The sequence below is a fragment of the Loxodonta africana genome, chromosome 23 (assembly GCF_030014295.1).
Source record: "Loxodonta africana isolate mLoxAfr1 chromosome 23, mLoxAfr1.hap2, whole genome shotgun sequence".
NCBI classification, from domain to species: domain Eukaryota; kingdom Metazoa; phylum Chordata; class Mammalia; order Proboscidea; family Elephantidae; genus Loxodonta; species Loxodonta africana.
The window spans coordinates 25,162,321-25,450,678 of NC_087364.1; the positions used below are offsets into that span (position 1 = coordinate 25,162,321).

Sequence of the window (288,358 nt, forward strand, 5' to 3'; positions counted from 1 at the left end):
ACTGTTGTTGAGCTGATTCTGACTGACAGCAACCCTATAGGACAAAGTGAACTGCCCCATAGAGTTTCCAAGGAGCACCTGGTGGATTCGAACTGCTGACCTTTTGGTTAGCAGGCAAAGCTCTTAACTACTATGCCACCAAGTTTTCCTAGAAAGTTAATACAAGTGCATATAACTTATGAAGTGCTCCCAGCAGGATCAGGAATCACCCGTCATCAAATGCATTAATAATTCTGCAGTGAAATTTGTAAATACTCATACTAAGTGGAATACATCAAAACTATAGATAAAATCCCATTGCCTTCAAGTCCATTTTGACTCACGGCAACTCCATGTGTTACAGAGTAGAAGTGTCCCATAGGGTTTTCTTGTAATCTTTACAGAAGCAGCTGGGTGGGTTCAAACCTCCTACCTTTAGGTTAGTAGTCTAGTTATATACTGGATAGCAGTAAGGCCCACATCATTTTAAAATAAAAATTATGTGTTTAAAATGTATGCTTTTCTCTTAAGTGGGTCTGGAAGTGCTGTCACTCTGAAATCAAAGTCCAGGTCTCCTAGAAGACAGCATTGAAGTTGCTGACCGTCCAGTGTGATGTATTTGTTGGTACTTGACACAAAGTTCTAAGAAGTGTGATTATTTGGTCTCCAAACCACAGAAAATTTCAAGTGGGATTTCAAATAAGAAGAAGACTGCTAAAGCCAAGTGGGAAGTGAAGTTTTAAGTCAGAGAAGGAAGGGGACAAAAAGCTATCTATATCAGGTAGACACAACCTAAGAACAAAGTATGAGGGGACCGCCTCTGGGCCCCTTGGTTTCGGCTCACTAAAGGGATTTGGGAGAAGAACCTGAGCTTGTGGGCTCACCCCTTCCTTTTGATTTGCCTGACATCAGAAAGAGTGGCTATCTATACTCTTTCATGGAGTCAGCCACATGGGCAGGGGAGACCTACCATCTGCTTGTGACAGGGAGGTAAGCATTATTCAGGTGTGAAGTCTTAGGGAGTCCATGTGGCTGCAAACCAAACTTATACTATCAAAGCTGTTACTTTGATCTTCACCATTTTGACTTGTGTTTGCTTCTTAGTTGGTTCATAAATTGGGAAAGAAGTGCTGTATTTTGGGTCCCTAAAATACCAACACTCAATGCATAACCACTTAGTATAAAGGAGTAGCAGTCTATCCAAACAACCCATTGCTGTCAATTCCAACTCATAGCTACCCTATAGGACAGAGTAGAACTACCCTGTAGGGTCTCCAAGGAGTGGCTGGATTTGAACTGTCGACCTTTTAGTTAACAGCCAAGCTCTTAACCACTGCACCACCAGGGCTCCATATACCTCATTAGGTATGTTCATACTCATGACCTTGAACTTTCAAGTAAATTTTCAGTTTTGTTGTATAATGTGTTTAAGAAGCCATGTTTATGTAATACATTTTAGAATATAGCCTATCTAAAAGTTTTGATTCTAACCAAGAATAAATCCCTTATTACTCTAGAGAAGGCCAAAAAAAAAAAAAAAAACCCCGTTGCCGTCAAGTTGATTCCAACTCAGTGATGTTCTAGGACAGAGTAGAACTGCCCCACAGAGTTTCCAAGGAGCACCTGGTGAATTCAAACTGCTGACCTTTTTGTTAGCAGCCGTAGCACCTAACCACTATGCTACCAGGGTTTCCAAGCAGCTACGTGTTTATCCATAATAGCTTTTTCAAGTTGATTCCATATAACTTGTTGCCATCAAGTTGATTCCGACTCATAGCGACCCTATAGGACAGAGTAGAACTGCCCCGTAGAGTTTCCAAGGAGCACCTAGCGGATTCCAGCTACCGACCCTTTGGCTAGCAGCTGTAGCACTTACCACTACACCACCAGGGCTTCCATATAGCAAGCAAAAAACTAAGACTTATTCAAAAGGTTCTGTTCTCCATGCTTTCTCCTTGGTACTTTTTCTTGACTTTATCATGTGAGCACCATTTTTTTTGATGTGTATTACGAGAACCAATTTGTCGATCTTCCATGATAATCTTATTTTATATCAGCCGGGCTTTCAGACATTGTTTTGCAGAACTAAAATATTGGAACAAGAGAGTAAATGTGACACACACAAAAAAACGATTTCATCTTTTTTTAATTGAGATACCATAGTAAGGAAGAAGTCATTCATTTTAAAAATCAAGGGTTAACTACATGGAAAAGGTGAATAGCAATGTACGTCTAAAAGTGGCTACCCCCTCATGAACCTTGAGTATTTAGAGTTGAGCTTACTCATAACTGCTTAGGAAGCACTGTGCAATTCCAAGTGTCTATGCATACTAGCAATTTAAAAATTGGGGAGTTGTTAACAACTGGGCTACGCACCTAAATGAACACCTTATCAAAACAGCATTGACATGAAGAGCTGACTTCTACTTTCTCTTGTTCTGAGACTGTAGAAAGTGAATTTGAGTTTGTGTTTATAGACAGAAATCCTGTAATTAAAAAGTTGCAATGCTGTTGGTCCTACTACATCTTGAGTTGTTTTGGGATTCTGAATTATAACAACTGGTTTAAAAACAAAACAATGAAGTCTACCACTTTTGTGAAGGGCCTTTTGCAAAGTGAGTGGCTTACACAAAAACTAACGTGTTTTCATAGGCTCATAGTATTCTGTTTGATTTCTGTAGGAACTTACACAACCAAATGGCACTAAATATTATTTTCAAAAACTGTGGAAGTCCGGTTCTAGGAAGTTAAAATCATCTCAACTACTGTGATAGGTACAGAGGCTGTGCAGTTAGGAGTCCCACCATTTAATAGCCATTTGATCTTGTTGGATGACAAAATCCCTCTGGACTTCAGTTTCTTCATTTGTCAGATGAATACTATCATATTTATGCAGTTATCAGATAGATTGTTGCTTTGGATAGAATGAGAACATATCAAAAGGCTGTGCAAATTTAGGGTCACAGTTTAGTATTTCAGTAGATATTTTGTGATTGTGTAAATGACTTGTCCTATTTGAGCCTTCATATTATCACCAGTAACTTGAGGAAAAGTACTATCTACCTCAAAATGTTGTGAGGATTAAAGAAAGTAAGACATACTCTTAAACTTCGAAGACTGAAAAATGTAGGTTGATTTATTGCTCATTGACTATAAATAAACCATGATTCATTTTGTATAATTTATTCCTTTGATTACATCTTGAAAATCAGATCAACCTCAATGTGCATTCAAAACCTGAATATTTTCTCATGAAATCTGACACACTTTGCATTATACTCGAGGGAGAACTTGCTCACAGGTTTGAGTGATTAAAAGCAAACACTGCACAGGACTTCGGAGTCCTGTAGTAGTTACCAACATTACCTTGATGGGGAGTTAGATGTTCACAGTTGGCCATCATAAATCAGTTTCAAATAGCAACTCAACATTTCATAGTACATTTACGCACACAAAAGATGAGGAAAAGAAGCCATCATTTATTAATTGTTCTGATGAAAATTTGTTAACTCAGTGGAATAAACACAGCCCTTTGACAACTTGTTCGTTTAACATCCACATGCCATTTTGAAACCGTGTACTTTTGTCCGAATATTTTTGTTGGTGAGTTTTTCTTTCTGAGTTCCTTTTAAAAGTGGATGCTTCTTTCCATCCACAGTCTCAGTCTTACAGGATGTAAAATTGCTTTCCAAGTTTGAAGTCTCAAAGTCAAGAATTTTTTAAGCTTTCTGAAAATTGTCCATGTACTCTGTGGAAGATGCAGATGGTTTAGAGACAGACATGGCTGTTTTCCTGGCACGTGGTACCCACACCAGCCACAGACAGGTAAAGTTTCCCATCTGGACAAACACAGATTTCATAGAGTCTCTGTGAGCTGCCAGAGGGACCCCCAGTCCCTTGAACCAACTTGGGCAGACATACAGTTTCAGCATCCAGCACAAGCTGTGTCAGAGAAAACAAGAGATGGAACGTTAAAGGAGTGAACATGGTAAATAAAATTCATGTGCCAAATGTTCCAAACAAAGCAGTGTTTGTTCTCCTCAGAGGAAATTAAACAGGTGCTCGACTTTATTTAATTCATATTCTAATTACCTGATTATTTCATAGCCTAATTCTATTTTACATTCAGGCAGGCGCTTAACAATCGGTTCTCCAAATTGGAGGAAAACCAGATTTCTGTTTACCTACTGTGTTAGTCCAGCTAGGATAAATGACCAATGTGACAACATGTTTTGCTCTTACAGTTTGTATGTCAATAAGCTGGATTGTTCTTCAGTTCTAATATGTTACATGTCTAAAAATACCTTTCAGACTTACTTGACACAAATGATAGAATTCTTGTGCTGATTCTCATTTACCTGGTGATCCACTTTGACTTTATATTGATCATCTTTTCCTGCCCATTAAGATAAAGTACAACCACAGAAATATATTCATTTTACTAATTTTTTAACTGTGAGTGCTGAAATTTATCCTGATTGTATTTTCCTATGAAAGGCAATTGGATTCATCCGATTAGCTACTGACCATCTCCCTGACTTCTTACTATTATTTAAACTTTGTCTTGCATACTTCGGACACATTATCAGGAAGGACTATTCCCTGCGGAAAAGGGCATCATGGTTGGTAAAGTAGAGGGTCGGCGAAAAAGAGGAAGACCCTCTACCAGATAGGTTGACACAGTGGCTCAAACAGCAATGGTTGTGAGGATGGTGCAGGACTGGGCAGTGTTTCATTTTGTTGTACATAGGATCTTTGTGTCAGAACCAACTCAATGGCACCTAACAACAACAACAAAACTCCACTGCCTTCTATTAGGTGCTGAGAAGCAGTAGACATATACCTAAATCCAATTAAAATAAAATGAGAGGGATTGGATTTTTTTTTTGTCATATTATAATTTAAACCAAATTGCAAGAACATGGCCATTGGTTGAGGATTGGAAATCTATTTGATAACCGAAGGAAATAAGAATCATCATGGTGAGTAGTGAAACCTTTAGGCATCCCAGGGTACTGGCTTATTAGAAGGAATTAAATATGTTGTGGGTTGACATATGCCTTGTCAACTAGGTTAGACACTTTATTATATGAAACCCCAACCATGAATTCCAATCTTCTATTAAACTGATATTTGCAGTCTGTATTCCCTCTTGGGAAGAAGGAATACAGAGAGCAGTGGGTGGGGCGATGTTAGCAGCATTACACACAAATGTTTTACTCTATGTTGTCTGGCACACAAAATAAAATAAATCAAATGGTATTATTTTTAAAAAGCAGAATCTATTTAGGTTAACGTCCAATGCTTTGGGTTCTTCGGGTACCTGCTTTCTCCTAAACATGCGTTTAGTTTGTTTGCTTTCCTCTATTTGTGGTTAATTGGTCAATATTTTCCTCCTTACTTATTTTTCTACCCTTCGAGGAAACTCCAACAACTGGTAATCCACATGCTGATTTATTGCTTATTTTCTTCTGCCTTTGTGGGAAAATATCTGTTGGGAGACCTGAATCTCTTCATTTTGTGTAGCGCCTGTGTGTGATATGTTTTGAGTGGGATTGGGAAGGAGCTATGGGGATTCATTACGACTCTCATTGCACAAAAGGCAATTTATTCCACCACATTTCACCAGGCACTGGCAGTATAAACAATACAATCTATGCAACTCCTTTGAAATTGGTAACAAGACGGAAGCATTTAAAAGAAAATCCATGGGCTAATGTCTTATTTTGGGCCCATTTATACATATAAAAATCGCTAGGGGTAGGCTAAGAAAAAACACAATCAATTGTTTATACAAATCTGTAATATGGCATCATATGTTTGGACTCCAGCTTAGAAACCAAAACTTTGATTTTCTTCTAGAGCTTTTAAAAACATTCCTAGAGTGCATAATTTTCTGGCTGACTTAAACTGAGCATTTTTCTTTTTTTACTAAGGAAGGTCCCATATGGTGACCAAAAAAAAAAAAAAAAAAAACCAAACCCATTGCCTTCAAGTCGATTCCAACTCATAGCGACCCTATAGGATGGAGTAGAACTGCCCCATAGAGTTTCCAAGGAGCACCTGGTGGATTTGAACTGCTGGCCCTTCAGATAGCAGCCATAGCTCTTATCCACTACGCCACCAGGGTTTCCGGTATGGTGACAACCATGTTAAAAGAAGTTGAATCACTGGGAAATGGCAAGATTGATATTCTCTGTAGGCTTTCAAAGTCTGTAATTTTTTTTTCAAAGTTGAAATTAACAAGTGACTTGATAGCGCAAAAACCAATCAAATAAAGCTCTCAAGGTCTAAAAAAGAGCTATTTTAACTTTTCTTGGTCTCTCTTTCAAAGCTAAATTGTCTTTTGGATTCTTGTAACATTTTCTACTTTACACCTACCATAATTTTTCTTTAAAAATGACCCCAAAATTTAATGTATAGCTACCTTAATGGACATGATATTCAAGAGTGTCATTAGGACATATAATAGGAGCTTGATCTATCGAGCTTACCATTCCATCACTACTATGAAATTTGATATCCATTTGAGAGAGGGCCTCAATTTTCCCAGCATGTGCTTCAATATGAATGCCCCTGGGTGCATCCATGCTTAGACTCCTTGTAGGGGATTCTAACCTGAGAAGAGGAAAAAGAAACAAAGAAAAAATAGCATATATATACCCAGTAAGCCCTCAAAGAACAGCTGAGCATAGAAAGCATAATAATGCAGTGTATAGAATCTTCATGTCTTTCTTAAATACTAATCCACTGTGCATTATTCATTGCTAAATCCAGAAATAATATGTAGTGAAGAAATAAACTTCCCACCAGACAGAGCATATGAAATTGTCACTTCTAAAAACATAAAAAATTAGGCAGTCATGTGTCTACGCAGTAGTCTTAGGTGGCATGGCTAAGCATTGTGCCGGCCTTTCTGCACACCTAGCTAGAAGAAAATGGCGATTGTGAACAGCTTTGTAAACATTTTTGTTTATTAAAATGAAAACTTGTTTGAGAAAAAGATTTAAGGACAGCACATGTATTTGCTACATGTTCATGAGATAGAATATAATTTTTGCCTTTAGGTTTTATTTGTGCTCTTTTTTTTTAATTTGGGAAGATTACAAGCTGTTATTAAACAACAATAGCAAAATGATCTGAATATGACCAATTACTGTTTTTTAAACCATATTACTATATGATGCTTCTAGAGGAGCTTATTTCCTACTCTTTGCATCATTTCTAGCCTTGATGATAAGATAGTTCAATACAGGTTAAGACATGTTTTACCAAAAGGTTACAATTAGAATGCTTCAAAGTATCCATTTTCATGAATATGTTAGTGGTAGACACATCTTATGTCTTCTCAAGACATAAGACACAGACTTTACTTTCAAGAATTTGATTTAATCTCTTCTTGTTAATTCCAATAAAGACATGTACAGAAGACTTAGAAGTTGACTTTGAGAGACTTCACAATTGATTGATGTTATAAAAAATACAATAGAGATGATTTGGTTGCTAAAGCAGGTGAATTTTAAGTCATGCTACTTTTAAATAAAATAAATAGAATTCAGTAGTTTCTCAAATCTTTGCCTATATTCATTTTTAATTGAATTTATTGAATATGACTAGTCAACCAATCATTTATGCCATTGTGATTTATTTCTCATGTCATTATAGTGTCATTTAAAGTAACAGAAGCTATGGAAAAAGTATGGATAGTATTTTAATTTGGGGGCTCTTCTCAGCCTAAAATTAAATCTAAATTAAAAAAAATATTATGAGACCAGGAAATATAAATACAAATATAACAGGAAAACATAGTCACTTATTGGAAAAAAAGTTCATGGGATTATTAGTGGATGATGAATGGATAATTTACATACCATACACCAATTTTCAATTTTCAAAAAGTTAGAATCTGAGGAATATAGTCAGTGTTAAAACTAAACTGAGCATGATTTTATATTTCTCTAGAGATTTTTCAAAATTATCTTAAATGTGTTTTTTGGTTCCATAATTTTTTCAAACATCACATTTGGAAAATCAATTTAATACAAACTAACAGTTCTGTGTTTATAAGTACTGCCATTAAAATTACATTAGAAAATGAAAACTGATTGTTGTTGCTGTTAGGTGCTATTGGGTCGGTTCTGACTCTTAATGATCCTGTGTACAACAGAACAAAACACTGCCCTATCCTGCACCATGCTCACAATTGTTGCTATGTTTGAGCCCAGTTTTTGCAGCCACTGTGTCAATCTATCTAGTGGAGCGTCCTCCTCTTTTTCACTGACCCTCTACTTTACCAACCATGATGTCCTTCTCCAAGGAATGCTCCCTCCTGATAACAAGTCCAAAGCATGTGAGACAAGGTCTCGCCATCCTCTTTTCTAAGGAGCATTCTGGCTGTACTGATTCCAAGACAGCTTTGTTGGTCCTCCTGGCAGTCCATAGTATATTCAATATTCGTCATCGACATCATAATTCAAATTCATCAGTTCTTCTTCCATCTTCCTTATTCATTGTCCAGTTTTCCCATGCATATGACTTGGGTCAGGCACACCTTAGTCCTCAAGGTGACATCTTTGCTTTTTAACACTTTAAAGAGATCTTTTGCAGCCGATTTGTCCAATGCAATATGTCATTTGATTTCTTGACTGCTGTTTTTGTGGTCATCGATTGTGGATCCAAGTAAAATGAAATCCTTGACAACTTCAATCTTTTCTTCCTTTATCATGATGTTGCTTATTGGTCCAGTTGTGAAAATTTTTGTTTTCTTTATGAGGTGTAGTCCATACTGAAGGCTGTGGTCTTTGATCTTTATAAGTAAGTGTTTCCTCTTCACTTTCAGCAAGCAAGGTTGTGTCATCTGCATATTGCAGGTTGTTAATGAACCTTCCTCCAATTCTGATGCCATTTTCTTCTTCATACAGCCCAGCATCTCAGATTATTTGTTCAGCATACCCATTAAATAAATATGGTGAAAGGATACAACACTGACACACACCTTTCCTGATTTTAAGCCATACATTATCCCCTTGTGCTGTTTGAATGACTGCCTCTTAGTTTATGTACAGGTTCCTCATACACATGAATAAGTATTCTAGAAGTCCCATTCTTCCCAATGTTATCCATAATTTGTTATGATCCATTACAAAAGCATATTGCATAGTCAATAAAACACAAGTAAACATCATTCTGGTATTCTCTGCTTTTAGCCAAAATCCATCTGACGTTAGTAATGATATCCCTCATTCCACATCCTCTACTGAATCTGGCTTGAATTTCTGGCAGTTTTCTGTCAGTATATTGCTGCAGCCATTCTTGAATTATCTTCAACAAAATTTTACTTGTGTGTGACATTGATGATATTGTTTGATAATTTCTGCATTTTGTTCTATCATCTTTCTTTGGAAAGGCTACAAATATGGATCTTTTCCCATTGGTTGGCCAGGTAGCTGTCTTCTAAATTTCTTGGCATAGATGAGTGAGTGCTTCCAGAGTTGCCTGTTAAATCCATTTGTTGAAACATCTCAATTGGTATTCCGTCAGTTCCTGGAGCCTTGTTTTTCAGCAATGCCTTCAGTTCAGCTTGAATTTCTTCCTTCATTACCATTGGTTCTTGATCATATGCTACCTCCTGAAATAGCTGAATGTCAACCAATTCTTTTCAGTACAGTGACTCTGTATATTCCTTCTATCTTTTTTCGATGCTTCCTGATGGAGTCCTTCAGTACTGGCACTCAAGGCTTGAATTTTTTCTTCAGTTCTTTCAGCTTGAGAAATGCTCAGTGTATTCTTCCCTTTTGGTTCTCTAACTCCAAGTCTTTGCACATTTCGTTATAATGTTTTACTTTGTCTTTTTGAGCTGCCCTTTGAAATCTTCTGTTCAGTTTTTTACTTCATCATTTCTTTAGAAAACTGATTAACACTACCATAACTTACTATGGTGTTTTTAAGATCTCACTACATGGTTTCAAGTACAATTATTCTTTAAATTTTGTCCCTTTCTAATTGTCAAAGGACCAAAACCAGTCAGATTTCCTCCTCTGAGAGAAAATACATAAGGCTTTTTGAAGCTGAGCAGTGAGCATCTTGTGGGCTTTAATGAATTGGCATCAAGACCAATTTCACCGTGTTGCATTTTCACAGCTATAGGCATAAGAGATGGATTTCAGCTTATAAAGATTTCTCTTTGGTAAGCTGTTAGGGAGAATTCTATTGAGTATGAAATTTGTAAGAATCCGGGGGCACCAGGAGGGGAAGAAGAAGAAGCCAGTAGAGTGAGATTAAAGGTGGCTAATCGCCTAAGGTTTCAGAAGCAACGGGAGAGGATAGGCCCAAGGGCATAGGTGGTGGGTTAGCTTGGAAAGATAAAGCTCACCTTTTCCTCCACAATTTCATAAAAGGAGGAGAACATGCAAATTCAGAGTAAACTTTAGAATTGGAAAGGAGAAAAGTCGAAAGAAGTTGTTGGATGACTTAAATGATCTGCCAGGGGTGAAGGTCATGGTGGTAGGTTTGAAGCCCAGGGGAGGGAAAAAAATAATTTCACTTTCTAAAATCTAATTTCTAATTTGAGAGTTTAGATACAAAGCTTAACTAAAAATAAAGTAAAATACCATCTTGCATCATTTAGGGACTGTTGAGTTTTTAATATTCAACTTCATAAATTTTATCATGAATACACGCATGAGGTATTCTAGATCAGAGATAGATTTCTTATTAAGCACCCCACAGTAAATAAGTGCGTCAGCCTCTCTTTGACCTAGTCTTTAACCATAGGGCAATGTGATGACAGCCAGGTCAATTGTCTTACACAAGCAGCCAGACACCCCAGTGAGGAGGAGGAGAAAGAAGAATTTTCCCTGCTTATAAAGGTGAAGGAATCCCTGGGTGGTACAAATGATTAGTTGCTCAGTTACTAACCAAAAAGTTGGCAATTCAAGACCACCAAGAGGGACCTTAGAAGAAAAGCATGGTGATTTACTTCCCAAATATCAGCCATTGAAAATCTTATGGAGCACAGTTTTAGCCATAGAAATCGTATGGAGCACAGTTCTACTCTGACACACATGGGGTAGCCGTGAGTTGGAATTGACTCCATGGCAACTGATTGTAAAGAGAAAAAAAGCAGCAGTTGCTCTCCCCTCTCGAAAGGGTCTCCTCCTTATTTCAGACTTTCGATATATAAATAAATTCTCTCCAATAATCAGATCGAATGGTTAAGCAATGCCCTACTAGCCAAAATGTTGGCAGTTCAAAACCACCTATAGGTGCCTTGGAAGACAGAATTGGTGATGTGCTTCTGAAAGGTCACAGCCTTTAGAACCCTATGGAGCAGTTCTACTCTGTACATATGGGGTCACCGTGAGTCAGAACCGACTCAGCGGCAACTAACAACAACAGCAGAGATGTATCTAGTTCCTGGGCTTCATTTCTCCTTGAAATATAAATACTGAGGAAGATAGCCACTCCAGCCTTCTTGCAATTTGAGGACTTAACCTAGGAAGCCAGGCCTGGACTGTAACCATTTGGCCATCTCTAGGAGATTAAGAGAAAATTCGAGCAATTAACTAGACAAATACCTACAGATCTAATTCTTATGGTATGTGAATAAGTCGAAGGCAGCTAAGGCTTTTGCAGGAACACTGAAAAATCCAGGGAAGTTTTATTTCCCCACAGGAATTATAGTTGCATAAGATTTGTTTTTTATTGTTAGCAGTTTTGCACAAAGAAGGGTGGAGGGTGGAGGCCAGGAAGGAGTGTCCCAGGCAGGTATGGGCAAATTCCTTATGTTCATGTATTCAAATTCATGTGTTCAAGAAACTAGAATAAGTTGAATATGTTTCAGGTTTAGAAGGGAGAAGGCGAGAGTAAGGAGGATAAGGTTGGAGAGGTAGGCATGGGCCAGGTCATGCAAGGAATACTAGACTATGATAACTGTATTTGTCTTTAATTTCAAAGTGGTGCCAAATAATTTATTCATTCATTTAACAAACATTTATTAAGTGCCTATTATGTGCACTTCTAGATTTGTAAGGAAACTGTGGGGACAAGGCAGGCAAGTTTCCTGCCCTTATAGATCTAACATTCAAGCAGTTAGTTTAAAGGACATAAATAGAGGAATGACAATATTCAATTTTTTGTCTTAAGGATATCACTCTAAAATTCTGGTCACGATGGATTGTTGGGGCCCATGGAGACAATGGGCAGATACATACTATAAATGCTGGTATTTTAAATTTCTACAGGGAAAGAGTTGTGGTCTACTGTGGGGTGGAGTTGGAGACCTTGAAATGGGCTCCCTGCATACAGGTAGGAGTTTAGACACAGCAGCAACAAAACTCTAAAGGAGGCTGCTGATTCTGTGATGTTAGAAGAGACAGTAACAAATCCTGGATTAGTGTGGAACCCAAATCCACACTATTCAGGCTTTGTATAAACCCCAAACTGAGGAATACATATGAAAACTGGTATCAGAACAATGACCCCTGCAGGTAAAACTGACATTTATGGCAAATTCAGGACTCTCTATATTTATGGAAAATGCAGATGCAAGCTGCTGACGATGAGCTTACAGACAAATTTTCAAAACACGTGAGAGAATCTAACAACATGAGGAAATAGAGCCGTCAGAAAGGAATTGAAAAGATAATTAAGTTTAAGATTATTCAAAGAGATAAATTAATAACTCAAAACAAGATTAGAATATGAGAGACAGATCTAAAAACCAGATTGCTGTTGTTGTTGTTTAGGTGCTGTCAAGCTGGTTTCAACTCATAGAAACCCTGTGTACAACAGAAGGAAGCACTGCCTGGTTCTGCACCATTCTCACAATCGTTGCTATGTTTGAGACCATTGTTGCAGCCCCAGTGTCAATTCATCTCGTTTGAGATCTTCTTCTTTTTTGCTGACCCTCTATTTTACCAAGCATGATATCCTTCTCCAGGAATTGATCCCTCCTGATAACATGTCTAAAAAATATTAGATGAAGTCTCGTCATCCTTACTTCTAAGGAGCATTCTGGTTGTACTTCTTCCAGGACAGATTTGTTTGTTCTTCTGGCAGATCATGGTATATTCAATATAAAACCCAAAACCAAACCTGTTGTTGTTCAGTTGATTTCAACTCATAGTGACCCTATAGGACAGAGTAGAAATGCCCCATAGAGTTTCCAAGGAGTGCCTGGTGGATTGGAACTGCCGACCCTTTGGTTAGCAGCCGTGGCACTTAACCAGTATGCCACCAGGGTTTCCCATATTCAATATAAGCAGTATTAAATGAGTATGGATTGCACCTCAACATAAAGAAAACAAAAATTCTCACAAATGGACCAATGAGCAACATCATGATAAATGGAGAAAAGATTGAAGTTGTCAAGGATTTCATTTTACTTGGATCCACAATCAACACCCATGGACAACAGTCAAGAAATCAAATGACAAATTGCATTAGGCAAATCTGCTGCAAAGGGCCTCTTTAAAGTGTTGAAAAGTGACGATGTCACATTGAAGACTAAGGTATGCCTGACCCAAGCCGTGGTATTTTCAATCACATCATATGCACATGAAAGCTGGACCATGAATAAGGAAGACTGAAGGAGAACAGACACCTTTGAATTGTGGTGTTGGTGAAGAATATTGAATATACCATGAATTGTCAAAAGAATGAACAAATCTGTCTTGGAGGCAATACAACCAGAATGTTCCTTAGAAGCAAGGATGGCGAGACTGTGTCTTACGTACTTTGGATATGTTGTCAGGAGGGATCAGCTCCTGGAGAAGGACATCATGCTTGGCAAAGTACAGGGTCAGTAAAAAGAGGAAGACCCTCAGCGAGGTGGATTGGCACAGTGGCTGCAACAATGAGCTCAAGCATAACAACAATTTTAAGGATGGCACAGGACTGGGCAGCATTTCGTTCTATTGTGCACAGGTTCACTATGAGTCAGAACCGACTCGACGGCACCTGATAACAATAATGACAAACGAGTAGAATTTAATTTTAGTAATAAAATAATAATAATAATTAGAGTCCTCTGGTGGGTTAAATAGTAGACACGGCATATATGAAAAGAGATTGAGAAACTGAAATGTAGATTTAGAAATTCAGTGAGAAGACAAAAACTGTTAAATCTGAAATGTAAGAGACAAGGAGAATAGAAAATGAACTTCCGATATAAGTCCATAGATGAAGTGACAGAAGGAGGGACTAGAGCAAATGTTCTTAACCTCTTTGTGCCATGGACCATTTGACACTCTGATGAAGCCCACATATTTAATGTTTTTAAACACATAAAACAGAGCACATAGAATAACAAAGGAAACTAATAACAGTTAAATACAGGTATAAAATAGTTTAAAAATGTGTGATAGTATAATTTATGAGCTTATTTAGCAATTCATTAAATCAGATCTAGGGAGTAGTAGGTCTTATAATTACTATAATTTCAAGCAGTGAAGAACATGAGAAGTATTTTGAGATATCTTCTACAACTTTAAATATGATATGAAATTATCAGTGGCTTCTACTGGTGAAAAAGTCAAAGGAACTGCTAATAGTAATGTAGTTTGTTGCCTAATAATTGAAGGAAATTCTAAATATCAGCTAGAAGTCTGTGGAAAGAAGGAATTCACCATCCAAAATCATAAACTCATTGCATTCTATTCTTGGACCACAAGAAGAAAATCCCTACTAGAGAATGAGGGAAAGACAATATATACAGAGGTAACAGCGAATAATTTTCCAGAATTGAAAAATAACATGAGTTCCTCAAATTGGGAAAAATTCACCAATACCCATGTATAAATTAAAACATATCCACACCAAAACACTTTATGGTGAAACTGCAGAACAGTAAAATTAAAGAGAAAACCTGACAAGTTTTCAGAGTGAAAGGACAGATTACCTATAAAGAATTAAAATACATTAATGAGTAATATCTTATAAGCTGATGGAAAATTATGATCAGCTTAGAAGCCCAGACTGGTTTAACTAGCATATATATTTGAAGGAACTAGACATTTTTGGAAACATATGGAAAAAGTTTGCTACCTGCAGAAAGAAGTAATTATGGAATTAAACCCATAGAAAGGAGTATTTTTTAAAAATTCTGTGGCTATTAAAGAAATCAATAAAATGTGTTTGTAAAGCTAATTAAGTATTCAATAAAACTGAAAGATTAGTAAAAACAAAGTTGTAACAAAATATTTGAAAGCATAGAAAGGAAAGTTTGGATAAAAATAACTTTCTTAATTCCTTGTTATATTTAAGAAGATAATGGTATTGATTTCAACTTAGTTAAAATGTATTAATTTGTCTCCATGAGCATAAAAAAGGATACTCATTAAAAGAAGAAAAATAAAACCATTAGAGAGAAAAATGAGTGAGGGAAAATAAAGAAAACTTTATTAAACCAACAAAAGGTAAGTAGGGAGAAAAAGTGAAAAGAGAGCACAATAAATAAAAACATAGGATAAAATGTGTTCAGATAAATCAGTAATCACAGTAAATATAATAACCCAATAAATATAAATGGATTAAATTCACCTAGAAACTTTTGTGTGTGTGTAGGTGAAGGGGGAATTAAAAGAAGACCCCAAATTGAGAATTGTCCAAAAAATATTGAAAATATAATGTTAGGAAAAGGTACATCAGGGAAAATACTAACCAAAAGAAAGCAAGTATAGGCATAGCAATTTCAATATCAGAAAAATAAGGGTAAAATGTAGATGTTACTTAAGGATTAAAAGGAAAAAGTCACAAGAAGATTAATTGTGAATATTTATTCATCTAAAAATTAAAGCAAATGAAAACATTGATAACACCAAAGTCATGGTAGGAGTTTTAATATACCTGTCTGAGAAACTGGTGAGGAAAGAAGATAAAACATAGTAAGGATACACAAGATATTAACAATTCAATTCATAAGGTTGGCCTAATGACCGCATACATATATAAACCTTGCACTAAATTAAAAGAGAATATACTTTACCATACAGGATTTATGAATAACTCTATGCCAACAATTTTTACAACCTCAAGTGTCAAGGAAAAATTTCTAACAACAACTAAAAACCAAAATGGACCTAAGAAACAGAAAAAACTAAGAGAGAAACTTCATTAAAGTAATTGAATTAGTAGTGAAAAAATTCAGTCCACCAAAAAGCACTGGTTCTTTGATTACACAGATGAGTTCATATCAACCTTCAATTGCTCTTATAATACTGTTTCAAAACTAGAGAAAGGAGAGTTGAAAAAAGACTAAAATAGAACCTTTCTAACCAGATAACAAATATTCTCAAACCTATGGCAGAAATCATAATTAGAAACCTTAAAAACATTTCTCAAACTCAGGAACTAGACACAGATGTCTATTATTACTCTTATTCAACATATCCACCACATGTCTGTCAGTTTGTCCTACTATGGTGGTTTGCATGTTGCTGTGATACTGGAAGCTTTGCCACTGGTATTTCAAATACCAGTAGGGTCACCCACAGTGGACAGGTTTCAGTGGAGCTTCTAGACTAAGGCAGACTAGGAAGAAGGACCTGGTGGTCTACTGCTGAAAAAACTGGCTAGTGAAAGCCTTATGAATAGCAGTGGAACACTGTCTGACATAGTGCTGGAAATTAGCCTCTCAGGTAGGAAGGCACTCAAAATGGGACGGGGAAGAGCTGCATCCTCGAAAAGAGTCAGCTTTAATGGTGTGGATACAGTCAAGCTTTCAGGACCTTCATTTGCTGAAGTGGCATGAGTCAAAATGAGAAGAAACAGCTGCAAACATCCATTAATAATCAGAAGGTAGAATGTACAAAGTATGAATCTAGGAAAATTGGAAGTCTTCAAAAATGAAATAGAATGAATAAAGATCGATATCCCAGGCATTAGCGAGCTGAAATAGACTAGTATTGGTCATTTTGAATCGGACAATCATATGGTCTACTATGCCAGGAATGACAAATTGAAGAGGAATGGCATTGCATTTATTGTCAAAAAGAACATTTCAAAATCTATCCTGAAGTAAATGACATCAGTGATAGGATAATATCCTTATGCCTACATGGAAGACCAAGTAATATGACTATTATTCAAATTTATGCACCAACCACTAAGGCCAAAGAAGATATTGAAGATTTTTACCAACTTCTGCAGTCTGAAATTCATCAAACACTCAATCAAGGTGCAAAGATAATTACTGGTGATTGGAATGAGGAAGGTGGAAGCAAAAAAGGAGGGTTGGTAGTTGAAAAATAAGGCCTTGGTGATAGAAATGACACTGAAGATCACATGATAGAATTTTCAAGACCAATGACTTCTTCCTTGCAAATACCCGTTTTCAACAACATAAACAGTGCCTATACAAGTGGACCTTGCCAGATGGAATACACAGGAATCAAATCGACTATATCTGTGGAAAGACATGATGAAAATGCTCAATATCATCAGTCAGAACAAGGGCAGGGGCCTACTGCAGAACAGACCATCAATTGCTCATATGCAAGTTCAAGATGAAATTGAAGAAAATTAGAACAAGTCTACGAGAATCAAAGTACAACATTGAGTATGTATCACCTGAATTTAGAGACCATCTCAAGAACAGATTTGACGCATTGAGCACGAATGACTGAAGACCAGATGAGTTGTGGAATGACATCAAGGACATCATACATGAAGAAATCAAGAGGTCATTAAAAAGAATGAAAAGACCAAAATGGATGTCAGAAGAGACTCTGAAGCTTGCTCTTGAACATAAAACAAACAAACAAAAAAACCCAAACCCAGTGCCGTCGAGTCAATTCCGACTCACAGCAACCCTATATAAAAAAAAATAGAGTAGCTAAAATGAAGGAAGAAATGATGGAGTAAAAGAGCTGAACAGAAGATTTCAAAGGGTGGCTCAAGAACACACAGTATTATAATGAAATGTGCAAAGACCTGGAGATAAAAACCAAAAGGGATTAACTCGTTCAGCATTTCTGAAGCTCAAAGAACTGAAGAAAAAATTCGAACCTCGAGTTCCAACATTGAAGGATTCTATGTGAAAAATATTAAATGACACAGGAAGCATCAAAAGAAGATGGAAGAATTGGTTTACATTTAACCACTTCAGGAGGTAGCATATGATCAGAGCTGATGGTACTGAAGGAAGAGGTCCAAGATGTACTGAAGGGCCTGGTGAAAAACAAAGCTCCAGGAATTGACAGAATACCAATTGAGTTTCAACTAATTGAGTTTCCAGCAAAGCTGGAAGTGCTCACTTGTCTATGCCAAGAAATTCGAAGACAGCCATCTGACCAACTAACTGGAAGAGATTCATATTTGTGACCATTCCAAAGAAAGGTGATCCAACAAAATTCAGAAATTATCGAACAATATCATTAATGTCACATGCAAGTTAACATTTTGCTGAAGATAATTCAAAAGCAGTTGCAGCAGTACATCGACAGGGAACTGCCAGAAATTCCAGCCAGATTCAGAAGAGAATGTGAAGCTAGGGATGTCATGGCTGCTATCCGATGGATCTTGCCTGAAAGCAGAGAATACCAGAAAGATGTTTCCCTGTGTTTTAATGACTATGCAAAGGCATTCGCTTGTGTGGATCATAATACATATAGATAACATTGTGAAGAATGGAATTCCAGTACACTTAATTGTGCTCACAAGGAATTTGTACATAGACCAAGAAGCAGTCATTCGAACAGAACATGTGGATACTGCATGGTTTAAAGTCAGGGTTGTATCCATTCAATCTTTATGCTGATCAAATAATCCAAGACACTGGAGTATATGAAGAACGAGGCATCACGAGTGGAGGAAGACTCATTAACAACTTGCAATATGCAGGTGACACAATGTTGTTTAGGGGAAGTGAAGAGGACTTGAAGCATTTACTGATGAAGATCAGTATGTGTCTGTCAGTTTGTGGCTTGCATGTTGCTGTGGTGCTGGAAGCTATGCCACTGATATTCAAAAACCAGCAGGGTCACCCATGGAGGACAGGTTTCAGCTGAGCTTCCAGACTAAGACAGGCTAGGAAGAATGACCTGGCAGTCTACTTCTGAGAAGAAGTAGCCAGTGAAAACCTTACAAACAGTAGTGGAACGTTGTCTGATATAGTGTTGGAAAATGAACCCCCTAGGCTGGAAGGCACTCAAAAGAAAAGAGCTGCCTCCTCAAAATAGAGTTGACCTTAATGATGTGGATGGAGTAAAGTTTTCAGGACCTTTATTTGCTGATGTGGCATGACTCAAAACGAGAAGAAACAGCTGCAAACATCCATTAATAATCAGAACATGGGATGCATGAAGTATGAATCTAGGAAAATTGGAAATTGTCAAAATGAAATGGAATGCATAAACATCTGAAATGGACTGGTATTGGCCATTTTGAATTGGACAATCATATGGTCTACTAGGCCGGAATGACAGCTTGGAGAGGAATGGTATTGCATTCATCATCAAAAAGAACATTTCAAGATCTATCCTGAAGTACAATGCTGTCAGTGATAGGATAATATCCATACGCCTACAAGGAAGACCAGTTAATACGACTATTATTCAAATTTATGCACCAACCACGAAGGCCAAAGTTGAAGAAATTGAAGATTTTTACCAGCTTCTGCAGTCTGAAATTGATCGAACAGGCAATGAGGATGCATTGATAATTACTGGTGATTGGAATAAGATAGCTATATTTAAAGCACCTGTGATGTGCCATGCCTGATTCAATGTTCTTGGGAGCTTCAGGCTGTTAATTACAGAGGAGTGGGTCCATTATGAGATTGAGGGCATCTCTGAGATCTCTATTTCAGCGTCTGTGTAGTAAGTAGTATCTTATCTGTCAATCTTAAAAGGAATGAAAAGTTTCTATTTCTATTATATCTCAAAAAAAAAAAAAAAACTCCTCCTAGTTTAAAAGAAAAAATAGAACCACTGTAGTTGTAAGACTTTTCTGGAAGAAAAACTTACAAATTTGCCTTTGGAATGTTCATCGTTTACATCACGTATTTTATATTCCCAATTTAATAGTACTTTATAGTTCAAGAACTTGCTATGTCATGAATGAATTCTTGTCCAAGTATGTCCACCCTTTTTCTTCACATGGTAAAGTGGTATCTCTGAAAATAAAAGTATGAGAATTCAAATTTCTATTCATTATCAGATGAGACTTTTAACTCTTCAAGTTATTCAAACTTATTTCAATTGTTGAATTGCCTAAATTTGCTGTGGTTTTTGTTGTTTTGTGATTTTCAAGTAGACTTGAGATAGCCCATGATCAATGAAAAATAAATAGTTGGAATTAGGGGTATAATTATGCAAACCATGTTGGGTTAATTTAGAGCTCTATTTTCTATTAATCATGTATTTATAGATACTGATTTTTATCTGAAAGTATTTGGCCAGTATTAAAGTTAATTTATCCTTGTGGTATTCTGTTAAAATAAGCTTTTAGAAATTTAGTTCTACTAGAAGATGATGCTTGGACAGTAGGAAGGAAAAAAACTGTCAGGAAATTCACCGGGCTATATTTAAACCACCTGTGACATGCACTCACAGAAATTCATCAGGTTCATATGGTTCCATGGAGAATTATATTAAACGTTTAGAGACCAGACAGCCCCAATAGTCTACAAATTATTTCAGAGCATTGAAAATGGGGAAAAACTTCCTAATTCTTAAAGCCAGACTAACTTTGTTACCTAAACCTTATAAAGATAGCACATTAAAAAAAAAAAAAGAATATTACAGACCAGTATCACTTATGTATATAGATACAAATATACCAACCAAAACCAAACCCAGTGCCGTCGAGTCGATTCCAGCTCATAGCAATCCTATAGGACAGAGTAGAACTGCCCCATAGAGTTTCCAAGGAGCGCCTGGCCGATTTGAACTGCCAACCGTCTGGTTAGCAGCTGTAGCACTTAACCACTGCGCCACCAGGGTTTCCATACAAATATACATCTAAATAAAATATTAGCAAACAGACTGCAACACCACATTACAAAAATGATACACCATGGCCAAGTAGGATTTATTCCAGGCATGCAAGATTGGTTCATGAACTGTATGCACAAACACATGCCAGTTGCCTCAAAATTAAAAGCACTGATGAGACTTCTAGGATGAGGACTCTACTAGCCAATCTGATTGGGTCCTACACACACACACTTTACAAAGCGTTGGCAACTGAAAATCGTTATTATTATTTATAGAAGGTAAACAGTAAACACAAGAACAGATTACTTATAGAAAGCAACTGATAAATAAGAACAGATTTTAGGTAAACAGGTCTCCCTCTCAGCAGGTGTGCCGTCGGGTCAGGTTGGGTGTGACATGTCTGTATTCTCTGTCTCTCTCCACAGCTTTTCTTGGCTGAATCTGGCCTCCTGTGCTTGCCATTTCAGCTATCAGCCAGCAGCTTTAGGACAACTCTGGCCCAGTGCCAGAGTTAGGCAGCATCATGACAGCTCTTGAGGCAAAACTTTTACGGACAACCCCTGTAAGGCGTATGCCCAACTTCTGCTCTGTTGGTGACCTTCTGCCTGGAGGTGCCCAGCTTCATTCCATGGGCCAATTCGCCTACTGCCATGGTCTTGGCCTTCTCTGTGGGCCGACTGTGCCCCCAGCTGCTGTCTGCAGGTCTCGTGGTACCCACACTGGAACCACTGCTGCCATTTCTCTGCTGCTTGGGTCTGCTGTGCCTTCTGCCATCTCTCTGTCTTCAGTGTTACCAATCCAATGAGTGTCACCAGCTCAGTGTTACAGCCCTTGACCTGTATTACAGCACTTCTAGTAGGTTCTCAGTTCAAGATCTGTGTCAAAAAGACTCGATCCCCTCACAGCTCTTCTCCATAAGGAAACCTCATGTAAGCATCCAGATTTTAGGGTTTTTTATCAGTCACTAGATTTTTTTAGATGGGTCCCTCAGCCAATCTGGGTAAAGATCAGGCTGGGTAGGACCCCTAGCCTATCCCGTAAAATTCAACTACTGGGCAGGGGCCCCCCATCTAATCCATACAAAGGTGGACAGAAACCCAACCAGTCCCTTGTAAGCCACTTACGTGGATAGTAAATCAGCCAATCCATTACCAGATTGCCCCCTGACCAATCATTTTGGGAGAATTACAAACTCAGGGTCAGAAAGGCAACATAAAAGAAAACCCATTGCAACACAGTTCAATGCTAGAAAATTCATTAATATACCATATTCATAAATCTAAAACATATACATATATACACACACATATATAAGAGCCTTTGACAAATAACATTCATTCAACACAAAATAGAAATTTATATTTACTTTTTTAAACATTATAAAATACACATTCACATTATCTTTCTTAGTAGAGAAACACTAGAGGCATTTCCACTCATGCAGGAAAAAAGGAAGGATGTTCACTATTCCCATTTCTTTCTAACACTGTACTAAAGGTACTGAGAAATGGAATTAGACAAGAAAAGCATATTAGAGACATAAGAGTTGGAAATTAAGTTGTAAAACTATACTTACAGATAAGAAAATAGTATACCTGTAAAATCCTAGAGAATCAATGATCAAACAGACTCAAACAACTTAAAAAAAAATCAGTAAGGTAGGGAGACATAAAATTAACATACAGGAATCAGACTAGGAAGAAAGACCTGGAGACCTGCTTCTGAGAGCTGGCCAATGAAAACCCCATGGATCACAACAGAACATTGTACGACTTGTTTGCTTTGGACACACCATCAGGATCAATGGCTAGAGAAAGAGGATATCGTGTTTGGTGACGTAAAGGGCCAATGAGGGCGTGGGTGACCCTTGATGAGATGGACTGGTGCAGTGGCTGTAATGATGGACTTGAATATGCTGTCAACTGTGAGGATGACACGGGACCCGGCAATATTTCATTTTGTTGTACGTAAAGTCGCCATGAATCAGAGTTTACTGGAAGGCAGCTAATAACAACAATTTAAAAAGAAACTTTTCTTGAACTATTTTCTATTAATTGATTTATGTTCTTATCTTTATTATTTCTTCTTTCTTTAGTTTTCTCCAATTTCTTTTGGTGAATACTTAGTTTACTGATTTTCAGTACTTCCTTTTTAATTTTTTTCTTTTACTGTGCTTTAGATGAAAGTTTAGAGCTCAAGGTAATTTCTCATGCAAAAGTTTATACACATATTATTATGTGACATAACTTGAAATCTCCACAATGTGACAGCACACTCTGCCTTTCCACCCCAGGTTTCTTGTGTCCATTCAACCAGTTCCTGTCACTTGCTGCCTTCTCATCCTGTCTCTGGACAGGAGCCGCCCATTTGGTTTCATATATCTATCTGATTGAAATAAGAAGCAAACTCCTCACAATTATTAATTTTTGTTTTATAGTCCAGTCTAATCTTTGTCTGAAGAGCGGGATTCAGGGATGGTTTTAGTTCTGGGTTAACAGAGCATCTGGGGGCCATAGTTTCAGGAGTTTTTCCAGTTTCTGTCAGATCATTAAGTCTCATCTTTTTACAGGAATTTGAGTTCTGCTCTGCACTTTTCTCCGGCTCTGTCTGGGACTCTCTGTTGTGTTCCCTCTCAGGGAGGTTATTGGTGGTAGCCAGGTACTGTCTAGTTCTTCTAGTCTCAGGCCGATGGAGCCTCTGGTTTATGTGGCCCTTTTGTCTCTTAGGCAAATTTTTTCCTGTGTCTTTGGTGTTCTTCTTTCTCCTTTGCTCCAAGTGGGTTGGGAACAATTGATGCATCTTAGAAGGCCACTTGCAAGCTTTTAAGATCCCAGATGCCACTCACCAAAGTGGGATGTAGAACATTTTCTTAATAAACTTTGTTATGCCAGTTGACCTAGATGTCCTCCAAAACTATGGTCCCCAGACCCCAGCCCCAGCTACTCTGTCCCTCAAAGAGTTTGGATATGTTCAGGAAACTCCTTAGCTTTTATTTTGGTCCAGTTATGCTGACTTCCCCTGTATTGTGTATTGTCCTTCCCTTCACCTAAGATGAACCTTGTCTGCTATCTAGTTACTGAATTCCCCTCTCCCCCTCTCCCCACCCTCGTAACCATCAAAGAATGCTTTCTTCTGTGTTTAAACCTTTTCTTGAGTTCTTATAATACTGGTCTCATACAATATTTGTTGTTTTGTGACTAACTCACACTCAGCATAATGCCCTCCAGATTCATCCATACCGTGAGATGCTTCGCAGATACATCGTTATTTATCTTTGCATAGTATTCCATTGTGTGGATTTACCATAATTTGTTTATCCATTCATCTGCTGATGTGCACCTATGTTGTTTGCATTTTTTTGCTATTGTGAACAGTGCTGTAATGAACATGGGTGTGCATATATCTCTTCACATGATGGCTCTTGTTTCTCTGGGATATATTCCAAGGAGTGGGATTGCTGGATAGTATAGTACTTCTATTTCTAGCTTTTTAAGGAAGCACCAAATCAATTTCCAAAGTGGTTGTACCATTTTACACTCCCACCAGCAGTACGTAAGTGTTCCAGTCTCTCCACAATCTCCCCAACATTTATTATTTTAAGGATTAGTGCCAGCCTTGTTGGTATCTCACTGTGGTTCTGATTTGCATTTCCCTAATGCCTAATGCCCTGGTGGCAAAGTAGTTAAGTGCTACGGCTGCTAACCAGTTTGAATCTGCCAGGCGCTCCTTAAAAACTCTATGGGGCAGTTCTACTCTGTCCTATAGGGTCGCCATGAGTCAGAATCGACTCGATGGCAGTGGGTTTTTTGGTTTAACGGCTCATGATTATGAGCATTTCCTCACGTGCTGTTAGCCTCCTGAACGTCTTCTTTGGTGAAGTGTCTGTTCATATCCTTTGCCCATTTTTTAATTGGGCTATTTGTCTTTCGTTGTTGAGGTTTTGCAGTATCATGTAGATTTTAGAGATTAGACCCTGATTGGATATGTCGTACCCAAATTATTTTTCCCAGTCTAGAGATTGTCTTTTTACTCTTGGTAAAATCTTTTGATGAGCCTAAGTGTTTGATTTTTAGGAGCTCCCAGGTATCTAGTCTCTTTTCTGGTGTTTGTACATGGTTAGTTATGGTTTGTATTCTGTTTGTGCCATGTATTAGAGTTACTAGCATTGTCCCCTTTTTTTCCTTCCATGATCTTTATCGTTTTAGACTTTATATTTAGGTCTTTGATCCATTTTGAGTTAGTTTTTATACATGGTGTGAGGTATGGGTCTTATTTCATTTTTTGCAAATGAATATTCAGTCATGCCAGCACCATTTGTTAAAGAGACTGTCTTTTCCCCATTTAATGGACTTGGGGCCTTTGTCAAATATCAGCTGCTCATCGGTGGATGAATTTACATCTGGGTTCTCTGTTCTGTTCCATGGGTCTTTTTTTTTTTTTTCTCTGTTCTGTTCCATGGGTCTATGTATATCTGTTGTTGTACCAGTACCAGGCTGTTTTGACTACTGTGGCAGTAAAATAGATTCTAAAATCAGGTAGGGTGAGGCCTCCCACTTTGTTCTTTTTCAGTAGTGCTCTACTTATTCAGGGCATCTCCCTATCCATGAGCAAAGTATGTTTTTCCACTTATGTAGGTCTCTTTTTTTTCCTTGCATTAGTGTCTTGTGGTTTTCTTTGTATAAGTCTTTTACCTCTCTGGGTTGATTTATTCCTAAGTATTTTATCTTCTTGGGGGCTATTGTAAATGGTAATGATTTGGTGATTTCCTTTTCGAAGTTCTCTTTGTTGATGTAAGAGAATACAACTGATTTCTGTATTTTATCTTGTATCCGGATACTTTGCTGAGATCTATTAGTTCCAGTAGTTTTATTGTGGATTCTTTGGAGTTTTCTGTGTATAAAATCATATCATCTGTGAACAGAGATACTTTTACTTTCTTCTTACCAATTTGTATGCCCTTTATTTCTTTTTCTAGCCTAATTGCTCTGGCTAGGACCTCCAGCACAATGTTGAATAAGAGTGCTAATAAAGGGCTTCCTTGTCTGGTTCCTGTTCTCAAGCAGAATGTTTTCAGACTCTCTTCATTGAGGATGATGTTAGCTGTTGGCTTTATATAAATGTCCTTTATTATGTCGAGGAATTTCCCTTCTATTCCTGTTTTGCTGACAGTTTTTATCACGAATGGGTGTTGGACTTTGTCAAATGCCTTTTCTGCGTCTATTGATAAGATCATGTGGTTCTTTGGTTTTATTTACGGGATGGATTACATTGATTGTTTTTCTAATGTTGAATCATCCCTGCATGCCTGGTATGAATTCCATTCGGTCATGATGAGTTATTTTTTTGATATGTCGTTGAATTCTTTTGGCTAGAATTTTGTGGAGGATTTTTGCTTCTGTGTTTGTGAGGGATATTGGTCTGTAATTTTCTTTTTTTGTGATGTCCTTGCCTGGCTTTGGTATCGGAGTTATGCTGGCTTCATAGAATCAGTTTGGGAGTATCCCATCCTTTTCTGTGCTCTGAAATACTTTTAGTAGTACTGGTTTTAACTCTTCTCTGAAAGTTTGGCAGAATCTCTAGTGAAGCTCTCAGGGCCAGGGCTTTTTTTTGTTGGGAGTTTTTTTTAATTATCTCTTCAATCTCTTCTTTTGCTATAAATTTATTTAGTTTTCTACCTGGGTTTGTGTTAGTTTAGGTAGGTAGTGCATTTCTAGAAATTTGTCCATTTCCTCTAGGTTTCAAATTTGTTGGAGTACAATTTCTCATAGTATTTTGTTATGATCCTTTTAATTTCAGTTGGATGTGTTGTGACATCACTCATTTCATTTCTTATTTGAGTTATTTGCTTCCTTTCCTGTTTTGTCAGTTTGGCCAATGGTTTATAGATTTTGTTCATCTTTTCAAAGAACCAGCTTATGCTGTTGTTGACTCAATTGTTTTTCTGTTCTCTATTTCATTTATTTCTGGTCTAATCTTCATTATTTCCTTTCTCTTGACGCCCACAGGCTCCCTTTGCTGCTCTCTTTCTATTTGTTAAAGTTGTGGGGCTAATGTTTTTATTCCAGCCCTTTCTTCTTTTTGGAGGTGTGGGTTTATTGCTATAGATTGACCTCTGAGCACTGCTTTTGCTGTGTTCCAAAGATTCTTGTAAGATGTGTTTTCATTCTCATTTGATTTTATGAATTTCTTTGTTCCATTCTTGATTTCTTCTATAACCCAGTGGTTTTTAAGCAAGGTGTTGTTCAGTTTCCATGTGTTTGATTTTTTTTCCTTGCTGTTTCTGTTATTGATTTCTACTTTTATAGCTTTATGGTCAGATTTTTTTGTAATATTTTGTTGTTTTGGAGTCTGTTAAGGCTTGCTTTGTGGCCCAATATGTGGCCTATTCTGGAGAATGTTTCCTGTGCATTGGAAAAGAAAGTATACTTGGCTGCTGTTGGGTGGAGTGTTCTGTATATGTCTATGAGGTCAAGTTGATTGATTGTGGCATTTAGATCATCTGTCACTTTACTGAGCTTCTTTCTAGATGTTTTGACCTTTACTGAAAGTGGCGTTGAAGTCTCCTACTATTATTGTGGAGCTGCCTATTTCTCTTTTCCATGATTTTGGAGCTTGTTTTATGTATTTTGGAGCTCTGTTGTTGAGTGTGTATATATTTATTATACTTATGTCCTCCTGGTATATTGACATTATGTAGTGTCCTTTCTTATCCTTTGTGGTGGATTTTGTTTTAAAGTGTGTCTTATCAGAGATTAGTACTGCTACTCCTGCTCTTTTTTGGTTGTTGTTGGCTCAATATATTTTTTTCCATCCTTTGAGTTTTAATTTGTTTGTGTCTTTGAGTCTAAGGTGTGTCTCTTGTGAGAGGAATATAGTTGGATCATTTTTTTTTAATCCATTCTGTCACTCTTTCTCCTTATTGGTGCATTTAATCCATTTATATTCAGCATAATTATTGATAGGTGAGTTTACTTCTGTTGTTTTGATTTTTTTTTTGTGTGTGGTGTTGACAGTTTCTTTTTTCCACTTAATTTTCTGTGCTGAGTTATTTTTCTTTATTTTCTTTTCATCTATTTCATTATTGTTTATTTTGTGTTTGCTGAGTCTTTATGTTTTTCTTCCTTTTTATTTTGGTGGGTAGATTTGTTAGTTTCCTTTGTGATTACCTTAAAATTTACCTCTATTTTTCTAAGTTTAAATCAATTTTTTATTTGTTGATATTGCCTTAACTTTCTCTCAATATGGAAGTTCTATGACTACTCTATTTAGTCCCTCTTTTTTTTGTTTTAATATTGTCATCATTTACATATTTATGTCTCTGTTTCCTTATTTTCAGGCTTTTAGTTTTGACTTATTTTTGTGACTTCCCTATTTGGGTTGATATCTGGTTGTTCTGTCTTGTGTTCTAGTGTTGGATTGTTGTCTGATATTGTTGGTTCTCTAGCCAGTGGACTCCCTTTAATATTTCTTGTAATTTCGGTTTGGTTTTTACACTTTAACTTCTTTTTATCTAGAAATCCCCTAATTTTGCCATCAGATTTAAGAGAAAATTGTGCTGGATATATAATTCTTGGCTGGCATTTTTTTCCTTCAAGACTTTATATATGTCACCCCATTGCCTTCTTACCTGCATGGTTTCTGCTGAGTAGCCAGAGCTTAGTCTTATTGACTCTCCTTTCTAGGTACTTTTTGTTTATCCCTAATGGCTGATGGCAGCTCTTGAGCACCTGGGTGGAAAGCTGGTCCCTGTTCCCTACAGCACATAGGTATATGGGTTTTACAGCCAGACTTTGGGCACCCAGTGCTGTTGGCTGTAAGGACTGGGAGGCACTACTTATTCTCGGACCCCTGTTGTGGGAGGCTAGATGGAATGGGTGATGCCACCAGCTCTTAGGCCCCTGATGTGGGTGGGTGAGGACCTTGCTTAATGAGCAGGGTGGTGTCAGATGTCATGAATCTGTAACTCCCCCTTGGCTGCTGCAGTTGGAAATAGGCTCAAAGTGTATTCCCTGTTGTTCTGTGCTAACGAGGCCTACACTTTTGAATAGGCCCACACAGGCCTAGGCATGGGTGAAGGGTGGTAGAAGTCTGTTGACCCCTTATGCCAGTGCCTAGGCAAAGGGGCAATGCCTGCCCCGAGTTCCTGCCTTAGGGAGCATGGTGATTTTTTAAAGCCATGAGACTGGTTTTGGTGTGAACAGTCCTGAGTTCCCAACTTAGTGGGCTTGGCATAAACGAGGGCCTGTGGTGTTGAATCGGTCTGCAAAGGTCTAGGCAGGGGTGGAGGGCATTACAAGTCCACGGATCCCTTATGCCAGTGCCTAGGCAAAGGGCCAGTGCCTGCCCTGAGTTCTCAGCTTAGGGGTGTTGTGAGTTTTTGAAGCCATGAGACTGGTTTGGACATGGATAGTCCTGAGTTCCTGGCTTAGGGAACTTGGTGTTTTTTTTTTTTCCCCCTAATGCCACAAGACTGGTTTGGGCTCATAAGCTCTGGCTTGGGGGGCATGGCAGTTATTAAATACTGCCAGACTGGTGTTGGACAGGAGTGGGGTGGGGATTGGGTGAGGGGAATGTGGCACTTTTCTGCTGTGAAAGTCCTGGACGGGGAGTTATTTGGCCCCATGCCGTATGTTAGATGCTTTCACTTAACTTTCGAAGGTCCAGTGCTCCTTTCCCCTGGCTCCGGAGGCTTGTGCATATTCTCTGCTGCCTATTCTTTCCTGACGTGGTGAAATGCTTCCTGAGTGCTACTGCTCACCTCTGGCCATGTGCGCTGGCCAACCAAGCACACAGGATGTTGGCTGCCTCATTACTGGCACTTCTTCGCTGCTTCCGAACTGTCTCTCCTTCCCCCTGCCACTTGGTCTAACTCCTCAACTTTGTCTTTGTTGATCAGGGGTCCTAGATTGTCATATATAATGGATTCACTTGTTTTTTCAGGTCTTTGTTGTAAGAGGGACCACAGGAAGCATCTGACTATTCCGTCATCTTGGCCCCACCCTATCCTTTCCTTTTTTTTTAATTAAATAGGGACGGGGCCAAGATGGCTGACTAGGTAGAAGCTACCTCGGACCCCTCTTGCAACAAAGACTCGGAAAAACAAGTGAATCGATCACATACATGACAATCTACAAACCCTGACCATCAAACACAGATCTAAAGACTTGACCTGAGTGACAGAGACTGAGAACAAACAACCACGGGGAAGCAGCGACTGTTTTCGGAGCCTGGAGCCAATGTCCTAGTCAGGAAACCTTGGCGCCAGGCTTTGGACTGGGCACAGGGGAGCTGAGCACGGCATCCTGAGACGGCGCAAACATGGGACGCAGCCCTAGCCCCCAGAAGTGACCTTGGGGGAAGCCCAGCCAGTGCATGCAGGCAGCACAGCAACGCGACTGACAGGAGGAGAAGTCACCAGGAGGCAGTGACTGATTTTGGAGCCTGGAGTGTGGCGTCCCATCCGGGGAAACGTGGCGCTGGACATTGGACTGGGAGCAGAGGAACTGACCACGGCTTCTGAGACAGCGCAAGCAGGGGACGCGGGCCTGACCCTCGGGGGCAATCTCTACCCAGCCAGCACACACACTCCACATGCCCCCTCGGGAATCTCAGATAAAACAGTCATCACCAAGCAAGATAAGTAAAAAAAAATTGTCTATATTCCGGGGTGCTACTCTCTCCTGTTTATCTGAACCCTCCCCTCCCCTTCCCAGGTGGCTTCATTAACACTGGAATTTCCTGAGCCAGAGAGTGAAGTGTGCAACAGTTTTTCTTTCCTTTTTTTTTTTTTTTTTTTGGTCTTTTCCTAACCCATTCTCCTGGCCTGAGAGAAGCAGCTACAAAAACCCAGGGGCCAAAAATCCTTCCCTAATTGGACTAAAAACACAGAATTAGCTCCAGCCAAACATTTGTGATCCACAGTCTTGGGCTTTCATCCCGACAGAGAACAAGGTGGCTATTATAATGCAAAGGCAATTCTGAGAGGGATCTGACTGTAATTGTTTTAGTGGATTACTGGAAAGACAAGTTTCCCAGGTCTGATATCTCCGTGTATTCAACAGAGCCCTCATTGACCCACAACAGGGAACTGAGGGCTGAAGCTCCCCCCAGACCACCTAGCCTCCTGCCTTAGGGGTCTAAGGAGGGTGACACCTACCAATCTGTACAGGTACTTGCATTGGGGGCCTAAGGTACAGCTGCAGAGCCCACCCACCAAAGTGCTTTAGGAATAGAGACACACCTACCTCACTGACACTTGGGGGAAGCCTGTCAGCATCCTGCCCCCCCTGGAGTGTGAACCCCTGCTGCTACTAGAATCTGGTGCACACAACTATCACCACTACTTCTCTAAGTGGATAGGTGAAAGTCTGCACCACACATTTGATGACCCAAAATCAGATTCTACTCAAGAATAGTGAATGGACTCTTAGGCTTATATAGCTGGTAACAGCCCAAACCAGCTGGTAACAGGACATAAGTGATTCAAGGGCTACAACAATCAAGAGAGCACAATCTAGTAGCCCATCTACGTATATTGAAAGAAAACAAAACAAGATAAGACTCAGTGAACAAATATAAAATAAATCATTACAATATCTTATACATGGCTCGGAGACAGCAGTAGATATCAAACCACATAAAGAAGCAGACCATGATTGCTTCTACAACACCCCAAACTAAAGAATCAAAATCTTTCTCAAATGAAGATACAGTCCTGGAATTGCCAGATGCAGAATATAAAAAACTAATTTACAGAATGCTTCAAGACATCAGGGATGACCTCAAAAATGAAATAAAGCAATCTGCACAAAAAGCCAAGGAACTCACTGATAAAGCAATTGAAGAAATCAAAAAGATTATTCAAGAACACAGTGGAAAAATTAATAAGCTGCAAAAATCCATAGAGAGACAGCATTCAGAAATCCAAAAGATTAACAGTAAAATTACAGAATTAGATAACTCAATAGGAAGTCAGAGGAGCAGACTCGAGCAATTGGAATGCAGACTGGGAGATCTGGAGGACTAGGGAATTGACAACAATATAAAAAAAAAATTTGTAGCTGGAAAAAAAAGATAAAAGAATTAAAAAAAAAAGAAGAAACCCTAAGAATCATGTGGGACTCTATCAAGAAGAATAACTTGCGTGTCATTGGAGTTCCAGAACAGGGAGGGATAACAGAAAATACAGAGTATAGTTGAAGATCTGTTGGCAGAAAACTTCCCTGACATCATGAAAGACGAAAGGATATCTATCCAAGATGCTCATCGAACCCCATTTAAGATTGATCCAAAAAGAAAAACACCAAGACATATTATCATCAAACTTGCCAAAACCAAAGATAAAGAGAAAATTTTAAAAGCAGCCAGGGAGAAAAGAAAGGTCTCCTTCAAGGGAGAATCAATAAGAATAAGTTCAGACTACTCAGCAGAAACCATGCAGGCAAGAAGGCAATGGGATGACATATACAGACCACTGAAGGAGAAAAACTGCCAGCCAAGGATCATATATCCAGCAAAACTCTCTCTCAAATATGAAGGTGAAAGTAAAACATTTACAGATATACACAAGCTTAGAGAATTTGCAAAAACCAAACCGAAGCTACAAGAAATACTAAAGGATATTGTTTGGTCAGAAAACGAGGAATATCAGATACCAGCACAACACAAAGTCACAGAACAGAACATCCTGATATCAACCCAAACAGGGAAATCAAAAAACAAATTAAGATTAATTTTTAAAAAGAAAAAGGATGCTCAAAACAGGGAATCATTGAAGTCAATATGTAAAAGATCACAATAATCAACAAGAGGGACTAAATACAGGTGGCATAGAGCTGCCATATGGAGAGGGAAACAAGGCAATACAGGACAATACAAGTTAGGTTTTTACTTAGAAAAATAGGGGTAAATATTAAGGTAACCACAAAGAGGTCTAACAACTCCATAACTCAAAATAAAAACCAAGAAAAACATAATGACTCAGCAAACATAAAGTCAAATACTAGGAAAATGAGGAACACACAATTTACAAAGAAAAACATCTCAGCACAAAAAAGTAAGTGGAAAAATGAAATTGTCAACAACACACACATAAAGGTATCAAAATGACAGCACTAAACACATACTTATCTATAAGTACGCTGAATGTAAATGGCCTAAATGCACCAATAAAGAAACAGAGAGTCTCAGACTGGATAAAGAAACACGATCCGTGTATATGCTGCCTACAAGAGACACACCTTAGAGACACAAACAAACTAAAACTCAAAGGATGGAAAAAAACATATCAAGCAAACAATAAGCAAAAATGAGGAGTAGCAATATTAATTTCTGACAAAATAGACCTTAAAGTTAAATCCACCACAAAGGATAAAGAAGGACAGCACATAATGATTAAAGGGACAATTGACCAGGAAGATATAACCATATTAAATATTTATGCACCCAATGACAGGGCTGCAAGATATATAAAACAAACTTTAACAGAACTGAAAAGTGAGATAGACACCTCCACAATTACAGTAGGAGACTTCAACACACCACCTTCGGAGGAGAACAGGACTTCCAGTAAGAAGCTCAATAGAGACACGGAAGACCTAATTGCTACAATCAACCAACTTGACCTCATAGACTTATACAGAACACTCCACCCAACTGCTGCAAAGTATACTATTTTTTCTAGCGCACATGGAACATTCTCTAGAATAGACCACATTAAAAAAAAATTTTTTTTAGACCACATATTAGGTCATAAAACAAACCTTTGCAGAATCCAAAACATCGAAATATTAAAAAGCATCTTCTCAGACCATAAGGCCATAAAAGTGGAAATCAATAACAGAAAAATCAGGGGAAAGAAATCAAATAATTGGAAACTGAACAATACCCTGCTGAAAAAAGACTGGGTTATAGAAGACATTAAGGAGGGAATAAAGAAATTCATTGACTGCAACGAGAATGAAAATACTTCCCATCAAAACCTCTGGGACGAGGCGGGGCCAAGATGGCGGACTAGGTAGACGCTACCTCGGATCCCTCTTGCAACAAAGACTCGGAAAAACAAGTGAATCGATCACATACATAACAATCTACGAACCCTGAACAACAAACACAGATTTAGAGATGGAGAATGAACAAATACGGGGAAGCAGCGATTGTTTTAGAGCCTGGAGCCAGCGTACCAGTCAGCACATATTCTGGAAAAACTAGTTTCCCAGTGATGGCTTGGAGACAGCAGTCCATATCAAACCACATAAAGAAGCAGACCATGACAGCTTCTCCAACCCCCCAAACAAAAGAATCAAAATCTTTCCCAAATGAAGATACAATCCTGGAATTATCGGATACAGAATATAAAAAACTAATTTACAGAATGCTTCAAGACATCACAAACGAAATAAGGCAAAGTGCAGAAAAAGCCAAGGAACACACTGATAAAACTGTTGAAGAACTCAAAAAGATTATTCAAGAACATAGTGGAAAAATTAATAAGTTGCAAGAATCCACAGAGAGACAGCATGTAGAAATCCAAAAGATTAACAATAAAATTACAGAATTAGACAACGCAATAGGAAGTCAGAGGAGCAGACTCGAGCAATTAGAATGCAGACTGGGACATCTGGAGGACCAGGGAATCAACACCAACATAGCTGAAAAAAAATCAAATAAAAGAATTAAAAAAAATGAAGAAACCCTAAGAATCATGTGGGACTCTATCAAGAAGGATAACTTGCATGTGATTGGAGTCCCAGAACAGGGAGGGGGGACAGAAAACACAGAGAAAATAGTTGAAGAACTCCTGACACAAAACTTCCCTGACATCATGAAAGACGAAAGGATATCTATCCAAGATGCTCATCGAACCCCATTTAAGAATGATCCAAAAAGAAAAACACCAAGACATATTATCATCAAACTCGCCAAAACCAAAGATAAAGAGAAAATTTTAAAAGCAGCCAGGGAGAAAAGAAAGGTCTCCTTCAAGGAAGAATCAATAAGAATAAGTTCAGACTACTCAGCAGAAACCATGCAGGCAAGAAGGGAATGGGACGACATATACAGAGCACTGAAGGAGAAAAACTGCCAGCCAAGGATCATATATCCAGCAAAACTCTCTCTGAAATATGAAGGCGAAATTAAGATATTTACAGATAAACACAAGTTTAGAGAATTTGCAAAAACCAAACCAAAGCTACAAGAAATACTAAAGGATATTGTTTGGTCAGAAAACCAATAATATCAGATACCAGCACAATACAAGGTCACAAAACAGAACGTCCTGATATCAACTCAAATAGGGAAATCACAAAAACAAACAAATTAAGATTAATTAAAAAAAAAATACACATAACAGGGAATCATGGAAGTCAATAGGTAAAAGATCACAATAATCAAAAAGAGGGACTAAATACAGGAGGCATTGAACTGCCATATGGAGAGTAATACAAGGCGATATAGAACAATACAAGTTAGGTTTTTACTTAGAAAAATAGGGGTAAATAATAAGGTAACCACAAAAAGGTATAACAACTCCATAACTCAAGATAAAAGCCCAGAAAAACGTAACGACTCAACAAACATAAAGTCAAACACTACGAAAATGAGGATCTCACAATTTACTAAGAAAAATGTCTCAGCACAAAAAAGTATGTGGAAAAATGAAATTGTCAACAACACACATAAAAAGGCATCAAAATGACAGCACTAAAAACTTATTTATCTATAATTACCCTGAATGTAAATGGACTAAATGCACCAATAAAGAGACAGAGAGTCACAGACTGGATAAAGAAACACGATCCATCTATACGTTGCCTACAAGAGACACACCTTAGACTTAGAGACACAAACAAAAACTGAAAGGATGGAAAAAAATATATCAAGCAAACAAGCAAAAAAGGAGTAGCAATATTAATTTCTGACAAAATAGACTTTAGACTTAAATCCACCACAAAGGATAAAGAAGGACACTACATAATGATAAAAGGGACAATTGATCAGGAAGACATAACCATATTAAATATTTATGCACCCAATGACAGGGCTGCAAGATACATAAATCAAGTTTTAACAGAATTGAAAAGTGAGATAGACACCTCCACAATTATAGTAGCAGACTTCAACACACCACTTTCGGAGGAGGGGACATCCAGTAAGAAGCTCAATGGAGACACAGAAGACATACTTACAACAATCAACCAACTTGACCTCATTGACTTATACAGAACTCTCCACCCAACTGCTGCAAAGTATACTTTTTTTTCTAGCGCACATGGACCATTCTCTAGAATAGACCACATATTAGGTCATAAAATAAACCTTTGCAGAGTCCAAAACATCGAAATATTACAAAGCATCTTCTCAGACCACAAGGCAATAAAACTAGAAATCAATAACAGAAAAACTAGGGAAAAGAAATCAAATACTTGGAAAATGAACAATACCCTCCTGAAAAAAGACTGGGTTATAGAAGACATCAAGGACGGAATAAGGAAATTCACAGAATGCCACGAGAATGAAAATACTTCCTATCAAAACCTCTGGGACACAGCAAAAGCAGTGCTCAGAGGCCAATTTATATCGATAAATGCACACATACAAAAAGAAGAAAGAGCCAAAATCAGAGAACTGTCCCTACAACTTGAACAAATAGAAAGTGAGCAACAAAAGAATCCATCAGGCACCAGAAGAAAACAAATAATAAAAATCAGAGCTGAACTAAATGAATTAGAGAACAGAAAAACAATTGAAAGAATTAACAAAGCCAAAAGCTGGTTCTTGGAAAAAATTAACAAAATTGATAAACCATTGGCCAGACTGACTAAAGAAATACAGGAAAGGAAACAAATAACCCGAATAAGAAACGAGAAGGACCACATCACAACAGAACCAATTGAAATTAAAAGAATCATTTCAGATTATTACGAAAAATTGTACTCTAACAAATTTGAAGACCTAGAAGAAATGGATGAATTCCTGGAAAAACACTACCTACCTAAACTAACACATTCAGAAGTAGAACAACTAAATAGACCCATAACAAAAAAAGAGATTGAAACGGTAATCAAAAAACTCCCCACAAAAAAAAGCTCTGGCCCGGATGGCTTCACTGCAGAGTTCTACCAAACTTTCAGAGAAGAGTTAACGCCACTACTACTGAAGGTATTTCAAAGCATAGAAAATGACGGAATACTACCCAACTCATTCTATGAAGCCACCATCTCCCTGATACCAAAACCAGGTAAAGACATTACAAAAAAAGAAAATTATAGGCCTATATCCCTCATGAACATAGATGCAAAAATCCTCAACAAAATTCTAGCCAATAGAATCCAACAACACATCAAAAAAATAATTCACCCTGATCAAGTGGGATTTATACCAGGTATGCAAGGCTGGTTTAATATCAGAAAAACCATTAATGTAATCCATCACATAAATAAAACAAAAGACAAAAACCACATGATCTTATCAATTGATGCAGAAAAGGCATTTGACAAAGTCCAACACCCATTTATGATAAAAACTCTTACCAAAATAGGAATTGAAGGAAAATTCCTCAACATAATAAAGGCCATCTATGCAAAGCCAACAGCCAATATCACTCTAAATGGAGAGAACCTGAAAGCATTTCCCTTAAGAACGGGAACCAGACAAGGATGCCCTTTTCACCGCTCTTATTCAACATCATGCTGGAAGTCCTAGTCAGGGCAATTAGGCTAGACAAAGAAATAAAAGGTATCCGGATTGGCAAGGAGGAAGTAAAGTTATCACTATTTGCAGATGACATGATCTTATACACAGAAAACCCTAAGGAATCCTCCAGAAAACTACTGAAACTAATAGAAGAGTTTGGAAGAGTCTCAGGCTACAAAATAAACATACAAAAATCACTTGCATTCCTCTACATCAACAAAAAGAACACCGAAGAGGAAATAACCAAATCAATACCATTCACAGTAGCCCCCAAGAAGATAAAATACTTAGGAATAAATCTTACCAAGGATGTAAAAGACCTATTCAAAGAAAACTACAAAGCTATACTACAAGAAATTCAAAAGGACCTACTTAAGTGGAAAAACATACCTTGCTCATGGATAGGAAGACTTAACGTAGTAAAAATGTCTATTCTACCAAAAGCCATCTATACATATAACACACTTCCGATCCAAATTCCAATGTCATTTTTTAAGGTGATAGGGAAACAAATCACCAATTTCATATGGAAGGGAAAGAAGCCCCAGATAAGCAAAGCATTACTGAAAAAGAAGAAGAAAGTGGGAGGCCTCACTCTACCTGATTTCACAAGCTATTATACAGCCACAGTAGTCAAAACAGCCTGGTACTGGTACAACAACAGGCACATAGACCAGTGGAACAGAATTGAGAACCCAGATATAAATCCATCCACATATGAGCAGCTGATATTTGACAAAGGCCCAGTGTCAGTTAATTGCAGAAAAGACAGCCTTTTTAACAAATGGTGCTGGCATAACTGGATATCCATTTGCAAAAAAATGAAACAGGACCCAGACCTCACACCATGCACAAAAACTAACTCCAAGTGGATCAAAGACCTAAACATAAAGACTCAAATGATAAAGATCATGGAAGAAAAAATAGGGACAACCTTAGGAGCCCTAATACAAGGCATAAACAGAATACAAAACATTACCAAAAATGACGAAGAGAAACCAGATAACTGGGAGCTTCTAAAAATCAAACACCTATGCTCATCTAAAGACTTCACCAAAACAGTAAAAAGACCACCTACAGATTGGGAAAGAATTTTCAGCTATGACATCTCCGACCAGTGCCTGATCTCTAAAATCTGTATTATTCTGTTAAAACTCAACCACAAAAAGACAAACAACCCAATCAAGAAGTGGGCAAAGGATATGAACACGCACTTCACTAAAGAAGATAATTCAGGCAGCTACCAGATACATGAGAAAATGCTCTCGATCATTAGCCATTACAGAAACAAATTAAAACTACAATGAGATTCCATCTCATTCCAACAAGGCTGGCATTAATCCATAAAACACAAAATAATAAATGTTGGAGAGGCTGCGGAGAGATTGGAACTCTTATACACTGCTGGTGGGAATGTAAAATGGTACAACCACTTTGGAAATCTATCTGGCATTTTCTTAAAAAGTTAGAAATAGAACTACCATACAACCCAGAAATCCCACTCCTCGGAATATACCCTAGAGAAATAAGAGCCTTCACAGAAACAGATATATGCACACCCATGTTTATTGCAGCTCTGTTTACAATAGCAAAAAGATGGAAACAACCAAGGTGCCCATTAACAGATGAAAGGATAAATACATTATGGTATATTCACACAATGGAATACTATGCATCAATAAATGAGGAATCTGTGAAACATTTCATAACATGGAGGAACCTGGAAGGCATTATGCTGAGTGAAATTAGTCAGAGGCAAAAGGACAAATATTGTAAAAGACCGCTAGTATAAGATCTTGAGAAATAGTATAAACTGAGAAGAACACATACTTTTGTAGTTATGAGAGGGGGAGGGAGGGCCGGTGGGAGAGGGTTATTTACTGATTAGTTAGTAGATAAGAACTACTTTTGGTGAAGGGAAGGACAATACTCAATACATGGAAGGTCAGCTCAACTGGACTGGACCAAAAGCAAAGCAGTTTCCGGAATAAACTGAATGCTTCAAAGGTCAGTGGAGCAAGGGCAGGGGTTTGGGGACTATGGCTTAAGGGGACTTCTAAGTCAATTGGCAAAATAATTCTATTATGAAAACATTCTGCATCCCACTTTGAAATGTGGCGTCTGGGGTCTTAAATGCTAACAAGCAGCCATCGAAGATGCATCGATTTATCTCAAACCACCTGGATCAAAGGAGAATGAAGAACACCAAGGTCACACGATAACTATGAGCCCAAGAGACAGAAAGGGCCACATGAACCAGAGACTTACATCATCCTGAGACCAGAAGAACTAGATGGTGCCCGGCCATAACCGATGACTGCCCTGACAGGGAGCACAACAGAGAACCCCTGAGGGAGCAGGAGATCAGTGGGATGCACACCCCAAATTCTCATAAAAAGGCCATACTTAATGGCCTGACTGAGACTAGAGGAATCCCGGCAGTCATGGTCCCCAAACCTTCTGTTGGCCCAGGACGGGAACCATTCCCGAAGACAACTCATCAGACTTGGAAGGGACTGGACAATGGGTTGGAGAGAGATGCTGATGAAGAGTGAGCTACTTGTATCAGGTGGACACTTGAGACTGTGTTGGCATCTCCTGTCTGGAGGGGAGACGGGAGGGTAGAGAGGGTTAGAAACTGGCAAAACCGTCACGAAAGGAGAGACTGTGGAAGGAGGGAGCAGGCTGACTCATTAGGGGGAGAGTAAGTGGGAGTATGGAGTAAGGTGTATATAAGCTTATATGTGACAGACTGACTTGATTTGTAAACGTTCACTTAAAGCTCAATAAAAATTATTAAAAAATAAAATAAATGGGAATAAGGTACATATTTTCCCCCAAGTAACACTTAATTTGCATTGCATGTTTTAACATGTTTATTGTCATTTAGTCATAAATATTTCAAAATCTCCTCATTATTTCCTCTGAACTCATGGATTACTTAATTAGTTCATTTTTAGTTTCTAAAAAAGGTTTATTTTTAATTATCCCTTTATTCTTGTTGTTACGTGCTGTTGAGTCAATTTTGACTCATAGTGACCCTACATGACAGAATAGAACTGCCCCATAGGGTTTCCCCCATGTGTCTTTCAGTTTATCATACTATGGGGCTTGTGTGTTGCTGCGATGCTGGAAGCTATGCCACTGGTATTTAAATACCAGCAGGGTCACCCTTGGCTGATGGGTTTCAGCTGAGCTTCCAGACTAAGACAGACAAGGAATAAGGACCTGGTGGTCTACTTTTGAAAAGAATTAGCCAGTGAAAACCTTATGAATAACAGTGGAACATTGTCTGATATAGTGTCAGAAGATGAGCCCCTCAGGTTGGAAGGCACTCAAGATACGACTGGGGAAGGGAGAAGAACATCACACTCGGGGCAGTGAAAAAGATGAGATGGACTGACACAGTGGCTACAACAATGGGCTCAAGCATAGCAACAATTGTGAGGATGGAGCAGGGCTGGGCAATATTCTGTTCCGTTGTGCGTAGGGTCGCTATGAATTGAAACTGACTCGATGGCACCTAACAACAACATAGGGTTTCTGGAGCTGTAATCCTTACAGGAGCAGATCGCCAGGTGTTTTCTTCCTTAGGAAGTTGGTGAGTTTGAACCACCGACTTTTCAGTTAGCAGCCGAGCACTTAACCATTGTGCCACCAGGTGACATCTAATCTAATTTGTTATGTTCAGAGAACATGTTCTTTAACTTTACTTTGGAATTTGTTTTGGAAATAGAATTTTGATCACAGACTGTGATCTGTATGATCGATTTTTGGAATTCACTATAGAATTTGAAAATCTTTTTTCTTTTGAGTTTGTGGATGGCCTTTTTTTTTTAAGTAATTTTTAATGTGCTTTAAGTGAAAGTTTACAAGTCAGTCTGTCACATATAAGCTTATATACACCTTACTCCATACTCCCACTTACTCTCCCCCTAATGAGTCAGCCTGCTCCCTCCTTCCACAGTCTCTCCTTTCGTGACGGTTTTGCCAGTTTCTAACCCTCTCTACCCTCCCGTCTCCCCTCCAGACAGGAGATGCCAACACAGTCTCAAGTGTCCACCTGATACAAGTAGCTCACTCTTCATCAGCATCTCTCTCCAACCCATTGTCCAATCCCTTCCAAGTCTGATGAGTTGTCTTCGGGAATGGTTCCTGTCCTGGGCCAACAGAAGGTTTGGGGACCATGACTGCCGGGATTCTTCTAGTCTCAGTCAGGCCATTAAGTCTGGTCTTTTTATGAGAATTTGGGGTCTGCATGGATGGCCATTTTTTTGACCTTTGTCTGTGTAAAGAGCCCTGGTGGTGCAGTGATCCAGCCTTTGGCTGCTAACTGAAAGCTTGGTGGTTTGAACCCACCAACTGCTCTGAGAGAAAAAGATGTGGCATTTTGCTTCTGTAAGATTACAGACTTGGAAACCCTATGGGGCAGCACTACTCTGTAAGTTGGAATTTGACTCTGACAGCAATGGGTTTGGGTTGTCTGTGTGAATGAAAAATAATGTATGCCGTACTTTTTTTTTTCTTGTCTGTAGTATTCTATGTACATACTGATTAGATCTGACTCATTAATTGTATAATTCTTTTTTCTATATCCTTACTAATTTTCTGCTGCTTTAACTGTGAAGTTCTAAGATAAATATAGTAAGTTCTGCAACTATGATTGTGAACTTGCCCATTTTTCCTTGTAATACTGTCAGTTTTCACTTTACACGTTTCAGTATTCATGTTATTAAAATCACAGAATACATTAATTCTTGGATGGAATTGGTAAATATTTCCTTTATCATTAAGTAGTATTTCTCTTTATTCCTGTTAATGATTTTTTTTCTGAATTTCTATTTTACCTGCTATAAATATTGCTATGTCTACTTTCTTTCCATTAGTATTTCCCTAGAAAACATTTTTCCATTCTTTAATTTGCAAAGTTATGTGTGATTTTGCTTTTAAGTGTTTGTCTTCTGAGCACTGGAAATCTGGATCCATGACTTACACACCTAATCTCTTCAGCAGCAGGCTGTTCAGCCACACCCCTTGGCCTTCTCTCCAGAGCAATTTTTAACATCTTTTGCATAGCGGACATGCTGAGAATTTTCCAAATCAGCAGTAGCTGGTTACTTTTTGCTTAGCAGTTCCTTCTTCAGTTTACGTCTTTCCTCTCACATTTTACTATAAGCAGAAGAAGAAACCAGGCCACACCTTCAATATTTTGGTCTGAAATATCCTAAGCTAAATATCCAAGTTCATCACTTACAAGTTCTGCTTTCCGCCCAACAGTAGAGCACAATTCAGCCAAGTTTCTACCTCTTTCTAACAAGGATTGCTTTTCCTTGGTCCTCATTTCCTTCTGACACCTCATCAGAAATAACTTTAATGTTTATACTTCTACCTACCATCTTTTCAGGGAAATCTAGGCTTTTTCTATCAAGCACCTCAAAACCCTTCCAGCCTGTACCCATTACCCAATTCCAAAGCCACTTTGATTCCAACCCACAGAAACCCTATAGGACAGAGTCGAACTGCCCCATAGGTTTTCCAAGGCCATAATCTTTACAAAAGCAAACTACCACATCTTTCTCCCACAGAATGGCTAGTGGGTTTGAATCACTGATCTTTCCATTAGCAGCCAAGTGCTTAACCACTGCATCACCAGAGCTCCTTTCCACATTTTTATATATTTGTTACAGGAGCACCATACTACTCAGTACCAGGACTGCTGTAACACAACCACGAAACTAGGTGCCTTAAAACAATAGAAAATTATTCGATTAAAATTTGGAGGCCAGGGTCCAAACTCAAGGTGTTGTCAGGGTTGGCTCCTTCAGGAGACTGAGGAAGAATCCATTCCCTGCCTCTCTATATCATCTGGTGACCAAGGGGAATCCTTGGCGTTCCTTGGCTTTTAGATGCATCACTTCAATCTCTGCCTGTCTTCACATGGTCTTCTCCCCTGTGTGTCTCTGTGTCTCAAACCTCCCTTTCCTTTCACTTATAAGGATACCAGTCATTGAAGCCCTGGTGGCACAGTGGTAAAGAGCTACGGTTGCTGACCAAAATGTCAGCAGTTTGAATCCACCAGCTGCTCCTCGGAAACCCTATGGGACAGTTCTACTCTATCCTATAGGGTTGCTATGTGTTGGAACCAAAGCAACGGCACCTAACAACAACAACAACATAAATCTAGGGTGACATCTCGAGATCCTTAAGTTGATTACAACTGGAAATACCTTTATTCCAAATAAGGTCGCATTTTGAAATTCTGGTGGACATGAATTTTGGGGGCCACTATTCCACCCACAATATTGTTTTAGGATGTTTGTGTGATTGTTTCACCAATAGATTGTAAACTCATTGAGGTCAAAGACCATGCCTTTTATCACTGTATACCCAACATCTGTCATAGAGTCTGACACATAAACTCATATATATATATATATATATCTGTTGCCGTCGAGTTGATTCCCATTCAGAGCGACCCTATAGGACAGAGTAGAACTGCCCCATAGGGTTTCCAAGGAGTGGCTGGTGGATTTGAACTGCTGACCTTTTGGTTAGCAGCCAAACCCTTAACCACTTGCACCACCAGGGCTCCTCATATATATATTTAGTTTTTAAAAATTGTATTTTATTTTTGTTGTTGTTGCGAATACACACAGCAGAACAGACACCAATTCAACACTTTTTACATGTAAAATTCAGTGACATTGATTACATTCTCCAAGTTGTGCAACCATTCTCACCCTCCTTTTCTGAGTTGTTCTTGGCTATTAACATAAACTCACTGCCCTTTAAGTTTCTTGTCTAATCTTTTGAGTTTCTGTTGTCAACCTGATTCCCTGTAGATAGTTCTTAAAAGAGGACAATGCTCAAGGTAGACATTTTTTACTAGTTAAGCTAAACCAATGTTTTGTGTTAAGAACACTTCAGAGAATATTTTTGGCTTAAGGTTTAAAGGTTTCCTCAGAGCAATAATTTTTGGGGTTCATACAGCCCCCATGGTTGAGAAAGTCTAGGTTCCATGAGAATTTTAAATTCTATTCTGCATTTTCTCCCTTTTGATCAGGATTCTTCTATAGAATCTTTGATAAAAAACATTCATTAGTGGTAGCCATGTACCATCCAGTTGTGGTCTTATGGCAAAGGAGGCCATTGTTCATGGAAGCAATTAGCTAAATATTCCATTTTCTCCTCTCCTTCCTGACTCTCCTTATTCCTCTGTTGCTCCAGGAGAATAGCAACCAATTATTGTACCTTAGATGGCTGCTTGCAAGTTTTTAAGATGCCAGGCACTATGCAATGAACTAGGAGGTAAAATAGAAGCACTAAACAAAATATTAGGCCAATTAACTGGGATGTCCCATGAAACCATGACACTAAACCTCCAAAACAGGAAACCAAATCCCATAAGTTGTTTGGTTGTACATAAGCAGCCTCAGCAGCTGCTCTGCTTGTTGTTGTAAATATATCTATCACACAAATTTTGCTAATTCAACTTTTTACAGGTTAACAGCTTCTTGATAGCAAATGCATTAAACCCTACCCTTAATCAATACAATTTTTCCATCATCGTAAACAGAAATTCAGTACTACATAAGCAATAACACCCACTTCCCCCCTCCTTCCTACCCCTGGTAGCCACTAATAAACTTTGGCCTCCATGCATTTCCTGTTCTGGTCTTTTTATGTAAGTGAAGTCATACAATATTTGTCCTTTTGTGATTGACTTAGTTTACTCAGTATAATGTCTTCCAGCTCCATCCATGTTGTAGCATGTATCAAGACTTTATTTCTCTTTCTGGCTGAATAGAACTCCATCATATGAATGTACCACATTTTGTTTATCCATTAGACGGATGTTTAGGTTGTTTCCACCTTTTGGCTATTGTGAATAATGCTGCAGTGAACATTGGTGTATAAGTCTCTATTTGAGTCTATGTTTTCAAGATCTGGGGTATAGTCCTAGCAGTGGAATTGCTGTGTCACAAGGTAGTTTCATTTTTAGTTTTTTTTTAGGAACCACCACACTGTTTTCACAACGACTATACCATTTTGCATTCCCGCCAGCAATGGTAAGTGTATTTCCCCGCGTCCCCACCAACATTTGTTATTTTCTGTTTTTTATCTTAGCCACCCTATCCCCTGAAAACCAAACCCCCTGCCGTTGAGTCTATTCCGACTCATAGCGACCCTATAGGACAGAGTCTAGTGGGAGTGAAATGGTATTTCATTGTGGTTTTGATTTGCCTCTCTCTGATGGCTAATGAAGCCTTGAAGGCACAGTGGTTGAGCTTTTGGCTGCTAACAAAAAGGTCAGCAGTTTGAATCCACCAGCTACTCCTTGGAAACCATATCGGGCAGTTTTACACTGTCCTATAGGGTCACTATGAGTTGTAATCGACTCGACGGCAATGGGTTTTTTTTTACAGGATGGCTGATGGTGTTGAACATCTTTTCATGTATTTGGTGTCCATTTGAATGTCCTCTTGGGTGAAATGTCTGTTAAAGTCCTGTGCCCATTTTATGATTGGGATATTTGTCATTTTGTTGTTAAGTTGTTGAAGTTTTATATATAATTTGGTTATTGGATTCTTATTGGATATATGGTTTTCAAAGATATTCTCCTGGTTGGTAATTTGTCTTTTCACTTTTTTTGTAAAGTCTTTTGATAAACAAAAGTTTTTATTTTTTATGAAGTCTCACTTATTTATTTTGTCTTTTGCAGTTTGAACTTTTATTAGTATATTAGATAATTCATTTTTTAAAAGTAGGCCTGATAGCATTGCCCCTGCATTTTCTTCTAAGAATTTTAGAGTTTTAGTTTTCACATTTAGGTCCTTATTCTATTTTGAATTTTTTTTTAATATTGTACTTTAGATGAAGTTTTACGGAACAAACTAGTTTCTCATTAAACAGTTAGTATACATATTGTTTTAAGATATTGGTTAACAACCCCACGATATGTCAACCCTCTCCCTTCTCAACCTTGGATTCCTTATTACCAGCTTTCCTGTCTCCTTGCCATCTAGTCCTTGCCCCTGGGCTGGTGTGCCCCTTTAGTCTCATTTTATCTTATGAGCCTGGCTAATCTTTGACTGAAGGGTGAATTTTGGGAGTGACTTCATTACTGAGCTAAAAGAGTGTCCAGAGGCCATACGCTTGGGCTTCTCCAGTCTCTGTCAGGCCAGTAAGTCTGGTCTTTTTTGTGAGTCAGAATTTTGTTCTATATTTTTCTCCAGTTCTGCCCAGGACCGTCTATTGTGGTCTCTGACAGAGCAGTCAGTGATGGTGGCTGGGCACCATCTAGCTGTATTGGACTCAGCCTGGTGGAGGCCGTGGTAGGTGTGGTCCATTAGTCCTTTAGACGAATCTTTCCCTTGTATTTTTAGTTTTCTTCATTCTCCCTTGTTCCCAAAGGGATGAGACCAGTGGAGTGTCTTAGATGGCTGCTCACAGGCTTTTAAGACCCTAGAAGCTACTCACCAAAGTAGAATGTAGAGCATTTTCTTTATAAACTATGTTATGCCAATTAAGCAAGGTGTTCCTTGAGACCATGGTCTCCATAGCCTTCAGCCCAGCAATTCTGTTCCTCAGGGAGTTTGGATGTGTCTGTGGAGCTTCTGTGACCTTACCTTGTATAAGTTGTGCTGGCTTCCCCAGTATTGTGTACTGTGTTACCCTTCACCAAAGTTACCACTTGTCTATTTTCTATTTAGTGTTTTTCCATTCCCTACCCCTCCTCTCCTTCGTAACCATTAAAGATTGTTTTTTTTTGTGTGTGTAAACATTTTCATGAATTTTTGCAGTAGTAGTCTTGTACAATATTTGTCCTTTTGTGACTGATTTATTTTACTCAGCATAATGCCCTCCAGTTTCATCTATGTTATGAGATGCTTGGAAGATTCATCATTGTTCTTTATGGCTGCGGAATACTCCAATGTGTATATGTACCATAGTTTGTTTATCCATTCATCTGTTGATGGGCATCTATATTGTTTCCATCTATTTGCTATTGTGAACAATGCTGCAATGAACATAGGCGTGCATATGTCTATTCATGTGATGGCTCTTATTTCTCTAAGATCTATTCCTAGGCGTGGGATTGTTGGATCATATATTTCTATTTCTAGCTTTCTAAAGAAGCAACATATCATTTCCCAAAATGGTTGTATCATTTTGCATTCCCTCCAGCAGAGCATAAGGGTTCCAGTCTCCCTGCAGCCTCTCCAACATTTGTTATTTCCTGTTTTTTTTATTCAAGCCAGTAATGCCGGGGTGAGGTGGTACCTCATCGTGGTTTTGATTTGCATTTCTCTAATGCCTAGTGTCTTAGTCATCTAGTGCTGCTGTAACAGAAATACCAGAAGTGGTGGCTTTAACAAAGAGAAATCCATTCTCTCATAGTCAACTGGGCTACACCTCCAAACTCAGGGTATCAGGGTATCAGCTCCAGAACAAGGCTTTCCCTCTCTGTTGGCTCTGGAGGAAAGTCCTTGTCATCAGTCTTTCCTTAGTCTGGGAGCATCTCAGTGCAAGAACCTCAGGTCCATAGGACACACTCTTCTCCCAGCACTGCTTTCTTGGTGGTATGAGGTCCCCATGTCTCTCCGCTAGCTTCTCTTTTTTATATCTCAAAAGAAACTGGCTTAAGACACTACCTAATCTTGTTGACTTCATCAGTACAATTGCTGCTAATCCATCTTATTACAACTGAATGATAGGATATACAACACATACAGAAATCACACCAGAAGATAAAATGGTAGACAGTCATATAAGGGAATCATAACCTGGCCCTTGACAGATATTTTTGGGGGACACGATTCAATTCATGACGGGTAGTGATTGTGAGCATTTCCTCATGTGTATGTTGGCTGATTAAATGTCTTCTTTGGTGAAGTGTTTGTTCATTTCCTTTGCCCAGTTTTTGATTGGATTACTTGTCTTTTTGTTGTAGAGGTGTTGGAATTTCCTGTAGATTTTAGAGATTAGAACTTTGTCTGATTTGTAATAGCCAATTTTTTTTCCCCACTCTATAGGTTCTCTTTTTACTTTTCTGATGAAGTCTTTTGATGAGCATAAGTGTATAATTTTTAGAAAATTCCAGTTATCTAGCTTATTTTCTGGATTTTGTGTGTTGTTGGTTATGGTTTTTATCCTGTTAATGCCATGTATTAGGGCCTCTAGCATTGATCCTATTTTTTCTTCTGTGAACTTTATAGTTTTTGGCTTTGTATTTAGGTCTTTGATCTATTTTGAATTAGTTTTTGTATATGGTGTGAGGTATGGGCCCTGTTTCATTTGTTTGCAGATGGACATCCAGTTTTGCCGGTACCATTTATTAAAAAGACTTTCTTTTCCCCATTTGATGGACTTTGGGCCCTTGTCAAAGATCAGGTGACTGTAGGTGGATGGATTTACATCTGGGTTCTCAATTCTGTTCCATTGGTAGGTGTATCTGTCGTACCAGTACCAGGCTCTTTTGACTATCATAGCTACATAGTAGGTTCTGAGGTCAGGAAGTGTGAATCGTCCTGCTTTATTCTTCTTCAACAGTGCATTCCATTTTGAATTTTTTGTGTGTATGGTGCAAGGCATGAATCCTATTTCATTTTTCTAGATGTGGAAATTTAATTTTCCTAATACCATTTATTGAAAACCCTCCTTTCCCCATCTAATGGACTTATCACCATTGTCAAAAATCAGTTGACCATAGATTTGTAGGTTTATTTCTGAACTCTCAATTCTATTCCATTGTTCTATGTTATTATACTGGTACCAGGATGTTTTTACTACTATAAAACCCACTGCAGTCGAGTTGATTCCTACTCATAGCAACCCTATAGGACAGAGTAGAACTGCCCCATAGAGTTTCCAAGGAGTGCCTGGCGGATTTGAACTGCCGACCTCTTGGTTAGCAGCCCTAGCACCTAACCACTATGCCACAAAACCAGGAAGTGTGAGTCCTTTTACTTTGTTCTTACCTTTCAACATTACTTAATCTATTCAAGCCCTCTTGCCATTCCATATGATATTAAGGATTGGTTTTTCTATTTCTGTAAAGAAGGCTTTTGGGGTTTTGATCAGGATTGTGATGAATCTATAGATCACGTTGGGCAGTACTGACATCTTAACTATATCAAGCCTTCTTTTTCAGCAATGTTTTATAATTTTCATTTTATAACTCTTTCACATCCCTGGTTAAATTTATTCCCTGGTATTTTATTCTCTTAGATGCTATTGTAAATGGAATTACTTCCCTAGTTTCCCTTTCAGATTTCTCATTGCTGATGTAGAGAAACCCAACAGATTTTTTGTTGTTGATTGTTTAATATATTTTTGCTGAAATTTTTTTTAAAGGAATGAATTAAATCATGTATGAATGAAGGGTAGCCTTAAGGTAGCATGTCAGAGTTCAGAGACTTTTCTGTAAATGATTTTGCCACGAGAAATGTAAGTTTAGCTTAATACAAGTTAGTTATCTTCTTAAAGACTGCATACATGTTCTTAGCTGAAAATAATAACTGTTACCCTCTATGACTACCATTTCAGAAAATATCAAAGTTAGATTGTGGTATTTAAACATATATACTTCAGGAATATATTTATAAATGCATTCTAGTCTTAACCCTGCAAAATCTACATTAAATGTTTTCTTTTTTTAATTTATTTTTATTGTGCTTTAAGTGAAAGTTTACAAATCAAGTCAGTCTCTCATATAAAACCTTATATACACCTTGCTATATACTCCTATTTGCTCTTCCCCTAATGAGACAGCACACTCCTTCTCTCAACCCTGAACTTCCTTGTCCCTTCAGCCAGCTTCTGTCCCCCTCGGCCTTCACATCTCCCCTCCATACAGGAGCTGCACACATAGTCTCATGTGTCTACTTGATCCAAGAGGTCTGCTCCTCACCAGTATCACTTTCTGTCTCATAGTCCAGTCCAATCCCTGTCTGAAGAGTTGGCTTTGGGAATGCTTCCTGTCTTGGGCTAACCCCATGACCTCAGGGGTCCTCCTAGTCTCAGTCAGACGATTAAGTCTGATCTTTTTATGAGAATTTGAGGTCTGCATCCCACTGCTCTCCTACTCCTTCAGGGATTCTCTGTTGTGTTTCCTGTCACAGCAGTCACTGGTTGTAACCAGGCATCATCTAGTTTTTCTGGTCTCAAGTTGATGTAGTCTCTGATTTATGTGGCCCATTCTTACTTTTGGGCTCATACTTACCTTGTGTCTTTGGTGCTCTTCATTCTGCCTTGCTCCATGTGGGTTAGACCAATTGCTTTATCTTAGATGGCTGCTTGCTAGTCTTTAAGACCCCAGATGCCACTCTCCAAAATGAGATGCAGAATGTTTTCTTAATAGGTTTTATTATGGCAGTTGACCTATATGTCCCCTGAAACCATGGTCCCCAAACCCCTGCCCCTGCTACGCTGGCCTTCGAAGCATTCAGTTTATTCAGGAAACTTGTTTGCTTTTCGTTTAGTCCAGTTGTGCTGACCTCTCCTGTATTATGTGTTGTCGTTCCCTTCACTTAATTTAGTTCTTGTCTACTATATAATTAATGGATACCCCTCTCCCTTCTTCCCTCCCTCCCCCCCTCAAGAATATTTTCTTCTCTGTTTAAACTATTTCTTGAGTTCTTATAATTGTGGCCTTATACAATATTTACCATTTTGCAACTGACTAATTTTACTCAGGATAACGCCTTCCAGATTCCTCCATGTTATGAAATGTTTCACAGATTCATCATTGTTCTTTATTGATGCATAGTATTCCATTGTATGAATATACCATAACTTATTTATCCATTCATCCATTGATGGGCACCTTGGTTGCTTCCATCTTTTTGCTATTGTAAACAGTGCTGCAATGAACATGGGTGTGCATATATCTGTTTGTGTGATGGTTCTTATTTCTCTAGGATATATTCCAAGGAATGGGATTGCTGGATCATATGGTAGTTCTAAATGTTTTCATAGGTAAGTTAGGATATTCTACAATACATTTCACTGTACTCAGGCTAGGAATAGTAAAGCTACTTGGACCCAAAAAACAAAAAGTGAGACACGGCTTATGGTTAGAATGTGTAGAAGAAAATGTGGATATCATGTAATTAATCAGTGAAGTCTGGTAGTAAGTCAAAGAATTCATAATAGCTCTAGAGTCCACATAAGTTGTAGAGAGAGTAAACAGAAAACACTCGAGCTTTGAGGTCAGAGCTGAACTTGAATTGTGATCTCAGTTTCCTCCCTTATAAGATGTGGAACAAAATGTTTACCTTCAACATTGAGTTGGTAATTAAATGTAATAAATTATGTGAAAGCACTGATTTCAGTTTTTGGCAGCTAAAGCAGTCCATAAATGTTAGTTCTGCCTCCATCCTCACCATGTTTCCCAAATGATCCCTTACGATTTAATTATTTTCTCATCACTTTGTATGTAACACTTTGGTTACATAATTCTTCCTTTGTATCACCTTCTAGAATGTAAAATAATACTCTCCTGCCATTTCTTTTGTAGTAAGAACCTGCTATATAAGCGAGCAGATTTTTGTCTTAATGGGACAACATAAGATGAATTATTTCATTTTGAGATCTATATATTTTAAAACACTGATGTTCATGTTTAAAATGTGGTTTGGCATTCCTATAATTTATATTATTTTATAATTTCAAAATGGTTTTAATGGGACAGTTTTTTAAAGGTATTGAACCATTTTTCTATCTTAAGAAAGTAAAATGTTCTTCTACATTAACTAATAATCCCTAACACTGATCATATGATCCTTTATCAAAATTAATGAGCATTGTTATAATTTAATCATAGCCACAACTTATTTTTGTGCTAGCAATGTTCTCTAACTGGGAAAGATAAATTGAACTCTATTTGCTTTTGATTAATATTTAATTAGACATTAAATGTAAGATAAATGCTGAATTTCCTAATTTCTTTTTATTCCATTGAGTGAATATGTTTGGTATATTAATGATCCTTCTCCCCAGTCTGTCTTAGTCTGGAAGCTCTACTGAAACCTGTCCACCATGGGTTAAATGTGCAAAGACCTCAAGTTAGAAAACCAAACAGGAAGAACATGCTTGGCATTTCTCAAGTTGAAAGAACTGAAGAAAAAATTCCAGCCTCCAGTTGGAATACTGAAGGATTCTCTGGGCAAAATATTGAACGATGCCCGAAGAACCAAAAGATGGAAGGAATACACAGTGTCACTGTACCAAAAAGAATTGGTGGATATTCATCCATTTCAGGAGGTAGCATATGATAAAGAGCTGATGGTAATGGAGGAAGAAGTCCAAGCTGCACTGAAGGCATGAGCGAAAAAGAAGCCTCCAGGAATTGATGGAATACCAAATGAGAAGTTACAAGTGGGTGCAATGCTGAAAGTGCTCACTCATCTATGACAAGAAATTTGGACGACAGCTAGTTATCTGGCCATCTGACTGGAAGAGATCCATATTTGTGACCATTCCAAAGAAAAGTGATCCAACAGAATGGGGAGATAATCAGACAATATCATTAATATCACATGAAAGTAAAATATTCTGATCATTCAAAAATGGTTGCAGCAGTACGTAGACAGGGAACTGCCAGAAATTCAAGCTAGATTCAGAAGAGAACATGGAATGAGGGTTGTCATTGCTAATGTCAGATGGATCTTGGCTGAAAGCAGAGAATTCCAGAATGATGTTTACCTGTGTTTTATTGACTACGCAAAGGCATTCAACTGTGTTACCCATAACAAATTATGGGTTAACATTTTGAGAAATGGGAATTCCCGAACACTTAATTGTGCTCATATGGAACCTGTACATAGACCAAGAGGCAGTCGTTTGAACAGAACAAGGGGATACCATGCGATTTAAAATCTGGAAAGGTGTGTGTCAGGGTTGTATCCTTTTACCATACTTATTCAATTTGTATGCTGAGCAAGTAATCTGAGAAGCTGAACTATACGAAGAAGAATGAGGCATCAGGATTGGAGGAAGACTCATTAACAACATGTGATATGCAGATGACACATCTTTGCTTGCTGAAATGAAGAGGACTTGAAACACTTGTTGATCAAGACCAAAGACTGTAGCCTTTGGTATGGATTACACCTGAACATAAAACAAAAATCCTCCCAACTGGACCAATAGGCAACATCATGAAAATGGAGAAAAGACAGACGTTGTCAATGATTTCATTTTAGTTAGATCCACAATCAATGCCCATGGAAGCAGCAGTCGAGAAATCAAATGATGTATTCCATTCCATTGGGCAAACCTGCTGCAAAAGACCTCTTTAAAGTGTTAAAAAGCAAAGATGTCGCCTTGAGAACTAAGGTGCCGCTGACCCAAGCCATGGTATTTTCTATCCCCTCATATGCATGGGAAAGCTGGACAATGAATAAGGAAGACCAAAGAAGAATTGATGCCTTTGAATTGTGGTGCTGGCTAAGAACATTGACTATACCATGAACTGGGAGACTAGCTTGGCTGCTAACCAAAAGTTTGGTGGTTGGAACCCATCAGCACCTCTGCAGGACAAAGATGTAGCAGTCTGCTTCTATAAAGATTATGGCCTTGGAAACCCTGTGGGTTAGTTCTACTCTGTCCTATGGGCCCAATTTGAATCGGAATCGACTCAAAGGCAGTGGGGTTTTTTTTAGCTGGAAGAACGAACCGATATGTTTTGGAAGAAACACAGCCAGAATGCTCCTTAGAAGGGAGGATGGAGAGGCTTCATCTCCTTCACTTTGGACATGTTATCAGGAGGGACCAATCCCTGGAGAAAGATATCAATCATGCATGGGAAAGTAGAAGATCAGTGAAAATAAGGAAGACCCTGAAGAAGATGGATTGACACAATAGCTGCAACAAAGGGTTCAAATGTGGCAATTGTGAGGATGGTGCAGGAGCGGGCAGTATTTTGTTCAGTTGTGGGTGGGAACTGACTTGATGGCATCTAATAACATATTAATGATAATAAAAATTATTATTTGTATTTGACTATTTAGTTTACAAAATACTTTTAATATAATATCTTATTAATTCCTTCCTAGAAAACTTTGAGAAAGTATTACTATCTGCATTTTATATATACATTAAAAAATAAATAAATAAATAAATAAAAAGTTAGTTTACCATGGTCACTAGGCTTGTATGTGCAAAGCTGAGACTCACACAAAAGTGCTCTGACTCCAAATACTTTGTTTTCTGTACTAAACACAATTTTTTACAATATATTAATTGTTCTGCATGTTCATCAAATTCTAAATGTGATTTTTAGTGATATGTTAGGCTCTACAGTATTTTGTTTTAATAAAAATACTATTCAGTTTTGTTATAAAATACAAATATACTATTGGAATAAAAAATTACAGCAGTAAATGTCATTCAGTATCCCAGCAATAAAGTGAAATGCACGCAAACACACACAGTGTATAAAGCACACATTTATATATGGAACTTGATGATTTTATATATTCATGATATCTGTAAAGAGCTATATGAACGGTTTCCAACTATTTTGTAAATGTGACTTTGTCATGCACGTGGTCTTAGAATACTCTTTTCTCTGCTAATAGTGCACATTAAAAAAAAACTTTTTTTTTTTCAGGAATGCCTTCTCTTCCATTAAAAGTTACACAAGCTTTGACTGTGTTTGCAGATAGGGTGGCGATGGATAGTATGAGTACAGAAATGACATCCTAAAAATGGCAACAATTTTTAGGAAACTTATGCTGACACTTTTCAGGGTAAAATGATGGCTTCATGAAATACATGAATCATAAGCCTGTGGCATCTGAATCAAATCTTGAGGGATGAGTAGACATTCATGAGCTCTCCAAGGTAAAATAGGCATTCCAGCCAGAGGGAAAACTTGTACAAAAGTATCAGGTGAGGGGATATGGTAGCTACTCAAATCTGGATGAGTAGGTAAGAGAGGAGGTGGCTGCCAGGCATGTGGCTGGAAAGCTAGACAGAGTCCCACTCATAAAGGGCCTTAGTGCCAAGTGGAGGACTGGATTTTCCTATGGAAAAGTCATGTAGTAAAGTCAGTCTGACAGTGGTGTGAAGCCAGGCTAGAGGGGAAAAACTAGAGGCAGGAGTAGGCTATTGGAATAGTACAGAGATGGGGATGGAGACAGTAAGGAGGCATAGATTCCAGAGATAAAAGTATGTAGATTCCGTAGGACTTTAACCTCCTTTGGATTTTAATTTAAGAGCTCAGGCTGCTAACCAAAAAGGTCAGCAGTTGGAATCCACTGGCAGCTCCTTGAAAACCCTATGGGGCCATTCTGCTCTGTCCTATAGAGTTGCTATGAGTCAGAATTGACTCAATAGCAATGGATTTGGGTTGGTTTTGAATTTTATTAGTAATGACTAGTTAGAAGAGGAAAGTCATGAAAATAAAGACAACTGATGGAATAAAGAGGGCAGTGGCTGTCAGTGGTAGAATCCTCTCTTTCCATTCTAGCCAATACACCTCATACACAGCCACCACCTGTCTATCAGTAGAGGCTTGCATGTTGCTCTGATGCTGAACAGGTTTGAGCAGAGCTTCCGGACTAAGACAGACTGAGAAGAAAGGCCCAGAAATCTACTTCCAAAAATCCGCCAGTGAAAATCCTATGGATCACAATGGTCTGATCCTGTTGTGCATGGTGTCCTCATAAGTCAGGGGCTGACTCGACTGCAGCAACAAAAAGAACAATGGAATAAGAGGATGTTCCCTGGTTGGTACAAATGATTAAGTACTTGGCTACTAACCAAAAGGTTGGAGATTCGAGTCTACCTGGAGGCACCTTGGCAGAAAGATCTGGCCATCTACTTTTGAAAAATCAGCCACTGAAAACCCTATGGAGCACAGTGCTACTCTGACACACGTAGGGTCGCCATGAGTCAGTGTTGACTCAACAGCACATGTTTTTCCTTTTTTTTTTTTTTAATAAATAAGAAAACAGTGTGGTAATAAGTACTAAAATATTATCACAGCACATGTCCAGGTGTCTTCTATAAGAAACTTTTCTTATATTTGAACAAAATTCTTACCTAAGCTCTTGAAACGGGTCAGCTTGAACAAGTGGTGTCTCCACTGAATGTTCAAAAAGAGCCCCTTCAGGACCTAAAACAAAAGCCAAAGACGAATCAGTAAAAAAGTAAAATAAACGACATGAAACAAATTAAGTGAAGATGGTGAAACTTTACCTCATATACTTTGGAAGTGTTATCAGGAGGGACCAGTCCCTGGAGAAGGACATCATACTTGGTAAAGTAGAGGGTCAGCGAGAAAAAGGAAAATCCTCAACCAAATAGACTGACACAGAGGCTGCAACAATGGGCTCAACATGGCAATGATTGTGAAGATGGCGCAGGACTGGGCAGTCTTTAGTTCTGTTGTACATACGGTCACTATGAGTAGGAACCGACTTGATGGCACTTAACAACAACATCAGCAGTGAGGAACTAATTTAAATTAAGGCAGTAGGTAAGACTTTGCATAGTAAAATGCAGTTGATCTGAAGTTTAAAATAAATAGACAATCGTGAACATATGGACTTTGTGGGCAAGGATTTCCAAGGACAGCAATGTCTATGGGCAGGAAAATGTGGTGTGTGGCTAGGAAACAAAGGATCATCCAGCTTATTGGGGAATTAAAGCATTCAATACAGAAAAACAAATGAACCTTTCATATTCCACTTAAAGTGTTTCTCCTCTTGAGTTTTATGGGCATGCGTACAGATGATGTACGCAGTACCACATGGCCTTATGCCCCACCATGATTTCCTGAGGTGGCCCATTCCTACCTGAGGGGCTGTCTCTGGTTCAGGGGCTGTAGCTGCATTTTATAAATAATTGTTTTTCCCTGAGTTTCAAAAGGGGCTCAGGAAGTATCCTCACATTTTGCAGCCTTTTACTTTAGGAAGTATGGAAAACAATTAAAAGGCTTATTATCTAATTTCCTTTGTATTAATTTTGATATTCCCCCCTGAAAAAAAAAAAAAACAGATGCTATCCAATTGATTCTGACTCACGTTGACCCCGCGTGTGTCAGAATAGAACTGTGCTCCATAGCATGTTCAATGGCTATGATCTTTTGGAAGTAGCTTGCCGGATCTTTCCTCCAAGGCACCTCTGGATGGATTTAAACCACCAACATTTTGATTAGCTGCCAAGTACTTAATCATTGGCACCACCCAGGAACTCCATTTTGATATTAGGCATTGAAAAAAGTTGCTTGAGTGACTGCAACCAGCGAAAGTTTCCTAGAAACAAGGATGAGAAATCACAACCATGTGCAAAAGCTCTTTCAGCAGCCCTTACGTTAGAGGAAACATGCCCCCATATTTTCTCCACAAAGCTACTATGTTGTTGTTAGTTGCCGTCGAGTCTGACCCAACTCATGGTGACCTTACGTACAACAGAACAAAACCTTGCCAGGTCCTGTGCCATCTTCACAACTGTTGGCATGTTTGAGCCCATTGTTGCAGCCCCTGTGTCAATCCATCTCATGGAGGGTTTCCCTCACTTTCGCTGACCCTTGATGTTACCAAAAATGATATCCTTTTCTAGTGATTGATCTTTCCTGATGATGTGTCCAAAGTAAGCAAGACAAAGTCTTGCCATCCTAATTTCTAAGGAGTATTCTGGCTGTACTTCTTCCAAAAATGATTTACTAACTGTATAAGCCTTGTTATTATAATTATGGCTTCTCTAGTAATTTTGTTTAAATATCAAGTCATGACAAAAGCTCATATTCAAAGTCCTTATGAAAGAAATAATGTTTTCTGGCAGGTAAGTAAAAGAGGCTTAGGTACAAAATGAAAATTTTAAATTATAAAAGAGATTTAGTAGCATAACTAACATAAAAATTATAATTAACAGAACATAAAGGAATACAAGTAAGGGAAGACTCACTGTTTTATAAACTTATAATATGCACAAATTATATTCAGATGAAGAATAGATCCTCATATATATACACTCTAACACATCTCTTTAAAATATCACTGAAGCCAAACCTAAATTGTAATGAGGATCACTATTTAAAGGAAGATTATACTAAGCATTGGAGTTTCCACAATAAATTGTGCCAATCAAATTTTATAGTACAATGTCTGCTTTGCTTGAAATATAGACAACATTTTTTAGCTTGGTGGGGGAGTAATTTAACGTGATAATTTGCTTCTCCTAATTTGCGAAATATAAAAGAAAAAATACATTTCGAATCAATCACTGATAAGATATGCTAAGTATAGTTTCATACTTTAAGTGCATGTTTTGTCTTTGGATTATAAAGCATCGTTTGAAACGTGAGTATGCTTTGATGTGAGGACCCTAGGATGAGCCTTTGAAATAATTAAACAACAGCAACAAAAACTATTCCTTTACATAGCTGAGATCATAGGCACAAGAGTAATCCCATAAGCTTTTGTGTGATTATTTTATCTGTCTTAACATAGACAAAATGGTATGCTGACTGAGAAAAAACAGTCAACACATTTTACTCTGTATAAACATAGTCCTTTGGTAAAACCAATTTAGCAATGTCAGTGTATTCCAATTGCATAGGCAGGTTTTATTTGAGCACAACTCCAGTTTCTTTTTCCCCTAATAGCTGAATGATATTATTATAAGAATGCCAGTTGCAGTATTTTACAAGGAAATATGACTCCATAATTAGTTTTTAAATGCATGCAAATTACTTATCTTCTAATATGACCTTAGTTAGCTGTATTACAGCTACATGTGATTATGGTAATGTACTTATAGGCAGAAATACAATCTATAAACTGAAATGTATTATCTTTAAATGAGACTAGCAGTTTCTCTATCATAGAAAATTTAAACTCTCAAATTATATGATTTTGGTTATATTATTACTATTCAGTTTCAGAGCAAATAGTCTGCAGAATCTGCTTGCATATGACAAAGTGGAAATTTCCTAAATGATGTCATAAAATAATTTTCAGTAAATTATTGTTGAACTTCAATGTAATTGTATTTCTTTTGTGTCTATACTCATTTAAAAATTCTGAAACAAGATTATATATAAAAAAATCATTGGCTTAGCATCTCTTCCTTGAGGAAAATGGAACACATTATTTGAAGTTGTAAGACCTAAATTTTAGGCAGGGAAAAAATTCCACCATAAAAAGTCTTCATACAAATCATGCATTAAATAAGCCCGTACAATTTGCATTATTTATACAGGAACATATGGCCAAAAAAAAAAAGAATTTCAGTTTCATAATGTTAACATTTTTTCTAGAGTGTAAATCACAAAGATTTAGACATAATAAAGATTTGGTCATTTTCACTGTAAAGTATCAGTAGTATTTGACTGACATCACTCTTCTCTTATGGATCCTAGAGAAATTTGTGGTGAATGATACCCATATATGATGGCTAAGATTGTGTGTCAACTTGGCTGGGCCATGATTCTCAGTGTTTTGGCAGCCATATAATGTTGTGATCACTTCCCTGTTGAGACGTGGTATGTGATCATCACCATGATAGGATCCCTACTGCTATGTACATCAGGAGAAGCCTCTATCCTGACCCACGGACTTATGACATCCCAGCCTCTGCAACTGTGTGAGTCATTTTCTTAAAATAAATCACTCTCTCTATATATATTTATATGCTTTACTGATTTTGCTTTTTTTTAAGAAGCCAGCCTAATACACTTGGTACAGGGAGCAGGGTCTAGAGAAACAAAATTGTAAGGATGAGTTTTCTAAATTGGTTCTCAAGCCTAATAAGTCTTGAAGATGTTGATGACTCTGCTTTCAGCAGTAAAGAGGGCACTGCTAGTCCGTGGAGTAAGGTGGCAATACAAATACACAAAACATTACCATCAATAGATCAGGTGTTGGTGAAAAGTGAGGCTTTGGGTGATTGCATATGTGATACCTTTCTACAATTTTGTCATAATGAGAAGTATAAAGAAGCTTATTGGCTGGTCCTACTTTCACTAGACAAACTGATGAAAGAAAGAGATGAGTTCAGGGCTTCAGAGTCAAAGCTCAAGTGCCACATATATGACTCCCATCTGATGAGATTACTCCACGTTTGTCTGCTAAACCACCCTGCCCAGTAAAATTATTAGCTCCTCCACTTCCGTCTAATGAGATTAGCCCTGCTGCGTCTAAAGAGCCCTTGTCTGAGTAATTTCTGGGGCATCACCTGAGGCAGATGCTTTACAAGACAATGCTGAATGTTCTCAAAACAATTCCCCACTACACTACACTTAAGATCCAGCAAGCCCCAAAAGGTGAAGTACAAAGTGTGACCCAGGAGGAGGTACACTACAATCTAAAAGAACTGTTTCACTTTTCTAATATGTACAAACAGAAACCACGGGAATATGTGTGGGAATGGCTATTAAGGGTGTAGGATAATGGTGCAAGGAACATAAAGTCGGAGTTTATTGATACAGGCCCACTAAGCACAGATTTTTCATTCTGTACTTCAGCTCAAGAAGTTAAAAAAGGATCTAATAGTTCATTTGGTTGGGTTGCTGAAGCGTGGATTATGTGGTGGCCTACACCAAATCAAGTTGAAGTACCAGACCTGCCTTGGTATACTGTAGAAGAAGGTATCCAAAAGCTTAGGGAAACTGGCATGCTACAGTGGATTTATCAGGTTAGACTCACAGACTCACACATGGAGTGCCCAGAGGACACACTTTTTACCACAACGGTAAGCAACAAATTTGTGAAGGGAGCCCCAGCATCCTTGAGGACTGCTGTGATTGCTATTTTGTGTAAGTCCTATTTGACAGTGATAACCGCCCTAGCTGAATTAAGGCACCTAACTACAATGGGGCCGATTGGCCCCTGTGGTGGTAGAGGCCAAGTGGTGGCACTTAATCAATAAAGACAAGGTGGGCATGGTTACAGTAATGGACAGCAGAGTCAAAGCAGTCATCAGAATAGTTTGACTCATATGGACTTACGGCATTGGCTACTTAGTCATGGTGTGAAATAAATAGGAGTGAAATAAATAGGAAATCCACCAAATATTGACTTGATCTGTACAAACAGATGAATTCTAAGTCAGGTGGACAGCAGTCTAACTCGAATCTCCAGAATAGAGAGTCATGGTGCCTCAATCAATTCCTAGACTTAAGTGAGTTTAAAGACCCACAACCCCTTGAATGAAGGGGAGGCTGGGTCCACTTGAGGAAGATTATACTGCTAATCTCTCTCCCAGCCTTCCTCAAAGTGATCTATGGCCTTTTAAGAGAGTGACTGTTCATTGGGGAAAAGGAAATAATCAGACTTTTGGGGGATTACTGGATGCTGGCTCTGAACTGACACTAATTCCAGGAGACACAAAATGTCACTGTGGCCCACCAGTCAGAGTGGGGGTATATGAAGGTCAGGTTATTAATGGAGTCTTGGCTCACATCCATCTCACAGTAGGTTCAGTGGGTCCCCAAACCCATCCGGTAGTGATTTCCCCAGTTCCAGAATGCATAATTGGAATAGATATACTCGGCAACTGGCAGAACCCCCAAATTGCATCTCTGACAAATGGAGTAAGTACTATTATGGTAGGAAAAGCCAAGTGGAAGCCATCAGAACTGCGCATACCTAGGAAAACAGTAAACCAAAAGCAATACCACGGTCCTGGAGGGACTGCAGAGATTACTGCCATCAAGGACTTGAAGGATGCAGGGGTGGTGATTCCCTCCACAGCCCCATTCAACTCACCTATTTGACCTGTGCAAAAAATAGACAGATCTTGGAGAATGACAGTGCATTATTGAAAACTTAAACAGGTGGTGACTCCAATTGCAGCTGCTGTTCCAGATGTAGTTTCACTGCTTGAGCAAATTAATACATCTCCTGGTACCTGGTATACACCTATTGATCTGGCTAAGGCCTTTTTCTCCATACCTGTTTCGAAGGACCATCAGAAGCAGTTTGCCTTCAGCTGCCAAAGCCAGCAATACACCTTCAGTTGCCTACCTCAGAGCTATATCAACTCTCCAGCCCTATGTCATAATTTACTTCCCAGGGACCTTGATCACCTTTCCCTTCCACAAGATGTCACACTGGTCCATTGCATTGATGATATTATGCTGATTGGACCTAGTAAGGACTAAGTGTCAATGACTCTGGAGCTATTGGTAAAACACTTGCAAGCTAGAGGGTTGGAAATTAATCTCATAAAAATTCAGGCACCTTCCACCTCAGTGAAATTTCTGGGGGTCCAGTGGTATGGGACGTGTTGAGATATTCCTTATAAAGTGCAGGATAGGTTATTGCATCTGGCTTCTCCCACAACTAAAAAGGAAGTATTACACCTAGTGGACCTGTTTGGATTTTGGAGGAAACATATTCCTCATCTGGGTGCACTACCACAGCCTATTTATCAAGATACTTGGAAAGCTGCTAGTTTTGAGTGAGGCCAAGGACAAGAGAAGGCTCTGCAACAGATTCAGGCTGCTGTGCAAGCTGCTCTGCTACGTGGGCTATATGATTCAGCTGATCCAATGGTGCTTGAAGTGTCAGTGGCAGATAGAGATGCTGTTTGGAGTCTTTGGCACGCTCCTCTGCATAAATCACCTTGCAAACCCTTCAGATTTTGGGGCAAAGCCGTGCCATACTCTGAAGATAACTACTCTCCTTTTGAGAAACAGGTTTTGGCTGGTTACCAGGCCTTAGTAGAAACTGAACACTTAACCATAGGACACCAAGTCACTATGCAGCCTGAGCTGCCTATCAGGAACTGGGCGTTGTCTGCCCCACAGAGTCATAAAGTTGGACATCCACACCAGCACTCCATCATTAAATGAAAGTGGTATATATGAGATCTGGCCTGAGTAGGACCTGAAGGCACAAGTAAGTTGCATGAGGAAGTTGCCCAAAGACCCATGGTCTCCACTCCTGTCACATTACCTTCCATCTTCCAGTCTGCACCCATGATCTTATAGGGAGTTCTTTATGATCAGTCGACTGAAGAAGAGAAAACTTGTGCCTGGTTTACAGATGGTTCTGCGTGATATGCAGGCACTGCTTGAAAGTGGACAGGCAGCAATAGAGCCCCTCTCTGGGACCTCCCTGTAGGACAGTGGTGAAGGGATATGCTCCCAATGGGTAGAACTTTGAACAAGCAGGGCACCTGGTTGTTCACTTTGCATGGAAGGAGAAATGGCTAGATGTGTGACTGTATACTGATTAGTGGGCTGTGGCTAATGGTTTGGCTGGATGGTCAGGTACTTGGAAGGAACATGATCAGAAAATTGGAGACAAGGATTTATGGGGAAGAGGTATGTGGACAGACCTCTCTGAATGCTCACCCTCACCAAAGGGTGACCTCAGCAGAGGAGGATTTTAACAATCAAGTGCATAGAATGACATGTTCTATCCTCTTTCCCTAGCTACTCCCATCATTCCTCAATGAGCTCGTGAACAAAGTGACCATGATGACAGGGATGGAGATTTTCCATGGGTCCCGTAACATGGACTTACACTCACCAAGGCTGACTTGGCTACAGCCACTACTGAGTGCCCAATCTGCCAGCAGCAGAGGCCAATACTGAGTCTCTGATATGGCACCATCCCTTGGAGACACATCACTGATTCCATTGATCTGGAAGCTAAGAATGCCACATGGCTGCTTTGTGCTCCTTATGCCTCTGGATCAACAGGCAAAGAAGAGAGTTATCATATTGACTGGTGTGATTAAGCCTGACTACCAAAAGGAAATCAGATTGATATTACATAATGGAGGTAAAGAAGAGTATATCTGGAATGCAGGATATCCCTTAGGGCACCTCTTAGTACTACTGTGCCCTGTGATTAAAATCAGTGGAAAACTACAGCAACCCAACTCCGACATGACTACTAATGCCCCAGACCTTCAGAAATGAAGGTTTGGGTCGCCCCACTAGGCAAAGAACCACGACCAGCTGAGGTGCTTGCTGAGGGCAAAAGGAATATGGAATGGGTGGTGGAAGAAGGTAGTTCTGAGTACCAGTTACAGCAAAGTGACCAGTTGTAGAAATAAGGACTGTCATTGTTATGAGTATTTCTGCTTTGTATGTGTGCATCAAATACTTTTGTTTTCTTCATTTATAAAATATAAGATATAAACAGGGCTAGTTCATTGTTTCATGTTAGGTGCAAGTATGACTTTATAACTGTCTCTATTCAGAGACTGTGTATGGTTTAAGGAGATGTGTACAGGTACCAAGTCAATGAGGGGTGAACTATTACGGCTAAGATTGCATGTCAACTTGGTTGGGGTATGATTCTCAATGTTTTGGCAGTTGTATAACGTTGTGATCACGTCCCTGTTGAGATCTGATATGTGATCATACCCATGATGGGATCTGCTGTGGGTAGCCAATTCTGATTAAAGGGAGCTTCCTTCAGTGTGTGGCCAGCATCGAACATAAGCAGATATTCTGGCAAGGCTTGGGGGCTTTTTGCTTGCACTGGATCCTGCAGCTTGCTCCTGTTTGTTTGATCTCTGGTTCTTAGGACTTGAGCTAGCAGCTTACCTGTGGTCTTGCCTGCATTCATTGATCTTCGCAGCCTGTGAGCAAGAGCCCTGCTCTCTGACCTGCCAGTGTTGGGTTCACCAGCCCCTGCGGGTACATGAATCAGGAGAAGCCTCTAACCTGACCCATAGACTTGGGACATTCCAGCCTTTACAACTGTGTGAGCCATTTCCTTGATATAAACTTCTCTTTTATATAAATATATACTTTACTGGTTTTGCTTCTCTAGAGAACCCAGCCTAAGATACCATGTGAAGATCTGCAGTAAGATTTATGGTGAGATGGGTTGAAATGGTGGTGAAGGCAACTGAAGAGGGGTTTGTCCAATAGTCCTGGAGATCAGGGACAGAGCTCAACAACTGGATAGGAAATTTCTCAAAGTTGCTCCCAACACTCTGCCATTGCTTGGCATTTTGGTTATAGAAATGTATAGAGTTCAGTATTAATACTTCTATTCAAACTGTGAGTAAAACACACTTGAACATTAGTTAGATTTTGTATCTACTCTGACAATTGTTTGTTAAGATTAATTCTAAACATGTATTGAGTGCTTATGGACTAAAATAAACTTTTCAAGTTGTGCAAAAATCCCTTTGCTCCCCTTCATAGCCAAACTTCCTTAGTAAGTTATTTCCACATAATATTTCTACTGCCTCCCATTGCATTCACTCTGCAACCTTTTCAAACTTCCTTTGGTCTTGGTCTTCTACTCCAATGAAAATTGTCTTATTAAGATAACAATTATCTTTATGACAATAAAGCCAATGAAAATTTCTATCCTCATCTTTCCTAAATCCAAATTGTTGGCTTATAATCTCTCTTGGTATCGGGAAAATATCTTTTCTGCTTTTCCTCCAACATATTGTCTACGTTTTCTCATTCTCTTGTGGTGGCTACTTCTCCTTTTTCTGGCTTCCAATCTTGGCATTTCTTAGAGCTCTGTTGATTGATGACACCCACATTTATATCTGTAATCCAAACCTCTTCTAGGAGCAATTAATAGTCTCATATATCCATTAGTTGAATTGATGATCCATTTGGCTATATCATGATATCTTCAACTTATGTGTCTAAAACATTAACTGTTGATTTCTTTTGCCATGCGAATATATTTCCTTCTCCTCAGTCTTTCCCATTTCTCAGATAATGATGCCATCACCAAGAAACAAATACCATCTTTGATTTCTTCCCTGAATGATGACCACTAATCTGATCTCTAGGCAAGTCCCTGTGTTGTTTAGAGCCACTCATGTCCCTCTATCCACATTGTTACTGCCTTGGTCAGATCACGATTTACTATTGCCTGTACAACAATAACATCCTCCTAGCTGCTCTTCCTACTCCATTCTTTCCTCCCAACTATTTATTCTTCTATGCAATAGTTGGATTGATCTTGAAACATATAATTAATCAAGAAGCACCCTCTTCAGAACCACTGTATTTAAAACAAATTCAAAGTCCTTACATTGGCCTATAAGACTCTGCATGAGCTATCCCCTTTCCACCTCCCTATACACCAGGTTTCTTTCAGACTCAAAGCCCACAAGATTAAAAAATAAAAACTATGAAATAATATTACATTGTTGCTTTTGTTGTTAGGTGCCATAGAGTTGATTCCAACCCATAGCAGCCCTATGCACAACAGAATGAAACACTGCCTGGTTCTACACCATCCTCACAATTGTTGCCATGTTCAAGCCCAATGTTGCAGCCACTCTGTCAGTCCATCTCATTGAGAGTCTTCCTCCTTTTCACTGACCTTCTACTTTACCAAGCATGATGTCCTTCTCCAGGGATTGGTCTCTCCTGATAACATGTCCAAAGTACGTGAGACGAAGTCTTGCCACCCTCACTAAAGAGCATTCTGGCTGTACTTCTTCCGAGACAGACGTGTCTGTTCTTTTGGCAGACCATAGTATAGTCAATATTCTTTTCCAACACTGTAATTCAAAAGCATCAATTCTTCTTTGGTCTTCCTTATTCCTTGTCCAGCTTTCACATGCATACGAGGCTATTTAAAATACCACGGCTTGGGTCAGTTGCACCTTAGTCTTCAAAGTAACGTGTTGTGTTGTTGTTGTTAGGTACTCTTGAGTTGGTTCCGACTCATAGCAACCCTATGTACACTAGAACAAAACACTGCCGGGTCCTGTACCATCCTCACAATTGTTGCTATATTTGAGCCCATTGTTGCAGCCACTGTGTCAATCCATGTTGTTGAAGGTCTTCCTCTTTTTCTTTTTTAAAAATTTTTTTTTTCTGCTTTAAGTGAAAGTTTACAAATCAAGTCAGTCTCGCTTACAAAATTTATATACTCCTTGCTATATACTCCTAGTTGCTCCCCCTTGGCCTTCACATCTCCCCGCCAGACAGGAGCTGCGCACATAGTCTCATGTGTCTACTTGACCCAAGAAACTCACTTCTCACCAGTATCATTTTCTATCTGATAGTCCAGTCCAATCCCTGTCTGAAGAGTTGGCTTTGGGTATGGTTCCTGTCTTGGGCTAACAGAAGGTCTGGGGACCATGACATCTGGAGTCCTAGTATTCTCAGTCAGACCATTAAGCATCTTCTTTTTAAGAGAATTTGAGGTCTGCATCCCACTGCTCTTCTGCTCCTTCAGGGTGTTCTCTGTTGTGTTCCCTCTCATGGCAGTCATCAGTTGTAGCCAGGCACCATCTAGTTTTTCTGGTCTCAGGCTGATGTAGTCTCTGATTTATGTGGACACTTCTGTCTCTTGGGCTCAAAATTACCTTGTGTCTTTGGCATTCTTCATTCTCCTTTGCTCCATGTCGGTGGAGACTAGTTGATGCATCTTAGATGGCTGCTTACTAGCATTTAAGACCTCAGACGCCACTCTCCATAATGGGGTGCAGAATGTTTTCTTAATACATTTTATTATGCCAATTGACCTAGATGTCCCCTGAAATCATGGTCCCCAAAACACCACTCCCCCACCCCCCACCCCCCCACCCCACCCCATCCTACCCCGCTGGCCTTTGAAGCGTTCGATTTACTCAAGAAACTTTGCTTTTGGTTTAGTCTAGTTGGGCTGACCTCTCCTGTATTGTGTGTTGTCTTTCTCTTCACCAAAATTAGTTCTTGTCTACTACCTAATTAGTGAATCCCCCTGTCCCTCCTTGCCACCATCCCCCCCACCCCGTAACCATCAAAGAATATTTTCTTCTCTGTTTAAACCATTTTTTGAGTTCTTATAATAGTGGTCACATACAATAGTTGTCCTTTTGCAACTGACTAATTTCATTCAGCATAATGCCTTCCTCCATGTTATGAAATGTTTCACAGATTCATTGTTGTTCTTTATTGATGCATAGTATTCTGTGGTGTGAATATACCATAATATATTTATCCATTCATCTGTTGATGGGCACCTTGGTTACTACTCTCTTTTTGCGATTATAAACAGTGCTGCAATGAACATGGGTGTGCATATATCTGTTCGTGTAAAGGCTCTTATTTGTCTAGGATATATTCCAAGGAGGGGGATTGCTGGATCTTATGGTAGTTCTATTTCTAGCTTTCTATTTCTAGCTTTTTAAGTAAGAGCCAAATCAATTTTCAAAGTGGTTGTACCATTTTACATTCCCACCAGCAGTGTATAAGCATTCCAGTCTCTTCATAACCCCTCCAACATTTATTATTTTGTGTTTTTTGGATTAATTCCAGCCTCATTGGAGTGAGATGGAATCTCATTGCAGTTTTGAATCACATTTCTCTGGTGGCTAATGGCAGTAGGTTTTTTTTTTTTTTAGTGGCTAATGATCGTGAGCATTCCTCATTTATCTGTTAGCTACCTGAATGTCTTCTTTGGTGAGTTGCCTGTTCATATCCTTTGCCCATTTTTTAAATGGGTTACTACTTTTTTTGTAATTGAATTTTTTTTTTTTAATTTTTATTAAGCTTCAAGTGAACATTTACCATTCCAATGTAATTGAGTTTTTGCAGTATCATGTAGATTTTAGAGATCAGATGCTGATTGGAACTGTCATAGCTAAAAAGTTTTTCCCAGTCTATTTTGTTTTTTTTTATCGGTAGTCTTCCTACTCTTTTAGTGAAATGTTTGGATGAGCGTCGGTGTTTGACTTTTAGTAGCTCTCGGTTATCTAATTTCTCTTCTGGTGTTTGTACGTTTCTGGAAATGTTTTGTAATACTGTTTATGCCATGTATTAGGGCTCCTAGCATTGTCCCTATTTTTTCTTCCATGATATTTATCATTTTAGATTTTATATTTAGGTCTTTGATCCATTTTGAGTTGGTTTTTATGCATGGTGTGAGGTATGGGTCTTGTTTCTTTTTTTGCAGATGGATATCCAGTTATGCCAGCACAATTTCCCCATTTACAGACTTTGGGCCTTTTGTCAAATATCAACTGCTCATATGTGGATGGATTTATGTCTGGATTCTCAATTCTGTTCCATTGGTCTATGTATTTGTTGTTGCACCAGTACCAGGCTGTTTTGACTACTGTGGCAGTATAATATGTTCTAAAATCAGGTAGTGTGAGGCTTCCCACTGTGTTCTTCTTTTTCAGTAATGCTTTACTTATCCGGGGTCTCTTTCCCTTCGATATGAAGTTGGTGATTTGTTTCTCCATCACATTAAAAAATGTCATTGGTATTTGGATCAGGGTTGCATTGTATCTTTAGATTGCATTGGGCAGAATAGACATTTTTATAATGTTTAGTCTTCCTATCCACGAGCAAGGTATGTTTTTCCAGTTATGTAGGTCTCTTTTGGTTTCTTGAAGTGGTGTCTTAGAGTTTTCTTTGTATAGTAGGTCTTCCTCGTCTCTGGTTAGATTTATCCCTAAATATTTTATCTTCTTCAGGACTATTTTAAATGGTATTGATTTGGTGATTTTCTCTTTGAAGTGCTTTTTGTTGGTGCAGAGGAATCCAACTGATTAATGTATGTTTATCTTGTATCCTGGTAGTCTGCTAAACTCTCCTATTAGTTTCAGTAGTTTTCTGGAGGACTCCTTAAGGTTTTCTGTGTATAAGATCATGTCATCTGCCAATAGAGATACTTTTACTTCTTCCTTGCCAATCTGGATGCACTTTATTTCTTTATCTAGCCTAAAAGCGCTGGCTAGGACTTCCAGCACAATGTTGAATAAGAGTGGAGATAAAGGACATCCTTGTCTTTTTCCTTTTCTCAAGGGGAATGCTTTCAGTTTCTTTCCATTTAGGATGATGTTTGTTGTTGGCTTTGTATAAATGCTCTTTATAATGTTTAGGAATTTTCCTTCTATTCCTATGTTGCTAAGAGTTTTTTTTTTTTTATCATGAATGTGTGTTGGAAAATGCCTACTCTGCATCAGTTGATAAGATCATGTGGTTCTTGTCTTTTGTTTTATTAATGTGATGGAAAACTTTGTTTTTCTAATATTGAGCCATCCCTGCATACCTGGTATGAATCCCACTTGGTCATGGTGAATTATTTTTTTGATATGTTGTTGAATTTTATTGGCTAGAATTTTGTTGAGGATTTTTGCATCTAAGTTCATGAGGGATATTGCTCTGTAATTTTCTTTCTTTGTAGTGTCTTTACCTGGTTTTGGTATCAGCATTATGCTGGCTTCATAGAATGAGTTTGGGAGTATTCCATCCTTCTCTATGCTCTGGAATACCTGTAGTAGCAGTGGTGTTAACTCTGCTCTGAAAATTTGTAGAATTCTCCAGTGAAGCTGTCAGGGCCAGGGCTTTTCTTTGTTGGCAGTTGTTTAGTTACCTTTTCAATCTCTTCTTTTGTTATGGGTTTATTTAGTTGTTCTACCTGTTTGTGTTAGTTTAGGTCAGTAGTGTGTTTCTAGAAATATGTCCATTTCCTCTAGGTTTTCAAATTTGTTAGAATACAATTTTTCACAGTATTCTGTTATGATTCTTTTAATTTCAGTTCAGTCCGTTGTGATATCGCCCATCTCATTTCTCATTCAGGTTATTTTCTTCTCCTGTTTTTCTTTTGTTAGTCTGGCCAATGGTTTATTGATTTTGTTAATCTTTTCAAAGAACCAGCTTTTGGTCTTGGTAAATCTTTCAATTGTTTTTCTGTTCTCTATTTCACTTAATTCTGCTCTAATTTTTATTATTTGCTTTCTTCTGGTGCTTGAGGGTTTCCTTTGCTGCTGTCTTTCTATTTGTTCAAGTTGTAGGGATAATTGTTTGATTTTGGCCCTTTCTTCTTTTTGTGTGTGTGCACTGCTATATTATATTGCTATAAATTGTCCTTTTTGTATGTGTGCATTGCTTTATTTTATTACTATACATTGACCTCTGAGTACTGCTTTAGCTGTGGACCAAAGGTTCTGATAGGAAGTGTTTTCTGTCTCATTGATTCTATGAATTTCTTTATCCCATCCTTAATTTCTTTTATAATCCAATCACTTTTGAGCAAAGCATTGTTCATTTTCCATGTGTTTGATTTCTTTTCCTTGTTTTTATGTTATTGATTTCTACTTTTATGGCTTTATGGTCAGAAAAGATGCTTTGTAATATTTTGATGTTTTGGATTCTATTAAGTCTTGCTTTATGGCCTAAGATGTAGTCTATTGTAGAGAATGTTCCATGTGGACTGGAAAAGAAAGTACACTTGTCTACTGTTGGATGTAGTGTTCTGTATATGTCTGTGAGGTCAAGTTGGTTGATTGTGGCATTTAGCTCTTCTATGTCTTTTTTGAGGTCATTTCTGGATGTTCTGTCCTTCACTGAAAGTGGTGTGTTGAAGTCTCCTACTATAATTGTGGAGCTATCTCACTTTTCAATGCTGTTAGAGTTATTTTATGTACCTTGAAGCCCTGTCATTGGGTGGACAAATATTTAATATGGTAATATCCTCCTGGTATAGTGTCCCTTTAATCACTACATGGTGTCCTTCCTTATCCTCTGTGGAAGATTTAACTTTGAAGTCATTTTTTGTCAGAAATTAGTATTGTCACTCCTGCTCTTTTTTGATTGATATATATATTTTTTACATTCTTTGAGTTTTAGTTTGTTTTTGTATTTAAGTCTAAGGTGTGTCTCTTTTAGGCAGCATATAGATGGATCTTTTTTTTTTTTTTTCCATTCTGCAACTTTCTTTCTCTTTATTGGTGCATTTAGTTCATTTATATTCAATGTGATTATTGATAGGTATGAGTTTAGTGCTATCATTTTGATGCCTTTTTTTGTGTGTTGTTGACAGTTTCATTTATCCACTTTTTTTTTTGTTCTGAGTAGTTTCTCTCTGTAAATCACACTCCTGTTTTTCATTGTAGTTGATTTTGTATTTGCTGAGACTTTATGTTTTTTATTTTGATGTGTAGGATTCTTAATCTTCTTTGTGGTGACCTTGATTCTTGGCTAGCAATTTTTCTCCTTTAGTGCTTTATATATGTCATCCCATTGCCTTCTTGCCTGCATGGTTTCTGCTGAGTTGTCCAAACTTATTTTTATTGATTCTCCTTTGTAGGTGGCTTTTTACTTTTCCCTGGCTGCTCTTAAAAGTTTCTCTTTACCTTTGTTTTTGGCAAGTTTGATTTTAATATGTCTTGGTGACTTCCTTTTGGGATCTGCCTTGTGTGGGGTTTGAAGAGCATCTTAGATACATATCCTTTCATCTTTCAGGATGCCAGGGAAGTTTTCTACCAAAAAACTTCAACAATTCTCTCTGTATTTTCTGTTATCCCTCCCTGTTCTGGTAGTCCAGTCACTCATAAGTTATTCTTCTTGATAGAGTCCCACATGATTCTTAGGGTTTCTTCATTTTTAAAAATTCTTTTATCTGATTTTTCTTAGAATATATTGTTGCCAAGTGTTTTATCTTCTGTCTCACTAATTCTCCCTTCCACTTCCTCAATTCTGCTCTTTTGACTTTCTATTGAGTTGTCTAACTCTGCAATTTTATTGCTAATCTTGTGAATTTACGATTGCTGTCTTTCTACGAATTTTTGCAGCTTATTCAATTTTTCATTAAGTTCTTGAATAACCTTTTTAATCTCTTCAACTGCTTTATCTGTGTGTTCCTTGGCTTGTTCTGTGTTTTGCCTGATCTTGTTCTTGATGTCTTGAAGAATTCTATATATTCATTGGGAGAGTCCTTGATTCTTTGTTTTGGGAGTTTGTTGAAGCAATCATGGTCTGCTTCTTTATGTGATTTGATATCGACTGTTGTCTCCAAGTCATCTATAAGTTGTATTAATTTATTTTATATTTTCTCACTGTGTCCTAGTTTCTTGCTTTGTTTTGTTCTGATATATCCAAATAGGCTACTAGAGTGAGCTAACTTAATTATTGGAGCTTTCGAAGCACTAATGTCCTGTTACCAGATGGCTACAGCTGTTATCAGGTATATGAGCCTATGAGTCCATTCACTATTCTTGTATAGATTCAGCCCAAGTGTCCTGATAGTCAGTCTCCTAGTGTGTGGTGTAGGCGCTCACCTACTACCTTAGAGGAGCAGTGGTGTTGGGTGTATACACAGGTTTCTGGTAGCAGTAGGGGGGTCACACTCTGAGGAAGGCAGGGGGCTGACAACCTTCCCCCAAGTGTCTGTGAGGAAGGCACATCTCTGCTTTCTAGAGTGCTCTGGTGGGTGGGTTCTGCAGCCATACCATAGGCACCTGATGCTTTTACCTGTAAGGACTGGTACCAAACCAAAAAACCAAACCCAGTGCCATCGAGTAGATTCCGACTCATAGCGACCCTATATAGGACAGAGTAAAACTGCCCCATAGAGTTTCCAAGGAGCACCTAGTGGATTCGAACTGCTAACCCTTTTGTTAGCAGCCATAGCACTTAACCACTATGCCACCAGGGTTTCCTAAGGACTGGTAGGCATCACTTATTATTGGACCCCTTTCATGGGTGGCTAGTTGGTGTGGTTGGAGCCTCCAGTCCTCAGGCCCCTGCCGTGTGTAGGGGAAGGCCTTGTTTAATAGGTAGAGTGGTATCAAATGTCGAAAACCTGCCTCTCCACTGCACAGCTGAAACAGTTACAGTCAGGCCTCAAACAGATTTGCCATTGCAATATAACAGCCAGGTCCTATCTGAGTTGGCAGAGTATTTTTCCCCCATTTGTTAATTTGTTCCTTCTGCAAGGCAGAAGAATGGCTCAGGGAGCCCAGCAGGACATATGTCAGGCCCAGGAAAAGCAACTGTTAATGAAGCTGGCTGGGCAGAGGGAGGAGGGATCAGATAGATAGGAGAGGGTTCTTTCAAAAGGAGGACCTATTAGATCTGCACAGGAAATTAGACAAAATCACTTGTCTTGCACTGAGAGTGCTGTTTTATCTCAGATTCCAGAGGCGTGTGTAGCCTGTGTGCACTGGCTGGGTCCCCATTGAGATTGCCTCAGGGGGTTAGGGCTGTTTCCCACACTTGCCTTCTTTTGCTGAAGCAGCCATGTCCTCAACTCCACCACCAGCCCCACAGCTGTCACACCAGGGGGTCGGGTGTCAGCACTTCAGATGACTTCTTTCTCTTAAGCAGCTGCATCCTAAACACCATGGCCAGCCCTGCTGCAGACACACCACAGGGTCAGGGGTGCTCCACTTTGCTTGTCTTCTTTCGCTGAAGCTCCCGTGTCCTGGAAAACTACCATCAGCCCCGCTGCAGTTGCACCAGGGAATCGGGCTTGAGGTGCTGCTGCAGGCTCGGCAACTCCTCCCTGTTTCTGCACCGTCTTTCCCTCCCTGCACTCAGTCCAATTTCTTAACTTTGCCTTTGATTCTCAGGGTCTCCAGCTTGTCATATATATACAATCAATTCACTTGTTTTTTTTTTTGGTCTTTGTTGTAAGTGGGACCACAGGAAGCGTCTGACCACTCTGCCATCTTGTCCCTGCCTTCCAGTCTTCCTCTTTTTCGCCTGACCCTCTACTTTACCAAGCATGATGTCCTTCTACAGGGACTGATCCCTCCTGATAACATGCCCAAAGTACAGTAGATGAAGTCTCGCCATCCTCCCTTCTAAGGAGCATTCTGTCTGTACTTCTTCCAAGACAGATTTAGTTGTTCTTCTGGCAGTCCGTGATATATTCATTATTCTCCTCCAGCACCATAATTCAAAGGCATCAGATTCAAAGTGACATAGATAAGCCCAAACAGAGCAGTTTTCTAGATGAATGTGAATGACTTGAATTTCTCATTAAAAATCAAATTCTCGTATACTGAGTTTAAAAAAGCAAAATTCAACTAAATGCCAATTATTAAGAAAGGCAAGTAATTTAATGCAAGAAGAATTTTGGCTGGAAGGCTAAATTAAAGAAGCCAGATCACCAGAGGCCATCCGGAGCCTTTTATCAATGCTTAGAGAAGTCATTGAACAAGAAAGTGACACTTGGAGTTGATGTATCCATCAATTTGGATGCAACCTTTTGGATATAACCAAAACAGGAAAGTTATCATACTTGCAAAGAAGCAAAGCTGGACTAAAATAACACTGGGCCACTGAATTAATCAACATGGAGCTATCCCAACACCAGACTTCTTAAGTTAGTTAACATATGTCCTTTTAGTTTACGCCAGTTTTAAATGGGCCTTTTGTTCTTTTCAGCTCAAAGACTGTTAACAGAAGCACATCAGCTCTCCACATGGCTGCATTACAGTGTTCACAGTTCTTGGATTTGTACTTGGAGGGTACAGTGATCTATAAGCAACTTCTAGATAACTCTCTTTGTGTCTTTTTTTTTTAATTGTACTTTAGATGAAGTTTTACAGAATGAACTAGCTTCTTATGGAATAGTTAGTACACATTGTTTTATGATCGTGATTAACAACCCCATGACATATCAACACACTGCCTTCTTGATCTTAGGTCCCCTATTACCAGCTTTCCTCTCCCCTCCTGCCTTCTAGTTCTTTCCCCTGGCCTGGTGTGCCCTTTTAGTCTCATTTTGTTTTATGGGGCTGTCTAATCTTTGGATGAAGGATGAACTTCAGGAATGACTTCATTACTGAGCTAAAAGAGTGTCAATGGGGCCATACTATTGGGGTTGTCTTCATGTTTTTTTTTTTTTAATCTTTGTTTATTTTAACTTCTTCAGTTGTTGAAATCTTATTCTCCGGGTCCTCTTTTGTTAGAGAACTTTTAGGTAATTCCAGCATTTCTACAACATCACTTTGAACTTTATGTAATCTTGTTAGCTGCACAGAAAAGTATTTAAAAAAAAAAAAATTGAACCAAGCTGTTATGGATTGAATTGTGTCCCATTCCCCCCAAAATGCATGTTAACTTGCCTGGTTCATGATTCCCAGTATTGTGTGATTGTCCACCATTTTGTCTTCTGATGTGATTTTCCTACGTGTTGTAAATCTTACCTCTATGATGTTAATGAGGTGGGATTAGTGGAAGTTATGTTAATGAGCAGGACTCAATCTACATGATTAGGTTGTGTTAAGTCAATCTCTTTTGAGATATAAAAGAGAGAAGCAAGCAGAGAGACATGGGGACTTTACACCACCAAGAATGCAGAGCCAGGAGCCTATGACCTTTAGACTCAAAGTCCCTGCACTGAAAAGCTCCTAAACCAGGGGAAGACTGATGACAAGGACTTTCTCCCAGAGCTGACAGAGAGAGAAAACCTTCCCCTGGAGCTGGAACCTTGAATTCAAACTTCTAGCCTCTTAGACTGTGAGAGAATAAATTTCTGTTTGTTAAAGCCATCCACTTATATTTCTGTTATAACAGTAGATAAATAAGACACAAACCTACCACTAAAAAAAAAAAAAATTTTTTTTACCACTAGATCTTGTTTTTCTCGGTGTGATGGGAATTGGCTGTTACTACAAAATCTTATTTTTTTTCCCTTAATGTTGGGTAATGAACACAGCCTAGAAAATTGTTGCCAAGGAGCCAAAATACACTTGGGAGAGGCAAACTAAGAATTGATCACCTGCAAGAAGTCAGTTCTGGCAATGGTATATAACACTTCTTTTTTGAAGACTGCATTTGATGCTATTCCAATAATATGTTCTGTAACTGGGCTTAGAAAAAGAGACATTCTACCTTTGGTCATTTGGTGACCAATTCTATTTTTAGGAGAAAAATGAGAGTGATTAAACCCTAGGTCAGTTTCAAACTGAACTGGTGAAATTGTTTAATCTCTTCCATAAATTGGATTTAAAATTATTCTTCCATTTCCTAGTTGGCTAAGGTCTATATTGAAGATGCCTAAGAATTAAAGAGATGTTTTATCTTATTCTCTGACGAAGACAGATGAGAGCAATGACAAAATAACTCTCCTTTATCCAAGACAATTAGGAATCTATACTAGTCACAAGTTGGGAGTGCACCATCTTAAAGAAGGAGCCACTTCTCTACCTGCCTGCCTCCTGACATCCATGCTTAGGGCAGTAGTGACCAATGGGGAGAAAAGTGTGGGATACATTCAAGTCATGTTTTCAGTCACAGAGATGAGTTGGCTCTCTGTCTCTTCTCCTATCACGCCCCTTCCCTTGGCTGACAGCTGCTGCTGCTTTGGCTGATCATAAAGAGACGCTGTGATGTGAAAGCAGCAGTTGGCAAGTTAAAATCCATCTCTAAAAAAGTTGTTACCTGCTTTGCACTCTTACTGCCATTCTCTCTTTATCTCCTCATTGGGCTCTCTGCCTTCACTTATTGCTCAGGATTTCACCTTTTATAGGCTGTCATGGTGATCTTTGAAAAAACTTTTGGATGTCCACAATGGTAAAGGGAGAGGCCACTTGGAGTCCATCATCTTCAGAGGCTGAGTCTTTTATAGTAAATATTGGAGAAATATTTGAATAAGACTTTATCTTGAAAAAGGAATCCCTGGGTGGTGCAAAAGGTTAAAACGCTAGGCTGCTAACCAAAAGGTTGGAGTCCATCCCGAGGCTCCTCTGAAGAAATGCCTGGCAAACTATTTCTGAAAAATCATCCACTGAAAATGCTATGGAGCACAGTTCTCCTCTGACACAGGTGGGCTGTCCCTGAGTTAAAGTTGACTTGACAGCCACTGATCTGGGTTTTTTTTTGTTAGTTTACCTTGAAAGATTAAGTATTCTTATTGTATTCTATAATAACTGTGAAACCATACTGAATAAACAAGGAATAAATCAAGTTGTTTTTGTTTTTTTTTTTTGGTATAATTTTCCTAACACAATAGGAATTGTATGATGGCTGTATTAGTTTTCTGTTGCGGATAACAATTACAACAAACTTAGCTACTGTAAACAAATAGCCATCTATTAGCTCAAAGTTCTGTAAGTTAACAGTCCAGAGAAACTCAACTGGGTTCTATGCTCAGGGTATCTCACAATTTTTCCCCCAGAGGACTTTTGTCAGTATCTGGAAGCATTTTTGCCTGTTACATCTCGGGGGTGGGAGGTGGGTTACTACTGGCATCTAGTGTGTAGAGGCCAGGGATGCTGCTAAACTCCCTACAATGCACAAGACAACCCCCACAGCAAAGAATTACACAGCCAGAAATGTCAATAGCGCTGAGGCTGAGAAATCCTGAGTTAGATAATGTACAGAGCATGTCAGACCTTGGATAGAAGAACGAAACAAGGAGAGAAAACAGCCAGCATTGAGGAACACCTTGTTTTTCTTTAGTCACAAGATTTAGGGAAGTGAAGAGCATACTGGAAGTCCCTGATTTTACTTGAATTACAACAATCACCTTTTTTTTTTTGGTAAATCTTATTAAATATGTACTACGTGGAATGTTGCATCATGTAACTTGCTGAGTTATTATTCTTAGATGTTCATTTGCAGGTGTTCTCTGTTATTATTTATAAAGATACTGATAATAAAAGGCAATAATGAAAATTAAAAATACTAAAGTATTCAATTGTGCAAACAAAGTTTCAAAATTGAGGTGTTTAGGCTGGGTTTACAACAATGGGTTAAATCCACACCACTTTTGGGTGAGCAGGGAAAGGGTAACCAACTAATGTGACAGTTCTCACAAAAAGTTAAAAATGTTCCAAGAAGAAATATGTCAAAATTGTTCTCAGAAAAAAATTTTTGCACAGACTGTTCTCAGGAAACATCTGTCAGAAATAGATTAACTGATATGAAGAAAGAATTTTTTTTTCTTCTCTTGGGTTCTGCAAAGAAGGTATATAAAAATCCTTCCTTGCTGACTTCGGCAGAGCACTTTGTACTTCTCCTTAATGATGCCCAGCTCAAGTTGTCCTATTTCTTCAAAATAATTCTTTGCTTAGATCTTTACAGAGTAAGAATTTTGAATTACACTACTACATTTCTGGTGTCAGAAGCGGGATTTTGAAGGGGCATTATCTTTTGCAGCCCGGAGGCTTTGAGGACTCGGACTGTGGTGCCAGCTGAGATGGGCTCTCCACTTCCACAAATTCTTGGGAGCTTCTCTAAGGTAAATAACCTTTCGAATTTGAGCTCCACTTTCTTGCATTAATAGCTCTCTGAGTTTTATTGTTGAATTTGTTTTTGTTTTTGCAAATGCACTTTGTCTGGGAAATGCCAACTCTAGAGGCAGCTCAGAGCTGCCCTCTGGACTCCTGCATTCTACATGGACAAACACTTTGGTCCTTTAGCCTGTGCATTTTTGCTTGCCTGGAATAACCTTACCAGAGACAGTTTTGAAAATAAGTGCCTGGTTTGAGGTTCTTTTGAACTTTTGGTTTTTCAGTGCAGTAAACTGGAAAAGACAGGCTTCCAAATTAAACAACCTTGATGAGATGCCTATTTTGATTGGTAATTAGGAGCTTCTAAAAGACATCAAGACAGTTTAGTAAATCCGTAGCTACTTTAGAGTACTTTTCAATTAGAGAAACTAGAATATTTAAGGAGCCCTGGTGGCACAGTGGTTAAGAGTTCTGCTGCTAACCAAAAGATCGGCAGTTTGAAACCACCAGCCACTCCTTGGAAACCTGTGGGGCAGTTCTACTCTGTCCTATAGGGTCGCTATGATTTGGAATTGACTCAACGACAATAGGTTACAGGGTTACAGGTTGGTATATTTAAAAAAATAAGTCTCTCTCCAGCAGAATGAATAAGGTTCAAAAAGAATGAAACCAGGCTTTGTATGGTTGTTACAAAGGAATCCCAGAGTTTTTAAGCAGCAAAAATTTGGGCACAGGTTTGAGGCCATTCACCATCAACAGAAAGATCCCTGTGAGTGGATAAGCTGGGATTTGAGATGGGCCAGAGCAATAGGCTGCCCACCAGCCACAAGAAAACTCTCACGCAACAAAGTCACACTGTGATACAAAACAGCAACTAAAACCCCACAGCAGACTCCCTACTAAGAATTTTATTTGACTCTGGGAGACCAGAATTTCAACCTATTCTTAACATCCTTGATAAATGAACCTGGATTTCCCCCTACTGGGATGCTGGTCTGGGGTTCATGTTCAAAAACACTATAAGCTGCAAATACTTGAAATTATTTAAAATTTCAATGGTCATTTTGGGAAAATGAGTTCCCATTTGTGTTGTCTTTTTTTTTCCTCTAGAAATTTTGTTTGATACTCAGATTTTTTCAGAGAGTCTGATAGCCTGCCATCCAAGACTCTGGCAAATTAATGAGTTTATTTAGGACTTGGTTTTTTTTTTTTTTTCTGTTGAATTGAGTCAATCTTACCAGAGAATTGTTGCATACATTTTAAGAGACTGAATTGCCTATGTTGTATGGTATTGTATAAGCCTAGTTTTTGAACTGGCCCTATAGCCCAATGAGTCTATGTAGTTTCTCTGTTTTGTTTTTTTCTGGGATCTTGCCTCTAGTCTAAAGCGTTGTGTCTGAGTTTCCATCTTGTATCAAGTTAGAGGTTATGGCTAGCAGGTGAAGTTTTTCAGGAGGCTGTCTTAAATCTCAGTACTTTTCTCTTCCAATGGAAACTGCTTTTTGCACCTGTTTCATGATCTGGTCTTTTAATAGCTACTCTGAGAAACATTAATATAAATTACTCTATTTTGAAAAATGCACTGAAAAGGGATGAATTATTTATTTTTGTAACAAGGCTTTAGAAACAACAAATTATTATAAAATTTATTCTTCGAAGGATCCTATAAAGACAGGGTTATGTAAATGTAGTAATTTCCTACCTCCAGATAGTATTATTGAATTAGATTATAATATTTCTTCAAATAACTTACTCTCATCAGTTTAATTTAAATAGACCTAATATTCCCATGAATTAATGAAAATAAATCTGTTCTGACAAAGATTTTTATATTTATGTCAACCTTGAAAACAAATTCTTGAAGGCTTTTAAGTAATTTAATGTAGATATTATATGAAATGTTTTATTTACAGGAAAGGGAATTTATTTGATATGAACAAAGGTTTTATTTGTGGCAGGTAAAAGTCTGATGGATTACTCTAAGAGAATTTTTAAGAGTTTTAATGTCAAATAACATACAAAGCAAAGAATTGTGTTTCTCGATGTTGAGTTAAAATTTTCTTTGATTACTGGGTTAAAGAGTTAATTTTACTCTTTATGCAATCTACCCAGAAAGCAAGGGTTCAAAATAATAAATTCCTGAGTCAAAAACCAAGCCACATAGCTGTGGAAAAAGCTAAAATTGTAGTCCCTGTGGGTTTTTGGGTATCACTCCCAATCTTCTGGCTTAATGGAAAGGTCTAATGGAATAGGAAAAACTGAGTTAGCCAAGCTCTGTGAGGTAATTCCCTTGGTCCTTTTGAACTTAAAGTCCACCCCACTTAGACTACATAAACTTACTCCATACAAGATAATTACCAGGAGACCCATGGTCATCCCCTAAGTTGTTTGCACTGGCTTTAATATTGTTCAACCTGCATTACTAAATATTGTCAATCTTTAATCCAATACTCTAAAGAATATTTTTCACAGGTTAAAGAAGGCTTTGACGACCAGAAGCCAATGCCCCCCAAATTACCTAATATTTTACCAGGAGAATATGTATATTGGAAAGACATCAATTAAAAGACTCCTTAAAACCTCATTGAAAAAGGCCATGCCTAGTACTCCTTACCAAACTGTGTGCTACCAAACTAGAGGGAGTCAAACCCTAGATACACCTGTCGCAGCTGAAAAAAGGCTAAGACATCTCTATGGACTAATCAGCCCTCTGTAGAACTAAAGATTACCCTAAAACATTCCAAGGGCCACAGAAGTAGACAGCTAGCCTCAAGATCAAAGAACAAGACCTCATGCACGTTACTAAACTTTATGGACTTTGGTGTATAATTTTAACTGTCCTTATGTTATTATCCCTGCTTTATACTGGTCACCTTCTCCCTTAGCAAACTCTCCAACATGAAGGTCTATTTAGTCTCTATGCTTCTCCTTTTAATGACTTCTAATGGATGAAAAGAAAATCTGCTGTTAAGTTAGCTCAATCAGTGGCTAGTGTTAGCAATTTGACCGAAATTTAGATATGTCTCCCTCATCCCTGAGCTGGACATGAAAATTCAAACCATTAGCATCCCCAGTACTGAATTATAGTCATATACATAATGCTATTTTTAGTCACAACATTACTTTTAAGAGAGTCATAAATGTTAGACTGTGACACCCCCCTAGGTTGTCAGCTCAACCTCAAGTATCATGTTTTAATCTAATGTATGTCATAAAATGAGAGACAAATCTCTCCATTTGTTTCAAGGTACATTTACCTGGTTCCATTGCTAACTTTGCTAACTTACTATGGTACTTCTGAAATGAACTTCCACTCCAATATACTGACTCACCTAGGTATTACATAAATCTATCTCAGAATGTGGACTGATTACCAAACTGCCTAAATAGAATTATGTCCCTCCTCTGCACTAAACTTTGGAGTTCATTGAGATTAGGGCATTATCCCATTTATAATAATTCTCTTACTGAAAACTGGCTCAAGTGGGTCAATAAGACCATTCCCTTCCCAGAGAATTACACTGGGAAACTATATGATCTGCACTCTTCATGGGTATGTCTTCTTATGTGGAGAATCCAATTATAGCACGATGAAAGACCCAAACCCAAGAAATGAACACTAAGCTTGGGTCCTGCCTTGCTTAGATGGTTGGAGAATGAGAGGTCAATGCATGCTAGGTCTTATGAGAGTCCCACTAGATATTAGCTCTTATAAGCGAAATGTACATTGGACTAAGAGCTTAAAGGTTCTTATCTGAAATAAAAGAGCCTTTTTGGCAGATCATAATCAATAGTCAACAAGCCTGAAATGGGATGGGTATTCCTTTGAGCACTTCTACCCAACTGTCACATCTCTCAGCTTGAAAAATCTATTCTCAATATATCTGCTGTCATGGCTCAAACTGCTAATGACATTGCGATGGAATGGCAGCTCAACAAAAGTTTTTAGACTCCCTAGTTAAGGTTGTATTAGACTATTGAATAGTTCTTGACTTTGTCTTAGCCAAACAAGGAGAAGCTTGTGCCATTGCTAATATCTCCTGTTGTGCTTGGGTAGCAGGAGCCCTGGTTGTGCAGTGATTAAGCACTTGGCTGCTAACCAAACGGTCAGCAGTTGGAACCCACCAGCCACTCCATAGGAGAAAGATGTAGTAGTCTGCTTCCATAAAGATTACAGCTTTGGACACCCTATGGAGCAGTTCTGCTCTGTCCTCTAGGGTCACTATGAGTCAAAATTGACTAGATGGCAATGCATTTGTGTCATGGATTGAACTGTGTCCCGTCCCCCCCAAATATCTGTCAACTTGGCTAAGTCATGATTCCCTTGTATGACTGTGTGATTGTCTACCACTTTATCTTCTGATGTGATCTCCCTATGTGTTGTACGTCCTATCACAATGATGCAATAAGATGGATTAGTGGCAGTTATACTGATGAAGACTACAAGATTAGATCATGTATGAAGCCAATCTTTTTGAGATATAAAAGACAGAAGTGAGCAGAGAGACATAGGGACCTTATACCACCAAGAAAGCAGTGCTGGGAGCAGACCATGTCCTTTGAATCTGAGGTTCCTGTGCTTAGATGCTTCTAGGCCAAGGGAAAACTGATGGCAAGGATCTTCCTCCAGAGCCGACAGAGAGTGAAAGCCTTTCCCTAGAACTGGCACCCTGAATTCGGACTTCTAGCCTACTGGACTGTGAGAGAGTAAGCATCTCTTTATTAAAGCCATCCACTTGTGGTATTTCTGTTATAGCAGCACTAGATGACTAAGACAGAATTTGTTGCCAGGAATGTGGTTCTGCTCTAACAGATACCTAAAATGTGGAAGTGGTTTTGAAACTGTGAATGGATAGAGGACTGGCAGCAGCACAGGACCAGAAGCAGCAGAGAAGTGGTAGTAGCAGAGAACTGGCAGCAGCAGAACCAGAAGACTAGCACCAGACAGTGCTGGAGCCAACCCACAGAGTGAGAGAGCTGAGTGCATGTGCACAGGAGACTTCTTGGTGGAGTGGGGTGTGTCCAGAACTTATTGGTGAAGCTACAGAGCTTTGGAACACTTGCCCCAGCAGGGCAGATGCAGACATGAAGTCTGAGGAGCTGAGAGGGCAAGAAACCAGGAAGGAGAAGCTGAAGAGACAAGGGCCACAAGAAGCCAAACTGCCTTAGTCTCAAAAGGTATGACCGCAACCTCTGGGGTTTCAAAGGGAGCAGAGTTGCCATGTCAGTGGGTTTGGAAGGCAGAGCTGAAGCCCAGGGCCACGGGTACTCCACTCAGAATCTGGAGAATGTGGCCAATACCTAGAGTCTGGAGGGCAGGGCTACTGTTTAAATTGTCTCAGAGAACAGAGGATTTTCTTCAAGCCTTGAGGGCTAATGTAATGTGTTCTGCTAACTTGCTTGGTGCCTGTTATGCCTTCTTTCCCTCCAATTTCTCCCATTTGTAATGGGAATGTCTAGCTTGTACCTGTTCTGTCATTGTATTTTGGAAGTAGATAACTTCTCTTCTAGGTTTCACAGATGAAAAGGAATTTTTGTGTTTTGCACTTGGAATTGATTTAAGACTTTTGCTATAATACGATGAGTTGAATATGTTTTACCTGTGGCAAGGACATGAATTTGGGGTGGGGACAAAAGGGTGGAATGTCAGGGATTGAATTGTGTCCCCTCAAAATATCTGTCAACTTGGCTAGGTCATAATTTCCTTGTATGATTGTCTACCATTTTTTTTTCTTCTGATGTGATTTCTCTATGTGTTATAAATCCTATCATTATGATGTAATAAGATGGATTAATGGCAGATATATTGATGAAGCCTACAAGATTAGATACTGTCTTAAGTCAATGTCTTTTGGGATATAAAAGAGAGAAGTGAGCAGAGAGACATGGGGACCTCATACCACCAAGAAAGCAGTGCCAGGAGCAGAGCATGTCCTTTAGACCTGAGGCTCCTGTGCTGAGATGTTCCCTTGGTCTGGGAGCATCTGGGAGCTCCCAGACCAAGGGAAGACTGATGACAAAGACCTTCCTCCAGAGCTGAAGGAGAGAGAAAGCCTTCCCCTGATGCTGGCACTCTGAATTCGGACTTCTAGCCTACTGGACTGTGAGAGAATAAGCTCCTCTTTGTTAAAGCCATCCACTTGTGGTATTTCTGTTATAGCAGCACTAAATGACTAAGACGGTTTGTTTTTGGTTTGGTGCTTGGATACATGTCACAGAAGTAGAACAAGATATTAGGAAATTTCACCAAAAGCTTACTTGGTTGCATTCAATCCCTCTCATACCTGACTGTTCCTACTTAAATATTTTTAGTTGGCTACCCAATGGCATTAGTTCATAGTTGCATTCCATACTGTCAACTAGATTATTTTATTTCTTGTAATTATTATTGTGTTCTTGCTGTTTTTAGGTGCTGTTGAGTCATTTTCAACCCATAGTGATCCTATATAAAACAGAACGAAACACTGCCTGGTCCTGCACCATCCTCACAACTGTTGCTATGTTTGAGCCAATTGTTGCAGCCACTGTGTCAATCCATCTCGTGGAGGGTCTTCCACCTTTTTGTTGACCCTCTCTACCTTACCAAGCATGATTTCCTTCTCCAGGGACTGGTCTCTTCTGATAACATGTCTGAAGTACATGAAATGAAGTCTCAGCATCCTCGTTTCCAAAGAGCATTCTGGATGTACTTCTTCCACGACAGATTTGTTCATTCTTCTGGCAGTCCACTGTATATTCAATATTCTTTGCCAACACAATTCAAAGGCATCAATTCTTCTTCAGTCTTCCTTATTCAATGTCCAGCTTTCGCATGCATATGAGGCAATTGAAAATATCATGGCTTGGATCAGGTGCACCTTAGTCCTCAAAGTGACATATTTGCTTTTCAACACTTTAAAGAGGTCTTTTGCAGAAGAATTGCCCAACGCAATGCATCATTTGATTTCTTGACTGCTGCTTCCATGGGTGTTAATTGTGAATTCAAGTAAAATAAAATCCTTGGCAACTTCAATATTTTCTCCATTTATCATGATGTTGCCTATTGGTCCAGTTATGAGGATTTTTGTTTTCCTTATGTTGAAGCGTAATCCATACCGAAGGCTGTGGTCTTTGATCTTCATCAGTAAGTGCTTCAAGTCTTCTTCTCTGTCAGCAACAAGGTTAAGTGTAGTATGAAATGCTTATCTAATGCTTGTAGCCAGAAAGGAACTCCCATTGCTATGCAGAGAGTTATGTATTTTGAGGAAGTTCATAACATAAAGTTTGTACAGATTCATACTGATATTCCAGGACTGAAACATCAGAAGAGAGACCCATCTCATTCTCCACGGTGTTGTATCTTGACTTTTATTGTTTGAGTTCAGCCTGAATATGTTCCTTCCATGTGGCCTCATCTGCTGCACTAATCCTGCCAAAGTCAACTCACCCTGAAAATGAGACCTATTAGCCTGATAAGGTGACGAAAAGGTGCTGACCACCTAAGACCCTTGGCTAAAACAGAGTCTTTGCAGAAGAAATGTAGTAATTCTATTATGGGTGATCAGCACCCCCTGTGGAGAGCCTGATCAAAAGAGGGGAATGTGCTAGCAAAGTTTCAAAATTGAGGCATTCAAGCTAGGCTTACAACAATGGGTTAAATCCACACCACTTTTGGGTGAGCAGGAGAGGGGCAACCAGCTAATGTAACCATTCTCAGAAATGAAAAAAAAAAAAGAGTTAAATAAGAATGTTCTAGGAAGAAGTATGTCAAGATTGTTCTTGGAAAAAGTGTTTATACAGGCTGTTCTTAGGAAAGGTGTGTCAGAAATAGATTAACTGATACGAAGAATCTTTTTCTTCTCTTTGTTCTGCAAATAATGTATATAAAAATCCTTCCTTGCTTGACCTTGGCAGAGCACTTTGTACTTCCCCTTAGTGATGCCCAGCTTGAGATGTCTTATTTCTGTAATATGTATCTTTACAGAGTAAGAATTTTGAATTATGCTATGCCACAACTTACATTAGAACCGATTTATGATGGAGTTGTCAGAACAGAACCGTGTCATATGTGGGGGACTACCTGTATTGGGAAACTGTGAAGAGTTACGGTTTTGGTCAAAATTGTACAATTCATGCATCCACTGTTCACAGTTGCCATAGCAACAAGATCTCCAAGTTACTGTGATGGTATAATGATGAGGGAAAGGTCTAAGTAATATAGTAATTAGAGATGGGGTAGAGAGTCTACAGTTAGCTTTCCTGGGGATGAGAAGTTTGGGAGAAATCTATGCCTCCCACAAAGACATGTTACGAAAGAGAAGCACATGGCTATCTTTAACAAGGTTAACTTGAACAAGTGCGCTAGGGAGAACTTCTAGATGTTGCTTTCCCACTGACTTTACTAGAGTCATTGGGAGGGCCAACCAAAAAACCCATTGCCATTGAGTTGATTCCAACTTGTAGCGATCCTATGGGACAGAGTAGAACTGCCCGATGGGGTTTCCAAGGAGTACCTTGTGGATCTGAACTGCCGACATTTTGGTTAGCAGCTGTAGCTCTTAACCACTACACGACCAGGGTTTCTAGTTGGATGGCAGCGACTCACAAATTGTGTTCTCCAGAAATGCTGCATCAGCATCACCTGGGAGCTTATTAGAAATGCAGATTCTCTTGTTCACTAATTGTAGTCATGGCCCAGAAGGATCTCTGGACTACAAAAGGTGGAAGCTCATTTTACTGATGTCCTGTGTAGGGTGGCTTGAGTTTGTGACAATACATGCTCTAGCTCAAACTATTCATCCTGCAGTTCTTATTGCTCTGGAGGGCAATACTACTCTACCAAGAACCTTGCTTTCCTTTGCATGCATATTGTTTAATCCAGCAAAGCTGGTAAAGTAGGTATTATTAATCCATTTTACAAGTGAGGAAACAGCTAGGAGAGACTGAGTAACTTGTCTGAAGCCATACAACTAGTAATTGTTAAGGTAGAAATCAAATCTAAATCTAAAAAAGCCCATATTCTCAAAACTAAACAACAGTAGACTTCTGATGGATGAAGGCACTTTATTAGGCAATAACCTATTTTATTTACTTTATTTTGGTAAGAAAAATGGACACTGCTGCCTTAGAGTGTGCTTCAAGATTAGGTTACAATTTTATAGTTTGTTTTGTTAAGAATTAACTATAACTTAAAACTCTGACTTCTTACATCAGGAAACATATTTATTTTTATTTGGGGGAGAGAATAAAGTTAAGGTTGGTTTTCAGAATGGTACAGAAGAATGCTGGGATGGATTTGACAAGTGTCTGACTGTTCATGTAAACTAGCCTTTACAGAAGCTCAGCAAGTGAATTTAGAGTATGTTCTGGAAATTTCCATGTTTTTCATAAAATTTTTTCTTTTTGGTCCTAAAAATGAACCTACCACAGGGATCACAACAGATGGTCCTGGACAGTGCTGAAGAAAAATGTAGAACAAAATTCAAATTCACGGGGAAAAAAAAAAAAAAAAAAGACCAGACTTGCTAGTTTGACAGAGACTGGAGAAACCCTGAGAATATGGCCCCCAGACACCCTTTTAACTCAGTACTGAAGTCACTCCTGAGGTTCATCCTTCAGCCAAAGAATAGACAGGTCTATATGGCCAGTAGAAATCCTGGTTGTGTAATGGTTAAGTGCTACCCCTGCTAACTAAAGGGTCAAGAGTTCAAATTCACCAGGCGCTCCTTGGAAACTCTATGGGACAGTTCTACTCTGTCCTATAGGGTCGATATGAGTTGGAATCGATTTGACAACAACAGGTTTGGTTTTTTTTTTTTTATTGTTGTTATAGGGCCAATGGGGCCCTCGTGGTGCAGTGGTTAAATGTTTGGCTGCTAATCAAAAGGTCAGCAGTTCAAATTCACCAGTCACAACTTGGAAATGTTATGGGGCAGTTCTACTCTGTCCTATGGGGTCACTATGAGTCAGAATTGACTCAACGGCAGTGTTTTTTGTTTTCTTTTTAAGTAGGGCCAAAAATAACACAAGTGAAGAGTGTGCTTCATAATTCAATCATGTATATGGGACTAATAGACACACCAGCCCAAAAGCAAAGACAAAAAGGCAGGAAGGGATAGGAAAACTAAGAATGGAAACAGGGAACCCGAGGTGGAAAAGGGGAGTGTTGACACAGTGTGGGGTTGGCAACCTACGTCACAAAACAATTTGTGTATTAACTGTTTAATTAGAAACTAACTTAATCTGTAAACCTTCACCTAAAGCACAATTTAAAAAAAAAAAAAAGAAGAAGAGCCTACCAGAAGCCTATCCAATCCTTAGTTCAATGAAAGAAAAGGTTTTGTAGAAATGTAGGGAGCCCAAGAAACTGATATAATGGGAATAAAATGAACTAATATGTAGACTATTCTGAAAAAGTCACATGAAAAATAGATATTTGAATTGTATAGATGATAGAAGAATATATGATAAACCTATGGGTTATACAAAATGGAAAAACTTAAAGGATAGCAGTATAGTGGAAGAAAAGAGTGAGCAAAGGTATATGAGAGGGATTTCAGTCTTCTGAAGCATATCAAATAATTTCAAAAGAAAAGCCATGAAGAAAAGTCAATAAATTCAAACTGGTTTTTCTTATTGGCCTGAAAGATTGCAGAGAAAACTTGCCAAACGTACAGTTTGCTTTTCCAGAATTGTACTTACTCTATGGGATGTTGTTTTTCTCACTTGTTATTACATACCAGTTACTCGAAGTTTATCTGTACCAACTACAACTTCCTTTTCATCAACTGTAAATAGTGGCTTGCCATCCTTGGAGTTGATCTGAAACTGTTGACTCTGGACTTCCACCATTTTGGGACCTGAGGGATTAATTAAAATGGTTCATTATAAAGTGTTTACTATATGGAGTTTCGAAATCTCTATTTTACACAAGTCATGTCTCCCAGTGATGCCAAGTTACCAAATATTTAGGATTTGCTACCAATAATTTTTTGGATCCTACTATGATTAAACATTATAAATTTTAAACCTAAATATATGATTGAATGAACTATATCAAACAAATGTATAAATTATTTAAAATTTTGCTTTTTCAGGTTTTTAAAGATTTCCAAAAATAACATAATTCTTCTACTCGGATAATTTAAATTTACATTATTTAAGTTAACCAACTAAAAATTTTGCATTCTGAAATGAGAGATGTGGGAATGGCAATTTTACGAATGGCTCACTTTAATAGCTAATGTTAACCCAGAAGATGGGTCATTCTCATATTCTTTCCTCTGCCCTTACTCTTAGAAGAGGTTCTTACTTCTTACTCCACAGAGAAAATTGACATCACCATGTAAAACCACTGTCTAGTTTCTGCTTTTCCCATTACCTAAAGCGTTTTTGTCTTCTCCACTCCTGCTTTCTTTCCATCTCAGTGACAGAGGCATCACTGTTCCTGCCGACATTAATCCCTTCACCTGAGCTTTAGATCCATTGCCTTCCAACACATTAATTTATTCGGCAAATGTTTAATGAATGCCTGCACATGCCAGGCACTGGGGTATCCAGTGCTCTCAGGAGATTATGAACTATCATTTGATTTCCGATCCCTCTCATTCATACACTCAGCTGTAAACTGATTCCAGGCATTCCTCATTTATGTCTCCTAGTTTCTCTGTGTGTTTCTACTCTTTCTAGCCCAGGCAGAAGGATGGATTAATTTCTCTGAAACACCACTTTCATCATCTGCTTAAGGAACTTCAAAAACCAAACCAAACCTGTTTATGTCAAGTCAATTCCAATTCAAGGTGATCCCATGTTTTACAGAGTAGAACTGCTCCATAGGGTTTTCTTTTTTTTTTTTTTTTTGATATTATGAATGCTTTTTTTTTTAACCTTTATTGTGCTTTAAGTGAAATTCACAAACCAAGTCAGTCTCTCATACAAAAACTTATGTACACCTTGCTATATACTCCTAGTTGCTCTCCCTCTAACAAGACAGCGCACTCCTTCCCTCCACTTTCTATTTTTGTGTCCATTTGGCTAGCTTCTGGCCCCCTCTGCCCTCTCATCTCCTCTCCAGACGGGAGCTGCCCACATAGTCTCATGTTTCTACTTGATCCAAGAAGTTCACTCTTCACCAGTATCATTTTCTTTCCCATAGTCTAGTCCAATTCCTGTCTGAAGAGTTGGCTTTGGGAATGGTTCCTGTCTTGGGCTAACAGAGCTTCTGGGGACCATGACTTCTGGGGTCCTTCTAGTCTCAGTCAGACCATTAAGTCTGGTCTTTATATGAGAATTTAAGGTCTGCATTCCACTGCTCTCCTGCTCCATCAGGGATTCTCTGTTGTGCTCCCTGTCAGTGCAGTCATCGGTTGTAGCTGGCCACCATCTAGTTCTTCTGGTCTCAGGATGATGTAGTCTCTGGTTTATGTAGCCCTTTCTGTCTCTTGGGCTCATAATTACCTTGTGTCTTTGGTGTTCTTCATTCTCCTTTGCTCCAGGTGGGTTGAGACCAATGGATGCATCTTAGATGGCTGCTTGCTTTTGTTCAAGACCCCAGATGCCACTTTCCAAAGTGGGATGCAAAAAGTTTTCTTAATAGATTTTATTATGCCAATTGACCTAGATGTCACCTGAAACCATGGTCCCCAACCCCCCGCCCCTGCTACGCTGACCTTCAAAGCACTCAGTTTATTCTGGAAACTTCTTTGTTTTTGGTTTAGTTCAGTTGTGTTGACCTCTCCTGTCTTGTGTGTTGCCTTTCCCTTCACCTAAAATAGAACTTATCTACTATCTAATTAGTGAAAACCCCTCTACCTGCCTCCCTCCCCCTCTTGTAACCATCAAAGAATATTTTCTTCTTTGTTTAAACTATTTCTTGGGTTCTTATAATAATGGTCTCACACAATAGTTGTTCTTTTGCAACTAATTTTACTGAGCATACTGCCTTCCAGATTCCTCCATGTTATGAAATGTTTCACAGATTCATTGTTCTTTATCAATTTGTAGTATTCTATTGTGTGAATATCCCATAATTTATTTATCCATTCATCCATTGATGGGCACCTTGGTTCCTTCCATCTTTTTGCTATTGTAAACAGAGCTGCAATGAACATGGGTGTGAATATATCTGTTCATGTAAAGGCTCTTATTTCTCCAGGATATATTCCAAGGAGTGCGATTTCTGGATCATATGGTAGTTTTATTTCTAGCTTTTTATGGAAGGGTCAAATGCATTTCAAGAACGGTTGTACCATTTTACATTCCCACTAGCAGTGTATAAGTATTCCAGTCTCTCCACAACTTCGCCAACATTTATTATTTTGTGTTTTTTGGATTAATGCCAGCCTCGTTGGAGTGAGATGGAGTCTCATTGTAGTTTTGATTTGCATTTCTCTAATGGCTAATGATCCTGAGCATTTCCTCATGTATCTGTTAGCTACCTGAATGTCTTCTTTAGTGAACTGCCTGTTCATATCCTTTGCCCATCTTTTCATTGGGTTATTTGCCTTTTTGTAGGTAGTGTTTGCAGTATCATGTAGATTTTAGAGATTAGATGCTGATCAGAAATGTCATAGCTAAAAACTTTTTCCCAGTCTGTAGGTAATCTTTTTACCCATTTGGTGAAGTCTTTGGATGAGCATAGGTGTTTGATTTTTAGGAGTTCCCAGTTATCTAGTTTCTCTTCTGCATTGTTAGTAATGTATTGTGTACTGTTTATGCCATGTATTAGGGCTCCTAACATTGTCCCTATTTTTTCTACCATGATCTTTATCATTTTAGATTTGATATTTAGGTCTTTGATCCATTTTGAGTTAGTTTTTGTGCATGGTGTGAGGTATGGGTCTTGTTTCACTTTTTTTTTTGCAGAAGGATATCCAGTTATGCCAGCACCATCTGTTAAAAAGACTGTCTTTTCCCCATTTAACTGATTTGGGGTCTTTGTCAAATATCAGCTGCTCATATGTGGATGGATTTATGTCTGGAATCTCAATTCTGTTCCATTTGTCTATGTTTCTATTGTTGTACCAGTACCATGCTGTTTTGACTGCTGTGGTGGTATAATAGTTCCTAAAATCAGGTAGAGTGAGGTCTCCCACTTTGTTCTTCTTTTTCAGTAATGCTTTACTTATCTGGGGCCTTTTTCCCTTCCATATGAATTTGGTGATTTGTTTCTCCATCTCATTAAAAAATATCATTGGAATTTGAATCAGAATTGCATTGTATCCATAGATGGCTTTTGGTAGCATAGACATTTTTACAATGTGAAGTCTTCCTATCCATGGGCAAGGTATGTTTTTCCACTTATGTAGGTCTCTTTTGGTTTCGTGCAGCAGTGTCTTGTATTTTTCTTTGTATAGGTCTTTTACGTGTCTGGTAAGATTTATTCCGAAATATTTTATCTTCTTGGGGATTACTGTAAAAATGGTATTGATTTGGTCATTTCCTCTTCAATTTTTTTTTTGGTGTAGAGGAATCCAGCTGATTTTTGTATGTTTAGCTTGTATACTGATAGTTTGCTGAACTCTTCTATTAGTTTCAGTAGTTTTCTTGAGGATTCTTTAGGGTTTTCTCAGGTATAAGATCATGTCATCTGCAAAGAGAGATACTTTTACTTCTTTCTTACCAATCCAGATGCCCTTTATTCCTTTCTAGCCTCATTGCTCTGGGTAGGACCTCCAGCACAATGTTGAATAAGAGTGGTGATAAAGAGCATCCTTGTCTGGTTCCTGATCTCAAGGGGAATGCTTTCAGACTGTCTCCATTTGGGGTGATGTTAGCTGTTGGCTTTGTTTAAATGCCCATTATTATGTTGAGGGATTTTCCTTCTATTCCTATTTTGCTGAGAATTTTTTCATGAATGAGTGTTGAACTTTGTCAAATGCCTTTTCTGCATCAATTGATAAGATCATGTTGTTCTCGTCTTTTGTTTTATTTATATGATATATGGATTACATTAATTGTTTTTCTAATGTTGAACCATCCCTGCATACCTGGTATGAATCCCATTTAGTCAAGGTGAATTATTTTCTTGATATGTTGTTGAATTCCATTGGCTGGAATTTTGTGGAGGATCTTTGGATTTAAGTTCGTGAGGGACATAGGTCTGTAATTTTCTTTTTTTGCGGTATCTTTACCCAGTTCTGGTAACAGGGATATGCTGGCTTCATAGAATGAGTTTGGTAGTATTCCGTCTTTTTCTATGCTCTGAAGTACCTTTAGTAGTAGTGGCGTTAGCTCCTCTCTGAAAGTTTGGTAGAACTCTGCAGTGAGGCTGTCTGGGCCAGTGCTTTTTTTTGGTTGGGTGATTTTTTATTACCTTTTCAATCTCTTCTTTTGTTACGGGTTTACTTAGTTGTTCCACCTCTGTTTGTGTTAGTTTAGGTAGGTAGTGTGTTTCTAGAAATTCATCCATTTCTTCTAGGTTTTCAAATTTGTTAGAGTATAATTTTTCGTAGTAACCTGATATGAGTCTTTTAATTTCAGTTGGGTCTGTTGTAATACCACCCATCTGATTTCTCATCTGGGTTGTTTCCTTCCTCTCCTGTTTTCCTTTTGTCAGTTTGGCCAATGGTTTATCAATTTGGTTAATTTTTTCAAAGCACCAGGTTTTGGTCTTGTTAATTCTTTCAATTGTTTTTCTGTTTTCTATATCATTTGGTTCTGCTCTAATTTTTATTATTTGCTTTCTTCTGGTGCCTGAGGGTTTCTTTTGTTTCTCTCTTTCTATCTGTTCAAGTTGTAGGGATAATTCTTTGATTTTGGCCCTTTCTTCTTTTTGGATGTGTACATTTATTGATATAATTGACATCTGAGCACTGCTTTCGCTGTGTTCCAAAAGTTCTGGTAGGAAGTGTTTTCATTCTCATTGGATTCTATAAATTTCTTTATTCTGTCCTTGATGTCTTCTGTAACCTAGCCATTTTTGAGCAGGGTATTGTTCAATTTCTAAGTGTTTGACTTCTTTTCCCTGCTTTTTTTGTTATTGATTTCTACTTTTATTGCCTTATGGTCAGAGAAGATGCTTTGTAATATTTCAATGTTTTGGATTCTGCTAAGGCTTGTTTTATGGCCTGATAAGCGGTCTATTCTAGAGAATGTGTCATGTGTGTAGGAAAAGAAAGTATACTTGGCTGCTGTTCGGTGGAGTGTTCTGTATATGTCTATGACGTCAAGTTGGTTCACTGTGGCATTTAGATCTTCCGTGTCTTTATTGAGCTTCTTTCTGGATGTTCTGTCCTTCACCAAAAGTTGTGTGTTGAAGTCTCCTATTATAATTGTGGCACTATCTCCGTTTTTAATGCTGTTAGACTTATTTTTTATGTATCTTGCAGTCCTGTCATTGCATGCATATTTAATATGGTTATATCCTCCTGGCATATTGTCCCTTTAATCATTATATAGTGTCCTTCCTTATCCTTTGTGGTAGATTTAACTTTAAAGTCTATTTTACCAGAAATTAATATCGCCACTCCTGCTCTTTTTTGATTGTTGTTTGCTTGATATATTTTTTTCCATCCTTTGACTTTTAGTTTGTGTCTCTAAGTCTAAGGTGTGTCTCTTGTAGGCAGCATATATACAGATGATTTTTTTTAATCCACTCTCTGTCTCTTTATTTGTGCATTTAGTCCATTTATATTCAGTGTAATTATGGATAGGTATGAGTTTAGTGGTGTCATTTTGATGTCTGTTTTGTGTGTGTTGTTGACAGTTTCTTTTTCCCACTTAATTTTTTGTGCTGAGTAGTTTATCTTTATGTACCATCTTTTCCCCTTATTTATTCTTGTTGATTTTGTTTCTGCTGAGTCTCTATTTTTTTCTTTTGTTTTATTTTGATGAGTAGGGTTGTTAGACCTGTTTGTGGTTATGTTAATACTTACCCCTTTTTTCTTCATTTAAATCTAATTTTTATTTCTTTATATCGCCTTGTCTTCCTCTCTGTATGAAAGATCTATGACTACATTTCTTAGTCCCTCTTTATTGTTTTAATGTTGTCTTCTTTACATAACAACATCGCTGTTTCCCTGTTTTGAGTTTTTTGTGATTTCCTTATCTGGGTTTACATCTGATTGTTCTGTCCAGTGTTCTAGTCTTGGTTTGATATCTGATATTATTTGATTTGCTAACCAGAGAACTCCCTTTATTATTTCTTGTAGTTTTGGTTTGGTTTTTGTGAATTCCCTAAACTTCTGTTTATGTGGAAATGTCCTAATTTTGCCTTCATATTTGTGAGATGGTTTTGCTGGATATATGATTATTGGCTGGCAATTTTTTTCCTTCAATGCATCATATAATTCATCCCATTGCCTTCTTGCCTGCATGTTTTCTGCTGAGTAGTCCGAATTTATTCTTATTGACTCTCCTTTGTAGGTGACTTTTTGTTTATCCCTAGCTGCTCTTAAAATTCTCTCTTTATCTTTGGTTTTGGCAGGTTTGATTATAATACGTCTTGGTGACTTTCTTTTAAGATCTACCTTACGTGCAGTTCAATGATCATCTTGGATAGATATCTTCTCGTCTTTCACAATATCAGAGAAGTTTTCTGCCAACAAATCTTCAACAATTCTCTCTGTATTTTCTGTTATCCCTCCCTGTTCTGGTACTCCAATCACTCGGAGGTTATTTCTTTTGATAGAGTTCCATATGATTCTTAGGGCTTCTTCATTTTTAAAAATTATTCTATCTGATTTTTCTTCAAATATATTGGTGCCAAGTGCTTTATCTTTATTCTCACCAATTCTGCCTTCCACTTGCTCAATTCTGCTCCTCGACTTTCTATTGAGTTTTCTAATTCTGTAGTTTTATTGTTAATCTTCTGAATTTCTGATTGCTTTCTCCCTAAGAATTCTTGCAGCTTATTCAATTTTTCATTATGTTCTTGAATAATCTTTCCAATTTTCAACTGTTTTCTATGTGTTTTCCTTGGTTTGTTCTGTGTATTGCCTGATCTCCTTCCTGATCTCATTCCTGATGTCTTGTAGAGTTCTGTATATTAATCTTTTGTATTCTGCATCCAGTAATTCCAGGATAGCACCTTCATCCAGAAGATCCCTTGATTCTTTGTTTTGAGAGCTTGTTGAAGCAATCATGGTCTGCTTCTTTATGTGATTTGATATTGACTGTTGTCTCTGAGCCATCTATAAGTTATTGTATTAGTTTATCTTATGTTTGCTTACTGTATCTTACCTTCTTGCTCTGTTTTGTTTTGATATATCCAAATAGGCTGCTTGAGTGAGCTAGCTTGATTATTTTCTCCTCTGAAGCTCTAATGTCCTGACACCAGATGGCTAGAGCTGTTTTCCGGTATATCAGCCTAGAAGTCCATTCAGTTTTCTCATGTGGATTCAGCTCAGGTGTCCAGGTAGTTGGTCATCAAGTGTGTGGTACAAGCTCTTTCCTACAGTCTTAGAGGGGCAGGGGTGATTGGTGTAGGTACTGGTATCTGGTTGTAGCAGGGGGTTATGCTCTGAACAAGTCAGGGGGCTGACAACCATCCCCTGAGTGTCTGTGAGGAAAGCGTGTCCCTGTTCCCTAGAGTGCACAGGTGGGTGGGTTCTGAAGACAGACCATGGGCACCCAATGCCTTTGGTTGTAAGGACTGGGAGGTACCAGTTATCCTTGGGCCCCTGTCACTGGTAGCTGTGTGACCTGAGTGAAGCCACCAGTCCTTAGGCCCCTGATGTGGGTAGGTGAGGACTCTGTTAAATAGGCAAAGTGGTGTCAAACATCAAGCACCCACCTCTCCACTGCACAGCTGAAACAGTTGCAGTCTGCCAACAGGGCCTATTCTCCTGAAATAGGCCCAAACAAGTCCATGCAGGGGGGGAAGGTATTCAAACTCCACAGACCGTTTATGCCTGGACAGGAGCCACTGCTGTCCTGAGCTCCCCAGGTTAGTGGAGCTGGCAGGCTATCTTTTCCCCAGTTGTGAATTTATTCCTTCTCCAAGGCTTGGAGAATGGCTCAGAGCGTGCAGCAGGACCTATCTCAGGACCAGGGAAATTGACAACCACTGAAGCTGGCTTGGGGGCTGGGGTGCAGTAAAATATACTGAAGTACCTAGCTTTTGCAGAGAGCACCATTCTTCTCTTGTTCTGGAGGTATGAGTAGGCTATGAGGCTGGTTGTTTCTCCCTGAGGAAATCACGGCCGAACGCCAGCACCAGTCCACCGCAACCTGAGGGTTTCTGGTGATTCAGATCTGGCAATTCCTCTCCGTTTCTGAACAATGTCTTCCTCCCCCTGCAGCTCAGTCCATTTTCTAACTTTGCCTTTGATGTTCAGGACTCCTAGCTTGTCATAAATATACTCGTTTCACTTGTTTTTTCAGGTCTTTGTTGTAAGAGGGTTCACCAGAAGCGTCTGACTACTCTGCCATCTTGGCCCGGCCTTTCCATAGGGTTTTCTTGAGTGTAATTTTTATCAAAGTGGATTGCCAGGCCTTTCTTCCATGGTGCCATTAGTTGGGTTTGAACTGAGAGCCTTTATGTTAGTAGTTGATCATGAGCTGTTTGTACTCCCCAAGGACCTCCAAGGAACTACAGAAATGCCTTAATTATTTATATTGGCTTTATATTCTTATCTAGAAAAGAATATTCTTTTTTTCTACTGGAAAACAGATCACATCTTATAATTTTCATGTATGTATTCCTGTGTCCCTTACAGTACTCATTAAAGTTGATGGGTACCTAGTAAAAATTAAATAAAAGCCTTTTAATTAATGCATTGATTGGTTTTGGATGTTACTGCATAAGCATTTTATGTGATTACACTAATTTGTATTGAGATACAATCCAGGAAGCCTAACTCTATGTTCTGATAGTTGTATACATTTTTCTTCCTCTGAGCTTTCACTCAAAGATTCAGGGTCCCTGTTTACCTCTTCTGGCTTTTATGCCTTAAATGCTTGTTATATATATTCTGATTTGCATTTAAGGATGAGTATAATTTTTTCTAATCATAAAATTGAGAAAAAACCTAAATAATTTATCCAGTACAGTTAACTGTTTTGCTCATTGGAAGTTTATGCAGAGTCTTGTTGTTGGTGCCGTCAAGTTGATTTTGACTCATAGCAACCCCGTTTGACAAAACAGAACTGCCCCATAGGGTTTTCTAGGCTGTAATCTTTACAGAAGCAGACCACCAGGTTTTTCTCCTGTGGAGTCACTGTCTGGGTTTGAACCAGGAACCTTTAGTTATTAGCAGAGCACTTAATCATTGCACCACTGGGACTCCTTACAATGAATCTAAAAGACTTTATAAAGTTGTCAGCGTTAAACTAATATTGACTAACTTTTTGTATCTATTATATCATATCCAATGAGGAAATATTCAATACATGAGTTTAGTTGCATAATATTTATGAGCTGCAAAGCTATATAAATTTTTCCTTAAATCAAAGAAAATGCAGGAGGATGAGTCCATTCTATTCAAACAAATGCATTCCATGCCTTTTTCCATCCAAAAATCTGTACTGCAAATTGAGGATACAAAAACCTGTGAGATGTAGCTCATGACTTAGTCCACTAAGGAGAAAAACAGATACACCTAGTTCCAGGACAATTTGATAAGTGATGCAAATGGGTGTTCTTGGGTGGCATGAATGGTTAAGCACTAGGCTGCTAACCAAAAGGTTGGAGGTTCGAGTCCACCCAGAGGCACCTTGGAAGAAAGCACTGGTGATCTACTTCTAAAAAATCAGCCAGTGTTGGAGCATAGCTCTATGCTGAGACACATGGAGCCTCCATGAGTTGAAGTCGACTAGAGAGCAACTGGTTTGTGTTTGTGTGTGCATGTGTGGTACAAACACAGACAGGGCTTGATGAGAAATCACACAAGAAACTCATAGTTCATTCCTGGGGGTTAGGACTGTCAGCCTGGGGAAGATAATGTCTGAGCTGACCCTTGAAGCAGCAATTCATATTTCCCTGGTGAGGAGAGAAAAGGCATTCCAGATTGAAGGAATTACTTGATAAAAGACACTAGAGGTGCATTCTTTATTTTATTTAAAAAGTATAGACATTTAATGTTTAATTTATATTCAATATCTTTTCAATTTCAGAGGAAATTGTACTGTTCTTTAGGTGCAAACAAGCCATAACCATAGGAACAATCACCTCTTAAAATTACTGAGTTTTTTATTAATTTCTTTGCTTTTATTAATATTCCATTCGTTTTCATTAAACTAGTTAGTTGGACATTGATTAGAGTTGAGCAAGTAAAGCAGCTTCTACAGCAAAGATCTTCAAGAAGTAAAATTCAAATTCTATCTTGGTGATAAGAGATACCTGGTAAAATGTAAGTTTTAATGAAAGTCTTTGATGCACATAAAGAGGCAAAGAATGATTTTATCATCTGATTAAGTTTGTGAAACTGGATTAAGTGTTTTTCTAGTGAAAATAGCATGAAATTCTTCCTTATGTACAATATGCCTCATTAATAAACAATTTTTCTCATTACATATTTAATTTGATATACCATCTTTTTCTTTAAATAAAGTCATAAAGTCCTTTAAAGAAAGAAAGAAAGATTCTGCTGCTGCAAATATGGTATTGTAGAGAAAAGTACTGAATTATAATCACAAAACTGTGTTTAAGCCTTTGCTCTACTACTTTTTGGGTGTAATTTTGTACTATTTAGTCCATAAGCCTGGCATTACTTAGCTTTACCTATAGCCTGATGCTATTCTCTAGGCCAATCTATTACGCCCATGACTCATAAATTCACGGACCTATGGAACCTCAGAAGAAAGGCCCAGAAATCTACCTCCAAGAAATCGGCCACAAAAAATCCTATGGAGCACAGTTCTACTCTGACACACATGGGGCTGCCATGAGTCAGAGTCAACTTGACGGCCACTGGGTTTTTCTGGTGTAAGACAAGCAAGGACTCCAATGCTTATTCACAGCAATTGCCTTGCATGAATCTCCTTTTCTTTGTTCCTAATCTACTGCAGTTTCTGGTACTGCAGCTCTGTCTTAGCTTGACTACTAAATCTTGGCTTTGCTTCTCATTCATGATCCTCTCCTTGACTTCCTATGCTGTCACTGGTATCTAGTTGCCCTGGCCAAAGTCCTTCAGGGCCATGGCTTAGACCTGTACTCTGATATTTTCAACTCTGGAACATTTTCACCTTGGATGGACCATCTTATCTCATCCTATTTTTTGGAACCCTATCCCAAGTTTAGGCTGATGTCTTAGCCTAAACAATCATTCATTCATTCATTCAGCATATATTTATTGAATGCCTCCATATGCCCAACACTACACTAAGCACTGGGATACAATTGAGGATCAAATAGTCAGAGACAGTAGCCTCAAGGAATGACAGACTAATAAATCAATTCAGCTTCTGGAGGTAAAACTTTATCAGTAGATGAAGAGTCTTCCTGGTGGAAATGATGTTAAGTGGAAATCTGAAGAAAGAATTGTAACCATATAGGTAAAACCAAACCAAACTCGTTGCTGTTGAGTTGATTCCAACTCATAGCAATATAGGTAAAGATGGAAGGAAAGAGTTCCAGGCAGACGTGACACCAAAGAAAAGGTCTAGAGAGAACTCATGGTATGTTTGATATTCAAAAGAAGCATGGTTTTCTTTTTGAGCATTTGGTCTTTCCTAAAGAGCCCTGGTGGCTCAGTGGTTAAAGCGCCATCTGCGAACTGAAAGGTCAGTGGTTGGAACCCACCAGCCACTTCGCAGGAGAAAGATATGGAACTCTGCTTCTGTAAAGAGTTACAGCCTTGGAAAACCTATGGGGCAGTTCTACTCTGTCCTATAGTGTTGCTACAAATCAGAATCCACTCAATGGATTGGGGTGGGGTCTTTCCTAATGACATGTCCAAAGTAAGCAAGATAAAGTCTCGCTACCCTTGCTTCTAAGGAGCATTATGACTTTACTTCATCCAAAACTGATTTGTTGGTTCTTATGTCAGTCCATAAGAAGTACACCCAGAATGCTCCTTGGAAGCAAGGATGGGGAGACTGCATCTCACATACTTTGGACATGTTGTCAGGAGGAGATGCAGTTTTTTTTACCCTTGCTTCTAAGGAGCATTATGACTTTACTTCATCCAAAACTGATTTGTTGGTTCTTATGTCAGTCCATAAGAAGTACACCCAGAATGCTCCTTGGAAGCAAGGATGGGGAGACTGCATCTCACATACTTTGGACATGTTGTCAGGAGGGATCAGTTCCTGGACAAGGACATCATACTCGGTAGAGGGTCAGCAAAAAAGAGGAAGAGCCTTGACAAGATGGATTGACACAGTGGCTGCAACAATGGGCTCAAGCATAGCAACCATTGTGAGGATGGCACAGGACAGTGCAGTGCTTTGTTCTGTTGTGCCTAGGGTTGCTATGAGTCAGAACTGACTCGATGGCACCTAACAACAACATGGCAGTCAATATTCAATTTCTTTTTTGCGAATATCACAGCTCAAATAGAGTCAACTCTTCTTCAATTTTCCTTTTTTTATTGTCCAGCTTTTGCATATATATGACGTGATGTAAAAGACCATGGCTTGGGTCAGGCGCACCTTAGTTGTCAAAGTTACATCTTTGCTTTTTAACACTTTAAAGAGGTCCTTTGAAGTAGATTTTCCTATTGCAATAAGTCATTTGATTTCTCGACTGATGCTTCCTTGGGCATTGATTGTGAATTCAAGTAGAATGAAATCCTTGACAACTTCAATTTCTTCACCATTTTTCATGATGTGTTTATTGGACCAGTTGTGAGGTTTTTTTGTTTTCTTTATGCTAAAGTGTAATCCACACTGAAGGCTGTAGTCTTTGAACTTCATCAGAAAGTGCTTCAAGGTGTACTCACCTTTGGCAAGCAAGGTTGTTTCATCTGTATACTTCAGGTTGTTAAGTTTCCCTCCAAACCTGATGCCATGTTCTTCTTCATAGTCCCGTTTCTTGGATTATTTGTTCAGCATACATATTGAATAAAGTGAAAAGATACAACCCTGTTGTACACCTTTTCTAATTTTAGTTCACACAATATCCTCTTGTTCTGTTTGAACGACTACCTCTTGGCCTATGTACAGGTTCCACATAAGCACAATTATGTGGTCCGAAAGTCCCATTCTTTGTAATGTTATCCATAATATGTTATGATCTATGCAGTCAAATGTCTTTGGGTAGTTAATAAAACACAGGTAAATATCTTTCTTGTATTCTCTGCTTTTGGTCAAGGTTCATCTGACATCAGCAATGATATCCCTTAATCTATGTTTTTTCCTAAATCTGGCATGAACTTCTGGCATTTCCCTGTCAATGTATGGCTGTAGCCAATTTGGAATTATGTTCAGCAAAATTTGGCTAGTATGTGATATAAATAATGTTATTTGATAATTTATGCATTCTCTTTGCTTTTCTTAGGAATAGGCACAAGTATGGACCTCCTCCAGTTGGTTAACCAGGTAGCTCTCTTTCAAATTTTTTGGCATAGGCAAGTAAGTGCTTTCAGCCTTGCGTCTGTTTGTCAAAGCACCTCAATTGGTATTCTGTCAATTCTTGTAGCCTTGTTCTTTTTTTTTTTTTTAATAATTTTTATTGTACTTTAAGTGAAAGTTTACAAACCCAATCAGTCTCTCACACAAAAACCCATATACACCTTGCTACACACTCCCAGTTACTCTCCTCCTAATGAGACAGTCTGCTCTCTCCCTCCACTCTCTCTTTTCATATCCATTTCGCCACCCTCTCATCTCCACTCCAGGCAGGAGATGCCAACAAAGTCTCAAGTGTCCACCTGATCCAAGAAGCTCACTCCTCACCAGCATCCCTCTCCAACCCATTGTCCCGTCCAATCCATGTCTGAAGAGTTGGCTTCGGGAATGGTTCCTGTCCTGGGGCAACAGAAGGTCTGGGGGCCGTGACCACCGGGGTCCTTCTAGTCTCAGTCAGACCATTAAGTCTGGTCTTATGAGAATTTGGGGTCTGCATCCCACTGCTCTCCTGCTCCCTCAGGGGTTCTCTGTTGTGTTTCCTGTCAGGGCAGACATCAGTTGTAGCCGGGCACCATCTAGTTCTTCTGGTCTCAAGCTGATGTAGTCTCTGGTTCGTGTGGCCCTTTCTGTCTCTTGGGCTTGTAATCGCCTTGTATCCTTGGTATTCTTCATTCTCCTTTGACCCAGGTGGGTTGAGACCAATTCATGCATCTTAGATGGCTGCTTGCTAGCATTTAAGACCCCAGAAGCCACTCTTCAAAGTGGGATGCAGAATGTTTTCTTAATAGATTTTATTATGCCAATTGACTTAGATGTCCCCTGAAACCATGGTCCCCAGACCCCTGCTCCTGCTATGCTGGCCTTCGAAGCATTCAGTTTATTTAGGAAACTTCCTTGCTTTTGGTTTAGTCCAATTGTGCTGACCTCCCCTGCATTGTGTGCTGTCTTTCCCTTCCCCTAAAGTAGTTCTTATCTACTATCTAATTAGTGAATACCCCTCTCACACCCTCCCTCCCTCCCCCCCTTATATAACCACCAAAGAATATTTTCTTCTCAGTTTAAACTGTTTCTCAAGTTCTTATAATAGTGTTCTTATACAATATTTGTCCTTTTGCAATTGACTAATTTCACTCAGCATAATGCCTTCCAGGTTCCTCCATGTTATGAAATGTGTCACAGATTCCTCACTTATTGATACATAGTATTCCATTGTGTGAATATACCATAATTTATTTATCCTTTCATCTGTTGATGGGCACCTTGGTTGTTTCCATCTTTTTGCTATTGTAAACAGTGCTGCAATAAACATGGGTGTGCATATATCTGTTCGTGTAAAGGCTCTTATTTCTCTAGGGTATATTCCAAGGAGTGGGATTGCTGGATTGTATGGTAGTTCTATTTCTAGCTTTTTAAGGAAGTGCCAAATCGATTTCCAAAGTGGTCATACCATTTGACATTCCCCCCAGCAGTGTATAAGAGTTCCAATCTCTCCACAGCCTCTCCAACATTTATTACTTTGTGTTTTTTGGATTAATGCAAGCCTTGTTGGAATGAGATGAAATCTCATTGTAGTTTTGATCTGCATTTCTCTAATGGCTAATGATAGTGAACATTTCCTCATATATCTGTTAGCTACCTGAATGTCTTCTTTAGTGAAGTGTCTATTCATATCTTTTGCCCATTTTTGCAGTAGAGTTTTTCCAGTATCAGTAGATTTTAGAGATCAGGCGCTGATCAGAAATGTCATAGCTAAAGACATTTTCCCAATCTGTAGGTAGTCTTTTCATTCTTTTGGTGAAGTCTTTGGATGAGCATAAGTGTTTGATTTTTAGGAGCTCCCAGTTATCTAGTTTTTCTTCTACATTCGTTATAATGTTTTGTATGCTCTTTATGCCATGTAGTAACGTTGTCCCTATTTTTTCTTCCATGATCTTTACCTTTTTAGATTTTATATTTAGGTTTTTGATCCATTTTGAGTTAGTTTTTGTGCGTGGAGTGAAGTATGAGTCTTCTTTCATTTTTTTGCAGATGGATATCCAGTTATGCCAGCACCATTTGTTAAAAAGACTGTCTTTTCCCCATTTAACTGTTTGGGGCCTTTGTCAAATATCAGCTGCTCATATGTGGGTGGATTTATGTCTCCATTCTCAATTCTGTTCCATTGGCCCATGTATCTGTTGTTGTACCAGTACCAGGCTGTTTTGACTACTGTGGTGGTATAACAGGTTCTAAAATCAGGTAGAGTAAGGCCATCCACTTTGTTCTTCTTTTTCAGTAATGCCTTATTTATCTGGGGCCTCTTTCCCTTCCATATGAAGTTGGTGATTTGTTTCTCCATCTCATCAAAGAATGTCATTAGGATTTGGATCAGAATTGCATTAAATGTATAGATCGCTTTTGGTAGAATAGACATTTTTATAATGTTAAATCTTCCTAACCATGAGCAAGGTATGTTTTTCTACTTATGTAAGTCTCTTGGTTTTTTGCAGAAGTGTACTGTAGTTTTCTTTGTATAAGTCTTTTACATCTCTGGTAAGATTTATTCCTAAGTATTTTATCTTCTTGGGGGCTACTGTAAATGGCATTGATTTGGTGATTTCCACTTTGATGTTCTTTTTATTGCTGTAGAGGAATCCAACTGATTTTTGTATGTTTATCTTGTATCTTGATACTCTGCTGAACTCTTCTATTAGTTTTAGTAGTTTTCTGGAGGATTCCTTAGGGTTTTCTGTGTATAAATAAGATCATGTCGTCTGCAAATAGATATACTTTTACTTCTTCCTTGCCAAACTGGATGCCCTTTATTTCTTTATCTAGCCTAATTGCTCTGGCTAGGACTTCCAGCACCATGTTGAATAAGAGTGGTGATAAAGGGCATCCTTGTCTGGTTCCCAATCTCAGTGGGAATGCTTTCAGGTTCTCTCCATTTATGGTGATGTTGGCTGTTGGCTTTGTATAAATGCCCTTTATTATGTTGAGGAATTTTCCTTATATTCCTATTTTGCTGAGAGTTTTTATCATGAATGAGTGCTGAACTTTGTCAAATGCCTTTTCTGCTTCAATTGGTAAGATCATGTGGTTCTTTTCTTTTATTTATATGATGGATTACATTAACTGTTTTTCTGATGTTGAACCATCCCTGCATACCTGGTATGAATCCCACTTGGTCACGGTGAATTATTTTTTTGATATGCTGTTGAATTCTATTGGCTAGAATTTTGTTGAGGATTTTTGCATCTACATTCCTGAGGGATATAGGTCTATAGTTTTCTTTTCTTGTGGTGTCTTTACCTGGTTTTGGTATCAGGGATATGGTGGCTTCAGAGAATAAGTTTAGTAGTATTCCGTCCTTTTCTATGCTCTGAAATACCTTTAGTAGTAGTAGTGTTAACTCTTCTCTGAAAGTTTGGTAGAACTCTGCAGTGAAGCCGTCCGGACCAGGGCTTTTTTTTGTTGGGAGTTTTTTGATTACCTTTTCAATCTCTTCTTTTGTTATGGGTCTATTTAGTTGTTCTACCTCTGTTTGTGTTAGTTTAGGTAGGTAGTGTGTTTCTAGGAATTCATCCATTTCTTCTAGGTTTTCAAATTTGTTTGAGTCTAGTTTTTCATAGTAATCTGATATTTCTTTTAATTTCAGTTGGGTCTGTTGTAATATCGCCCCTCTCATTTCTTATTCGGGTTATTTGCTTCCTTTCCTGTTTTTCTTTTGTCAGTTTGGCCAGTGGTTTATCAATTTTGTTGATTTTTTCAAAAAACCAGCGTTTGTTCTTGTTAATTCTTTCAATGGTTTTTCTGTTTTCTATTTCATTTAGTTCAGCTCTAATTTTTACTATTTGTTTTCTTCTGGTGCCTGTGGGTTTCTTTTGTTGTTCTCTTTCTATTTGTTCACGTTGTAGGGATAATTCTTTGCTTTTGGCCCTTTCTTCTTTTTGGATGTGTGCATTTATTGATATAAATTGGCCTCTGAGCACCGCTTTTGCTGTGTCCCAAAGGTTCTGATAGGAAGTGTTTTCGTTCTCATTGGATTCTATGAATTTCTTTATCCCATCCTTAATGTCTTCTATAATCCAGTCTTTCTGAGCAGGGTATTGTTCAGTTTCCAAGTGTTTGATTTCTTTTCCTTGCTTTTCCTGTTATTATTTCCACTTTTATGGCCTTATGGTCAGAGAAGATGATTTGTAATATTTCAATGTTTTGGATTCTGCTAAGGCTTGCTTTATGACCTAATATGTGGTCTATTCTAGAGAATGTTCCATGTGCACAAGAAAAGAACTTATACTTGGCTGCTATTGGGCGGAGTGTTCTGTAAATGTCTACGAGGTCAAGTTGGTTGATTGTGGCATTTAGATCTTCCACATCTTTATTGAGCTTCTTTCTGGATGACCTGTCCTTCACTCAAAGTGGTGTGTTAACGTCTCCTACTATTTTTCTGGTGCTGCCTGTCTCACTTTTCAATGCTGATAGTTTGTTTTATGTATCTTGCAGCCCTGTCATTTGGTGCATACCTATTTAATATGGTTATATCTTCTTGGTGTATTTTCTCTTTAATCATCATATAGTGTTCCTCCTTATCCTTTATGATGGATTTAACTTCAAAGTCTATTTTGTCAGAAATTAATATTGCCACTCCTGCTCTTTTTTGATTGTTGTTTGCTTGATATATTTTTTTCCATCCTTCGACTTTTAGTTTGTTTGTGCCTCTAAGTCTAAGGTGTGTCTCTTGTAGGCAGCATACAGACAGATCCTGTTTTTTTATCCATTCTGCCACTCTCTTTCTCTTTATTGGTGCATTTAGTCCATTTACATTCACAGTAATTATGGATAGGTATGAATTTTTTTTTTAATGAATTTAGTGCTATCATTTTGATGTCTTTTTTTGTGTGTTGACAGCTTCTTTTTCCCACTTGATTTTATATGCTGAGTCTTCTTTATATATTGTCCTTTCCTCATATTTGTTGTTAATTTTGTTTCTGCTGAGTCTGTATTTTTTCCTTGTGTCTTATTTTGATAAGTAGGATAGTTTGTCTCCTTTGTGGTTACCTTATTATTTACCCCTCTTTTTCTAAATTTAAAACTAACTTTTATTTCTTTGTATTGCCGTATCTTCCTCTCCATGTGGAAGGTGTAGGATTACAGTTCTTAATCGCTCTTTATTATTTTAATGTTGTCTTCTTTTACTAAATAAGATCATTGTTACTCTGTTTTGGGCTTTTTTTTTTTTTTATAATCTTCCTTTGTTTTTTTTTTTATTTCCCTGTCTGGGTTGACTTCTGGTTGCTCTGCCCAGTGTTCTGGTCTTGGGTTGATACCTGATATTATTGATTTTCTAACCAAAGAACTCCCTTTAGTATTTCCTGTAGTTTTGGTTTGGTTTTTACAAATTCCGTAAACTTGTGTGTATCTGGAAATGTCTTAATTTCACCTTCATATTTAAGAGACAGTTTTGATGGATATATGATTCTTGGAAGGCAATTTTTTTCCTTCAATTTTTTAAATATGTCATCCCATTTCCTTCTTGCCTGCATGGTTTCTGCCAAGTAGTCCGAGCTTATTCTTATTGGCTCTCCTTCGTAGGTGACTTTTCTTTTAACCCTTGCTGCTCTTATACTTCTCTTTATCTTTGGTTTTGGCAAGTTTGATTATAATATGTCTTGGGGACTTTCTTTTAAGATCTACCTTATGTGGAGTTCAATGAGCATCTTGGATAGATATCTTCTCATCTTTCACAATATCAGGGAGGTCTTCTGCCAACAAATCTTCAACAATTTTCTTTGTATTTTCTGTTATCCCTCCCTGTTCTGGTACTCCAATCACTCGTAGGTTATTTCTCTTGATGGATCCCCACATGATTCTTAAGGTTTCTTCATTTTTTTAAATTCTTTTATCTGATTTTTCTTCAAATATTTTAGTGCCACGTTATTTATCTTTGAGTTCAGAAATTCTAGCTTCTACTTGCTCAATTCTGCTCCACTGACTTTCTACTGAGTTGTCTATTCTGTTATTTTATTGTTAATCTTCTGAATTTCTGATTGCTGTCTATGGATTTTTCTAGATTATTAAACTTTTCCTGAATAATGTTTCTGAGTTGTTCAGTTGCTTTATCCATGTGTTCCTTGGCTTGTTCTGCGTATTGCCTCATTTCCTTCCTGATGTCTTGAAGGGTTCTGTATATTAAACTTTCATATTATGCATCTGGTAATTCCAGGAATGCACTTTCATCTAGAAGATCCCTGGATTCTCTGTTTTGAGAGCCTGTTGAGGTGATCATGGTCTGTTTCTTTATGTGACTTGATATTGACTGTTGTCTCTGAGCCATCTATAAGTTATTGTATTAGTTTATGCTTGCTTACTGTGTCATAGGTGCTTGCTTTGTTTTGTTTTGGTATACACCTATGGGTTGCTTGAGTGAGCTAGCTTGATTATTTTCACCTTTGGCACTTTGGTGTCTTGTCCCCAGCTGGCTAGAGCTGTTATCAGGTCTATCAGTCTAGGAGTCCATTCAGTTTTCGTATATGAATTCAGCTCAGGTTTCCAGGTAGCTGATCATCAAGTGTGTGGTACAGGTTCTGTCCTACAGTGTTAGAGGGGCAGGGGTGATTGGCGTATATACCAGTATTCGATTGCAGCAGGGCATCACACTCTAAACAAGGCAGGGGGCTAAAAACTGACCCCCAAGTATCTCTGAGGAAAACACATCTCTGTTCCCTAGAGCGTGCTGGTGGTTGGGTTTTGCAGAAGGACCATGGGCACCCAACATTTTTGGTTGTAAGGACTGGGAGGTACCAGTTATCTTTGGACCTGTGTCTCGGGTGGTTGGGTGACCTGAGTGGAGCTACCAGTCCTTAGGTCCCTGATGTGGGTAGGTGAGGACCTTGTTTAACAGGCAAAGCAGTGTCAAACATCAAACACCCACCTTTCCACCGCATAGCTGAAATGGTTGGAGTTTGCCAACAAGGGCCTATTCTCTCGAAATAGGCCCACACAGGTCCATGCTGAAGGGAAAGGTGCTCAAGGTCTACGGACGGTTTATGCCTGGACAGGAGCTGCTTCTGTCCTGAGCTCCCCTGGTTAATGGAGCTAGCAAATTATCTTTTCCTCTCAATTGCAAATTTTTTCCTTGCCCAAGGCTGGAAGGATGGCCGTAGGTGCTCAACAGGGTCTATCTCAGGCCCGGAGATTCAGCCGCTGAGGCCGGGTTGGGAGTGGCGGTGGCGCAGTAAAATACACACAAGTACTTAGCTTTTGTGAAAGCGCTGTTCTCCTCAGTTTCTGCAGGTGTGAGTGGGCTGTGTGGCTGGCTGTTTCCCTCTGAGGAAACTGCGACCAAATGCTAGGACCAGCCTGCCACCACCTCCACTCTGGGAATGGTGCCTAAGGGCTCCCAGCAATTCAGGTCCCGTAACTCCTCTCTACCTCTAAATGGTCTCTTCCTCGCCCTGCCCCTCAGTTCATTGTCTAAGCTTGCCTTTGATGCTCGGGGCTCCCAACTTGTCCCATATATACTTGTTTCACTTTTTTTTTCAGGTCTTTGTTGTAAAGAGGGCTTGCCAGAAGCGTCTGTCTATTCTACCATATTGGCTCCACCTCTAGCCTTGTTTTTTGACAGTCCCTTTAGTGCAGCTTGAAATTCTTCCTTCACTGTCAGTGGCTCTTGATGATATGCTACCTGCTGAAATGGTTGAATGTCAACAGATTCTTTTTGGTTCAGTGACTCAGTGTATTCCTTCCATCTTAGTTTGATGCTTCCTGCTTCATTCAAGTTTTTGCCGATAGATTTTTCAGTATTGCAGCTTGGGGCTTGAATTTTCTCTTCAGGTCTTTCAGCTTGAGAAATGCTGATTGTGTTCTTTCCTTTTGGTTTTCTAACTCCATGTAGTTGTGTGAAATAAAATTACAAGTTTTGCTTATGAGAACAGAGTTCTCTTAAACCCATGACACTGGAGGTCATCTCATTAAATGTTAGAAATCTATATGCTATATAACCATAAACATATCATTTTAAATCCTATAGTTATGCCTTACATTATAATTAATCTTTGGAAGAAGCTTGTCTTGTATAATTGTATCTAGATGATCAGGATCACTAAAACGCAACTTATTTTTTCAGGAAACAATTGAAGAGTAATGAACATGTCCTGTTTTCTACGCTCCAGAGGTCTTGTAATCGTGGCTTACTGACCTTGTGATTATCTTAGGAAAGTTTCTATTTTTCTATATTTTATTGTGTTTGAGCACATACTGCTCTCTTACATGATTTGTATTTCTGAAATAAGCGTCATCCAATCAAAATTTTTTGTTCAAAGTTCCTGATAAAAGTGTATATAAAAAATCTTAATTAATCAGAGCACTAGTATACTTAATAATAATGTGCTGCCTAACTTTAAATTTGTCTATTAAACCTACCAAACAAACTGTTCATGGCGCTCTGAGCTGTTTATTTTTGACAATTGTAATATTTACCTTGTTTTCTCCAGCTGCCCTTTGAAATCTTCTGTTTGTCCCTTTTACTTCATCATTTCTTCTTTTCCCTTCCGCTACTCTGTGCTTAAGAGCAATTTTCAGAGCCTCTTCTGCCATTCATTTTAATCTTTTCTTTCCATCCTGTCTTTTTAATGACTTTTTACTTTCTTCATATATGATGTCCTTGATGTCATCCCACAACCCTTCTGATTTTCAGTAATTAGTGTTCAGTGAATCAAATCTGTTCTTGAAATGGTCTCTAAACTTGGATAAGATGTGTTCAAGTCTGTACTTTGGCACCCTTGAACATGTTTTGATTTTCTTCAGCTTTCACTTGAAGTTGCATACGAGCAATTTATGATCTGTTCTGCAGTCAGCCCCTGGCTTTGTCTTGACTGATAATATTAAGCTCCACAATCATCTCTTTCCACAGATGTAGTTGACTTGATTCCTGTATAATCCACGCAGTAAGGCCCATGTGTGTAGTCAGCATATGAGTTATTGGAAAAAAAAAGTATCTCTGGTGAATAAATCTTAGGTCTTGCAGAATTCTATCATGCAATCTTGGGCACTGTTCCTATCACCAAGGCCATATTTTCCAACAACTGATTCTTTTTTCTTTCCAACTTTTGCATTCCAATCATCACTAATTATCAATGCATCTTGATTGCACATTTGATCAATTTCAGATTGCAGCATTTCATAAAAATCTTCAATTTCTTCAATTATGGCACGTAGTGGTTGATGCATATATTTTAATAGTAGTGGTATTTAACTGGTTTTATTTGTAGGTGCATGGATATTAACTTTTCACTGACAGCATTGTACTTTAGGAAAGATCTTGAAAAATTTTTGACCATTAATCCAACACTGTTTCTCTTTAATTTGTTGTTCCCATCATAGGAGACTATAAGTTTTTCAAATTCAAAGTGGCCAATACCAAACCATTTCAGCTGGCTAATAACTAGGATAGCAATCTTCAAGTGTTTCATTTCATTTTTGTTGGCTTCTAATTTTCCTTGATTTATATTTTATATTCCAACTCCTAAAGGATATAATTTTCAGAAGTAGATTTCCAGGCTCTCCCTCTTAGTCTATCTTCATCTGGAAGTTCCACTGAAACCTATGAATGACCCTGCCAGTATTTGAAATACCAGTGGCATAGCCTCCAGCATCATAGCAACATGCAAGCCGCCACAGTACAACAAACCGACAGATGAGTGGTGGTGACAACACATAGACATTTGATAAATGTTTGTTAAATGAATGGCAAAAAATGGACAAAAACTCAAACATTTAAAATGTATACTAAAAATTTTTTATGAAAGTATGGTAAAAGATAAATCAAATACTGTATAATTCATCAAGAAAATATGATTTGATTTAGACAAGTTTGAGGGATCTGTCTGCTGGATACACCAAGGTTCATCTCTAAATTCAATTAGAATTTGATTGGACTTATTGATCAAATAAAACTTCTAAGCAAAAGAGAAATGCAGCTAGATTTTTGCAGTAAGTTATAAAGATTAACATAGAATATAAAATATGGAATATCTTGTGTTAGTATAATAAAAAGGAATTATCAGTTAATTTAGGGCTGTAGTTGCTGTAGTTTCTAACGTAACATTGTTCTGTTTTTTTTTAAAAGCATCCATTAAAAAATACAGACACTAAAAGTTACCCATTATGTTAGCAGTGCAACTCTCATCTATTCTCCCTTGAACAGAAGGGACATCCAATTTCCTGGATTTAGAAAATCTATAGAGTGTTGTCTGTGTAGAGAATATATGCAGATTCATTTTTATCAGCTATTTTGCTATTTTGTTTATTTCATCTCTATTCTCTCTGTATTTCTCACTGTACAAGAAATGCTTATGGCATTTCAGCTTCTTCTGGACACCCATTAGATTCCATGTGGCCTCACTCCTGTGTGGCCTTAGCTGATTGAAGGGGGTGTCTATACTGGACCCAAGAGCAACTCATTGAAAACATAAGTAGAGCTAATTAGAGTACTTGGTTGCGAATTTAGAATTTGCAAAATTGAAGACTAGAGTTATTGGTGTTGCGAATTCCAACCAACAGATGAAGAACAGTGAGGTCAAGTAGATCATGTAGGATCAAGACAGGTGCAAGCATAATATGCATGTGTAAGTGAACAGAGGGAAAGATAAACTACAAAGGAGAGTGGACTATGTGGGAAGAGAGGACGAGAGAGAAGAGGAGAGAATGAAAGCGAATGTACCATTTTTGCTCCCAGCCCCTCGTATTTGCTTTCTTGAGACTAACGACACTTCAGTCTCCCTTTCCTTTAGCCTTTGTGAGATTCTTCTGCACCTTTGCAATAAAAGCTTTGTTTCTTGTGCTAACTTGAACGGTACTGTATCTCTTAGAGCTGAAAGAACTTTTCTTGAAATACTCCAGACTGTCCCCTGTGGTGATAACTATTCTCTGAGGTCAACACAGCATGCTATTTAGAAAATTCATACTTTGTTCATAAACAACTCTGACTTATTTGGGAGAAAGACAAAATGTATTCATTAAGCACAGCTATTTTTTATTCATGGAACATGCATGTGTAAATCACCTTGATTCAGTGTGACTCACCCACTTTTAATCTGCCTGTGACCTCTCCTTCGGAGTTGCGGGCATTCACAGTCACATTTTGAGTTGATTGGAGAAGCAGAGAGGAGTCCTAAAGCAAAAGAACTGATAAAGTTAGCAAAATACATACTACTTAAAATGAGTTTATCTTTATATTTGTACATAAATTTAGAATTTTTATAAACTAATTCTCCATAGTTGCAGAACCTGTGATCCTATATATTTGTGGCTAAAACTATAAAATCTCCTGGATAATACTATGTTAAGAGAGTAAACATATTAATAAGCTCCCCCCATAAAATATAATAATCCCGTGGTTTGTAGTTCTTGTGCACATTGGTTACAATGCGTCAAGTCAGTTCTCAAGGTGAAAATTACATACAATTTAGTTTTTCTTTTTTTAAATTATTTACTTCATTGTTGTTGTTGAGAATATACATAGAAAAACACACCAATTCAACAGTTTCCACATGTACAATTCAGTGACATTGATTACATTCTCTGAGTTTTGAAACCATTCTTACCCTCCTTTTCTGGTTGTTTAATACATTTAAGTATTAATGCATTTTGTCTTCCAAAAAATTAAAAGTTCAATTTTGTTATTTATGTCCTGGGTATGACATATTTTAAGATAATTTTTTTTAATGTCTTCTACAAGAAATACCACATTATTTATTTTCAAAATGCAAAGGCGTCTCACGTTTTCAAAATAATTTTTAAAATTTGCAGGATAATGCCTATGTTTTTTGAAATTTTGTTGGGAGTTAAAATGACTTTTCAAGCATATAAACGCTTTCTTGAGTTATCATAGTCCTGAATGGGTGGTTTGTTTTACAGAAGTTTCATTGGTTTTATATAAACCATTTTCTTCAAAAGGAATTCATTACAGTTTGGCTGTTGGATTCAGGTAAGTTTATAGTCCACTCAGAGGAAAGCAAATATTTTCCAGAGTTGTAGGGAATAATGTGTTCCTCAGAAGGAAATAAATTTCAGCAGCCCGCTGGAACTCTACCTAACATGTCAGAAAGTCTCTAACTTGCTTTGTGAAGCAGATGGCTCTATCAGCATCTTACATTTTTATCCAATGACATGACCTTAATTTTTCTTTACGTTGTCAGAAAATAACTAGCATGATTATAAGAAATAAGAATAAACCATTTACCAATAATTTTAGTTTCCATCTTATTTTATTCTCCACACTATGAAGTAGGTACCATGACATCTAATATTTAGATGAGGAAATTGAATTCAGAGAGATGAAACTGCCGCTTGTCCAAAGTCATAAGCTAGTGACAGTTCTATGATTGGAACAGTCTTTATATGCCAACTTCCATGCTCGTTCCTATCATTTTCTTGGAGTACAGGACTGAGGTTAGAGCTTCAAGTTCCACTCCCATGCCTACACTAAGTAAGATCGTTCTGGGATTCACATGTGGTTATCTGACCCAATAGCCACGCCCAAAATCTTTTTCTCTTTCTGGTTTCCACTGTAGGGGCTCCAAACAACAACAAAAAAAACTAAACCGTGTTGTTGTCAAGTTGATTCCCACTCATAGTGACCCTATAGGACAGAGCAGAGCTGCCCCATAGAGTTTCCAAGGAGCAGTGACATTTTTGGTTAGCAGCCGAGCTCTTAACCACTGCACCACTAGGGTTCCACTGTAGGGGTTGGGAAAGTTAAATGCTTAGTCAACCTCATTAGTCATTAGTGAAATACAGATAAAAACCACAATGAAATATCACTTTACGCCCATTAGTTGGCTATTTAAAAAAAAAAAAAGAAAGAAAGAAAAGGATGTTTGGAGAGGATTTAGAGATATCGGAATACTCATACATTGCTGACGGGAATGTAAAATAGTGCAACCACTGTGGAAAACAGGTGGTTCCTCAAAAAATTAAACATAGAATTCCTCAAAAAATTAAACATAGAATTACCATATGACCCAGAAATTCCACTGTATTTTGTACCCACAAGTACTGAAAGGAGCAACTCAAACAGACACATATATACCAATGTTCACTGCAGTATTATTCAAAATACCCCAAAAGTGGAAATAACCCAAGTTCCCATCAACAGATGAACTGATAAAATGTGGTATGTACACACAATGGAGCTATAAAAAGAAATGAAGTTCTGACACCACCACATGGGGAAACCTTGAAGACATTATGCTAAGTGAAATATGCCAGACATAAAAGGACAAATATTGTATGATCCCACTTATATGAAATATCTAGAATAGGCAAATTCATCAAAACAAAAGATTAGTAGTTCTTAGGGTTGGGAGAAGGAGAGAGTGGGAGGGTGTGATGGTTAAGATTGTGTGTCAACTTGGCTGGACCATGAGTCTCAGTGTTTATATGTGATCACTCCCATGATGGGGTCTGCTATGAGTAGCTAATCAGTTGAAAGGGATTTTCCTTGGGGGTGTGGCCTGTATCCAAATATAAGCAGATGTTCTGGCTTTTTGCTCTCTCTGGGTCCTGTGGCTGCCTCTTGTTCATCTGACCTCTGGTTATTGGAACTTATGCTATCAGCTTATATGCCAATCTTGGGATTCATCAGTCTTAACAGCTTGTGAGTGGAGCCCTGATCTCCATCCTGCCGAACTTGGGTTTGCCAGCCCCTGTGGCTATGTGAATCAGGAGAAGCCTCCATCCTAATTCACAGACTTGGGATGTTCCAGATTCTACAACCCTGTGAGCCATTTCTTTGATATAAATCTCTCTCTATATATATTTATATGCCTTACTGGTTTTGGTTCTCTAGAAAACCCAGCCTAAACTGAGGGGAAGAAAGATTCAAGTATATGTCACTTACAAAAAGCCCACCTTAATTGAAATGATGTGAAAAGAATATGCTGTATTAACACTAATTAAAATAAATTTGGAGGAGGCGGAGCCAAGATGGCGAACTAGGCAGACGCTACCTCGGATCCCTCTTACAACAAAGGCACGGAAAAACAAGTGAATCGATCACATACATAACAATCTACGAACCCTGAACAACAAACACAGATTTAGAGACGGAGAACGAACTAATACGGGGAAGCAGCGATTGTTTCCAGAGCCTGGAGCCAGCGTACCAGTCAGGTACGGCACAAGCACAGAGAGCTGCTCCACCCCCCTGAACTAACCCCAGGAGGGAGAACAGCCAGTTCCGCGGGCAGCGTGGGACGCAGCCGGTAGGAGAAGTCCCCGGGAGGCAGTGACTGGTCTTGGAGCAGGAAGAGCAGCGTCCCAGCCGGGGAACCGTCTCACCGGGATTTGGACTGGACGCAGGTACGGCATAAACACGGAGAGCTGCTCCACCCCCCTGAACTAACCCCGGGAAGGTGCCCAGCTGGGTCGCGCGGGCGGTGTGGGACACAGCCGGTAGGAGAAGTCCCCGGGAGGCAGCGACTGGTATTGGAGCAGGGAGAACAGCGTCCCAGCCGGGACACTCGGTCACGGCACAAGCACAGGGAGCTGCTCCACCCATCTGAACTAACCCCGGGAGGGGGCCCACCTGGTTCACGGAGGTGGCACGGCCACGCGGCCGGAGGGACAAGAAGTCCCCGGGACGCAGCGACTGATTTTGGAGTCGAGAGTGCACCGTCCCAGTAGGGGAGCCTTGACGTTGGGCGTGGGGCTGGAAGCGGAGGATCTGACCGTGACTCCAGCGGGCCAGACCACCCGGGGGCAATCTCCACACAGCCAGCACACATAGGCGACACGCCCGCGGGAATCTCAGATATAATAGTCATTCCAAGCAAGACAAGCAACTCTGGCTATATTCTGAGGTGCTACTCTCCTATCTCTCTGTTCCCTCCCCCACCCTCCCCAGGCGGCTTCATTAACATCCGAATAGCCTGAGCCAGAGAGAGAACTCTGATAGGGGTCTGACTGCATTTTTTTTTAGTGGATTTTCTGGAAAAACTAGTTTCCCAGTGATGGCTTGGAGACAACAATCCATATCAAACCACATAAAGAAGCAGACCATGACAGCTTCTCCAACCCCCCAAACAAAAGAATCAAAATCTTTCCCAAATGAAGATACAATCCTGGAATTATCAGATACAGAATATAAAAAACTAATTTACAGAATGCTTAAAGATATCACAAATGAAATTAGGATAACTGCAGAAAAAGCCAAGGAACACACCGATAAAACTGTTGAAGAACTCAAAAAGATTATTCAAGAACATAGTGGAAAAATTAATAAGTTGCAAGAATCCATAGAGAGACAACATGTAGAAATCCAAAAGATTAACAATAAAATTACAGAATTAGACAACGCAATAGGAAGTCAGAGGAGCAGACTCGAGCAATTAGAATGCAGACTGGGACATCTGGAGGACCAGGGAATCAACACGAACATAGCTGAAAAAAAATCAGATAAAAGAATTAAAAAAAATGAAGAAACCCTAAGAATTATGTGGGACTCTATAAAGAAGGATAACTTGCGAGTGATTGGAGTCCCAGAACAGGGAGGGGGGACAGAAAACACAGAGAAAATAGTTGAAGAACTCCTGACAGAAAACTTCCCTGACATCATGAAAGACGAAAGGATATCTATCCAAGACGCTCATCGAACCCCATTTAAGATTGATCCAAAAAGAAAAACACCAAGACATATTATCATCAAACTCACCAAAACCAAAGATAAAGAGAAAATTTTAAAAGCAGCCAGGGAGAAAAGAAAGGTTTCCTTCAAGGGAGAATCAATAAGAATAAGTTCAGACTACTCAGCAGAAACCATGCAGGCAAGAAGGGAATGGGACGACATATACAGAACACTGAAGGAGAAAAACTGCCAGCCAAGGATCATATATCCAGCAAAACTCTCTCTGAAATATGAAGGCGAAATTAAGATATTTACAGACAAACACAAGTTTAGAGAATTTGCAAAAACCAAACCAAAGCTACAAGAAATACTAAAGGATATTGTTTGGTCAGAAAACCAATTATATCAGATATCAGCACAACACAAGGTCACAAAACAGAACGTCCTGATATCAACTCAAATAGGGAAATCACAAAAACAAACAAATTAAGATTAATTAAAAAAAAAATACACATAACAGGGAATCATGGAAGTCAATAGGTAAAAGATCACAATAATCAAAAAGAGGGACTAAATACAGGAGGCATTGAACTGCCATATGGAGAGTAATACAAGGCGATATAGAACAATACAAGTTAGGTTTTTACTTAGAAAAATAGGGGTAAATAATAAGGTAACCACAAAAAGGTATAACAACTCCATAACTCAAGATAAAAGCCCAGAAAAACGTAACGACTCAACAAACATAAAGTCAAACACTACGAAAATGAGGATCTCACAATTTACTAAGAAAAATGTCTCAGCACAAAAAAGTATGTGGAAAAATGAAATTGTCAACAACACACATAAAAAGGCATCAAAATGACAGCACTAAAAACTTATTTATCTATAATTACCCTGAATGTAAATGGACTAAATGCACCAATAAAGAGACAGAGAGTCACAGACTGGATAAAGAAACACGATCCATCTATATGCTGCCTACAAGAGACACACCTTAGACTTAGAGACACAAACAAACTAAAACTCAAAGGATGGAAAAAAGTATATCAAGCAAACAATAAGCAAAAAAGAAGAGGAGTAGCAATATTAATTTCTGACAAAATAGACTTTAGACTTAAATCCACCACAAAGGATAAAGTGTCTCAAGTGTCCACCCGATACAAATAGCTCACTCTTCATCAGCATCTCTCTCCTACCTGCTGTCCAGTCCCTTCCATGTCTGATGAGTTGTCTTTGGGAATGGTTCCTGTCCTGGGCCAACAGAAGGTTTGGGGACCATGACCGCCAGGACTCCTCTAGTTTCAGTCAGACCATTAAGTATAGTCTTTTTGTGAGAATTTGGGGTCTGCATCCCACTGATCTCCTGCTCCCTCAGGAGTTCTCTGTTGTGCTTCCTGTCAGGGCAGTCATCGGTTGTGGCCGGGCACCATCTAGTTCTTCTGGTCTCAGGATGATGTAGGTCTCTGGTTCATGTGGCCCTTTCTGTCTGTTGGGCTCATAGTTATCGTGTGACCGTGGTGTTCTTCATTCTCCTTTGATCCAGGTGGGTCGAGACCAATTGAAGCATCTTAGATGGCCACTTGTTAGCATTTAAGACCCCAGATGCCACATTTCCAAGTGGGATGCAGAATGTTTTCATAATAGAATTATTTTGCCAATTGACTTAGAAGTCCCCTTAAACCATGGTCCCCAAACCCCCGCCCTTGCTCTGCTGACCTTTGAAGCATTCAGTTTATCCCGGACACTGCTTTGTTTTTGGTCCAGTCCAGTTGAGCTGACCTTTCATGTACTGAGTGTTGTCCTTCCCTTCACCTAAAGTAGTTCTAATCTACTAACTAATCAGTAAAAAACCTCTCCCACCCTCCCTCCCTCCTCCCCTCGTAACCACAAAAGTATGTGTTCTTCTCAGTTTATACTATTTCTCAAGATCTTATAATAGTGGTCTTATACAATATTTGTCCTTTTGCCTCTAATATCGCTCCGCATAATGCCTTCCAGGTTCCTCCAAGTTATGAAATGTTTCACAGATTCGTCACTGTTCTTTATCGATGCATAGTATTCCATTGTGTGAATGTACCACGATTTATTTAACCATTCATCCGTTGATGGACACCTTGGTTGCTTCCAGCTTTTTGCTATTGTAAACAGAGCTGCAATAAACATGGGTGTGCATATATCTGTTTGTGTGAAGGGTCCTATTTCTCTAGGGTATATTCCGAGGAGTGGGATTTCTGGGTTGTATGGTAGTTCTATTTCTAACTGTTTAAGATAACGCCATATAGATTTCCAAAGTGGTTGTACCATTTTACATTCCCACCAGCAGTGTATAAGTGTTCCAATCTCTCCGCAGCCTCTCCAACATTTATTATTTTGTGTTTTTTGGATTAATGCCAGCCTTGTTGGAGTGAGATGGAATCTCGTCATAGTTTTAATTTGCATTTCTCTAATGGCTAATGATCAAGAGCATTTTCTCATGTATCTGTTAGCTGCCTGAATATCTTCTTTAGTGAAGTGCATGTTCATATCCTTTGCCCACTTCTTGATTGGGTTGTTTGTCTTTTTGTGGTTGAGTTTTGACAGAATCATATAGATTTTAGAGTTCAGGCGCTGGTCGGAGATGTCATAGCTGAAAATTCTTTCCCAGTCTGTATGTGGTCTTTTTACTCTTTTGGTGAATTCTTTAGATGAGCAGAGGTGTTTGATTTTTAGGAGCTCCCAGTTATCTGGTTTCTCTTCGTCATTTTTGGTAATGTTTTGTATTCTTTTTTTGCCTTGCATTAGGGCTCCTAAGGTTGTCCCTGTTTTTTCTTCCATGATCTTTATCGTTTTAGTCTTTATGTTTAGGTCTTTGATCCACTTGGAGTTAGTTTTTGTGCATGGTGTGAGGTCTGGGTCCTGTTTCATTTTTTTGCAAATGGATATCCAGTTACGCCAGCACCATTTGTTAAAAAGACTATCTTTTCCCCAATTAACTGACACTGGGCCTTTGTCAAATATCAGCTGCTCATATGTGGATGGATTTATACCTGGGTTCTCAATTCTGTTCCATTGGTCTATGTGCCTGTTGTTGTACCAGTACCAGGCTGTTTTGACTACTGTGGCTGTATAATAGGTTCTGAAATCAGGTAGAGTGAGGCCTCCCACTTTCTTCTTCTTTTTTAATGCTTTACTTATCCAAGGCTTCTTTCCCTTCCATATGAAGTTGGTGATTTGTTTCTCCATCACATTAAAAAATGACATTGGAATTTGGATCGGAAGTGCATTGTATGTGTAGATGGCTTTTGGTAGAATAGACATTTTTACTATGTTAAGTCTTCCTATCCATGAGCAAGGTATGTTTTTTCACTTACGTAGGTCCTTTTTAGTTTCTTGTAGTAGTACTTTGTAGTTTTCTTTGTATAGGTCTTTTACATCCTTGGTAAGATTTATTCCTAAGTATTTTATCTTCTTGGGGGCTACTGTGAATGGTATTGATTTGGTGATTTCCTCTTCGATGTTCTTTTTGTTGATGTAGAGGAATCCAAGTAATTTTTGTACGTTTATCTTATAACCTGAGACTCTGCCAAACTCTTCTATTAGTTTCAGTAGTTTTCTGGAGGATTCCTTAGGGTTTTCTGTGTATAAGATCATGTCATCTGCAAATGCAGATAATTTTACTTCCTCCTTGACAATACGGATGCCTTTTATTTCTTTGTCTAGCCTAATTTTTTTTTTATCTTATAACCTGAGACTCTGCCAAACTCTTCTATTAGTTTCAGTAGTTTTCTGGAGGATTCATTAGGGTTTTCTGTGTATAAGATCATGTCATCTGCAAATGGAGATAATTTTACTTCCTCCTTGACAATACGGATGCCTTTTATTTCTTTGTCTAGCCTAATTGCCCTGGCTAGACTTCTAGCACGATGCTGAATAAGAGCGGTGATAAAGGGCATCCTTGTCTGGTTCCCCTTCTCAAGGGAAATGCTTTCAGGCTCTCTCCATTTAGAGTGATGTTGGCTGTTGGCTTTGTATAGATGCCCTTTATAATGTTGAGGAATTTTCCTTCAGTTCCTATTTTGGTGAGAGTTTTTATCATAAATGGGTGTTGGACTTTGTCAAATGCCTTTTCTGCATCCATTGATAAGATCATGTGGTTTTTGTCTTTTGTTTTATTTATATGGTGGATTACATTGATGGTTTTTCTAATTTTAAACCAGCCTTGCATACCTGGTATAAATCCAACTTGGTCATGGTGGATTAATTTTTTGATATGTTGTTGAATTCTATTGGCTAGAATTTTGTTGAGGATTTTTGCATCTATGTTCATGAGGGATATGTTCATGAGGGATATAGGTCTGTAATTTTCTTTTTTTGTAATGTCTTTACCTGGTTTTGGTATCAGGGAGATGGTGGCTTCATAGAATGAGTTAGGTAGTATTCCGTCATTTTCTATGCTTTGAAATACCTTTAGTAGTAGTGGTGTTAACTCTTCTCTGAAAGTTTGGTAGAACTCTGCAGTAAGCCATCCAGGCCAGGGCTTTTTTTTTTATGAGAGTTTTTTGATTACCGTTTCAATCCTTTTTTTGTTATGGGTCTATTTAGTTGTTCTACTTCTGATTGTGTTAGTTTAGGTAGGTCGTGTTTTTCCAGGAATTCATTAATTTCTTCTAGGTTTGCAAATTTGTTAGAGTGCAATTTTTCGTAATAATCTGATATGATTCTTTTAATTTCAGTTCGGTCTGTTGTGATGTGGCCCTTCTCGTTTCTTATTCGGGTTTTTTGTTTCCTTTCCTGTATTTCTTTAGTCAGTCTGACCAATGGTTTATCAATTTTGTTAATTTTTTCAAAGAACCAGCTTTTGGCTTTGTTAATTCTTTCAATTGTTTTTCTGTTCTCTAATTCATTTAGTTCAGCTCTAATTTTTAGTATTTGTTTTCTTCTGGTGCCTGATGGGTTCTTTTGTTGCTCACTTTCTATTTGTTCAAGTTGTAGGGACAGTTCTCTGATTTTGGCTCTTTCTTCTTTTTGTATGTGTGCATTTATCGATATAAATTGGCCTCTGAGCACTGCTTTTGCTGTGTCCCAGAGGTTTTGATAGGAAGTATTTTCATTCTCGTTGCATTCTTTGAATTTCCTTATTCCCTCCTTAATGTCTTCTATAACCCAGTCTTTTTTCAGGAGGGTATTGTTCAGTTTCCAAGTATTTGATTTCTTTTCCCTAATTTTTCTTGTATTGATTTCCCCTTTTATGGCCTTGTGGTCTGAGAAGATGCTTTGTAATATTTCGATGTTTTGGATTCTGCAAAGGTTTGTTTTATGACCTAATATGGGGTCTATTCTAGAGAATGTTCCATGTGCGCTAGAAAAAAAAGTATACTTTGCAGCTGTTGGGTGGAGAGTTCTGTATAATTCAATGAGGTCAAGTTGGTTGATTGTTGTAATTAGGTCTTCCGTGTCTCTATTGAGCTTCTTACTGGATGTCCTGTCCTTCTCCGAAAGTGGTGTGTTGAAATCTCCTACTATAATTGTGGAGGTGTCTATCTCACTTTTCAGTTCTGTTAAAATTTGATTTATGTATCTTGCAGCCCTGTCATTGGGTGAATAAATATTTAATATGGTTATATCTTCCTGGTCAATTATCTCTTTTATCATTATGTAGTGTCCTTCTTTATTCTTTGTGGGGGATTTAAGTTTAAAGTCTATTTTGTCAGAAATTAATATTGCTACTCCTGCTCTTTTTTGCTTATTGTTTGCTTGATATATTTTTTCCATCCTTTGAGTTTTAGTTTGTTTGTGTCTCTAAGTCTAAGGTGTGTCTCTTGTAGGCAGTATATAGACGGATCGTGTTTTTTTATCCAGTCTGAGACTCTCTGTCTCTTTATTGGTGCATTTAGTCCATTTACATTCAGCATAATTATAGATAATTTATGTGTTTAGTGTTGTCATTTTGATGCCTTTTCATGTGTTGTTGACAATTTCATTTTTCCACTTACTTTTTTGTGCTGAGACATTTTTCTTTGTGAATTGTGTGCTCCTCATTTTCATAGTATTTGACTTTATGCTTGCTGAGTCGTTACGTTTTTCCTGGTTTTTATTTTGAGTTATGGAGTTGTTATACCTCTTTGTGGTTACCTTAATATTTTCCCCTGTTTTTCTAAGTAAAAACCTAACTTGTATTGTCCTATATCGCCTTGTATCCCTCTCCATACGGCAGTTCTGTGCCACCTGTATTTAGTCCCCCTTTTTGATTATTGTGATCTTTTACATATTGACTTCAATGACTCCCTGTTTTGAGCATTTTTTTTAATTAATTTTAATTTGTTTTTATGATTTCCCTATTTGAGTTGATATCAGGATGTTCTGTTCTGTGACCTTGTGTTGTGCTGGTATCTGATATTATTGGTTTTCTGACCAAAAAATTTCCTTTAGTATTTCTTGTAAAAGTGATCTATACATTTAATGCAATTCCGATCCAAATCCCAACAGAATTCTTCAATGAGATGGAGAAACAAATCACCAATTTCGTATGGAAGGGAAAGAGGCCCCGGATAAATAAGGCATTCCTGAAAAAGAACAAAGTAGGAGGCCTTACTTTACCTGATTTTAGAATCCATTATACCACCACAGTAGTCAAAACAGCTTGGTACTGGTACAGCAACATCAACAGATACATGGACCAATGGAACAGAATTGAGAATCCAGACATAAATCCATTCACATATGAGCAGCTTATATTTGACAAAGGCCTCAAAACAGTTAAATGGGGAAAAGACAGTCTTTTCAACAAATGGTGCTGGCATAAGTGGATATCCACTTGCAAAAAAATGAAACAAGACCCATACCTCACTCCATGCAGAAAAACTAACTCGAAATGGATCAAAGACTTAAATGTAAAATCTAAAACGATAAAGATCATGGAAGAAAAAATAGGGACAACATTAGGAGCCCTAATACATGGCATAAAGAGTATAGAAAACATTATAAAGAATGTAGAAGAAAAACTACATAACTGGGAGCTCCTAAAAATCAAACAATTATTGTCACAAAAAGACTTCACCAAAAGAGTAAAAAGACTACATACAGACTGGGAAAAAAGTTTTTAGCTATGACATTTCTGATCAGTGCCTGATCTCTAAAATCTACACAATACTGCAAAAACTCTACTGCAAAAAGACAAATAACCCAATTAAAAAACGGACAAAACGCATGAATAGACACACTTTACTAAAGAAGACATTCAGGTAGCTAACAGATATATGAGGAAATGTTCACAGTCATTAGCCATTAGAGAAATGCAGATGAAAACTACAATGAGATTTCATCTCACTCCAACAAGGCTGGCATTAATCCAAAAAACACAAAATAATAAATGTTGGAGAGGCTGCGGAGAGATTGGAACACTTATACACTGCTGGTGGGAATGTAAAATGGTACAACCACTTTGGAAATCTATATGGCGTTATCTTAAACCCAGAAATCCCACTCCTAGGAATATACCCTAGAGAAATAAGAACCTTCACACAAACAGATATATGCACACCCATGTTTATTGCAGCTCTGTTTACAATAGCAAAAAGTTGGAAGCAACCAAGGTGTCCATCAATGGATGAATGGCTAAATAAATTGTGGTATATTCACACAATGGAATACTACGCATCGATAAAGAACAGTGACGAATCTGTGAAACATTTCATAACATGGAGGAACCTGGAAGGCATTTTGTTGAGTGAAATTAGTCAGTTGCAAAAGGACAAATATTGTATGAGACCACTATTATAAGATCTTGAGAAATAGTATAAACTGAGAAGAACACATATTTTTGTGGTTATGAGGCGGGGAGGGAGGGAGGGTGGGAGAGGGTTATTTACTGATTAGTTAGTAGATAAGAACTACTTTAGGTAAATGGCAGGACAATACTCAATACACGGAAGGTCAGCTCAAATGGACTGGACCAAAAGCAAAGAAGTTTCCTGGATAAACTGAATGCTTCAAAGGTCAGCGGAGCAAGGGTGGGGGTTTGGGGACTATGGCTTAAGGGGACTTCTAAGTCAATTGGCAAAATAATTCTATTATGAAAACATTCTCCATCCCACTTTGAAATGTGGCGTCTGGGGTCTTAAATGCTAACAAGCGGCCATCTACGATGCATCAATTGGTCTCAACCCACCTGGATCAAAGGAGAATGAAGAACACCAAGGTCACACGATAACTATGAGCCCAAGAGACAGAAAGGGCCACATGAACCAGAGACTTACATCATCCTGAGACCAGAAGAACTAGATGGTGCCCAGCCACAACCGATGACTGCCCTGACAGGAAGCACAATAGAGAACCCCTGAGGGAGCAGGAGATCAGTGGGATGCAGACCGCAAATTCTCATAAAAAGAGCAGACTTAATGGTCTAACTAAGACTAGAGGAATCCCAGTGGTCATGGTCCCCAAACCTTCTGTTGGCCCAGGACGGGAACCATTCCCGAAGACAACTCATCAGACTTGGAAGGGACTGGACAATGGGTTGGAGAGAGATGCTGATGAGGAGTGAGCTACTTGCATCAGGTGGACACTTGAGACTGTGTTGGCATCTCCTGTCTGGAGGGGAGATGGGAGGGTAGAGAGGGTTAGAGGCTGGACGATTGTCACGAAAGGAGAGACTGGAAGGGCTGACTCATTAAGGGGAGAGTAAATGGGAGTATGGAGTAAGGTGTATATAAGCTTATATGTGACAGACTGACTTGATCTGTAAACGTTCACTTAAAGCTCAATAAAAATTATTAAAAAAAAAAAACTACAATGAGATTTCATCTCACTCCAACAAGGCTGGTATTAATCCAAAATTACAAAATAATAAATGTTGGAGAGGCTGTGGAGAGATTGGAACACTTCTACACTGCTGGTGGGAATGTCAAATGGTACAGCCACTTTCGAAATCGATTTGGCTCTTCCTTAAAAAGCTAGAAATAGAACTATCATGCAAACCCATATTTATTGCAGCACTGTTTACAATAGCAAAAACATGGAAGCAACCAAGGTGCCCATCAACAGATGAATGGATAAATAAGTTATGGTATATTCACACAATGGAATACTACGCATCGATAAAGAACCGTGAATAATCTGAGAAACATTTCATAACATGGAGGAACCTGGAAGGCATTATGCTAAGTGAAATTAGTCAGAGGCAAAAGGACAAATATTGTATAAGACCACATTATAAGAACTTGAGATATAGTTTAAACTGAGAAGAAAACATTCTTTTGTGGTTACGAGAGGGGGGAGCGAGGGAGTGTGGGAGAGGAACATTCACTAATTAGATAGTAGATAAGAACTACTTTAGGTGAAGGGAAAGAGCACACAGTACAGGGGAGGTCGCACAATTGGACTAAACCAAAAGCAATGAAATTTCCTGAATAAACTGACTGCTTCGAAGGCCAGCATAGCAGGGGCAGGGGTCTGGGGGCCATGATTTCAGGGGACATCTAAGTCAATTGGCATAATAACATCTATTAAGAAAACATTCTGCATCCCACTTTGAAGAGTGGCGCCTGAGGTCTTAAACGCTAGCAAGCAGCCATCTAAGATGTATCCATGGGTCTCAACCCACCTGGATCAAAGGAGAATGAAGAACACCAAGGACACAAGGTTATTACAGCCCAAGAAACAGAAAGGGCCACATGAACCAGAGACTACATCATCCTGAGACCAGAAGAACTAGATGGTGCCCGGCTACAACCAATGACTGCCCTGACAGGGAACACAACATAGAACCCTTGAGGGAACAGGAGAGCAGTGGGATGCAGACCCCAAATTCTCATTAGACCAGACTTAATGGTCTGACTGAGACTGGAAGAACCCCAGTGGTCATGGTCCCCAGACCTTCTGTTGGGCCAGGACAGGAACCATTCCCGAAGCCAACTCTTCAGACATGGGTTGGACGGGACAATGGGTTGGAGAGGGATGCTGGTGAGGAGTGAGCTTCTTGGATCGGGTGGGCACTTGAGACTATGTTGGCATCTCCTGCGTGGAGTGGAGATGAGAAGGTGGAGAGTGTTAGAAGCTGGCAAAAAGGACATGAAAAAAGAGAGTGGAGGGAGAGAGCAGTCTGATTGGGAGTGTGCAGCAAGATGTATATGGGTTTTTGTGTGAGAGACTGACTTGATTTGTAAACTTTCACTTAAAGCACAATAAAAATTATTTCAAAAAAAAGAAATCAAACAATGTATTGCATTGGGCAAATCTGCTGCAAAAGACCTCTTTCAAGTTTTAAAAAGCAAAGATGTCACCTTGAGGAGCAAGGTGTGCCTGACCCAATTCATGATATTTTCGATCACCTCATATGCATGTGAAATCTGGACAATGAATAAAGAAGACCAAAGGATTGATGCCTTTTAATTATGGTGCTGGCAAAGAATATTGAATGTATTATGGACCATGAGAAGAACAAACCAGCCTGTCTTGGAAGAAATGCAGCCAGAAATGCTCCTTGGATGCAAGGATGGTTTGACTTTGTCTCACCTACTTTGGAAATGTAATCAGAAGGGATCAGTCCACAGAGAAGGACATCATGCTTGGTAACGCAGATGGTGAGAGAAAAAGAGGAAGACCCTCAACGAGATGAACTGACACAGTGGCTGCAACAATGGGCTTAAACATAACAATGATTGTGAGGATGGTGTAGAACCCAGTAGTGTTTGGTCCTATTGTACATGGGATCGCTATAACGATTTTCAGAAGTATATCACCAGGTCTTTCTCCCCTCTGTCTCAGTATAGAAGCTCCACTGAAACCTGTCCACCATGGGTGACCTTGCTGGTATGTGACATACTAGTGGCATAGCTTCCAAGCATCATAGTAACAATGCAAGCCATCACAGCATGACAAACTGGCCTTTATATTTGCCTTCGAAATTACCTTCACTGAAGATCTTTACTTCTTCATACAACTTTGAATTATTATCTAGATTTTTCAACTTTTAAGCTTGATGATTCACTTTAGCATTTCTTTTGGCACAGGTCTTGTAGTAATGAACTCCCTCAGCTTTTGTTATCAGGGATTTAGATTTAACCCTTATTTTCAAGGGTAGCATTGCTGGATACAAGATTCTTGGATGACAGAGTTTTTTTTTTTTTCCTTCCACAACTTTGAATATATTGTTCTAATGCCTCGTGGTATCCATGATTTCTGAGGAGAAATTAACACGTAATATTGGGCCTCCCTCGTAAGTGACAGTTCACTATTGTGTTGCTGCTTTCAAAACTCTCTTATTTTTGATTTTTGACAGTTTGGCTATAATATGTCTTGGTGTGGATCTCTGTCTTTGGTTTATCCTGCTTGGAGTTGAGCTTCATAATGCGCAAACTGATTTCTTTGAACAAATCTGAAAATTTTTTGGCCAGTATTTCTTCAATTTTTTTTTTCTGTCCCTTTTTCTTTCTTCTCTCCTCCTGGGACTTCCATAATGCATATATTGATCTTTTACTAATGTCCCACAAATCTCTTATGGTCTGTTCATTTTTCTTTAATCTTTTTCCTTCTGTTTTTCAGACCAGACCATTTCAAATGTCCTATCTTCAAGTTCACTGACTTTTTCTTCTGCCAGCTCAAATCTGTTGTTTAACCTCTCTGATGTACTTTAAATTTCAGTTAATGTACTTTTAAGCTCTAAAATATCATCTGGTTTCTTTTTATAATTTCTCTCTTTGTTGATATTCTTATTTTGTCCATTTATTATTTTCTTGATTTATTTTAGTTGTTTGTCCATATTTTTCATTTAGTTCTTTAAGCATATTCAAAAAGCAGTTGTTAAAATCTGTATTTAGTAGGTCTAATGTCTGATCTTCCTTGAGGATGGTTTCTGTTGATTTAGTTTGCTCCTGTGAATGGACCATCCATCTCTGTTTCTCTGAAAGTCTTGTAATTTTTTGTTGAAACTGAGACATTTAAATAATATATGATGAAACCTGGGAGAGTTGGAACTTGATGGGACTACCTTGTTTTTCTGGGTCTTGTAAGTTTTCCTTCCACCTTTGACAGTGTGCAGTCTTATCACTTTTCTGTCACTTTTTTTAGTGGAAAATTTTTGAGTTTTCATCCTTCGACAGGTTCCCAACTTACACAGGTTCTGACTTGCAGGTTTTACTCTAATATGTAGTAATTATATAATAATGCATAATAATATAACAAGGTAGTTATAGAACTCAGGTTCTCCCCCTTCCTTGAGGTTTGCTACATTTTCTTCTTTCTCCTTTCCTCTCTTTTTCTATTGTTGAAGGCTGTGGTAGTCTGTTAGCTTAGTGATTTTTCTGAACTTTTCGCTGCAGATATAAATGGAAAAAAAAAAAAACTATCAGAAAAAAGCAATGCAAAAAAATGGCTCTATGCTGAAGCAATCCCTATCCATGCTTATGCTAAACTGGCAGATCCACCCAAAGAGGAAGATTAGAATTACCTCAGGTCTTTTTGGGCATGTGTCTTTGCCTGGGCATACATGTGGATCTCTGAATTATACACTTGGGTGTCTTTAAATGCCCTATTTTCCAAGAAAATTCTCTCCCCAGAGTTTTAGCCTGGAGCCTTATTCACCCTCAGTTGTCTCTTACAGCCTCAGACTCCTCAGTTCACTTCACAGTGCCTCAGGTTATGCCTGCCTGTCCTCTTTTATGTGTGAACTCCAGGAGGACAAAAAAGAAACAAGCACTTTGCTTTAGTCCTTTAGGTAGTCACTTGACTGGTTTGAACAGGCAGACATTACATTTTGTTAATAAAGTGCATGTTGTTCACTCCAGAACCAGACTGAGCTCCCAAACTGGAAATGAAGCTGCCGAGTATGGATGAGGGTGGTACTCAAGCCAGGATCAGGAAAAAAAAAAAAAAATCCCAGAGTGTATCTACTGTTCAGCGAGCCTTTGTGAAGTTCCTGTGACCCTCAACTCTTCATCATAGGTTCAGAAAGGCTATTGCTGTTGTTTTCTGTTTGATTTTTCTGAAGGAGGATTGAAATGTGGAATTTCTTTCTTTACCATCTTGATTCTGGTGCTCTCTGAATCTTGTTTTTTTATTCAATCTGACAATATCTGCCTTTTTATTGGTGTGCTTAGAGAATTTATTTTTAATGTGACTATTGATATGGCTTGGTTTAAATCTCCCATATTCTATTTGTTTTCTTTTATTCTGTTTCCTCTTTGTTCCTCCTTTCCATCTCCTTTTTGATTAATTCAGTATTATTTATGATTTTATCATCTTAGTTCACTTATGAGCTATACTTTTTTCCCAGTGTTTACTTTTGGATTTATAGTATACATCTGTAACTTATTATGACCTACCTTCAAAATTTTATGCCACTTCATGTATAAGAACATAATAACAATATACTCTCACTTCCTTTCTCATGTCCTTTGTTTCAGTTATGCATTTTACTCTTACCCTTGTTATAAATTGCAGTTTCTTGTAACTATTCCTGATTTCAGTGTTCAATTATCTTCTAAAATGGTTTAAATAAAAAATATTTTATAATTATCCACACACTTACCATTTCTATTGTTTCTCATTCATTTGTGTAGATCTAGATTTCCAGCTGGTATCATGTTTATTTTGCCAAAAGTACATCTTTTAATACATCTTGCAGTGCAGGTTTGCTTGTAGTTAAAAAAAAAAATTAGCTTTTGTATGTCTGATAGAAGTATTTTGACTTTGTTTTTGGAATATATTTTTTCTGGGTATAGAAAGTTTTTTTTCTTTTCTTTTAGTACTTTAACAATGTTGCTTTGTTAATTTCTAGCTTGAATTGTTCCTGATAAGAAATCTGGTGTCCTCATTTCTTTTGTTCCTCTCAGAACTGGGTTTTTTTTTTATATATAATGTGCCCTTTTACTCTGACTACTTTTAAGATTTTCTTTTCATTTCTAGGTTTGAGCAATGTATTTATGATGTGCTATTTTGCTTGGGTTCATTATCTTTGATCTGTGAGTTTATAGTTTTCATCACATTTGAAAAAATTTGCACATTTTTTCCAGTAATTTTTGTCCTCACTTCTATCTGCTCTCCTTTGAAGATTTCATTACATGTATATAAGGCCCGTTGACATCATTTCTTAAGTCACTAATGCTTCAGTATTTTTTTTCCTTTGTTTCATTTTGGATAGTTTTGATGGCTATGTCTTCAAGTTCACTGATCTTCCCTTCTGCTGTGTCTAGTCTGCTGTTAATTCCTTTTTTAAATCACAGACATCATATTTTTGATCTCTAAGAGATCACTTAGGATCTTTGACTCTCCACCTTTCATGCTTCTCATTAACATGCTCATACTTTCTTCTACCTTTGTGCATATGGGAGTTATAGTTTTCTTGAGCTTTGTTCTGGGACACTGTTAAATCACTTAGAAAATTATGAGACTTTCAAGAGTTTCTTTTAAGCTTTAAAAGATGGGACCAGAGCAGTATTTATTCTAGGGGTGATCTTGTGTCACTAATGATCCAATACACCTCTGAGTATTTTTGCTAATGCCTCATGAATAATGAGGTTTTACCACTCTGCCTGGTGGGAACATAAACTATTCTCAACCCTGTGTGAACCCCAGGAATTGTTTCTTCTGTTCCTTTTGAGTAGCTATTTCCTTAGCTTCTTCACACAAAAGCACTGATAAATATGTACTCATAGACTTGGACTGGGGGGAATGAATGGAGAGTGAACCCTCTATGGTCTTTGGAGCTCTGTCAGTGTACCGCTCTCTAAGGTATTCTATGGCACTCTACACTGTTAACTGTATCTGCCTTGGTTCCCCTGGGCTTGTCTCCTTAACTCAGGGAGACCCCCTGCCTCTGCTTGAGTTCCCTCTCCCTGCACCATGGCCTGGCAACTCTCCTGAGATGATCCTTAGGTGCATCTCTGTTGTTTCAATTCTCTCAGGGATGTCTGAGTGTCTTAGTTATCTAGGGCTGCTATAACAGAAATACCACAAGTTGATGGCTTTAAAAAAGGAAATTTTTTTCTTTTACAATCTAGTAGCCTAGAAGTCCAAATTTAAGGTACCAGCTCCAGGGATGGCTTTCCTTCTCTGTAGTCTCTGGAGGAAGGTCTTTGTCATCAATTTTCCCCTGGTCTAGGAGCTTCTCAGCAGAGGAATCTCAGGTTCAAAGGACATGCTCTGCTCCTGGCATTGCTTCTTGGTGGTACGAAGTCCCCCTGTCTCTCTGTTTGCTTCTCTCTTTTATGTCTCAAAAGATATTGGCTTTAGACAAAACCTAATCATTAACAACATAACTGCCACTAATCTCATCTCATTAACATCATAGGGATAGGATTTACAACACATAGGAAAATCACATCAGATGACAAAACAGTGGCCAGTCACAGAATACTGGGAATCTTGGCCTAGCTAAGTTGACAGATATTTTAGGGGGACACAATTCAATCCATGACGCTGAGCTGCCCATTGTTCAATATTTGGAAACAATTGTTTAATTTTTTTTTTTTTCAAGATTTTTTAGTTCCTTAACGTGTGAGGGTACTTCCTTGCCTATTTCTCTGAAGTGGAAGTCTACACTATAATGCCTGTTTTGATTTTATAATTTCTTGTTCTTTTAACGATAATTTTGTCTCTTTTAGATATTCTCTTTGAGAATCTTACATGTGACTTTGCAATCACCTTCAGATTCGTTAACTATTTTTATTTTGTTGGAAGTCAATTCCCTTATTTAGAAGTCTATTTTGTATCTTTTTTAGATGAAGTTTCCTTTGTGTGATTTGAAATTTTAGTTTTCATCTTCACCTTCTGTGGCTGTATTTTTCTTTCTACACTTACTCCAACCTGTCTAAAAGTTTTGATATTGTTTTCATTCAATAGCCAGGGTCTCTCAGTCTTAGAATGGTGATCCAGGGCTCATATTTTCAGTGATAGTCAGGTCCTGTCCTGGCATCTCTGCTGCTTCAGCAGTAGTTGCAGCTATTTTTGCCTCTTATCACTATTTCTTGCACAAGGCCTGGGTAGAGGGCCCATCCATGTAGAGGCCATTTTGGTCTCTGTTACTCTGAGGACATTGGATTTAAGCTACCTGTGTTTAAGAGCTATGGCTCCTAACTAAAAGCCTGGCATTTCGAATCCACCATGTTCTCCTTGGAAACCATATGGGGCAGTTCTACTCTGTCCTTACAGGGTCTCTATGAGTCAGAATCGACTTGATGGCAACGGGTTTGATTTTGGTTCGCCTCTTGCCAACCAAAACTGTGAATCTTACAGACAATTATTTCATGTAAAGCTTTACCAGAGTCTTTCTTTTTATTTTTGATCAGAGTTATATATTTTTAAATGAAATATTTTTATTTTGTGAGATATAGCTGCTATGTGTTTGGGCTCATGGGGTGGGTGGATGGGTTTAAACCATGAACTCAAATCACAATCCTGACTGGACTTCATATTTTACTTTTGAAGGGTTACCAATTAAATTAGTTGTTAGAGGCCAGAGTAGCATGTTGAATTACACTTATGATGAAGAAATTCTCTTAGCTCTGCAATATAGATGAATGAATTATGTGTAAAAATCTACAAGTTCATAAGTTATTGCTTTTCTGTAATTTTATGGAAAATTCCTTTCTAGATTAAACTTGGAAAATAAAATTTATAAGTAATATATCAGTGCCTACAGAAACTGCAAGGCGTAATTTAGTTCAGTAACTCCTATTAGAAAGTCCTATTAGTTCCAAAATACTGTACAGCTCTGTTATCACATAATATTATTCAAAATGCTTCTGTAATTTTATGTATTGGTTGACATATTCCATTAACTCAATATTGTAAAACTTTTGCATGTGATTATCTGAAACATTTTGTAATACTTTGCTCCTTGTTTTTATTTTTAAATAAGTGTACTGGAGATGAAAAAGGCTGATAAGATATAACTAAAAATAATTATTCATTTCAGAATGTTAAAGTTGCTATGATCGAGTCACCTGATTTCAGTCACCAGGCCATTCTACCAGTCTGAACTCTTCCAAAATATGGTGAGGGATTAGCCAACATGTCTCTGAAAAAAAAAAAAAGGCTAAATTCTATTATTTGAATTCTTAGTTTGTGAATTCTTAGTTTCCCTTTATACCAAAGTTTATGTTATTTCCCTATGTCGCCCTGTGATGGGGGTATCTGACACACTTTAATGCCATCATGATTAAGCCTATTACCTGAGTAAGCTCCCAGAATCAGGCTCTTACAAAGGTCAGCCTACGATGTTCCAGGTCATGTGCCTGACTCTTTCCCCAACTAAGATATTCCCAGAAGTAACATAAAGTGCCTAATAACTACTTTGTGCTTTGTATTCACTTGGATTTCTCTTTTGCAGTCAGTATTTATGTGTACATTGTTAGTACCGTTTGATGATTGTTCTGATGTTTATTTTAAGAGTATATTTTATCTCTCTAACAAGACTGCATGCTTCTCAGTAGCAGGCCTTTTGTTTCCTTTATAATTCCTGGTTGTTATTGATTGAATTGTGTCATCCCAAAATATGTGTTGGAGTTCTAACCTCTATACCTGTGGAAGGAGTCCTGGTGGTGCAACCATTAAGTGCTTGGCTACTAACCTAAAGGTTGGCGGTTTGAACCCACTTAGCTGTTCCGTGGCAGAAAGACCAGGCAATATGACCCTGTAAAGATTACAGCCTAGAAAACTCTGTGGAGCAGTTCTACTGTGTCATATGGGGTTGCTATGAGTGGGAATCGACTTGACAGCACACAACATACCTGTGGATGTAATATGATGTAATGTCATGTAATCACCATCCACCATGTAATCTAAAGTAATGTAATAGCCTTCCATAGAGCAATTTAATGTAATCACTTTCTATAATACAATTTAATGTAACCACTTTTCATAATGCAATGTAATATAATGTAATCAATCGGTCAGCTGAAGCCATGACTGTGTAGGGTGGGTCCTACACCCAATCACTTCTGAGTTAAGAGCAGCATAGACACAGACTTACACACAGGGGAAAGACAGATTCCAAAGAACACCAAGAAATGCCAAGAAACTCCCTGGACAACTGACAATGAAAGACCTTCTCCTAGAACCATGCCCTGAATTCAGGTATCTAGCTTCCTGAGTTATGAGAAAATAAATTTCTGTTCTTCAAAACCACCCACTTGGGATATTTTTGTTAAAGCAACACTAGGAAACTAAGGCATTATATGGAGCTCTGAAGAGGGGTGATACTGAAATATCTTTTCATAACCAGAATTACGGAAGAAAAATGAAGAGTGAGTTCATTGAACAACTTGTAAATTATGGTTGGATGAAATTTTAACATTTTATTTAGATAATACCACTTATCAATAATCTAGCAGAACTATACTATAAAATTCATAGTATCACAAAAGGAAAAATAGAAGAATATCCCAAATATTGTGCTTGATTATATTTGTATTTTATTATTGCTGTATTTTTTATAAATTCATGGGAGTAAATGAAGATAATATTGAGGCATACTTACAATTATTTAATGCTGGTTTTTAATCTACTCTTGGAGAATCCTGCTGGATCATAACCTGTAATTAGCATAATTAGTGCAGAACATACACTACGAAACTATTTTCTTTCCAAGCTCAGATAATTTTAAATGCTTTAAAATAAGTGGAGTGAAATAACTTTGTGCTGATGTTTTTGGTGAAGGTTCTCATTTCTAAAACCTTTAGTTTATGAGGGTCCAAATTACTGAGGATACAGAATTCAGACTTGAAGCACATGAAAACGGGGCTTCTTAAGAATGTAATATCAGAAATAGGTTCCACAGCCTAGTCAAACCTTTAATGAAAAACATATGAATGTTGGCACATGTATATACTCTAAGATAGCTCCTGAAAATATATATATCAAATTTCTGTGTTTAACCATTATTGTTCATAAAGCAAAATTATTTAAATATTTCATTATTTACTTACCATTCTGGAGTGTATTTCTTTGGCATACAATGGGAATAAAAATTCTGATTCCCCTTCCAGGCGAAGTCCATCTTTTGTTACATGCAAATGACCCATTCCCATCTGTTGAAAAGATGAGACAATAGAGGAGTTTTTAAAAAAAATTTTTATTGCTCTCATTTTTCACTTTCTCTTAGTATCAACTTAAATTAGACAAGTGTTTTTATAGATTTCCTAACAGGTACTTTTCTCTATTTCTCCTAAATACCTTACTTAAAACTTTAGTTGTTTTTGTTCAATATTCAGTATCTTATTAAAAAAAAAAAATCTTATTAAATACTGTGTAAATACAAGGGACTATTTAGAAAATATATATATGATTTAAAGAATCATTTTACAACAGATACCCGAGAAACCACTGCCCAGTTTAAGAAAATAAATATTACTATAAATCTAACACTTTTAAATTATTTTAAAAAATTAAAATATAATGAAATTGACCTTTTGGGGGGCATACAGTTCAAGGAAGGAGCCTTGATGGTATAGCAGTTGATTGCTTGGCTGCTAACTGAAATGTCAGTGGTTCCAACCTAGCAGCTGCTCCACAGGAGAAAGACTTGGCAATCTGCTTCCATAAAGATTACAGCCTTGGAAACCCTATGGGGCAGTTCTACTCTGTCCTATAGGGTCACTACGAATTAGAATTGACTCGCTGGCAATGGGTTTACAGTTCTATGAGTTCTAACACATGAATAGAATTGTGTAACCAACATCACAATCAGGATATTGAATAGTGCCACCACCCCAAAAGTACCCTAAATACATTTTTAAAGGCTTTAAGTACATCATTTCAGTTCACTTCTTAAGTGAAAAGCAATATAGGAGAATGTAGAGTTCTATTCAAAGTGCCTGCTATCAGGGAGTTTACAATAATGAAGAGTTACCAGACATAATTCTGGACAGCACGATGACATGCATGCTATTAAATCTTGTGAACATTTTCCAAACCTCATTCCTTTTAAACTCTCAGCAGCATCCAGCACTCTTGCCCCTGTCTCCTTGGAACATTGTCTTCCCTTGATACTGTGCTATTCAAGATTTCTTCCTACTTCTGTATGCATTTTCTCAGCCTCACCATTCTCTCTCAAGCCTTTGAATGCTGGTGCCCTCAAAGCTCAGCCTTAGGCTCTGTCTTGTGATGACTCCAGAGTGGTACCCTCAGCTCCCACTACTGTCTCTGTGCAGAAGACTCACATTTTTATCTGCTGCTTAGATTCTCTCTTCTGAGCTCCATACCCAGTTATATGGTTGCCCACCTGCTATCCCCTTTCCACTGTCTCAAAAACTCCTTAATTCAAGAAATTGAGTTTTGATCTTCTATCTTTTTCAGGATAGAGGGAAAAGAGGATTTTAAAAAAAAAAGGGTGGGAGAAATGAAACAAAGACATCAGGGACATCTTATACAGTGACATGTGAATTTACAGTACAGAGATAATAGAGGGAGTTGAGGTGAAGTGGTTCCCTACATCCCTACACATACCCCAATTAACATTGTAGGCGAGTAACCCACTTATATCCAAAGGGGATCTGCTTAACTTTCCCAAATTACCCATGTCTAGGTGGGCATGCCATGGCTCAGGTATCAACAGGTGTGTTGCCAGCTCAGGTTAGGTCCTGGGTTCATGTCAATGCTGCCTCTGGCTCCCACTGTGCTGCCCAGAGTTGGAACAACTCCACCAGTTGTGCTGTATCAGCCTTCACTGCTGCTCGGCTATTTTGGGCCTGCCCATCAGTTCTGTAGCTGTTTCTCTCAGTCTTCATTGTTATCCGCTCAGTGTTACAGCCCTTGACCTGTATTTTGTTGTTGTTGTTAGATGCCATTGAGTCAGTTCCATAGTGACTGTATGTATAACAGAACAAAACACTGTCCGATCCTGCACCGTCCTCACAATCCTTGTTATGCTCGTGCCCATTGCTGCAGCCACCTTGTCAACCCATCTAGTTGAAGGTCTTGCTCTTTTTTGATGACCGTCTATTTTATCAAGCATGATGTCTTCTCCAGGGACTGATCCCTCCTGATAACATGTCCAAAGTGTGTGAGACAAAGTTTTGTCATCTTCACTTCTAAGCGGCATTCTGGCTGTACTTCCTCCAGGACAGATTTTTTTGTTCTTCTGGCAGTCCATGGTTTATTCAACATTCTTCGCCAACACCATTATTCAAATGCATCAATTCTTCTTCGGTTTTCCTTAGCCAACGTCCAGCTTTTGCACGTATACGAGGCAATTGAAAGCACCATAACTTGGGCCAGGCACACCTTAGGCCTCAAGGTGACATCTTTGCTTTTTTAACACTTTAAAGAGATCTTTTGCAGCAGATTTTCCCAAGACAATACATCATTTGATTTCTTGACTGCTGTTTCCATGGGTGTTGGTTTGTGGATCCAAGTAAAGTAAAACCCTTGACAACTTCAGTCTTTTCTCTGTTTACCATGATGTTGCTAATTGGTTCAGTTGTGAGGATTTTCGTTTTCTTTATGTTGAGGTGTAATCCATAGTGAAGGCTATGGTCTTTGATCTTCATCAGTAAGTGCTTTAAGTCCTCTTCTCTTTCAGCAAGCAAGGTTGTGTCATCTGCATACGGCAAGTTGTTAATGAGTTTTCCTCCAATCCTGATGCCCCAGTCTTCTTCATGTACTCCAGCTTCTTGGGTTTTTTGTTCAGCATACAGATTGAATAAGCTTGGTGAAAGGATATCACCATGACACACACTTTTCCTCATTTTAAACCATGCAATATCCCTTTGTTCTGTTTGAATGACTGCCTTTTGATCTGTGGACAGGTTTCTCATGAGCACAATTAAGTGTTCTGGAACTCCCATTCTTTGAAATGCTATAGATAATTTGTCATGATCCACACAGTCGAATGGCTTTGCAAAGTCAATAAAACAGGTAAACACCTTTCTAGTATTATCTGCTTTCATCCAATATCCATCTGACATTAGTAATGATATCCCTCATGCCACATCCTCTTCTGAAGCCTGCTTGAATTTCTGGCAGTTCCCTTTCAATGTACTGCTGCAACTGTTTTTGAATTATCTTCAGGAATATTTTATTTGCCATTGATATAAATGATATTTTCCATATTTCTGCATTCTGTTGGATCATCTTTCTTGGGAATAGGCATGTATATGGATCTCCTCCAGTTGGTTCACCTGGTAGCTGTCTTCAAATTTCATGGCACATACAAGTGAGTGCTTCCAGCTTCTATGATAATATGCTTCTATAGTATTACAGCTCTTTTATTGGGTCTAGGATGTTCTCAGTGCAGTGATCCGGGTTCCAAAGTACAACCACTTCTCCAGGCTCTTGTTGATCAGGATGTCCCCCAAAGCCTCCCCCAAAATCACCACTTCCTTGTCAACTTCTCACTCAAGCTTCAGAAAACAGAATTGCCACATTGGAGTAAATGAAAGAAAAAAAAAAAATCTTTCAAAATAAGGTTTGCTGGGAGTCACACAAATTTTATACGTCATGCAGAAGCACTCACACTGGGAGGCCTAAATTAAACAAGGAGAATTGTCAACTCTTCAAGTCAAGATACAAGAAATAAGGCAGGAAAGAAGGCGAGGGATTGGCTGTCTACATAGAAAAACTCCTTGTCAGTTTTGAAGAGGGGCTTTCCTAGCAAGATTGCAAAACCAAACAACCCTCTCAGGTGAACTGCAAAACTGACTAATCACTTGGTGAATTGAAAAATGACCAATCCTCCCAGGCAAATTGCAGCTGAACAAATCACTTGGCAGATTGCAGCCCGAACAATTACTTTAGGAGAATTGCAAAGGCAGGGCCAGAAAAGCCACATACGAGAAACCCATTGTATAGCATTTTATGTTTTATTTTAAAAATTTACACTGATATAAAAATTAAAAATAGTGCAATATCCTATGATCTGACAATAACGTTTTTAATAAAATGACCTTTTGAGTTGTGGTATCAATGTCAAAGCCCTATATGAATTTTATGACTCTAAGAAAATTTTAAGAATTTAAAAGATGCATGATTTAATTGAGGTCATGTGTTCACTGTTAAATAAAAATTAGAATAATTTATATTAGGATGCTTTTGTGGGCTGTATTTTGACCCCAAAAAATATGTTCAAGTCTAATCGCTGGTATCTGCGAATGTAACATTATTTGGAAACAGGGTCTTTGTAAACGTAATCAAGTTAAGATTGGGTCATTACTGGATTAGGATGATCCCTAATCCAGTGACTGATATACTTTAAAATGATGGAAATTTGGGCACACAGAGACACAGGGAAGATGGCCTTATGAAGACAGAAGGAGATATTGGAGTGATGCATCTACAAGTCAAGGAACACTAAGGATAACTGGCAGACACCAATAACTAGAAGAGGCAAGGAAGGATCTTCCCCTAGAGCCTTCAGAGAGTGCATGGCCCTGCCAAAAACTTGATTTCAGGCTTCTGGCCTCCAGAACTGTGAGAGAATAAATTCCCATTGTTTTAAGCCACTGAGTTTGTGGTACTTTGCTACATTAGCCCTAGAAAGCCAGTACAGATTTTGGTATTGAGAGTGGGGTGCTGTTGTAACAAATACCTATAAATGTGGAAGTGGCTCTGGATTGGTTAATTGGTAGAGCCTGAGAGAGTTTTGAATCTAACCATCATGTGGCCAGTGATTGACTGGGCCCTGAAACACCAAGATCCATTACATACAGCATGTTGCTATGCTAGGTGCTTAGTATACACATTTTTTAATAGTTATTACTTTAGTTTTCACAAGCCTTGGAAGATAAATAGTGCATAGTAAGCCATTTTGCATTTTAGTTTGTATGGTGTATTGTTAGTTGCTCTCTAGTCAAATCTGAATCATGGCAACCCCATGTGTTACAAAGTAGAACTGCTCCATAGGGTTTTTTTGGCTGTAATCGTTATGAAGGTAGATCGCCAGGCCTTTCTTCAGTAGTCCTACTGGGTGAGTTCAAACTGCCAACCATTAAGTTAGCAGTCAAGTGCAAACCGTTTGCACCACCCAGGGATAGTTTGTATTGTATAGTGCTGATTTTAAATACTTTAAATCTTATTATACTTTCATAATTTCACACCAACATTTGATATGTATTATAAAATAAATTCAAACCCAAATTGCTTTATCTTTAATCATTTTAATAGCTCTTCTTTGCTTACATCGGGTTTTTTTCTTTTTTAGTCACTTCTGTCACTTAGCTAATCATTTTTCGTTTTTTTCTGGGATGTTGGTATCAATTTGAGACATCAAATGTAAACTGTTCTAGTTTTTAGATTTTTTTTTTCACCTCAGAAACAGGAAGAAGAGTTTCATGAATACATGTTTCAATTTTTTTTTTTTTAAATCTGACTATATTCTAAAACTTGGCTATAGATCAATGAAATAAATTTCTTCTTCAAGAAATTTGTATAAATTATATATATATAAATTTGTATAAAAATATTTATATAAAATTTCCCCTCAATTTTACAGTGATCCTGGTTATAGAATTGCAGGCACAGGATTCTTAGAAATTATCAGAAAGCCTAAAGTAAATATGAATTGTTAAAAGAAGATTCTGAGAATAGTCAATGCTTGCCTTGCCGCTTTTCTAATACTCACAAAGAGACTCACTTCTCACTTCTCTTTCCCTAGTAATTTCAATATTTTGTGAGATATTGATCTTTGTTTCTTATGACTTGTGCAGAAAACTGGGCATTCAATTTTCACATTAAACACAAGAAAGGATAGATACTGGTCAATGTGGTCATCTAAATTGTGAAGATTAGAAACATGTGAGACTTTAGAAATATGTATGGAAATCACTTCTGGATGTACTTCATTGAATGAAAACGCTATTTCCCAATATTTTTCTATAGAAGCATGTTTAGTTTCAACTGAATCATATCTTCTAATTAACTTTCAGAACAAAGTAAAAAATTATACTCTCTCCTAGAGACAAAACATGCCTATAATACAACTGCAGTTATAAATACACAAAATTCCCTGAAGATCACTCATTTGATAGAAAACTTATTTTCTGATAAATATGAATAGTTCTATTCAGACATTAAAAATAGTCATAGGGATGGTCCCAAATACCATTTAATAAAAAAACTATAAGTGAAAATATACAATGTATAAATATGTAGGCAGTGTTATATCTTATCTTGGCTCATTGTTGTCCCACTGCAGAATTCTTAATAACTAAAAGCATAGTAATTTCTCTACCCTCAAACAGATGTACTCCTTTCAACAAAGTAACGTTCCTCCCATTAACCATTATTCAAACGTTTTGGCGTATTTGTATGATACAAGCAGCGCAATACCTTTCATGAGAGGAAATAAACACAATTGAGTTTAAAAAATCCAATCCTTGTTTCATCAGCAGAGTTATCCCATTGTCTGTTGAAATATTGGTTACTGTCTGAAAGTAATATTTAAATTAACAGAATATGTTTGAGTTTCGTACCCTTTCTTAACAAATTCTTTTGTTAATGTTTTGATTTATTTTTAAAACATTTATAACACCTTCATAAAAGTGTACAGATTAGAACTATACTGAATTTATCAATATATATTCCCAACAACTGTTTCCAAATCTCTTTTTATTCCATTAGTCCATTTGGTATTTATGTGCCATATGGTTTGGATTACTCTAGCTTTAAAGCCTGTTTTGATATCTGCTAAGGCAAGTTTTCCCTATTATTATTATTCTGCTTTGTTAGTTTTGAAGTTAATATTAAATCTTTCACCCAGTTTATGGTATAAACTTCTTAAAATTCAATATTCATATTAGGGCTGTCAGTAAAGTAGATTTCTTCAAATTGAGAAGTTCTTAGGAATATACAGATTTATTGCAATATGAAATGTGATTTTCTTACCATTTTCTAACTGGTTGGGGCTCGTATATACCAAACACTTATTTTTGAAACTTTGATTTGTTACTCACCATATTAAAAACTTATTTGTTTTAGGAAATTTTTATTTAATTCTTCTGGATTTTATAAGAAGCTCTAGTGCCACAGTGGTTAAGAGCTTGGCTGCTAATCAAGAGGTCAGTAGTTTGAATCCACCAGCCACTCCTTGGAAACTCTATGGAGCAGTTCTATTCTATCCTATAAGGTCACTGTGAGTTGGAATTAACTTGATTGCAATGGGATGTTATAAGACAGGACTAAAATCACTTGCAAATAATTTTTGCTCAAATTATCTCCTATTGGGGACCTCACTAATCACCATGAAGAATAGCAAGGAGTGGAGCATGTTCTTTGGACCTAGGGCCTCCGTGCTGAGAACTTCCTAGACCCAGGACACAGAAAGAGAGAGCTGTAACACTGGAGACGGAGCGAGAGGGCAAGAAATGGTGGCAGCAGAACCTGAAGGTCGGCCCAAGACAGTGCAGAGGACTTCCTGGCCCACAGAGCAAGGCAATTACAGTAGGCTTGTGGACCCACGGAACAAGAGAGCTGAGTGCCTTCAGATAGGAGGCTTCCTGGGAGAGTAAGGTGCCTCTGGGCACTTATCAGTGGAGCTAAAGAGCTTTGTAACACCTGTGCGAGCAGGGCAGAGACCAGCCTGAGGGGCCAAGGACAGGGAGAGGCCTGCCTATGGGCATGGCTGAGAAGACACCCTGATGGAAGAACTGTATTCTGAGTGTACCTGAACCTGAATTGTAACTCGTTACTTCCCTAATAAACCGCATAATTATGAGTGTTGTCTGTTAGTTCTGTGTGGCCATTGCAACTAATTACCAAACCCAGCAGAGAAGCAGAGAGTGCCACGGGAGAGGTGGCTGGTGTGAGAATTGGTAAAAAGATTGAAGGAAGATGTATGTTTGACCTCCACCTCACAGGGATCAGCCTGTGTTGATGTTGATGGTTATTCTCTCTCTTCCACCTTGTGAAGTTAGAGAGGGTCAGATGACTCCAAGCCGTTTTTACAAGTGGTATCATATGATATTTGTCCTTTTGTGTCTGACACATTTCACTTAGCATAATGCTTTCAAGGTTCATCCATACAGTAGCATGTATCAGAAATTCACTTCTCATTACAGCTGAGTAATATTTCAATGTTGTCAGTGATAGGATAACATGTACACACCTACAAGGAAGACCATTTGATATGACTATTATTCAAATTTACGCACCAACCACTAAGGCCAAAGATGAAGAAATTGAAGATTCTTACCAACTTCTGCAGTCTGAAATTGATGAAACATGCAATCAAGGTGCATTGATAATTACTGGTGATTGGAATGTGAAAGTTGGAAACTAAGAAAAAGGATCAGTGTTTGGAAGATATGGCCTTGGTGATAGAAACGATGGTAGAGATCACATGATAGAATTTTGCACAAGACCAACAACTTCTTTGCAAATACCTTTTTTCACCAACATAAACAGTGACTATACATGTGGACCTTGCCAGACGGAATACATAGATATCAAATTGACTACATCTGTGGAAACAGACAGTGGAAAAGCTCAATATCATCAGTCAGAACAAGGCCAGGGGCCGACTGTGGAACAGACCATCAATTGCTCCTACGCAAGTTCAAGTTCAAATTGAAGAAAATTAGAACAAGTCCAGGGCAGCCAAAGTACGACCTTGAGCATATCCCAACTGAATTTAGAAACCATTTCAAGAATAGATTTGATGCATTGAACACTAATGATCGAAGACCAGATGAGTTGTGGAATGACATCAAAGATATCATACATGAAGAAAACAAGAGGTCATTTGAAAGACAGGGAAGAAAGAAAAAACCAAAATTGACGTCAGAATAGACTCTGAAACTTGCTCTTGAACTTCAAGTAGCTAAAGTGAATGGAAGAAATGATGAAGTAAAAGAGCTGAACAGAAGATTTCAAAGGGCAGCTCGAGAAGACAAAGTAAAGTATTATAATGGCATGTGAAAAGACCTGGAGATAGAAAACAGAAGGGAAGAACACACTTGGCATTTCTCAAGCTGAAAGAACTGAAGAGAAAATTCAAGCTTCAAGTTGCAATATTGAAAGATTCTATGGGCAAAGTATTGAACGACACAGGAAACATCAAAAGATGATGGAAGGAATACAGAGTCACTGTACCAAAAATAATTGGTGGACGTTCAATCATTTCAGGAGGCAGCATATGATCAAGAACTGATGGTACTGGAGGAAGAAATCCAAGCTGCACTGAAGACATTGGCAAAAAACAAGGCTCCAGGAATTGATGAAATACCAATTGAGATGTTTCAACAAACAGATGCAGCACTGGAGGTCCTTACTCTCCTATATCAAGAAATTTGGAAGACAGCTACCTAGCCAACGGTCTGGAAGAGATCCATATTTATGCCTATTCCAAAGAAAAATGATTCAACCGAGTGTGGGAATTATTGGACAATATCATTAATATCACATGCAAGTAAAATTTTATCAAAGATCGTTCAAAAGCAGTTGTAATAGTACATCGACAGGGAACTGCCAGAAATTCAAGCTGAATTTGGAAGAGGATGTGGAACAAGGGATATCATTGCTGATGTCATATGGATCTTGGATGAAAGCAGATAATAACAAAAAGATGTATACTTGTGTTTTATTGGCTATGCAAAGGCATTCAGCTGTGTGGACCATAACAAATTATGGAAAACATTATGAAGAATGGGAATTCCAAAACACTGAATTGGGCCCATGTGGCATCTGTCCACAGACCAAGAGGCAGTCGTTCGAACAGAACAAGGGAATACTGGATGGTTTAAAGTCAGGAAAGGTGTGTGTCAGGGATGTATCCTTTCACCATATTATTAAATCTGTATGATGAGAAGATAATCTGAGAAGCTGGACTATTATGAACAACAGGGTATAAGGATTGGAGGAAAACTCATTAATAACCTGTGATATGCAGATGACACAACCTTGCTTGCTGATAGTGAAGAGGACTTGAAACACTGATGAAGATCAAACATTATGCCTTCAGTATGGATTACACCTCAACATAAAGGAAACAAAAATCTTCACAACTGAGCCAATAAGCAACATCATAATAAAGGGAGAAAAGATTGAAGTTGTCAAGGATTTTATTTTACTTGGATTCACCATCAATGCCCATGGAAGCAGCAATCAAGAAATCAAAAGATGCATTGCATTGGGCAAATCTTCTTCAAAACACCTCTTTAAAGTGTTAAAAGAGAAGATGTCACTCTAAGGACTAAGGCGCACCTGACCCAAGCCATGGTGTTTTCAATCGCCTCATATGCACTGGAAAGCTGGACAATGATTAAGGAAGATGAAGAGGAATTTATGCCTTTGAATTATGGTGTTGGCAAAGTATATTTAATATACCATGGACTGCCAGAAGAATGAACAAATCTGTCTTGGAAGAAGTACAGCCGAGAGCTCTTTAGAAGCAAGGATCAGAAGGTTTTGTCTCAAGTATTTTGGACATGTTATCAGGAGGGATCAATCCCTGGAGAAGGAAATCATGCTTGGTAAAGTAGACGGTCACCCAAAAAGAGAAAGACCCTCCATGAGATAGATTAATACAGTGGCTGCAACAATGGACTCAGAAATAACGATTGTGAGGATGACGCAGGACCCGGCAGTATTTTGTTCTGTTGTACATAGGGTCACTATGAGTCGGAACTGACTTGACAGTGTCTAACAACAGCGACAAGCTAATTCTATGCATAACTTTTTCAGGAATTGCCAAACTTTTCTACAGCAACTGTACCATTTTTCATTTCCACTAGCAATGAACAAGGTTTCCAATTTCTCCACATTCTTTCCAAAGGTTAGTTTCTGTTTTTCTATAATTCTAGTGGGTAAGACATGGTATTTCATGGTGGTTTTGACTTCCTTGATGACTGATGAGGTTGAGTAACTTTTCATGTGCTTATTGGTCATTTGTGTATTTTCTTTGCAGTAATGTCTGTTCAAGCCCTTTGCCTATTAGGTTGTTTGTCTTTTTGTTTTGAGTTGTAGATATTCTTTATATAGTCTGCATATATATTAGATATATGTTGGTGCTGTCAATTCAGTTTTGATTATAGCTACTTCATGTGACAGAGTGGAACTCTCCTATAGGATTTTCCGGGCTGTGATCTTTATGGGAATGCCTGTAAGGCCTCACTATTATGTTTTTGGTTGCTGGATTGTGGTAAACATTCTTCATCATGTTAGAGACTTATCTTTCAACTCCTAGTTTATTAAGAAATTTTATAAAATCAGGAATGGATTTGACTGGATATAGCATTTTATTTGGCTTATCGAGGTGATGAATTATACTAACATATTTTCTAAAATTAATCACCATTGTTTATATAAAATAAGCCTTATTTGATGATAGCATGCTATTCCTTTAATATACAGCTAGCTTTTATTTGCTAGTATTTTCTGACTGAAATTGTCCTGTAGTCTCCTATTTCGGTGTTAGGTTTGGCCTAGCTTGGAAAATGATAGGAAAGAGTGACTTCTTTCTTCTTAACTCTAGGACAGTTTGTACAGAGTGTGCTTAGCTCTTCTTTCAAAAATTAAAGAACCATCTTAGGCCATTGTTTCTGAAAGAAATTCTTAGATAACTATTCTAATGTCTCCCATAGTTCTGATCTGTTTAGCTTTTTACTTCTCGTTATTTTTTGTTTACTTTTTTTTTTTTTGGAAATGCTTATGTTTTATTGGTATTTTCAAATTTATCAGGAATTTTTTTTTTTTTTTTTTTAGCATTTTAAACATTTCCAATACCTATGGCTAAAGTTTCTTTTCTTGGTTCATACTCCGGGTCTGCCACTAATCAGGCACTTAAACCTTTCTAAACCCTCTTCTGTGAATTGAGGGTATTGACCATATCTGGGTTCCCTTCTGACATGGATTGAATTGCGTCCCCCCAAAAATATGTGTCAGCTTGCTTAGGCGATGATTCCCAGTATTGTGTGGTTGTCTTTCATTTTGTGATTGTAATTTTACGTTAAGAGGATGAGGGTGGGATTGTAATACCGCCCTTACTCAGTTCACCTCCCTGATCCAAGGTAAAGGGAGATAAAACGGAAAGGGAAGCAAGCAGAGAGTTGGGGACATCATACCACAAAGAAAGCAGTACCAGAAGCAGAGAGTGTCCTTTGGACATGGGGTCCCTGCACCTAAGAAGCTCCTCAACCAGGGTAAGATTGAGGACAAGGACCTTCCTCCAGAGCCTATAAAGAGAGAAAGTCTTTCCCTGGAGCCGACACCCTGAATTTGGACTTGTAACCTACTAAACTGTGAGAGAATAAATTTCTCTTTGTTAAAGCCATCTACTTGTGGTATTTCTGTTATAGTAGTACTAGATAGACACCTTCCAAATCTAAAATTCCATAACCTATGCCAGAAATTGACTTAAAGATACCAAAGGTCATGAAGATAGTGCAGGACTGGGAAACATTTCATATACACAAGGCTGTCATGAGTTGGAGTTGACTCAATGGCAACTAACAAAAAAAAAAGGCCAGGATTACATATGGAATTACTAAATATATATCTTTGATTCTTAAAAAGATATATATATGGTAAGAGGATCTCTTTGGTCTTTATACTGTGCTAGAATATGAACAATTTCAGAAATGGAGGCTGAATCAAGGGAAGAGGTCTTTCCTACCAATGCCAACATGGTCTTTCTACAATGTTAGTTAAGCAAAGTTTTCAAGAAAGTAAAATAATATAAAGGAAACAGCTTCTCTAGAAAATGCAAGCAATATTCAATGCCAGATTTTCAAAACAAACTATATGAGTTTTTTAAGTGAGGCAAAGTATATAGAAACTTCAGATTTTAATAACAAACCTAAAACCAAACTCACTGCCGTCGAGTTGATTCCAACTCATAGCGGCCCTCTAGGACAGAGTAGAACTGCCCCACAGGGTTTCCAAGGCTGTAAATCTTTTCCGAAGCAGATTGCCACATCTTTCTCTCTTGGAGCAGCTGGTGAGTTCGAACCACCAACTTTTTGGTTAACAGCCAAGCTCTTAACCACTGCACCACCAGGGCTCCTTAATAAGAATGCTTAAATGGGTTTAATAAAAATCCCCTCATTTTAAACTACAGAAATGAAATGGAAACTTGACAACGTTTTCAAGGAAAAGACATACAGCCTAATGGTGAGCCAAAGCAACTGTCATGGCATAAATTATTTTCTGTGGCTGCCAAATTACTGCTAAGTTCACAATTTTCTTTTTATTAGTCATCCTCTGGATTTTTGGGTCATTCTCCAAATATTTATTCTAATTTGAAACACATGTTAAAGAAATAGATACATAACATTCCTTTCCTTTTTTATTGTATTTTCATTGAGGGTTTATAGAGCAAATTAGTTTCTCACTAAACAATATACGTGTCGTTTTGTGACACTGGTTGCCATACCGACAACATGTCAACAGACTTCCCTTCTCAACCATGGGTTCCCGGTTACCAGCTTGCTTGTCTCCTCCTGCCTTCTTGTCCTTGTCCCTGGGTTGGTGTGTCCATTTAGTCTTGTTTTGTTTTATGGGCCTGACTAATCTTTGGCTGAAGGGAAAACCTCAGGAGTAACTTTACTACTGAGTTAAAAGGGAGGTCTAAGAGCCATACTCTCAGGGTTTTCTCCAGTCTCTGTCAGACCAGTAAGTCTGCTCTTTATTTTTTGGGAGTTAGAATTTTGTTCTACATTTTTCTCTAGCTCTTTCCAGGGCCCTCTATTGTGATCTCTGTCAGAAAAGTCAGTTGTGGTAGCTGGGCACCATCTAATTGTACTGGATTCAGTCTGGTGGAGGCTGTGATACTTGTGGTCCATTAGTTCTCTGGACTAATTTTTCCTTGTGTCTGGTTTTCTTTATTCTCCCTTTCTCCAGATAGGATGAGGCCAGTGGAGTATCTTAGATGGCCGCTCACAAGCTTTTAAGCTCACAAGCTCACTACTCACCAAAGTCAGATACAGAACATTTTCTTTATAAACTATGTCATGCCAATTGGGCTAAAAGTTCCTCGAGACCATGGTCCCCAGCCCTCAGCCCAGTAATTCGCTCCCTCAGGGAGTTTGGATGTGTCTATGGAGCTTCCATGACCTTGCCTTGGTCAAGATGTGCTGGCTTCCCTGGTACTGTGTACTGTCTTACCCTTCACCATAATTAGCATTTATCTATTGTCTACTGAGTATTTTTCCCTCCCCACCCCTCCTCTTCCTCATAACCATCAAAGATTGTTTTTTTGTGTGTGTGTGTAAACCTTTTCATGAGTTTTTATAATAGTGGTCTTATACAATATTTGTCCTTTTGTGATTGACTTATTTCACTCAGCATAATGCCCTCCAGATTCATCCATGTTGTGAGATGTTTCGCAGATTCATCATTGTTCTTTATCATTGTGTAGTATTCCATTGATTATATGTACCATAATTTCTTTATCCATTCATTTGTTGATGGGCATCTAGGTTGTTTCCATTTTTTGTTATTGTGACTAATGCTGCAATGAACATGGGTGTGCATATGTCTATTCATGTGATGGCTCTTATTTCTTTAGGATATATTCCTAGGAGTGAGACTGCTGGATCATATGGTGTTTCTATTTCTAGCTTTCAAATGGTTTTATCATTTTGCATTTCCACCAGCAGTTTATAAGGCTTCCAATCTCCCCCTAGTCTCTCCAACATTTGTTATTTTTTTTTGTGTGTGTGCCAGTAAAGTCGGGGTGAGATGGTATCTCATTGTAGTTTTGATTTGCATTTCTAATGGCTAGTGATCGTGAGCATTTCCTCATCTGTCTGTTAGTCACTTGAATGTCTTCTCTGGTGAAGTGTCTGTTCATATCCTTTGGCCATTCTTTAATTGGATTATTTGTCTTTTTGTTGTAGAGGTGTTGGATTTTCCTGTAGATTTTAAAGATTAGACCTTTGTTGGATTTGTCATAGCCAAAATTTTTTCCCCCGTCTGTAGGTTCTCTTTTTACACTTTTGGTGAAGTATTTTTGATGAGTATAAGTGTTTAATTTTTAGAAGACTCCAGTTATCTAGCTTATCTTCTGATTTTGTGTGTTGTTAGTTAGGGTTTGTATCCTATATGCCATGTATTAGGACCTAGCATTGACCCAATTTTTTCTTCTATGATCTTTATTGTTTTTGGTTTTATATTTGGATCTTTGATCCATTTTGAATTAATTTTTGTGCATGGTGTGTGGTATGGGTCCTGTTTCATTTTTTTTTACAGATGGACATCCAGTTTTGCCAGCACTGTTTGTTAAAAAGACTGTCTTTTCCCAATGTGAGGGACTTTGGCCCTTGATGACAATCAGGTGACTATAGGGGAATGGATTTACACCTGGGTTCTCAATTCTGTTCCATTGGTCAATGTGTCTGTAGTTGTACCAGTACCAGGCTGTTTTGACTACCTTAGCTGTAGCTGTTCAGAGGTCAGGTAGTGCAAGTCTTTCTACTTTATTCTTCTTCTTCAACAGTACTTTACTTATCTGGGGCCTCTTCCCTTTCCCTACAAAGTTAATGATTCATTTTTCCATCTCCCTAAAGAATGCTGCTGGTGTTTGGATTGGGATTGAGTTGTTATTTGTAGATTGTTTCGGGTACAGTGTTGAGTCTACCTATCCATGAGGATTGTATGTTTTTCCATTTATGTAGTTCTCTTGGTTTCTTGCAGTAGTGTTTTGTAGTTTTCTTTGTATAGGTCTTTTACATCCCTGGTTAGATTTATTCCTTTAAGTTTTTATTTTTTTAGGTGCTATTATAAATATTATATTATTATAAATATTATATTATTATAAATATTTTTTTTATTATAAATGGTATTGTTTTCCTGATATCCTTTTTGTAGTTCTCTTTATTGGTGTATAGGAATCCAAATGATTTTTTTATATTTACGTTGTATTCTGCTACTCTCCTGAATCTATCAGTTCCAGTAATTTCCTCATGAAGTCTTTGGGTTTTCTATATGTAACATCATATCATCCACATATAGGGACAGTTTTATTTCTTCCTTGCCAGTTTGGATGCCTTTTATTTGTTTTTCTTACCTTATTGCTCTAGCTAGGATTTCTAGCACCATGTGGTGATAAAGGGCAACCTTGTCTTGTTCCTGTTCTCAAGGGGAATGTTTTCAGTCTCTCTCCATTAACAATGAGGTTGGCTGTTGATTTTGTGTAGATGCCCTTTATTATGTTGAGAAATTTCCCTTCTATACCTATTTTATTGAGAGTTTTTTTAATCAGGAATGGGTGTTGGACTTTGTCAAATGCCTTTTCTGTGTCAATCGAGATGATCATATGATTCTTTTATTTTATTTATGTGGTGGATTATGTTGATCGATTTTCTAATGTTGAATCATCCTTGCGTCCTGGTATGAATCCCACTTGGTCGTGGTGTATTATCTTTTTGATATGATGCTGAATTCTATTGGGTAGAGTTTTTGCAAGTGTATTCTTGAGAAATATTGGTCTGTAATTTTTTTTTGTGATGTCTTCATCTGGTTTTGATATCAGTGTTATGCCGGCTTCATCGAATGAATTCAGAAGTGTCCTTCCTTTTCTATGTTCTGAAATAGTTTTAGTAGTACGGTGTAAGCTCTTCTCTGAATGTTTGGTAGAATTCTTCAGTGAAGCCATCTGGGCCAGGGCTTTGTTTTTGTTGAGAGTTTTTAAAATTTATTTATTATCTCTTCCCTTGTTTCGGGTCAGTTCGGATTTATAACTTCAGTGTGTGTTAGTTTGGTTAGGTAGTGTGTTTCTAGAAATTTGTCCATTTCCTTTAGGTTTTCATATTTGTTGGAGTATAGTTTTTCATACAGTTATGATCCTTTTTATTTCAGTTGGGTCTGTTGTAAAGTCTCCCGTTTCATTTCTTATTTGGGTTATTTGCAACCTCTCCTGTTTTTCTTTTGTCAGTGTGGCCTATGGTTTTTTGATTCTTTCAAAGAACCAATTTTTGGTTTTGTTAATTCTTTGTATTGTTTTTCTATTCTGTATTTCATTCATTTCTACTCTGATCTTTACTATTTCCTTTCTTGTGGTGGGGTGCGCCTTTTTGCTGTTCTCTATTTGTTTGAGTTGTGTGGCTATTTTGATTTTGTCGCTTTCTTCTTTTCTGATGTGTGCATCAACCTATAAATTGATCTCTGAGCACTGCTTTTGCTGTGTCCCAGAGTTTTGGTATGATGTGTTTTCATTGTTGGAATTTTTTTATTCCACAAATGATTTCTTCTATTACCCAGTGGTTTTTAAGAAAGGTGTTATTTAGTTTCCATGTATTTGATTTTTTTCCTTGTTTTTCCTGTTTTTAATTTCTACTTTTATGGCATTGTGATCAGAGAAGATAATTTGTATTATCTCAGTGTTTTGGATTTTGTTGAGGATTGCTTTGTGGACTAACATGTGGTCTATTCTGGAAAATATTCCACGTGCATTGGAAAAGAATGTGTACTTTGCAGCTGTTGGGTGGAGTGTTTTATATATGTCTATGAGGTCAAGTTGGTTGATTGTGACCTTTAGATCTTCTGTATCTTTGTTGAGTTTCTTTCTAGTTGTTCTGTCCTTACAGAGAGTGGTGTGTTGAAGTCTCCTACTATTATTATGGAACGGTCAATTTCTCTTTTCAGTGCTGTAAGAGTTTGTTTCATGTATTTTGGAGCCCTGCCATTGGGTGTGTGATATTTAATATGGTTATGTCTTCATGGTGGATTGTCCCTTTAAGCATTATATAATGACCTTCTTTGTCTTTTTTGGTGAATATTGTTTTAAAGTATTTTATCTGAGATTAGGATTGCTACTCCTGCTCTTTTTTGGTAATTCTTTGCTTGTTATCTTTTTTTTTTTTCCCATCTGTCTTAGTCATCTAGTGCTGCTATAACAGAAATACCACAAGTGGTTGGCTTTAACAAAGAGAAGTTTATTCTCTCACAGTCCAGTAGGCTAGAAGTCCAAATTCAGGGTGCTGGCTCCAGGGGAAGGCTTTCCCTCTCTGCCGCCTCTGGAAGAAGGTCTTTGTCATCAGTCTTCCCTCAGTCTGGGAGCATGTCAGCACAAGAACTGCATGTCCAAAGGACGCACTCTGCTCCCGGAACTGCTTTCTTTTTAGCCCGTCTCCCCTATATCGCTAAAGAGACTGGCCCAAGACAGTATCCAATCCTGTAGATCTCTTCGACACAACTGCCGCCAATCCATCGCATCAACATCATAGTGATAGGATTCACAACACACAGGGAAATCACATCAGAAGACAAAATGGTAGACAACCACACAGTATTGGGAATCATGACCCAGCCAAGCCGATAGACATTCTTGGTGGCACAACTCAATCTACGACATCATCCTTTGATTTTTAATGTATTTACGTTGTTGTTTCTAAGGTGTGTCTCTTGTAGACAGCATATTGATGGGTCGTGTTTTTTTATTCATTCTGGCACTCTCTGTCGCTTTATGGGTCCATTGAAGCCATTTATATTTGGCATGATTATTGATAAGTCTATTGCCGTCATTTTGTAGTGCTGTTTTTGTTGTGCTGATGTCTTCTTTGTTCCGCTTACTCTGTTGTACTGAATTTCTTTTGTTTGTGGATATGTTTGTTATGTTTCGTTTTTGTAGATTTTGTGTTTACTGAGACTTTATTTTTTTTTTCTTTATTTTGATGTGTAGGTTTGTTAACTTTTTTTGTGGTTACCTTGAAATTTACCCCATCTTCCTAAGTTGAACCAGTCTTTTGTTGCTTGATATCAGCTTGACTTCCTCTCTGTTTGAAGGTTCTATACCTGCACTGTTTATTCTCTCTTTTATTGTTCTAACATTGTTGTCATTTACAGATTTACCTCTCTGGCTCCCTGTTGCAAATTTTTTAGTTTAGTTTTGTCATTGAGAGTACTAGGTTGGTATCAGGCTGAGGCAGTCTTGTGTCCTAGATTCAGGGTGTTGCCTAATGTTGGTCCTCTAACTGAAATAATTCTTGTAAGTCTGGTTTGGTTTTTATACATTCTTTTAATTTCGGTTTATCTGGAAATGTCCTAATTTTGTCTTCATATTTGAGTGAGAGTTTTGTAGGGTATATTATTCTTGGTTGGCAATTTTTTTCTTTCAAGATTTTATATATGTCATTCCACTGACTTCTTGCCTGCATGGTTTCTGCTTAGTAATCAGAGCTTAGTCTTTGTATGTGACTTTTCATTTTTCTTGAGCTCCTCTGAGGATTTTTTTTGGTCTTTGGTTTTAGTGAGTTTGATTATAATATGTCTTGGTGATTTTCTTTTGGGGTTTATCCTATATGGTGTTCATTGAGCATCTTAGATGGTCAGTTTTTCATCCTTCATGCTATTATGGAAGTTTTCTTTCAGTAAATCTTCAGTGATCTCTGTGTTTTAGTTCTGGAACTCCAATCACATGCAAATTTTTGCTTTTGACTGTAGCTTACATTGTTCTCAGGGTTTCTTTATTCTTTTCTCTGATTTTTCCTCAAATTGGTATCCAAGGATTTGTCTTCAATTTTGCTGATTCTGTCTTCCATTGTTTCAAATTTGTTCCTGAAACCCTCTATGGCACTGTCCATTTCTGAAATCTTGTTGTCTTTTGAATTTCTAATTACTCTTTTTGTTCAATCTCTAGCTGTCTGTTCTGATATTTTGTTCCTGTATTATTTTCTTGAATTCTTCCATTGTTTTTTCTGTCTTTTCCATGATTTTGTCAGTATTCTTCATGATCTTGTCTATTTTTTCATTATTTTTGTCTGCGTTTTCCTTCATATATTGGAGGACCCTGAATATTACAGTTCTGAATTTCCTTTCATGTAGTTCCAGTACCTTTTCTTCTACCAGAAGGTCATCTCGTGTTTTATTTTGGATGTTATCTGGAGCCATCCTATTCTGTCTTATTTTTATACATTTTGATATTGTCTGCCATCTTCGGGACATTCAGGAATTATTTTCTTTACTTATTGATTGTAGATTTCTTTGTTTCGTCCTGCCTTTTTGTTTTATTTGGTTATGTCTGGGCAGGTGGGCTGGGCATTTTTTTGTTGCTGGCTCATCTGTGGGCATGATGCTTCTCACCACATTGTCCAGTTGGGCAGGGCCAGTTGCTGAGTAGGCACTCTGTCTCCTGCTGGGAGCTCCGTGAAGTTGCCTTCTCATACTCCCTGTTCGCCACTCTTGGTGGCTGAGGGGTCCAAGATAGCCATGCCATGTTAGCTGGCAGGAGACCTCCTCTCCACAGCTCTTCTAGTTCTTTGTTTCCTGTCTGCCTCCTGCTCCATTCAGTGCTTGCTTGAGTTCTTTATTCCCTCATTTACTGCTTAGGGCTCCAGGATTGATGGTTGTAACTCTTTTACTTAGTGTTTAAGGTCTTTGCTGTAGAGGGACAGTGTGGTGCTTCTGTCTATAGTGTCATGATGGCTCCCTTATTTTTCTTTTCTTTTTTTAAATGATACCTTATGTAGTGTGGTCAATTAGAAAAAGTATTGATTTCAAGTCAAATTGAATGGATGTGAATTCCAACTTTCACTTGCTGGCTGTTTGGTATCAGGAAAATTATTTAATTTTTGACGTTCAATTAAAGTTCATGCATACTTATTGAGGGCCTATTATGAGGTTGTAGTATATTAGGTGCTGGAGAAAATGATAAATACAGACGAGGTTTCTTTTCTATTCCATGAACTTGTTGTTAGGTGCTGTTGTGTCAGTTCAGACTTACAGGTACTCTGTGTACAACAGAACACTGCCTGGTCCTCACCATTATCACAATCATTGTTATGTTTGAGCCCATTGTTGCAGCTGCTTTATCAGTCCATTCTATTGAGGATCTTCTTTTTCTCTGATCCTCTACTTTACTAAGTATGATGTCCTCTTCCAGGGACTGGTCCCCCCATAACATGTCCAAAATATGTAAGGTGAAGTTTCATCATCCTCAGTTCTAAGGACTATTCTGGCTGTACTTATTCCAAGGAAGATCTGTTCATTCTTCAGGTAGTCCATGATATATTCAATAGTCTTCACCAACACCAAAATTCAAAGACATCGATTTTTGAAGAAGTCTTGAAGAACTGAAGAGCCTTCTCTATTCATTGTCCAGCTTTCACATGCATAACAGGTGGCTAAAAATACCATGGCTTGGGTCAGGTACACCTTAACCCTCAAGATGACATCTTTGGTTTTTAACACTTTAAAGAGGTCTTTTGCAGGAGATTTGCCCAATGCAATATGTCGTTTGATTTCCTGACTGCTGCTTCGATGGGCATTGATTGTGGATCCAAGTAAAATGAAATCCTTGACAATTTTAATCTTTTCTCTGTTTATCATGATGTTGCTTATTGGTCCACTTGTGAGGATTTTTGTTTTCTTTATGTTGAGGTACAATCCATACTAAAGGTTATAGTCTTTGATCTTCATCAGTAATTGCTTTAAGTTCTCTTGACTTTCAGCAAGCAAGGTTGTGTCATCTGCATAACACAGGTTGTTAATGAGTCTTCCTCCAATCCTGATGCCTTGTTCTTCTTTATACAGTTCCCCTTCTCGGATTATTTGCTCAGCATACAGATTAAGTATGGTGAAAGGATACAACCCTGATGCACACCTTTCCTGACTTTAAACCACACAGTGTGCCCCTGTTCTGTTTGAATGACTGCCTCTTGGTCTATGTACAGGTTCCTCATGAGCACAATTAAGTGTTCTGGAATTTCCATTTGCAATGTTATCCATAATTTTTTATGATTCACACAATTTAATGCCTTTGCATAGTCAATAAAAGAGAGGTAAACACCTTTCTGGTATTCTCTGCTTTTAGCCAAGGTCCATTTGGCATCAGCAATAATATCCCTCATTCCATGTCCTCTTCTGAATCTGATCTGAATTTCTGTCAGTTCCCTGTCAATGTACTGCTGAAACCACTTTTGAATGATCTTCAGCAAAATTTTACTTGTGTTTGATATTAATGATATAGTTTGATAATTTACACATTGTTGGGTCACCTTTCTTCAAAATATGCATGTTTATGGATGTCTTCCAGTAGATTGGCCAGGCAGCTGTCCTCCAAATACCTTGGCATCGATGAGTGAGCACTTCCTGTACTGCATACATTTGTTGAAACACCTCAGTTGATATCCCATCAATTCTTAGAGCCTTGTTTTTCGTCAATGTCTTCAGTGCAGATTGAACTTCTTCCTTCCGTACCATTGGTTCTTGATCATATGCTACCTCCTGAAATGGTTGAATGTGGAACAGTTACTTTCAGTACAGTGAGTCTGTGTATTCTTTCCATCTTCTTTTGATGCTTCCTGCATCATTCCATATTTTCCCCGTAGAATCTTTTCATATTGCAACTTGAGGCTTGAATTTTTTCTTCAGTTTTTTCAGTCTGAGAAATGTCGAAGGTGTCCTTCCCTTTTGGTTTTCTAATTCCAGGTCTTTGCATATTTCATTATAATACTTCACGTCTTCTCAGGAGAGCCCTGGTGGTACAGTGGTTAAGAGCTTAGCTACTAACCAAAAGTTGGCAGTTTGAATCTACCAGCTGCTCCTTGGAAACCCTATGGTGCAGTTCTACTCTGCCCTATAGGGCCGCTATGAGTCAGAATTGACTCAACAGCAATTTTTTTTTTTTTTTTTTTGGTCTTTTCTAGCAGCCGTTTGAAATCTTCTGTTATTTTCTTTGTCATTCTCTCAGTTTGCTTTAGCTACTCTACATTCAAGAGCAACTTCCAGGGCCTTTTCTGAAAGTTGTTCTTGAAAGTATTAAAGTAGAATGAAAATCTACCTTGGCATGGAATACAAGAACACATTCATTATGGTAGGAAATACCTGTTAAAAAAAAAAAAAAAACAAACCCACTGCCGTCGAGTCGATTCCGATTCATAGTGATCCTATAGGACAGAGTAGAACTGTCCCATAGAGTTTCCAAGGAGCGCCTAGTAGATGCAAACTGCCAATGTCTTGGTTAGCAGCTGTAGCACTTAACCACTACACCAGCAGGGTTTCCAAAATACCTGTTAGACTTGTCCATTTTGGCCTTTTCTTTCTTTCCTGTCTTTTAATGACCTCTTTCTTTCTTAATGTATGATATTCTACAATTCATCTGGTCTTTGCTCGTGTTTAATGTGTCAAATCTTTTCCTGCAATGGTCTTTAAAGTGGGATACACTCAAGGTCATATTTTAGCTCTCGTGGACTTTCTGTAATTTTCTTCAGCTTTAACTTGAACTTCTGTATGAGCAATTGCTGGTCTGTTCCACAGACTGATGATATTGAGCTTCTCCATCATCTCTTTCCACAGATGTGGTTATTTGATTCCTGTGCATTCCATCTGGAGAGGCCCACCTGTGTAGTCATATTTTATGCTGTTGAAAAAAAGTTATTTGCAATGAAGAAGTCCTTGGTTTTGCAAAATCCTACCATGTGATCTCAGGTGTCATTTCTATCACCAAGGCCATATTTTCCAACTACCAATCCTTCTTCGTTTCCAGTTTTCACATTTCCATCACCAGTAATTGTGAATGCATCTTGATTAAATATTTGATCAATTTCAGCCCGCAGCAGTTGTAAAAATCTTCAATTTCTTCATCTTTAGCCTTAGTGGTTGGTGTATAAATTTGAATAATAGTCGTACTAACTGGTCTTCTTGTAGGTGTATGGATATTATCACTGAAAGCATTGTATTTCAGGATAGATCATGAAATGTTCTTTTTACAACTAATGCAACACCATTCCTCTTCAATTTGTCATTCCCGACATAGCTGACCATATGATTGTCTGATTCAAAATGGCCACTACCAATTTCAGCTCACCAATGCCTATGACATTGATGTTTATGAGTTCTATTTCATTTCTGAAGATTCCATTTTTCCTAGAATTATACTTTGTATAATCCATGTTCTGATTATTAATGGGTGTTTGCAGCTGTTTCCTCTCATTTTGAGTCATGCCACCTCAGCAAGTGAAGGTCCTGAAAGCTTGCCTCCATACACGTCATTAAAGTCAACTCTAGTTTGAGAAGGCAGCTCTTCTCCAGTCATCTTTTGAGAGCCTTCCAACCCAAGGGGCTCATCTTCTGGCATTATATCAGACAATATTCTGCTGCTATCCATAAAGTTTTCACTGGCTAATTTTTTTCACACGTAGACTGCCAGGTCCTTCTTCCTCATCTGTCTTAGTCTGGAAGCTCCACTGAAACCTGTCCATGATGGGTGATCCTGCTGGTATTTTTATTACTGGTAGAATAGCTTCCAGCATCACAGCAACACACAAACCACCACAGTAGGACAAACTGATAGGTGGTGTTCCTGTGAAGTAGGGCTTATAAAAAGACCAGGGGAGAAAGTAGAAGAGCTGCTGCAAGGGAACAGCAGTATAAGAGTGAGGAAAAGAATCAAGGGGCAAAAGACTCAAGAATTATTAGATGACATATTCATTTGAGGAGCACTGTTGGTGCAGTGGTTAAGCACTGGATCGCTAACGGAAAGGTCTGTGGTTTGAACCCATCAGCCACTCAGTGGAGGAAAGATATAAGTCTTCTTTCAAAAGGTCACAGCCTTGGAAACTCTATCCTCTGTCATATAGGGTCACTATAAGTCAGAATCTACTCAAGGGCAAGGTTTTGTTTTTTGGGTGTACGCTCATTTAGTAGTACATATATTGCAATTGAAAAAATCAGAAAAGATGAGCATGGCACCCATGTTAAGACGAAATTTTGCTTCATGAAGAATTTAATATTTTCAAGCCATGTTTGAAATTACTCAAAATAGACTGTTTTCAAAGACAAAAAGAATAACAAGGCCACAGCACTAAGAACACTTGGAAGGTTAAAAACAATGAGGAATGACTTGCTTCTTCATATATTAAAACAATGATAAAGTCATTATAATTGGAATTGTTGGGTTCTAAGACAATGGTAAAGGAATTCTAGTGGCACAATGGTTAAACACTCGGCTGTTAACTGAAAGGTTGGTAGTTTGAACCAACTCAGTGGCTTCGTGGGCGAAAGACCTGGAGATCTTCTACCGTAATGATTACAGCCAAGAAAATCCTATGGGACAGTTATATTCTATCACATGGAGTCACTATGAGTGAGAAGCAACTCAGCGGTTCCCAAAAACAACAAAACATTGGCCAAAAAAAAAAAAAGTAACAAGCAGATGGATAAGCCATATAATCTGAAATAGATTCCATTCTTAAGAGCTTATTGTGTGATAAAGAACACATAATGTGGGAAAACATGAGTTTATTCAATTATGGTGCTCATAAAACTGGATACTTGGGGAAAAGAATCAAGTTAGAACCTCTCCTCATTTCATAAAATATTCTGAACGGTAGTCCCTTAATTTGCTATTTGGAAATAGTGATTATAAAGAGCAAGTTATGTACCTCGGAGGTGGTGTTCGTTGCTGTTTAGTTGGCTCCAACTCATGGTGACCTTATGTCTAACAGAACCAAATGTCACCTGGTACTGCACCATCTTCACAATCGTGATATGCTTGAGTCCATAGTAGTCACTGTGTATTTTGAGTGCCTTCCAACCCAGAGGCTCATCATCCAGCACTATATTCTGTTGTGATTCATAAGGTATTCATTGGCTGATTTTCAGAAGTGATCCCTGGGCCTTTCTTCATATCTGCCTTAGTCTGGAAGTGACTGTGAAACCTGTCCACCATGGGTGACCATGGTGGCATTTGAAATACTGGTGGCATAGCTTCTAGCATCATGGCAACATGCAAGCCATCACAGTATGACAAATTGATAGGTGGGGGACCTTAGAGATACTGCCTTATAAATTGTGAAGCACTAAACAAAGGTTATTTTTACCATCATTATCATCATCATAAGTAGACCTGATGGCAAGGTGGTTAAGCGCTTGGCTGTTAACTGAAAGGTCGATGGTTCAAACCCACCAGTCACTCTGAAGGAGAAAGATGGTGGCAGTCTGCTTTTGTAGATTACAGCCTTAGAAATCCTATGGGGCAGTTCTACAGAATTGTTATGAGTCAGAATTGACTCAACAGCAATGGTTTTCATTTTTTTTTAAATCATAATCATTATTATCTCTCACTACCCAGGAGTCAAACGCTATTTCCAGGGTATCTGAATGTGCATCTTCTTATGTTATCAATAGTATGGTGGCATCCAGACCAGGTGATTTAAGCAGAGATATTCTGGCATTAAAGTAAAAGCACCAGGATTATCAGCACGAGGTGTTTATGTTGCATCCAGTATTCCATGTTGTTTATGCTACTAACAACTGAGAACTTTACTAGAAAATGATGGGTGCTTTTGCTGCCACACACTTGGTGCATTTAGATACAGAAGAAAAATCAATGTTAGACAACTACATATATGTCTCTGCAAATTTGAGGAAGCAATAACTTTAAGGACACACATATTTTATAGAACAATTTATTCAAGCGGATTTGCAAAGAACTCAGGAATTTGTGAGAGAATGTCATAGTCTATCAAGTATAAAAAATTCAATTTATAGATTAATGAGTTTTAGGTAGTAATCATAGACCCACCAACCTACCTGAAAATCCTGTAGTAATTCTGGGACACCAACTAAGTTGTGGCATTCCCTCTTGGTCATTGCTGACTTCACCTAAAACTATACCTATACCTGTATGTGTGTGTGTATTATTGTGTGTATGTATCTGTGAGAATATATATTCATCTTATTATGTGTGTTACAGGACTTTGCTATTTGGGGCACCATGTGAAAGTCATCTTTCATGTCTTCTCATTTTTTAGGATCATACAATATTTATTGAGTACTTAATTATGTATACGGCACTGTGATGTGCCTGGGAATTCAAAGAAGTACAAAGCTCTGTTGGTCCTTCAAGAAGTTGCTCTGGTATAAAAAGATGCACTAGTAGTACAGAATGCATGCAAAACTGGACAATGAATAAAGAAGACTGAAGAAGAATTGATGCCTTTGAAATATGGTATTGGCAAAGAATATTGAATATACCATGGACCACCAGAAAAGCAAACAAATCTGTCTTGGAAGAAGTACAGCCAGAATGCTGCTTAGAAGCAAAGATGGCAAGACTTCGTCTCACATACTTTGGACATGTTATCAGGAGGGACCAATCCCTGGAGAAGGACATCATGCTTGGCAAAATAGAGGGTCAGTGAAAAAGAGGAAGACCCTCAATGAGATGGATTCACACAGTGGCTGCAACAATAGGCTAAAGCATAACAATTCTGAGTATGGTGCAGGACGAGGCAGTGTTTCATTCTCCTGTACGTAGGGTCGCTATGAGTTGGAAAAGACTCAATGGCACCTAACAACAACAGCAGTACAGAAAACTAAAAGAATTGAGAATGGGGACAGTTTGGTGCATATTGGAGAACTTGGAAAAAGCTTATTGAAAGGTGTAGGACTTGAGCTAGGAAAGATAGGAGGACAAGTCTTAAGTTTCTTGTTGTTGTTGGGTGCTGTCAAGTTGATTTAGACTCATAATGACCCCATGTGACAGAGCTGAACTGCCCCACAGGGTTTCCTAGGCTGTAATCTTTACGGAAGCAGATCACTATGTATTTCTCCCGTGGTGACGCTAGGTGGGGTGCAACTGCCCACTTTTTAGTTAGCAGCTGAGTGCTTAACTGTTGTGCCACCAGGGATCCTTAGTTCATTCTCTGAGATTTTTTAATAATTTATTAATGGAATTAATAGAAAGCAACGATGAGCTTTGTACTAAAGAGATTACTCTAGAGAAACACGTCCAAGATTTGAATATCCTTCACTGTTAAGACATATATAAGACAAGACTCAATGTTTGAGTACTGTCATCTTTGAAATTTTGTTATTTTGTGCAGGGAGAACATCTGATTGGTCCAACTTCCACATGTGGACAGTTGTATATAGTCCAAATCTTACAGTAATACCAAAAACCAGATGCTGTCAAGTCAACTCCAACTCATGGACATCCCACGTGTGCGAGAGTAGAACTGCGCTCCATAGTATTTTCAGTGGTCAATTTTTTGGAAATAGATTACCAGGTCTTTCTTGTGAGGCACCTATAGGTGGATTTAAACCTCCAACCTTTCAGTTGGCAAGGAATGCTAATCATTTTCACCACCCAGAGTGTTCAAACTATACAGTAATGGCATTTATTGACAAAATATGTTTTGGTTTTTGTTATAGTTTTAACTCCCTGCTCATTTTACTAATACCTAATATATCATCCACACAGAGACCTCTATTTTTGTCTGAAGTGTCACTTTCCACATGGTTTTTACAATGAAATTTTAGCAGGATGACAGGCACTTTCATTTTATACTCAAAATAAACAACGATTTTAGCCAAGAAATTTCATAATTCCATGTCAAGCTTAAGCTAAGTATCTACTTAACACAAATTATCATAACCAGTAATTGGTGTGTGTGTGGTGGCACTGTGGTTAAGAGCTACAGCTGTTAATCAAGAGGCCAGTAGTTCAAATCCACCAGCCACTTCTTGGAAATCCTACAGGGCAGTTCTACTCTGTCCTATAGGGTGGCTATGAGTTGGAATTGACTTGATGGCAAAGGGTTTGATTTTTGTTGTTGTTGTTAGTGTTTTTTTTTTTTTGTGTGTGTGTGAGCTACTAAGGATGACAGATTGAACATAATCCTAAGTTAAACCGAGATTCTTACCCATTCTGACTTCTAAACTCATATTCTCTCCACTGTAATACAGTAACTCTGAAGTAGATTTTTTTTTACAATAAAATAAGTAAATAAAATTAGGTTGGTTTATAATTGCAAGGTATTTGTGAAAAAAAACAAATTACATTACCAAAAAAACATTAACTGATTTACATTTGTCAGTGGAAGAGAGAAGAAAAGTGAATAAATTTACAACTAAAGCACATTGATTGTGTTATAATAATGATCCATTCGACAGGGATATGAATCATATTTTTGGTTCAAGTTGATGAGTATCACATTTCAGAATAAGATCCTACAGCTTGTGAGACCATGGGTACTTCTGCCTTCTTCATTTTCAATTGTCAAAATATAGATAAATCACTCATATGATAGAAAAACTATAATAAAGAGGAAAATTGAGGGTATAAACCTTGGGGGAAAAAAAACAACTCTAGTGCTATTTGTATCTTTAGACACCAGTGATAATGGAATTTGTTTCATTGATACCAGTGATAATGAAATTCCTCTGTACTTGGAATAGCTCTGGGTCTATCTTCATCCTCTAAACTTAGTCTTAATCATATCTTGCCTTCTTAGAAATAAAATGCAATTAAGTTAGTACATGTTCATACAGTCTATGACCTCTGTTTCAATCCCACTCTATTATAAGTAACATATAAATCAAAAATTTCCATTTGCTTTTCAGACTAGGAAGCACTGATATGGTATCTTTAGAAAGGTATAAATAATTTGAAAAAAAAATGCCAAGGTACTGGTTAAAATACACCACAGTGTCATATGTTTCTTTTAATCATAGTTTCCATTAGTTTGAAACACAAATGGAAAGGAGACAAAAGGAGTTTAAGGAATCAATATCAGATCAACAAAAACGTAATTACAACATGGGACAGGTATTGGCAAAAGCACATGAATGTAAGGGAAAAGAGGTGCCAAGCTTGCGCTTGACACTGTAGGTATACCCACCACTAGCATATTATATGTCAAATCAGGCAAAACATTGCTAAACTGAGGCATCACATATATTAGCTAGATACTGTGAAGAAGTAAAAATCTTTTCCACAGTGTGCCAGATAAAACTGGACTGCCTCTACTCCTACATTTTTTTCCCCTTTTGGGTAGAGACTATGTTGCTTTGGGCTCAGGACAAAATTTGTTAGATGTCTTCCCCTAGTTGACAACAAACTAGCAATACTCATGAAAACAATCTGAAATGAGTCCAGAGTGAGCAAAGAAAAAACACAAACTGTTCAAGTGTGATCTTCACTGGAAGACAGCATGTGGTAGCTTTCTAGAAGTGCAATGAAAAAGGAAGACAGAATAGCTACATTCGAACTGTGGCATTGGCAAAGAATATTGAGTGTACCCTGGGCTGCCAGAAAAACAAATCAGTCTTAGAAGAAATACAAACAGGATGCTCCTTAGAAGTAAGGATGGAGAGACTTCGGTTCACTTACTTTGGACACATCACCAGAAAAGACCAGTCCCTAGAAAGGGACATCATGGTTAGTAAAGCAGAGGGTCAGTGAAGGCAAGGGGAACCTTCAGTGAGATGGATTGACACAGTAGCCCCAACAAAGGGCTCAAACATGCCAATAATTATGAAGATGGAACAGGACTGGGGAACATTTCATTCTGTTACACAAAGGTCACCATGAGCTGGAGCCCACTGGATGGTTAGTAACAACAGCATGGTGTGAGCCTCCCAGCAATTAAGGGAGCAGACTGTGCTGATGAGCAAATGTATCTTAAAGTATACTTCTGTAACAGTCACAAAAAAATATGATAGGAATTCTATTTTTTCATTTAACTAATGCATAATATCTCTATCCAACCCCAAAAAACTCGTATTTGTAAAATATTGAACATACCAAAAGGAAGTATTTTAATAAAAGTAGTTTTGTTTTGCCTAAATTTGATTTCTTTAAGTAGAATAAATGAGCAAAGATTGACAAAGACATATAATTTCATCTTCCCTTTTAGCACCTATAATGTTATCTTTTTCAAATGAATTAATTACATTTTACAAAATGTAATCCTATTTAACAAGTTTGCTCTTGTGGTTTTGTGCCATCGAGTCGATTTCAACTCATAGCAATCCCAGGTGCCAGAGTAGAACTGCCCCATAGGGGTTTTCAGGGTTGTAATCTTTACGGGAGCAGATCGCCAGGTCTTTCTCCCGTGGAGCCACTTGGTGGGTTTGAACTTCCAACTTTTCAGTTAGCTGTTGAGTGCTTAACCATTGTACCACCAGGGCTCCTTACATATTTGCTAGAAAAACCAATATTGAGACACAGGTAATGAGGTTTACTGCTCTTTAGGGGTAAGTTTCTATTTCTGTTTTGTATTATCTCATTCAGGCAGAGTCCCTATTCTGTTTTCATTTCACCAGTTAAGGAAAAGAATAACTCTCTATATAATACATACCAGCACTGTCAGCTTAAAGCATTAGGATGATATTTTATATATTTTATAATATAGGAAACTGTATTCCCTGAATACGATTCATACTTTAATTTTTAAAGCAGTGTTTCTGAAGTGCGGTTTACAAACCAAACTTAGATGGGTGCCAGAAAAGTCCCTGGATCCCTCTTCTGACCCACTCACCAGCATGTTGTAGGAAATACAACCAGAATGCTCCTTAGATGTGAGGATGGTGAGGCTTTGGCTCACTTACTTTGGACATGTCATCAGGAAAGAACAACTGCTAGAAAAGGACATCATGTTTGGTAAAGCAGAGTATCAACAAAAACAAAGGAAACCCTCAATAAGATGGACTGACACCGTAGCCACAACAATGGACTCAAAAATATCAATGATCATGAAGATGGCACAAGATCAGACAAGGTTTCATTCTGTTGTACACGGGGTCACCAGGAGTTGGAGCTGACTCCATGGCACCTAACAACATCATCTTGGGAAAAGCTTAGCAATATCCATTTCTAATGACTGTCACTGATGACTTGCTAAAATTATGTAACAAAAACTAAGTCTAAGGAAATACACTCAGTCATTCCACTGTGCATTTATTCAACCAGTATTTATAAGGCACTGGTTTTATGTTAAGTGCTGGGTCTACCATGCTGAATGGGCATGTTCCTAGTAGGTGAGCAGGCAGTAAACAACCACAAAGAGATATATAAACATAAATTGTAATTTGTGCTGTGATATGGGAGAAACAAATCAGAGTCCTAGAAAAGGAAATAATAGAAGGACCTGTCTTAGCCTATGAATGCAGGTGATCAAGGAATACTTCTGAGAATGTATTCTTGATAATGTGTTTGTGTATGTGGCTAAAATGTGTGTGTGGGGTATCGTAGGGTTGTTGTTCTTAGCTGTCATTAAGTAGATTCTGACAATTGGCAACCCCGTGTGTGCAGAGTAGAATTGCTCCATGGGGTTTCCAAGACCTTTCGGAAGCAGTTCGCCAGGCCTGACATCCGAGGCACTTCTAGTTTGAACCAACCTCTTGGCTAGTAATCAAGAGCTTAACTGTTTGCACCACCATCCAGGAACTCCAGCGGAGGGAGCACCCATTGCTGTCCAGATGAATCTGACTCATAGTGACCCTTTACGTCAGAGCAGAACTGCCCTGTAGGGTTTCCAAGGCAGTAAATCTTTATGAAGGGGGACTGCTACATCTTCCTCCTGCGGAGTAGCTGGTGGGTTCAAACCACCGACCTTCCATTTAGCAGCCAAGCACTTAACCACTTCGCCACCAGCACTCACAACCTGTTGCTGTCTAGCCTATTCTGACTCATAGTGACCCTATGGGACACAGTAGAACTGCCTCATAGGGTTTCCAAGGAGCAGTGAACTGCTGACCTTTGGTTAACAGCTGTAGCTTTTAACCACTGTGCCACCAGGGCTCCAGCACTTGCGAAGGGAGCAGCAGACACAAAAATACTGAAGCAAGAGACAACTGTTTAAAGGACTAAAAAGAGGCCAATGAGCAAAGGGGAAGGTGGTTTAGGAAAGGACTGTAGAGTCTCTTTTAGTTCTGAAAAATCAGCCATTGAAAACCCTATACGGAGCGCAGTTCTACTCTGACACCATGATTTCGAGTCGACTCCACAGCAACTGTTTTTTCTTTTTTTTTGGTGGAGGTAAACATGCTGAGCCTTATGGTGTATGGCTGTGTTTTGTTTTTCTTTCTAAATGTAATAGGAAGGGAATCCACTCATGGATTTTCCACGGTAAGTAAGACTGGATAAGTACATTGGAGGCACGTCCTCCACCCAAATCCCTAAGTCAGAGCTTTCAACCCTTCTGAGGTGGTGCCTTGGTGTAACCAGGTACACACCTCCCTTCAGTTCCCTGTTTGATTGGTGGGCTCCAATCTCCTCCACCATCTGGCTCCCAAATTTCTGACTTATGTCCTGACTGATTTCCCTTTTTTGGCAGCATGAAAAATCAACATTAGATCACAGGGGCCATAGCAGGGAACTTTCACTAGACACACACTTCTGGTCTCTCTCCGTGCCCCAGGGGAGGGGTGTTTTGCAGGACCGGTGAGTTAGGAAGAAGCACTAGGCTATCAGCTCAGCAGCTCCTCTTGGACGACCACCTGTCTATACAGTTCTGGATTGCTGTTGAGACAGTTAAGTGCCCCTGTAAGTGTAGCCCAGTGGTCAAGAGTTTTCCAGTGCTGTCTGCGACTTGCCAAGTAATCTCTAATCCTGGGACACAAGACATTGGGGCAGATCTAAGAGCGTGCCCTATAATCAGCTTTTATCACTAACGTAGCTGTTGTGTTTAACTCCACCTACCTGACTCCTTTGTCTCACTTTCAGTTGGTTTTGAATTTGGCTGGAGGAAAAATGTGTTATTTATTGCCAACTCAACAGCAACGGGTTTGGTTTTTGTAATGCCGCAACAGAGCCCTTTTGGATATGGCCCAAGGACACCAAACCTGTGTAACATTAAAAGTGCTACCATCTGCATAGTTGTGGTAGAGCACCAGAGGCCTGAGCTTTGTGGAGTGTGGTATCATTGACACTGAACTCACCAAAATCGTTGCAATCACTGAGATAAAATATATAATGCTATAGTCTGTAGAACCCGAACTCATAGGATAATCATAAAGATAAATCAAGTTAATAGACATGAATGGGCTATGCAAACTATGTATATAATAAATACCAAAAAAAAAAAAAAAAAAAATGCCGTTGAATTGATTCCAACTCATAGTGACCCTACAGGACTGAGCAGAACTGCCCCCATAGGGTTTCCAAGGAACTGCGGGTGAATTCAAACTGCCTACCTTTTGGTTAGCACCAGGGCTCCTATGTAATAAATAGGTATAAGTTAATAAAATCAGAGAATAAGAGCCTTTTAAATACAAACATTTTCATGATGATAAAAAATACACCAACATATAATGAACAAAGGAGACCTGACAGTGCAAGGCTGAAGCACTGCTTGGCTGCTAGGTGAAAGGTTGGAGGTTCGAATCCATCCAGTAGCTCTCCCTAAAGATCACAGCCAAGAAAACCCTATGGGTAGTTCTATTCTATCCAAATCGACTCAATGATACACAACAACAACAACAACGAACTAAAATTATCAGCCTATCATAGCACGGTATCTTAAGAACATTTTTGCTATAAAAATAAAAAATAAGCAAACACAATAAAATATTTTCAAAAAGAAATAATGTATTTGATAAGTAAAATAGTTTCCCAGGTAGTTAATGTGCACTATTAGATTAAGCTAAAATATTGTTATTTTATTGCTGTTTCCTCAGTTACTTAAAATATGTCCATCTTTGGTACTCTAAAGATTAAACATTAAATAATTCTCCATTAATAATTAATAAATACCCAGACCCGGTGCTGTCGAGTCGATTCCAATTCATAGCAACCCTATAGGACAGAGTAGAACTGCCCCATAGGGTTTCCAAGGAGAGCCTGGCAGATTCAAACCGCCGACCCTTTGGTTAGCAGCCATATCACTTAACCACTACGCCACCAGGGTTTCCAATTAATAGTAATATAAAAAAATAGTGGGTGTTAATATATGTCATCAGTGTCTATTTAAGTACAAAAATTTTTATTTTGTTTTCTTTAGTATTATGTGTCAATACTCAACAAAAGACAAATTAAGCAAGTTTTTGTATGACATAGTAAGATTATATTAGCTTCCCAAAAACAAATTATCAAAACCTGAACACCCTAAAACAACACACATTTATTACCTCACTGTTCTCCTGGGTCAGAGTTTGGGCACAGCTTAGCTCACGGTCTCGCAAAGCTGCAATCAAGGTGTCAGCCAGGCTGTGATCCTTTCTAGATCTTGGGGTTCTTTTCCACACTCACATGGTTGTTTGTGGAAATAAGACAGAGGTCTCCCTTTTCTTTCTTTTTCCAATAATTTTTATTGTGCCTTAAGTGAAACTTTACAAATCAAGTCAGTCTCTCACACAAAAACCCATATACACCTTGCTACCCAGACCCAACCCAGTGCTATGGAGTCGATTCTGACTCATAGCTACCCTATAGGACAGAGTAGAGCCTTGCTACACACTCCCAATTACTCTCCCCCAAAGAGACTTTTTTTTTTTTTTTTTTAATGAGACAGTCTGCTCTCTCCCTCCACTCTCTCTTTTCATGTCCATTTCACCAACTTCTAGCCCCCTCCACCCTCTCATCTCCCCTCCAGGCAGGAGATGCCAGCATAGTCTCAAGTGTCCACCTAATCCAAGAAGCTCACTCCTCACCAGCATCTGTCTCCAACCCATTGTCCAGTCCAATCCATGTCTGAATAGTTGGCTTCGGGAATGGTTCCTGTCCTGGCCCAACAGGAGGCCTGGGGGCCATGACCACCACGGTCCTTCTAGTTTCAGTCAGACCATTAAGTCTGGTCTAATGAGAATTTGGGGTCTGCATCCCACTGCTCTCCTGCTCCCTCAGGGGTTCTCTGTTGTGTTCCCTGTCAGGGCGGTCATGGGTTGTAGCCGGGCACCATCTAGTTCTTCTGGTCTCAGGATGATGTAGTCTCTGGTTCATGTGGCCCTTTCTGTGTCTTGGGCTCGTCAACACCTTGTGTCCTTGGTGTTCTTCATTCTCATTTGATCCAGGTGGGTTGAGACCAATTGATGCATCTTAGATGGCTGCTTGCTAGCGTTTAAGACCGCAGACGCCACTCTTCAAAGTGGGATGCAGAACGTTTTCTTAATAGATTTTATTATGCCAATTGACTTAGATGTCCCCTGAAACCATGGTCCCCAGACCTCTGCCCCTGCTATGCTGGCCTTCGAAGCATTCAGTTTATTCAGGAAACTTCATTGCTTTTGGTTTAGTCCAATTGTGCTGACCTCCCCCGTATTGTGTGCTGTCTTTCCCTTCACCTAAAGTAGTTCTTATCTACTATCTAATTAGTGACTGCTCCTCTCCCACTCTCCCTCCCTCCCCCCTCTTGTAACCGCAAAAGAATGTTTTCTTCTCAGTTTAAACTATTTCTCGAGTTCTTATACTAGTGGTCTTATACAATATTTGTCGTTTTGCAACTGACTAATTTCACTCAGCATAATGCCTTCCAGGTTCCTCCATGTTATGAAATGTGTCACAGATTCCTCACTGTTCTGTATCGATGCGTAATATACCATTGTGGGAATATACCATAATTTATTTATCCATTCCTCGTTGATGGGCACCTTGGTTGCGTCCATCTTTTTGCTATTGTAAACAGTGCTGCAATAAACGTGGGTGTGCATATATCTGTTCGTGTAAAGGCTCTTATATCTCTAGGATATATTTCAAGGAGTGGGATTGCTGGATCGTATGGCAGTTCTATTTCTAGCTTTTTAAGGAAGTGCCAAATCGATTTCCAAAGTGGTTGTATCATTTGACATTTCCACCAGCAGTGTATAAGAGTTCCAATCTCTCCGCAGCCTCTCCAACATTTATTATTTTGTGTTTTTTGGATTAATGCCAGCCTTGTTGGAGTGAGATGAAATCTCATTGTAGTTTTGATCTACATTTCTCTAATGGCTAATGATCATGAACATTTCCTCATATATCTGTTAGCTACCTGAATGTATTCTTTAGTGAAGTGTCTATTCATATCTTTTGCCCATTTTTTAATTGGGTTATTTGTCTTTTTGCAGTTGAGTTTTTGCAGTATCTCGTAGATTTTAGAGATCAGGCGCTGATCAGAAATGTCATAGCTAAAGACTTTTTCCCAGTCTGCCGATAGTCTTTTTCCTCTTTTGTTGAAGTCTTTGGATGAGCATAGGTGTTTGATTTTTAGGAGCTCCCAGTTATCTAGTTTTTCTTCTACATTCTTTATAATGTCTTGTATACTCTTTATGCCATGTATTAGGGCTCCTAATGTTGTCCCTATTTTTTCTTCCATGATCTTTATCATTTTAGAATTTATATTTAGGTCTTTGATCCATTTCGAGTTAGTTTTTCTGCATGGAGTGAGGTATGGGTCTTATTTCACTTTTTTTGCAGATGGATATCCAGCTATGCCAGCACCATTTGTTAAAAAGACTGTCTTTTCCCCATTTAACTGTTTTGGGGCCTTTGTCAAATATCAGCTGCTCATATGTGGGTGGATTTATGCCTCCATTCTCAATTCTGTTCCATTGGTCCATGTATCTGTTGTTGTACCAGTACCAGGCTGTTTTGACTACTCTGGCGGTATAATAGGTTCTAAATCAGGTAAAGTAAGGCCTCCCACTTTGTTTTTCTTTTTCAGTAATGTGTTATTTATCTGGGGCCTCTTTCCCTTCCATATGAAGTTGGTGATTCATTTCTCCGTCTCATTAAAGAATGTCTTTGGGATTTGGATCAGAATAGCATTAAATGTATAGATCGCTTTTGGTAGAATAGACTTTTTTATAATGTTAAATCTTCCTATCCACGAGCAAGGTATGTTCTTCCACTTAGGTAAGTCTCTTTTGGTTTCTTGTAGAAGTGTACTGTAGTTTTCTTTGTATAAGTCTTTTACATCTCTGGTAAGATTTATTCCTAAGTATTTTATCTTCTTGGGGGCTAGTGTAAATGGCATTGATTTGGTGATTGCTCTTTGATGTTCTTTTGTTGGTGTAGAGGAATCCAACTGATTTTTGTATGTTTATCTTGTATACTGATACTCTCCTGAACTCTTCTATTAGTTTCAGTAGTTTTCTGGAGGATTCCTTAGGGTTTTCTGTGTATAAGATCACGTCATCTGCAAATAGAGATACTTTTACTTCTTCCTTGCCAATCTGGATGCCCTTTATTTCTTTATCTAGCCTAATTGCTCCAGCTAGGACTTCCAGCACAATGGTGAATAAGAGTGGGGATAAAGGGTATCCTTGTCTGGTTCCCAATCTCAATGGGAATGTTTTCAGGCTCTCTCCATTTAGGGTGATGTTAGCTGTTGGCTTTGTATAAATGCCCTTTATTGAGGAATTTTCCTTGTATTCCTATTTTATCATGAAAGAGTGTTGAACTTTGCCAAATGCCTTTTCTGCATCAGTTGATAAAATCATGTGATTCTTGTCTTCTGTTTTATTTATGTGGTGGATTACATTAATTGTTTTTCTAATGTTGAACCATCCCTGCATAAAAAAAAAAAATGGTATGAATCTCACTTGGTCGTGGTGAATTATTTTTTTGATATGTTGTTGAATTCTATTGGCTAGAATTTTGTGGAGGATTTCTGCATCTACATTCATGAGGGATATAAGTCTATAATTTTCTTTTCTTGTGGTGTCTTTACCTGGTTTTGGTATCAGGGATATGGTGGCTTCACAGAATGAGTTTGGTAGTATTCCATCCTTTTCTATGCTCTGAAATACCTTTAGTAGTATTGGTGTTAACTCTTCTCTCAGAGTTTGGTAGAACTCTGCAGTGAAGCTGTCTGGACCAGGGCTTTTTTGTTGTTGTTGTTGTTGTGGAGTTTTTTGATTACCTTTTCAATCTCTTCTTTTTTTATGGGTCTATTTAATTGTTCTACTTCTGTTTGTGTTAGTTTAGGCAGGTGGTGTGTTTCTACGAATTCATCCGTCTCTTCTAGGTTTTCAAATTTGAGTGTAGTTTTTCATAGTAATCTGATTCTTTTAATTTCAGTTGGGTTTGTTGTAATATCGCCCATCTCATTTCTTATTTGGGTTATTTGCTTCCTCTCCTGTTTTTCTTTTGTCAGTTTGGCCAGTGGTTTTTCAATTTCGTTGATTTTTTCAAAAAACCAGCTTTTGGTCTTGTTAATTCTTTCAATTGTTTTTTGTTTTGTTTTGTTTTCTATTTCATCTAGCTCAGCTCTAATTTTTATCATTTGTTTTCTTCTGGTGCCTGTGGGTTTCTTTTGTTGCTCTCTTTCTCTTTGTTCAAGTTGTAGGGATAATTCTTTGCTTGTGGCCCTTCTTTTTGGATGTGTGCATTTATTGATATAAATTGGCCTCTGAGCACTGCTTTTGCTGTGTCCCAAAGGTTCTGATAGGAAGTGTTTTCATTCTCATTGGATTCTCTGAATTTCTTTATTCCATCCTCAATGTCTTCTATAATCCAGTCTTTTTTGAGCAGGGTATTGTTCAGTTTCCAAGTGTTTGATTTCTTTTCCCTGTTATTGATTTCCACTTTTATGACGTTATGGTCAGAGAAGATGCTTTGTAATATTTCACTGTTTTGGATTTTGCTAAGGCTTGCTTTATGACCTAATATGTGGTCTATTCTAGAGAATGTTCCATGTGCACTAGAAAAGAAAGTGTAATTAGTTGCTGTTGGGTGGAGTGTTCTGTATATGTCTAAGAGGTCACATTGGTTGATTGCGGCATTTAGATCTTCCGTGTCTTTATTGAGCTTCCTTCTGGATGTCCTGTCCTTCACCGAAAGTGGTGTGCTGAAGTTTCCTACTATTATTGTGGAGCTGTCCATCTCACTTTTCAGTGCTGATAGAGTTTGTTTTATGTATCTTGCTGCCCTGTCATTGGGTGCATAAATATTTAATATTGTTATTATCTTCCTGGTGTATTGTCCCTTTAATCATTATACAGTGTCCTTCCTTATCCTTTCTGATAGATTTAAGTTTAAAGTCTATTTTGTCAGAAATTAGTATTGCCACTCCTGCTCTTTTTTGATTGTTGTTTGCTTGATATATTTTTTTCCATCCTTCGTTTGTGTCACTAATTCTAAGGTGTGTCTTTTGTAGGCAGCATATAGATGGATCCTGTTTTTTAATCCATTCTGCCACTCTCTTGTCTCTTTATTGGTGCACTTAGTCCATTTACATTCAGGGTAATTATGGCTAGGTATGAATTTAGAGCTATCATTTGATATCTTTTTTTGTGCATTGTTGACAGATTCTTTTTCCCACTTGATTTTATGTGCTGAGATTTTCTTTATATATTGTCCTTTCCTTGTATTTGTTGTTGATTTTGTTTCTGCTGAGTCTGTATTTTTCCCTTGTGTCTTATTTTGATGAGTAGGATAGTTTGTCTCCTTTGTGGTTACCTTATTATTTACTCCTATTTTTCTAACTTTAAAACTAACTTTTATTTCTTTGTATTGCCATATCTTCCTCTCCATATGGAAGGTGTATGATTACATTTCTTAGTCAGTCTTTATTATTTTAATGTTGTCTTCTTTTATATAATAACATCACCAATACCCTGTGTTGGGCTTTTTTTTTTTATATAATCTTGTTTTGTTTTTTTTGGTATATCAGTCTAGTAGTCCATTTAGTTTTCTTGTATGAATTCAGCTCAGGTTTCCAGGTAGCTGATATCAAGTGTGTGGTACAGGCTCTGTCCTACAGTTTAGAGGGGCAGGAGTGATTAGCGTATATACCAGTATCTGATTGCAGCAGGGTGTCATGCTCTGAACAAGACAGGGGCCTGAGAACCGACCCCCAAGTGTCTCTGAAGAAAACGCGTCTCTGTTCCCTAGAGCGTGCTGGTGGGTGGGTTCTGCAGTGGGACCATGGGCACCCAAAGTTTTTGGTTGTAAGGACTGGGAGGTACCAGTTATGTTTGGACTCCTGTCGCGGTTGGCTGGATGACCTGAGTGGAGCTACCATTCCTTAGGTCCCTGATGTGAGGACCTTGTTTAATAGGCAAAGCAATGTCAAACGTCAAACACCCACCTCTCCACCGCATAGCTGAAATGGCTGAAGTTTGCCAACAAGGGCCTATTCTCCTGAAATAGGCCCACACAGGTCTATGCAGAAGGGAAAGGTACTCAAGGTGCATGGACGGTTTATGCCTGGACAGGAGCCGCTTCTGCCCTGAGCTCCCCTGGTTAATGGAACTAGCAAATTATCTTTTCCCCCCAGTTGCAAATTTTTCCTTCCCCAAGGCCGGGAGGATGGCTCTAGGTGCTCACCAGGGTCTATTTCAGGCGCAGGGATTCAGCCGCTGAAGCCGGCTTGGGGGTGGGGGTGGGGCTCGGTAAAATACACACAAGTACTTAGCTTTTGCCAAGAGCGCCGTTCTTCTCAGGTTCTGGAGATGTGAGTAGGCTATGTGGCTGGCTGCTTCTCCCTGAAGAAACTGCAGCAGAATGCTAGGACCAGCCTGCCACCACTGCCGCCGCTCCGGGAATGGTGCCTGAGGGCTCCCTGCGATTCCGGTCCAGTAACTCCTCTCCACTTCTGAACGGTCTCTTCCTCCCCCTGCCCCTCAGTTTATTGTCTAAGCTTGCCTTTGATGCTCAGGGCTTCCAGCTTGTCACACATATACTCGTTTCACTTGTTTTTTTGGGTCTTTTTTGTAAAGAGGGCTTGACGGAAGCGTCTATTCCGCCATCTTGGCTCCGCCTCCTCCCTTTTCTTGTTGGCTGTTGGCCAGTGGTGCTCTCAGCTCCTATTGGCTACCTGTGCTCCTTGCCACATGGCTCTCCTTTAGACCCTCTCATAATGTGGCAGCTTGCTTCTTCAAGGCCAGTAGGATTATCTCTCTCACACACAAGAAGTCCCAGTCCCATTTTAATGGCACTTACTACTGAGTCAGGCCTATCCAGGAAAGTTCCCTTTTGGTTAACTCATAATCAGATGATTTGGGACCTTAATCATGCTTTTGACACTAACTGTAAAAACAGCTTGGGGGTGGTGTCTGACCTCCTCCAATCCCACAAGGGGAAGGAGAACCAACATCAACATCACAAGGCTGATTCCTATAAGGTGGAGGTCAGACATGCTTCCTCTCTCTGCCCGCCATCTTTACCAATTCTGACACCAACTGTCCCGCCCACAACACTCTCTGCTGGTTTTGATAATTCATTGCAATGGCCACACAGAACTCACAGACCATATTCACAATTATGGGGTTTATTAGGAAGTAAGAGTTACACTTCAGGCTCAAAAACACTCAGGATACAGTTCTTCCATCAGTACAGCCTCTTCCCAACTGTGCTCGAAGGCATGCCTGTCCCTGGCCCCAGGCCTCTCCCCAAAGGCACTCAGCTTTCTCTCTCCATGGGCCAGGAAGCCCATCACGCTGTCTCCTGCTGCCAGGTCTTTGCTGCCCAGTCTTGCTTCTCACCAGCTTCGGGGTTACAGCTTGCACTCTCTCTCTCTCTCTCGATCTCCTGCTTCCAGGAGCTTCTAAGTGCAGGGATCTCGAGTCAAAGGATGTGCTCTCAACTCCTGGCTGTTCTTCCTGGTGCTCGGATTCTCATTTCTGCTCTGGAATTGGCTCTCTTTTAAGGCAAAACTGACCAATCCCCTTGGTAGGCCACAATTACCCTATAACACAGTCCCATCCAATCACCTGGGTGGGAGATACAGATAATGGCTAGAAAGGCCACATACAAAAGTAATTAATCCACTGCATGTAGTTTGGAATCATTAATCTTACCTTGCTAAAGTTACATTCATTAAATGCACTTACATATTTTATATGCAAGCAAATAGTTATAACTATAAAAAAATCTATCTATATCATTAAAATTAAAGTTGTTTTATTTTAAGATACAGAGATGACTCATGGATATTATTCTAAACCCATGGACACTGTAACTAGCACTAATATTGTAGTACCTGATGTAATAAGAAAAAACATAATTAGCCACATAATTGCACTAACTTCTTTTAATGTCCACTTCCATAGCTAGTTGGTATTTTGCTTAACTATGAGTGATCTATTATGATGCTGAACACAGAATATTCTAGAGGTTTTATGTTCAGCATTATTTGTGAGAATTTTCTAAACATTATATTCAACAGATATCTTTTATAGAGACTATGCAAATAAACACTGCTTCTATATGAAGTCTAAAATTCTGAGAGTGAAACGATTTGTGAGAGATACTTGTGGGCTGAGTTTCTGTCACCTGTGCTGGGGACATAAAAGCTGTTTAAGGCTCAGCCTCATTTGTGTTCAGATTTGTTCTCTCTTTTCACCCATATCTCCTATTCTTTTTGAAGTATCAATATTTTTTGGTGTCTTGTATTTTCATTTTGTGATGTTATCATCCTTTTAATTTTACCCTGGCATTACTGAACATATGACTGGTAGTTAGCTCTACTATTTTCTACATAAAAATATTAAAGCATAATAAAAGTGAGGAAAGAGGGTTGATTTGACAATACCTATAAAATGATAACCATGTTGCAACTTTATACTGTTGGGGATCTAAGCAGAGAAAACTATGGCAAGTTTTGCTAATTTTGCAAATAATGGCTAAGTTGGAATGATGATGACTTGTTTTCAGGGGCAATAGATAAGCTATTATATTGAATTTAGGTACAGAATCATTTCCTACTTGTTACATGTTCAAAATTTCATAGCTCTCTGTGAATGTGAAAAGTCAGATCTGACTTTACCATTGCAGAGCCAAAACACTAGAAAAGGTTCTTTTATAGTCATGCACTTCCTTGGCATGTATGCATGCAAGAAAGTAAAAAAAAAAAAATTTTTTTTTTGTTTAAATATGAATAAAATAAAAAAGAAAATGAAAACTTACATATTGAGATCTTTCAAGCCAGTAAAAAAAAAAAAGCATAAATTAAGTTACAATTTAGAGTGTCTTAATAATATGTGGTTTGATGACTAAGGTGTGCTCGACCCAAGCCATGGTCTTTTGAACAGCCTCATATGCACGTGGAAGTTGGACAATTAGAAAAGAAAGACAGAAGAAGAATTCATGCATTTGAATTGTGGTGTTGGTGAAGAATATTGAATATACCATGAACTGCCAGAAGAACAAATAAGTCTTAGAAGAAATACAACCAGTAATCTCCTTAGAAGTGAGGATGGGGAGACTTTGGCTTGCTTACCTTGGGCACGGCAACAGAGAGATCACTTGTTAGAAAAAGACAGTTTTTGGTAAAGTAGAGGGCCAATGTAATGAAGGAAACCCTCAATAAGAAAGATTGACACAATAGCCATAACAATGAGCTCAAATATACCAATGATCGTGAAGTTGGCACAGGACCTGGCAATGGTTCATTCTGTTATACATAAGGTCATCATGAATCAGAGCTAACTCCACAGCAACTAACAACAGGAAGCGAGGAGTCAAGCTCACAAACGTATGGGAATGACATCATTGAAGCCATCGCATCTTGAGAATTATGACTCAAAACCTATGTATCAACTCTTGATTATAGCCTGGCACTTTCCACGTGGTAGTGCCTTTGCTTGTCTTTTGATTTCAACAATATTAATATTAATTTTTCTTCTTATTTTTTTTGAAGGGCAGCAGTAAAGAACTCTAAATATTCACTACCAAGTAATAACAGGTTACTAATATTAAAGCTCAAATGACCATACCTTGCTCAGAAGTGCTAGCTGGGAATAGCTGTGGTGATGGTAGGAAAAAGTCTACCGGTTTCCCAGGCTAGCTATCCTAAGGTGGTGAAATGGACTCAGAGGCTGGCACAACTTAATCTAAATTCACAATACCTCAAAGTTGTTTTAAATATTACAATATACAAGAGTATGAACTAAGCATAGTGTCACTTTATATTTACATCTGGTTTACAAAATAATTTCTCACATATTTCTAAAATAATGCCCATTTCACTGATTCAAAAGATATTACTGAGTGCAACCACTTGCCAAGACCGCAAAGGTGAGCAAATTAGACAGGGGCTCAGCATTAATGGGCTGCCAGTCCTGGGGTCACAGACTGCGAGAGCCTGGCTGCGCACAGCGTGCTAGGCTGAGGGGTGGCTGCTCTCACTGCTATGTCCCTTCTAAGCACCACTGGTCTCTTCTCCCAGTAAATGTTCTCTCTTAACATTCTGCATAACTTAGGGCCTTACTTTCAGTTAATGCATGGCCCTCTATTCAGGAAATATCCCTTAACAGATTCCACAACATATAATTTGAGAATTTCAACATCAATTCAGTCTCCAAAAAATGTTAAAATATTTTAAATTTAGATATTAAAATGTTTTAACAGTTGTTAATTAACAGTGGCTGTCCAGTTGACTCCAACTCACAGCAACCCCATGTGTGTTAAGGTAGAACTGTGCTCCATAGGGTTTCACTGGCTGATTTTTTGGAAGCAGATTGCCAGGCCTTTCCTCCAAGAGCTTTAGGGAGGATTCAAACTTCCAACATTTCAGCTAGCAGCTGAGCACCTTAACAGTTCGCACCGGCCCGGCAGTCGATTAAAATGTACAAACTAGGCAAAAACAGCACCATGTTCTACTTTCATGAAGTAAGGCTGTCCAGTGAAACTAAATATGTTTGTGATGCTGTAGAAACAGGTTTTTAAATATATATTTTAACTAAAGAATCAACTTAAATTTGGCATATATACACGCTATACGGTTAAACTTAATATATTATGTATATATAATATGTATCATTTTATAGGTATATATATCTAGACAAATATTTCAAGCTATATTTTTATTTGGTATTTTCCTCTTTGCATATGTAAAAATATAAATATTTATTATGTCAACAAAATAAATAATGTCTGTTGATTATAGAACTATGGCGGGATAAAAGTAACTGCATAGAAAGTAAAGGATGTTAAGTCAACGGAAGACATTTAAGGTAAATGACCACAACTATTGCTCTTGGAAAAGACTCATGCATATATCACATCTCTTCACTGGGTTTTTTTTTTTAGATATATTAAAACCCATTGCCGTTGTGTCAATTCTGACTCATAGTAGAACTGCCCCATAGGGCTTGCAAAGATCTACTGGTGGATTCAAACTGCTGACCTTTTGGTTAGCAGCCAAGCTCTTACTCACCACGCCATCAGGGCTTCAGATGCATATTAGGGACAGAGTAATCTCCCTCTAATAACCAAAGCAGCATTTTTGTCTCATAACTATCTTGCAAAACTAAGGCATTCTACATTAAATGAGTATTCTTCAAAAAGTAAACACAAAATATTATCAAAACATATAAAACTTGTCTTTAAAATTATGAAGATGTTTAGAATAAGATACGAATCACTTAGGACTGCTGGTACTTTGTTTAGTAAATTTGCTGCTAAATGTTGAAATGTGGACATGAACTTATTGTATATCAGAATGGAGTTTTTAAAAAATGTGAAGGAAGCATCTGCATGCTAAATATTTATTAATGTACGAGATTAAAAAACAATTTATAAAATTTTACAAATTTATGATTAAGGAATCATTAAAACACGACTAAAACAGAAGAAAAATCCATGTGACGCAAACTTGACCTAATCGACCACAAATACAAGATTATAACAATCTTACACCATGAAGAGATAATGAAAAAAACACAGTAAAAAAATAACCAACAAAAGCAACTATAGTTCACAGTGAGGTAAAAAAGGAAAAAAATGTAAATGTTATATGTATATTTTGCCACCCAAAATTCTGGTGGGACCATTAAAGAGTCAAAGAAAAAATAAATTACATAAAAAGAAGCTTCCGTCTGTACAACATAGGTGAAGTGATACAACAGAAAGAATATGAATAATGTACTAAACAGGAAAAAAATACTTACTGGGGAAAACCACATCACTTTAAGAATCCAAATCGTAAGAGCCAAATTCACAACTAGGATGATGAGTAAAAGAAGAACAAATAAGTAGAGGCAACGCTTTCTCCAGCCATAAATGCCAATTTTATAGACATACTGGTCCTCTGGCCTCTCTATGTGGGTGCCTTCTGCGGTTGTAGTGTATTGCTCACGTACCATCTGCCATAGTGGACACAGAAAGAGAAAAAACAAAACTGTCAGTACGGATTTGCTATGAGTTTAACAAAGCAATAGACTTTTACTCCAATAATAAAATTCCAAAATTAATGATTTTAAAAACAGAATTAAATATTACTTAGAAACATGTCACTGTGTTTAAGCTATATTTAATCTGTCATTTAAAATATATCAGGTATGACAAATTTATTTGAAATTCTGTGATCATATTTTTCAGATTTTAATCAATAAATTCAATGCATAGCTTTCAAAATTCTGAAGGGTTGGAATCTGAAATTGAAACATCAACCTAAAATAATCAAGCTATCAAGTTCTTAAAAGATTCAGTGGGAGCTAAATTAAAGCCTGTATTTTACATACAAGGAGCCCTGGTGGCACAGCGGTTAAATGCTTGGCTGTTAACCAAAAGATTAGGGGTTCTAATCCACGAGCTGCTCCACTGGAAAAAGATGTGGAAGTCTGCTTCCACAAGAATTACAGCTTTGGGAACACTATGGGGCAGTTCTACTCTGTCCTATGGGGTGCCGATGAGTTGGGACTGACTCAAGGCAACGAGTTTTTGGTTTACTCTACATAAAATACAATCTAATTACTTTAAAAAAATAGAATCTAATTACTCAATGTTATGCCATGTGGTTCAACTGTATCTTCGTTCAGCTACTGAATTACTCAAAAACAAAAAGCTCTTTGCAAGATATTCATAGCACTAACTTTTGCCTATAATAAAGTTCCAAAGTATTGACTTACCTCAGGAAAGATAAGACCATATATATATATATATATATATATATATATATATACACATATATACATATATATATATACACAAATGTTTTACCACATTGTGTTTATGTAAATTAGAGTAAGAATTTTAGCCTCAATTTCAACTCTATGGAGAAATCAGAAAAATTAAACAGTCATCTTTCCCTTCATTCAAGAGCAAAATAAAATGGGTTTAACTTACAAAGTGAAGATTAGATATTATGAGACTTTTCTGGTTGTGAATTTAGTGATATGATGAAGCAGGATAGAAAATATTCTCCTCTGGGATTTTTATGGATTAATTCTTTAAACTTCTCTCCAATTTAATAATAGACAATTTCTCACGTTCTAAAGGATTGTATATGAAATTGTACCATTCATCACATAATATTTTCAAATGCTCAGGTCTTACAATCTACATCATTCAAAACCTAAATGTTTAATGATTTCATAAGGGCTTTATTTATTTGCTCATTTTTTTTAACTCCTTCAGTCTTCTCTGTATTAGGAAGTCCATCATTGTCCACTCAGAGTTACTCAAGCAAGTCTTCTTTTCTTTTTCCATCCAGCCCCACATCAGCAAGTCTTCACAACTCCACTTTCAATATATCCCAGATGTGTCTACTCCCCTCATCTCCGTTGCTACCACTCTAGTTCAAGCCACCAGTAGATCTCTCATCTGAACTGCTGCAATAGCTGCCTACATTATTTCCCCTCTAGAAACCACTCACTACACAGCAGCCAAAGAGTAAAACGTAAGTAAGCTCCTGGAACCCTATTATTTCTAACCTTCCAATGGCTTTTCACCTCACTGGGAATATCAAACTCTCCTGTAACCTCTAAGACTCCATGAGATCTGACCTCTGCTTACTCCTTGACTTCATCTACCATCTTCTTATACTCTACTCACAATGCTCCATCTGCTCTTTAAAAATAAAACAAACCAAAAAACCAAATCAGTTGCAGTCAAGTTGATTCCAATTCATAGAAACCCATGTATGTGAAGTAGAACGGTGCTCCACAAGGGTTTCTATGGCTGATTTTTCAGAATTAGATCACCGGCCCTTTCTTTTAAGACACCTCTGAGTAGATTTGAACTACCAACCTTTCATTAGCAGCCAAGTGCTTAACTGATTGCCACTCAGACACTCTAATTTTTAATAGGTTGGCCATTCTTTCCACCTGAAATGCCCTGCTGTCTCCTTGTCTTTCTGATAACAGCTCGTGTGTCACTGCCTCAGAGACACCTTCACTGGACACTCTCCATCACACCATCCTGTTGTATTTATTTCAAAGTACATAATAGTGGCAGCTCCAGCATTTCTGTAAAAGACAGGCTGAGGGACTGCAATTGGATTGGGAAAGTGGCCAGAGAGTCTACATTTAAAGCAAGCACATTGTTTTTAGTGTGATTATTACAGATCAATACAAAGAAAAAAGTTTTTAAAGAATGTGTTCAGTTTAGCTATAACAAATTACCACGAACTTAGTGGCTTAACACAACAAAAATGTATTGCATTACAGTTGTGGAGGTCCAAAGGTGGGCTTTACAGGGTAAAACATCTAACTGCTGTATTGCTTCTAAAGGCTCTAGGGAAGAAAAGATTCCTCGCCATCCCAGCTTTTCTAGGCTGCCCACATTCCTTAGCTCCTGCTCCTGTCCTTCTTAAAAGGGTACTTGTGATTACATTGGGCCCATCCAGATAATCCAGGATAATCTTTCTACTCAAGGTCCTTAACTTAATCACACCTGCAAAGGACCTTTTGCCATGTAAGGTGACACATTCACAGGTCCTGGGGATTAGGATATGGACATCTGTCTTAGACCAGATTCTCTAAAGAAGCAAAACCAGTGAAGTGTATATATACATATAAATATGTATATAGAGAGAGACTGAGATAGAGATATTTATCTCATGGAAATGGCTCATACACTTGTAGAAGCTGGAAAGTTCTAAGTCCATGGGTAAGGCGTCAGGCTGGGGACTCCTCCAGACTCACATAGCTGCAGAGGCTGAGAAACCCAAGATGGGCAGGTCAGATGGCAGGCCACTGGCACATGGGATGCAGAGGCTGATGAATCCAAGATCAGTGGGTAGGATGGCAGACTGCTGGCTCACAGGCTTTGGAGGCTGATGAATCCCATGACTGGCAAACAATATGGCAATATGGCAAGTTCCAAGAACCACAGGTCAGATGATGATGAGCTGGATGCAGGATCCAGAGCAAGGAAGCAAGCTTTGCCAGAACATCCATATATATATTGGATGCAGGCCACACCCCTAAGAAAACTTACCTTACAACTGATTGGCTCATCACATCAGGTCACATCATGGAGAATGACTATATCATTACATAACTGCCAAATTGCATCCTAACTGCCAAACTATATCACTACATAACTGCCAAAATACATCACTACATAACTGTCAAACTACATCATTACGTAACTGCCAAACCACTGAGAATCATGGCTCAGCCAGTTTGATACACAATCTTAACCAACATAACCTTGGTGGGGGGTGGTTGCATTATTCTGCCTGCCACAGAAAAAAAATCAAGAAAACTTTGATATCCAACTAAGACAACTTTTCTGTAGCTTCATGAGGACTGATAGCAATTCCTTTGGAGGGCAGTTACTTAAGTCCCTGTAAACCAGCCCAGGAACTCATGTTTACTTTTTTTAATACATGTGATTATTGCTTCCTGCTCTTTAGAATGTAAACTCCAAGTAAGTTTTGTCTGTCTTATTCATTGTGGTGTCCCTAAAATAGTAAAACTGACAAATAATAGGCCCATAATAAGTGTCTTGAATGAATAAATGTTTGATTAAATGAAATAACTGTTAAATTTGAGAAATATTAATTTAGCTAGCTTCAAGGATGATGCTAGGAAGTGGGGTTAGATAGATGAACAGCCTGTCAGTCCTTTTAAATAAATATGAATAATATTCCTATACAATATTAAATAAAATATTCCATGATTTATGAGCATGCCCAATCCATTAAGGTAAAATTTAGTACTTTTGTGGCCTAACTCCAATACTCTTCTTAGACAATTGTCGTGGATGAGAAGCTAGGCCCAAATGGGATGGAGACTAAGTGGACAAAAAGAAAACATGCCATTTTTATGGTAAAGGATTTTCAGAGAAGACATGTTTGGAAGGCAACTGGTAATATATAAATATGGGGTCTCCAGATTTTAAGGGTTCGAAGAATTACTAAAGAAGATATAATACACAAGATGAGAAAAACAGCCTGAGAATGGGTGAATGACAACCCGTGACCCCTGAGACAGTGACTGTGCTTTCCTCACTATGTTGTTGTGTTGTTAGGTGCCGTTGAGTCGGTTCTGACTCATAGTGAGCCTATAGGACAGAGCAGAACTGCCCCATAGGGTTCCCAAAGAGTGGCTGGTGTATTTGAACTGCCAACCCTTTGGTTAGCAACCATGCTCTTAAGGACTATGCTACCAGGGCTTCTCACTATAACCCTGGCAAATAGCAGGTGATTAATAAATATTTCCAGGCACTGCCCCATCTCCCCATTTTTCTTTACAGCAAAACTCCTCTAATGAGTTGTCTATACTTGCTGCCTCTGTAATCTCTTGTGTCCCATTCTCTACAGAATCCACTTCCAGATAGGCTATGTCCTAGTCATCTAGTGCTGCCATATCAGAAATACCACAATTGGATGGCTTTAACAAAGAAAAATTTATTTTATCACAGTCTAGTATTTTTTTTTTAGTATAGGGTTGCCATGAGTCAAAATGGACTTCACGGCACTGGGTAGTAGGTTATAAGTCCAAATTCAGGGCGTCAGCTCCAGGGGAAAGCTTTCTTTCTCTGTTGGCTCTGGAGGAAGGTCCTTGTCCTCAATCTTCCCTTGGTCTAGGAGCTTCTCAGGTGGTGCAGGGATCCCAGGTCCAAAGGACTTATTCTGTTCCTAGAGCTGCTTTCTTGGTGGTATGAGGTCCCCAACTCTCTGCTTGCTTCCCTTTCCTTTTACCTCTTGAGAGATAAAAGGTGGTACAGGCCATACCCCAGGGAAACTCCCTTTACCTTGGATCAGGGAGGGGACCTAAGTAAGAGTGGTGTTACAATCCCACTATAATCCTTTTAACATAAAATTACAATCACAAAATGGAGGACAACCACAGAATACTGGGAATCATGGCCTAACCAAGTTGATACACACATTTTTGGGGGGACATAAGTCAAACCATGACAGGCTATCATGCCTACCCCTTCACTGAATTTGCCCTTTGAAGGTCACAATGATGAATCTATGAAACATCTCATGAATTGGATGAATCTGGAGGGCATAATGCTAGCAAAATTTGTCACAAAAGGACAAACATGGTATGAGACCACTATTATAAGAACTCAAGAAAATGTTTAAACACGGAAGAAAGCATTCTTTGATGGTTACAAGGGACTGGAGGGAAGGGGAGGGGAATTCATTAACTGGATAGCAGACAAGGATCATCTTAGGTGAAGGGAAGGACAACACACAATACAGGGGAAGTGAGCACAACTGGAGAAAAGCAAAAGCTAAGAAGTTTCCTGGATACATCCAAAGACTTTGAGTAACAGAGTAGCTGGGGCTGGGGACTGGGACCATGATTTTGGGGGACATCTAGTTCAATTGGCGTGACACAGTTTATTAAGAAAATGTTCTACATCCCACTTTGGTGAGTGGCATCTGGGGTCTTAAAAGCTTGTGAGCAGCCTTCTAAGATGCATCGATTGGTTCCAACCCACTTGGAACAAAGAAGAATGAACACCAAAGACACAAGGAAAATATTAGCCCCAGAGACAAAAAGTCCACATAAACCAAAGCCTTTATCAGCCTGAGACAAGAAGAACTAGATGGTGCCCAGCTACCACCAATGACAGCCCTGACAGGGAACACAACAGAGAGTTCCAGATGGAGCAGGAGAAAAGTGCAGAGCAGAACTCAGATTCCCATAAAAAGACCAGACATAATGGTCTGACAGAGACTGGAATAACCCCCAAAACTATGGCCCCCAGATGCTCTGTTAACCCAGAACTAAAACCATCACTGAATCCCACTCTTGAGACAAAGATTAGACTGGACTATAAAACAAAAATTAATACTTGTGAGGAGTGTGCTTCTTAGTTCACTCAGATACATGAAACCAAATGGGAGGCTCCCATCTGGAGGTGGGATGAGAAGGCAGGAATGGACAGGAACTGGTTGAATGAACACAGGTTACCTGGGTTGGAAAAGTGGTTCCCTGTCACATTGTGGGGATTGCAACTAATGTCACAAAACAATATATGTATAAATTTTTGTATGAGAAATTAACTTGGACTGTAAACTTTCACCTAAAGCACACACACAAAAACTTGTCTTTAACCAACACTCAGATTTCTGTCACTGGGGAGCCTGCTCTCTAAAAATATTTGTTGTCTTTGTCTGTTGTCCTATCTTCTATTCACAGGTATGCTCTCAGTCATCTGAAATATCCTTTTGATGCCCCACTTTACCCGTTCCAGCCTGGTGACCAAGTTCTACTGAAAACCTGGAAAGCAGAGTCCCTTGCACCTCGGTGGACTGGACCATACACTGTTCTTTTAATCACCCACTCAGCAGCTAAACTCAACAATATCAAAGCTTGGGTGCATCACACTTGCCTCAAACCTGCGCTGATCCTGGAAGGTCCTCTGCAGTAAGAACCTCAACGAAACAACTGGACCTATGAACTTGTACAAGACTTAAAATATCTGTTTAAAAAGAAAAGTAAAGCTAATGCCTAACCCATACCCCTCCAACCTAGAGACCCTCTATCATAATTGTGCTCCTAATGTTTATATTGCATTTCCTGTTTTGGCAATCATTGTGTTCTTCCTTCTCTTTTTATAGCAGTTTCTCACTTTCCTATATTTTGACCCCATGCTGAGCATCTCGATTTTTGTCTAAAACTAATCCAGTTAGTAGCCACTGAGGGTAGTGTCACCGACTGTTGGGTATGTCAGCAAAAACTAACTCAAAATGGATCAAAGACCTAAATATCAAATCTAAAACAATAAAGATCATGGAAGAAAAAATAGGGACAATGCTAGGATCCCTAATACACGGCATAAACAGTATACAAAACACTACTAACGATGCACAAACATCAGAAGAGAAACTAGATAACTGGGAGCTCCTAAAAATCAAACACTTATCATTTATGCTCATCTAAAGGCTTCACCAAAAGAGTAAAAAGACAATCTAGACTAGGAAAAAAAAAAATTTGGCTATGACAAATCTGATCAGTGTCTAATCTTTAAAATCTACAAGATACTGTAAAACCTCAAGAACAAAAAGACAACCCAACTGAAAAATGGGCAAAGGATATGAACAGGCACTTCACCAAAGAAGACATTCAGGTGGCTAACAGATACATGAGGAAATGCTCACGGTCACTAGCAACTAGAGAAATGCAAATCAAAACTACAATGAGATACCATCTAACCCCAACAAGCCTAGCATTAATTCAAAAAAACCCAAAATAATAAATGTTGGAGAGGTTGTGGAGAGACTGGAACACTTATACACTGTTGGTGGGAATGTAAAATGGTACATCCACTTTGGAAATTGATTTGGTGCTTCCTTAAAAAGTTACAAATAGAACTACCATATGATCCAGCAATCCCACTCCTTGGAGTATATCCTAGAGAAATAAGAACCCTCACACGAATAGATAAATGCATACCTATGTGCACTGCAGCACTTTTTACAATAGCAAAAAGATTGAAATAACAAAGATGCCCATCAATGAATGAACGGATAATCAAAATATGGCATATACATACAATGGAATACCACACAATGATAAAGAACAATGATAAATCTGTGAAGCATCTCATAACATGGATGAATCTGGAGGGGATTATGCTGAGTGAAATTAGTCGCAAAAGGACAAATACTGTATGCGACCATTATTATAAGAACTCAGGAAAAGGTTTAAACACAGTAGAAAACATCCTTTAATAGTTACAATGGTGGGGAGGGAGGGAGAGAAGAATTCACTAATTAGATAGTGGACAAGAATTATTTTAGGTGAACGGAAGGTCAACACACAATACAGGGGAAGTCAGCACAACTGGACTAAACCAAAAGCTAAAAAGTTTCCTGAATACAACCAAACACTTTGAGAGACAGAGTAGCAGGGGCAGGGGCCTGGGAACCATGGTTTCAGGGGACATCTAGGTGAATTGGCATAACAAAGTTTATGAAGAAAGTGTTCTGCATCCCACTTTGGTGAGTGGCATCTGGGGTCTTGAAAGCTATCGAGCGGCCATCTAAGATTCATCAGTTGGTCTCAAACCACCTGGATCAAAAAGAATGAAGAACACCAAAAACACAAGGAAAATGAGAGCCTAAGAGACAGAAAGGGCCACAGAAACCAGAAACTCCATCAGCCTGAGACTGGAAGAACTAGATGGTGCCCAGCTACCGTCAATGACTGCCCTAAGAGGAAACACAACAGAGAATCCCTGATAGGGCAGGAGAAAAGTGGGATGCAGAACTCAAAGTCTAGTAAAAACACCAGAATTAATGGTCTGACTGAGACTGGAGGGATCTCAGAGGACATGTGCCCCCAGATTCTCTGTTAGCCCAAAACTAAAACCTTTCCCAAAGCCAACTCTTCAGACAAAGATTAGAGTGGACTATAAGACATAAAATGATACTGGTGAGGAATGTGCTTCTTACCTCAAGTAAACACATGAGACTGTGGGTAGCTCCTGTTTGGAGGCGAGATGTGAAGGCAGGTGGGGACAGGAGCAGGTTGAATGGACACAGGAAATACAGGGTGGAGAGGAGCGCTATGTTGTCACATTATAGAGGGAGCAACTAGGGTCACATAACAATGTGTGTATAAATTTTTGCATGAGAAACTGACTTGAATTGCAAACTTTCGCTTAAACCACAATAAAAAAAAAGAGGAAAAAAGAAAAGGAGAGAAAAAAAAGAAAGTACCCCTTTCCTTTAAAAAAAAAAAAAAGAAAAAATCAACATAACGCATTGAATAAATAAAAGAATCACATGATCACGTCAATTGATGCAGAAAAGGAGTTTGATAAAGTCCAGCGCCCATTCCTGTTAAAAACTCTCAGCAAAATAGGAGTAGAAAGGGAATTCCTCAACATAATAAAGGGCATTTACACAAAACCAACAACTAACTAACATTATTCTCAATTGAGAAAGATTGAAAGCATTCCCCTTGAGAACAATGAGGCCCTTTATCATTACTCTTAATCAACATTGTATTGGCAGTCCTAGTTAGAGCAGTAAGGCAAGAAAAGGAAATAAAGGGCATACAGATTGGTAAGAAGTAGTAAAACTATTCCTATTTGCAGTTGATATAATCCTATACATAGAAAATCCCGAGGATTCTACCAGAAAGCTCCTGGAACTAATGAAGAATTTAGCAAAGTAGCAGGATACAAGATCAACAAACAAAATTCCGTTGGATGCCTATATAACAAAAAAAAGAACTTTGGAAAGGAAATCAGGAAAACAATACCATTTACAATAGCCCCCTTTCCCCCATTAGATAAAATACTTAGGAATAAATTTAACCAGGGACATAAAAGGCCTATGCAAAAAAAAAGAAACCTACAAAAACATCACTGCAAGAAACCAAAAGAGACCTACATAAATGGAAAAACATACCATGCTCACTGATAGGAAGACTCAACATTATAAAAATGTCAACAGTACCCAAAACATCTACAGATGTTTTGGGTACTGTTGACATCTACAAATTCCAAAAGCATTCTTTATCAAGATGGAAAAACTAATCACCAAATTTATATGGAAAGGAAAGAGGCTCCGCGTAAGTAAAGCAATACTGAAGAAGAACAACATAGGAGACTTCACATTACCTGATCTCAGAACATACTATACAGCCACAGCACTCAAAATGGCCTGCTACTGGTACAATGACAGACTCACAGACCAATGGAACAGAATTGAACCCAGACATAAATCCATCCACCTATGGTCAGCTAATCATCAACAAAGGGCCAAAGACCATTAAATGGGGAAGAGATAGTCTGTTATAGTTAAGAATATGTGTCAACTTGGCTGGGCCATGATTCTCAGTGTTTTATAGGTGATCATCCCCATGATGGGATCTGCTGTGAGTAGCCAATCAGCTGAAAAGGAGTTTCCTTGGCTGTGTAGCCTGCATCTGAATATAACTGGACATTCTGGCTTTTGCCCTTTCTGGATCTTGCAGCTGCCTCTTGTTCATCTGACCTCCAGTTCTTGGGACTTGAGCTAGCAGCTTACCTGCCAATCTTGGGATTCATCGATCTTCGCAGCCTGTGAGCAAGAGCCCTGCTCTCTGACCTGCCGATCTTGGGTTTGCCAGCCCCTGCGGCTGTGTAAATCAGAAGAAGCCTCTGTCCTGATCCACGGACTTGGAATGTTCCAGCCTCTGTAATCGTGTGAGCTGTTTCCTTGATAGAAATCTCTCTCTATGTATATGTATATAATTTACTGGTTTTGCTTCTCTAGAGAACGTAGCCTAAGATAGTCTCTTCAATAAAGGGTGCTAGCAAAACTGGATGTCCATCTGTAAAAAAATGAAAACTAGCATACACAAAAACTAGCTCAAATTAGATTAAAGACCTAAATATAAAATCTAAAACTATAAAGATCAAGAAGGAAAAAACAGGGACAAGGCTAGGGGCCCTAATATATGGCATAAACAAAGTACCAAACATAACTAAAAATGCACACTCAGCACAAGATGAACTAGATAAATGGGTCCTCCTAAAAATTAAACACTTATGCTAAACAAAAGACTTCTCCAAAAGAGTCAAAAGAAAACCTACAGACTGGGCAAAAAATTTTGGCTACAACATACCCAACGAGGGACTGATCTCTCTTTGAGCTTCAACAACTCAATAATAAAAAGACAAACAATCCAAATAAAAAACGGGCAAAGGATATGAACAAACATTTCACCAAAGAACACACTCGAGTATCTAATAACCATATGAAAAAGTGCTTGCAATAACTACCCATTGCCATCGAGTCGATTCAGACTCATAGTGACCCCATAGGACAGAGTAGAACTGCCCTATAGAGTTTCCAAGGAGTGCCTGGTGGATTTGAACTGTCAACCTTTTGGTTAGCAGCCGTAGCTCTTAACCACTACTCCATCAGGGTTTCCTCGCAACAATTAGCTATTATAAAACAAAACAAAACAAAACATTGCCATCAGGTCAATTCTGACTCACACCTATTAGAGAGATACAAATCAAAACTACAATGAGATACCATCTAACCCTGACATTAAGGACACTGACTAAAAAAAAAAAAATAACAAATGTTGACAAGATTGAAGGGAGACTGGAACTCTTATACCCTTCTAGTGTGAACATAAAATTGTACAACCATTTGGAAAACGGTATGGTGCTTCCTCAAAAAGCTAGAAATAGAAATACTATATGATCCAGTAATCCCATTCCTAGATATATACCCTAAAGAAATAAGAGCCACGACATGAATAGATATATGCACCCCCATGTTCATTGCAGCATTATTCACAAAAGCAAAAAGATGGAAACAACCTAAGTGCCCATCAAGAGATGAATGGACTAACAAACTGTGGCACATACACACAATGGGATTCTGTGCAATGATAAAGAACAATGAGGAATCTCTAAAACATCTCACAACACGGATGAATTTGGAGGATATTATGCCGAGAGAAATAAACCAATCACAAAAGGACAAATATTGTATGACACCGCTACTGTAAAATAACAACAAAATGTTTACACACAAGAAATAAAGATAAAAACAAAAACAAAACATTCTTTGATGGTTACCAGGGATGGGAGGGGGAGGGAAGGAAAATCACCAACTGGACAGAAGGCATGAGTTAATATTGATGAAGGGGGAGGAAACACATTATATGGGGGAAGTCAGTACAATATAACCAAAACAAGAGAGGACACGGACAGGAATGTAAGAATAAAGGGCAACTATACCAATTTTTTTTATATTAATTACCATATATTTAATTACCAATTTTTATATTAATTACCATAGCTTAGATATATGACCTTTTTTATATTAATTACCATATATTTAATTACCAATTTTTATATTAATTACCATGGCTTAGATATATGACCTTGAGTATATCCCACCTGAATTTGGAGACCATCTCAAGAATAGATTTAACACGTTGAACACTAGTGACCAAAGACCAGACGAGTTGTGGAATGACATCAAGGACATCATCCATGAAGAAAGCAAGAGATCACTGAAGATACAGGAAAGAAAGGAAAGACCAAGGTGGATGTCAGGGGAGACTCTGAAACTTGCTCTTGAGCATCGAGCAGCTCAAGCAAAAGGAAGAATTGATGAAGTAAAAGACCTGAAAAGAAGGTTTCAAAGGGCCTCTCGAGACGGCAAAATAAAGTATTATAAGGACATGTGCAAAGAGCTGGAGATGGAAAACCAAAACGGAAGAACGCACTTGGCGTTTCTTAAGCTGAAAGAACTGAAGAAAAAATTCAAGCCTCGAGTTGCAATAGTGAAGGATTCCATGGGGAAAATATTAAATGATGCAGGAAGCATCAAAAGAAGATGGAAGGAATACACAAAGTCATTATACCAGAAAGAATTAGTCGATATTCAAACATCTCAAGAGGTGGCATATGATCAGGAATCGATGGTACTGAAGGAAGAAGTCCAAACTGCTCTGAAGGCACTGGCGAAAAACAAGGAATTGATGGAATATCAATTGAGATGTTTCAACAAACAGATGCAGCGCTGGAGGTGCTCACTCGTCTATGCCAAGTAATATGGAAGACAGCTTCCTGGCCAACTGACTGGAAGAGATCCATATTTATGCCTATTTCCAAGAAAGGTGATCCAACCAAATGTGGAAATTATAGAACAATATCATTAATATTACACGCAAGCAAAATTCTGCTGAAGATCATTCAAAAGTGGCTGCAGTAGTATATCGACAGGGGACTGCCAGAAATTCAGGCCAATTTCAGAAGAGGACGTGGAACCAGGGATATCATTGCTGATGTCAGATGGATCCTGGCTGAAAGCAGAGAATACCAGAAGGATGTTTACCTGTGTTTTATTGAGTATGCAAAGGCATTTGACTGTGTGGATCATAACAAACTATGGATAACATTGCGAAGAATGGGAATTCCAGAACACTTAATAGTGCTCATGAGGAATCTTTACATATATCAAGAGGCAGTTGTTCGGACAGAATAAGGGGACACTGATTGGTTTAAAGTCAGGAAAGGTGTGCGTCAGGGTTGTATTCTTTCACCATACCTATTCAATCTGTATGCTGAACAAATAATCCGAGAAGCTGGACTATATGAAGAAGAATGGGGCATCAGGATTGAAGGAAGACTCATTAACAACCTGCGTTATGCAGATGACACAACCTTGCTTGCTGAAAGTGAAGAGGACTTGAAGCACTTACTAATAAAGAACAAAGACCATAGCCTTCAGTATGGATTACGCCTCAACATAAAGAAAACAAAAATCCTCACAACTGGACCAATGGGCAACATCATGGTAAACGGAGAAAAGATTGAAGTCGTGAAGGATTTCATTTCACTTGGATCCACAATCAACAGCCATGGCAGCAGCAGTCAGGAAATCAAAAGACACATTGCATTGGGCAAATCTGCTGCAAAGGACCTCTTCAAAGTGTTGAAGAGCAAAGATGTCACCTTGAAGACTAAGGTGCACCTGACCCAAGCCATGGTATTTTCAATTGCATCATATGCATGTGAAAGCTGGACAATGAATAAGGAATACCAAAGAATTGAGGCCCTTAAATTGTGGTGTTGGCGAAGAATATTGAATATACCATGGACTGCCAAGGGAACCAACAAATCTGTCTTAGAAGAAGTACAACCAGAATGGTCCTTAGAAACAAGGATGGCGAGCCTGTGTCTTACATACTTTGGACATGTTGTCAGGAGGGATCACTCCCTGGAGAAGGACATCATGCTTGGCTAAGTATAAGGTCAGCGGAAAAGAGGAAGACCCTCAACGAGGTGGACTGACACAGTGGCTGCAACAATGAGCTCAAGCATAACAATGACTGTAAGGATGGCGCAGGACCAGGCAGTGTTTCATTCTGTTGTGCACAGAGTCACTATCAGTAGGAACCGACTCGACGGCACCTAACAACGACAGCAACAACAGACAATCCTGCAGCAGTAGGAAGGTTGTTATTGTTTTTAGGTGGCATCTAGTCAGTTCCAACTCATAGCTACCCTGTGTACAACAGAACCAAATGCTACCCTGTACTGCGCCATTCTCACAATTGTTATGCTTGAGCCCATTGTTGCAGCCACTGTGTCAACGTGTCTCGTAGGGTGTCTTCATCCTTTTCTCTGGCCCTTTCCATTACCAAGCAAGATGTCCTTCTCCAGGGACTGGTTCCTCCTGATAACATGTCCAAAATATGTCTCACTATCCTTGCTTCTAATGAGCATTCTAGCTGTATTTCTCCCAAGACAGTTTGTTCGTAGTTTTGGCAGTCCACCATATATTCAATATTCTTTGCAAACACAATAATTCAAAGGCATCAATTCTTCTACAGTCTTCCTTATTCATTGTCCAACTTTCACATGCATATAAGGCCATTGAAAAGACCATGGCTTGGGTCAGGTGCACCTTAGTCTCTAAAGGTAATATCTTTGCTTTTTAATACTTACAGGTCTTTTTGTGCAGATTTGCCCAACGCAATGCGTCCTTTGAATTCTTGACTGCCACTTCCTTGGGGGTTAATTGTGGATCCAAGTAAATGAAATTCTTGACAATTTCAGTCTTTTATCCATTTGTCATGATGTTGCTTATTGGTCCAGTTGTGAGGATTTTTGTTTTCTTTATGCTGAGGTGTAATCCATACTGAAGGCTGTGGTCTTTGATCTTCATCAGTAAATGCTTCAAGTCCTCTTCACTTTCAGCAAGCAAGGATGTGTCATCCGCATATTGAAGGCTGTTAATCAGTTTTCCTCCAATCCTGATGCCATGTTCTTCATATAGTCTAGCGTATAGGGTTATTTGCTCAGCATACCGGCTGAAGAAGTATGGTGAAAGAATACAACCCTGACACACACCTTTCCTGAATTTAGACAGCAATGCGTTTGGTAGTATCACCCTGTTCTGTTTGAACGACTGCCTCTTGGTCTTTGTACAGGTTCCTTATGAGCACAATTAAGTGTTCTGGAATTCCCATTCTTCCTAATGTTATCCATAATTTGTTATGATCCACACAGTCGAATGCCTTTGAATAGTCAATAAAACACAGGTAAATATCTTTCTGGTATTCTCTGTTTTCAGCCAGGCTCCATCTGACACTGGCAAAGATATCCTTTATTCCATATCCTCTCATGAATTCAGCTTGAATTAGTGGCAGTTCTCAGTTGATGTACTGCTGCTTTTGAATGATCTTCAGCACTCCTTTTTGTTTTTCTTCATTTCTCAGTTTCTTGTCTCTCTCCACTTATCTTCCTTCCCTGTCTCCTGAATACCTGGTACTGTGTGCCATCTCTGTCCCTTATATCTAGGCTGTACTGCACAGCCTGGAAGCCACTCCCCTGGTCTGCACAACTGTGCTGGTGGGATCACCGGAGGCCTTTCTTTTTTAAATTTTTTTTCTTTTTTCCTTTTTGTCTTTTTTCGCTTCTCACTTTCTAGTCTCTCTCTACTTCTATTCCTGTCTTCTGAATACCTGGTGCTGTATGCCATCTCTGCCCCGTGTACCTGGGCTGTACTGCAGCTTGGGAGCCAATTCCCTCGTCTTCATAGCCACGCTGGTGGGATCCCTGGGGGCTTTTCTCTCTTTCTTTTTATTATTTTCTTTTTATGTTTCTTTATTTCTTAGTTTCTCCTCTCTCTTCTTACCTTTTTTTCCTGTCTCCTAAATACCTGGCATCGTGTGCCATCTCCGCCCTTATAACAGGGATGCACTGCATGGCTTAGAAGCCACTTCCTGGTCTCCACAGCCATCCCAGTGGGATCACTAGGGGTCTTCCTTTTCTAGCCAATGGAATTCAACAACATATCAAAAAAATAATTCCTACGACCAAGCGGGATTCATACCAGGTATACAGGGATGATTCAACATTAGAAAAACAGTCAATGTAATCTATCATATAAATAAAACAAAAGACTAGAACCACATGATATTATCAATTGATGCAGAAAAGGCATTTGACGAAATCCAACACCCATTCATAATAAAAACTCACAGCTCCTCCCCTTCATCTGGACCTGCCCTTCTACACCATATCTGAGCAACTGGCCTTGCCCATTGGAAAAGGAAGTGAAAATTATCGTGCCTGCAAACAAGCAAACAACAAAGAACACATAAACATAACCGAATAAAAAAAAGCAGGACAAGGCAAACAAATCTACGATCAAGAAACAAAGAAAATAACTACGGAGTGTCCCAAAGACAGCAGACAATATAAAAATACAGGACAGGATGGTCCCAGTAGGCATCTAAAATAAAACACCAGATGTCTTCTTAGTAGAAAAAAAAGGCACTAGAGCTACCTGATAGGGAATTCAAATCTCTAATAATCAGAGCTAGCCAAGAGTTGAAGCAAAATGCAGACAAAAATGAGGGAAAAATAGACAAATTCATGGAAAATACAGACAAAAGAATGGAAGAATTCAGAAAAATACATGAACAAAATGCCAAAATAAATTTACAGTTAGAAATCATACAAAACCAACAACTAGAAATCCAAAAGATAAACAAGATTTCAGAAATGGACAGTGTCATAGAAGGCCTTAGGAGCAGGTTTGAAATTATGGAAGATAGGATCAGTGTGACTGAAGGCAAACACTTGGATACAACTTTGTTTGAGGAAAAATCAGAACAAAGGAAGAAGAAATATGAAGAAATCTTGAGAATTATGTGGGATACAATCAAAAAATCAAAAGCAAAAATCTATGAGTGATCAGAGTTCCAGCACAGGGGAAGAAAACAGAAAACACAGAGAGGACCACTGAAGAATTGCTGGCAGAAAACTTCCCTGATATCATGAAAGATGAAAAGCTGACCATCCAAGAAGCTCAACGAACACCATATAGGATAGACCCCAAAAGAAAGTCACCAAGCTATATTATAATCACACTCACCAAAACCAAAGACAAAGAAAGAATCCTGATAGCAGCTCGAGAAAAATGAAAAGTCAAATACAGAGGGGAAACAATAAGACTAAAGTCTGATTATATGGCAGAAACCATATAACAGACAAGATATATAAGCAGATATATAGCCATATAAGCAGACAAGGCGGCAATGGATGACACATATAAAACCTTGAAAGAAAAAAATTGCCAACCAAGAGTAATATATTCTGCAAAATTCTTGTTCAAATGTGATGGTGAAATCAGGACATTTCCAGATAAACAGAAATTAAGGGAATATGTAAATACCAAAACAAACTTACAAGAATTATTAAAGGGAGTCTTTCAGTTTGAGAACAAACATCAGACCACAGCCAGAATTTAGGACACAAGATTGCACCAGCCAAATACAAACATAAGAAATGAACTCTCAAGGACTATCCAAAAACAAAAGAATTGCAACAGGGAACCAGAAAGGTTAATCTGTAAATGACACCAACATCAGAACAATAAAAAAGGGAATAAATGGTATAGGTAAAGAACTTTCTAATGGAGAGAAAGGTAAGGCGATACCAAGTAATAGTAGACTGGTTCAAACCTAGGACGATATGGGTAAATTTCAAGGTAACCACGAAGAACGTTAACAAATTTACTAATCAAAATAAAGAAGAAAAACATAAAGTCTCAGTAAAACAAAATCTACAAAAACAAAATAAATGAAAAAAAAATCCACGAACAAAAGGAATTCAGAACAGGAGAGTAAAAGGAACAAAGAAATCATCCATACCACAAAAAAAGCACTCGTTTATTGACAGGAATAAACTCACAACTATCAATAATTACACTGAATGTAAATGGCCTAAATGCACCCATAAAGAGACAGAGAGTAACAGGAGGATAAAAAAAAAAAAAAACAGGATCCATCAATATGCTGTCTACAAGAGATTCATCTTAGAAACGAAGATGTAAATTTATTTAAAAAATTAAAGGATGGAAAAAATACATCAAGCAAACAGCTATCAAAAAAAGAACAGGAGCGGCAATACTAATCTCAGATAAATAGACTTTAAAACAAAATTCACCATAAATGAAAAGGAAGGACGTTATATAATGAATGATTAAAGGGACAATCTACCATGAGAACATAACCATAATAAATGTCTACACACCCAATGACAGGGCTCCAAAATATTTAAAACAAACTCTAACGGCACTGAAAAGAGAAGTTGACAGTTCCACGAAAATAGTAGGAGACTTCAACACATCACTCTTGGCAAAGGACAGAACATCTAGACTGAAACTCAACAAAGATACAAAACATCTGAAAGACACAATCAGCCAACTTGACCTCACGGACATATGTAGAACACTCCACCCAACAGCTGCAAAGTACACATTCTTTTCCAGTGCACATGGAATGTTCTCCAGAATAGACCACATCTTAGGCCACAGAGCAAACCTCAACAAAATCCAACAAACACTGATATAATACAAAGTATCTTTTCTGACCACAATGCCATCAAAGCAGAAATTACGAACAGAAAGAGCAAGGGAAAAAAAAAACAAAAACAACTACATGGAAACTGAATAATACCCTGCTTAAAAACCACTGGGTAGTAGAAGAAATCAGAAATGGAATTAAAGAATCCTAGAATCAAAAAAGAATGAAAACACATCATATCAAAACCTTTGGGGCATAGCAAAGGCAGGGCTCAGAGGTCAATTTATAGCAATAGATGCACACATCAAAAAAGAAGAAAGGGACAAAATCAAAATATTAGCTGTACAACTCAAACAGAAAGAGAAGAGCAAATGGAGCCAACAGCCATCAGAAGAAAGGAAATAATAAAGATTACAGAAGAAATATATGAAATAGAGAAAAAAAATAATAGAATCAACAAAACCAAAAGTCGGTTCTTTGAACAACAGAGAATCCCTGACAGAGCAGGAGAACAGTGGGATGCAGATCTTAAATTCTTGTAAAAAGACCAAACTTGATGGTCTGACTAAGACTGGAGGGGCCCTGGAGGTCATGGTCCCCAGACCCTCTGTTAGCTCAAGACTGGAACCATTCCTGAAACCAACTCTTCAAACAGGGATTGGACTGGATTATAAAATAGAAATTGATACTGGTGAGGAGTGAGCTTCTTGGCTCAAGTAGACACATGAGACTATGTGGGCAGCTCCTGTCTGGGGGTGAGACAAAAAGGCAGAGGGGGACAGGAGCTGGTTGAATGGACATGGGGAATACAGGGTGGAGAGGAGGAGAGTGCTGTCTCATTAGGGGGAGAGCAGCTAGGAGTACAAAGCAAGGTGTGTATAAGTTTTTGTACGAGAGACTGACTTGATTTGTAAAGTTTCACTTAAAGCACAATAAATTAAAACAAAAACAGAAAAGGTTGGTTCTTTGAAAGGATCAACAAAATTGACAAACCACTGCCCAAATTAACAAAAGAAAAACAGAAGAGGACACAAATAGCCCAAATAAGAAATGAAATGGGGGCCATTACAACAGACCCAACTGAAACAAAAAGGATCAAAATAGATTATTACAAAAAGTATACTCCAACAAATTTGAAAACCTAGAGGAGATGGACAAATTTCTAGAAACACACTACCTACCCAAACTAACACAAAACAATGTTGAAAATCTGAACAGACTCATAACAAAAGAGACTGACAAGGTAATAAAAACAGCTCCCAACAACAAAAAAAGCCCTAGCCCAGATGGCTTCACTGGAGAATTCTACTAAACATTCAGCGAAGACCTTACACCAATACCATTCAAATTATTTCAGAACACAGAAAAGGAAGGGATAGCTCTGAATTCATTCTATGAGGCCAGCATAACCCTGATACCAAAACCAGGCAAAGACACCATAAAAACAGAAAATTACAGACCAGTATCTCTCATGAATATAGATGCAAAAATTCTCAACAAAATTCTAGCCAACAGAACTCAGCATCATATGAAAAAAATAATACACCATGACCAAGTAGGAGTCATAGCAGGGATGCAAGAACGGTTCAATATTAGAAAATCAATCAACGTAATCCACCACAGAAAGAATCACATGATCATTGCAATCGAAGCAGAAAAGGTATTTGACCAAGTCCAACACCCATTCCTGATAAAAATTGTCAATAAAATAGGTATAGAAGGGAAATTCCTCAACATAACAAAGACAACAGCCAACATCATTCCTAATAGAGAGAGGCTGAAAACATTCCTCCTGAGAACAGGAACAAGCCAAAGATGCCCTTTATCACCACTTCTATTTAACATTGTGCTGGAAGTCCTAGCTAGAGCAATAAGGCAAGAACAATAAATAAAAGGCACCGAAATTGGTAAGGAAGAAGTAAAACTGTACCTATTTGCAGATGAGATTATACTATACATAGAAAACCCAAAAGACTCCATGAGAAATCTACTTGAACTAATAGAAAGATTCAGCAGATTCGCAGGATACAAGATAAACATACACAAATCAGTTGGATTCCTATACACTAATAAAGAGAACAATGAAAAGGAAATCAAGAAAACAGTACCATTTATAATACCCCAGCAAAAAACCTAGTACTGTTGAGTCGATTCCGACTGATAGCATAGCCCCTAAAAAATTAAAATACTTAGGAATAAATCTAATCAAGGATGTAAAAGACCTCTACAAAAAAAACTACAAAACACCACTGCAAGAAACCAAAAGAGATCTACATATCAATGCTCATGAATAGGTAGATGCAACATTGTGAAAATGACCATTCTACTCGATACAATGAAAACCCAATCCAAATACAGACAACATTCTTTAAAGACATGTAAAAACTAACCATTAGCTTTACATTGTAAGGGAAGAAGCCCTGGATAAGTAAAGCACTATTGAAGAAGAATAAAGTAGGAGGACTTGAACTACCTGAACTCAGAGCCTACAATACAGCTACATACTGGTACAATGACAGAGACACTGACCAATGGAACAGAATTGAGAACCTAGATGTAAATCCATTCACCTAGGGTCACCTGAATTTCAACAAGGGCCCAAAGTCCATCAAATGTGGAAAAAAAAAAAACAGTCTTTTTAACAAGTGGTGTTGGCAAAACTGGATGTCCATCTATAAAAAAAGGAAACAGGACCCATACCTCACACCATACACAAAACTGATTCAAAATGGATCAAAGACCTAAATATAAAGCCAAAAACTATAAAGATTACAGAAGAAAAAATAGGATCAACGCTAGAGGCCCTAATACACGGCATTAACAGGATACAAACCGTAACTAACAGCACAAAAAACTCCAGAAGATAAGCTAGCTAACTGGGATCTTCTAAGAATTAAACACTTAAGCTCATCAAAAGACTTCACCAAAAGAGTAAAAAGAGAACATACGGGCTGGGAAAAAAATTGGTTATTACAAATCTGACAAAGGTCTAATGTCTAAAATCTATGGGAAAATCCAATACCTCTACAACAAAAAGACAATACAATCAAAAATTGAGCAAAGGAAATGAACAGACACTTTACCAAGGAAGACATTCAAGTGGCTAACACACACATGAGTAAACGCTTGTAACCACTAGGCATTAGAGAAATACAAATCAAAACCACAATGAGATACCATCTCACCCCTGGATTATTGGCATGAATCAAAAAAACAGAAAATAAGAAATGTTGGAGAGGCTGCAGGGAGACTGGAACTCTTATGCACTGCTGGTGGGAATGCAAAATGATATAAACATTTTGGGAAATAATATGGCGCTTCCTTACAAAGCTAGAAATAGAAATACCATATGATCCAGCAATCCCCTCCTAGGAATATATTCTAAAGAAATAAAAGTCATCACAGGAATAGACATATGTACACCCATGTTCGTTGCAGCATTGTTCACAACAGAAAAAGATGAAAACAACCTGGATGCCCATCAGCAGATGAATGGATAAACTATGGTACATGGACACAATGGAGTACTATGGAACAATAAAAAAAAAAATGAATCTGCAAAACATCTCACAACATGGATGAATCTGGAAGGCATTATGCTGAGTGAAATAAGTCAATCACAAAAGGACAAATATTGTATGAGACCACTACTATAAAAACTCGTGGAAATGTTTACACAGAAAAAGAAACAATATTTGATGATTACATGGGACGGTAGGTGTGCGGAGAAAAAAAAAAAAAAAAAACAGACAGTAGGTAAGTGGTAACTTTGGTGAAGGGTAAGACAGTACACAATACTGGGGATGCCAGCACAAGTTGTCCAAGGCAAGGTCATGGAAGGTCCATAGACATATCCAAACTCCCTGAGGGACCAAATTGCTGGGCTGAGGGCTGTGGGGACCATGGTCTTGAGGAACATCTAGTTCAATTGGCATAACACAGTTCACAAAGAAAATGTTCTACATTCTACTTTGGTGAGTAGTGTCGGGGTCTTAAAAGCCTGTGAGCGGTCATCTAAGATACTCCACTGGTCTCATCCCTTTGAAAGCAAGGGAGAATGAAGAAAACTAAAGATAAAAGGGAAAGTTTAGTCCAAAGGACTGATGGACCACAACTGCCATGGCCTCCACCAGACTGAGTCTAGTACAACTAGATGGTGCCTGGCTACCACCACTGACTGCTCTGACAGGGATCACAATAGAGAGTTCCAGACAGAGCCAGAGAAAAATGTAGAACAAAATTCTAACTCACAAAAAAGACTAGACTTGCTGGCCTGACAGAGACTGGAGAAACCCTGAAAGCATGGCCCCTGGACCCCCTTTAACTCAGTAATGAAGTCACTCCTGAGGTTCACCCTTCATCCAAAGATTAGTCAGGCCCATAAAACAAAACAAGACTAAATGGGCATACCAACCCAGGGGCAAGGACTAGAAGGCAGGAGGGGACAAGAAAGCTGGTATTAGAGAACCCAAGGTCGAGAAGGGAGAGTGTTGACATGTCATGGAGTTGTTAACCAATGTCGTAAAACAATGTGTACTAACTATTTAATCAGAAACCAGTTTGTTCTGTAAACCTTCATCTGAAGTACAATAAAACAAATGAACAGAAATTGAAGTTGACAGAAATAAGGCACAGAATGTAACTGAGTAGGACAGTACTTATCAGATGAATATATTTAAGTATCATATTTACTGGGCAGTGTTTTGTTCTGCTGAGCATAGGGCCACTATGAGTAGGAACCAACTCGATGGCACCTAACATTTAATTATTATACTTAAGTACGATAGCAAAGACTGTCATATTTGGAGACCCAGCCTTTTAAGCAGAAGCAGGTGTTATTTGGTACCAAACTTGTTCTAGTTCTTGGCATGGTTTTTACCTACCAACCTCTTAGTGGCTGTATATTGAATGTAAACAGAAAAGTTAATAGTTACCCAACAGTGAGAGCTGAGTTAAGAAAGTGTAATAATGAGAAACTACTGGAAGCCCAAAAGCAATCCTTTGTCCACTTTTGTATCATAGTAACTGTGTGTATCTACTGCTTTCTTGTCTGCCCTGGGAACAACCTCTCTGGATCTCCAAGTGGCTGTGGTAGAGCTATCAGTCATGTAGACACGTTTCCACTATCACAGGTATAGTTATGTGACACAGGTTGACGAATCAGTGTGTATCATTGTGTATACACAGAGAATGGCAGTGGGAAGCCACGTGACCTAAGCAAGCCATTCAGTGTCGTTTGTTCCAGAATTGATATAGATGCTCTGAGAGAGAAGCTTACTTCTGGTATTAGGAGCTATTGAATTGTCTAAAGCTGTATCACCAACATTTATCTCTCTTCCATTTGGAGAGAGCTTGTCAGGTGTGATGGTTAAGGCTATGTGTCAACTTCGCTGGGCCATGACTCTCAGTGGTTTGGAAGTTATGATGTAGCTTGGCAGTTAAGTAATGATGTAATCAATTCCAAGATGAGATCTGATATACTGTAATCACCTCCATGAAGAGATCAGCTATGAACAGCCAATCAAGTTGAAAGGAAGTTTCCTTGGAGCTGTGGCCTGCATCCAATATACATGGGCTTTCTAGCAAAGCTTGTTGTCTTTTTCTCTGCTCTGAATCCTACATCTGGCTTGTCATCTTCTGACCTCCAGTTGTTGAGACTTCAGCCAGTAGCCTGCTGTCTTACCTGCTGATCCTGGATTTGTCAGCCCCTGCAGCTATGTGAGTCAGGACAAGCCTCCAGCCTGACACCTGACCCATGGACTTGAGACTTGCCAGCCCCTACAATCATGTGAGCCATTTCCTTGATATAAATCTCTGTCTCTCTCTCTCTATAAATCTGTGCCATTGAGTTGAGTCCAACTCATAGTGAAACTATAGGACAGAGCAGAACCAAGGAGTGGCTGGTGGATTTGAACCTTTTGGTTAGCAGCTGTTGCTTGCCGTGGCTCTTAACCACTGTGCCACCAGGGCTATGTATATGTGTATCTATATCTACACATCCATCCATCATCTATCTATCTAACCTATCATCTATCTATCTATCTACCTACCTACCTACCTACCTACCTACCTATCTATCTATCTAATCATCTATCATCTATCTAGCGAGCTAGCTAGCTATTCACACTTCTCTGATTTTGCTTCTCTAGAGAACCCAGCCTAATACAGCAGGAATGAGACCAGAAAGAATGAAAGAGAGGGAGAGAGTATAAGAATGCAAATTCTATTGACACCATTTGAACACCTAAATCCAGCATTGCTTCATTTATTTATGAAACAATAAATTCCATTTTTACTTGAACTGTTTTGGTTTGGGTTTCTGTCATTTACACCTGAAAGAGTCCTGAATAATGCATATATTAAAAATGAAATGTAAAGGCAGCAATACTTAAAACGGTGAACCATGAAATAAGAAAAAAATTACCAACCAGCTAAATAACATTCAATTATTTTTGACCCATTTTCCTTCCTAGTCAGATAGACTTTTCTAAAGAACAAATAAGTCTTTAGACAGGATATTCTTCTGAGAAAAGATAACTTCAGCTTTGGCTAATCTCAGAGAGATAACATGGACTTTTTGCTTCCAAATCCAATATTCACTTTCTATCTTCTGTCAGTTTGTCTTACCATGGTAGCTTGAAGCTGGAAGCTATGCCACTAGTACCTCAAATATTATCAGGGTCACCTGTGGTGCATAGGTTTCATCAAGAATTTCCAAGGGAGAGGCGGGGCCAAGATGGCGGACTAGGTAGATGCTACCTCGGATCCCTCTTGCAACAAAGACTCAGAAAAACAAGTGAATCGATCACATACATAACAATCTACGAACCCTGAACAACAAACACAGACTTAGAGACAGAGAACGAACAAATACGGGGAAGGAGCGACTGTTTTCGGAGCCTGAAGCCAGCGTCCCAGTCAGGTAACGTTGGCGCCGGGCTTAGGTCTGGACCCAGGGGAGCTAAACTCAAGATCTTGTGATGGCACAAACAAGGGGTGCAGCCCTAGCCCCGTGAAATGGCCCCGGGAGGGGGCCCAGCCGGTCCGCGCGGGCGGCGTGGCAACACGGCTGGTGGGAGAAGTCCCCAGGAGGCAGTGACTGGATTTGGAGCTGGGAGTGCAGCGTCCCAGCCGGGGAACCTTGACGCCGGGCTTTTGACTGGGTGCTGTCACGGCGCAAGCATGGGGCGTAGCCCTACTCCCCTGAACTAACCCCTGGAGTGGGCCCAGCCGGTCTGCGGGGGCGGCGTGGCGATGCGGCTGGTGGGACAAGAAGTCCCCGGGAGGCAGCGACTGATTTTGGAGCCGGAGTGCAGCATCCCAGCAGGGGAACCTTAACGCTGGACTTTGGACTGGAAGCGGAGGATCTGACCGCGGCTTCAGCAGGCCAGACCCTCGGGGACAATCTCCACACAGCCAGCACACATAGGCGACACGCCCCTCAGGAATCTCAGATAAAACAGTCATTCAAAGCAAGATAAGCAACTTTGGCTATATTCCAGGGGGCTACTCTCCTCTTTCTCTGAACCCTCCCCCACCCTTCCCAGGCGGCTTCATTAACATTGGAATTTCCTGAGCCACAGGGAGAACGGCTCCGGCTCCGGCTCCGCGGCGGCTTTGCTTTTCCCTTTTTTTTTTTTTTTGGTCTTTTCCTAACCCATTCTTTCAGCCTGAGAGAAGGAACCACAAAAAACCCAGGGACCAAAAATCCATCCCTAATTGGACTAAAAACACAGAACCAGCTATAGCCAAGCATATATGATCCAAATCTCAGACTTTCATCCTTACAGGGAACAAGGTGGCGGTTATAATCCAAAGGAAGTTCTGATAGGGATCTGACTGCATTTTTTTTTAGCGGATTTTCTGGAAAAACAAGTTTCCCAGGTCTCATATCTCTGCTTATTCAACAGAGCCCTAACTGACCCACAACAGGGAACTGAGGGCTGAAGCTCCCCCCAGACCACCTAGCCTCTTGCCTTAGGGATCTAAGGAGGGTGACACCTACCAATCAGTAGAGGTACTTGCATTGGGGGCCTAAGGTACAGCTGCAGTGCCCTCCCACCAAGGTGCTATAGGAATAGAGACACACCTACCTCACTGACACTTGGGGGAAGCCTGACAGCATCCTGCCCCCCCGAAGGTAGAACACCAGCTGCTACTAGAATCTGGTACACACAACTATCACCACTACTTCTCGAGGTGGATAGATGTTAGGGTGCAGCACACACTTGATGACCCAAAATCGGATTCTACTCAAAAATAGTGAATAGACTCAGGCATATATATCTGGCAACAACCCAAACGAGCTGGTAATAGGTCATAAGTAAGTCAAGGGCTACAACAAACAAGACAGCACAATCTAGTAGCCCATCCACGTATATTGAAAGAAAACAAAACAAGATGAGACTCAGTGAGTAATTACAGAATAAACCACTACTATATCTTTTTTTTTTTTATCTTAGTGATGGCTCGGAGACAGTAGTCCATATCAAAACACATAAAGAAGCAGACCATGACAGCTTCTACAAACCCCCAAACAAAAGAATCAAAATCTTTCCCAAATGAAGATACAATCCTGGAATTATCAGATACAGAATATAAAAAACTAATTTACAGAATGCTTCAAGACATCAGGGATGACCTCAGAAATGAAATAAGGCAAACTGCAGAAAAAGCCAAGGAACACACTGATAAAACAGTTGAAGAACTCAAAAAGATTATTCAAGAACATAGTGGAAAAATTAATAAGTTGCAAGAATCCATAGAGAGACAGCATGTAGAAACACAAAAGATTCACAATAATATTACAGAATTAGACAACGCAATAGGAAGTCAGAGGAGCAGACTCGAGCAATTAGAATGCAGACTGGGAAATCTCGAGGACCAGGGAATTAACACCGACATAGCTGAAAAAAAAAAATCAGATAAAAGAATTTTAAAAAATGAAGAAACTCTAAGAATCATGTGGGAATCTATCAAGAAAGATAACTTGCGTGTGATTGGAGTCCCAGAACGGGGAGGGAGGACAGAAAACACAGAGAAAATAGTTGAAGATCTGCTGACAGAAAACTTCCCTGACATCATGAAAGACGAAAGGATATCTATCCAAGATGCTCATCGAACCCCATTTAAGATTGATCCAAAAAGAAAAACACCAACACGTATTATCATCAAACTTGCCAAAACCAAAGATAAAGAGAAAATTTTAAAAGCGGCCAGGGAGAAAAGAAAGGTCTCCTTCAAGGGAGAATCAATAAGAATAAGTTCAGACTACTCAACAGAAACCATGCAGGCAAGAAGGCAATGGGCTGATATATACAGAGCACTGAAGGAGAAAAACTGCCAGCCAAGGATCATATATCCAGCAAAACTCTCTCTGAAATATGAAGGTGAAATTAAGATATTTACAGATAAACACAAGCTTAGAGAATTTGCAAAAACCAAACCAAAGCTACAAGAAATACTAAAGGAAATTGTTTGGTCAGAAAACCAATAATATCAGATACCAGCACAACACAAGGTCACAAAACAGAACATCCTGATATCAACTCAAATAGGGAAATCACCAAAACAAATTAAGATTAACTAAAAAAAAAAAAAAAGGCTCATAACAGGGAATCATTGAAGTCAATATGTAAAAGATCACAATAATAAAAAAGAGGGACTAAATACAGGTGGCATAGAACTGCCATATGAAGAGGGATACAAGGCGATATAGGACAATACAAGTTAGGTTTTTACTTAGAACAATAGGGGTAAATATTAAGGTAACCACAAAGAGGTATAACAACTCCATAACTCAAGATAAAAGCCAAGAAAAACATAACGACTCAACAAACATAAAGGCAAAAACTGTGAAAATGAGGATCTCACAATTTACAAAGAAAAACGTCTCAGCACAAAAAAGTAAGTGGAAAATGAAATTCTCAACAACACACATAAAAAGGCATCAAAATGACAACACTAAACACTTATTTATCTATAATTATGCTGAATGTAAATGGACTAAATGCACCAATAAAGAGACAGAGCGTCTCGGACTGGATAAAGAAACACGATCCGTCTATATGCTGCCTACAAGAGACACACCTTAGACTTAGAGACACAAACAAACTAAAACTCAAAGGAGGGAAAAAATATATTAAGCAAACAATAAGCAAAAAAGAAGAGGAGTAGCAATATTAATTTCTGACAAAATAGACTTTAGACTTAAATCCACCACAAAGGATAAAGAAGGACACTACATAATGATAAAAGGGACAATTGACCAAGAAGATATAACCATATTAAATATTTATGCACCCAATGACCGGGCTGCAAGATACATAAAACAAACTTTAACAGAACTGAAAAGTGAGATAGACACCTCCACAATTATAGTAGGAGACTTCAACACACCACTTTCGGAGAAGGACAGGACATCCAGTAAGAAGCTCAATAGAGACACAGAAGACCTAATTACAACAATCAACCAACTTGACCTCATTGACTTATACAGAAATCTCCACCCAACTGCTGAAAACTATACTTTTTTTTCTAGCCCACATGGAACATTCTCTAGAATAGACCACATATTAGGTCATAAAACAAACCTTTGCAGAATCCAAAACATCGAAATATTACAAAGCATCTTCTCAGACCACAAGGCAATAAAACTAGAAATCAATAACAGAAAAACTAGGGAAAAGAAATCAAATACTTGGAAAATGAACAATACCCTCCTGAAAAAAGACTGGGTTATAGAAGACATCAAGGAGGGAATAAGGAAATTCATAGAATGCAACGAGAATGGAAATACTTTTTTCAAAACTTCTGGGACACAGCAAAAGCAGTGCTCAGAGGCCAATTTATATCGATAAATGCACACACACAAAAAGAACAAAGAGCCAAAGTCAGAGAACTGTCCCTACAACTTGAACAAATAGAAAGTGAGCAACAAAAGAATCCATCAGGCACCAGAAGAAAACAAATAATAAAAATTAGAGCTGAACTAAATGAATTAGAGAACAGAAAAAAAATTGAAAGAATTAACAAAGCCAAAAGCTGGTTCTCTGAAAAAATTAACAAAATTGATAAACCGTTGGCTAGACTGACTAAAGAAATACAGGAAAGGAAACAAATAACCCGAATAACAAACGAGATGGGCCACATCACAACAGACCCAACCGAAATTAAAAGAATCATATCAGATTATTACGAAAAATTGTACTCTAACAAATTTGCAAACCTAGAAGAAATGGATGAATTCCTGGAAAAACACTACCTACCTAAACTAACACATTCAGAAGTAGAACAACTAAATAGACCCATAACAAAAAAAGAGATTGAAAAGGTAATCAAAAAACTCCCAATAAAAAAAAGCCCTGGCCCGGACGGCTTCACTACAGAGTTCTACCAAACTTTCAGAGAAGAGTTAACACCACTACTACTAAAGGTATTTCAAAGCATAGAAAATGACGGGATACTACCCAACTCATTCTATGAAGCCACCATCTCCCTGATACCAAAACCAGGTAAAGACATTACAAAACAAGAAAATTACAGACCTATATCCCTCATGAACATAGATGCAAAAATCCTCAACAAAATTCTACCCAATAGAATTCAACAACATATCAAAAAAATAATTCATCACGACCAAGTGGGATTTATACCAGGTATGCAAGGCTGGTTTAATATTAGAAAAACCATTAATGTAATCCACCACATAAATAAAACAAAAGACAAAAACCACACGATCTTATCAATTGATGCAGAAAAGGCATTTGACAAAGTCCAACACCCATTCATGATAAAAACTCTCACCAAAATAGGAATTGAAGGAAAATTCCTAAACATAATAAAGGGCATCTATTCAAACCCAACAGCCAACATAACTCTAAATGGAGAGAACCTGAAAGCATTTCCCTTGAGAACGGAAACCAGACAAGGATGCCCTTTATCACTGCTCTTATTCAACATTGTGCTAGAAGTCCTAGCCAGAGCAATTAGGCTAGACAAAGAAATAAAGGGCATCCAGATTGGCAAAGAGGAAGTAAAATTATCTCTATTTGCAGATGACATGATCTTATACACAGAAAACCCCAACGAATACACCAGAAAACTACTGAAACTAATAGAAGAGTTTGGCAGAGTCTCAGGTTATAAGATAAACATACAAAAATCACTTGGATTCCTCTACATCAACAAAAAGAACATCGAAGAGGAAATAACCAAATCAATACCATTCACAGTAGCCCCCAAGAAGATAAAATACTCAGGAATAAATCTTACCAAGGATGTAAAAACCTATACAAAGAAAACTACAAAGCTCTACTACAAGAAATTAAAAAGGACATACTTAAGTGGAAAAACATACCTTGCTCATGGATAGGAAGACTTAACATAGCAAAAATGTCTATTCTACCAAAAGCCATCTACACATACAATGCACTTCCAATCCAAATTCCAATGTCATTTTTTCAGGTGATAGAGAAACAAATCACCAACTTCATATGGAAGGGAAAGAAGCCTCGGATAAGCAAAGCACTACTGAAAAAGAAGAAGAAAGTGGGAGGCCTCACTCTACCTGATTTCAGAACCTATTATACAGCCACAGTAGTCAAAACAGCCTGGTACTGGTACAACAACAGGCACATAGACCAGTGGAAGAGAATTGAGAACCCAGATATAAATCCATCCACATACGAGCAGCTGATATTTGACAAAGGCTCAGAGTCAGTTAACTGGGGAAAAGATAGTCTTTTTAACAAATGGTGCTGGCATAACTGGATATCCATTTGCAAAAAAATGAAACAGGACCCAGACCTCACACCATGCACAAAAACTAACTCCAAGTGGATCAAAGACCTAAACATAAAGACTAAAACGATAAAGATCATGGAAGAAAAAATAGGGACAACTTTAGGAGCCCTAATACAAGGCATAAACAGAATACAAAACATTACCAAAAATGACGAAGAGAAACCAGATAACTGGGAGCTCCTAAAAATCAAACACCTATGCTCATCTAAAGACTTCACCAAAAGAGTAAAAAGACCACCTACAGATTGGGAAAGAATTTTCAGCTATGACATCTCTGACCAGCGCCTGATCTCTAAAATCTATATGATTCTGTCAAAACTCAACCACAAAAAGACAAACAACCCAATCAAGAAGTGGGCAAAGGATATGAACACACACTTCACTAAAGAAGATATTCAGGCAGCTAACAGATACATGAGGAAATGCTCTCGATCATTAGCCATTAGAGAAATGCAAATTAAAATCACGATGAGATTCCATCTCACTCCAACAAGGCTGGCATTAATCCAAAAAACACAAAATAATAAATGTTGGAGAGGCTGCGGAGAGATTGGAACTCTTATACACTGCTGGTGGGAATGTAAAATGGTACAACCACTTTGGAAATCTATCTGGCGATATCTTAAACAGTTAGAAATAGAACTACCATACAACCCAGAAATCCCACTCCTCGGAATATACCCTAGAGAAATAAGAGCCTTCACACAAACAGATATATGCACACCCATGTTTATTGCAGCTCTGTTTACAATAGCAAAAAGCTGGAAGCAACCAAGGTGTCCATCAACGGATGAATGGCTAAATAAATTGTGGTATATTCACACAATGGAATACTACGCATCCATAAAGAACAGTGACGAATCTTTGAAACATTTCATAACATGGAGGAACCTGGAAGGCATTATGCTGAGCGAAATTAGTCAGAGGCAAAAGGACAAATATTGTATAAGACCACTATTATAAGATCTCGAGAAATAGTATAAACTGAGAAGAACACATACTTCTGTGGTTACGAGGGAGGGAGGGGGGGAGAGGGGTTTTTTTATTGATTAATTAGTAGATAAGTACTGCTTTAGGTGAAGGGAAGGACAACACTCAATACATGGAAGGTCAGCTCAACTGGACTGGACCAAAAGCAAAGGAGTTTCCGGGATAAAATGAATGCTTCAAAGGTCAGCGGAGCAAGGGCGGGGGTTTGGGGACCATGGTTTAAGGGGACTTCTAAGTCAATTGGCAAAATAATTCTATTATGAAAACATTCTGCATCCCACTTTGAAATGTAGCGTCTGGGGTCTTAAATGCTAACAAGCGGCCATCTAAGATGCATCAATTGGTCTCAACCCACCTGGAGCAAAGGAGAATGAAGAACACCAAGGTCACACGACAACTATGAGCCCAAGAGACAGAAAGGGCCACATGAACAGAGACCTACATCATCCTGAGACCAGAAGAACTAGTTGGTGCCCGGCCACAACATACGACTGCCCTGACAGGGAGCACAGCAGAGAACCCCTGAGGGAGCAGGAGATCAGTGGGATGCAGACCCCAAATTCGCATAAAAAGACCATACTTAATGGTCTGACTGAGACTAGAGGAATCCCGGCGGTCATGGTCCCCAAACCTTCTGTTGGCACAGGACAGGAACCATCCCCGAAGACAACTCATCAGACATGAAAGGGACTGGACAGTGGGTAGGTGAGAGATGCTGATGAAGAGTGAACTAATTATATCAAGTGGTCACTTGAGACTGTGTTGGCATCTCCTGTCTGGAGGGGAGATGGGAAGATAGAGAGAGTTGGAAGCTGGCAAAATTGTCATGAAAGGAGAGACTGGAAGGGCTGACTCAAGAGGGGGAGAGCAAGTGGGAGAACGGAGTAAGGTGTATATAAACTTATATGTGACAGTCTGACTTGATTTGTAAACGTTCACTTGAAGCTCAATAAAAGTTAAAAGAAAGAAAAAAAAAAGAATTTCCAGGCTAAGACAGACTAGAAAGAAAGGCCTGGCAATCTACTTCTGAAAATTTGCCAGTGAAAAACTTATGCATCACAATAGAACACTGTCCAACTCGACTGCTTTGGACACGTCATCTGGACGGAGCTATCCCTGGAGGAGGACATTATCTTTGGTGAAGTAGAGGGTCTACGAGGGCGAGGAAGATCCTTGGTAAACTGAATTGGCACAATAGCTATAATGATGAACTTGAACGTACCTGCAATCATGAAGATGCAGTAGGAATGGACAGCATTTCATTCTGTTGAACGTGGGGCTGCCGTAAGTTGGGGTCAACTCAGTGGCAACTAACAATAATCCTCATTTTACTCATTTTCTTTACTACTTTTATTCTTCATTTTATTTGAAATGGTTGACCACTCCTCTTTTAAAACATTTCCTTTCTTGTTTTCTTGGCCTAACATTGCCCTATTTTACTCTCTACCTTGCTGGACTTTGCTTCTCAGCCTCCTTCACAGTTTTCTCTTCTCTCTGGCCTCTAAATTTTGCATTACTCCAGGACTTGTTATGGAACCTCTCTTCCCCTCTTTTATTTTTTAAGATGATAGTATTCATTACCATAACTTTAAATACAATTTATAGGTTGGTGATTCCTCAGCCCAGAGTTTAGCATATGTCTAAAGTCTTCCCTCTATCATCCCCCATATCTAATTCATAAGCAAGTCTCGCCTTATCCATAGCCTGAGTGTGATGGTTAAGGTTATGTGTCAAATTGGCTAGGCCATGATTCTCAGTGGTTTGGCACATACTATGTAATCTCCCTGCCTTTTGTGATCTGATGCGAGAGCAGCAAATCAGCTGAAAGGGGAGTTTCCTTGGAGTATGTGGCCTATATTCAATATATATGGATGTTCTGGCAAAGTTTTCTCTCTTGGTCTTACAGCCAACTCATCATTCTCTGACTTCTAGTTTTTGGAATGTGAGTTAGGAGTCTGCTGCCTGAACTGCAGATTTTGAGATAAATCAGCTCCCGCAGGCCTGTGAGCCAGCAGCCTGTCATATGACCTGCCGATTGTGGGTTCACCAGCCCCTGCCACCACGAGTCAAGAGATGCCTCCAGTCTGATGCCTGACCCACAGATTTGGGACTTGTCAGCCTCCACAACTACATGAGCCATTTCCTTTAAGTAATCTCTCTGTATGTATAAACAAAACCAAATCCGTTGTTGTCCAGTTGATTCTAACTCATAGCAACCCTATAGGACAGAATAGAACTGCTCCATAGGGTTTCCAAGGAGCGGCTGGTGGATTCCAACTGTCGACCTTTTTGTTAGCTGCCTATTTCTCAACCACTGTGCCGCCAGTGCTCCTCTCTCTATATATATTTACTGGTTTTGCTCCTCTAGAGAACCCAGCCTAAGAAACTGAGCATAGCTGAAATCCATTTTCTTTCCTCCATCTGCACTGCCACCTTCCTCTATTACCAAGGCTGCTGCCATAGTCTCCTCACTGGTCTCCTACGGTGACTTGTGCCTCTCTTTAATCCAAATCTCCACACAGCAGTGAGAGTAATGTCTTCAAAAACGAAACAGGACTACGACTCTGGTGACTTCTCACTGTTCTTCAAATAAAGCTCCATTCCATATGGCCAAAGCCAACCTCAACAGCCCATCTTAATCTGACTCTGCCCTTCTTGCTACGGCTCCCTTCTAATCCCTCAAACAGAATAAGTGCCTTCCTATCCCATAGCCCTTTCACATGCTGTTCTCTGTGGCTGGAAAGTCTGTGGTTACCACTTATGTCCTGACCTTGGCTAAATATCGCCTGTCAGAGAGGCCCTCCATAAACACCATTTCCATGTATGTTTTCTTCTGTTAAAATCTATGACTACATTTTGTTTATTTCCTTCACAGCACTTAACAGAACTTACAATGATGTATTTATTTGTCCTTTCACTTTATATTGCTTGTTCCCTCATTAGCGTCTTATCTCCATGAGGACAGGCAGGGTGCCTGCTTTGTTCATAGTTATATATTCCGCGCTAGCGTAGTGTTTGGCATATGCTAGAGGCTCCATTATATGCATGTATTAACAGCAGGCAGGCAGACAGACCGTGCTACAAAATATTTTTATCCAAAATGTACTTTTGGGGACTGGATCCCCATGTCCAGAGTATAGCATTATGATTAAAAACCTCAATCATCCAAGCTTTACTGATACTTCATATAGCTCTCATATCTAGAGTCTACCAACTTTAATAGAAACTCCTCGAGCAGCTGGTAAAAGAACTGGAACACACAGAAGGGGAAAATGATGGATTTACAAATTATTTTCCAGACTCATTTAGTGCTGTAATGATATGATTGATGCATGTATCATAACTCATAAGCTGAAATTCCCTCATTTCACATCTCAGTGGTCAAGCATACTACTCCATTTCCTAGACCAATGCTAATCCATAAGTACTCTTTGTGTTTGGACAGTATATTTTAAGATTCAAGATCATAGGAATTTTTGCTTTCAAAATATAAATGGTCTGGATTTAGGAGGAAGATTAATATCAGAAAAGCACTGTTTCTACTTTTACTTTTCAACTCTGATGTCTTGGATGTTTCGCTCTTGCTATCATAAAAGCCAGACTGAGTTTTAAAGACAAAACGTATTTAGCAATATGATCAAAACTTTATGATGATCAATTCAAATGGCCTATTAGGCTTCTCCTCATGGCTGGAGACTCATCTTGAAATTTGGTGGGACACATTTACAAAGCTCTCAAAGGATATATTTACAAAGTATGAAACCACGGAGCCCTGTGGTTTCATGCCTGGTCCTGTCCCTGAGATATAGTCTAGTGAGCTGGCCTTCTTTCTGACCCACGCACCTAGTCTGTTGCTCTTTACTCTCTTCCCTTCCTTCTTCAGACTGGGACTCCTGCCTCAACTCTACTCCAGTGTCTAAATCTCTAAAGAAAATGACCAAGAAGTATTTATTTGGGGGCCCACAGTGTCCTAAGATTAAGATGACCGAACAAAAATGGGGGACGAAGGCATGATATTATTTGATCTTAGCTTATCCCTTTGTCTTTAAATATATGGTTCTTTTATTTAGATGGTCCAAAATGAACAAGAGGGCTTATTTCTTGCTTTAATCCATACCCTTTCAGAAAACAGCACATAAGCTATTTTTTTTAAGTTTTTTTTAATGTTTATTTTTTGTAGTCTCAATTTACTCACGAAGTACCTGCAAACGTTTAGAATATTTGTTTGTATATGTTTTGAAAGCTGTTAACAGCAAAAAATGCATCATGAAGTGTAATTTTAATTATTTTACTTAAGAAAATATTTTTAACACATGAGGGATTCTCAGAGCTGTTTGTTGTCCTAATTTATAATAGAAGTTTTCCTAATATCAAGAGCACTGTGATAGCGTTCTTCAATTCCTGCGATGCTGACAGCGATTCCCAGGTTTCTTAAGGCTCTTCTAACTCTCGCACATGCTGCCTTTCTCACAAAAGGTACATTTTAAGTCTCATTGATGAGTTATATGTAATTAGTGTCATAAGAATTTTAAATTTCATAAAGGCTGTCATTTCTCTGATTACTATAATTACTAATTGATGCTGTAGTGTGTCTTTCTAACAAGTCATTTTATTGTCACTGGACATAAAATTCATGACCAGTTAACCTTATAATTGCTGTGAAGTACACTATTCTTATCATAAATAATACATCCCCAAGTATATATTTATATATCTTGCACATCTGGAGGCTTGTTTGTCCCTAGTTGTCATCACAGCTCCAAATGGAAAATATGATCCTAGAACAATGTTCAGGACAGAATAAGCATTATGTTTTCTATTACTGTATATTAAGTTATGAAATCCATGGTCTTTTGACTCTGATCCCAGATAATCCTATTGACTCAAAGATTATGTATTTACAGAATACGATGATGCTACATTTTGCAAAGTCTTGGAGACTAGTACTTCAAATTCAGCTCACATCAAACCAGAACTCAATTTATAATATCGCTACTAACATCAATCAAGACTCAAAATCCAATTTACTGAAATTATTATATAAATGATTTATGTTTAATATATATTCCGTGTACCTCCATATTAAAATATTTTAAACAGAACCATTCTGTTAAAATTCTTTCCCCTGCTAATTCCTCCTATTATATTAACATTTTATATTTGTGTTCTCTTAAATGTTTAATAACATGATTTACACAAAGTAATTACCAAAATAACAATGACCTCTCATTTATCTATGCTGACAGGAAAAGGATAGTTATTTAGTTGAATTTAACTACTATTTAAAATAGAATTTGAGCAGGGAGACTGGCATTCTGTCAGTAGCTTTAGCCTATTTCCTACTTCTGAACTCAGATTACTTTGAAATGCAAGTTTTTCTTTCCTGCCTTCTAGTGTTTCTTATTCTCTTCAACATTCAAACAACATAGTAGTTGGTAACTGGCAGAACTCCCATGTTGGGATTTCCTTGGCCTGTGGGGGTAAGAGCTATTACAGTAGGGAAGCCAAGAGAAAAGCTCTGACACTGGCCCCTGTGATGCGGTGTCCCAAACAGGCAGAATGCATTGGTCTGGAATCAAGGAGTCAAAGTAAGAGTTGTCATGCTGACCATCACCTTAAAAAAATATTATTTTTGGTGAAAATATACACAGCCAAAAATACACCCTTTCAATGATTTCTACATGTACAATTCAGTGACATTGATTACACTCTTAAGTTGTGCTACCATTCTCTCCCTCCTTTTCCACATTATTCCAACATGATTATCTTAAACTCACTGCCCTCTTCCCATCCAGTCTTTAGAGTTGCCACAGTCAATTTGATCTCATGTAAATAATTCCTTAAAAGACCATAATGTTCAAATCAGATGTACTTAACTAATTAAACTTGTTTTTTTTTTGGTTTAAAGTTTAAAGATTATCTCAGGTCAATAGTTTCAGAGGTTCATCCAGCCTTAATTGCTCCAGAAAGTCTGGATTCCATTGAGAATTTGAAATTCTATTCCACACTTTAACGTTTTTTTATCAGAATTCTTCTATAGAATCTTTGATCAAAATGTTTAGTAATAGCTGCTAGGCACCACCAAGTTTTTCTGGTCTCAAGACAAAGGAACCAGCTGTTCATAGAGGCAAAGAGACAACACACATTTGATATCCTCCTCTGATTCCTGACTTTCCTTCTTCCTCTGTTGCTTCAGGTGATTGGAGACCAATTGTTGTACATCGGATGGCCAACTGCTAGCCGTTAAGACCCCAGTCACAACACAATGCACTATGAGGTAGAACAGAAGTACTGAGGAACAAAATTAGACCAGTTGATTGAGATGTCCTGTGAAACCATGATCCTAAACCTCCAAAACCATGAAAACAAATCCTGTGAGGAATTTGGTTGTACATAAGCAGCCTTGTCAACTGTGTTTCTTTTTTATTTTTGTAAAAACATATATAACATTTATTAACTCAATATTTTCAGGTGTATATCTTCGTGATATCAACTATTAATCAGCTGTGCAACCATTACCCTAAATCAATGCCACATTTCTCATCACCATAAACAGAACTGAGCATCACTTTTAATGACCCACTTGGGAAATCTGTGTTTCGCATCCCCACAACCATGGGCTCTGTGGATCTAGGAGTTTGTCCCCAGCAGGGAGTGCTCCTACCAGGGCCGCAACTTGAGTCTCATTAATCTTTAAGGTGCCATCCAACCAATTCAGGCTCCTCATACCAAGATAGCAAATGGTAAGGAAAGGACATACCGTTCTGACAGCAATTGGCTTGGGAAAATGTATTTGTTACCCAGGTGAACTCACAGGGTATTTCTAGGTATTTCCCTGATCATTCTGATAGTAAATGGACAATTAATCAGTATGGTCTCATAAGGGCATGATGACCAGGGCATCAGGGTCACCTCACTGGGTGGGCTACTGGATTAGCAAAGGTCTGAGATGACAATGAGGAGATTCCTGAATGGGCAGTTGGGGGGAATGGGAGGGAAAGATGTCCAGTATTAGTAGTAGGCCTGAGAGCAACTGCAGCAGCGGAGGCTGTAGTTCATCCCATTAATGTTCCTTTTGTAAGTTTCCTCAGGAAAAGAGCCCAATCAGAGCCATGGAGGAGCTATTCCCCAATTAAGTATATGAAGTAAGAAAATTTGAGTGATGCAGTTAAATAAATAAATAAATAGATATCTACCATCAACAAGTTAACTCCAACTCATGGAGACCCCATGCACAACAGAGTGAAACACTGCCTGGTCCTGTGTCATCCCCAAGGTCACCAGCACGTTTGAGTCCATCATTGTGGCTACTGTGCCAATCTCTCTCACCAAGGGTCTCCTTCATCCTTTCTGGCCCTCTGCTTAACCAAACATAAAATCTTTCTCTAGTGATTGATACCTCTTGATGATGTGTCCAAAGAAAACAAGTAAGACAATGTTTTGTTATGATGCATGGTTTTCATTGTCTAATTTTGGGAAGTAGATTGCCAGGTCTCTTTTTCTAATCTGTCTTAATCTGGAAGCTCCACTGAAACCTGTCTACCATGGATAGCCCTGTTGATATTTGAAATACCAGGGGCATAGCTTCCACCATCACAGCAACATGCAAGCCACCAGAGTATGACAAACTGACAGACAGGAGGTGAGAATGATGCAAGGGGTGGACTATAGCGGGTATTGTCTGCTACCTGGTCACTCTTCAGAACCAAGACACTCATTCTTCCAGTTGCCAGGAGTGATACCTAATGATAAAAAGTACTTTTGTCTACACTGAGCTGCCTCATCTATGATTATATCCCCCCCTGTGAGAAGTACACATCCAGGGATTGATCAATGTAGGGCTACACAAGCCCAGTCCCCTTCCTCAACTTGGGGGCAACTCTGAAGGGCAATGCCTCTTTCTCCTCCATTTTGCTTCCTTCACTCTCCTACAGGTGTTTTTCTGGAACCTACTTCCAATAAGCTTACATGCAAATCTCCATCTCAGAGTTTGTTTCCTGGGGAACCTTCCTGAACAACTGCTGTTGGAGATAATTAGGATTAAAAAATTGGTCAGTTATGCTGATGGATTTCTCAGTGGAAGAAAGCTCAAGTTTCAGTATCTTAGATCAGGTTTCCTAGACGCAGAGCCTGAGCTGATTTATTAAGTGATTTATTACAAGTGATTTATTAAGGGGATACTCTCAAGAATAGACTGTTAGGTAAAGAGGGAAAGAGGCTAGGGCAGAAGAAGGATATGGGCAAAGAGGTGGGTTAAGACTGAGGGCAGTTCTCCAGAAAGGTTTGCAACTTCTTACTGGCCACTCAGTATACCAACCCTGCAGAGGGAACCTGGCCAGGGCAATAATAGCATCTTCTATAATGAAGATGGTGTAGGACCAGGCAACATTTTATTCCGCTATACATAAGGTCACCAAGGGTCAGAGCTAACTCGACAGCAACTTATGACAACAATTCCATCAGCATTTATCCTCAGTGGTGTTATTAGGGGGGTGCGGGAGGTGCAAATCCCACCCCCTGACACTGTCAGAGGGCGTGACACCAAATGACCCCAGGTTCATGGCTGTGGCAGTGGGTGGGCCCAGTGCTGCCAGGCAAAGGGCCACCAAAACAGTTGTATCACTACAGTCGGTGTCACTCCTCACCCAGTGTGGTAACTCATCAACACCTCCACCATCTGCTAGTCAGGGTGCGTGCTTCTGGGCCTCAGTGGGGACAGAGAGGAGGTCTCCACCTTAACCAGTGTGAGAGGGGAGGAGCTGTGGGGAGCCGGGGGGGGTGGGGGGGAGCCAGGAGGGGCAGGGCCATGATGCTTTGCTGGCCTTGTGTGGGCCGGCCAGGTGGGGCAGCTCCACCCAAGGGGAGGGGAGGATTCCGCAGGCCTGCTCCACACACCCTGGGCAGGGGATGGGTGACACCAGGAGTTACTGCACTGGGTGACACCAACTCTAGTGACACCACTGTTTATCCTTGTAGATGTAATCCTTAAATTTGAATTCATTTACAAAGAAAGAGTTGAAAATATTCCGAAACGAAAATTACACATGAAAGATGTTTTCAACCACACAGAGACTAAAGTAGCTTGTCCTCTATTTTATTAAGTCTTCTGGTTTTTATACTAAAGCTGGAATTTTCAGGCAAGCCAACTATACCTAAACCAACCAAGGCTGTTGCTGTTGAATCAATTCTGACGCATAGTGACACTATGTGGGGCAGAGCTGCCCCACAGGGTTTCCAAGGCTGTAATCTTTACCGAAGCAGATGGATGGTGGGTTTGAACCACTAATCTTTTGGTCAACAGCTGAGCACTTAACCATTGTGCCAGCAGGGCTCCTTAAATCAACTATAACCTTCCCCAAACCTCAATTTGCACAGTCTTTAAAAAACATAGCACTTAACTAAATTCTAACTATGAAAAATATCCACACAAAATTAAGGACAAATTCTTAAAAGTTATTTAAATTTATCAACTAAGCTGAGCTTCTTTTTAGCTGAAAGACTCCAAAGAAAGATTTAAAGCAAAAAAGAAATTCTTGAGGTAAAATTAATTAGGGTTCTTATCAAAGCGGTATATATGCAATTTTCCAACTCCCTTGGGCAGTTCATTAAAAAAGTTTCAGAGGGCTTCAGGCCATGATACACTTCTACCCTTATCACCTTCTCTTTGGGATCGGAATGTGGTGATTGAAAATGATTTTTCAAATGTTGGCAAAAAAACACACATTCAAATACATTCCAGTACGAGGACAACACACTTATATGTTTCACTGAGATTAACGTTTTAGAATAGTTCATGTAAAAGTTTTTATTAAGATCAAAAATCTTTTATGAAAGGAAAATTTTCATGGGAAACCTAGTCATTTTGATTTCTTTCCTTCCTAAATATGAAAGGCACTATTAAGGGCAACGTTAGTTGTGCAGAATGTCAGGGCCGGCTTTCTATTTGCATCCTGGAATGCACACATTGCTCCTTGGCAGTCGTCCCTGCATGTGAAGACATTCTCTGCTAGAGCAGAAATAGCCTCAGCCTAGAATCTCCTGCCTACCAAGGGTCTGTGGTGCCTTGCTGGGGGATTGAAGAAAAGCAGGTTGGAGAACCTGACCACTGACAACCACTCTCCTGAGGTGCTTCGCTTACCTTCCTCCAGTAGAGATCAGGATAAGAAGCTATATGTTTTCTTGTTACTGATGGTGATACTGATTATAGCTACCGTAAGTCAGAACATTTCTAAGCAATTTAAGTAGGTTTAATTTGGTTCACATTATAACCTTACAACATAGGTAATTATGATTACCCCCATTTTTATGAATAAGAACATGAAAAAAAAAAAAAGAACATGAAGAATATGGAAAATAATTAATTCCTACAAGGTCATACAGCTAGGAAGTGGTAGTTTGACTCTAACAGCCTAAACTTCTAATCACTGCCTCTTCATTGATGTTTCACTTTTCAAAGGTTTTTCAAAAGTAAAGCTAATTGAGAATTTAAAAAAGTTAAAGTAATCACGAAGGTGAAGTTAGGCTTTAAGGCACTCTTCTCCTGGGTCCCCTACCTCCTGACTCAAAGGAAAAGCCTACAGAGCCTCGCTGACATCTCTCTTCCTCTTTTTCACACCCAGAGGCAAAGACTTTTTCCTGCTGCTTCTACCTACACCTCCACTTCCAAGTCCGTGGTTCAGGTCATCTTTTGACTGTTTTACAGCTCTTCCTTCCTCCCTCCTCCACTCTCCCTAATCCGCTTCCTATGGCAACCAAAGTGATATTTCCAAAGAATGAATTTGATCATGCTACTCTTCAGTTTAAATGCTCAGATAGCTCTCTACTGCATTAGGATAAAGCACAAATTCCTCTGGGCATAAGAGGCCCCTCCTTAAATCCCTAGCCATTTTCCATCAGTGGTACACGAAAAAAAAAAGAAAAATTCTTTTTTTTTTTCTACACACCAGTAATACTGAAGTAGAGGGTACTTTGGCATTTTGAGGGATGTCTTGAGGCCTTTGCAAACCCACAAATTACTAAATCCTCCTTTATGAAATTTCCCCATATAAGTTTCTAAAGCATAATAACACACAAAATTAAAAATGAAGTTGGAGATGGAAATGGCAAATATGGGTGATGAATTCTACAATACTCAGGAGAACATCACAGAAATATCTGGCCATGTAGTAGGCACCAAGAAGAAAAAAGCCAGAAAGATGCTGACTGGGCTGACCAAGGAGGAGAGAGGATAGAAAGAGACACCTCTTGAGGATATAGGGTAGAGGTAAAGGAATGGGAAAGTCACACCCAGGACCCTGCAGTGTTTTTTCCTTCCCACTGGGAAACCATACCAATGGTGGTCTTAGTAGGGCTGGGCTTAGATGAAAACAGCAAGGGATTCTGATGAGCCAGGCAGAATAGGGAACTGAGGGAGGACACAGTGTACAGACTTGCCCGAAATGGGCACCCATTCATAAGTTACCATTATTTTTTTTATTTCATATTTGATTTAATAACAATTTGGTGTAATGGTTAGAAAAATACAGATTTTTAAAGAACAACATGTAACAATTTTATTTGCAGCATTTTAACTGCAAGTTTACCACAGCCCCTTTTGAAACCTTGGATTTTTTTCATTTAGCTTTGAAGGAAATTTTTAAATAAAATCTAGAATGCATAAAACTAAAACCAACTTGAACCATTCATTCTGAAATTTCATAACCAAGTCTCTTTGTACTCATCTCTACAAAATATTTCCAGGAAAATAAACAAAAAATAATGTTTTGTAGTTCCTTTTGTACTACAGAGTTACTCCATCCTGCTGGCAGGAATTTTTAGCCAGCTGAGTTATATATTCCCTTATTATCTTTCTTATACTTCCTTTTATAAACTTATGTTTTCCAATTGCTGCATAGCAACTTAAGAAACACAAAGGAAGAACTGACAGCATTAGGAGGCCAAAGCTTAACACATTTTTACCTTTCATCCTATTTTTATTTATGTTTATGCTTATTTTTAATACATATTTTGAGCAACACTATTTTTTCCAGATTTTAAGAGAAAAATGATCTTCCCTTTTTTACTCCAAAAATAGTTGGGAAGCTACGGTCTGTTTTGCTTTTATTTTCTGTCTTCTTGCTTATCACTAATTTATAAAACTACTTTGATTTTTATTGCATTAATTTTAATCTGTTTCTTAATGTCTATCACAAAGCTACTAATAAACTATAATGCAAATGTAACTCTAGCACAAAAAATTTAAGAGTAGAATTATAAGTATGTGATCCTAAAGATCATACTTTAACTAGGTTAATTATAGTATACAATTTAATGCCCATTAATGTAGAAATGCTACCATGGTATTTGGCAGACTGAAAATATTAGAAATATATGACTATGTTAAAAATACACAGCATATTAGTAGCCAGAAAAAGTTAATACAGTTAAAATGAGAAGCTAATTGAATTTGTTGATAAATAAAATAAGTATTTTGAGATAATCAATTAATGTAATTTATTTATATTAACTTAATTTATCAACTATTACACCACCTACGAAGGAAAAAAAATAGACACCTTATAACAATTGGATTTTTATGTTGTAATTGTAAAGTAATTATAGAAAATCCAAGTTAAAATGGATTACTTACCTTAGATGTATGAAAAAGACCCCTGGTGAATTAACCCAGCCTGATCTCTATCAAAGATTGAATGTTTGTTTAAAACTTTCCCATTACTTTCAGAACGAGAGTAAAAGATATTCTAGGCTTCACCAACTGTGACTAAGAAAAAAGACTCATGTTTTTGGCCTTGTCTTATGTTTCATCCCTTGATATTAGCAACAGGCCTATCTAATTTTACTTGGTGACATAAACAGCTCATACCACACTTAAAATTGTTCAGGCATCAATTTCAGGACACAGCTCTAACTGTGCTAAAAAAAGAAAGAAAAAGCATTCTTGTAAACCTAACATCTAAACCCTGAATCATGATAATCATATAATTATAACTTTCTAAAATCAACTTTACCTCAAACACTCCTGCAGACTACTTCGTAGAAAAATTCAACAGCATCTCATAAAAAATAGCTTCAAATTAACAGGTAACATTTGGATCTTGAGAGTTTATTAGTATTAAATACATACTACTATTCTTATCCAAGTAAACTTCCTATTATCATATAACTATTTTTATCCAAGTAAACTTTCTATTATCACATAAATTTGGCAAGGGATACAGGCAATTGTTGTACAACATGATTAATGTAACCAATGTCACTGAACTGCATATGTAAAAAGTGTTTGCCACGAATTGGCCGATATTGTGTTAAATATATTTTTACCGTAATAAAGAGGTTGCTTTCCTTAATCCTTTTTTTAATGAAAAACCTTAATATTTAGAGATAAAATATTAAATGATGATCATGATAATAAAGAAAAGATAAACATCCAGGTCAAAATGTTAAAATTATGACAGCTCTTTTCTAGTAATCTAATAGTTATATTTAACAAGTTATGCAAATACAACAATGTGGTCTTATATGCTCTTAATTAAAAATGATTTAAAAATCCAAATTTTATTTTATATGGTGCAAATACAAAAATGTCAAACTTCTGAATAATCTTAATCTTTTATTTTGCATCATTTTTACATAGCCTGGTTTGCAGCATGAATTAAAAATTGGCTAAATTATATGTTTGAAATTTGCATTTTAGCACTAAAGCTTGATTATGAAAAGTAACACAATGATAACCCATATGGTTAATTTTCAGAATACTTTTTCCTTGGGAGACTTTTCATTCTGTTCATTCATTCTCCAACTTCTTTTGAAATTTGACACTTGTGCCATGCCAACAGCTGCAGGCTTTAAATTAAAAGCTGATACAGCCTTAACTAATCACACACTTACTAGACATACAAAAATCTTTCATGAGTTCTTTGCACATAACTGTTTCTCCTTTCATGGAAATTCAGTTAGATATCAAATTATTAAAAAAAAAAAAAAAAAAAAACCTGTTGCCATTGAGTCGGTTCCAATTCACAGCAACCCTATCTGCTAAAATCCTTAACAAAGATATCTAATACATTTAACAAAATTTGAAATTCCTAACTCAATATTCTGGTTGAAATGTCAAACACACAAAGGTTATATGCTGAGGGAGCTTTCCATCAATCAGTAAATTGGCTTTGGAGCAATGCACTTTTTGATGTTTTGAGAACTGCTTTGTAAAAACATTCGTCAGGTTATGTGCTTCCTTTCCATTCCCATTATAGGTTCACTTACTTACAATACCCATTTTTGGCACTACAGGAAGATGATTTAGAGAAATAATGCTTCGATTTTATTGGCAAGTATAATTATTAAAACAAAACCCTCAAGGCTTTTGATACAGGTCTAACTTAAGTTTGTAACTCACATACGTCCACCTGATATCTTTTCAACAAAATAATAATGTTCAAAAAATTTTACTGAGGTGAAATTTACATTACATAAAATTAAGCATTTTAAAGCTAACAATTCAGTGGTATTTAGTAAATTCACAATGTTGTACAAACATCCCTTTTACTTCCCAAACATTTTCATCACTCCAAAGTAAACTCCCTTGCCCATTAAGCACTTTCTCCCCATTCTTCTCTCCCATTAAGTCTCTGGCAACCAACAATTTGTATTTTGTCTCTACAGATTTATCTATTCTGGGTATTTCATATAAATGAAGTCATACAATAGACGCCCTTCTGTATCCGGCTTCCTTCGCTGGGCACAGCGTTTTGGAGGTTCATCCACACTGCAGTATTTAGCAGGACTTCATGCATCTTTATGACTGAATAATAGTGACATTTTGCTTACCCATTTATCTGCTGATAAGCATATGGGCTGAGCAAATAATCTGAGAAACTGGACTATATGAAGAAGAACGGGGCATCAGGATTGGAGGAAGACTCATTAACAAGCTGCGTTACGTAAATGACACAACCTTGCTTGCTGAAAGTGAAAAGGATTTGAAGCACTTGCTGATGAAGATCAAAGACCACAGCCTTCAGTATGGATTGCACCTCAATATAAAGAAAACAAAAACCTCACAACTGGACCAATGAGCAACATCATGATAAACAGAGAAAAGACTGAAGCTCTCAAGGATTTCATTTTACTTGGATCTACAATTAATACCCATGGAAGCAGCAGTCAAGAAATCAAAAGACGTATTGCACTGGGTAAATCTGCTGCAAAGGACCTCTTCAGAGTGTTGAAGAGCAAAGCTGTCACCTTGAAGACTAAGGTGTGCCTGACCCAAACCATGGTATTTTCAATTGTATCATATGCATGTGAAAGCTGGACAATGAATAAGGAAGATCGAAGAAGAATTGATGCTTTAGAATTGTGGTGTTGGCGAAGAATATTGAATGGACTGCCAAAAGAACCAACAAATCTGTCTTAGAAGAAGTGCAACCAGAATGCCCATTAGAAGCTAGGATGGTGAGACTGTGTCTTACATACTTTGGACATGTTGTCAGGAGGGATCAGTCCCTGGAGAAGAACATCATGCTTGGCAAAGTACAGGGTCAGCAGAAAAGAGGAAGACCCTCAAAGAGGTGGATTGACACAGTGGCTGCAACAATGAGCTCAAGCATAACAACAATTGTAAGGAGGGCACAGGACCAGGCCGTGTTTTGTTCAGTTGTGCATAGGGTCGCTATGAGTCGGAACTGACTCGGCAACACCTAACCACAACGACAACAACAGGCATTTGGGCTGTTTCCCCCTTTGGGCTGTTGTGAATAATGTCGCTATGAACACGCATGTATGCGTATTTTTTTAAGTATGTATTTTATTTTTTGAGTATACACTTAGAAGGGGAATAGCTGAATCATGTGATAATTCTATATTTAACTTTTTGAGAAACTGCCAACTGTTTTCCACAGTGACAGCAGCATTTTACATTTCCAACAGCAATGTACAAGGATTCCACATTCTCCACATCCTTGCCAGCCCTTTCTATTTTCCTTTTTTGGTTTTGTTTTAATTATGATGGCCATCTGTTATGAATTTAACAGTGTCCCTCCAGAAAAGATATGCTGAAGTCCTTTGAAAACAGGGTCTTTGATAATGCTATCAATTAGTTTAACACGAGATCATACTGAAGTAGGGTGAGTAATGTCCTTGTCAAAGAGGAGAAAATACACAGAGATAGTGAGACAGAGGAAAGACGCCATATGACACTGCAGCTACAAGCCAAGGAACCCCTGGAGCTAGCAGAAGCTAAGAGAGAACCATGGAACAGATTCTCCCTCAAAGTCTCAGAATTTCCTTTTTTGTGATGTCTTTATCTGGCTTTGGTATCAGGTAATGCTGGCCCCTTAGAATAAGTTAGGTAGTGTTCCTGCCTCTTCTATTTTTTGGAAGAGTTTGTGAAGCAATGGTGTTAATTCTTCTTTAAATTCTTGGCAGAATTTTCAAAACACTTTGTAGAATTTTCCAGTGAAACCATCTGATCCTGAATCTTTCTTTACTGGGAGGTTTTTGATTACTGATTCACTCTTTACTTATTATGGGTCTGTTCAGATTTCTATTTCTTCTCGAGTTAATTTTGGTAATTTGTATGTCTACGAATTTGTCCCTTTCATTATTCTGTTGGGGTACAACTGTTCATAGTGTTCTCTTTTAATCCTATTTACTTCTGTAAGGTTGGTAATAATTTCCCAGTTTTCATTTCTGATTTTATTTATTGGTGTCTTTTCTCTTTTTTCCTTACTGCTCCAGCTAAAAATTTGTCGATTTTGTGGATCATTTCAACAAACTAAATTTTGGGTTTTTTTACTCTTTGTATTGTCTTTTTATTCTCTATTTCATTTATATGCTCTCTAATCTTTTTTATTTCCTTCCTTCTGGGTAGTTCTAGGCTTTCTTCTTTTGTTTCCCCCCTAGTTCCTCAGTCCTCAAGGTGTAACGTTAGGTCATTGATTTGAGAGCTTTCTTCCTTTTTAATGTAGGCCTTTACTGCTGTATATTTCCCTTTGAGCAGTGCCTTTGCCGTATCCCATAAGTTTTGGTATGTTGTTTTCGTGTTCATTCATCTCTAAGCATTTTCTAATTTTCCTTGTAATTCTTTCTTTGACTCATTGGCTGTTTAAGAGTGAGTTGTTTAATTTTCACATATTTCTGAATTTCCAGTTTTCATTCTGCTACTGATTTATAGATTTATTTCACTGTGTTTGGAGTGGCTACTTCGTATGAATCTTCCAAATTTATTGAGATGTGTTTTGTGGACTAACATACAGTTTATCCTGGAGAATGAGCCACATGAACTGGAGAGGAAAGTATATTGTGCTGTTGTTGGGTAGAGTGTTCTAAATACATCAGCAAGGTCTAGTTTTTTATAGTAGGAACCATACAATTTAAAGCTATGAAAGACCTTTAAAAAAACCGAGTCTAATGCTCACCTACATGTAAAATAACTTGGTCAAAGTTGCTAGCAGTGGCATTAATGGAAGTGACTTTGAAAGTATGTTGGTGACATGCCCATTTGACACCTGAGTGCTCTACTACAAACATGTTTCTAAAGCATAGTCTTACATACCCATAGGCTCCTTTCTAGGATTCATCCTAATTTTCTCCTCTATACACATGCTTGGTTACTTCAGTAATTGCTTACTTCTTTCTCCCTTCTCTTTGTTTCTGCTCATCCAACTCTTGCTTCTGGCTGGGGAAGACGACCCTGTTTCTTGCTAAGAGTTTGGGTTGGGGAGATTACCTTCAGAACTAGTGAAGTTGGGAATTTATGGAAGGGCTACGGTTAATATTTTTTTAGAGCCCTGGTGGCACAGTGGTTAAGAAATCAGCTGCTAAACAAAAAAGGTTGGGAGTCAGAATCCACCATCCACTCCTTGGATACCCTATGGGACAGTTCTACTCTGTCCTATAGGGTTGCTATGAGTTGGAATCAACTCGATGACAACGGGTTTGTTTTTTTTTAATTTTTTTTTTGATGGTCATATTTTGACTAATAGCTTTCATTTTTGACATGAAGGACTATGTAATCGGCTGAGGCAGGATGTAGTGACAGAGAATGAGATAGGTCAAATTTTGAAACACAGACGTTAAAAGTAGCTGCTGTGAAGATTTGGAGAGTAAATTTATCATGGAAATATATATGTTAGACAGCGTTCAAGGCCCAGGTGAAGTTGATGAATATATGATAGTCACATTTTAATTGTTGCTAGGACTTTATACATTTACTGCAGCCATGACTCTTCTGTGACTAAATCCCCCAAACTCACCTCGAACTCTTCTCCAAAACTAAACTCATCTTCTCCCCAAGACTCCTCTGTTTGTCCTCCCTTTCTTTATGACACCATTCACCAAAATGCTAGGAAAGAAAGACCTGAGAATCTTCCTCAATTGTCCTCTCCTGCACTAAGCATTCCATTTTTGTTATTGTTTGCTGTCATCAAGATGGATCCCGACCCATGGAGACTCCATTATACAACATGATCAGACCATTTGATCCATAAGGTTTTCATTGGCTGATTCCTGGAAGTAGATCACCAGGCCTTTCTCCCTTGTCTGCCTTGTCCACTGAAACCTGTTCAGTGTCATAGCAACACACAAGCTTCAACTGACATGTGGTGGCTATGCTTAAGGTACATTGGCTGGAAATTAAAGCCATCTTCTGCTCGGAAGGAGAAAATTCTAACACTGTCTCCACTAACCAATCACTAAATTCTGTGGCTTTCTTCCAAAGCATCTCTTGTTCTGCCCTGCCCTCTCCATCTTCATGTCCTTGACCAATTGCTGGTATTCATCACCTCTGGCCTGAATTATTGCTGTGGCTTTGAAGTTGGTTATCTGTCTCTAGGCTCTGCTGCTCTCCCTCTTACACTGCCCAAGATGGCCAGAGAAATGCTGATAACAGGTCATTCAGCTCATGTTACTCCCCTGTTTAAAAGCCTCCAGTGGGCCTTCAGTAGATGATACAAAAGTCTGGACTTGCGTACACAGCCCTCTACAGTTGGGCCCTGTCCATCTTTCTTGCCTTGCTGCATCTGTGACAAGGGATTCCATCTTTTTCTGTTGCCAAACTATTATTTAACTTTTAAAATTCTGTTCACATGTCATAGCTTTCTATATATATTTTTTAGGCTTATTATAATCATTTGTTTCTATATTACAAGTATTTCCTAATATGCCTGTCCTCTCCACAGACTGTGAACTCCTTGCTCAGTGCTCAGTGAGCCCTAATGAATGTTTCGAATTTCAAATAATTTCACTAAAATTATCAGCGGTTTTTAAAATATTAATTCCGTAGTGCAGAGTAACCTTCAAAAATAAAGCTACCATGATTCAGGATGACATTATAAGAATTATCCAGAAGAGGTCAGTATAGCAGTAATAAAAGTATCGTCTTCAGGGCAAATTAAATGTGAAATCAAACTAAATGATTTTGTAAGTGGAAAACTCAAAAGGTTTTAAGAATACCATGTCAATTATTTGCCCTTCAATTAAAATTACAATTCTTCAAAATATATGGCTATAGACCTTTCACATAAGCAAAATAAAAAGATCAAATGATTATGTACACAATGGCAAACTAAAAGAGTTTTCATCTGTATTGTAATTAACCACATGATTCTCACTGAAATTCTTCCATTATTTTTAGATAGGTATAACCCAAGTTTATATATTTTAACAAAGAAATCATATTCCCTTAAAACTAAACAAAACAAAAACAAAAACCATTGCTGTTGAGTCGATTCAAACTCACAGTGACCCTATAGGACAGAGTAGAACTGCCCCGTAGTTTCCAAGGAGCGCCTGGTGGATTTGAACTGCTGACCTTTTTGTTAGCAGCCGTAGCTCTTAAATATTACGCCATAAGGGTTTCCCATATTCCCTTAGAGTTGCCTTATTATTAAAAATTAGACTGATTACTAGATCGTTAGAAAGTAAAGATTTTATGGTTTTTCATAGTACTTTTAGCAAGTTTAGGAGTCAGTACTTAAGGCTAAAATTAGACTAATTCATAGATGTCAGGGAAGACAGGAAAAAACACGCAATAAATAAGGAATCGTTCGATGCTTGAGAAATAAGAAAACTAAAACAAAAAGAAAACTCTATTTTAGATTTCAGAAGTGTAAATGAAATAGTACCTGAAATTGTCAAAGTACCATGGATTATCCACTGGTAATCTGTAAATTGGGTTATAATATTTTAAAATAATTATTCCATGAACATATAACTGCAGATTTTACAGGGAAAAGACATTTGTAAATCCATGATTTATACACTTCTTGTGCAGTGATTCTCAGTCAGAGAAGGAAATGGAGGTATGGTGTGTGCCCATCAGAGTCACATAACTATCAAAGCAGATCTTGCACATGTTAAAGGATGAAATATATCAGAAGGGCTTATTAAAAAAAAATCACTATATCCTGCTTCTCCCTCCTCTATCCAGCTATACCTCCACTTGTCAGGGATAACTACTTCAGGCATTTTTAGATCTTCCCTCTCATATTTACCTCTATATCTTTAGATAACCTTATATTGCTGTTGATATACTAACATTAGACATAATATATTGGTTTAGTTCGTGTATGTTGTTACTCAGCAGCCAAAATCTTCTTTCCCCAATTTATTCTTAGTTTTAGTTCTTTCATTGGTCACCTCTGCAATTTCAGTCTACTTATATAGTCATTTCTCCCTCAATAACTGACCCTTCTGCTTTGCAAAATGAGGACATTAATACCCTCCAATTTTCCCATTTCCCACCTATGCCTACAATTCCTGCCACTTTCACCTCCAAAGTCAGTTATACCTTTACTTCTACATTGTCAAACCTGAGAATATGTGCATTCCATTTTCAAACCATAGTTAACACCTTCATGATTTGACTAGGTTGATTTAAAAAAAATAAAATGCAGTAAACGGTGTTCACATTTTTACAACTATCTATGTAAATATCGAACATCATTAATATCACATGCAAGTAAAATTGTGAAGATCATTCAAAAGTTGTTGCCGCGGTACATAGACCAGGAACTGCCAGAAATTCAAGCCGGATTCAGAAGAGGATGTGGAATGAGGGATATCATTGCTGATGTCAGATGGATCTTGGCTGAAAGCAGAGATTACCAGAAAAATGTTTACCTGTGTTTAATTGACCATGCAAAGGCATTTGACTGTGTGGATCATAAGAAATTATGGATAACATTGTGAAGAGTGGGAATTCCAGGACACTTAATTGCACTTATGATGAACCTGTACTTAGACCATGAAGCAGTCCTTCGAACAGAACAAGGAGATACAGCATGGTTTAAAGTTAAGAAAGGTGTGCATCAGGGTTCTGTCCTTTCACCACATGTATTCAATCTGTATGCTGAGCAAATAATCAGAGAAGCTGGACTATATAAATAAGAACGTGGCATCAGGATTGGAGGGGGACTCATTAACAACCTGCGATATGCAGATAACACAACCTTGCTGCTAAAAGCAAAGAGGACTTGAAATACTTTCTGTTGAAGATCAAAGGCTACAGTTTTTGCTATGGATTACACTTCAGCGCAAAGAAAACAAAAATCCTCACAACTAGACCAATAAGCAACATCATGATAAATGGAGAAAAGATTAAAATTGTTAAGGATTTCATTTTACTTTAATTCACAATCAACATTTATGGAAGAAGCATCAGTCAAGAAATCCCATGACGCACTGCATTAGGCAAATCTGTTACAAAAGACCTCTTTGAAGTGTGAAAAAGCAAAAATGTCACTTTAAGGAATAAGGTGTGCCTGACCCATGCCATGATGTTTTCAATCGCCTTATATGCATGTGAAAGCTGGACAATGAATAAGGAAGACTGAACAAGAATTGACTCCTTTGAATTACGGTGCTGGCAAAGAATATTGAATATACCATGGCCTGCCAGAAGAACGAACAGATCTGTCTTAGAGGAAGTACAACCAGAATGCTCATTAGAAGCAAGGATGGCAAGACTTCGTCTCACATACTTTGGACATGTTTTTAGGAGGGACCAGTCTGTGGAAAAGGATATCACGCTTGGTAGACTGAGGGTCAGCAAAAAAGAGAAAGACCCTCAATAAGATGGACTGACACAGCGGCTACAACAATGAGCTCAAGCATAGCAGCAATTGTGAGAATGGCACAGGACTGGGCAGTGTTTTGTTCTCCTGTACATGGGGTCTCTATGAGTTGGAACTGACTCGATGGCACCTGACAACAACAACACGTAAATATGGTTCCTTTCAGAGGCACATACTGATTTTATATTCCCTATGCTGACTGATTCTATAATCATTTTCAAATGGAATCTAGTTTTTAAAACATTCTTCCAAATACTTTAATTGCTTCATACTGACACTATGATTTCCACTAGGGTTTAACTTATAAACTTTTTTTCTGAATACCTTTGTTCTTTGTTTTAAGGAGAAATTCTGCTAAATATGACTTTCTCAAGGTATCTTGTCTCCCAGCTTTTATTTATTTAATTGATTATTTGGAATCAATTCTGTTATTCTTCTTGAGATGCATTACCATCCTTTTCTAATGCAAATAGTTTTTGTCATGGTTGGAGCATGGCTTTCTTATATGACCAACCCCCAGCTCCCTATTTTCTGCCTTTTTAAAATTTTTTGCTTCATCTTCTACCTCTATCATGTCCTCAGTCTTTTGGCGAATCTCCAGAAACAACATCTATTATACAAGATCTCCTTTTGCTCCAGAGGCTTTCTGCTTGGGAATCTCTCTCCTCCTGTACAAGTATGGTCTGGTTTAACTAGGCCCACTGCACAACAGTTGTCCTGATTAGATATCACTGCTCTCCTGGAATTTGCTAATTGTTTCCTGACTCTTCTCTCTCATTCTTTCTTGATTTACTCCCTCACTTTGATGGAGTACACTTTCAAATACTCATTCATAAAGGGTGTACGGAAAGTAGATTGTCTAAAATCTTTCATGTCTGAAAATGATGTATCCCTAGTGGTGCAGTGATTAAGAGGTCAGCTGCTAACCAAAAGGTTGGTAGTTCAAATCCACCAGGTGATCCTTAGAAATCCCATGAGACAGTTATAGGGTCACTGTGAGTCCAAATCGACTCAACAGCAGCAGGTTTGGGTTTTTTGTTTTTTTTGATGGGACTCTTGTGGTAAAATTACTATTTCGCCCAAGTTATTTCCTTTACATATATCTGGCATCTCATATATCTTATTTGATTAAAGAGTAGCTAACTTGCATTCGTTCTTATTGCTAAGTAATAATCATCAAGTAAAAATACTCAAATTATATTTTATGGATGTTCTTAAAATTCCTTTACCTTCATCATTAATTTCTGATCAAGATTTAGAGAGTAGATGATGGCAGGAGCTATAAAAAGAAAGATATGTGGGATAAAATAAACTTGGAGGAAAAGGTAGTATATGGATTGAATGCATCCGCAAGAAGATATATTGAGTTCCTGTGAATGTGACCTTGCTTGGAAATAGGGTTTTTCTTTTGTTTTCAGTTAGGTTAAATGAGGACATACTGGAGTGAATGGGTCCTAATCCTAATCCCTTCTGAGTGATGCTTTATAAGACCTTTTATAAAAAGGTTTTGAGAAAAGACATAGAAAGAGGGTCATACACAGGGGGAAGACACTAAGGAATTCCAAGACACACCAGAAACTGCAGAAGAAAAGGATCTTCCCCGATCAGACATACAGACAGAGAAGAGAGAATGGTTCTGCCAAGACTATGAATTCGGACTTCTAGCCTCCAGAACTGTGTGAAAACAAATTTCTGTTCTTTAAAGCCACCCACTGTGTGGTATTTTGTTATAGCAGCATTACGACACTAAGACAAGAAGATCTGAAAACAGAATATTGGAAGTCTGGATATGGAAGAACAGGAAGCTCTGTTCCTTTTCTCTTTGTTATAAGAAAAACTATAGCTAGATAAGATATCCTATCCCTCAGCATTCCTGTCTCCTGGCCTATGTTTACTTAACCTATTACTTGGAATCAGTCCATTTTTCTTCTTGGGAAAAGGGACTTTGAAAGCATATGAGACATCAAAAATTTTTAAAGTGGTCATTTATATAAAAACTCTATGAAAAGGTTCCTTCCACTGTAGTAACATTCCTGGACTTTCTATAATTTTAGTCATTTCTTTCCAGGGAAAGAGGATGGGCTTACCTTGTCAGTGACCTTGAATGAGAAAGTGGGCACAAATGATTCAATATTTCCCTCTTTAGGGGCCATCATGGCTGCAGAGAGCACACTTTTTGCACTGATCCTTCATGATGTCAGTTTCAAAGGCAACCTTTCCACGGGAGACCTGTTCTCATCCAGAGCTGCCTAAAGGGTTGGTGTGTGAGTTCTTGTCTAAAATATGACACTCAGAAGTCCATTGTTGCTGCAGACCTAGGCTACTTCAACAGCCCTATTATTACTAAAAATGACATTTAGACCTTCATCAGCCTGATTATTTTGTTTATCTCTCAAGTTCCCCACATGTCTGTCAGTTTGTCGTACTGTGGGGGCTTGTGTGTTGCTGTGATGTTGGAAGCTATGCCACCGGTATTCAGATACCAGCAGGGTCACCCATGGAGGACAGGTTTCAGCTGAGCTTCCAGACTAAGACAGATTAGGATGAAGGACCCGGCAGTCTACTTCTGAAAAGCATTAGCCAGTGAAAACCTTATGAATAGCAGCGGAACATTGTCTGATATAGTGCTGGAAGATGAGCCCCCCAGGTTGGAAGGCACTCAAAAGATGACTGGGGAAGAGCTGCCTCCTCAAAGTAGAGGCGACCTTGATGATGTGGATGGAGTAAAGCTTCTGGAACCTTCATTTGCTGATCTGGCATGACTCAAAATGAGAAGAAACAGCTGCAAACATCCATTAATAATTGGAACCTGGAATGTACGAAGTATGAATCTATAAAAATCGGAAATTGTCAAAAACGAACTGGAACGCATAAACATCGATATCCTAGGCATTAGTGAGCTGAAATGGACTGGTATTGGCCATTTTTGAATTGGGCAATCATACAGTCTACTATGCTGGGAATGACAACTTGAAGAGGAAGGGTGTTACATTCATCGTCAAAAAGAACGTTTGGATAGGAGGCCAAGATGGCTGACTAGGTAGACACTACCTTGGATCCCTCTTGCAACAAAGACTCGGAAAAACAAGTGAATCGATCACATACATGACAATCTACGAACCCTGACCATCAAACACAGATCTAAAGAGTTGACCTGAGTGACAGGTGAACGAAAAGCTGCGTCCTGAGCCAGCGATCGCTTCTGGAACCCAAGACCCACGCCACACCCTTGAGCCCCAGCGGTTCCCTGGTGCCGAGTGGTGGGCTGATAGTGGCTTACTGAGGGGGGACAGGCACGGGACACAGCCCTAACCCCTAGCCCCCTGGGGTAACCTCCGTAGAGACTCAGCCAGCGCAAGCAAGCTGCACACTAACAGAGCTAACGAGAGAGCGAACGAGCAACGACGGGGAAGCAGTGACTGTTTTCGGAGCCTGGAGCCAGCGTCCCAGTCAGAAAACCTTGGCGCCGGGTTTTTGACTGGGAGCAGGGGAGCTGAGCATGGCATCCTGAGACAGCACAAACATGGCACGGAGCCCTAGCCCCCTGAAGTGGCCTCGGGGGAAGCCCAGCCAGTGCACACAGGCAGTGCAGTGACGCGGCTGACAGGAGGAGAAGTCACCGGGAGGCAGCGACTGGTTTTGGAGCCAGGAGTGCGGCATCTCAGCCGGGGAACCGTGGCGCTGGGCTTTGAACTGGGAGCAGAGGAACTGACCACGGCTTCTGAGACAGCACATGCACAGGACAAGGGCCTGACCCCCAGGGGCAATCTCAACCCAACCAATGCACACAGGCTACCTGCCCTTTGAGAACCTCAGATAAAACAGTCCTCACCAAGCAAGATAAATAACTTTGTCTATATTCCTGGGTGCTACTCCCTCCTATCTATCTGATCCCTTCCCTCCCCTTCCCAGGTGGCTTCATTAACACTGCAATTTCCTGGGCCAGAGAGTGAAGTGCTCTGCGGTTTTTTGTTTGTTTGTTTGTTTGTTTTGTCTTTTCCTAACCCATTCTCCTGGGCTGAGAGAAGCAGCTACAAAAAACCCAGGGACCAAAAATCCTTCCCTGACTTCCCAAAATGGGACTAAAAATACAGAACCAGCTCCAGCCAAGCATAGGAGATCCACAGTCTTGGGTTTTCATCCCTACAGGAAACAAGGTGGCTATTATAATGCAAAGGCAATTCCGATAGGGATCTGACTGTAATTGTTTTAGCAGATTACTGGAAAGACAAGTTTCCCAGGTCTGATATCTCTATCTATTAAACAGAGCCCTCACTGACCCACAACAGAGAACTGAGGGCTGAAGCTCCACCCAAACCACCTAGCCTCCTGCCATAGGGGTCTGAGGATAGTGACACCTACCAGTCTGTAGTGGTACATGCACTGGGTGCCTAAGGTACAGCTGCAGAGCCCACCCACCAAAGTGCTTTAGGAATAGAGACACACCTACCTCACTGGCACTTGGGGGAACCATGTCAGCATCCTGCCCTCCCTGAAATGTGACCCCCTGCTGCTACTAGAAACTGGTGCACACAACTATCACCACTACTCCTCTAAGCGAATAGATGACAGTCTACCCCACACAATGGTGACCCAAAATCAGATTCTACTCAAGAATAGTGAATGCACTCTTAGGCTTATATTTCTGATAATGGCCCAAACCAGCTGGTAAGAGGACATAAGTGATTGAACAGTTACAACAATCAAGACAGCGCAATCTAGTAGCCCATCTACGTATATTGAAAGAAAACAGAACAAGATAAGATTCAGTGAGCAAACATAAAATAAATCACTACAATATCTTATAGACGGCTTGGAGACAGCAGTAGATATCAAACCACATAAAGAAGCAGACCATGATTGCTTCTACAGCTCCCCAAATTAAAGAATCAAAATCTTTCCCAAATGAAGATACAATCCTGGAATTGCCAGATGCAGAATATAAAAAACTAATTTACAGAATGCTTCAAGACATCAGAGATGACCTCAAAAATGAAATAAGGCAATCTACAGGAAAAGCCAAGGAACACACTGATAAAGCAGTTGAAGAAATCAAAAAGATTATTCAAGAACATAGTGGAAAAACTAATAAGCTGCAAGAATCCATAGAGAGACAGCATTCAGAAATCCAAAAGATTAACAGTAAACTTACAGAATTAACTCAATAGGAAGTCAGAGAAGCAGAATCGAGGAACTCGATTGCAGAGTGGGGGAGCTGCAGGATAAAGCAATTGATACCAATATAGTTGAAGAAAAATCACATACAAGAATTAAAAAAAATGAAGAAACCCTAAGAATCATGTGGGAATCTATCAAGAAGAATAACTTGCATGTGATTGGAGTTCCAGAACACAGAGGGATAACAGAAAATACAGAGAGAATAGTGGAAGATCTGTTGGCAGAAAACTTCCCTGACATCATGAAAGACGAAAGGATATCTATCCAAGATACTCATCGAACCCCATATAAGATGGATCCAAAAAGAAAATCACCGAGACATATTACCATCAAACTCGCCAAAACCAAAGATAAAGAGAAAATTGTAAAAGCAGCCAGGGAGAAAAGAAAGGTCTCCTACAAAGGAGAATCAATAAGAATAAGCTCAGACTACTCAGCAGAAACCATGCAGTCAAGAAGGCAATGGGATGACATATATAGAGCACTGAAGGAGAAAAACTGCCAGCCAAGAATCATTTATCCAGCAAAACTTTCTCTCACACATAAAGGTGAAATTAAAACATTTAAAGATAAACACAAACTTAGAGAATTTGCAAAAACCAAACCAAAGCTACAAGAAATACTAAAGGAAATTGTTTGGTCAGAAAATCAGTAGCATCAGGTAATGACACAACACAAGGTCACAAAACAGAACATCCTGATATCAACTCAAATAAGGATATCACAAAAACAAATTAAGATTAATTTTAAAAAGAAAAAAATTCTCAAAACAAGGAATCATTGAAGTCATTATGTAAAAGATCACAACAATCAAAAAGAGGGACTAAATACAGGAGGCCTAGAACTGCCATATGGAGAGGAAAACAAGGCAATATAGGATGATACAAGTCAGGTTTTTACTAGACAAATAGGGGTAAATATTAAGATAACCACAATGAGGTATAACAATTTCATAACTCAAAATAAAAACCAAGAAAAACATAACGACTCAGTAAACATAAATTCAACTACTATGAAAATGAGGAACACACAATTTACAAAGAAAAATGTCTCAGCACAAAAAAGTAAGTGGAAAAATGAAATTGCCAACAACACACATAAAAAGGCATCAAAGTGACAGCACTAAACACTTATCTACAATTACGCTGAATGTAAATGGACTAAATGCACCAATAAAGAGACAGAGAGTCTCAGACTGGATAAAGAAACACGATCCGTCTATGTGCTGCCTACAAGAGACACACCTTAGACTTAGAAACACAAACAAACTAAAACTCAAAGGATGGAAAAAAATATATATATCAAGCAACCACTAAGCAAAAAACAGCAGGGGTGGCAATATTAATTTCTGACAAAACAGACTTTAAAGTTAAATCCACCACTAAGTATAAAGAAGGATACTATATAATGATCAAAGTGACAATTGACCAGGAAGATATAACCATATTAAATATTTATGCACCCCATGACAGGGCTGCAAGATACATAAAACAAACTTTAACAGAACTGAAAAGTGAGATAGACACCTCCACAATTACAGTAGGAGACTTCAACACACCAATTTCGGAGAAGGATAGGACTTCCAGTAAGAAGCTCAATACAGACATGGAAGACCTAATTGCTGCAATCAACCAACTTGACCTCATAGACTTATACAGAACACTCCACCCAACAGCTACAAAGTATACTTTTTTTTCTAGCGCACATGGAACATTCTCTAGAATAGATCACATATTAGGTCATAAAACAAACCTTTGCAGAATCCAAAACATCGAAATATTACAAAGCATCTTCTCAGACCACAAAGCCATAAAAGTGGAAATCAATAACAGAAAAATCAGGAAAAAGAAATCAAATACTTGGAAACTGAACAATCCCCTGCTCAAAAAAGACTGAGTTATAGAAGACATTAAGGAGGGAATAAAGAAATTCATAGAATGCAATGAGAATGAAAACACTTCCTATCAAAACCTCTGGGACACAGCAAAAGCAGTGCTCAGAAGTCAATTTATGTAGATAAATGCACACATACAAAAAGAAGAGCCAAAATCAGAGAACTGTCCCTACAACTTCAACAAATAGAAAGTGAGCAAAAAAAGAATCCATCAGGCAACAGAAAAAAACAAATCATAAAAATTAGAGCTGAATTAAATGAAATAGAGACAGAAAAACAATTGAAAGAACTAACAAAGCCAAAAGCGGGTTCTTTGAAAAAATTAACAAAATTGATAAACCATTGTCCAGACTGACTAAAGAAATACAGACAAAGGAAACAAATAACCTGAATAAGAAACAAGATGGGCCATATTACAACAGACCCAACTGAAATTAAAAGAATCATATCCGATTGTTATGAAAAACTGTACTCTAACAAATTTGCAAACCTAAAAGAAATGGATGAATTCCTAGAAAAACACTATCTACCTAAACTAACACATTCAGAAGCAGAACAACTAAATAGACCCATAACAAAAAAAAAGAGATTGAAACGGTAATCAAAAAACTCCCAACAAAAAAAAGCCCCGGCCTGGACAGCTTCACTGCAGAGTTCTACCAAACTTTCAGAGAAGAGTTAACACCACTACTACTGAAAGCATTTCAAAGCATAGAAAATGACGGAATACTACCTAGCTCATTCTATGAAGCCACCATTTCCCTGATACCAAAACCAGGTAAAGACATCACAAAAAAAGAAAATTACAGACCTATATTCCTCTCGAACATAGATGCAAAAATCCTCAACAGAATTCTAGCCAATAGAATTCAACAACATATCAAAAAAAATAATCCACCATGACCAAGTGGGATTTATACCAGCTACGCAAGACTGGTTTAATATTAGAAAAACCATTAATGTAATCCACCATATAAATAAAACAAAAGACAAAAACCACATGATCTTATCAATTGATGCAGAAAAGGCATTTAACAAAGTCCAACACCCATTCATAATAAAAACTCCCAGCAAAATAGGAATTGAAGTAAAATTCCTCAACATAATAAAGGGCATCTATACAAAGCCAACAGCCAACATCATTCTAAATGGAGAGAGCCTGAAAGCATTTCCCTTGAGAATGGGAACCAGACAAGGATGCCCTTTATCACCACTCTTATTCAACATTGTGCTAGAGGTCCTAGCCAGAGCAATTAGGCTAGACAACGAAATAAAGGGCATCCAGATTGACAAGGAAGAAGTAAAATTACTTCTATTTTCCGATGACATGATCTTACACACAGAAAACCCTAAGGAATCCTCCAGAAAACTACTCAAACTAATAGAAGAGTTTGGCAGAGTCTCAGGTTACAAGATAAACATACAAAAGTCACTTGGATTCCTCTACATCAACAAAAAGAACATCGAAGAGGAAATCACCACATCAATACCATTCACAGTAGCCCCCAAGAAGATAAAATACTTAGGAATAAATCTTACCAAAGATGTAAAAGACCTGGACAAAGAAAACTACAAAGTACTAGTGTGAGAAACTAAAAGGGACCTACATAAGTACAAAAACATACCTTGCTCATGGATAGGAAGACTTAACATAGTAAAAATGTCTATTCTACCAAAAGCCATCTATACATACAATGCTCTTCCGATCCAAATTCCAATGACATTTTTTAATGTGATGGAGAAACAAATCACCAACTTCATATGGAAGGGAAAGAAGTTCACGATAACTAAAGCATTACTGAAAAGGAAGAAGAAAGTGGGAGGCCTCACTCTACCTGATTTCACAAGCAATTATACAGCCACAGTAGTCAAAACAGCCTGGTACTGGTACGACAACAGGCACATAGACCAATGGAACAGAATTGAGAACCCAGATATAAATCCATCCACGTATGAGCAGCTGATATTTGACAAAGGCCCAGTGTCAGTTAATTGGGGAAAAGACAGTCTTTTTAACAAATGGTGCTGGCATAACTGGATGTCCATTTGCAAAAAAATGAAACAGGACCCATACCTCACACCATGCACAAAAACTAACTCCAAGTGGATCAAAGACCTAAACATAAAGACTAAAATGATAAAGATCATGGAAGAAAAAATAGGGATGTTAGGAGCCCTAATACAAGGCATAAACAGAATACAAAACATTACTAAAAATGACAAAGAGAAACCAGATAACTGGGAGCTCCTAAAAATCAAACACCTATGCTCATCTAAAGACTTCGCCAAAAGAGTAAAAAGACCATCTGCAGATTGGGAAAAAATTTTCAGCTCTGGCCAGCACCTGATCTCTAAAATCAATATGATTCTGTTAAAACTCAACCACAAAAAGACAAACAATCCAATCCAAAGGTGGGCAAAGTATATGAACATGCACTTCACGAAAGAAGATATTCAGGCAGCTAACAGACAGATGAGAAAATGCTCTCGATCATTAGCCATTAGAGAAATGCAAATTAAAACTACGATGAGATTCCATCTCGCTCCAACAAGGCTGGCATTAATCCAAAAAACACAAAATAATAAATGTTGGAGAGGCTGCGGAGAGATCGGAACTCTTATACACTGCTGGTGGGAATGTAAAATGGTACAACCACTTTGGAAATCTATCTGGCATTTTCTTAAAAAGTTAGAAATAGAACTACCATACAACCCAGAAATCCCACTCCTCGGAATATACCCTAGAGAAATAAGAGCCTTTACACGAACAGATATATGCACACCCATGTTTATTGCAGCACTGTTTACAATAGCAAAAAGCTGGAAGCAACCAAGGTGTCCATCAATACATAAACGGTTAAATAAATCATGGTACATTCACACAATGGAATACTACGCATCGATAAAGAACAGTGATGAATCTGTGAAACATTTCATAACATGGAGGAACCTGGAAGGCATTATGCTGAGTGAAATTTAAAAAAAACATTAGTCAGACGCAAAAGGACAAATACTGTATAAGATCGCTATTATAAGTTCTTAAGAAATAGTATAAACTGAGAAGAACACATTCTTTTGTGGTTATGAGAGGGGGGAGGGAGGGTGGGAGAGGGTTATTTACTAATTAGTTAGTAGATAAGAACTACTTTAGGTGAAGGGATGGACAATACTCAATACACGTAAGGTCAGCTCAAATGGACTGGACCAAAAGCAAAGAAGTTTCCAGGATAAACTGAACGCTTCAAAGGTCAGCGGAGCAAGGGTGGGGGTTTGGGGAGTATAGCTTAAGGGGCCTTCTAAGTGAATTGGCATAATAAACTCTATGATGAAAACATTCTCCATCCCACTTTGAACTGTGGCATCTGGGGTCTTAAATGCTAACAAGCAGCCATCTAAGAAGCATCAATTCGTCTCAACCCACCTGGATCAAAGGAGAATGAAGAACACCAAGGTCACACAATAACTATGAGCCCGAGATAGAAAGGGCCACATGAACTAGAGACTTACATCATCCTGAGACCAGAAGAACTAGATGGTGCCCGGCCACAACCGATGACTGCCCTGACAGGGAGCACAACAGAGAAGTCCTGAGGGAGCAGGAGAACAGTGGGATGCAGACCCCAAATTCTCATGAAAAGACCATACTTAATGGCCTGACTGAGACTAGAAGAATCCCGGCTGTCACAGTCCCCAAACCTTCTGTTGGCCCAGGACAGGAACCATTCCTGAAGACTACTCATCAAACATGGAAGGGACTGGACAATGGGTTGGAGAGAGATGCTGATGAAGAATGAGCTACTTGTATCAGGTGGACACTTGAGACTGTGTTGGCATCTCCTGTCTGGAGGGGAGATGGCAGGGTAGAGAGGGTTAGAAACTGGCAAAACAGTCATGAAAGGAGAGACTGGAAGAAGCGTGCAAGCTGACTTATCAGGGGGAGAGTAAATGGGAGTATGTAGTAAGGTATATATAAGCTTATATGTGACAGACTGACTTGATTTGTAAACTTTCACTTAAAGCACAATAAAAATTATTTAAAAAAAAGTTTCAAAATCTATTCTGAAGTACAACGCTGTCAGTGATAGGATAATATCCATACGCCTACAAGGAAGACCAGATAATACGACTATTATTCAAATTTACGCACCAACCACTAGGGCCAAAGATGAAGAAATAGGAGATTTTTAACAGCTGCTGCAGTCTGAAATTGATCGAACATGCAATCAAGATGCATTGATAATTACTGGTGATTGGAATGCAAAAGTTGGAAACAAAGAAGAAGGATCAGTAGTTGGAAAATATGGCCTTGGGGACAGAAACAATGTCAGAGATCGAATGAAAGAATTTTGCAAGACCAACGACTTTTTCATTGCAAATACCTTCTTTCACCAACATAAACGGCGACTATCTTTTTTATTATACACATGGACCTCACCAGATGGAACACACAGAAATCAAATTGACTACACCTGTGGAAAGAGACGATGGAAAAGCTCAATCTCATCAGTCAGAACAAGGCCAGCGGCCGACTGTGGAACAGACCATCAACTGCTCATATGCAAGTTCAAGCTGAAACTGAAGAAAATCAGTGCAAGTCCACGAGAGCCAAAATATGACCTTGAGTATATCCCACCTGAATTTAGAGACCATCTCAGGAATAGATTTGACGCATTGAACACTAGTGACTGCAGACCAGATGAGTTGTGGAATGACATCAAGGACATCATCCATGAAGAAAGCAAGAGGTCACTGGAAAGACAGGGAAGAAAGAAAAGACCAAGATGGATGTCAGAGGAGACTCTGAATGTTGCTCTTGAGCGTCGAGCAGCTAAAGCAAAAAGAATAATTGATGAAGTAAAAGAACTGAACGGAAGATTTCAAAGGGCCTCTCGAGAAGACAAAGTAAAGTATTATAATGACATGTGCAAAGAGCTGGAGATGGAAAACTAAAAGGGAAAAACACGCTTGGCGTTTCTCAAGCTGAAAGAACTGAAGAAAAAATTCAAGCCTCGAGTTGCAATAGTGAAGGATTCCATGGGGAAAATATTAAATAACACAGGAAGCATCCAAAGAAGATGGAAGGAATACACAGAGTCATTATACCAAAAAGAATTAGTTGATACTTAACCATTTCAAGAGGTGGCATATGATCAGGAACCGATGGTACTGAAGGAAGAAGTCCAAGCCGTTCTGAAGGCATTGGCGAAAAACAAGGCTCCAGGAATTGATGGAATATCAATTGAGATGTTTCAACAAACAGATGCAGCACTGCAGGTGCTCACTCGTCTATGCCAAGAAATATGGAAGAGAGCTTCCTGGCCAACTGACTGGAAGAGATCCATATTTATGCCTATTACCAAGAAAGGTGATCCAACCGAATGTAGAAATTAAAGAACAATATCGTTAATATCAAATGCAAGCAAAATTCTGCTGAAGATCATTCAAAAATGGCTGCAGCAGTATATAGACAGGGAACTACCAGAAATTCCGGCCAGTTTCAGAAGAGGACGTGGAACAAGGGATATTATTGCTGATGTCAGATAGATCCTGGCTGAAAGCAGAGAATACCAGAAGGATGTTTACCTGTGTTTTATTGACTATGCAAAGGCATTGGACTGTGTGGATCATAACAAACTATGGATAACATTGCGAAGAATGGGAATTCCAGAACACTTAATTGTGCTCCTTAGGAGCCTTTACATGGATCAAGAGGCAGTTGTTTGGACAGAACAAGGGGACACTGATTGTTTTAAAGTCAGGAAAGGCGTGCGTCAGGGTTGTATTCTTTCACCATACCTATTTAATCTGTATGCTGAACAAATAACATAAGAAGCTGGACTATATGAAGAAGAATGGGGCACGAGGATTGGAGGAAGACCCATTAACAACCTACGTTATGCAGATGACACAGCCTTCCTTGCTGAAAGTGAAAAGGACTTGAAGCACTTACTAATGAAGATCAAAGACCATAGCCTTCAGTATGGATTACACCTCAACATAAAGAAAACAAAAATCCTCACAACTGGACCAATGGGCAACATCATGATAAACAGAGAAAAGATTGAAGTTGTCAAGGATTTCATTTTACTTGGATTCACAATCAACAGCCATGGAAGCAGCAGTCAAGAAATCAAAAGACGCATTGCATTGGGCAAATCTGCTGCAAAGGACCTCTTCAAAGTGCTGAAGAGCAAAGATGTCACCTTGAAGACTAAGGTGCGCCTGACACAAGCCATGGTATTTTTGATTGCATCATATACATGTGAAAGCTGGACAATGAATAAGGAAGACCGAAGAAGAGTTGAGGCCTTTGAATTGTGTTCGTGAAGAATATTGAATATACCATGGACTGCCAAAAGAACCAACAAATCTGTCTTGGAAGAAGTGCGGCCAGAATGCTCCTTAGAGGCAAGGATGGCGACACTGCATCTTACATACTTTGGACATCTTGTCAGGAGGGATCAGTCCCTGGAGAAGGATATCATGCTTGGCAGAGTACAGCGTCAGCGGAAAAGAGGAAGACCCTTAACAAGGTAGATGAACACAGTGGCTGCAACAATGAGCTCAAGCTTAACAAAGATTATAAGGATGGCGCAGGACAGGGCAGTGTTTCGTTCTGTTGTGCATAGGGTCACTATGAGTTGGAACTGACTCGATGGCACCTAACAACAACAACAATCTCTCAAGTGGCTCAGAAACTGGGCAGTAAATTGGGTTGCCAGTTTTGTCAATCCTACCAAATTCGGAAAATGCAGCATTTAACAAACATACACCTTTGCTGAGGACAGGTTATATAGTAGGGGCTGTTCTGTATGATTATTGAGCCTTCTCTAGCTCTTCTCTCCCTACTTTTCTTGTAAAACTGATGCCCTTCTAAATGCTTCCATTATACTCAGGTCATTCAGCACAAGCCAATCTGTAACTGTCGATTTACTTGTCTAGATCGTGTTCATCCTTCATTTGACCTTACGTTTGCTGAACGAATGAAATAAGTATACCCATGCTTTCTGTAACATACATAGCTTTTCTTCTGATTGAGGAGGTGGATATTTATGTAATTGTGCAGTATACAGTTAGCATTAGAGTTTAGGTATGACGAGGGCTATGGAAGCACATAAGTCAATTCCAACCTATAAAGACCCTATGTACAACGGAAGAAAACAGTGCTCAGTACTGTGCCATCTTCACAATTGTTGCTATATTTCAGCCCACTGTTGCAGCAACTGTGTCAAGCCATCTTGTTGAGGATCTTCCTCTTTTTCACTGACCTTTTACTTTACCAAACACGATGTCCTTCTCCAAGGACTGGTCCCTCCTGATAACATGTCCAAGTACGTGAGACGAAGTCTCGTCATCTTTGCTTCTAAGGAGCATTTCGGCTGTACTTCTTTCAAGACAGATCTGTTTGTTCTTCTGGCAGGTCATGGTATATTCAATATTCTTCCCAAACACCATAATTCAAAGGCATCAATTCTTCATTGGACTTCCTAATTCGTTGTTCAGCTTTCGCATGCATGTAAGGTGACTGAAAATATCATGGCTTGGGCCAGGTACACATTAGTCCTAAAAGTGACATCTTCATTTAACACCTTAAAGAGGTCTTTCGCAGTAGATTTACCCAAAGAATATGTTGTTTGATTTCCTGAGTGATATTTGCATGGGCATGGATTGTGGATCCAAGTAAAATGAAATCCTTGGCAACTTCAAACTTTTCTCCATTTATCATGATACTGCTTATTGGTCCAGTTGTGAGGATTTTTGTATTCTTTATGTCGAAGTGTAATCCAAACTGAAGGCTATAGTCTGATCTTCACCAGTAAGTGTTTCAAGTCCTCTTCACTTTCAGAAAACAAGGTTGTGTCATCTGCATATCGCAGGTTGTTAATGAGTCTTCTTCCAATCCTGTTGCCGCATTCTTCTTCATACAATATATCTTCTTGGATTATCTGCTCAGCATACAAATTAAAAAAATTTTTTTTTCTTTTTTTTATACAGATTGAATAAGTATGGTGAAAGAATACAACCCTGATGCACAACTTTCCTGACTTAAAATCATGCAGTATCCCCCCACTCTGTTTAAATGGCTGCCTCTTGGTCTATGTACAGGATCCTCATGAGTACAATCAAGTGTTCTGGAATTACCATTCTTCATAATGTTATCCATAATTTGTTATGATCCACACAGTCGAATGCCTTTGCATAGTCAATACAACTCACGTAAACATCTTTCTGGTATTCTCTGTATTTGGCCAAGACTCATCTGACATCAGCAATGATATTCCTGGTTCTAAGTCCTCTTCTGAACCTGACTTCAACTTCTGGCAGTTCCCTGTTGATGCACTGTTGTAACCACTTTTGAGTGATTATCAGCAAAATTTTACATGTGTGTGATATTAATGATACGTAGAAAGAGAGATGGAGAGGGTCAATATCACCAGTCAGAACAAGGCCAGAGGCCAAATGCGGAACAGACCATGAATTTCTCCTATGCAAGTTCAAGTTGAAGCTGAAGAAAATTAGAACAAGTCCATGAGAGCCAAAATGTGGCCCTAAGTATATTACACCTAAATTTAGAGACCATATCAAGAACAGATTCGACATACTGAACACTAATGACTGAGGAGCAGACAAGCTGTGGAAAGACTTCAAGGACATCCTACACAAAGAAAGCAAAAGGTAATTATAAAGACAAGAAAGAAAGAAAAGACCAAACGATGTGAAAAGAGACTCTAAAACTTGCTCTTGAATGCAGAATAGCTAAAGCAAAAGGGAGAACCAATGAAGTAAAAGAGCTGAACGGAAGATTTCAAACAGCGGTTCAAGAAGACAAAGTAAAATATTATAATGAAATGTGCAAAGACCTGGAGTTAGAAAACCAAAAGGGAAAAACATGCCCGGCACTTCTCAAACTGAAAGAACTGAAGGAAAAATTCAGGCCTGGAGTTGCAATATTAATGAATTCTACAGGGAAAATACTAAACAATGCAGGAAGCATCAAAAGAAGATTGAATACACAGAGTCACTATATCAAAAAGAATCAAAAAGCCATTTCAGGAGGAGCATATGATCAGGAACCGATGGTCCTGAATGCAGAGGTTGAAGCTGCACTGAAGGCACTGACGAAAAACAAGGCTACAGGAATTCACAGAATACCAATTGAGATCTTTTAACAAATGGATGCAGCACTGAAAGTGCTCACTCGTCTATGCCGAGAAATCTGGAAGACAGCTACCTGGCCAATCGACTGGAAAAGATCCATATTTATGCCTATTCCAAAGAAATGTGATCCAACCAATGTGAAAATCATTGAACAATATCATTACTATCACACAAATGCAAAATTTTGCTGAAAATCATTCAACAGCGGATGCAGCAGTACATCAACTATAGTCTTCTGTTTGAATTACACCTCAGCATAAAGAAAACAAAAATCCTCACAGATGGACCAATAAGCAACATCATGATAAATGGCATAAAGACTGAAGGTGTCAACGATTTCATTTTACTTGGATCCACAATCAACACCTATGGAAGCAGCAGTCACGATATCAAAAGACGCATTGCATTGGGCAAATCTGCTCCAAGAGACCTCTCTAAAGTGTTAAAAAGCAAAGATGTCACCTTGAGGTCTAGAGTATGCCTGAACCAAGCCATGGTGTTTTCAATCGCCTCATATGCATGTGAAAGCTGGATGATGAATAACAAAGACCAAAGAAGAATTGATACCTTTGAATTGTGGTACTGGCGAAGAATATCAAATATACCATGGACTGCCAAAAGAAGGAAAAAATTTGTTTTGGAAGAAGTACAACTGGAAAGCTCCTTGGAAGCAAAGATGGCGGGACTGAGTCTCTCATACTTTAGACAAAGTTATCAAGAGGGATCAGTGCCTGGAGAAGGACATCATGCCTGGTAAAGTAGAGGGTCAGCAAAAAAGAGGAAGACGTCAACACAATGGACTGACAGAACGGCTGCAACAATGGGCTCAACCATTCCAATGATTGTGAGGATGGCGCAGACCTGGCCGTGTTTCGTTCTGCTGTACATGGTGTTGCTATGAGTTGGAATCAACTCAACAGCACCCAATAATGACAGTGGATAGTTAGAGTTGATTTGAGAGCCGCCATTTTCCATCTGTATTTCTCTCTCTGACCAGGTATTTTTAGGAGGTTTGAGTCATGGAGGGGTATATTCTGGTCTGAGCGGAATTTTTGCATGGCCCAGTATTTGTGAGTTTGTCTAATCTTCACTAATGAATCAATGGAAGTAATCAGCTGTTCTCCTTTTTTTTTTAAAAACAATGGAAAATCTGTTCTGTACTTCAATATAACAGACTGGTAGCTTCCTGGACATATGGTTTATCTGTGTGAGACTTCATTTACCCACCTCCTCTGAGTGTTGGCATCAACCAGGTTCGAGGAATGCCCTGCTGTGTACTGTGAACAAGATGCTCTGGAAGAGCCTTCATCTCTGAAAAGCGCATACTGCTGATGCTTTTGAGTCTGCAGCTCCAATGTCCTGTCTCCCTCCTGTACACACAGTTGCTCAACTCCCAGGGACGGATTACCCCATAAGCTAGGTATGCACTTGTGAGCAAGGCAAGCAAGGCATCAACAAAACGGGGCACCAGTTGTCCTAAGCAAAGACCCATAGATGCCAAATGGGCAGGACACAAGAAAAAGCGAACACCTCCTTGCAAGGGAACTGGCAGGCCACTAAATGAAGCTGATACCATTTTATAAATTTTGTGTAAGATAAAAATTACATTTTTCTTTCCATTTCACACTGATCAGGTATAACCTCACATTCAGGTCTCTCTCATCGACCACATAACAACGCACCAGTGACACTATAAACCTGTCACTTCTGACGTATCTGGTCCTGTGTAAAGTGAACTAAAACACATCTTCAGATTGAGGATAATCTTGTATTTGGATCACGCTCTTCGTGGTTGCTCTTGCCCCACCGGGTATCAGCAGTAGTCCAATGAGCTGTAAAGATGCAGCATCAAAGAACAGCAAGTGAGTGTGCAAGACTTTAACTGTTATTTCAAGATGAAAAACACTGTAGAGAGCTGTGAAGGGCCCGCCAACAAACATCGTACAACAAACGAATGAAATTACTTCCGAATGTCTTATAAGCACTGTTTTTTTTTTTTTCTGACTATCTCAGACCTGAAGAACAAAATTACTTGTCCAAATCAATTTTTATTTACTTACTAATTTTCTCAAATACAATTTTTTGTGTTAAAAAATGTAAAATTTATAAATTTTGCTTGTTTGATACATTTTATTTATTTTAAATAATTCATATTTATTTGCTACAATAGAATCAAATTTAAAAAGTGACATAATTTTATATCCAGGTAAAATTAATCAGGAACAAAAAAGTGGAGCACAAAACTGAAAGCTTGCAGAAGATAAAAAGAAAAGGATTTGTGAATCCCTAAAAACAATTCCAAAATTAACTTCATTTTAAAATGTAATGAATCAGGGGAGAATTCTTCTGTTGAACACTTGAGTTTAATGGGTGAAACTGTACTAGCACAGCTAGTCGTGAAATTATTTATCGCAATATGAACATTACAGAATTTGTCCCAAATTCTGCATCCATCCCTTGCTGTAGTCAAAGACAGTAATAATAATAATGTTGTAGAAAGTGAAACTATTTTGAATCTGAGATTGTCATAATAAATAACAGATCCATAAATAACAGAAATACAGATCCTGCTTTGTGGAATAACTTTTCTTCTAATGAAGTAAACTATTGGTCAATTGATTGTCAACATCACAGCGAACCATTTGAAAATTTATGTTAAAAATTTCCGGATGGTAAACTAACAAGGTGCTGTAGCCAGAATGTATTTCTAGGGTGCAAAGCTATCGGTGAAAATTATAAGAGGGTGTGGCTACTATATTCTCCATCAGCTAACTCTATAGTTTTGTTTGCAAAATCATTTAATCCTCAATTTGCTACAGATGGATTTAGCAATTAGCACGACTCAAATACGATTGATAAATATGAAAACAGTTCAATTCACAGATATTATACATTGTTATATTTAAAACAAAGACATCGTATTAGCTTAACTCATGAACTGGAAGCACAAATTAATGAAGAACATCAGTATCGGAAAGCCATTTTGCAACACGTTGTTGCTGTCATTATAACAATCCCTGAATGTAGACTATCTTTTCAAGGAAGAAATGAAGTGTTTGAGTCCCCACGAAATGGAAATTTGGGGGGTTTACTTGAACTTATTACTCAGTTTAATCCATTTTTAGCAGGTCACACCCCAAAACATGGTAACACAGATAAGAGCGACCCATTATATAGGTCTAAAACAGCATGTGAAGAATAAACTCAATAAATGATAAAATTTGACAACTGTTTTCAGTGAAATAAGTACAGCTCGATATTTTGGTTTGTCTGTAGATTTCAATCCAGATCTTTCTCATATAGATCAGCTAAGTACTGTTCTAAGATACGTATCCCCAACAGATGGAAAATCTGAAGAGCAATTTATCACATTTACTAGCTTAAAAAGTCATACCAGCAAAGAAATCGCAAATCTAGTACTTCACTATTTATGTGAAGTTTGCAAAATTGATTTTTCTAAGTGCAGAAATCAGTCCTACAACAATGCTGACAATATGTCAGGGTGTTACACATGCATGAAACAGAAAATTGTAGAATGTAATGAATATGCCATTTTCATACCATGTGCTGCACATTCACTTCATCTTGTAGGATACAGCACAGTAGACTGTTGTCTGAAAGCAGTTGATTTTTTTTTTTTACTGTTCAGTTACTCTACACGTTTTTTTTTTGCCACCTCTACTCACTGATGGGCAGTTTTTAAAACATATTTGGGTAATGACCAAGTGTTAAAATGTCTTTCTAATACACATTGGGAAGCGCATGCTGTAGCAAAGCCACAATCCTAGAATGGTACACTCAGGTTCTGTATGCCTTAGAAAACATCGCTAAAGACCAAACACAAAAAGGACACACCAAAAGAGAAGCTGTAAATATTGCCAACAAAATGCAAACACTATAGTATATATTTATGTTGGTTATGTGGAATAATATATTGCAGCATTTTCTTTGGATGAGTCAAGCGCTCCAAGATTCAGAAGTAAATTTAAAGACATGCACAGCTCTCCACCAGTCACTACAGAGTATTTACACAATTTAAGAGAAAATTTTGAAAACATAACAAAACAAATACTGCCAAATACTGATTATCAAGCAGTTCACTATCACAGAAGCATCAGAAAGAAACAATGACAAGTGCTCCAGAAGTATCGTTGAGTGCCAGGGGTCAATTTTGTGTAACCACATAGTACACCATCATTGATACGCTTAAATCTTGTATGAAAAGAAGGGCAAAAGTGTATAAAGGTCTTTCAAAGAGATTTTCCTTCTTAAACAATGTAGATGTACCTGATGAAGAACACATGAAGGCATCCAAGAAATTAGTACAGGCTTAGCCCGATGATTTAAATACTAACCTTTATGGAGAAGTTTGACAATTTCATTCTTACATGGAACTAAGAGTACAGATTCAGGGAAGACAAATTTTACTCATGTAGGCATGTATGATTCCATAACAGAAAATATAATGCATATTTCCCAGCGTTGAAAATGCTTTACTCATATTCCTAACTTTAATGATCACAAACTGCACCACAGAGAGCTCATTTTCATCCATGAGAAAACTCAAAAGCCCTCAAGGAACAACAATGACTCAGGAAAGCCTTGATTCCTTATTCTTATTATGTACGGAAGTAACTACTGTTCAGTAGCTTAACTGTGACAAAATCATTGAAGAATGTTAAGGGCAATGTTTTTAATCATAACATGTTAGAGATGGAAGACCTATCTAAAAATAAGATACAGTAATTTGTTTTCTGATCATTAAATTTTCTTTTAAGACACCTTTTCATTTGTTCATGTGTAATTACAGCATTTGTTATGAAACATCAAACAAGTCAAAATTTAAGTATAAGCCGTTTAATGCAAAATTGGTGAAAGTCACTTTTCCATTGTGGGAAATCAACAGAATTTTACACTGATTGTTGAAACAACTAAGTTCACTGATGCATTTGTTGTAGAATATGTGGAATATTCTTTTTGTAGAAAATGTGGTATATAGTAACAATCTTAGTACCTCACATCCACTGAAAATTTTATTATCCAGTACATCTCATTCTGCTAAAACGGCATATACCACTTTTGCATTCAATCACTAATATAGTTCCATTTAAGAAGAAGTCTCACCATGTTTAGCTAAGACACACACACACGTATATATATACACATGCATATATACAACTCACATATCCCATTCAAATGCATGAGTAAGCAGAGGAGGGGGCATCACAGGTAATCAGTGCTTAGGGTCCTCACATGCCCTGTCATCTCCCACTCTTTGGGACAACTTTTCAACATTTTGTAGGTTGGGGTGTTAGTTGTGCTTGTTTTTCCAGTCATGGACCTTTGGTGGTTCAGTGGTAGAATTCTCGCCTTCCATGTTAGATACTTAGGTTTGATTTCCGGCTAACGTACCTTATGTGCAGCCATTTACCTGTCTGTCACTGGAAGCTTGCACGTTGCTATGATGCTGAGCAGGTTTCACTGGAGCTTCTAGACTAAGACTGGCTAGGAAGAAAGGCTTTGCCTTAGTCTGGGTTCTCTAGAGAAGCAACACCAGTAAAGCGTATAAATATTTATATACAGAGAGATTTATATCAAGGAAATGGCTCATACAGTTGTAGAGGCTGAAATGTCCCAAGTCCATCGGTCAGGATAGAGGCTTCTCCTGATTCATAGCTGCAGGGGCTAGCGAACCCAAGATCAGCAGGCTGGAGAGCAAGGCTCTTGCTCACAGGTTGATGAAGGTTGATGAATTCCAAGATTGGCAGGCAAGACTGCAGGTAAGCTGCTAGCTCAAGTCCCAAGAACCAGAGGTCAGAAAAACAGAAGCCACCTGTAGGATCCAGAACACAGGCCACACACCCAAAGAAACTCCCTTTCAAGTAACTGGCTGCTCATAGCAGATCTTATCATGGGGATGATCACATATCAAATCTCAACAGGAAAGTGATCACAACATCATATGACTGACAAAACACTGAGAATCATGGCCCAGCCAAGATGACCACAATCTTAACCATCACAGGCTTCTTCATGACCTGTTTCTGAAAACCAGCCAGTGGAAACCCTTTGGATCAGAACTGTCTGATCTGCAACTGATCATGGGGATGGCACCTGACCAGGCAGCATTTAGTTCCATCTTGCATGAGGTCACTATGAGTCAGTGGCACCTAGCAACAAGACAAATTTGCCAAAAACAGAATTTGAATTAGTTTCTCATTCTCCTTGTGGCTTTTGATGATTTCCAGGTAGAAAATGTACACACAGCAACTTACATTGCCACTTTCAAAATGAGTATCTGCTGTCCACACGTTTGTTTACACATCTAGCAGGACAATTAGCTGCTTGTGAAAACTACTTGCAGTCATGGTGTGTACCCTTCTCTTGATCTTTGCTCCTGAGTGAATTTTGGTCTTTCCCAAAATCTTAAAGAAGCCCTGGTGGTGCAGTGGCTAAGCCCTTGGCTGCTAAATGACAGGTTGGTGGTTCGAACCCATTCACCGTTCCATGGGAGAAAGATGAAGCAGTCTGCTTCGGTAAAGATTACAGCCTTGGAAACCCTATGGATCAGTAGTATTCTGTCCTATTAGGGTTGCTATGAGCTGGAATCAACTCGATGGCAAAGGCTTTTACATAATCTTAGGAATTTAAACAAGAAAGAGGAAAAGAGTCAGTTCAGCTCTGGTAAGCAAAGAAGTTTCCTGAATAAACTGCATGCTTCGAAGGCCAGCATAGCAGGGGCAGAGGTCTGGGGACCATGGTTTCAGGGGACATCTAAGTCAATTGGCATAATAAAATCTATTAAGAAAACATTCTCCATCCCACTTTGAAGAGTGGCATCTGGGGTCTTAAACGCTAGCAAGCAGCCATCTAAGATGCATCAATTGGTCTCAACCCATCTGGATCAAAGGAGAATGAAGTACAACAAGGACGCAAGGTGATTATGAGCCCAAGAGACAGAAAGGGCCACATAAACCAGAGACTCCATCATCCTGAGACCAGAAGAACTAGATGGTGCCCAGCTACAACCCATGACCGCCCTGACAGGGAACACAACAGAGAACCCCTGAGGGAGCAGGAGAGCAGTGGGATGTAGACCCCAAATTCTCATAAGACCAGACTAATGGTCTGACTGAGACTGGAAGGATCCCAGTGGTCATGGCCCCCAGACCTTCTGTTGGCCCAGGACAGGAACCATTCCTGAAGCCAACTCTTCAGACATGGATTGGACTAGACAATGTGTTGGAGAGGGATGCTGGTGAGGAGTGAGCTTCTTGGATCAGGTGGACACTTGAGACTATGTTGGCATCTCCTGCCTGGAGGGGAGATGAGAGGGTGGAGGGGGTTAGAAGCTGGCGAAAAGGACATGAAAAGAGAGAGTGGAGGGAGAGAGCAGGCTGTCTCATTAGGGGGAGAGTATTTGGGAGTGTGTAGCAAGGTGTACACGCGTTTTTCTGTGAGAGACTGACTTGATTTGTAAACTTTCACTTAAAGCACAATAAAAACTATTAAAAAAAAAAGTCTAATTAAAGAGAGCAGAGAATGGAGGTGAAAGTAAAGGGGACAACATGTAACATCAGTCCAAGCCAGATTCTCAGGATTCCTTGTTCTTTTGCAGATTTCCTGCTGCTTTGATCTCCTGGTAATGCCAACTGCTATCTTCGAACAACATTGATTCTTTTCAGTTCACCTTTATGCCTGGAGCGTGACTGAAGGCTTAGTCAGTTTTGACAGTCCATTTCAACCCAACAGAATGAAGTAATTGCTTTAGGTTCCAAAGGTGAGGTTTTTTTGTATAACTGAAAGACATAGTGAAGCTCTTTTTCACTCTAGGATGTGCTGTGTGACCATATAAACTACTGTTGGTTTATAAATGTCATAGGTAAAAATTCCTGCTTAGGCTTGCAAGCCATGGTCTCACCTGGTGACCATGACATTTGTCCTTGATGTGCTGCTTCTGAGGGCAGTGATGGTTCAGTGGTAGAATTCCTGCCTTCTATGCAGGAGACCCAGGTTCGATTTTTGGCCAGTGGATCTCAGGCACAGGAATCACTCGTCTGTCAATGGAGCCTCGAGTGTTGGTATGATACTGAACAGGTTCCGGTGGAGCTTCCAGACTAAGCTGGACCAGGAAGAAAGGCCTGGCAAGTTACTTCAGAATATCAGCCAATGAAAACCCTGTAGATCACAATGGTCCAATCCTCAACCGATCATGGGGATGGTGCAGGATCAGGCAACGTTTTGTTCCATTGCGCATGAGGTCACCATGAGTCAGGGTCCTGACTCCATGGCAGCTAACGACAGCATGCTGCTTCTGAAAGTGTGCAGAATCCTCCTCTCTCACGTATCCACACTTGCTTTCTTTTTACCAAGGCTGTCATTTCAACCGCATTCCTACTTATCTGGCCCAGGAAAGCATCCAAATTCTTTAGACCAATTCTGAACATGACATATTCTGAGATATCCCTTGTATTAAGAACTGTAACACAGAAATGTTTAGGCTCTGTGAAACAATGAGCATTATTATTTAGCTAATTATGGATTAAAAAGGTATTTGTAAAATATCCTTAGAACATAACAGATTATGACATATTTCTAAAAAAATCTATTCAGATTTGAATCTAGAACACAGCCAATTATTTGGATGCAAACTGTACACTATGAGGAAGATAACGAATGCTAAGTCTTTTCCTTTCTAAGTCATACATATTTAAAAAAAAATTTTTTTTGAAAGGAATGTTTTTAAAAAGGGAAGTCATCAAGCAATTTTTGCATTGAAAAAAAATTTACTCATTTCTGTTCTTACCTTATTGTTTTATCTTTTTTTTTTTTTCAGCCTAATGTTTGTACTTCAAAGTTTAGCCCAGGCATTTATTATTTGCTGTATTTATTAAATTAACACTGACTTGAGGATATTGTTAATTGCCATCAAGTTGGCTCCAACTCATGGCAAACCCATGTAAAACAGAACAAAATGTTGCCTGATCCTGTGCCATCATCACGATCTTTGGCATGCTCAAGTCCATTGCTGCAGCCACCGCGCATTCTGAGTGCCTTCCAACTTCAGAGGCTCATCTTCCAGCATTATACTGGACAGTGTTCTGTTGTGATCCATAGGGTTTTCATTGGCTAACTTTCAGAAGTAGATCACCAAGTGTCATGGATTGAATTGTGTTCCCCAAAAATATCTGTCAGCTTGGCTAGGTCATGATTCCCTTGTATGATCATCTACCATTTTCTCTTCTGATGTAATTCCCCTATGTGTTGTAAATCTTATCACTATGATGTAATAAGATAAGATTAGCAGCAGTTATATTGATGAGGTTTACAAGATTAGGTGTGTCTTAATATATCTTTTGAGATATAAAAGAAGGGAGCAGAGAGACATGGGGACCTCGGACTACCAAGAAATTAGCGCCGGGAGCAGAGGGCCTTCTTTGGACCTAAGGTTTCTGTGCTGAGATGCTCCCAGACCAAGGGAAGACTAATGACAAGGACTTTCCTCCAGAGCCGACAGAGACAGAAAGCCTTCCCCTGGAGTCAGCACCCTGAATTCAGACTTCTAGCCCACGGGACTGTGAGAGAATCAACTTCTGTTTGTTAAAGCCATCCACTTGTGGTATTTCTGTTATGGAAGCACTAGACAACTAAGACACCAAGCTTTTCTTCCTAGTCTCAGCCTGGAAGCTCTGCTGAAACCTGTATACTACAGGTGACCCTACGGGTATTTCAAATACCAGCGGCATAGCTTCCAGCATCATAGCAAAATACAAACCAACACAGTATGATAAGCTGATGGACAGGCGGTGGGACTTGAGGATAGTGCTGCCATGTTCATTTTCTTTATATTCTTTTATTTCAAGGAATTATACCGTTCTTTGCCCAAATGTTTTAACATTTCAATGAAATAATTTGATTAACATTTTTAAACAAACAAAAAAAAAGCATCAAAATAACCCCTGAAAAAAGAATAGTTCATAGCTCGGCTGATAATAATTCATCTGTTTTCTTTAATAAACCAGTCATATGACCCTATGGGGCAGTTCTGCTCTGTCACATGTGGTCACTATGAGTCAGAATCAACACAACAGCACCCAACAAAAACAACATGTTTAGCCACTATCTCTCTCAAAAGGCATTTTTTAATGTAAACCTCAAATACATATCTAATCTTGCCCTAATCCCCAAATAGCGGAACGTACTAATAGAGTGGGAGAATTAGAAGATAGAGGGCCCACAGAAGAGATGATGAGCTGAAGAAGGTGAAAGAGAAAGCAGAAGGAGGAAGATCCAGAGAAGACAGCCTTTGAAAGGGAAGGATAAATGTGGGTGGAGGTCAAGGCTATGGTTAGAGGACAACAGGAAGTTGAGGAAGTTCATACCTGATTGCCTCGGTTTCCCCAACTGAGTAGGAAGGAGATCATCTGCTAAAGAGTGTAGGGAGCGAGTTTTGGTAGAAGGGAAGAGTAGAGTGGTGGCAGTCTGGAATGGCTTCCAATGGGAATGGAAGAAGGAATATGTCAAGCATAAGTAAAAGGATACAAGAGTGGCACTAGAGTTCTTTCAGCTGAGGCTGGAGGCTGGGAATTTGCAGTACTATCAAGCTGAATGACTACTGCATTTTTTTTAAACACCTTTGGCACAAGAGTAGGAAAAGCACATTATAGTACCGATACACAGGTAGATTTTTCTCAGTGGGGAGAGAGAAACCTAGAGGTGGGTGCTGGTGTCAGGGAAGTCAGCTGTGGGCACAGCTGAGAAGGAAGGGAAATGAAAACAGGCAAAAGAGGCTGGTGGCCTGCAGGCCAAGAGAAAACCAAGGCATAAAGGGCAGGAACTTCTTTATGTTTAGAGATACAAAGAGCGTGGCATGAAAGTTCAAAAGTAGGCTGCTATATGCTCAAAACTTGAGATAACCAGTCGACAAGGAGTCAATGCCACCTCATGGTGACCCCATGTGTGTCAGAGTAGAACTGTCCTCTATAGGGTTTTTGATGGTTGATTTTTCAAAAGTAGATGGCCAGGTCTTTCTTCCAGGGTACCTCTGGATGGAATCGAACCTCCAATCTTTTGGTTAGCAGTTGAGCACAATACCAAACTTAAGAGACAACAGAGTAAATTATGGGAACAATTCCAGATGATGGTTCTTGTCTAAACCATAATGGAGGCAGATGTCACTGGACTTGAATTCTGGAATCTGGGAGACTCTAGGGAATTGGGCTTGGTGGAACTTAACACTTAACTGGGTAAAGCAGGCAAGGAGAAAGTTTTAAACCTAGCTGTATGGGAGAATGACAGTGGAATGAATAGCAACATTAACCAACCAGAGGTGGAATGGTTTGAAAATGAATAACTAAGCATTCCATTTTGGATACACAAAGGATGTAGATGGACGAAAGTGTTGGGTGAGAGACATTTAGTAGGAAGTTTGAGATTAGGGCTATCAAACTAAACCAAACCCATTGCCACTGAGTTGATTCTAACTCATAGCAACCCTATAGGACAGAGCAGAACTGCCCCATGGGGTTTCCAAGGCTGTAATCTTTATGGAAGCAGACTACCACATCTCTCTCCCATGGAGCAGCTGGTGGGTTCAAACTGCCGACCTTTTGGTTAGCGGCCGAGCTCTTAAGCACTGCGCCACCTGGGCTGCTTTATGGCACCAAACTCACTGCCATCGAGTCTATTCCAAGCCATAGCGATCCTAGAAGACAGAACAGAACTGCCCCATGGGGTTTCCAAAGAGTGCCTGGTGCATTTGAACTGCTGACCTCTTGGTTAGCAGCTTTAGCTCTTAACGACTACGCCACCAGGGTTTCCGCGCTACAACACAGAAAACCGTTCATGTTAGTCTGTCCTTTTAATGTTTTCCCTGTCTCTTCTGAATGCAGGGGACTAACCATGCTTTTTGTGTGTGTGTGTGTGTGTGTGTGAGTGTGGGATTGACAAATGATGTCAGCCACATTTTGAATATAACTTAGAAATCATGTCAAAGCATAGCCTAAGCATAACCTAAGGAAAAATGTCCACAGTTCAGTTTGTATGGTACGCTATTCCGTCCCCTAATTTATGTACAGAAATAATCCTCATGTGTGAAACTTTGGAAATGTCTTACCAACTACAAGATTTCAAATCACTTGCCCTTGGAAGCAAGGAAGCTACTGGTCATCCTTTGTCAACTTTGCCCTATTGTACTGTCCTACTCTTAGTACACAACACTCCAAAACTGGAGCTCACTTTGCTAAATATAATAAAAGTATTAAATTACCGAAAGGTGTTTATTTCCATAAAAATATTATTAGGAAAGGTATGCACAGAACACTTTCCTTTCCTTACACTGGGTCACTTAATTTATTATAAAATCTAGAAGTTGGGAAAATATTCCCCAACTCTTTCATGGGTAGTAAAGAAAGCATACTTTTCAATATGGAGTTAATATTTTTGAAATTAGGCAACATAGAGAAATGTGTAATCTGTTTCACTATGGACCTAAACATGTTTAATGAAATTTTAAAATCTTTCAAATGACAATGAGGAATAATTTATGAAATATTTTTCAGAGTTTCAAAATTTTTTTTCTAATTCACATACCAAACCAAACCCATTGCCATCGAGTCAATTCCAACTCATAGCAACCTATAGGAGAGAGTAGAACTGCCCCATAGGGTTTTCAAGGAGTGGGCAGTGGATTTGAACTGCTGACCTTTTGGTTAGCAGCTGAATGCTTAACCACTGCCCTACCAGGGTTCCCTAATTCATATAAGTCCCACCTATTCTCTTCAAAGAAAACATTTCTCTGGCTCATCTCATTTAATTACTTACTGTGTGCAGTAATAAAATTATGAGATAATTATGCAAAGGATCATAGCTTAGTACAGTATAAAACAAATTTATAAGTTCTCTAATATCCTATCATTGAGTTATTGCAAAATTTATATAGTGATAAAATTGAAGGATGATCTTAATGCAATTCACAGTGATGCACCTATTAAAATATTTCCCCAAAAAAGAAAACTACTTCTTTGTACTAATTGTGTAAATGAGAGGCGGTTTAAAAACATTAACTTATTCAGCTTGAAGTTCCGGTCCTAAAGAGGAAAGCAACATTTAAGTCTGTAAACTGTGCCTGTCTCTGAAACCCATCAGGAGGAAGTGGTAGCAGAGGAAAGTTAGACAGGAGCTAATTCCTCATTTGCCGAATCTTTTAAGTATGAATACATTAATATTTCATATGATGTGAATTCTCAAAAAGATTACATTTATGTATAATCCATGTTGAAAATTTTTTCACGACTAAATTTCATTTCTCTATAACTGGTTGCTTTCTTAATACAGATGATGTGTTGGCAAACAAGGCCCACCATCTGTTTTTGTAAGTACACTATTGTTGGGACACAGCCATGCTTGTTCATTGCACTTTATCTCTAGCTGCTTACAGGCTACACCTGCAAGACTGAGCAGTTGCAGCAGAGACCTATGACCTGCAAAGCCTAAGATATTTACTCTCTGGCCCTTTATAGAAAACATTTGCCAACCCCTCACATAGACAATTGGGAACAGACTATATTGTAAGATATGCCAGTCAAGTTTCAGCCATGTTTCACTATTTAAAAAATTAATTTATGGCCAACATGGCACTACAGACAGAAGCACCAACCTGTCCCTCTGCAGCAAAGACCCGAAAAACTAAGTAAAACACATACAAATGTCAATCCTGGAAACCTAAGCATCAAATGAAGGGATAAAGAACTCAATCAAGCATTGAATACAATAAGAAACTGATAGACAACCGAGAACAGGGAGAGCTACAGACTGGAGGTCCCCTACCAGCTAATGTGGCCAGGTTCGCCATCTTGGGCTACAGCCACCAAGGAATGCAAACAAGGAGTACAGGAAGGCAACTTCGTGGAGCTCCCAACAGAAGACAGAGCACCTGGTAACCAGGGGTACACGCATTCCCACCCCCATCCTTCTTCCCTGTATGAGGCATCCATCACTTTCCAAAGGGCCAGAGAGACACCAGCTCACTGCTGCCTGGGTCTGCCTGCTCCCACCAGCCAGCCCCTTCAGCACCATGTTTTTGTTTGTTTATGGTTATTTTGTTTTGTCTGTTTTTTTTTTTTTTTTTTGGCTTTTTTTGTTGCTTCTCTCTCTCCCTCTTCCTTCCTCCCTTTTCTCCTGCCTAGCTAGCCCCATGTGCCGCCCCCTCCCCTTCTTCACAGGTTGTGATTTTTTGGTTTGTTTGCTTTGTTCTTTTTTTCTTTTCTTTTTTTATGTTTCTTTTCTGTCTCTCTCCTTTCCTTCCTTTCTTTTTTCCCATCCACCCAACTTTTTACACTTCCCCTACCCCTTCTAGGGGGGGCGTGCTGCAATGCTTGGCTGGAGAGTCACTGCACATGGCCTCTGCGGGTCTGTGCTACTGTCACCAATCCGCTCTCTCAGCGCCATTTTATTTACTTCTTGTTTTCTTCTTTCTTTTTTGTTGCTGTTTCTTCTCTCTCTTCCTTCTTTTTCTGTGTGGTACCACTCAGCTAAAAAGCCTCTGGCACACAGCCTCCCCAGGTCTGCACTGCCCCCACAGGCTGGCTCCCTCAGCACCATATTTTTTATTTTCTTTTATCTTTCCCCTTCTCCCTTTTCCTTCTCCCTGTCAACTGGGCCCTGCACTGCCTCTGCCCCTGCCTGATTGGCTGTGCTGTACTGACTGCCGAGAGACACATCAGCTCGCCACCACCCCAATTCCACCCTGCCCCCAATGGCTGGCTCCCCTATCATGTTTTTTTGTTGTTGTTGTTTACTTTTTTATTTTTGTTTGTTGGTTTCTTCTCTCTTTTCCCCTTTCCTTTCTCCCGTTCACCTAGCCCCATGAGCTGCCAATGCCCGTTCTTGACAGGCTGAGTGGCACTGCTCGGCTAGACAGCCACAAGAACACAGCCTCACTGGGTCTGTTCTATCCCCACCTACCAAATCCTATTGCTTTGACATTTCATTTACTTTCTTATGTCATTTTTTTCTTTTTTTAATGCTTTTTCTTTTGTTTCTCTCTCTTCTTTCACTTACCGACTTAACTTCAAATATCACATCCTCTCCCTTCCCTCTTGCCTATCAGCACTGTGTGCCAAACACTGTGTCCCTTAGTAGAACCAATAAGGTCCCCTGGACACTGCCCTGCACTGTCCCCTGGTCCTGCCCCTTTGCCCCAGTTCATGCCACAAACTACCCATCCCCTCTCCTCTGCCCCTGCTGGACCCACCCTGCTGTACCATAGCTGAGGGGCCAGCCCTGCCCACCTGGACAAGATGTTGAGAAGGATCATGCCAACAGGTGAGCAAACAAAGCATGACCAGCCCACCTGCCCAGCCATAACCATATAAAATAAAAAATCAGGAAAACAAACAAATCTACAATCAATAAATGAAGAAAATAATTCCTGAATGTCCCAGAGACAGCAGACAGTAGCAAAACATATAAAAAAACAGGATAGGATGGCTTCAGAAAGCAACCAAAATAAAACAACAGATGACCTTCCGATAGAAAAAAAAAAGGCACTAGAACTGCCTGATATGAAAATTCAAAACTCTAATATTCAGGGTTCCCCAAGAGATGAAGGAAAATGCAGACACAAATAAGGAACAAATGGACAACATCATGGAAAATATAGAAAAAACATCATGGAAAATATAGACAAAGTCGGGGAAAACACAAAGCAAGGGAAGAATTCAGGAACAAAATGTCAAAACAAACAACTAGATGTCATACAAAAACAGCAAATAGAAATCCAAAAGATAAACAACAAGATTTCAGAAATGGGGTAGTGCAATAAAAAGTTTTAGGAGCAACTTTGAAACAATGGAAGACAGGATCAGTGAAATTGAAGACAAATCCTTGGATACCACTTCGAAGAAAAATCAGAGAAGGGAATGAAGACAAATGAAGAAACCCTGAGAACGATGTGGGATACAATCAAAAGCAAAAATCTGCAAGTGATTAGAGTTCCAGAAAGCGGGAGAAAACAGAAAACACAGAGAGGATCATTAAGGATTTACTGACAAAACGTCCCCTTATCATGAAAGACGAAGAGCCAACCATCCTAGAAGCTCAACAAATCCCCATATAGGATAACCAAATCAAAACCCATCGCCTTTGAGTCGATTCCAACTCATAGCAACCCTATAGGACAGAGTAGAACTTTCTAAGGAAAGGCTGGTGGATTCAAACTACCATTTTTTTTTGGTTAGCAGCCATAGCTCTTAACCACTATGCCACCAGGGTTTCCCCATAACAGGAAAGACCCCAAAATAAAATTGCCAAGACATGTCATAATCCCACTTGCTTAAAAAAGACAAAAAGAAAAAAAAAGAATTCTGAGAGCAACTTGAGAAAAATGAAAAGTCACATACAAAGGGAACACAATAAGACTAAGCTCTGATTACTCGGCAGAAACCATACAGGCAAGAAGGCAGTGGGATGACATATACAAAACTCTTAAAGAAAAAAAAAAAACTACCAATCAAGAATAACATATCCTGCAAAACTCTCGCTCAAATAAGATAGTAAAATTAGGACATTTCCAGATAAGCAGAAATTAAGGGAATATGTAAAAACCAAACTTATAAGAATTATTAAAGGGAGTCCTTTGGTTAGAGAACCAACAACATCAGACAACAACCTGAATCGAGGACATAAGACAGCATCAGCCAGATACCAATCAGTAATGAACTCTCAAGGATAAAACAAAACTAAAAGGGAACCAGAAAGGTCAATCTGTAAATAACAAGAATGTCAGAACAATAAAAGATGGAATAAACGATGTAGGTATAGAACTTCCAAATGGAGAGGAAGTCAAGACAGTATCAAGTAATAAAACACTAGTTTAAACTTGGAAAGATAGGGAAAAATTTCAAGGCAACCACAAAGAAAGTTAACGAACTTACTCATCAAAATAAAGAAGAAAAACATAAACTCTCAATAAACACAAAATCTACAAAAGAAAAAAAAAACACAAACAAAAGGAATTTAGCACAGAAGAGTAAGAGGAACAAAGAAAATGTCAGCAACACACACATACACACAAACCACTATAAAATGACAGCAATAAACTCACACCTATCAATAATCACACTGAATGTAAATGGATTAAATGCACCCATGAAGAGAAAGACAGTGACAGAATGGATTAAAAAAACAAGACCCATCAATATGCTGTCTACAAGAAACACACCTTAGAAACAAATATATAAATATATTAAAAATCAAAGGATGGAAAAATATATATCAAGCAAACAGCAACCACAGAAGAGTAGGAGTGGCAATACTAATCTCAGATAAAATAGACTTTAAAACAAAATCCACTATAAAAGACAAGGAAGGACATTATATAATGATTAAAGGGACAACCCACCATGAAGACATAACCATAATAAATATCTAAGCACCCATTGACAGGGCTCCAAAATATATAAAACAAGCTCTGACAGCACTGAAAAGAGAAATTGACAGCTCCACAATAATAGTAGGAGACTTCAACACACCATTCTTGGTAAAGGACAGAACTCTAGAAAGAAACTCAACAAAGATATAGAAGATCTAAAAGCCACAATCAACCAACTTGAACTCATAGACACATATAGAACACTTCACCCAAAAGCAGCAAAGTACACATTCTATTTCAATGCACATGGAATGTTCTACAGAATAGATGACATCTTAGGGCACAGGGCAACCCTCAACAAAATCCAAAACACTGAAATAATTCAAAGCATCTTTTCTGATCACAATGCCATAGAAGAATAAATTAATAACAGGAAGAGCAAGGGGAAAAAAATCAAATATATGGAAACCGAAAAATACCTTGCTTAAAAATCACTGGATAACAGAAGAAATCAAAGGTGAAATAAAAAAATTCCTAGAATCAAACAAGGATAAAAACACATCGTATCAAAACCTTTGGGACACAAAAGGCAATCCTCTGAAGTCAATTTACAGCAACAGATGCACACATCAAAAAAGAAGGTACGAAATCAAAACATTAGCTATACAACTCAAACACATAGAAAGACAACAGTAATAGAAGCCCACAGTGACCAGAAGAAAGAAAATAATAAAGATCAAAGCAGAAATAAATGAAATAGAGAGTAGAGAAACAATAGAATCAACAAAACCAAAAGTTGGTTCTTTGAAAGGATCAACAAAATTGACAAACCTTTGGCCAAATTGACAAGAGCAAAACAGGAGAGGACACAAATAACCCAAATAAGAAATGAAATGAGGGACATTACAACAGAAATAAAAAAGGATCATAACAAAGTACTACGAAAAACTATACTCTGACAAATTTGAAAACCTAGAAGAAATGGACAAATTTCTAGAAACTCACTACCTACCTAAATTAACACAAGCTGAGGTAGAAAATCTGAACAGATTCACAACAAGAGAAGAGATTGAAAAGGTAATTTAAAAAACTCTCAACAAAAAAAAAAAGCCCTGGCCCAGATGGTTTCACTGGAGAATTCTACCAAATATTCAGAGAAGAGCTTGCACCATACTATTCAAAATATTTCAGAACACAGAAAAGGAAGGGATACTTCCAAATTCATTCTATGAAGCCAGCATCACCCTTGCACCAAAATCAGGCAAAGACCCCCAAAAAAGGAAAAAGTTCCAGATCAATAGTTGTCTTAGTTATCTAGTGTTTCTATAACAGAAATGCCACAATTGGAGGGCTTTAACAAAGAGAAATTTATTTACTCACAGTAAAGTAGGCTAGAAGTCCAAGTTCAGGGCGTCAGCTTCAGGGGACAGCTTTCTCTCTCAGTCAGCTCTAGAGGAAGGTCCTTCTCATCAGTTTTCCCTTAGTCTGGGAGCTTCGTCACACAGGAACCCTGGGTCCAAAGGACGTGCTCTGCTCCTGGCGCTGTTTTCTTGGTGGTATGGGGTCCCCCCTCTCTGCTTACTTCCCTTTCTTTTTCTCTCTTTTAAGATAAAAGGTGGTGCAGGCCACACTGCAGGGAAACTGTCTTTACACTGGATCATAGATGTGACCTTAGTAAGGGTGTTACAATTTCGCCCTAATTCTCCTTATGTAAAATTACAATCACAAAATAGAGGACAATTACACAATACTGGAAATCATGGCCTAACAAAAGTGACACATATTTTTTTGGAGACACAATTCAATCCATGACACTCCACTCTTTGGCCCCTCAAAATTCATGTCCTTGCTTTATGTAAGACACATTCACTCCATCATATCATAGCAAAAGTCTTAAATCAACTCCAAGTCCAAACTCCAAAAGTTCTTCCTCCTCTGTGAAGTCTAGAATACAAAATTATCTGCTTCCAGAGTACAACAGCAGAGCAGATACAAGCTAGGCATTTCCATTACAAGTGGGAGAAACCAGAGGAAAAGAAGGGGTAACAGGCACCAAGCAAGTCAGTAAGTCAGTAGAACACATTATATCAGCCCACAAGGCTCTGAAAATAATCCTCTGTTCTCTTCTCTGAGACCATTTACACAATGGCCCTGCCTTCCGCACTCTAGGTATTGGCCACATTCTCTGGATTCTGAATGGAGGCTCCTCGACTCTGGGTTTCAGCTCTGCCTTCCAGGCCCACTGGGACAGCAACTCTGCTCCCTAGGCTTTAGGTGCACTATTCTCCTAGTCCATCTAAGTAGTGGCTCCACCCTTAGAAACACCAGAGGCCGTGGCTCAACCCTTTGAAACCTCAGAGGTCCTTGCCATACCTTTTCAGACTGAGGCAGCTCAGCCTTGTCTCTTCAGCTTCTAGTTTCTTGGCCTCAGGCCTCACACCCACATCTCTCTACTGGGGCAAGTGTTCCAAAGCTCTGTAGCTCCACTGATAAGTGCCTGGAGGCAACCCACTCCGCCAGGAAATCCCCTGTGCACAGGCACTCAGCTCTCTCGTTTCATGGTTTGGCAAGCCTAGACGCAAAGATAAATGCCTGGAGGCACCCCATACTGCCAGGAAGCCTCCTGGGCATAGTCACTAAACTCTCTCACTCTGTGAGTCAGTTCCAGCACTGTCTGGCACTGGTCTCCTGGTTCCGCTGCTGCCGATTCACTGCTGCTGTTCCTCACCATCTGCACCTTCTCCAATGTTAACAGTTCTCATTTCCTTCTGAGTCTTCTGTCCATTCACAGTTTCGAAACCACTTCCACATGTTAGGTATCTTTTACAGTAGCACCCCACTCTCTCAGTACCAAATTCTGACTTAGTTATCTAGTTGCTACAACAGAAATACCACAAGTGGATGGCTTTAAAAAAGAGAAATTTATTTACTCGCAGTAAAGTAGGCTAGAAGTCCAAATTCAGGCTGTCAGCTCCAGGGAAAGGCTTTCTCTCTCTGTTGGCTCTGGAGGAAGGTCCTCCTTGTCAGTCTTCCCTTGGTATGGGAGCTTCTCTGCATAGGAACCCCAGGTCCAAAGGACACAATCTATTCTCGGCACTGCTTTCTTGGTGGTATGAGGCCCCCCTCTCTACTTGCTTCCCTTTCTTTTTATCTCTTGTAAGATAAAAGGTGTTGCAGGCCACACTCCAGGGGAACTCCCTTTACATTGGATCAGGGATGTGACCTTTTTAAGGGTGTTACAATCCTGCCCTAATCCTCTTTAACATAAAATGATTATCACAAAATGGAGGACAACCACACAATACTGGGAATCACGGCCTAACCAAATTGGCACATATTTTGGAGGGGACACAATTCAATCCATGGCAATAGTTCTCATGAATATCTATGCAAAAATTCTGAACAAAATTCTAGCCAAGAGAAGTCAGCACCATACCACAATAATAATAATACACCATGAACCAAGTGAGATTCGTACCAGGTATGCAAGGATGGTTCAACATTAGAAAATCAATCAATGTAATACATCACATAAATAAGACAAAAGAAAAGAAAGACATGATGATCTCAATTGAAGCAGAAAAGGTATTCAATAAAGTCCAACACTCATTCCTGATAAAAACTCTCAATAAAATAGGTATAGAAGAGAAATTCCTCAACATAATAAAGGGCATCTATATTAAAAAAAAAAAAATTTTTTTTAATTTTTTATACAAAACTAACATCCAACATCATTCTCAATGGAGACAGGCTAACAACATTCCCCCTGAGAAGAGGAACAAGACAGGCATACCCTTTATCACCACTCCTATTTAATATTGTGCTGGAAATCCTAGCTAGAGCATAAGTCAAGAAAAAGAAATAAAGGGCATTCAAATCAGTAAGAAGTAAAACCATACCTATTTGTGGAAATTATGATACTATATGTACAGAACCCAAAGGATTCCACAAGAAAACTACTGTAACTGTTAGAAAGGTTCAGCTGAGCAGCAAGATACAAGATAAACCTACAAAAATCACTGGATTCCTATACACCAATAAAAAGAACTACGAAAAGGAAATCAGGAAAGCAATATCATTTATAATACCAAAACCAGAAACCAAACCCAGTGCCGTCGAGTTGACTCCGACTCATAGCAACCCTATAGGACAGAGTAGAACTGCTCCACAGAGTTTCCAAGGAGCACCTGGCAGATACTAAAAAATAAAATGCTTAGGAATAAATCTAACCATGGACGTAAAAGATCTATACAAAAAAACTACAAAACACTACTGCAAGAAACTAAACAAGACCTATATAAATGGAAAAACAAACCATGCTCATGGATAGGTTGACTCAACATTATGAAAATGTTAATTCTACCCAAAAGCGACCTACAAAATCAATGTAATCCCGATCTAAATACCAACTGCATTCTTTAAAGAAATGGAAAAACTAATTATTAACATTATATGGAAAGGAAAGAGACCTCAGATAAGTAAAGCACTATTGAAAAAGAATGAAGTAGGAGGACTTGCCCTACCTGACCTCAGAACCTACTATACAACTACAGTAGTCAAAAAAGACTAGTACTGGTACAATGGCAGACACATTGACCAATGGAACAGAGTCGATAACCCAGATGTAAAGCCATCCACCTATGGTCACTCGATCTTTGACAAAGGCCAAAATTCTATTATACGAGGAAAAGACAGCCTTCTTAACAAATGGTGCAGACAAAACTGGACAACCATCTGTAAAAAATGAAACAGGGGCCATACCTCACACCATACACAAAAACTAATTCAAAATGGATCAAAGACGAAAATATAAAACCAAAACTGTAAAGATCATAGAAGAAAAAATAGGGATAACACTAGAGACCCTAATACCAAAACCAAAACCACTGCCGTCGAGTCAATTCCGACTCATAGTGACCCTACAGGACAGAGTAGAACTGACCCATGGAGTTTCCAAGAAGCGCCTGGCGGATTCAAACTGCCAACCTCTCGGATAGCAGCCGTAGCACTTAACCACTATGCCACCAGGGTTTCCAGAGACCCTAATACACAGTATAAATAGGATACAAACCACAATTAACAAAACACAAACACCAGAAGATAAGCTAGATAACTGGGGTCTTCTAAAAATTAAACGCTTATAAGGAAAAAAAAAAAAAAAGACTTCACCAAAAGAGTAAAAAGAGAACCTACAGACTGGGAAAAAAAGTTTTGGCTATGACAAATCCAACAAAGGTCTAATCTCTAAAATCTACAGGAAAATCCAATACCTCTACAACAAAAGACAAATAACCCAATTAAAAAATGGGCAAAGGATACGAACAGAAACTTCACAGCAGAAAACATTCACATAGCTAACAGACACATGAGGAAATGCTTGAGATCACTTGCCATTAGGGAAATGCAAATCAAAACTACAATGACATACCATCTCACCCCAACATTACTGGCAAGAATCAAAAACAAAACAAAACAAAAACAAACATTGGAGAGGCTGCAGGGAGCTTGAAAATCTTATGCATTGCTGATGGGAATATAAAATGGTATAAACATTTTGGAAAATGATATGGTACTTCCTTAAAAAGCTAGAAATAGAAATAACATATGATCCAGCAATCCCACTGCTAGGAATATATCCTAGAGAAATAAAAGTGTCATATGAAAAAACATATGCACACCCATGTTCACTGCAGCATTATTCACAACAACAAAAAGATGGAAACATCAACAAAGTGCCCATCAACAAAGGAAGGAATAAACAAACTACAGCACATACGCACAATGGAATACTATGCAACAGTAAAGAACAATGATGAATATGTGAAACATCTACAACACAGATGAATTTGGGGGGCATTATACCGAGTGACGGAAAACCTGGTGGCGTAGTGGTTAAGTGCTACGACTGCTAACCAAAAGGTCGGCGGTGTGAATCCACCAGGCGCTCCTTGGAAACTCTATGGAGCAGTTCTACTCTGTCCTGTAGGGTCGCTATGAGTCGGAATCGACTCGATGGCAGTGGGTTTTTTTGGTTTTATACTGAGTGAAATCAGTCAATCACAAAAGGACAAATATTGTATGAAACCACCGTTATAAAAACTTATGAAAGGATTCAAACACAGAAAGAAATCTTTGATGGTTACCAGGGAGGAGAGGGGTGGGGAGGAGAAAACACTAAGTAGACAATAGATAAGTGGTAACTCTGACAAAGGGTAAGACAGCACACAATACTGGAGAAGCCAGCACAATTGTCCAAGCAAGGTCATGGACGCTCCATAGACATATCCACGCTCCCTGAGGGACCAAATTACTAGCCTGGGTACTGGGGACCATGATCTCGAAGGACATCTAGCTCAACTGGCATAACATAGTTTATAAAGAAAATGTTCTACACCCTACATCTGGGGTCTTAAAAGCTTGTGAGTGCCTATCTAAGACAGTCCACAGGTCCCACCCCACCTGAGCAAGGGAGAAAGAAGAAAAACAAAGACACAAAGGACTAATGGACCACAAGTAAAACAGGCTCCACCAGACTGAGTCCAGCACAACTAGACGGTGCCCAGCTGTCACCACCAACTGCTCTGACAGGGATCACAATAGAAGGTCCTGGACAGAGCTGGAGAAAAATGTAGAACAAAATTCTAACTCACAAAATAAAGACTAGACTTATGGGACTGATAGAGACTGTGGAAATCCCAAGAGTATGGCTCCTGGACACCCTTTTAACTCAGTACTGAAGTCACTCCTGAGGTTCACCCTTCAGCCAAAGATTAGACAGGTACATAAAACATGAGACTAAATGGTGACATCAGCCCAGGAGCAAGGGCAAGAAAGCAGAAGGGGACAGACAGGAAAGCTGGAAACAGGGAAATCCAGTTCATGAAGGGGAGTGTTGACATGTTGTGTGGTTGGCAAATAATGCCACAAAACAATATGTGTATTAATTGTTTAATGAGAAATGAATTTGCTCTGCAAACCTTCACCTAAAGTACAACAACAAAAAAAAATAGTCACTAGGACATTTAAATAAATAAGTGAATAAATAAGTGAATTTATTATGCCTAACTGCCTTTGTCAACTGACGAGGTAAATCTAATGTACATTACATTCTTATACGTTCCTGCCAAAAAAAAGAAAAAGAAAATCAACTGATACTGAGTACCTACTCTGATCACAAATTCATACTACACTCTGGAGGAATACTATGAGATTTATGTACCAGGGAAAAAACAAAACCAAACAAAAACTCACTTTATTTATCAGTCTCGAACAACCAAGCTTTCAAGCTCTAATCTAAGCTTAGTAAGTAATAACAAAGTTATACTGATGTCTAATTCCACTGTCTAACTAGTATTTGGAAGAAATATTAATAATTTTTTAATTAAATTGCAATTTTATAGGCAGAACAAGAATAAACAATCAACAGAGTAGATAATCAATGTAAATAATCAAGTTATCTTTATTATATAATCAGTTAATATTATTTAAAATATAATTTAACATTGTTATCACTCATTTTAAAATTCTAGAGGCATGTTTAAAATTTGGTTTACTTTATGTTTGGACAATGCACATCATAAAGGCTTTTGTAAACCTATCTTAGAATGTGCAGTTTAATTATTTTTTCTTTAAAATTTTCTTTGAAAATAGCTACACAGAAACTGTTCCTCCAAGGATAATGAAATGTATCATACACAGACAGAGTCCTTCCAGTGCAATGAACTAAGCAGACTTGACAAAGCACAATTTCCACCACAAAGGCACAGAAATTTTGCACAAAGTGTCATACTTTTAAAAATACACAGTCAAACTTATAGGAGAAAATAGAAAATTCCTCAGGACTAGAAGCGAGGATGGAAATCAAAGCCAACTGGGAAGTGCACTGGGATGGCACACCAGCTGGCAGACACACATGAAAGCCTAGAGGCCGAGACTGGGTTTTAATGCCCAAAGAACAGGATAATTAACCTCTCACCAGTACAAGGTCAGGGCTTCCATCACTCAAGAAAAGTACAAATAAAGAGTACCATCTCTCTCTAAGGCTGTGGATGGAAAAATGAGTAGCTTAAAAAAGCAAAGTCACAAGCTTGCACTAACCACAAGCCTGTACCATTTGTGAATGTGGATTTGTCCCAATTTATATCAAATATGTGATTTCATAACCCCAAACCATGACATATACCTAAAAACCAGTCTAGGACCCAGCAGAAACAAAAACAAAATCACTCTTAAGGACACTTTGGAAATCTGGTGCAGTCTGGATTCCCATGTAAAAATAACTCTCATTGTAGATTAGCTCACACACACACACACACAAAAATTACAAGCCACTTGAGGAAATAAACTTCCATGATGCAGAACAGGGGAATCAGCAACCCAAGTGTAAAAAAAAAGACAGAAATGAGAAGGTCCAACATACATCTAGTGAGAATTGGAGAAGGAGATGAGGGGAACAAAACAAGAAACAATATTCAAAGAGATGACAGCTTCTACTTTTCCAGAATTGTAGAAATGAATTCTCAGCTGGCAGAAGCACACAGTCCTAAGCTGAATGCATTATTTCTCACGGAAACTTACACTATAAAACAGCTACCTGGGCTTAAGATAGGTCAAATGAAGAGATTAGAATACCTCTCTTTTACTACTCCAGTTGGATCAATCATATCAGAACTCCATTCCCCACTCATATACCTGAAAGTTTAGAAATTGAAAAAGAAAGGAAGAAAGGCAAAAATGAGGCAGTAAAATAAAACAATATGATCAACACATCTCAAGCCTTACTAATAGAATACATTAATAAGATACTTTATCAACCTCCTATATTTACCTAATTTACTAAAAAGTCAAAGAAAAACATTTAATTTGATGATGTAGACATAGAATGAAGAAACTCTGGTAGTGTAGTGGTTAAGAGCTACAGCTGCTCACCCAAAGGTTGGCAGTTTGGAATCTAGCAGGCACTCCTTGTAAACTCTATGGGGCAGTTCTACTTCGCTCTACAGGGTTGGTATGAGTTGGAATCAACTCGACGGCAACAGGTTTGGTTTGGTTTAGACATAGAAGAAGGCTTCTACAGTGTTCCAAGAAAAATTCAGTGAGGTTTTAAGGAAACTAAAGTTAATGGCAAGAAGCACTGGTGGTGCAGTGGTTAAAGCACTTGGCTGTTAACCAAAAGGTGGGCAGTTCAAACTCACCACCTGCTCCGCTGGGGAAAGCTGTGGCAGTCTGCTTCCATAAGGATTAGGCCTTGGATATCCTCTGGGGTAGTTCTACTCTGTCCTATAGGATCACTATGAGTCAGAATCCACTTGATGCCAATGGGGGTAGGTGCAGGTTAATTGCATTCATTCTTTTTTTTTTTTTAATTGAACTTTAGACGAAGGCTTACAAAACAAACCAGTTTCTCATCAAACAATACACACATTATTGTATGACATTGGTTAACAACCCAACGAGGCATCAACACTCTCCCTTCTCAACCCTGGGTTCCTTATTACCAGCTGTCCTGTTCCCTCCTACCTTCCAGTCCCTGCCCCAGGGCTGGTGCACTCCTCTAGTCTTGTTTTGTTCCATGGGACCGTTCAATCTTTGGCTGAAAGGTGAACCTCAGGAGTGGCCTCATTACTGAGCTGAAAGGGTGTCTGGGGGACATACTCTCAGGGGTTCGCCAGTCTCTGTCAAGCCAGCAAGTCTGGTCTTTCTTTCAGAGTTGGAATTTTGTTCTACATTTTTCTCCAGCTCTGTCTGGGACCCTCTATTGCGATCCCTGTCAATGCAGCCAGTGGTGGTAGCCAGGCACCATCTAGTTGTACTAGACTCAGAGTCTGGTGGAGAACATGGTAGATGTGGTCTATTAGTCCTTTGGACTAATCTTTCCCTTATGTCTTTCATTTTCTTCATTCTTCCTTCCTTGCTCCCGAAGGGGTGAGAGCAGTGGAATATCCTGGATGGCCACTCACACGCTTTTAGGACCCCAGACAGTACTCACCAAAGTAGAATGCAGAACATATTCTTTATAAACTGTGTATGCCAACTGAGCTACAGGTTCACCAAGACCATGGTCCCCACAGCTCTCAGCCCAGCAATTCGGTCTCTCAGGTCCATGTGCCTATGGAGCTACCGTGGGCTTGCCTTGTACAGGTTGTGCGGGGTTCCCCAGTATTGTGTACTGTCTTACCCTTCACCAAAGTTACAACTTACCTATTGTCTATTAAATGTTTTTCCATCCCCACCCCTACACTCCCTCATAACCATCAAAGATTGTTTCTTTTTGTATGTAAACCTTTTCATGAGTTTTTACAGTAGTGGTCTCATACAATATTTGGCCTTTTGTGGCTGACTTATTTTACTCAGCATAATGCCCACTAGATGCATCTATGTTATGAGATGCTTCATGAATTCATCATTGTTCTTTAGCATTGCGTAATACTCCATTTTGTGTATAAACCACAGTGTGTTTATCCATTCATCTGTTGATGGACATCTACGTTGTTTCCATCTTTTTGCTATTATGAACAATGCTGCAATGAACATGGGTGTATATATATCTATTCGTGTGATGACTGTTATTTCTCTAGGATATATTCCTAGGAGTGGGATTGCTGGATCAAATGGTATTTCTATTTCTAGCCTTCTAAGGAAGTACCACATCGTTTTCCAAAATGGTTGTATCATTTTGCATTCCCACCAGCAGTGCATAAGAGTTCCGATCTCCCCACATTCTCTACAACATTTATTTTCTGTCTTATTGATTCGGCCAGTAATGCTGGGGTGAGATGGTATCTCATTGCGGTTTTGATTTGCATTTCTCTGATGGCTACAGATCCTGAGCATTTCCTCATGTGTCTGTTGGCCGCATGAATGTCTTCTTTGGTGAAGTGTCTGTTCCTTTCTTTTGCCCATTTTTTTAATTGGATTATTTGTCTTTTTGTTGTAGAGGTGTTGGATTTTCTTGTAGATTTTACAGATTAGACTTTTGTCTGATTTGTAACAGCCAAAATTTTTTCCCCAGTCTGTAGGTTTTCTTTTTACTCTTTTGGTGAAGTCTTTTGATGAGTGTGTTTAATTTTTTGAAGATCCCAGTAATCTAGCTTATCCTCTGAAGCTTGTGTGTTATTTGTGCTTTGTATCCTGTTAATGCCATGTATTAGGACCTCTAGCGTTGATCCTTTTTCTTCTATGAACTTCATGATTTTTTGCTTTATATTTAGGTTTTTGATCTATTTTCAGTTAGTTTTTGTATATGATGTGAGGTATGGGTCCTATTTCATTTTTTTGCAGATGGACATTCAGTTTTGCCAGCACCATTTATTTGTTTAAAATACTGTCTTTTCCCTATTTGATGGACTTCGGGCCCTTGTCAAAGATCAGGTGACCATAGGTGGATGGATTTACATCCGGGTTCTCAATTCTGTTCCAATGGTCAATGTATCTGTCGTTGTACCAGTACTAGGCCATTTTGACTACCGCAGCTGTACAGTAGGTTCTGAGGCCAGGTAGTGCAAATTCTCCTACTTTATTCCTCTTCTTTAATAGTGCTTTACGTAATGGGGGCTTCTTCCCTTTCCATATAAGGTTAATGATACCAACCCACTGCCATCGAGTCGATACGTTTAGTTTTTCCATCCCTTTAAAGAATGTTGTTGGTATTTGGATCAGTATTACATTGTATTTGTAAATCGCTTTGGGTAGAATTGTCATTTTCACAATGTTGAGTCTACCTATCAATGAACATGGTATGTTTTTCCATTTATGTAGATCTCTTTTGGTTTCTTACAGTAGTGTTTTGTAGTTTTCTTTGTAGAGGTCTTTTACATCCCTGGTTAGATTTATTCCCAAGTATTTTATTTTTTTAGGGGCTATTACAAATGGTATTGTTTTCCTGATTTCCTTTTTATTGTTCTCTTTATCGGTGTATAGGAATCCAACTGATTTTTGCATGTTTACCTTGTATCTTGCAACTCTGCTGAATCTATTAGTTCCAATAGTTTTCTCATGGAGTCTTTTCCGTTTTCTTAGTAACGTTATATCCACAAATAGGGATAGTTGAACTTCTTCATTGCCAATTTGGATGCCCTTTTTTTCTGTTTCTTACGTTATTGCTCTAGCTAAGACTTCCAGCACAATGTTAAGTAGGAGTGGTAATAAAGGGCATCCTTGCCTTGTTCCTGTTCTCAAGGTGCATGTTTTCAGCCTCTCTCCATTGAGAACGATGTTGGCCATTGGTTTTGCATAGATGCCCTTTACCATGTTGAGAAATTTCCCTTGTATACCTATTTTATACAGAGTTTTTATCAGGAATGAGTGTTGCACTTTGTCAAATGCCTTTTCTGTGTCGATTGAGATGATTGGTGATTCTTTTCTTTCCTTTTATTTATGTGGTGGATTTCATTGATTGATTTTCTAGTGAAAATCATCCAATGAAATCTCTATGGGTCACAAGGGACCAATCTAGAATCAATCATGGGGATGACTCAGGACCAAGCAACCCTTAGGCATGAGGTTGTCATGAGCTGAGGGCCGAGAAAACAGCAGCAGCAACAGCAACAATCACCACCACAGAGTGCTTGTGAAGACAGAATGGCATGAGATACCTAATGTACCTGGCTTAACGGAGGAGCTTAGTCAGTGTGATAAGCATAGTATTTTTCCTTTTAGAGCAAGTGCTAAATGACAAAGGTAAAGGAGCTATTAGGTCCACAAATGAGAAGTAAATTATTGGGTATTTACCTCAAATCATTTGGGATTAAGGTGAATTATAAACCATCAAACCGAGTCAAGAATCTTAAAGGAGAAGGATATAGAGGAAGAAACAGTGGCCACCAGGTGACAAGTAGCAAACTGGTCAGGAGAACTTGGTGTTGTAAGATTTAATAGGAAACCAGGGAGAAAAATGCAACTAGTGGGGTATTCGCCACTCAAATGTCTGCATATCCCCAGCTCTCCGAAATGCAAAAGAACTTTAATTACAATACAACCCACAGGATTTTATGTAAATAATTCAGTAACTCACAAAGACATTCATTATAAAAATGTGAATTTTATAAAGCCTTAAGCCCTTTTATATCTGGTTGCTACTTAGGCATTTGTTTTTCTTCAATTCTCTTTTTTTTTTATTTTTCCTTTTCTTAAGTAACTTTTTAAATCTTATTTTTAAAGTTAGCAATAAATATTAAATAAACTCTACTAGAAAAAAAAAAGGGGGACCCTGGTGGCACAATGGAAACCCTGGTGGCGTAGTGGTTAAGTGCTACAGCTTCTAACCAAAAGGTTGGCAGTTCAAATCCACCAGGCACTCCTTGGAAACCCTATGGGGCAGTTCTACTCTGTCCAGTAGGGTTGCTATGAGTTGGAATAGATTTGACGGCAACCAGTTTTTTTTTTTGTTTTTTTTTTTTGGTGGCACAATAGTTAAGCACTTGGCTGCTTAGGTCAAAGGTCATTGGTTCCAACCCACCAAACACTCCGTGGAAGAAAGTATCTGGGGATTTGCTTCCGTAAAGATTACAGCCTAGGAAAACCTATGTGGCAGTTCTACTCTGTCCTATAGGGTCGCTATGAGTCGGAGTTGACTTGATGGCACACAACAACAATAACAGAAAAAAATAAGTATTTTCCTAAATTAATACCTGGTTCATGTCACTTTTCCAGTTAAGCTTTCATTGTTTTTACTACTAATGTAATTATTAATGTTTATGCTTTGTTATAAGGAAATGACTCAAGGTCTATATGTATAGCAACCAAGCCAACTTGCATGCTAAGGATTTAGTCAGGGGTCCTGGATTGCGCTTCATGGGTTTGTTAACCTCTCAAAACTGAGTCCAAATTAGGAATATGTGTCTGAACAATTTTCTGGAGAGCAGGTCTAAAATCATTACCAGATTTCCACAGGGGCACCTGACCTTCAAATGGTTAAAAAAAAAAATTGCCAACAAGTCCATTCTGACAGAGTAGAACTACACCACAGGGTGTCTTTCAAGGAGCGTTGGTGGATTGGAACTGCTGACCTTTTAATTAGCAGACAACCTCTTAGCCACTGCGCAACCAGGGCTCCATCAAATGGTTAGGAAGCATCACTTTGCTATCTTCCTCCTTTTCTTGCTGTCTCCTTTTCCACCACAAATATTTTCCTCATACAAAATGATATGCTAAAAACACAAGTTGTTATATGTGGTGATTTTGTTTCCTAAGGTAGAAGGTGTCATGTTTAGATGCTTAGATGCAAACTATTCTTAAACAAAGGACAGCTGTACAGATAGCACTGTATTTGCACCACTGATAACACAGGGGCCGGCTGGGTTGAGTTCACACAGATCTAACTGCACACGACAACGACAATGAAATCCGCTTTTTTTTTTTTAATTACAAAGCATCATCACCTAAGTCATTAATGTTTGAGTGGGTTTTTGTTTTGTTTTTTGTTTTTGTTTTACTACTATTATCATGTACTTATAAATCACTTTCTAACAATGCAACACTAGATAAAGAAATATAGCTATTACTATTTTAACTGTAGCCATGTCCATAGAAACCTATTTTATCCAGAGTACAATAGGAGCTCCCAGACAACACAATCTTAAGTATTAAACATCTAAACGAGGGTTAGATAAATTTATAAAAAGAATCACACCCCAGGATAAGAGATGTTAATTAAAATGTATTTTTAAACATATATGTGTGTGTATGTAAGAAAAGCAACTTCAAATATCCTCTAGTCACAGTTAAGAAGATGCTTCTTAAAAAATAGAATGAGCATTGTCATTCTCATTATCTTTGAGAGTGGTGTTTTTATAGTTTAAAAAATGCAAACTTATTTGTTAAATATGAAAGTTTGCTTATTTCTTTTATTGTCTGCTATGTAAAAAAATGTGGCTCTGATAATCTTAATTTATTAAATGGATTATTCATCACTATATTCTTTCTCATATTAAATAAAGATTGTCTCACAAATTCAATCAGTATACAGGACCTCCTGTCCATACTTTTAAGGCTACAAGTGTAAAAACATACTATATGCATGAATGTTTTACTGTAGCATCCACTAAATATTATATCCAATGTTTGATTTAGCAATAACAAACATCAAAGGTGAGAAGAACTCAGGGCTTACGGAATATAAAGTACTTGAAAAGCATGACTTTTCCATAACTTAACAAGGTTTACCGAACTTTGAGCCGCAGGGTATTTTCACATATGTGGAGTGGACGCCACTCTGCTAGTCACTTTGTTTGGGAAGCACATTTTCTTAATACCAGAAACAATGAACCTTTTAGTAAAACATCCCATCACCAAAACCAAGATTTCAGCTTAAGTAAATTTTTGAATATTATTGGATACAAATTTTGAATATTATTGAATATTATTTCAAAATCAGTTTTTCATAGTTTCCTTATACCTTGCTCACGTTAAAGGAAA

The 288,358-nt window shown here is 38.6% G+C and overlaps 1 protein-coding gene and 1 non-coding gene across 2 annotated transcripts; one reads left to right on the forward strand and one right to left on the reverse strand.

Moving 5' to 3' along the window:
• Positions 1-2,923: 2,923 nt before the first annotated feature.
• SGCG (sarcoglycan gamma) lies at positions 2,924-185,142 on the reverse strand. Its single transcript, XM_003414028.3, has 7 exons — positions 184,891-185,142; positions 138,417-138,518; positions 114,969-115,056; positions 90,194-90,313; positions 56,664-56,736; positions 6,474-6,597; positions 2,924-3,921 (listed from the first exon to the last, which is right to left on the reverse strand). The coding sequence occupies exons 1-7, from the start codon at positions 185,083-185,085 to the stop codon at positions 3,748-3,750; spliced, it is 876 nt and encodes a 291-aa protein (XP_003414076.2). The 5' UTR covers positions 185,086-185,142; the 3' UTR covers positions 2,924-3,747.
• Positions 162,986-163,092, forward strand: LOC111751694 (U6 spliceosomal RNA). Its single transcript, XR_002786792.1, has one exon. It is a non-coding gene; the product is annotated as a U6 spliceosomal RNA (small nuclear RNA).
• Positions 185,143-288,358: the final 103,216 nt, after the last annotated feature.

Excerpts from the sequence above, each read along its gene's own strand:
- SGCG (XM_003414028.3), bottom strand. The coding sequence starts at position 185,085 with ATGGTACGTGAGCAATACACTACAACCGCAGAAGGCACCCACATAGAG. Across the intron at positions 138,519-184,890 it reads AAGTGATGTGGTTTTCCCCA|ATGGGAATGGGTCATTTGCA; the intron begins GTAAGTATTTTT and ends TCTTTTCAACAG. Across the intron at positions 3,922-6,473 it reads TTCATAGTAGTGATGGAATG|CTTGTGCTGGATGCTGAAAC; the intron begins GTAAGCTCGATA and ends TCTCTGACACAG.